Genomic DNA, 288,358 nt, shown 5'->3' with positions numbered 1-288,358 from the left:
ATTTCTGCGCAGAAATTTGTCTTTAGCCCAACAGTGTTACCAATTAGGAGCAGGATCTGTTAAACTAAATTTCAGATTTTCTAAAAATAGATTTGCGTTATTTACCGCTTCGCGTTATCTACCGCTGTGCGTTACTTATCGCCTTTGCGTTACTTCACTTTATCACAACTTGAGCTACGTGGGCGTAACCGGACGCTACGTTGCGTAATGAACGCTGCGTGCGTCTGCCTTTTGGATTGCGTACGCTAGTCTTTGTTAGCGACACGTGTACGCAATGCAAAGGATCCACCGTAACACAATATATTTATTTATCAATGTAGGTGATCCCTGATCATCTACCGCAATCCACACTGACTGCCTTGTATCTCAGACAAACCGTGTGTTTGTTCTATACTTTAACTATCACCTCTACTATGAAATAACAGCAAATCTCTTTTTAGCACTTTCTATCAACTATAAAATTGGCAAACAGGAATGTGAGATGTGAAACTTACACAGATGAAAATGCAATTCTAAATTTAATCTAATAACATACATTGATGTAAGCACACGCATATGAAATTACATATAAGTACCAATCACTATTACTTATGATTGACTATGATATAGATTAAATAAATGCATTAAAAAAAAACCTCATTAAATGATCATTTCTTTTTGACAGTGGATGGCTGATTGTTTCCTGAGTCAACTGAAAACCAGCCGCTCAGAAAAAAAAATTTTTTTTGACCTTCCCAAAATGGCCGCTGCTCCTCCCCCTTCCACCTCCATGAGGGTCACACAAAATGGTGGACAGACCATGCGGCCTCTTGTCACAAAGAAAGTCATCATTCAAAACTCCTAAAGTTATTCTAGGCCTGAGTGTGTAGTTGGCACCAAATTGAAATAAAAACCAGATTTTCAAAGACAATAGCGTACTGTTCTTACCTCCGGTCCCGGATTCCCTCAGCACCCTTTACTAAGCGAAACAGACGCTTATCCAATCAGCACTGCAAGGAATATGATCCCGCCCTTTGCTGATGGATAATGTCTGCTGATATTACCTAGCAGAGATATGTGAAGGATAGGACGAGTCCGCAATTGACAATGCTAAATTCCTTTGTCGTATAAACAACCCTTTATGAAGCTAAGAACACTGTACGCTGTTTACTTAAGAAGTACCGTAATGGTACGCTATCTGCGTAGCGATCGCTCAGCCGTAGGCGAGACGCTCAAGCGTCACGTTCGCTCACGGCCCAGTGATCACAGGACACGTTATTGGTTATGTCTAGGGGAATTATTCGCTGTAGCGTAGCATACGCTCGAGACCACGAGGAGGTCACCAGCGATGCAGACGCTTACAACACTATACCTTTATGTTAAAACCTTATACCAATGAAATACACTGAATACCTTAATGTGAGTACAGGGTGTAAGTGCAACCTTGTGTAACCTGACTATCTACAAAGCTGCTTGAGCGTCACCGACGCTCAAATGAACACTTATCACTATAGAAAATACACAGATGCTGGTTTAGGTTCCAAGGCCTATTAACTGTATTATATCTAATATACTTGTAAAAGGGGATAACAGTACAAATGATACACTACAATATAACAAAGACTTCCTAACCACAGAACTAAACAATAAATACAAAAAGACAATACTACACTGACCTAAATGCAATACAATACAATACTATAATAGATATAAGAGAAAAGAGGAGAGAGAGAGAGAGAGAGAGAGAGAGAGAGAGAGAGAGAGAGAGAGAGAGAGACGGAGAGAGATGAGAGAAATTGGCTCACAGTAAGACAATGATAACATTAAATAAGAGACAACATGGTTGCAGATAAAACTACACATGTGAGAGACAATCGCTGCGCAGTTAGTCAATGCTGAATACAGCATGGGATGGAAGCTAGACTCCATTTTGAGAAACCTCCCATAATTCTAAAGACTGCACCACATGCCTGAAAGGGGGAGGGGAAGACATCCAGCAGCAGCCATTTTAGATTTGCAGGTCCAAACACATGGCACTCTATACTAAACCACAATCACATAGCAGAAAACACAAGACTCCATTTTCTTCCAAAATGTCCAAGCCTCAAAACAATGCATATGTTCTGATTTTACAATTCCAAACCATCTAAAACACCTTTCACAATGTAATCCAACTTCCTAGAACCATCTCATAATTTCACATCCCAAACAACTTCAGTATCTCAATAACCAGAGCATATTCATCACAAGACCAGATCACAATGTAATTAACACAAACGTAACTGCATGGTGGTATTTATGATTAACAGGATATATATATTATAACTAACCAGCACAATCTATTTTAAATCTCCATAGGCAAACAAATACCACAAATACTATACTACAGATTGTATACTGTTCCAATTCATCACGGACTTCACAGAGTATCCACAAACACCCAACAATCACACAACCAAGTTACAATATCCTATTTAAACCAGAAAGCAATCTGTCTGTTTCCTTATCTAGCCATGTGAGGTTCAATACTTAGCCTTTAGTTTGGAGGATGTCCTGGGGATTCAGCCGCCATGCTGCTTGGTGCCAGGTAGCTGTGTGTGTGTCTGTGAGTGTAGCTACATTACATCTGTTCTCTGAGGCCACACCTGACCACTACCTTCCTGTTTGACCAGTACCTGGGGGAGGGGTCTTTCTTTCTCCTTTGTATTGAGTCACCATTCTCTTTGTATGTGCTAATCAGGTTCAGCCCTGAAAACTTAGTAAAAGGTTGTCTTGAGCATCCATTGTTCTAACAATATGATCTTAGCTTTTATACATATAATCATATCTATCCGCTGCAATGTCCCACAACAACACAACAGGCCTCAAACTAACCCACACCTCATTCTGCTTGCTTCAATACCAAACATGATGTGTTTATCTGGTTCGGTTCGAATGATACACATCCATGACATTAATTCATTAGCCAATTCTAAATCTCCTTGGTGTCTGGTGCTGTTCATTATTATAACCATGTACTGTATGAAACAAGTGCCGAATCCATCTCAGTGCCATGTCCGAGCAAATGCGTGTGTTTCCATATATTGCTGTGCTCGCTGCGCATATTTGCAAGTATAGCGACTTATATGTGTGCAGTTTATATGGTCTCTCTATGTAATATTTTTGACTTTGACAATATACATACATACTATATTTTTGTAGTAAACCCTTAAACATATATCTATCTATCTATCTATCTATCTATCTATATACATAGATATATATCTATATATATATATCTATATATATATATATATATATATATACATAGATATATATATATATATATATATATTTATATATATTTTTTAAAATAAATTATATATAGAGAGAATAGAGATGAGCGGGTTCGGTTCGTTGAGATCCGAACCACCCCGAACTTCACTCATTTTACACGGTTCCGAGGCAGCCTCGGATCTTCCCGCCTTGCTTGATTAACCCGAGCGCTCCCAAACGTCATCATCCCGCTGTCGGATTCTCGCAAGATTCGTTTTCTATATAAGGAGCCGCGCGTCACCGCCATTTTCACTCGTGCATTGGAGTTGATAGCGAGAGGACGTGGCTGCGTTCTCTCAGTTTCTGTGTTCAGTGTGCTGCAAATATCTGTGCTCAGTGTGCTGCAAATATCTACGTTCTCTGCCTGAAAAACGCTCCATATCTGTGCTGCATTGTAGTATATAGTAGGACAGTGCAGAATTTTGCTGACCACCAGTATATATATAGCAGTACGGTACAGTAGTCCATTGCTCTACCTCTGTGTCGTCAAGTATACTATCCATCCATACCTGTGCGGCATTTTAGATGTGCGCAGTATATAGTAGGAGGACAGTGCAGAATTTTGCTGACCACCAGTATATATATAGCATTACGGTACAGTAGTCCATTGCTCTACCTCTGTGTCGTCAAGTATACTATCCATCCATACCTGTGCTGCATTTTAGTTGTGCGCAGTATATAGTAGGAGGACAGTGCAGAATTTTGCTGACCACCAGTATATGTATAGCAGTACGGTACAGTAGTCCATTGCTCTACCTCTGTGTCGTCAAGTATACTATCCATCCATACCTGTGCTGCATTTTAGTTGTGCGCAGTATATAGTAAGAGGACAGTGCAGAATTTTGCTGACCACCAGTATATATATAGCAGTATGGTACAGTAGTCCATTGCTCTACCTCTGTGTCGTCAAGTATACTATCCATCCATACCTGTGCTGCATTTTAGTTGTGCGCAGTATATAGTAGGAGGACAGTGCAGAATTTTGCTGTCCACCAGTGTATATATATAGCAGTACGGTACAGTAGTCCATTGCTCTACCTCTGTGTCGTCAAGTATACTATCCATCCATACATACCTGTGCTGCATTTTAGTTGTGCGCAGTATATAGTAGGAGGACAGTGCAGAATTTTGCTGACCACTAGTATATATATAGCAGTACGGTACAGTAGTCCATTGCTCTACCTCTGTGTCGTCAAGTATACTATCCATCCATACCTGTGCTGCATTTTAGTTGTGCGCAGTATATAGTAGGAGGACAGTGCAGAATTTTGCTGACCACCAGTATATATATATAGCAGTACGGTACAGTAGTCCATTGCTCTACCTCTGTGTCGTCAAGTATACTATCCATCCATACATACCTGTGCTGCATTTTAGTTGTGCGCAGTATATAGTAGGAGGACAGTGCAGAATTTTGCTGACCACCAGTATATATATATAGCAGTACGGTACAGTAGTCCATTACTCTACCTCTGTGTCATCAAGTATACTATCCATCCATACCTGTGCTGCATTTTAGTTGTGCGCAGTATATAGTAGGAGGACAGTGCAGAATTTTGCTGACCACCAGTATATATATAGCAGTACGATACAGTAGTCCATTGCTCTACCTCTGTGTCGTCAAGTATACTATCCATATGTGTGCTGCATGCATAGGCGTGCGCAGGACATTTTATTAGGGGGTGCACGATTAGAAGGGTGTGTTTAGCACTGCCTATTGGGCATGTCTAGCGCCACCTATCAGGCCTGTCTGTCACCACATATTGGCACTCAATGCAAACTAAATAATATAGAGAATTGATGCACAGATATAGATAGATAGATAGATAGAAAAAATCTATTTAATATATGTTAAATTTGTATATTTTATTACCATAGATTATATCCTAATCTCTCGAAATATATATTGATATTGAATTTGAACTTGTCCTCCTCCAAGAGGAACGCTGTATTCTGTGGCGTTGGCACATGATGAGGAGAGCGTGGGTGGTAGCATGCACGCGGCATGACATCATCACGACACATCCCACAGGTTAGAGGAACTGGGAGTAGGATTACTCAGTGATGCTGCACCCATACAAATGAATGACAACTAGACTGAGCGGAGGGGGTGGCGGGCGCTACGGGTGGGAGAACAAAAATGAGCACACTCGGCGATCGCCGATACTGCAGCAGCAGCAGGTGTGTGTGAGGGGGTGACAGACAATAGGGGGTGCCTGTGCGCACCAGGCACCCCTCCTGCGCACGCCTATGGCTGCATGTGCTGTTTGGGAACTATTTTGTGCCATCCTGTCTGACACTGCAGTGCCACTCCTAGATGGGCCAGGTGTTTGTGTCGGCCACTTGTGTCGCTTAGCTTAGCCATCCAGCGACCTTGGTGCACCTCTTTTTTTCTTTGCATCATGTGCTGTTTGGGGACTATTTTTTAAATCTGCCATCCTGTCTGACACTGCAGTGCCACTCCTAGATGGGCCTGGTGTTTGTGTCGGCCACTTGGGTCGCTTAGCTTAGCCATCCAGCAACCTTGGTGCACCTCTTTTTTTCTTTGCTTCATGTGCTGTTTGAGGACTATTTTTTAAATCTGCCATCCTGTCTGACACTGCAGTGCCACTCCTAGATGGGCCAGGTGTTTGTGTCGGCCACTTGGGTCGCTTAGCTTAGTCATCCAGCGACCTCGGTGCAAATTTTAGGACTAAAAATAATATTGTGAGGTGTGAGGTGTTCAGAATAGACTGGAAATGAGTGGAAATTATGGTTATTGAGGTTAATAATACTATGGGATCAAAATGACCCTCAAATTCTATGATTTAAGCTATTTTTGAGGGTTTTTTGTAAAAAAACACCCGAATCCAAAACACACCCGAATCCGACAAAAAAATTTCTGGGAGGTTTTGCCAAAACGCGGCCGAATCCAAAACACGGCCGCGGAACCGAATCCAAAACCAAAACACAAAACCCGAAAAATTTCTGGTGCACATCACTAGAGAGAGAGAGATAGAGATATATAGAGATATATACATTGTTATTTTGTGAGATATATCAAGAAATTACACAAATTACATAACAAAATGTATGTAAACTTAAAAGATGGCTAACTAGTGATAATATTTCAAACAAGCCTTTCTTTTATTTTTTATTTTTTTGTTGCTGTGCCTGCTGCAAATATTCGCTGATGCGACATAAAGGGAGCACATGAAATAATGTTTCTAACATGATATTGTACACAGATCAATAAACAATAAAGATGACAACATAACATTTGGGCCAATGAAATGCAAACACACACTATAAATATATGCCCATGTAAGGAAAACTCCATAGGCACCATGCGAGCATCCGCGTTCACACACCGGGTAAAGCGTGCGGCCTACGCGGAGGTCCGCCGCATCCTGCGGGCACGAGTCCGCACAAGGTGGACCATCGTCCAACTCGAGCGGCGGTGGTCCAACCTCCGCCGCCGACAGCCTGAGTTGCTGGCGCGGCTGCGCCAGCAAATCCGACGCAGTAAGTAAAACGCATTCAAATGTGTGTTTACATGAGTGATTAAGTGAGATTATTAGCATACCAAATTAATAACGTTTAAATAAATTAAAAATTAAATTATTAAAACGCATTCAAATGTGTGTTTACATGAGTGATTAAGTGAGATTATTAGCATACCAAATTAATAAAGTTTAAATAAATTAAAAATTAAATTATTAAAATGCATTCAAATGTGTGTTTACATGAGTGATTAAGTGAGATTATTAGCATACCATATTAATAAATTATTACACAAGACATACCTAATTTAGCCAGTTTACAGAGTGTGTGTGCTTAGGGCTTGCAGGACAGACTGGGGACCAGAGTGGTTAGGGGATAATGTGTAGTGGTTTGGTGAGTCAGCACACAGACATAACTCACTTTGATTTTTAAATCATGAATGAACATAACAATGTTATATTTGAATGCACATGGAAATGACCTTTTTTTTTAAAATGTGTTTCTAGGGCAAGCACAACGGCACAGAAGATCCGCATCAGCGAGGCAACAGGCTGCCTCACCTCCATCCTCTTCCCCACCCCAAACTTCCTCACCCCCTCACCACCCAGAAGGACAAAGTCCAACATCCCCTTCCTCCTCAGCATCCTCCCCCTCTCAACCCCCCTCCCCCTCTTTCCCAACCTCTCTCTCAACCCCACTCCCCCTCTTTCCCAACCTCCCTCTCAACCCCCCTACCCCTCTCTTTCCCAACCTCCCTCTCAACCCCCCTCCCCCTCTCTTTCCCAAACTCCCTCTCAACCCCCCTCCCCCTCTCTTTCCCAACCTCCCTCTTAACCACCCTCCCCCTCTCTTTCCCAACATCCCTCTCAACCCCCCTCCCCCTCTCTTGCCCAACCTCCCTCTCAACCCCCCTCCCCCTCTTGCCCAACCTCCCTCTCAACCCCCCTCCCCCTCTCAATCTGACCCACCCTCTCTAACCACCTCACCCATCCATCCTCCTTCCCCCATCCATCCTCCTTCCCCCATCCAAGCTCCTTCCCCCATCCAACCTCCTTCCCCAATCCATCCTCCTTCCCCCACATCGGAATGGGCCACAGAGGCATCCGAGGAGGTGGAGGGTGCAGGCCATCCGGCAGAAGATAGTAAGTTATTTTTATGTTAAAAATGTATTTGTGACCTAGTTTAAATTTAATTTCAACTACATGCAGTGTTGTACTGGGGCCAATCTTGGCCCACGGAGAAATGCTTTTCTTTTTAAGATTGTTTAGGAAAACCACTATAGGTAGACAGTTGGTAGTTTGAGAGCTTTGGAAGGTCAACAGGCTCTGTAGGTCGACATGTGCTAGGTCGACATATCACAAGCTCTACAGGTTTTTTGTGGTTACAATACAAAATGCTATTCATTTTTTAACTTAACGAGCCACGTGGACTCCGATTGAAACGGAAATTGTTTACGAGGTAAGCGGTAATGTAGCGAGTCACCTTGTCCTAAGCCTGGCGAACAAAGCGAGCCATGTGAGGTGGCACAGCGCTATAAGTGGGGGTCCCTGTCACTCTAAAAATAAAAGGACAACAACATACCAAAATATCCTCATGTCTAACTTTTGATCTGTCGCCCTAGCACATATTAACCCTGTAGACCTTCCAACCCTGTCGAACTACTCACTGTCGACCTATAGTGGTCATCCAAAAAATTTAATACCTACAGACTGTTGATGTAATGATCCACACCCTTGAGTGGGTGTGGAACCATAGATCGACAGTATCTAGGTACACCAAAATACAACATTCAAGAGCACAATCTGAAAGGTGATCATTAGGGTGTTTTTGCAGGAAATTAGGGCCACTGGTGCTTTCACCTGTAGCAGAGGCGTCACTAGGGTTGGTGTCACCCGGTGTGGTAACTCATGGTGTCACCCCCCATGGACTTCCTCCCATATCACACCACACACATCCTTAGTAATGTTTTTGTACTAGTTTTACTTGTAAATCAGAATTCCTGTATATCACTGAATACGATGGCAACAGTAGTGACATAGGACCCTAATCAGGTTGGTTTGCATATTCTGCTAAAAAGCAGTATCTGCAATCGTTTCTGTAGCATGCTGGGGTCCATCCAGCATGCTAATTGGCATCCAGCGATGCGATCACAAAATAACTGAGATCCCATCGCTGAAGCAGAAAATAAGGATGACCCCCTGCAGACATAGCTAGGCTGCGTATGCAGGCGATGCGCCACCAATTTTTGGGTTGCAGTGGGCGCGTGTGATGTCATGTAGCCGCCCCAAAAAAGCTCTGACCCCCTTTCGCAGCTACGCCGGCCCCCAATGCCTGCCGCCAGTGGCGTAACTAGACATTTTAGTGCTGTGTGCAAGATAGGGCATTGGCGCCAACCTGTATGCAAAATAGGGGCATGGCTTCATGGGGAAGGGGTGTGGCCACAAAATAATAACGATTCATATTACAGTGCACAGTAGTCTCCATTATTCAAATTACGCCGCACAGTAACGCCACTACACCAGGTAGAGCCCCTTTTTACACATTACGGCAGACAGCGTCCCCCTTTTTACACATTACGGCAGACAGCGTCCCCCTTTTTACACATTACGGCAGACAGCGTCCCCCTTTTTACACATTACGGCAGACAGCATCCCCCTTTTTACACATTACGGCAGACAGAATAGATTATACTTACCATTTCTCTGCTGGCTCAGTCAGTCAGGCTCCTCGGTGCTGGCAGCTCCAGGTGCAGGGGAGAAGGAAGAGGAGGGAGGGGGAGTAGGGAGGGAGCCACAGCAGTGCACTGTAATTGCTGGCAGTGCCGCTGCAGCTGTCCCTGTCCTTCCGCATTGGCTGGCCGCCGCTGCTGTGTGTGCTGGGATGAGGGAAGCGCATCCCAGCATTCACAGCAGCGGCGGCCAGCCTATGTGGAATGAGAGGGACAGCTGCAGCGGCGCTGCCACCAATTATATAGCGCTGCTGCGGCTCCTTCCCTCCACCTCCTCTTCCTTCTCCGCTGCTCCCGCTGCTGCTCCTCTCCTCCTCCGGCACAGGCGGCTTGTAATGAGTCAATTTGACTCATTACAAGCTGCTGACTTTAGGGAATGGGGGCCATTGCGTACTCAGGGCGACTGCGCTGTGTGCCAGACACACCTGACACACACATAGGTACGGCACTGCCCGCCGCTGTCAATGAAAGTGCATCCTTCAGGGATGCAAACGCACTTTGATTGCATGCACAGTTACCGTGGCATATTTTTGCAAAAATTGTTCGATTGCGATTATTGCTAAAATGAAATGCGACCAGAATTAGGTCCATAAACAGCTAATGGGCCCTACGCAATAGGCGATATAACTGCACGATATGAACGTTCTCGTTAATTAATGAACGAGAACTAGTTCATATCATTCAGTATGTAGGCACCAGCGATGAATGATGTGCGGCCCCGCACCCGTTCATCATTGGTGCTGGGTCACTTATGCATGCAGGCCAATATGGACAATCTCATCCATATTAGCATGCACTGATATGGAGCCGGGTGACATTATACCACACAGTATGAGCCGAAATTCACATTATAGCACACAGAATGAGCCGGAAATCACATTATAGCACACGGTATGAGCCGAAAATCACATTTACATTTACTCACCGGTAATTCTATTTCTCATAGTCCGTAGTGGATGCTGGGACTCCGTAAGGACCATGGGGAATAGCGGCTCTATAAAGAAAGCTTTAGACTACTGGTGTGCACTGGCTCCTCCCACTATGACCCTCCTCCAGACTTCAGTTAGGATACTGTGCCCGGAAGAGCTGACACAAGAAGGAAGGATTTTGAATCCCGGGTAAGACTCATACCAGCCACACCAATCACACCGTATAACTCGTGATACAATACCCAGTTAACAGTATGATAACAACTGAGCCTCTCAACAGATGGCTCAACAATAACCCTTTAGTTAGGCAATAACTATATACAAGTATTGCAGACAATCCGCACTTGGGATGGGCGCCCAGCATCCACTACGGACTATGAGAAATAGAATTACCGGTGAGTAAATTCTTATTTTCTCTAACGTCCTAAGTGGATGCTGGGACTCCGTAAGGACCATGGGGATTATACCAAAGCTCCCAAACGGGCGGGAGAGTGCGAATGACTCTGCAGCACCGAATGGGCAAACTCTAGGTCCTCCTCAGCCAGGGTGTCAAACTTGTAGAATTTAGCAAACGTGTTTGACCCCGACAAAGTAGCTGCTCGGCAAAGTTGAAGAGCCGAGACCCCTCGGGCAGCCGCCCAAGAAGAGCCCACCTTCCTCGTGGAATGGGCTTTTACTGATTTAGGATGCGGCAGTCCAGCCGCAGAATGTGCAAGCTGAATCGTACTACAGATCCAGCGAGCAATAGTCTGCTTTGAAGCAGGTGCACCCAACTTGTTGGGCGCATACAGGATAAACAGCGAGTCAGTCTTTCTGACTCCCGCCGTCCTGGAAACATAAATTTTCAGGGCCCTGACTACGTCCACCAACTTGGAAGCCTCCAAGTCATTAGTAGCCGCAGGCACCACGATAGGTTGGTTCAGATGAAAGGCTGATACCACCTTAGGGAGAAATTGGGGATGAGTCCTCAATTCTGCCCTATCCATATGGAAAATCAGATAAGGGCTTTTACATGACAAAGCCGCCAATTCTGATACACGCCTGGCCGAAGCCAAGGCCAACAACATGACCACTTTCCACGTGAGATATTTTAATTCCACGGTTTTCAGTGGCTCAAACCAATGTGATTTTAGGAAATCCAACACCACGTTGAGATCCCAAGGTGCCACTGGAGGCACAAGAGGGGGCTGAATATGCAGCACTCCCTTAACAAAAGTTTGAACTTCAGGTAGAGAAGCCAGTTCTCTCTGGAAGAAAATCGATAGAGTCGAAATCTGGACCTTAATGGAACCCAATTTTAGGCCCATAGTCACCCCTGACTGTAGGAAGTGCAGGAAACGGCCCAGCTGAAATTCCTCCGTTAGGGCCTTCCTGGCCTCACACCACGCAACATATTTTCGCCATATGCGGTGATAATGGTTTGCGGTTACTTCTTTCCTAGCTTTAATCAGCGTAGGAATTACTTCCTCCGGAATGCCCTTTTCCTTCAGGATCCGGTGTTCAACCGCCATGCCGTCAAACGCAGCCGCGGTAAGTCTTGGAACAGACAGGGCCCCTGCTGCAGCAGGTCCTGTCTGAGCGGCAGAGGCCATGGGTCCTCTGAGATCATTTCTTGAAGTTCCGGGTACCAAGCTCTTCTTGGCCAATCCGGAACAATGAGTATAGTCCTTACTCCTCTTCTCCTTATTATCCTCAGTACCTTTGGTATGAGAGGAAGAGGAGGGAACACATAAACCGACCGGTACACCCACGGTGTCACTAGAGCGTCCACAGATATCGCCTGAGGGTCTCTCGACCTGGCGCAATATCTTTCTAGCTTTTTGTTTAGGCGGGACGCCATCATGTCCACCTGTGGCCTTTCCCAACGGTTTACAATCATTTGGAAGACTTCTGGATGAAGTCCCCACTCTCCCGGGTGGAGGTCGTGCCTGCTGAGGAAGTCTGCTTCCCAGTTGTCCACTCCCGGAATGAACACTGCTGACAGTGCTAACACGTGATTTTCCGCCCATCGGAGAATCCTTGTGGCTTCTGCCATCGCCGTCCTGCTTCTCGTGCCGCCCTGCCGGTTTACATGGGCGACCGCCGTGATGTTGTTTGACTGGACCAGTACCGGCTGGTTTTGAAGCAGGGGTTTTGCCTGACTTAGGGCATTGTAAATGGCCCTCAGTTCCAGAATATTTATGTGTAGGGAAGTCTCCTGACTTGACCATAGTCCTTGGAAGTTTCTTCCCTGTGTGACTGCCCCCCAGCCTCGAAGGCTGGCATCCGTGGTCACCAGGACCCAGTCCTGTATGCCGAATCTGCGGCCCTCTTGAAGATGAGCACTCTGCAGCCACCACAGCAGAGACACCCTGGTCCTTGGAGACAGGGTTATCAGCCGATGCATCTGAAGATGCGATCCGGACCACTTGTCCAATAGGTCCCACTGAAAGGTTCTTGCATGGAACCTGCCGAATGGAATTGCTTCGTAGGAAGCTACCATCTTTCCCAGGATCCGCGTGCAGTGATGCACCGACACCTGTTTTGGTTTTAGGAGGCCTCTGACTAGAGATGACAGCTCCTTGGCCTTCTCCTCCGGGAGAAACACTTTTTTCTGTTCTGTGTCCAGAACCATCCCCAGGAACAGTAGACGTGTCGTAGGGATCAGCTGTGACTTTGGAATATTTAGAACCCAGCCGTGCTGTTGTAGCACCTCCCGAGATAGTGCTACCCCGACCAACAACTGCTCCCTGGACCTCGCCTTTATCAGGAGATCGTCCAAGTACGGAATAATTAAAACTCCCTTCTTTCGAAGGAGTATCATCATTTCGGCCATTACCTTGGTAAAGACCCTCGGAGCCGTGGATAGACCGAACGGCAACGTCTGGAATTGGTAATGACAATCCTGTACCACAAATCTGAGGTACTCCTGGTGAGGATGGTAAATGGGCACATGCAGGTAAGCATCCTTGATGTCCAGTGATACCATGTAATCCCCCTCGTCCAGGCTTGCAATAATCGCCCTGAGCGATTCCATCTTGAACTTGAATTTTTTTATATATGTGTTCAAGGATTTCAAATTTAAAATGGGTCTCACCGAACCGTCCGGTTTCGGTACCACAAACATTGTGGAATAGTAACCCCGTCCTTGTTGAAGTAGGGGCACCTTTACTATCACCTGTTGTGAATACAGCTTGTGAATTGCCTGTAACACTGCCTCCCTGCCTGAGGGAGTGGTTGGTAAGGCAGATTTGAGGAAACGGCGGGGGGGAGACGTCTCGAATTCCAGCTTGTACCCCTGAGATACTATTTGAAAGATCCAGGGATCCACCCGTGAGCGAGCCCACTAATTGCTGAAATATTTGAGACGGGCCCCCACCGTACCTGGCTCCGCCTGTGGAGCCCCAGCGTCATGCTGTGGACTTAGAGGAAGCGGGGGAGGACTTTTGCTCCTGGGAACTGGCTGTATGCTGCAGCTTTTTCCCCCTACCTCTGCCTCTGGGCAGAAAGGACGCGCCCTTAACCCGCTTGCCCCTATTGGGCCGAAAGGACTGTACCTGATAATACGGTGCTTTCTTTGGCTGTGAGGGAACATGGGGTAAAAATGTAGACTTTCCAGCTGTTGCTGTGGAAACGAGGTCCAAGAGACCATCCCCGAACAACTCCTCACCCTTATAAGGCAGAACTTCCATGTGCCTTTTGGAATCTGCATCTCCTGTCCACTGCCGAGTCCATAACCCTCTCCTGGCAGAAATGGACATTGCACTAATTTTGGATGCCAGCCGGCAAATATCCCTCTGTGCATCCCTCATGTATAAAAGTGCGTCTTTAATATGCTCTACGGTTAGCAATATAGTGTCCCTGTCTAGGGTATCAATATTTTCCGACAGGGAATCTGACCACGCAGCTGCAGCACTGCACATCCATGCTGACGCAATAGCTGGTCTCAGTATAACACCTGTGTGTGTATATATAGACTTCAGGATAGCCTCCTGCTTTCTATCAGCAGATTCCTTCAGGGCGGCCGTATCCGGAGACGGTAGTGCCACCTTCTTTGACAAGCGTGTGAGCGCTTTATCCACCCTAGGGGATGTTTCCCAGCGTGACCTATCCTCTGGCGGGAAAGGGTACGCCATTAGTAACCTCTTAGAAATTACCAGTTTCTTATCAGGAGAAGCCCACGCTTCTTCACACACGTCATTTAACTCCTCAGATGGAGGAAAAGCTACTGGTAGTTTTTTCTCTCCAAACATAATACCCTTTTTCGTGGTACCGGGTGTAACATCAGAAATGTGCAACACATTTTTCATTGCCTCAATCATGTAACGTGTGGCCCTATTGGAAGTTACATTAGTCTCATCGTCGTCGACACTGGAGTCTGTATCCGTGTCGACATCTGTGTCTGCCATCTGAGGTAGCGGGCGTTTTAGAGCCCCTGATGGTTTTTGAGACGCCTGGGCAGGCACAGGCTGAGAAGCCTGCTGTCCCGTAGTAGGTATGTCATCAAACCTTTTATGCAAGGAGTCGACACTGTCGCGTAATTCCTTCCACAGAACCATCCACTCAGGTGTCGACCCCGCAGGGGGTGACATCACATTTACAGGCATTTGCTCCGCCTCCACATAAGCCTCCTCATCAAACATGTCGACACAGCCGTACCGACACACCGCATACACACACAGGGAATGCTCTGACAGGGGCGGAGCTGTGAGGGAAAAATGGCGCCAGTGTGCTGAGGGAGTTAGCCCTGCCCCTTTTTCGGCGGACTTCTCCCGCGTTTTTGAAACTCTGGCAGGGGTATTAATTTACACCTATATAGCCTCTGGGACTATATATGGTGTATATTTGCCAGCCAAGGTGTGTAATATTGCCCTCAGGGCGCCCCCCCCCCCCCCAGCGCCCTGCACCCATCAGTGATCGGAGTGTGAGGTGTACATGAGGAGCAATGGCGCACAGCTGCAGTGCTGTGCGCTACCTTGGTGAAGACCGAAGTCTTCTGCCGCCGATTTTCCGGACCTCTTCATGCTTCTGGCTCTGTAAGGGGGACGGCGGCGCGGCTCCGGGAACGAACATCAAGGTCGGGTCCTGCGGTCGATCCCTCTGGAGCTAATGGTGTCCAGTAGCCTAAGAAGCCCAAACTACCACCTGTTAGGTAGGTTCGCTTCTTCTCCCCTTAGTCCCTCGCTGCACTGAGTCTGTTGACAGCAGATCTCACTGTAAAATAAAAAACCTAAATATACTTTCTTTCTAGGAGCTCAGGAGAGCCCCTAGTGTGCATCCAGCTCAGCCGGGCACAAGAATCTAACTGAAGTCTGGAGGAGGGTCATAGTGGGAGGAGCCAGTGCACACCAGTAGTCTAAAGCTTTCTTTATAGTTGTGCCCAGTCTCCTGCGGAGCCGCTATTACCCATGGTCCTTACGGAGTCCCAGCATCCACTTAGGACGTTAGAGAAATTCACATTATAGCACACAGAATGAGCCGTAAATCACATTATAGCACACAGAATGAGCCGAAATTCACATTATAGCACACGGTATGACACGAAATTCAAATTATAGCACACAGAATGAGCTGAAAATCACATTATTACACACAGAATGAGCTGAAAATCACAGTATAGCACACGGTATGAGCAGAAATTCACATTATAGCACACAGTGACAGAATGAGCCGAAAATCACATTACGCAACATACAGTAGATGAAGACAAAATTCACATATGCCACAAAGTATGATCCACAATTCAGGGCCAGGGAGATTGACAGCAGGGACAGTGACAGAGAGAGGGAGAGGGACAGGGACATAGGGAAGCAGGGTAAGAGTACCTGAGATGAGCAGTGGAAGGGGGTGTAGTTGGCGGCGGTGCGGAGTTGAAGGCCCTTGGCAGCGGAGGACGTGGGCGGCGGCAGTGTGCTGAATGTGGCTGGCGTGGGTGAGGAGAATAGCAAGCCGCAAGAGCATCCTCACACTTCTCCCTCCTAGAGTCCCGGCGGCGTGATGACGTTCAGACCCGGCCACGGCGGAGTCCTCCTCTTCCAGCGGGGGGGGGATGCGATCAAAACTGAGCCGCGGCGGAGTCTTCTTGTTGCAGGCGGGGGTATATGATTTTGAGTTGGCGGGGGTGCGATCGTAAGGCAAATAGAGCAGTGCAGTTACGATCGCACCCTCGCCGTATCAGAGACACAGATGGGGAAAATACCAAAGATATACAGACTGTACAGTATATAGGAAAGTGAGCGAGGCACTTATGGGAAAGGGGAATGAGGCATAGAAGGGTTGAGGGGCAGAGGCACAGACAGAGGGGTGACAAACACACAGCTGATATAGGTGAAAGGTTCACTTGGGAGAGTAGGAGCAGAGGCACACATGGGGATATAGGGAAAGAGTAACACATGGGTATACAGGGGAAGGAGGCACACATGGGGATACAGGGGAAAGAGGCACACATGGGGATACAGGGTAAAGAGGCACACATGGGGATATAGGGGAAAGAGGCACTCTTGGGGATACAGGGGAAAGAGGCACACCTGGGGATACAGGGGAAAGAGGCACACATGGATACAGGGGAAAGAGGCACACATGGATACAGGGGAAAGAGGCACATATGTGGATACAGGGGAAAGAGGCACACCTGGGGATACAGGGGAAAGAGGCACACCTCGGGATACAGGGGAAAGAGGCACACATGGAGATACAGGGGAAAGAGGCACGCCTGGGGATACAGGGGAAAGAGGCACGCCTGCGGATATAGGGGAAAGAGGCACGCCTGGGGATACAGGGGAACACCTGGGGATTCAGGGGAAAGAGGCACACCTAGGGATATAGGGGAAAGAGGCACCCTTGGGGATACAGGAGAAAGAGGCACACTTGGGGATACAGGGGAAAGAGGCACACATGGATACAGGGGAAAGAAGCACACATAGGGATACATGGGAAAGAGGCACACATGTGGATAAAGGGGAAAGAGGCACACCTGGGGATATAGGGGAAAGAGGCACACCTGGGGATACAGGGGAAAGAGGCACACATGGATACAGGGGAAAGAAGCACACATAGGGATACAGGGGAAAGAGGCACACCTGGGGATACAGGGGAAAGAGGCACACCTGGGGATACAGGGGAAAGAGGCACACCTCGGGATATAGGGGAAGGAAGCATACCTGGGAAACTTGTGGGAGCTAGAAGAAGCAGGAGAAGGAGAACAGAGGAGCAGCAGGAGACCTGGGGGCGGGGCAACATGCAGTGCAGTAAATACTGAAGAGAGGAAACTACTAAACTAGTCGGGAGAGGTTGAAGTGAATGCCCTGTGAGGCTGCTGTGACTGGAGAGCGGGGGAGGGGGGCACACAACCCCCATGCTGGTAACTACAACCTGGATGTAAAGATAAAATGCTGCCAGTGGGGGCCGCTGGCACTGATGATCCCAGCCCTGGGCTGCTTCCTCCTCACAGACATCTGCCTGCCTGCAGCCGCGATCATCAGCACCAGCATGGCCCCTGTACACAGTGACACTGTACTTCCTGTAACCCCCACACTTCTCAGCTGTACCTGCCGCCGGCCACTTCAATCAGTCCTGCCCCTCAGCAATGCCAGCATTCGCAAGCTTGTAAATAGCTGCCCTCCGCCTTGCCCAACATAGCACTGATGGGAGCCGCGCCTCTGAGGGGAGGGGACTCGGAGTGAAGAGTCTGAAGACCCGGCCAGTGGGATCATGCTGACAGTCAGTGCCCCGTCCTGTGCTGTCACCTAACTTGCCGCTGCCTGTCAGCTGTTGACAGGCGCAGAAAGCAGCGGAGCGCGGGGTGAGCTCCTATTGAGCCTGGCGCCTGCAGCACTTAGTGCCAGGGAGGAGGAGGTGTGGACGTCGCTGCTGTCATGTCTCTGTCAGATCTTTGGATGGGATCAGGGTGCAGCTGGGAGTGCAGGGCTCTATTTGGTGTCACCCCATTGAAGGGTTACACCCGGGTGGGGGCCGCGCCCCCGTCATGACGCCACTGACCTGTAGCCCTGTGTGACAGTCAACGTCTGGGGACATGTGTTCTAAAAGTGTGAGTCTAAAAATGTGTATTTTGAACACATTACAACAAGACCTGTCTCCACTTATGTGGTAAGGCAGCCTTTCATGGAGTGTGGGCATGCTAGTATATGTAGTCCATCTGAAGATGTAGAGATGCAGTGTGCCGAGGCTGAGCCAACACCAGAAATGTAAAGTCTGGTACAATCCAGATGTGAAGGAGCTACACATCCCAGCATGGTCTGCTACAGTTTAAACATGGTTTGGGTTGTTAATCATAGCTGGCCATGATTGGATGTGTTGCCCAGCTACTGTTAAAAACCCCCAAAAAATATGATGTAGTTACTATGGGGGTAATTCCAAGTTGATCGCAGCAGGATTTTTGTTAGCAATTGGGCAAAACCATGTGCATTGCAGGGGAGGCAGATATAACATGTGCAGAGAGAGTTAGGCGCCCTACACATTAGGCGATGAGGTGCCCGGCGGCCGATACGGGCGACCCGGCGGCGGGGGGGCAGTGACGAGGGGAGTGAAGTTTCTTCACTCCCCTCGTCACCCGGCTCCATAGACGTGCAGGCAAATATGGACGATCTCGTCCATATTGGCCTGCATGCACAGCCAACATGTCACCAGCCATGAACGAGCGCGGGGCCGCAAATCGTTCATCGCTGGTGACTCCACACTGCACGATATGAACGTTATCTCGTTCATTAATGAACGAGATCGTTCATATCGTGCAGTGATATCGGCATGTGTGTAGGGCCTTTTAGATTTGGGTGGGGTGTGTTCAATCTGCAATCTAATTTGCAGTGTAAAAATAAAGCAGCCAGTATTTACCCTGCACAGAAACAAAATAACCCACCCAAATCTAACTCTTTCTGCACGTTATATCTGCCTCCCCTGCAGTGCACATGGTTTTGCCCAATTGCTAAAAAAAAATCCTGCTACGATCAACTTGGAATTACCCCCTATGTCAGGCATTCCCAACCACGGTCCTCAAGGCACACCAACAGTGCATGTTTTAATGATATCCAGGCTGCAGCACAGGTAACATAATTAATAGCTCAGTTATTTTGATTTAACCATCTGTGCTGCAGCCTGGATATCACTAAAACCTGCACTGTTGGTGTGCCTTGAGGACCGTGGTTGGGAATGCCTGCCCTATGTCATTAAAGTGTGCTTTGTGCCTTGCTTCTATAATGTGTAATGTGAGTAAGTAATTATTTTTATTTTGGTCATTCATTTCATATGATGCAGTTGGAGATCCCCCAGCAATCAGTGCCATTCTGGGGAGAATGGCAACCCTGCTCCGGGACCTCCTCAACGACGTGGAAAACCTGCAAAAGTTTTTTAAAAATTTGTTAAAAATATAAAAAAAAGTTTTTCACAATTTTGTTTAAACACAAAAAAAGTTTAAAAAAAAGAAAAAAAAAACTATTTTGATTTAAAAAAAAAATCAGTTACAAAATTAAAAAAAGTTTGAACACATTTGAGTGTGTGTTTTATTTTTTTTATAAAAAGGTACAGCGGGTTTGCAACAGGTAATTGGGAATCTTAACCATTTATGAAAAATTACTTAAGAATAGTAATAAACACTTAAACAACAAACACTGAGGTCTGACAGTTAGGAGATGATTGTTTTGTAGAAACACTTAACACATTTATACACACACTACACCTCAACACAAAAGGGGTAATTCCAAGTTGATCGCAGCAGGATTTTTGTTAGCAATTGGGCAAAACCATGTGCACTGCAGGGGAGGCAGATATAACATGTGCAGAGAGAGTTAGATTTGGGTGGGGTGTGTTCAATCTGCAATCTAATTTGCAGTGTAAAAATAAAGCAGCCAGTATTTACCCTGCGCAGAAATAAAATAGCCCACCCACATCTAACTCTCTCTGCACATGTTATATCTGCCTCCCCTGCAGTGCACATGGTTTTGCCCAATTGCTATCAAAAATCCTGCTGCGATCAACTTGGAATTACCTCCAAAAAGCAGGATATTAACATTAGGACAGGCATGGTTAATGCACAGTTTAGACATCTATAACAATTTGCTCTTAAAACAACAACCTGTTTATGGACAATTATGCCTACAAAGTGTTCTGCATGAATTCTTTGAAGACTTAATTGTTCAATACCATTAGAAATCATTACACTAATTGGTTTCTTAATTGAGAAAGAGTTGAAGACTAAGGGGCCCTACTCATTTGACGATGCGCCGCCGAGGTGCCTGACGGCCGAAACGAGCGACCCGGCGGCGGGGGGGCAGTGACGGGGGGAGTGAAGTTTCTTCACTCCCCCCGTCACGCGGCTGCATTGAAGTGCAGGCAAATATGGACGAGATCGTCCATATTGGCCTGCATGCACAGCCGACGGGAGACCAGCGATGAACGAGCGCGGGGCCGCGCATCGTTCATCGCTGGAGTCTCCACACTGAAAGATATGAACGAGTTCTCGTTCATTTATGAACGAGATCGTTCATATCTTTCAGAAAATCGGCCAGTGTGTAGGGCCTATTACAACAGATAGGGGGGGAAAAAAACATTGCTGTGCGATTTATAGCAAAAGAACATAGCATGTGCATTATTGCGAAGGTTGTGCACATGGACAATGAGTTGTGGATTTTACGATGCAGTTTGTAGCAATGCGATCAGATTGCATTCCTGCAATGCTACCTGATAGATATACGCCTACTTTGTGTATTGGTACGTATGTGTTCGCAATACTGCGTAGTGGGCGTATGTTCGCAATTGTACGATATGTTTGCAGTTTTGCGTTTGCCATGTGCGAACATAAAAAATAGCGAACAACTCGGCATGACCCCCTGTGATAGCAAAATGAGTGGGGCTTCTAAGAAAGAAAAAAAAGTGTCTGCAAGAAGACAGTGTACACAGGACAGTGTACGCAGCTGCCCCCCCCCCCCCCCCCCAGGTTCCTACGCCCCTGTGTGTGTGCACTAGATTTTTTGTACTTTCTCCTCATATCTAAAACGTGGATGCTCTGCTGCTGCAGAATAGAAGAGGAAGAGAAAGAAGAAAAGAACAATTGTAACGTGATGACTATTAAGGACATCCATAGAAGAATCCACTCATTTGTGTCACAAATGAGTGGATTCTTCTATGGATATGACAGCGCTCATTGCGATTTGAAATACAGTAAGAATTATTCCGAAATTGAAGAGTGGGTTCCTTCCCGTTGAGTTTCTGAAGGGATCAATACACAGTTTTATCTTCTGATTTTAGACACAGATAGTTTTGACATTCATATATTAATACTTAAATTACTCTACTACTCTACATTTGTGTATTTGTTTTTATGTATGGTGAGACCTACCTCTTCTCCACTGTTCTCCCATAAGTTGGCCTGCGTATACACATCATGCTGTTGCTGTGATCTCCTAGTGTGATATTTTCTGCAAAAGTCACTTGTGGGACTCCTGAAAACCTATATTGCACATTCCTGCCTTCATCATCACTATGCGTATAACTCTGCAACAATGAAGCTATGGGGTATATTCAATTACTGTCGGATCCATTCCGACATGCATTTCTCGGAATGGATCTGACAAGCCCTATTCAATTAAGTGGCCAAATCCGACTGTCGGATTTGGCCGGTGTCCGTGCTGTCAGCAGCTCCCAGTGTGTGAGATCACAGGGAGCTGCTGGAGGGAGCCGCACATCACGGCATTCAGCCATGTAGCCCAGTGCCGGCCAGGGAGCGCTGCAGGGAGAGAGGTGCCTGGCCTGGGGGACGCCCATCATAAGATACCTGCCTGCACTGCTGCCCATAGCCCGCCACCCCGCTCCCAATAGTCCGCCGCCCCGCTCCCCAGTCTCCTCACTTCAATCTGACCTGTCGAATTTGGTCCCTTTTCCGACAGAAGCACGCGGATCGTCACGCTGATCGTCACACAAATGGTCATCACGCAAGTATTTGAAAGTGAAAGTATATTGTGAACAGTCACAAAATGTTGTGCCTTTGTCTGCAATATACTTTTTCACTGTGAAAGTCGCTGAGTGTTGTCCCTTTTCTCTGTATATGTATAATGATGCAATTCACCCCAGCCCACCTAGTGACCACCTGCATCTCCCCTCTGAGAGGTGTGGGGGGGGGGGGGGGGGAGTTTGCAGGTTAGGGGGCACTAGTCTGAAGCTTTGCATAGGGTGCACCAGCCCTGGGGAGAGTAGGCAAGTATGCAATGGCCGGTCCAGCCACGCAGAGAGACTGGTGCTTGCTGAGCTTTCTCTTGACTGCCTAGCTCACATAGACAGGGGTTGGTTGAGCAACTCTTCCTCCAGGCACTCTGCTCGGTCACCCGGCATACTACAGAGAGACGGTGGCGTACCATGAGGCCAGTCCCCATTGGCTCATGGCACACCCCTGTGACCCATGACCATGCCCACTTTTCATGTGCACCCATCTGCAGCACCCGTGCACAGCACAGTCACAGGCTGAGACATGCTGTAAAAACAGTCATGACATGGCCGCATTTTTACCCCCACTCCCCATAACCATCCTCAATAGGTGCCTGTCTATCACTTTGTAAATAAATCTTCTCTGCGGGCACCGTCACAAGACCAGTGCAGCACATGCACAGTGTGACTTAGATGTATGCGCAGTTGGCTGTTAATCGCTCGGCTGCATAAAACAATCCGGTTTGCATACATCACTGAATCAGGCCATGAATCAATAATGTCACCTGAACAGGAGCTATGTGGATAACATTGCACTCTAATACTGGCATAAATGCACAAATCATTTTATTTTAGATAAATACAGTAACTTTTAAATACTGTACTTGTTGGCATGAAATAAAATAAGACACTTGTATAATGAATATAATAAAAGATAAGTAAGGACTTGCCCTGATTCAGTTTGGCAAATTCTAGGGGAGCAAAAAAAAGAAATTGCTGCTGATTATTTTTGAAACTTGATATTAAGTGTAAAACAGACCTTAAAGATTCCAAGTATTGCTTCATAGGCATAAATGTCTAATGTAATTGGAGTACAAGCCCCAAGGCTGTTCACTGCACCTTTGTAGGCTGACCCAAGCTAAACACAAGCACTCATTTGTGTGCTAAAAAAAACGCTTCTTGTTGGGTGTGTAAGTCCACCAGTCCTGAAAGCCTGACAGTAACACACTGGTCTAAACAACTCCGAAGTAGCCAAGAATTCTAAAAGGCTAAATTCATGGGTAATCATGAATTACATGTGTTTTGCCAGAAGCATCCAACAAGAATTTCAGCACTAACTGCCAGATGCAAAAAAACGTAAAGTACACCAATTACTAACAAAATAAGATTTGTTTCATTTTGATCTCAGCAACATCATTAAGCAAATAAGACACAAATGAATATACTGAGAACCATGAACTCTCTAGTTAAAATTAATTTTAGCAGTACAGATGGTGTAATGGTTAGCATTACTGCCTCACAACACTGAGGTCATGGGTTCGATCCCCACCATGGCCTTAACTGTGTTGAGTTTGTATATTCTCCCCATGCTTACATGGGTTTCCTCCCACAATCCAAAAATATACTGGTAGGTTAATTCGCTGCAAAAAAAATAATTCTAGCATGAATGTATGTACATATAATAGGGAACATAGGGGTCTATTTACTAAGCCTTGGATGGAGATGAAGGGGGTAATTCAGATCTGATCGCTGGGCTGTGTTTTTGCTGTCCTGCAATCAGATAGTCGCCGCCTACAAGGGGAGTGTATTTTTGCTGTGCAAGTGTGCGTTCCTTTGTGTTAGCAGAGCTGCTAAAAATCAGTTTGTGCAGTCTCTGCGCAGCCCAGGACCAGTGCCTAGACATTTTAGCGTTGTGTGAAAGAAACAGCATTGGTGCACACCCCCCTCGAATATTTAAAACAAGGCCAGAGCGCGCCGCGGGCACTCGTCAAAAATATCGGGGAATGGCTTCTTGGGCAAGGGGTGTGACCACAAAATAATACCAATTCATATTATGCTGCACAGTAGTCTCCATTACTCATATTACACAGCACAGTAGCGCCACTTACACACATTACGCCAGGTAGAGCACTTTTACACATTACTCCAGGTAGCACCCCTGTCACACATTACACCAGGTAGAGCCCCTTTTACACATTACGCTAGGTAGAGCCCCTGTCGCACATTATGCCAGGTAGAGCCCCTGTCACATATTAGGCCAGGTAGAGCCCCCTTTTGCACATTGCGCCAGGTATAGCCCACTTTTACACATTACGCCAGGTAGAGAAATATAAAATAACATTCTTGTTTTAATCATCAATCACCACCTCAAGCTCTGTGACTGACGGCAGGTGGGAAAAAGGTCACCGGAGGTCTGACTCCGGACTCGCTGGGCTGCTGCTGCACTGTGAGCTGGAATGCCTCCTCCTCAAACCCACATGTCATCAGTGTCTCTCCCTAAAGACACTGCTGGGGGAGGAGCAACCGATCCAGGGAAAAGGTGGCAAAATTATACAGAGGGAGCGAGGAGGAAGGAGAGGGTGTTATACAGAGGGGGAGACGAGGAAGAGAGTGTTATATGGAGGGAGCGTGGAGGAAGGAGAGAGTATTATACAGAGGGAGAGAGGAGGAAGGAGAGTGTTATACGGAGGGAGCGAGGAGGAAGGAGAGGATGGTATACAGAGGGAGAGAATAGAAAGGAGAGATTGTTATACATAGGGAGATATGAGGAAGAAGAGAGTGTTATACGGAGGGAGCGAGGAGGAAGGAGAGAGTGTTATACAGAGGAAGGGAAGGGGAATGAGAGAGTGTTATATAGAGGGAGATAAGAGGAAGTAGAGAATGTTATACAGAGAGAGATATGAGGAATAAAAGTGTTATACGGAGGTAGCGAGGAGGAAGGAGAGGGTGTTATAGAGGGAGAGAAGAGGAAGGAGAGAGTGCTATACAGAGGAAGAGAAGAGGAAGGAGAGAGTGTTATACAAAGAGAGATACAAGGAAGAAGAGTGTTATATGGAGGGAGCGAGGATGAAGGAGAGGGTATAATACAGAGGGAGAGAAGAGGAAGGAGAGAGTGTTATACAGAGGGAGCAAGGAGGAAGGAGGGTGTTATACAGAGGGAGAGAAGAGGAAGGAGAGAGTGTTATACAGAGGGAGAGAAGAGGAAGGAGAGAGTGTTATACAGAGGGAGATACAAGGAAGAAGAGAGTTATACAGATGGAGTGAGGAGGAAGGAGATGGTGTTATACATAGGTAGAGAGAAGGAATGAGAGGGTGCTATAGAGAGGGAGAGATGAGGAAGGAGAGGGTGTTATACAGAGGGAGCAATGAGGAATGAGAGGGTGTTATAAAGAGGGAGCAAGGAGGAAGGAGAGATGTTATAAAGAGGGAGAGATGAGGAAGGAGAGGGAGTTATACAGAGGAAGAGATGAGGAAGGAGAGAGTGTTATACAGGGGGAGATAAGATAGGGAGACTGTTATATAGAGGTAGAGATAAGATAGGGGAGAGTATTATACAGGGAGGAGATAAGATAGGGAAGAGTGTTATACAGAGGGAGAGAAGAGGAAGGAGAGAGTGTTATACAGAGGGAGAGAAGAGGAAGGAGAGAGTGTTATACAGAGGGAGAGAAGAGGAAGAAGAGAGTTTTATACAGAGGGAGATAAAAGGAAGAAGAGAGAGTTATACAGATGGAGTGAGGAGGAAGGAGAGGGTGTTATACAGAGGTAGAGAGAAGGAAGGAGAGTGTGTTATAGAGAGGGAGAGATGAGGAAGGAGAAGGTGTTATACAGTCCCTCTGTATAACAGGAGGAGGAAGGAGAGGGTGTTATACAGAGGAAGAGATGAGGAAGGAGAGAGTGTTATACAGAGGGAGATAAGATAGGGAGAGTTTTATAAAGAGGGAGAGATAACACAGGGGAGAGTATTATACAGGGAGGAGATCAGATAGGGAAGTGTTAAACGGGGGGCGGGATGTACTAAAGGGAAAATGCGGTAAAACCCCAGTTTTCGGGGGTTTTACCGCATTTTCATATGTACTAAGGCCTTACCGTTTGGGTTACGCTGCCAGGGGTATCGCCATCTTTTGATGGCGATACCCCATAGAAGCCTATGGGCTTCTTACCGGCGCCGCATTCCGCCGCTGACCTGCGCTATTCACGACGATCTCCCTACCCCTGGACTCCCTCCTCCTTCTTCCCCGCAGCACAGCCTTGTCTCCTTTCAGCTGCAGGGGGGAGAAGGAGGATCACGGGGACTCCTTGCACGTCACCTCCCGGGGCTGGGAGGTGACGGAAGCCACCACAAACCTTGTCCTGCGGACCATCACTGATCGCAGGACACCCCTGGCATCGCTTTGAGATACTAATCGCATATGTTAGTACATATGCGATTAGCATAATTGCGTTGACCAGCGATGACCCGCGATCAGTGACAGTACATCCCGCCCGGGCAGAGATAAGGTAGGGGAGAGTGTTATACAGGGGAGAGATAAGATAGGGGAAAGAGTTATACAGGGGGAGAGATAAGATAGGGAGAGTGTCACACGGGGAGAGATAAGATGGGGAGAGTTTTATGCAGAAGGAGAGATAAGAGAGTGGAGAGTGTTATACAGGGGAGAAATAAGATAGGGGAGAGTCTTATACAGGGGGAGAGATAAGGTAGGGAGAGTGTTATACAGAGGGAGAGATAAGGTAGGGAGAGTGTTATACAGGGGGAGAGATAAGATGGGGAGAGTTTGATAATGCTGATTATCTTTAAATTTGTCAGATTTGCGTTCACCATCAGGCAGTCACACCATCATGTATATCGGTATCTATGCACAGTCTCCCTTCACCAGTATTCCAATTCTCCACCCTTTGTGCATGACCAGGCACACTGATACTGGTGTCCCTATGCTGGTGAGATATACTGGGTTTGGGCAGGACTCTGAAAAGACCGAGTAGGCATGTGGCGTTTGAACTATAATCCTGTCAGTGAACGTAAGAAATGAAGGGGGAGCTTTGAAACCAAATCACATAGAGTTTAGTAACAGGTAAGTTTGTAAAGGCAAAGAAGATTTTACAAAGTTTGACATCTGGATTGGGCACTACGGGGAATGATTCCCTAATCGGTCTGTTCCCCTTAAAAAAAAAAAATTCTTATGTGTGTTATATCTCTACTGGGACTATCCCAGCCATCAATCCAGTGTCCTGTCCATTCTAAGTTCATAGGAAACCCGGTATCTTTGAGATAATTTCCTCTACCTGTGATGGACATGCATCTAAAACAGTGAAATGCAACATTAGTCTTCGTGGGTATCTAACATATTTTGTGCTTCCTGGGTGGGAGCACTCTATATGTATACCATCTCTAACAAAACTCCTGTTAAGTTACTTAGAGGTCACTTCTGCTAGAGAGAGAAGCAGAAGTTTAGAGGCCTCCTCCTAACCCCAGTAAGTTCTGTCAAAAGGGTAAAGTTGCATCTATTCTGTTCTTCCCATTAACCGAATCTGTGTTTTCTATATGGCTCGTGATTCCTTACTATATGTCCCTTGATCTCGTCTATGTGTTTAATAACGTGGCTTGTTTTTTTCTGTCTAGGGGTCTATATTGACTATGTGTTCAACCAATCCTACAGTCTTTGGCAAAATGCCCTTCCTTCCTACAAATGTAGCATGTTCTAGGTCTTTTCCAAACAGCAGGGGTCTGGGTTTTAGGCTGATGAGACTTTGGTGTTAGAGCCTGTATACTTTCAATCCTCAGCCTCTCCTCCTGTTGTTTTCTACGCCTAACAATATTCTTGTGGTGTACAATTGCGCACTCTCTAAGGCAAGCTACTGTGACCCCTCTCCAATTAGGCAAATATGTTTGTACTCTGTCCCTTACTGTCTTATCGAGTCCGACCATTAGCACAGAGACAGCCACCTCCCTGTAATTCGTATCGTTCCCTGTATCTGATACCCCAATGTATCTATCCATTATTTGCAGGGCCCGATGGAAATATTCAGATGTCATTTCATTTTCCCTCTGCTTTATGGAGAAAATTCTTCTCCACTTAACAGTTGTGGGGAAATACAACTCTAGTTGCCTGTTAATTTGCTCTAAGTTCTCCTGATTGTGTTTGTCAGTCATAAGACTATCCGACTCTAATCTACAATCAGTGATACATTTTTGGGTGTCAATATTAGGGGGTAGGCACGCTTTCAAAAATATCCGCCAATGTTGGTTTGTCGGTTCATACGCATTACCCAGATCTCTGATAAATTTCTGACATCTGGCTAAATGCTTCCGAGGGTCGGGGAATTCTGAAATGATTGATCGCAGCTCATCTCTGGGCCACGGGCAATACATTGCATTATTCCTGGTGAGGACTACTCCCTGACTATCGGTTCCCCCATTGGGAGTTACTATTTCCAAGACAGGGTGTAATCCTACCGTTCTGTTCCTAATAGGTTTATTGTGTGGTGTTGTTGTCTCTGTGCAATGAACTGTCTCACACTTAGCGGTAGCTGTGACCTCACGAGTTCCTTCATTGGGGAATATTGTTACTGCACTACCTGGTTGGACAGGCCCCACCTGATTGTCCTGCAAAGTGACTGCTTGGAGGAGAGCTGCGATTTGGCTGGATCCTTCATCTTCCTGTGACCTATAACCTTGAAAAGACTTCAAAACAGGATACATCTTGCAAAAATTAGGAATAATACATTGTTTTTGCATACTACTATCGTTTACGGATATATCATTGACTGTAGCCATCTCTTCCCCTTCGACCTGTGTCGACACTGGTGTGTTTGTGTTCTCATTCCCGCTAGGTCTTGAACCTGTTTTGCGAATTTGTTCTCTTTGCATATCACCCTCCTGTTGCCATAATTTTAAACAATCATTATGTCTAATCCTTTGTTTTCTGGATTTTTGAAGACATATTTTACTGCTTACATTCTGCAGTACCTCTGGTTCAAAGCTGCCCACCTTAGGGAATGGTTCCCTATCTTTGTCAGTCACACGTTCCCATTCAGACAAAAAGTCTTCAATACTTTTTCCATTAAACTCCGCTGACCCCATGGGCCGCGGCTCTACAACCTGAACCCTGGTTAAACGTCCCTTACTTGAGCAACTGGCTCCCATAATTGTGGGCCTTTTCCACAAACACCAAAATACTCAATATAAGGTAACGGTGAAAGTTCTCCGAGCGCTCTTCACCCGCTCACCGCCCACGTTGGCCAGCACTACCATACACTGTCGATAGCGAAGGCAATGTACCCAATTTAGGGCCCTATGTGACCTATATTTACTGGAAGTTTTTAGGAATAACTTACCCTTTCCAGTAAAGTATCGGCCGTTGGAGATTTTCCTGAGAGAGACCTGCGAAAACTCCCTATGCACTTTATTATACACAAATCACGCTTGCGCATGCTCTATACAGCGCTGATGATAAAGCTCGTAAAAAGGATATCACGTTGCGCTATATATCGCACCCACAAACGCGCGGTCCAATTGCACAGCGTATAGGTACTTGTTACTTATCTGCCATACGACCACTGGAATCGATTTTCAGGCTGCGAAACCTCAGCCGGCGCGTATAAAAAAAAACTATATGGGTCACAACACTTCACAATTCCCTACCACGCTCCTGTAAGTCTCCTCACGACTTACGTATTAAACCTTATATTAACGTGAGTCAGCCGCCTCACGCCACTAAGTCTCCACTCACTTGATGTACCACACACCGAGATTCCAAATTCCAGGGTTCAAATTTCCACTCACTCCTACGTTCGCTCACTCAATTACACTTTGGTTTTTCTGTACAGAAAATGATCATTCATTCAGACAAGCAGCTTTACTCCCAGAGGCAATACAGTAAACAAGGGTGTTATACTAAACTTTGGAAAACTGGGCAATCTTGTGTTATTGTAGCGTGGCTACTGTCCCACCTTTAAACTAAACAAACTATTGTGTGGTTTTATTATGCGCACACAACGCTACGCAAGCTTGCGTAATTATGCAACCGTGTGTACCTCTATGCCACGTGTGCGGCCTTGCGCTACGTGCACGTTTTGTGTACGCTGTCCTCACGTTCCGTACCACGTGTACCAATGTGCGGACGCAATAAAACAACTCACACAATTTCTATAAATGTGAGCAATATTAACTATAATCACTCACTTAACACGCCACACAGTTTCTTTTCTGTATAAACCCTTATAACTAGGCCAGACTGCGTTTGTGTTTTACACTTACTTCCTTAATATTTATATTATGAATCTAGTAATCTGAATGTTATGGCAACAATGTGGGAGAGTATGCACAGAGTATGGGTGTACGCTTTTGTTGTGTACGCATTTGGTGCCAAAATTAAATTCACAGATTTTAAATAGCTTTTTTCCCCCTGCTTACCGTACGAGTTCTACCAGCATCTCTACAAACCATACAGAGCAGACTCCATCTAATCAGCAATTAAGTAGGGTTTTCAGTGTCTCCACCGACCAAGAAAATGATACGTAGGATCCCTGTCCACCCTTATGCTGATAGATTAAGTCTGCTTGTGACCTATTAAGCAGTAAAAATGTGGAAAACCGGATGATGCCCCTAATTGATAATGCTGATTATCTTTACAGGAATGAAAGCTATACCTTAAACACACCTTAAATACACTTTAAACCTTTAGCCGCTGCGGCCGCTATACTTAATTCACACTACACACCTTTTACGCTGTTAGCGTACAGAGTTCCGTACAGTGTACGGACTTTGCGTACACACGCCGCGCTGATGGTACAAAGTACTCACAGCGCGTACACACCCAGAGATACACTTTAAACCTTCTACAGCAATCCTATGCAATAATAGTACACTTTAAACCTTAGCAGGGCAATGAGGACACAACACCAATTGTGATTTTACCGCTGGGTTCCGACACCACAGTGGATTATTTCTGAAAGGGGGTTTACAATACAAATTATACACTACAATACAAAACAATATATAACAGAATAATGGCTACAGTCAATGTACATACGTGATTGGAATCGCTTGCGCAACCCGGCCGGTCCCCGGTCATCTGATAGATAACTTTGTGAGTCTTGTGCCTGGCCAGGCTGCAGCAGGCTTTATTTATACAATTCTTCCAAAAGCAATACAATGGATACTGTAATCCCTTTGTCCATTGGACACAGGAATGCACTTTTACAGTACAGGAGAGGTCATAGGTTGATTTGAAAAGGTAGGCAATGTCTTTCTCAACTGCTCTTGTGGGTGGTCTCCTCTGGATTCCCGCCGCATACATAATATACAGTAAATACAGTTTATATCAATATTCTGCTTCTGCACATAACTATCCGCAGGAACATGCGATCTTCCGCAGACCAACACCGGAATGTTACCCTTAAAATACCCTACAGCTGGATACCAAATACCACCTTATAACCTTTGTCTGTCCCCTCTTATCCTGTAAAGGTGAATCCCTTTGTTCTGCAACCATTTAAACAGCTATAACTTGCTGGTGTGATGCAAGGAGACTATGTGTACATTGTGCACTATTTGGATTAAATATGTAATGTGTTTTGATGGCTCTCCATGCGCACACAAACTCTGCCGTAAATACCCATACCACGCGCCGATGCGCAGGACCTCGGGAGCGACCATACGCAAATTGCGGATATGTGCACGCACAGCAGAACATGTGCATGCGCAGTGGGCATGTATGTGCAGTTTGCACGTGATGTGTGTTCTGCAATATTTTTCGACTTTGACAAATTTTATACAGAAGGATAGATAAGAGAGAAGAGAGTGTTATACAGGGGGAGAGATTAGATGGGGAAAGTGTTATACAGGGGGAGAGATAAGATGGGGAGAGTTTTATACAGAAGGAGAGATAAGAGAGGGGAGAGTGTTATACAGGGGACAGATAAGATAGGGGAGAGTGTTATACAGGGGGAGAGATAAGATGGGGAGAGTTTTATACAGATGGAGAGATAAGAGACGGGAGAGTGTTATATGCTAGGACAGATGAAGGAGAGAGCTACACAGAGGATATGAGGAAGAGAGTGACAAACTTACACACTTCCTGTCACCTCTACTCCTCCGGAGTGGACCTTCTGTCTCTTCCTTCTGCCCGAGCTTGGCTCCGCCCCCTGACAACCTGAGTGCTCAGATCCCAGCAGCGAGGGCTGTCTCTGTGTTTCCTCTCCTGCAGTGTTGGGCCGGCAACAGTAACAGTGCGGGGGCTGCATCACACAGCCGGACCCACTCTCTCTGACTATGATGAAACTGGAAATAAACTACAGCTCCCAGCAGCCCTAGCTAGGTAGCAAGGGCTGCTGGGAGCTGTAGTTTATTTCCAGTTTCTTCACTAGTGGGCTACTGCAGTGCGGTGGGCGCCTCATGGCAGATTAATTCCTATTGAGCGGCCGTGCGGGTGGTGCAGCCAGATGGTGCGCCTACAGTGCATATGCGCTGTGGGCAAGGCACCACTGGCACACACCTAGTTACAGCCCTGCCCCGGACTTATTCTTCCAGTGCGGTAGAATCCTGCTGATCGGGTCATGAGCTGACGTCAGACACCCTCCCTCAAAACGCTTGGACACGCCTTTGTTTTCCTGGACACTCCCTGTAAACGGTCAGTTGCCACCCACAAATGGCCTCTTCCTGTCAATCTTGCGTACGCCCTTGCGAATGGATCATTCGCACCATCCCGTTGCTGACCGGCGATGCCCGTTGCAGCTGTCCGACGTGCTTGCGCATCGCATGCGCAGTTTAGACCTGATCGCCTGCTGTGTGAAAACGCGCAGCACCGATGAGATCTAAATTACCCCCAAAGTCACTGAAGATAAAGAACCAGCCAATCGGCTCCTGTCATTTATTAAACACAGCCTGTGGCATGGCAGTTAGGAGCTGATTGGCTGGTACTTTATCTCCAACAATTTTATCTCCATCCAAGGCTTAGTAAATAGACCCCTTAGACTGTAGCTTCCACTGGGGCAGGGACTGATGTGAATGGCCAAATATTCTCTGTAAATCGCTGCGGAATGTGTGTGCGCTATATAAGTAACTGGCAATAAATAATTTAGAAGTAGCATTACACCAGCTTTTCTTGCATAAAAATTTTTTTTGGTGCGTGTGTATTTTGTTTTTGTTTTTTTGGATAATTGTATCTAAAACAATAAGTTTGTGTAAATATCAATGATAATTAAAGGACACTTTTGGACATGACCATATAAATGTAATGTCACCCCACTCCCATATGTTTGTGATGAAGTAGCTGATAGGGGTGTGTATCGGAATGCCGGCGTTTGGGATCCCGGTGGTCAGCATCCCGACGCCGGGATCCCGGCTACAGAATGCCGGAGGAGGCGAGCGTTGCAAGCCCCTTGTGGGCTCGCTGTGGGCTCCCACTCTATGGGTATCGTGAACACCCATGAATGGGAATAGTCCCTGCTGGTCAACATGCCGACCGTCGGGATTCTCAGAGAGCGGGATGTAGGGCGAGGTAATGTGACCGCCGCCTCCTGATCGCCGGCCACATAACTACATCCCGTTGATAGGGTTTAATATTTTTTAAATTGCATACCTACAGTATAGAGTTTTTGAATGTTAGCCATTATAGGCCCTGATTTAAAGGTGTGTGCTAAAGCTGTCGCTACTGCCATCCGGCATGCAGTTAAAGTGTGGAAATATGCAAATTTTGGACTGGAACTGGACTGTGCAAAAGGTGTAAAGCCCACTTTACTTATCAACCCTATATGATGAAAAGTAGAAGTAAAAAGTCCATATCTTATTTGAGAGAGTTCTTTACCCTACCCTATGTTTCTTCTTTAATTCAGCAAGAATCAACACAAAACAAACCAGACCAAATAATGGGCCTAATTCAGACCTGATCGCTGTTGTGTGAAATCGCATTTATTGAATGACTGCGCATGCGTATGCACCGCAATGCGCAGGTACGAGCCCAAACAGCGACAGAATGGTGCGAAAATTTAAATCACTAGGCATATGCAAGGTGATTGATAGGAAGCGAACATTTGTGGGTGGTAACTGTCCGTTTTCTGGGAGTGCCAGGTAAAACGCAGGCATGCCCAAGCGTTTTCAGGGCGGGTGTGTGACGTCAGCTTCGGCTCCGATCAGCCTGTTTGTATCGCACTGTAGGAGTAAGTTATAATTGAGACTGGGCACACAGAAGACACTGTCGCGCTCATGTAATGTGAATCAGATTTTGGATTATACTTGCTTATATGACATACAGATTAGATAAACCTGAATCCTCTGTCTGCAATTTATAAGACATCAAGTGTGTAACAGTAAACCTTATATCAGGGGTTCCCAAACTTTTTTGAATCACGACGCCCTAGAGTATCAGAATTTTTTTCACGCCACCCTTTGGCCAAAAGTTTCTTATTGAGAAACTTAGAAAGAAATATTAAATTAAGTAAATTGTGTTTATATGTCATCCTTAGGCTCAACTGTGTGGTGAGGGACAGGATTTGCCTCTGTTTGTCTATATATTTTATGATTGGCAGCCACCAGCACTGGTTTTGCCTATTACATTGACCATAAATAATTGAGACTGGTCCTAAACCTAAGACCACCAATCCAAGGCACCCCTGCAAGTGCCCTGAGGCACCCCAGGGTGCCATGGCACACAGTTTGTGAACCACTGCCTTATACCCAGAGTATCTTGATGAATACTTCTTTGAATATAATGACTACCTATGACATGTCTGTTGTTCTCTGAGTAGATAGTGACTAAAAACTATTATGCAACAAAGCATCAACCTCAGGTATTAGGCCAATATTTCTGATTCTGATGCCTACCTATAAGCATAGCCAGATTAGGGGGGATGCAGGGCATACTATACCCCGGGTCCCCTTTGTAAGGGAGCAGGGGGCTGAGCACACTGACATCACTAGCTTTCCCTCTTAAACAGCAGCAGAACCAGCAGCCAGAATTTCAGTAGGACAGTATGCAGTGATGGCAGAGATACAGGAGTATCATGTTTTATGACCTACCGACCAGAGGAGAGATAGGAGGGTGGAGAGAGCTGTAAGTGACACAGGGATCCCAGCTTCTCCTCTTCCCTGCTTTGGTGTCTGAGTCTTTTGTAAACTGTTATGCAACTAAACCATTTCGGTCTAAGATAGAGACACACACAGAGAGGCCTGCTGAGTCCTGTCCCAGTGTGTATGTAGCACAGAGGCTGCCGCTATTCTTGTATGTGACAAGATAACCTTAAAATACACATAGAAAAATAAAATAATTTACGTTGTCTTAGTTACACTACAAGAACATTTTATATAATAGTTGTCTTTCAATTAGGTGGAGCTATAAACAGTACCCAGCCATTTTTAAACTATTAGTTTAAAACTAATATACACCATTAGTTTAAATTTAATATACACAATCCTTTTCTCCCAACATGACCCATTCCTGGAGGGACTTCCTTCTTAATTTATGATTGCAATCACGTGTGTTGAAATACCTTTCTTATTATTTATTTATTTATTAACAATTATTTATATAGCGCACTCATATTCCGCAGTGCTTTACAGAGAGAATATTTGGCCAATCATATCAGCCCCTGCCCCAGTGGAGCTTACAATCTATATTCCCTACCACATGTACATGCACACACATTTACGTTAGGGTTAATTTTTGTTGGGATCCAATTAACTTACCAGTATATTTTTGGATTGTGGGAGGAAACCAGAGTACCCGGAGGAAACCCACGCAAGTACGGTGAGAATATACAAACTCCACGCAGTTAGAGCCATGGTGAGAATTGAACACATGACCTCAGTGCTGTGAGGCAGTAATGATAACCATTACACCATCCGTACTGCCCTAATATGGTCTAATGTCATCTGAAGATGACAATAGACCATATTCATATTCCAAGATCTTGAACAATTAAATAGTTCAACACAGGTGACGCCAATCATATATTAAGTGGAAAGTCCAGGTAGAGAGCATTTTATCTCTTCTGGAATGGGACATGTTGGGAGGTATGCACAATCTAATATACACTTAAGACACAATCTAATATACACTTAAGACAGGGAGCCCCTTTGTCACGAACCTCGGGCAGCGGCGACCGCGCTTGTCCCTGCGGGTGGCCTGGTCTGCCCGGCGCCTCTCTTCCCCTGTCAGTCTCCGGCTTCAGCGGCGGGTTGGCGCTGCTCTCCGGCGGCTTCCCGGAAGCAAGGGCGCCGCCATCACAAGCAAGGGCAAGGAGGCGGAGCAGGTCTGACGTCACCTGCCTGCTCCGCCAATCAGGCTAGGGCGGGGAATTTAAAATCAGATACCAGGCAGAGATCCGATGCCTGAGTATCTTCGTTTCTCCTGTGGAAGCTATGATCCAGAGCTCCCTCGTCCCTGCAAGCATCCTGTGCTTCCAAGCATCCTGTCCCTGCAAGCATCCTGTGCTTCCAAGCATCCTGTCCCTGCAAGCATCCTGTGCTTCCAAGCATCCTGTCCCTGCAAGCATCCTGTGCTTCCAAGCATCCTGTCCCTGCAAGCATCCTGTGCTTCCAAGCATCCTGTGCCTACAAGCAACCTGTGCTTCCAAGCATCCTGTGCCTACAAGCAACCTGTGCTTCCAAGCATCCTGTGCCTACAAGCACCTCCGTGCCTCCAGTTACCTCCGTGCCTCCAGTTACCTCCGTGCCTCCAAGCACCTCCGTGCCTCCAAGCACCTCGTGCCTCCAAGCACCCCGTGCCTCCAAGCACCTCCGCGCCTCAAAGCACCTCCGTGCCTCCAGTTACCTCCGTGTCTCCAAGCACCTCGTGCCTCCAAGCACCTCGTCCCTCCAAACACCTCGGTGTCTCCAAACACCTCCGTGCCTCCAAGCATCTCCGTGCCTCCAAACACCTCCGTGCCTCCAAGGGTCTCCCAGCACTCCCTGTACTCCCAGTACCTCAGTGCCTTCAATACCACAGTGTCTCCAATATCTCAGTACCCCAGCCTTCATTATTTCTACAAGTCTTGTCTTACAGGAGACCTACAAGAATTCCTCTGGGCCTCCCGCCTGCCGTCTTAGTTCTGCATGAGGAAGACCTACATCCGGCCATCTCTACTACGACCCAGTGGCGGTTCCTCTTCCCGGTCATCGGAAGAAGCCCCGAGTCCACAACACTCCCAAACCAGGTCAGTGATAGTATACTCAGGCCTCATGGACTCGGGGGATCGGAACACGGACTCTAGTGCCATCCAGAACCTGGCTTCTCGAGTGCAAAGTCAGGAAGCAGCACAAGGTCAGGTGATGCAGTACCTCCAGCAGTTGTCCGGGCGTCTGGATCAGATTCAGGCGTCTCTGGCCTCAGTAATTCCGGCTCCTGTTCCAGCAGTCGCACCAGTTGCCGTTGCCAGCAATGTTCAACCATCGGCCGGTGTCACTCCACGCCTTCAGTTGCCTACTCCGTCCCGCTATAATGGGAATCCCAAAAATTGTCGTGGTTTCTTGAACCAGTGCGAGGTACATTTCGAGCTACTTGCACACAACTTTCCTACAGACCGGTCCAAGGTAGCATATATTATTTCTCTGTTGGAAGGTTCTGCTTTGGATTGGGTGTCTCCATTATGGGAACGATCTGATCCCATGGTTTCCAACTACACCAACTTCATCTCGTCCTTTCGAAGGATTTTCGACGAGCCCGGCAGAATGACCACTGCTTCTTCCGATTTGCTCCGTGTTCGGCAGGGCGCCCGTTCCGTGGGCCAGTACGTGGTTCATTTCCAGACCATTGCTTCCGAACTACGCTGGAATAATGATGCCCTGAGAGCTGCCTTCTGGAACGGTCTTTCCGACCGGCTGAAAGACGAGCTGGTTACTAGAGATCTGCCGGATCCATTAGAAGATTTGATTTCCCTTTGCGTCAAGGTGGATCTTCGGATGCAGGAGCGTGGAAGAGAACGTAACCGTTCGGATCGTTCCAGGTTCCGGAATCCTACTCCTAGGCCGGTGGCCTCACCTAGCTCAGATGAGCCCATGCAAATTAACCGCTCCCGACTGTCTCCGGAAGAACGACAGCGTCGTCGTGAGGGTAAACTCTGCCTTTACTGTGGAGCCGCAGATCATTTTCTTAAATCTTGTAAAGTCCGTCCGGGAAACGGGCAGACCTAGCTTGTTCCGGAGGAGTCAAGCTGGGAGTTACGACAAAAGCTTCTCCAACTTCGGACTGCTTGCTTCCAGTAACTCTAGTCTCCAATTCAGTCTCCAGGTCTTGTGAAGCCCTATTGGATTCCGGAGCTGCAGGGAACTTCGTTTCTTCCTTCTGTGCCCAAAGTTTGGGTTTAAAGTTACGGCCTATCGAGCGGCCAATTTCACTGACGGCTATCAACGGGACTAGAATTTCCAAAGGTCTCATAATGTGGCGCACGGGGCCAGTTAAGCTGCGGGTCGGGGCTCTACATCAGGAAGATTTGGAACTCTTGGTAATCCCAGAAATGCCCCATGATCTGGTTCTTGGAATGCCTTGGCTGAAAAGTCATAACCCCCACATCGATTGGAAGTCGTCACAAATTCTGTCCTGGAGTTCCTTTTGTCACACTAATTGTCTTACTCCTGTTTGTCCGCTCCGTGTTACCTCCAAAACGGATGAAGAGCACATTCCGGAGGCATATCAAGGGTACAAGGACGTATTTTCGGAACAAGCTGCTGACCTGTTACCACCTCACAGGCCTTGGGACTGCCCTATTGACCTTGTCCCAGGGAAGACGCCACCTCGTGGTCGCACATATCCTCTGTCTCTTCCCGAGACTCAAGCCATGTCGGAGTATATTAAGTCCAATATGCTCAAGGGATTCATTCGCCCCTCTTCCTCCCCTGCTGGTGCAGGCTTCTTTTTCGTGAAGAAAAAGGACGGGGGGTTGAGACCATGCATCGACTACCGCGGCCTAAACGACATTACTATTAAGAATAAATACCCCTTGCCACTAATCACAGAGTTATTTGATAGGGTTCGTGGTGCCCGCATTTTTTCAAAACTCGACTTGAGAGGAGCTTATAATCTTATACGCATCCGAGAGGGGGATGAATGGAAGACTGCCTTTAATACCCGAGATGGGCATTACGAATACTTGGTGATGCCGTTTGGTCTTAGTAATGCTCCCGCGGTTTTCCAGGGATTCGTCAACGAAATCTTTCGTGATATGCTGTATCAGAGCGTTGTGGTATATCTGGACGACATACTGATTTTTTCCAAGAATCTTGTCGAACACAGGACTCAAGTCAAAGAGGTGCTACACCGTTTACAAGAGAATCATCTCTACGCCAAGCTTTCCAAATGTACCTTTGAAGTAACATCTATTCCGTTCCTCGGTTATGTCATCTCGGGGACGGAGCTTCGCATGGATCCGGAAAAGTTGTCGGCCATTCGTGATTGGACTCAGCCTCTTTCCCTGAAAGCAATACAAAGGTTCCTGGGCTTTGCGAACTACTACAGGAAATTCATTAAAGGTTTCTCCACCATTGTTGCACCCATTACTGCCCTGACGAGAAAGGGTTCTAATCCTAGTTTGTGGCCTCCGGAAGCCATTGTAGCTTTTTCTCGCTTAAAGTTAGCTTTCACGACGGCTCCAGTTCTCCAACAACCAAATTTCGAGGAACCCTTCTTCTTAGAAGTTGATGCATCTTCAGTCGGGGTGGGGGCTGTCCTCTCCCAGCATTCCTCTGATAAGAAATTACATCCGTGTGGCTTCCACTCTCGTAAATTCTCTCCAGCCGAACGAAATTACTCTATTGGAGACCAGGAACTCTTGGCAATCAAATCTGCCTTGGAAGAATGGAGATATCTTCTAGAAGGGGCTAAACATGTGTTTACCATCTACACGGATCACAAGAATTTACTGTACATCAAATCCGCACAATGTTTGAATCCTCGCCAGGCGAGATGGGCACTTTTCTTTTCCCGATTCTCGTTCATTATCAAGTACCGTGCCGGGACTCTCAATATTAAAGCAGATGCGCTTTCCCGTTCACAGGTTCCCACAGACGAGGATGAACCTCCGGAGCGGGGTTTAATTCTGAATCCAGTTTCTGTCTCTGCTGCTTTAACTACTCCAGCTCCTCCTCCTGGAAGAATGTCCGTACCAGCTAGATTCCGCCCAGGAATACTACGGTGGGTCCATAACTCCAAGTTTTCCGGTCATCCCGGCGCTCAGAAGATGTACAAGTTTCTGCAAAGGTCTTACTGGTGGAACACCATGAGGAAGGATGTACAAGATTGCGTTAATTCATGTCCCCAATGTACACAACATAAATCTCCTCGTCTGCCTCCTGCAGGGTTACTTCGTCCTCTGCCTATCCCTGTGAGACCCTGGACTCACATTTCCATGGACTTCATCACTGACTTGCCCTGTTCCAAGGGTTGCAACACCGTTTGGGTTATCGTTGACCGTTTTTCGAAGATGGCACACTTTGTGCCCTTGACTGGTCTTCCGACAGCACCGAAACTGGCTCTATTGTTTATCCGAGAACATTTTCGTTTGCATGGGTTGCCACAAGAGATTGTTTCTGACCGTGGAGTACAGTTCACCGCCAGGTTTTGGAAAGCCCTTTGTTCAACTCTACACATTAAACTTAAGTTTTCGTCGGCTTATCATCCCCAAACAAATGGACAAACGGAACGAGTCAATCAAGATCTAGAGACTTTTCTTCGGTTGTATCTCTCTCCTTCACAGGACAACTGGGTGGAGTTGTTGCCTTGGGCGGAGTTTGCCCATAACCATTTGTTTCATTCTTCCACTGGGGAATCACCATTTTTCGTCAACTACGGGTTCCATCCCCGTGTTCCGGAATTTCCAAGCCTTCCGATAATAGAGGTTCCTGCTGTAGCGTCCACTCTACGACACTTTGGACAAATTTGGAGAAAGGTTCATGCTAATCTTAAGCAGGTTTCTGTTCGGTACAAGTTCTTTGCAGATAAGAAACGGCAAGCCGCACCTCAATATAAAGTTGGGGACAGGGTATGGCTGTCCACACGGAATCTCCGGTTGAAGGTGCCCACCATGAAATTCGCTCCAAGGTTCATCGGTCCTTACCCTGTGCTACAAGTCTTAAATCCTGTGGTCTGTAAACTGGGTTTGCCTGCCCATCTTCGCATACCTAACGCCTTCCATGTTTCTCTACTCCGTCCCCTCATACTGAATCGATTCCACTCAGCACTCCCAAGGCCAACGTCCGTAGTGGCAGAAGCTGGAGCGGAGTTTGAAATCAAAGCTATTCTGGACTCTCGTTATCTTCATAAAAAATTACAGTACTTGGTGGACTGGAAGGGTTATGGACCTGAGGAGAGAAGTTGGATTGGGGCTACTGAAGTAACGGCTCCTCGTCTGATTCGGATCTTCCACTCCAGACATCCGACTAAGCCCGGGAAGTGTCCAGGGGCCACTCCTGGAGGAGGGGGTACTGTCACGAACCTCGGGCAGCGGCGACCGCGCTTGTCCCTGCGGGTGGCCTGGTCTGCCCGGCGCCTCTCTTCCCCTGTCAGTCTCCGGCTTCAGCGGCGGGTTGGCGCTGCTCTCCGGCGGCTTCCCGGAAGCAAGGGCGCCGCCATCACAAGCAAGGGCAAGGAGGCGGAGCAGGTCTGACGTCACCTGCCTGCTCCGCCAATCAGGCTAGGGCGGGGAATTTAAAATCAGATACCAGGCAGAGATCCGATGCCTGAGTATCTTCGTTTCTCCTGTGGAAGCTATGATCCAGAGCTCCCTCGTCCCTGCAAGCATCCTGTGCTTCCAAGCATCCTGTCCCTGCAAGCATCCTGTGCTTCCAAGCATCCTGTCCCTGCAAGCATCCTGTGCTTCCAAGCATCCTGTCCCTGCAAGCATCCTGTGCTTCCAAGCATCCTGTCCCTGCAAGCATCCTGTGCTTCCAAGCATCCTGTGCCTACAAGCAACCTGTGCTTCCAAGCATCCTGTGCCTACAAGCAACCTGTGCTTCCAAGCATCCTGTGCCTACAAGCACCTCCGTGCCTCCAGTTACCTCCGTGCCTCCAGTTACCTCCGTGCCTCCAAGCACCTCCGTGCCTCCAAGCACCTCGTGCCTCCAAGCACCCCGTGCCTCCAAGCACCTCCGCGCCTCAAAGCACCTCCGTGCCTCCAGTTACCTCCGTGTCTCCAAGCACCTCGTGCCTCCAAGCACCTCGTCCCTCCAAACACCTCGGTGTCTCCAAACACCTCCGTGCCTCCAAGCATCTCCGTGCCTCCAAACACCTCCGTGCCTCCAAGGGTCTCCCAGCACTCCCTGTACTCCCAGTACCTCAGTGCCTTCAATACCACAGTGTCTCCAATATCTCAGTACCCCAGCCTTCATTATTTCTACAAGTCTTGTCTTACAGGAGACCTACAAGAATTCCTCTGGGCCTCCCGCCTGCCGTCTTAGTTCTGCATGAGGAAGACCTACATCCGGCCATCTCTACTACGACCCAGTGGCGGTTCCTCTTCCCGGTCATCGGAAGAAGCCCCGAGTCCACAACACTCCCAAACCAGGTCAGTGATACCCTTCTAATATACACTTAAGACAGGGGGGCCCTTCCACCACCCAAAATACTTTTTATAATATTGACTATTAAAAGTTAAGTTTTATTTATCTTCATGAGAGTGCCCCAACAAAGAGTATTTCTTTTTCCTTTGTGTATATCTTCGACTTACTGACTCAGGGTGCACCACGACCAAATAAATTCATTGGATATCATAGATTACTTTTCATTTTTTGTTGGTACCGCACATGTACTCCAAGAACAGCTCTGTCTGCAAGATAACCCTTGTGCAGAACCAAACTCCCCCTCTGGTGATAGCAATCTGGAGATTCACCAGCTGGTCTGTGCACTCCACAAGTAACACTACATTGGCCTGTCAGTATACTCTGCAACTCTCTGGTGAAATTACAGTCATGACTTTTTCATGATGGATTGTACAGCACCAACACGGGACTGTGTCGAGTAAGTGTACTAAAGGGGTACAGGGTGTGCAGTGTGGGCTCCCCTTGACACCTCCAGCTAATATTATGCCTAGATCACACCGCAAATGCAATTATTGATAACTGGGCCCCGTAGTCTGAGAATCCTGAGATCCTCCATAATCACTCCAACGTCATCATCCTCCTGTCCAGCAACCTCAACCTCCTACTCCAAAGGAACCCAACTCCTACTGATAGCGATGTTATAGAAAACTGCATACAGATTAGCGATTGTGGCACCTGTAATGCTATCTGGGTAGTAATAGTGAGATGTGGAATCATTATTACCTAATATCCTCCACCTCTGACCCTAGGATAATATGTGCTATATGACTAATTACCACATCAAATGTAGTCATGGGTGCTCCCTAGATATTTGTCAACCTGTTCTAGATTAGGAGAGAAGCAGCACTTTTTCTATGAACATTGATGGAATGGAAATGGCTAAAAAGAGATTAATTTCTTCCTGATGAAACCAGGACAACTTGAATATCATAGACAGCCATCCATGATGTATGGACTCCTTCCCTAATCACAGATGACTAAATTGGCAGAGTACCTGACTGAAGGCAGCCTGAGTCATTTCTTTCAATTCACTGTGGTCTAGAAAGATCCAAACATACATAAATGTAGCATTGCTAACAAAGCCGTCCCTAACCAATATGTTGCCCTAGGCAAGATTTTGGCTGGTGCCCCCTAGCACCACCGCTAGTTCAGCTTATGACCCTGCACCCCTTTCCTAGCACCATCACCCCTCACCAATAGAAGTCCTTATTTTGGTGTTGCTACTACATATATTTTAAATAGGAACAGTGCACCCAAAAAGGGGTGTGTTTTTGCTGGCAAGGGGCATGGCCACGCAATAGTACCTAGAGATGAGCGGGTTCGGTTTCTCTGAATCCGAACCCGCCAGAACTTCATGTTTTTTTCACGGGTCCGAGCGACTCGGATCTTCCCGCCTTGCTCGGTTAACCCGAGCGCGCCCGAACGTCATCATGACGCTGTCGGATTCTCGCGAGGCTCGGATTCTATCGCGAGACTCGGATTCTATATAAGGAGCCGCGCGTCGCCGCCATTTTCACACGTGCATTGAGATTGATAGGGAGAGGACGTGGCTGGCGTCCTCTCCGTTTAGAATTAGAATAGATTAGAGAGACACTTGATTTACTAATTTTGGGGAGCATTAGGAGTACTCAGTAGTGTACAGTGCAGAGTTTTGCTGATAGTGACCAGTGACCACCACTTTTATTTATAATCCGTTCTCTGCCTGAAAAAAGCGATACACAGCACACAGTGACTCAGTCACATACCATATCTGTGTGCACTGCTCAGGCTCAGGCCAGTGTGCTGCATCATCTATATATATTATATATCTGTCTGACTGCTCAGCTCACACAGCTTATAATTGTGGGGGAGACTGGGGAGCACTACTGCAGTGCCAGTTATAGGTTATAGCAGGAGCCAGGAGTACATAATATTATATTAAAATTAAACAGTGCACACTTTTGCTGCAGGAGTGCCACTGCCAGTGTGACTAGTGACCAGTGACCTGACCACCAGTATATAATATTAGTAGTATACTATCTCTTTATCAACCAGTCTATATTAGCAGCAGACACAGTACAGTGCGGTAGTTCACGGCTGTGGCTACCTCTGTGTCGGCACTCGGCAGCCCGTCCATAATTGTATATACCAGTGACCTAACCGTGGTTTTTTTTTCTTTCTTTATACATACATACTAGTTACGAGTATACTATCTCTTTATCAACCAGTCTATATATTAGCAGCAGACACAGTACAGTGCGGTAGTTCACGGCTGTGGCTACCTCTGTGTCGGCACTCGGCAGCCCGTCCATAATTGTATATACCACCTAACCGTGGTTTTTTTTTCTTTCTTTATACATACATACTAGTTACGAGTATACTATCTCTTTATCAACCAGTCTATATATTAGCAGCAGACACAGTACAGTGCGGTAGTTCACGGCTGTGGCTACCTCTGTGTCGGCACTCGGCAGCCCGTCCATAATTGTATATACCACCTAACCGTGGTTTTTTTTTCTTTCTTTATACATACATACTAGTTACGAGTATACTATCTCTTTATCAACCAGTCTATATATTAGCAGCAGACACAGTACAGTGCGGTAGTTCACGGCTGTGGCTACCTCTGTGTCGGCACTCGGCAGCCCGTCCATAATTGTATATACCACCTAACCGTGGTTTTTTTTTCTTTCTTTATACATACATACTAGTTACGAGTATACTATCTCTTTATCAACCAGTCTATATATTAGCAGCAGACACAGTACAGTGCGGTAGTTCACGGCTGTGGCTACCTCTGTGTCGGCACTCGGCAGCCCGTCCATAATTGTATATACCACCTAACCGTGGTTTTTTTTTCTTTCTTTATACATACATACTAGTTACGAGTATACTATCTCTTTATCAACCAGTCTATATATTAGCAGCAGACACAGTACAGTGCGGTAGTTCACGGCTGTGGCTACCTCTGTGTCGGCACTCGGCAGCCCGTCCATAATTGTATATACCACCTAACCGTGGTTTTTTTTTCTTTCTTTATACATACATACTAGTTACGAGTATACTATCTCTTTATCAACCAGTCTATATATTAGCAGCAGACACAGTACAGTGCGGTAGTTCACGGCTGTGGCTACCTCTGTGTCGGCACTCGGCAGCCCGTCCATAATTGTATATACCACCTAACCGTGGTTTTTTTTTCTTTCTTTATACATACATACTAGTTACGAGTATACTATCTCTTTATCAACCAGTCTATATATTAGCAGCAGACACAGTACAGTGCGGTAGTTCACGGCTGTGGCTACCTCTGTGTCGGCACTCGGCAGCCCGTCCATAATTGTATATACCACCTAACCGTGGTTTTTTTCTTTCTTTATACATACATACTAGTTACGAGTATACTATCTCTTTATCAACCAGTCTATATATTAGCAGCAGACACAGTACAGTGCGGTAGTTCACGGCTGTGGCTACCTCTGTGTCGGCACTCGGCAGCCCGTCCATAATTGTATACTAGTATCCAATCCATCCATCTCCATTGTTTACCTGAGGTGCCTTTTAGTTGTGCCTATTAAAATATGGAGAACAAAAATGTTGAGGTTCCAAAATTAGGGAAAGATCAAGATCCACTTCCACCTCGTGCTGAAGCTGCTGCCACTAGTCATGGCCGAGACGATGAAATGCCAGCAACGTCGTCTGCCAAGGCCGATGCCCAATGGCATAGTACAGAGCATGTCAAAACCAAAACACCAAATATCAGTAAAAAAAGGACTCCAAAACCTAAAATAAAATTGTCGGAGGAGAAGCGTAAACTTGCCAATATGCCATTTACCACACGGAGTGGCAAGGAACGGCTGAGGCCCTGGCCTATGTTCATGGCTAGTGGTTCAGCTTCACATGAGGATGGAAGCACTCAGCCTCTCGCTAGAAAACTGAAAAGACTCAAGCTGGCAAAAGCACCGCAAAGAACTGTGCGTTCTTTGAAATCCCAAATCCACAAGGAGAGTCCAATTGTGTCGGTTGCGATGCCTGACCTTCCCAACACTGGACGTGAAGAGCATGCGCCTTCCACCATTTGCACGCCCCCTGCAAGTGCTGGAAGGAGCACCCGCAGTCCAGTTCCTGATAGTCAGATTGAAGATGTCAGTGTTGAAGTACACCAGGATGAGGAGGATATGGGTGTTGCTGGCGCTGGGGAGGAAATTGACCAGGAGGATTCTGATGGTGAGGTGGTTTGTTTAAGTCAGGCACCCGGGGAGACACCTGTTGTCCGTGGGAGGAATATGGCCGTTGACATGCCAGGTGAAAATACCAAAAAAATCAGCTCTTCGGTGTGGAGGTATTTCACCAGAAATGCGGACAACAGGTGTCAAGCCGTGTGTTCCCTTTGTCAAGCTGTAATAAGTAGGGGTAAGGACGTTAACCACCTCGGAACATCCTCCCTTATACGTCACCTGCAGCGCATTCATAATAAGTCAGTGACAAGTTCAAAAACTTTGGGTGACAGCGGAAGCAGTCCACTGACCAGTAAATCCCTTCCTCTTGTAACCAAGCTCACGCAAACCACCCCACCAACTCCCTCAGTGTCAATTTCCTCCTTCCCCAGGAATGCCAATAGTCCTGCAGGCCATGTCACTGGCAAGTCTGACGAGTCCTCTCCTGCCTGGGATTCCTCCGATGCATCCTTGCGTGTAACGCCTACTGCTGCTGGCGCTGCTGTTGTTGCCGCTGGGAGTCGATGGTCATCCCAGAGGGGAAGTCGTAAGCCCACTTGTACTACTTCCAGTAAGCAATTGACTGTTCAACAGTCCTTTGCGAGGAAGATGAAATATCACAGCAGTCATCCTACTGCAAAGCGGATAACTGAGTCCTTGACAACTATGTTGGTGTTAGACGTGCGTCCGGTATCCGCCGTTAGTTCACAGGGAACTAGACAATTTATTGAGGCAGTGTGCCCCCGTTACCAAATACCATCTAGGTTCCACTTCTCTAGGCAGGCGATACCGAGAATGTACACGGACGTCAGAAAAAGACTCACCAGTCTCCTAAAAAATGCAGTTGTACCCAATGTCCACTTAACCACGGACATGTGGACAAGTGGAGCAGGGCAGGGTCAGGACTATATGACTGTGACAGCCCACTGGGTAGATGTATGGACTCCCGCCGCAAGAACAGCAGCGGCGGCACCAGTAGCAGCATCTCGCAAACGCCAACTCTTTCCTAGGCAGGCTACGCTTTGTATCACCGCTTTCCAGAATACGCACACAGCTGAAAACCTCTTACGGCAACTGAGGAAGATCATCGCGGAATGGCTTACCCCAATTGGACTCTCCTGTGGATTTGTGGCATCGGACAACGCCAGCAATATTGTGTGTGCATTAAATATGGGCAAATTCCAGCACGTCCCATGTTTTGCACATACCTTGAATTTGGTGGTGCAGAATTTTTTAAAAAACGACAGGGGCGTGCAAGAGATGCTGTCGGTGGCCAGAAAAATTGCGGGACACTTTCGGCGTACAGGCACCACGTACAGAAGACTGGAGCACCACCAAAAACTACTGAACCTGCCCTGCCATCATCTGAAGCAAGAAGTGGTAACGAGGTGGAATTCAACCCTCTATATGCTTCAGAGGTTGGAGGAGCAGCAAAAGGCCATTCAAGCCTATACAATTGAGCACGATATAGGAGATGGAATGCACCTGTCTCAAGTGCAGTGGAGAATGATTTCAACGTTGTGCAAGGTTCTGATGCCCTTTGAACTTGCCACACGTGAAGTCAGTTCAGACACTGCCAGCCTGAGTCAGGTCATTCCCCTCATCAGGCTTTTGCAGAAGAAGCTGGAGGCATTGAAGAAGGAGCTAAAAGGGAGCGATTCCGCTAGGCATGTGGGACTTGTGGATGCAGCCCTTAATTCGCTTAACAAGGATTCACGGGTGGTCAATCTGTTGAAATCAGAGCACTACATTTTGGCCACCGTGCTCGATCCTAGATTTAAAGCCTACCTTGGATCTCTCTTTCCGGCAGACACAGGTCTGCTGGGGTTGAAAGACCTGCTGGTGACAAAATTGTCAAGTCAAGCGGAACGCGACCTGTCAACATCTCCTCCTTCACATTCTCCCGCAACTGGGGGTGCGAGGAAAAGGCTCAGAATTCCGAGCCCACCCGCTGGCGGTGATGCAGGGCAGTCTGGAGCGACTGCTGATGCTGACATCTGGTCCGGACTGAAGGACCTGACAACGATTACGGACATGTCGTCTACTGTCACTGCATATGATTCTCTCAACATTGATAGAATGGTGGAGGATTATATGAGTGACCGCATCCAAGTAGGCACGTCACACAGTCCGTACTTATACTGGCAGGAAAAAGAGGCAATTTGGAGGCCCTTGCACAAACTGGCTTTATTCTACCTAAGTTGCCCTCCCACAAGTGTGTACTCCGAAAGAGTGTTTAGTGCCGCCGCTCACCTTGTCAGCAATCGACGTACGAGGTTACATCCAGAAAATGTGGAGAAGATGATGTTCATTAAAATGAATTATAATCAATTCCTCCGCGGAGACATTGACCAGCAGCAATTGCCTCCACAAAGTACACAGGGAGCTGAGATGGTGGATTCCAGTGGGGACGAATTGATAATCTGTGAGGAGGGGGATGTACACGGTGATATATCGGAGGGTGAAGATGAGGTGGACATCTTGCCTCTGTAGAGCCAGTTTGTGCAAGGAGAGATTAATTGCTTCTTTTTTGGGGGGGTCCAAACCAACCCGTCATATCAGTCACAGTCGTGTGGCAGACCCTGTCACTGAAATGATGGGTTGGTTAAAGTGTGCATGTCCTGTTTTGTTTATACAACATAAGGGTGGGTGGGAGGGCCCAAGGACAATTCCATCTTGCACCTCTTTTTTCTTTTCTTTTTCTTTGCATCATGTGCTGATTGGGGAGGGTTTTTTGGAAGGGACATCCTGCGTGACACTGCAGTGCCACTCCTAGATGGGCCCGGTGTTTGTGTCGGCCACTAGGGTCGCTAATCTTACTCACACAGCTACCTCATTGCGCCTCTTTTTTTCTTTGCGTCATGTGCTGTTTGGGGAGGGTTTTTTGGAAGGGACATCCTGCGTGACACTGCAGTGCCACTCCTAGATGGGCCCGGTGTTTGTGTCGGCCACTAGGGTCGCTAATCTTACTCACACAGTCAGCTACCTCATTGCGCCTCTTTTTTTCTTTGCGTCATGTGCTGTTTGGGGAGGGTTTTTTGGAAGGGCCATCCTGCGTGACACTGCAGTGCCACTCCTAGATGGGCCCGGTGTTTGTGTCGGCCACTAGGGTCGCTAATCTTACTCACACAGCTACCTCATTGCGCCTCTTTTTTTCTTTGCGTCATGTGCTGTTTGGGGAGGGTTTTTTGGAAGGGCCATCCTGCGTGACACTGCAGTGCCACTCCTAGATGGGCCCGGTGCTTGTGTCGGCCACTAGGGTCGCTAATCTTACTCACACAGCTACCTCATTGCGCCTCTTTTTTTCTTTGCGTCATGTGCTGTTTGGGGAGGGTTTTTTGGAAGGGACATCCTGCGTGACACTGCAGTGCCACTCCTAGATGGGCCCGGTGTTTGTGTCGGCCACTAGGGTCGCTTATCTTACTCACACAGCGACCTCGGTGCAAATTTTAGGACTAAAAATAATATTGTGAGGTGTGAGGTATTCAGAATAGACTGAAAATGAGTGTAAATTATGGTTTTTGAGGTTAATAATACTTTGGGATCAAAATGACCCCCAAATTCTATGATTTAAGCTGTTTTTTAGTGTTTTTGGAAAAAAACACCCGAATCCAAAACACACCCGAATCCGACAAAAAAAATTCGGTGAGGTTTTGCCAAAACGCGTTCGAACCCAAAACACGGCCGCGGAACCGAACCCAAAACCAAAACACAAAACCCGAAAAATTTCAGGCGCTCATCTCTAATAGTACCTCCAATTGAAATTACGCTACACAGTACTGCAACCTTATTATCACACTGAATTGCTCCTTATTTACATTACACCACACCATATCGCTCTTTATTCACATTAGATCACACAGTAGTGCCTTTTCCATACGTAACACCATACAGTAGAGCACCTTATACACATAATGCCACACATTAGTATGCCTTTATACACATAATACCACACAGTAATGCCCCTTACACATATAACAAACTTTATTAATATCCTTATAAACATAATGCACCTTACACATTATGCCAACCTTTATTAATGCCTTTATACACATAATGTCCCTTACACATATGCTACAATTATTAGTGCCCTTATACTCATAATGACACACATAATGTTCCTTACACATATACTGCACATTATTAATGCCCTTATACACATAATGACACACATAGTGCCCCCTACACATATGCCGCACATTATTAATGCCCTTATACACATGACACACATAGTACCCCGTACACATATGCCACACATTATTAATGCATTTATACACATAACACGCATAATGCCCCTTACACATATGCCGAATACTATTGCACAACCAACCCACTCACACACTGCACTCACACGACCGTTGACACTGTAACCTCTGCCTCTGCTTGGATACAGATGTGTCCTCATAAATCTTGCCTCAATACACCATGCAGCAAGAGAAGGCCTGGCATGGGTCCGAAGGCAGCTCTGCTAACGTCGAGCGCCTTTTTTTGATGCAAATGCATCTTATTTGCATTGCTATGTGCTAGGATACACAAGCAGCTTCTGCTGTTTAAAATGATATGTGGCATGCCTATATTCTGTGTGCGACTGTGGCTGTATCCGCATACGACATGTTACACACAGAATATAGGCATGCCGCATATCATTTTAATCAGCAGAAGCTGCTGGTGCCCCTAGGCATAGCAAATGCCCTAGTCATTTGCCTAGTTTGCCTATGCCTAGGGCCAGCTCTGATTGCCAACAATGTAGTATTGCTATGCAGATGCTGAACAGTGGCCTTCGGTCATCCTAATTTGCCAATTACAATGGATGCATCGGTTGTCAGGTCCTACTGTATAAGGAGATTGTATTTTTTTAATAAAGGGTGATAGATTTAAAAAAAAGTATCAAATATAAACAGCAGAACAAAAGTAACAAGATAATGATAATAAAACAGAGGAAATATTAAGATTTACAGACAATAATGCATGTGAGACACCTGCATTCACAAATGCATTAACAAAAGCAAGAAAGTTTGCATACCCTGCAACAACACTTTGTCAATACAGAAGGTATCACAAATGTGCACTCAATCATCTAATAGACGTGCTTAATAAAAGCAGTGTTATCAGCTATGCCGTGATTCGTCAGGCATCTACTGAGATTCAATGAAGTCATATTGCAGTCTATCATCATGCTGTATTTGTCCTATAGCTGGTGCAAATTACATGCCCCCTTTTAATGTATATATTAGCAACTGTGCTAGTTTCATGGCCTGCATTTACAGGGAAGGGAGAAGTATTTGGGGTAGCCTATGTGCTGGATGTACTGTGGCTGTAGTCTATGTCCTCGAGGGTTGGTGCTGTGTATCAGTCTATGGGCCTAATTCTGAGTTGATCGCAGCAGCAAATTTGTTAGCAGTTGGGCAAAACCACGGCCCTCATTCCGAGTTGTTCGCTCGTTCTTTTCCTTCGCATCGGTGCGATTTTCCGCTAACTGCGCATGCACAATATTCGCACTGCGGCTGCGCCAAGTAAATTTGCTAAGAAGTTTGGTATTTTACTCACGGCATTATAAGGTTTTTTCTTCGTTCTGGTGATCGTAGTGTGATTGACAGGAAGTGGGTGTTTCTGGGCGGAAACTGGCCGTTTTATGGGAGTGTGTGAAAAAACGCTGCCGTTTCTGGGAAAAACGCGGGAGTGGCTGGAGAAACGGGGGAGTGTCTGGGCGAACGCTGGGTGTGTTTGTGACGTCAAACCAGGAACGACAAGCACTGAACTGATCGCACTGGAAGAGTAAGTCTCGAGCTACTCAGAAACTGCAAAGAAAAGTCTTTTCGCAATATTGCGAATACTTCGTTCGCAATTCAGCTAAGCTAAGATTCACTCCCAGAGGGCGGCGGCTTAGCGTGTGCACTGCTGCGAAAAGCGGCTAGCGAGCGAACAACTCGGAATGAGGGCCCATGTGCACTGCAGGAGGGGCAGATATAACATGTGCAGAGAGAGTTAGATTTGGGTGGGGTGTATTCAAACTGAAATTTAAATTTCAGTGTTAAAATAAAGCAGCCAGTATTTACCCTGCACAGAAACGAAATAACCCACCCAAATCTAACTCTCTCTGCAAATGTTATATCTACTACACCTGCAGTGCACATGGTTTTGCCCAATTGCTAACAAACTTGGTGCTGCGATCAACTCAGAATTACCCCCTATGTCCCAGTTGCAAGCTCATTGGCCAGCACGTGTGCACGCCTGTGGTGATATGTACACCTGTGGATGAAACTTGTAGAATTCATAAAACGTAGTTAAAACATCTGATCCAAATTATTTCCACCCATGTGTGCTGAAGGAATTAAGTTCAGAAGTTATTAGATCACTATTTCTGATAATTATGAATTCTCTTATAATCTGGAAGGGCTTCTATCTCTAAGGGAAGTAATTTTGAAATTTACTGGAGAAAATAATTGGATAATACAATATCAGCAAGATTTATTGAGGCTTGAGCCATGTACAGTACATGGCTGCTGGATGGATACAGAACAGCATAGAGGTGTGAGACAGCCTAGAATCCATCTAGGCTATACACACAGTTTTAGCAAAAATAATACTTTGCATGGTACTTAATGGGTGTGTGACCCCATGGACCAATAGCTCAGTATTGGTCATCAGCTCAACCGTGATGATGTATGTACGATCAAATCCACAACATCATCATATATCATCATCATTATCATCATTCCAAACAATTTCTAGATTTTTTTTTCTGCCTGGCTCCCTCACTTTTTATCCTCTGACATCTCCATCATCATCTTGGGCGATTTCAATATCGCTATTGATAGTCCAAAATTTGCTGCTCATGCCTCCAAACTACTCTCTCTAACATCAACTCTTGGCCTCTCCGAATTGTCTGAGTCCTATATTCATCGGGAGGGCCACTGCCTTGACCTAGTATTCACCAGACTATGCTCCGTTTCTGAATTCACTAATACTCCTTTCCCTCTCTCAGATCACCTGCATGCTCTCCTCCATTACTTCAAACTCAGTGTCACTGAAGTCCTCCAGTCCTCCTCAAACCTGCAGAAATACATAGTAACATAGTAACATAGTAACTAAGGTCATAGGTGTGCGCAGCTAATTTTATTAGGGGGTGCACCCCCAGAGGGGCATGTCTATTACTGCCTTTTGGGCGTATCTAGCACCACCTTTTGGGCGTGTTTACTGTCTAGCATCACCCAGGAACATGTCTAAAACTATTTTACATTCTCTCAGTAAAATCACATGGTTTAATCTAATTTCTCCCTAATAATAAAGTAGATATAATACACCCCAGAGAAAAAAAATGAAATATAATGGTGCGACCACCAGGCAGTACTGACGGTCCACTATGGCATAACCCTGATTGCTAGCTGCCGCTGTACCCTATCACTGCTTACACTTCCCCAATATATCCCTGACCCAGTGGCGGAACTAGAGAGTGATGGGCTTAGGTGCATATGCATTGCGTGGGCCACTCTGAAAAGTACAGGAGTTTTATTGAGCCAAATGGGAGGCGATCACAAGACGCCTGTCGGAATACCGGCGCCACAGGCTTTTCTCCCTCTGTGGGGGAAAAGACACTCACAGAGGGAGAACAGATCCTGCGGCGAGCGCAGCGAGCCAGCGTGCCGGCAGCACGGCCAGTGCAGTGAGCCTGCAAGGGGCCTTCTAGCGTGGCGATCGCGGCAAGCCCGCAAGGGGCTTTCTAGCGCTCGCTCCACTGCTGGCATACTGGTGGCCAGTATCCGGCTGTCAGGATCATGACAGCCGGGATCCCGGCCACCTGTAAGAGGTATGTATTCCAGGACTAACATTTCCATTTTAATATAAAACAAGTTTATAATTTAAACTTGTGCCATCAGAGGCACATTTGCCTCTTTGTCATCAGACCCCACCTCTGCAGGACACCAGCATTTGTCACAAATGTCCCCATGCTCACCAGCTACTGACAGTAGTGCCCCTTATTCACATTATGCCACACAGTATGAGCCGAAATACACATCATGCCACACAGTATGAGCCAAAATTCACATTATGCTACACAGTATGAGCCGAAATTCACATTATGCCACACAGTATGTGCCGAAATTCACATTATGCCACACAGTATGAGCCGAAATTCACATTACGCCACACAGTATGAGCCGAAATTCACATTATGCCACACAGTATGAGCCAAAATTCACATTACGCCACAAAGTATGAGCAAAAATTCATATTACGCCACACAGTGTGAGACAAAATTCACATTACGCCACATGGTATGAGCTGAAATTCACGATACGCCACACGGTATGAGCCAAAATTCACATTATGCCACACGGTATGAGACGAAACTCACATTACTCCACACGGTATGAGACGAAATTCACATTACACCACACGGTATAAGACCTAATTCACATTACGCCACACAGTTTGAGCCAAAATTCACATTACGGCACACAGTATGAGCCAAAATTCACATTATGCCACACGGTATGAGACGAAACTCACATTACACCACACCGTATGAGTCGAAATTCACATTACGCCACACAGTATGAGACGAAACTCACATTATGCCACTCAGTATGAGCTAAAATTAACTTTATGACATACAGTATGAGCTGAAATTAACATTACACCACACAGTATGATCCAAAACTCATGTTATGTCACACAGTATGAGCCAGAATTCACATTATGGCACACAGTATGCCCCCAGCAGTGCCAGATACACATAATTCCCCCGTAGTGCTCACCGTTATTATAAAAGTATAACACATTATTAATAATAAATATTTTGAGGGATATAAATAATCCATAGTACTAAAAAATCCAAATTTAACATATATTAAACAGAGGTGTCTCAGTGACACAGACAGATAGCGTGTCTTACCCTCTCTGCTGAGTGCTGAACTGTCTCAGGCTCGCTCAGCTGAGTCCTCCATTCCGGCGGCGGCACTGATTCCTCCTGAGAAGAACACTGCCTGGGCTGGGCCTGTAATGTTGGCATGGCTGGTGGCGGCAGTTGCAGGACAGTGAGGACACGGCGCAGGGGCAGTATCAGGATTTTTATGGGAAGGGGGGTTCCGTACACACACACACACACACACACACATGTATACACAAACATATAATATATATCATACTCACCGATATTCTGGCTGCTCTCTGCGGGAGAGAGCAGCCAGGTCGGCTCAGTGGGCGGGCAGGGGAGCCTGTGCTGTAAAGGAGGGGGTGGCCGGAGGCGGGACGGGGGCGGAGCAAGGGAGGGGGCACAGTGACACCTCCTTTAAGCCACGCCCCCCGCTCTGTAATGCCGCGATCACCGGCATTACACTGCAGGGGGCGTGGCTATGATGACGCGATTCAGCAAGAATCGCGTCATCAACTGCCCGGACCGCCCACTTTACACACTAAGTGGGCGGACGGGCAGGGGGGACCCCGCAAATCGGGAGACTTGCCTGCTCTTCCGGGGGGCCGGGAGGGTCACCCGATTTTCGGGAGCCTCCCGGCCATTCCGGGAGAGTAGGCAAGTATGATATATATATATATATATATATATATATATATATTTATTAGTGATGTGCACCGGAAATTTTTCGGGTTTTGTGTTTTGGTTTTGGATCGGGTCCGCGGTCGCGTTTTGGATTCGGACGCGTTTTGGCAAAACCTCCCTGAAATTTTTTTGTCGGATTCGGGTGTGTTTTGGATTCGGGTGTTTTTTTACAAAAAACCCTCAAAAACAGCTTAAATCATAGAATTTGGGGGTCATTTTGATCCCATAGTATTATTAACCTCAATAACCATAATTTACACTCATTTTCAGTCTATTCTGAACACCTCACACCTCACAATATTATTTTTAGTCCTAAAATTTGCACCGAGGTTGCTGGATGGCTAAGCTAAGCGACACAAGTGGCCGACACAAACACCTGGCCCATCTAGGAGTGGCACTGCAGTATCAGGCAGGATGGCACTTAAAAAAAATTGTCCCCAAACAGCACATGATGCAAAGAAAAAAAGAGGCGCACCAAGGTCGCTGTGTGACTAAGCTAAGCGACACAAGTGGCCGACACAAACACCTGGCCCATCTAGGAGTGGCACTGCAGTGTCAGGCAGGATGGCACTTCAAAAAAATTGTCCCCCAAACAGCACATGATGCAAAGAAAAAAAGAGGCGCACCAAGGTCGCTGTGTGACTAAGCTAAGCGACACAAGTGGCCGACACAAACACCTGGCCCATCTAGGAGTGGCACTGCAGTGTCAGGCAGGATGGCACTTCAAAAAAATTGTCCCCAAACAGCACATGATGCAAAGAAAAATGAAAGAAAAAAGAGGTGCAAGATGGAATTGTCCTTTGGCCCTCCCACCCACCCTTATGTTGTATAAACAGGACATGCACACTTTAACGAACCCATCATTTCAGCGACAGGGTCTGCCACACGACTGTGACTGAAATGACTGGTTGGTTTGGGCCCCCACCAAAAAAGAAGCAATCAATCTCTCCTTGCACAAACTGGCTCTACAGAGGCAAGATGTCCACCTCATCATCATCCTCCGATTCCTCACCCCTTTCACTGTGTACATCCCCCTCCTCACAGATTATTAATTCGTCCCCACTGGAATCCACCATCTCAGGTCCCTGTGTACTTTCTGGAGGCAATTGCTGGTGAATGTCTCCACGGAGGAATTGATTATAATTCATTTTGATGAACATCATCTTCTCCACATTTTCTGGAAGTAACCTCGTACGCCGATTGCTGACAAGGTGAGCGGCTGCACTAAACACTCTTTCGGAGTACACACTAGAGGGGGGGCAACTTAGGTAAAATAAAGCCAGTTTCTGCAAGGGCCTCCAAATTGCCTCTTTTTCCTGCCAGTATACGTACAGACTGTCTGACGTGCCTACTTGGATGCGGTCACTCATATAATCCTCCACCATTCTTTCAATGGTGACAGAATCATATGCAGTGACAGTAGACGACATGTCAGTAATCATTGGCAGGTCCTTCAGTCCGGACCAGATGTCAGCACTCGCTCCAGACTGCCCTGCATCACCGCCAGCGGGTGGGCTCGGAATTCTTAGCCTTTTTCTCGCAGCCTCAGTTGCGGGAGAATGTGAAGGAGGAGCTGTTGACGGGTCACGTTCCGCTTGACTTGACAATTTTCTCACCAGCAGGTCTTTGAACCTCTGCAGACTTGTGTCTGCCGGAAAGAGAGATACAACGTAGGTTTTAAATCTAGGATCGAGCACGGTGGCCAAAATGTAGTGCTCTGATTTCAACAGATTGACCACCCGTGAATCCTGGTTAAGCGAATTAAGGGCTCCATCCACAAGTCCCACATGCCTAGCGGAATCGCTCTGTTTTAGCTCCTCCTTCAATGTCTCCAGCTTCTTCTGCAAAAGCCTGATGAGGGGAATGACCTGACTCAGGCTGGCAGTGTCTGAACTGACTTCACGTGTGGCAAGTTCAAAGGGTTGCAGAACCTTGCACAACGTTGAAATCATTCTCCACTGCGTTAGAGTCAGGTGCATTCCCCCTCCTTTGCCTATATCGTGGGCAGATGTATAGGCTTGAATGGACTTTTGCTGCTCCTCCATCCTCTGAAGCATATAGAGGGTTGAATTCCACCTCGTTACCACCTCTTGCTTCAGATGATGGCAGGGCAGGTTCAGGAGTGCTTGGTGGTGCTCCAGTCTTCGGTACACGGTGTCTGAATGCCGAAAGTGGCCCGCAATTCTTTGGGCCACCGACAGCATCTCTTGCACGCCCCTGTCGTTTTTTAAATAATTCTGCACCACCAAATTCAATGTATGTGCAAAACATGGGACGTGCTGGAATTTGCCCAGATGTAATGCACGCACAATATTGCTGGCGTTGTCCGATGTCACAAATCCCCAGGAGAGTCCAATTGGGGTAAGCCATTCTGCGATGATGTTCCTCAGTTTCCGTAAGAGGTTGTCAGCTGTGTGCCTCTTATGGAAAGCGGTGATACAAAGCGTAGCCTGCCTAGGAACGAGTTGGTGTTTGCGAGATGCTGCTACTGGTGCCGCCGCTGCTGTTCTTGCTGCGGGAGGCAATACATCTACCCAGTGGGCTGTCACAGTCATATAGTCCTGAGTCTGCCCTGCTCCACTTGTCCACATGTCCGTGGTTAAGTGGACATTGGGTACAACTGCATTTTTTAGGACACTGGTGACTCTTTTTCTGACGTCTGTGTGTTATGATTCCAGCACTCTGGTCTGAGGAGATCTTATTGCAAGGACCGGAGCACTGGAACGTAATGCTGGGAAAGGGGAATGGAAAGGGAATAGCCCCTGGCGCCCTATCTCCGTTGTCTCGCCCGTGCTGTCAGTACACTCTTGCGAGACTATGGTTGCTTGAGCCCATGGCAGCCGCGTTTGAAGGGCGGATTACGTCTGCCCAACTTCGATGCCCCCTCAGGTCTTAATGAGAGACAAAGAGTGTACCGAGACAGGGTGATAACAAGGGGCCCTCTTACTGAAACAACCAAACCCAGGGGCTACTAACTAGCCTAAAACTAAATGTATGTGCAGCTTGCCGCCAAAGGAAAAGAACAACAAAGGAAATGCTGACCACACGCCCACACAATACTTTTGTGTACCGGCGGTGACAGCATAAGCAGAACCCTCTGCAAAACACCAGTGACAGAAATAATAATGGAATACAGCGGCCTAGGCCGACGGACGCGGCAGAGCCGCTACTCACGGAACCGGTACGAATACTGGCAAACGGACAGGAACTCCCAATGCTGCTGACACAGACTCTTAGAACTGGAGGACAGGCAGAATCCCAAACGAAAAGACCGGTGGACACCAAGGAGCCAGAAACTTGACCAGGCACAGGCAAAGGCACTGGACCTCAGGACAGGAACGCCTCACAGCAGGACACGGGATCAGACATAGGAATCGACACAGGGACTGAGGAACTAGCAGGAACCAAGCTCAGAACTCAAGCAGACCGGATACCCAGAAATATCACCAGCGTCTGTGAATTGCATTCAGCCAGCATATAACAGAGAGGCCTAATTAATAATCTCATGCAGCTGCCCTGTTGCATGACTCCAAACTGACAAGATGCAATTAGCAGCCAGGTGAGGCTGAACACATCGGAACAAGCTGCAATTACACAGACTCACCAGCGGCAGCAGACAAGAGTATTCTAAAACAGAGCAACAGGAAATCTTGGCATGCAAGACAACTTTATAAACATAAAATAGGAATGAACCACTACCTGTGGTTCATAACAGTATCCCCTCCTTAAGGGTGAGCTCCGAGCACCCCATGACACCCACGGGGAACATGAACAGAAGTATAACATAAAATACATAACCAAAATGCAAAAATGGAAATGAGCCACAGCCGTGGCTCATAACACTGTGTACATTTTCGGTATTGCCTGCCTAGAGAAATGGAACCTAGATGGTATTTGGTACCGGGGACACAGTACCTCAATCAAGTCTCTAGTTGCCTCTGAATTAACGGTGGATACCGGAACCACGTTTCTCACCGCCCAGGCTGACAAGACCTGAGTTATCCGCTTTGCAGCAGGATGACTGCTGTGATATTTCATCTTCCTCGCAAAGGACTGTTGGACAGTCAATTGCTTACTGGAAGTAGTACAAGTGGTCTTCCGACTTCCCCTCTGGGATGCCGATCGACTCCCAGCAGCAACAACAGCAGCGCCAGCAGCAGTAGGCGTTACACTCAAGGATGCATCGGAGGAATCCCAGGCAGGAGAGGACTCGTCAGACTTGCCAGTGACATGGCCTGCAGGACTATTGACTTTCCTGTGTAAGGTGGAAATTGACACTGAGGGAGTTGGTGGTGTGGTTTGCAGGAGCTTGGTTACAAGAGGAAGGGATTTAGTGGTCAGTGGACTGCTTCCGCTGTCATCCAAAGTTTTTGAACTTGTCACTGACTTCTGATGAATGCGGTCCAGGTGACGTATAAGGGAGGATGTTCCTAGGTGGTTAACGTCCTTACCCCGACTTATTACAGCTTGACAAAGGCAACACACGGCTTGACACCTGTTGTGTTGAAATAATTCCACACCGAAAAGGTGATTTTTTTTTGTATTTTGACCAGGCATGTCAATGGCCATATTCATCCCACGGACAACAGGTGTCTCCCCGGGTGCCTGACTTAAACAAACCACCTTACCATCAGAATCCTCCTTGTCAATTTTCTCCCCAGCGCCAGCAACACCCATATCCTCATCCTGGTGTACTTCAACAGTGACATCTTCAATTTGACTATCAGGAACAGGACTGCGGGTGCTCCTTCCAGCACTTGCAGGGGGCGTGCAAATGGTGGAAGGCGCAAGCTCTTCCCGTCCAGTGTTGGGAAGGTCAGGCATCACAACCGACACAATTGGACTATCCTTGGGGATTTGTGATTTAGAAGAACGCACAGTTCTTTGCTGTGCTTTTGCCAGCTTAAGTCTTTTCATTTTTCTAGCGAGAGGATGAGTGCTTCCATCCTCATGTGAATCTGAACCACTAGCCATGAACATAGGCCAGGGCCTCAGCCGTTCCTTGCCACTCCGTGTCGTAAATGGCATATTGGCAAGTTTACGCTTCTCATCAGACGCTTTCAATTTTGATTTTTGGGTCATTTTACTGAACTTTTGTTTTTTGGATTTTACATGCTCTCTACTATGACATTGGGCATCGGCCTTGGCAGACGACGTTGATGGCATTTCATCATCTCGGCCATGACTAGTGGCAGCAGCTTCAGCACGAGGTGGAAGTGGATCTTGATCTTTCCCTATTTTAACCTCCACATTTTTGTTCTCCATTTTTTAATGTGTGGAATTATATGCCAGTATCAATAGCAATGGCCTACTACTATATATACTGCGCACAACTGAAATGCACCACAGGTATGGATGGATAGTATACTTGATGACACAATGGTAGGTAGAGCAGTGGCCTTCCTTAACTCTGCACTGTACTCCTCCTATATAATATACTGGTGGTCCCCAGTGCCCACAATAAAGCAGTGTGAGCACAGATATATGCAGCACATTGAGCACAGATATGGAGTGTTTTTCAGGCAGACAACGTATACTGGTGGTCACTGTCTGTAAAACTCTGCACTGTACTCCTCCTATATAATACAGCTGCTCCCCAGTCCCCACAATTAAGCAGTGTGAGCACAGATATATGCAGCACACTGAGCACAGATATGGAGTGTTTTTCAGGCAGACAACGCATACTGGTGGTCACTGGTCAGCAAAACTCTGCACTGTACTCCTCCTATATAATACAGCTGCTCCCCAGTCCCCACAATTAAGCAGTGTGAGCACAGATATATGCAGCACACTGAGCACAGATATGGAGTGTTTTTCAGGCAGACAACGTATACTGGTGGTCACCGGTCATCAAAACTCTGCACTGTACTCCTCCTATATAATACAGCTGCTCCCCAGTCCCCACAATTAAGCAGTGTGAGCACAGATATATGCAGCACACTGAGCACAGATATGGAGTGTTTTTCAGGCAGACAATGTATACTGGTGGTCACTGGTCATCAAAACTCTGCACTGTACTCCTCCTATATAATACAGCTGCTCCCCAGTCCCCACAATTAAGCAGTGTGAGCACAGATATATGCAGCACACTGAGCACAGATATGGAGTGTTTTCAGGCAGACAACGTATACTGGTGGTCACTGGTCAGCAAAACTCTGCACTGTACTCCTCCTATATAATACAGTTGCTCCCCAGTCCCCACAATTAAGCAGTGTGAGCACAGATATATGCAGCACACTGAGCACAGATATGGAGTGTTTTTCAGGCAGACAACGTATACTGGTGGTCACTGGTCAGCAAAACTCTGCACTGTACTCCTCCTATATAATACAGCTGCTCCCCAGTCCCCACAATTAAGCAGTGTGAGCACAGATATATGCAGCACACTGAGCACAGATATGGAGTGTTTTTCAGGCAGACAACGTATACTGGTGGTCACTGGTCAGCAAAACTCTGCACTGTACTCCTCCTATATAATACAGCTGCTCCCCAGTCCCCACAATTAAGCAGTGTGAGCACAGATATATGCAGCACACTGAGCACAAATATGGAGTGTTTTTCAGGCAGACAACGTATACTGGTGGTCACTGGTCAGCAAAACTCTGCACTGTACTCCTCCTATATAATACAGCTGCTCCCCAGTCCCCACAATTAAGCAGTGTGAGCACAGATATATGCAGCACACTGAGCACAGATATGGAGTGTTTTTCAGACAGACAACGTATACTGGTGGTCACTGGTCAGCAAAACTCTGCACTGCACTCCTCCTATATAATACAGCTGCTCCCCAGTCCCCACAATTAAGCAGTGTGAGCACAGATATATGCAGCACACTGAGCACAGATATGGAGTGTTTTTCAGGCAGACAACGTATACTGGTGGTCACTGGTCAGCAAAACTCTGCACTGTACTCCTCCTATATAATACAGCTGCTCCCCAGTTCCCACAATTAAGCAGTGTGAGCACAGATATATGCAGCACACTGAGCACAGATATGGAGTGTTTTTCAGGCAGACAACGTATACTGGTGGTCACTGTCAGCAAAACTCTGCACTGTACTCCTCCTATATAATACAGCTGCTCCCCAGTCCCCACAATTAAGCAATAAGCAGCACAAATATTATTAATAAACGGAGAGGACTCCAGCCACGTCCTCTCCCTAACATTTCTAATGCACGAGTGAAAATGGCGGCGACGCGCGGCTGCTTATATAGAATCCGAATCTCGCGAGAATCCGACAGCGGGATGATGACGTTCGGGCGCGCTCGGATTAACCGAGCCATACGGGAGAATCTGAGTATGCCTCGGACCCGTGTAAAATGGGTGAAGTTCGGGGGGGTTCGGTTTCCGAGAAACCGAACCCGCTCATCACTAATATATATATATATACACACACGCACACATATATACTGTGTATATATATATATATATATATATATATATACACACTGATAAAACTAAATATTTATCTTACTTAAAACCCTTTAAGAGGTCTAAGAACAATGTACGCTATTAACGTATGGAATACCGTAAGGGTACGCACGTTGCGTAACAATCGCTTAGCCGTAGTCGAGACGCTCAAGCGCCATGTTCGCTCACGGCCAAGGGATCGCAGGCAGGCCCGCTATTGGCTGCCGACTAACGTAATGATTCACTATAGCGTAGCGGACGCTGTATCGGGAGCGAGCCGCTCGAGCGACACAAACGCTCGCAAGAATACGCTGTTGGTATCGGGCACACTATAGGTGAGCGACTACCGTAATACTACGCTATCAGCGTAGCGGACGCTCGAGACCACGAGGAGATCACGAGCGGCGCAGACGCTCACAGTGTAAAACCTTTCTATCTAAACCATAAAACAGTGTATTATGCAGTAAACCTTGGTGTAATGGTGGGGTGTAGATGCAACACAATGTAAGCGGGTTTACACTAAAGCTGTTTGAGCGATAGAGACGCTCCTATTACCCACTGCAATATAATGAACACACAATACCGGTCTAAGGGTCTAACGCCTTTTAAGGAAATGAATGAACGTTCAAAAAGAATAATACAATACAAGTCATACACTACCAATATAACATAGACTACCTAACCAGATAACTACACATGGAATACAATATCAGTACAATAACTATATAAGAGAAACGAGAGAGGAAGAGAAGAGAGAGAGAGAGATATGGCTCAGAATAACAAGAAAGACAATATGATTGCGGAGAAAAACTTACGCACAAAGGGGAACGATCGCATGCGCCTCTGGACATCCAGCTCCCGATTATCAGCAATGAGAACCGTTGAAGAGTGAGAGCTGGATGTGATCGGCTTGTCTATTTATGCCCCACACACAATACAATTCAATGGTCCCTACAATCTCATTGTTCATTGGACACAGGAATTCGTCTTCGCACTAAAACAAAAGGTCATAGGTTGATTCATACAGGTGGGCTGTGTCTACTTCCAACTGCTCAGGTGGGTGGGAAACTATGTTTCCCGCCGCATGGATAAGTAAGTGCAAATAATAGTAAATGGACATAAACTTCTTATGTCCATAACTATTCGCACGAGCGATTAATCCGCTTCAAACCAACACCGGAATATTGCTAATTAAATACTCTTCCGATGAATACTAAACACCACTGTATAATCCTTGTCTGACCCTTTGTATCAAACAAAGAGGGATCTCTCTGTCCATGAACATGCTACATTAACTAAACTTTCAGAATCTATCAAAGGGACCATAATCTACAAAATACATCATATGGTTAAAATATATATCGATTTAGTCGCCCGCTAGACGCATACAAACTCTACCGTAAATCCGCATATCGTGCGCCTGCGGGTGCACGCGAAGGCGAGTATGCGCACGCACGGGAGAGCTCTTGCACGCGCAGCGGGAGCTCGCATGAGGTGCAAATATGGCAGTGTGCATAGTGATATTTTTCTGACTTTGACAGTCCACCCTTTGGCAGTCAACAATAACTGCCACTTCCTAAAACATTTCAAAAAGAGAAAAATATATGTCAAGTGTTAAATACATTTCCATGATTGGGTAGGGGAGGAGAGGAGAAGGTAGGAAAAGGGTATGACCTAGTGAGATAGCAGAAGCATGTGTGTATGAATCCATGTTTGGGGGGTCATGTATCATCGTGCCGTACGTGTTTTAAATCAAGCTTCGAGGTATTGCGAAGTATACATTTGAATTCCTTCTTATCCCGTGTTACGGGTCTGTGGATGGGCTGTCAAACTTTACCGAGCTCTCTTCGGCTTTTGGTTGCAACAAAATGGGGGAGCACATTTTACTTGATGATACATGAATGGGGGAATATGTGATTGCGGATATCTGTGCTGGTATTCCCTATCGACTATGTGTGTTATTACCTGAAGGTTGTAGAGATGAAGATAAGACACAATTATGGTAAATGCAGTGGTATTCTATGTCAGGTTAATGAACATTTGTCGGCTGAAGTCTTGTCTGGTATCTGTTGAATGCAGTCTTCTTTGGGCTTTTGCCAATAGGTGTGAGCAAAAGCTTTGTCAATGTCCATAGACTTACAAAAATGTTGGGCTAGCGTAATTTTAAAATTTCTAGGGAAACTGGGGGTCTATGGCATAGTTCATCAAATATCTGTGTATAAGGTTGTCAAAACTTCTTCTTTAATCCATCAGTTGTCTGTATACAGGCTCGTCAAATTCCTCGTCCAAGTGGGTCTTTTTACCTTGGAGAAAACGGAAAAACAGGTGAAAGAAACGGACCGTATAATCGCATTTTCATCACATCATTGTCTCTACCGTTGGGTCATAAATCAAATCCATTGGAATTACAATTTCCTCACTCCTTAGACTCATCACCCTGGTACTACGTTTGCACTTCATTAAAGCCTGACCGCATCTAAATATCAAACCAATCGTTATGACAACACCTAAGATACATAGGAGAAACTTCCCTACATCCATTATGACTCCTTGAGCCCATTCTCCTAAACCAGAGAACCAATTTTGCGGGTTCAACCATGACACCCAACCAGTCAGCTCATTACCCACAGCAGCAAGGGTGAGATTGTGTCTCCTGCGAAATTCCCATTTTAATTGGAGAATATCGTCCATCTTTTGGTCTATGACCTCGGCCGGGTCCTCGGTACTATTCGTTATATATGTGCAGCATCTCACGCCGTACTGCGTTGCCAGTGTGACACAATATCCACCTGTCACTGCCGTGAGATAATTGAGAACCATTCTATGCTGAACCAGTTCTGTTTTATAAGCTTGAAGTTCTCTTCCAGTATACCTAAACGTGTCATCATACATTTCTGTGATATTGTCTAACAAATTTGCGAGCGCAGATATGTATTTATAATTCAACACTCCTCTGGCGGTGCGAGTGATGTCTAACGCAAGTAGAAACTGAATCCCGGTGGATTCATGGATCATGTCAGAGGCCGGATGCTCTGTTCTTTCTATCAGGTGCCGTTTAACTACGTGCTCGTAGTGGGTGTGAGTATAAGGAGCTTGGGCAACACGGTGTATATCTTTCATTTTGGCATGTGATACAGTCATTACCTCAGGCAGTACTTTTCCAATATAACACAATCCTTCAGAGTTTGGGGCAAGCCACTTATACGCCTTCCTCCCGCATATGAAATATGCATCATCGGGGAGAACATATGGGACAGAGTAGGACATAACCATATTGCACATCCTCCATGTGAAATCTCCTACCCCTAATTCTCCCATCTGTCTAGTACACGTATCAGCTTGTACGATATGTGCACAGTATCCTGGTGATACCTCTCCAACTCTCATAATCCTACTTCCTAGGGTATACCTATATCGGAAATATTTTCCACTACCAGCTATGTGGCGTATAAGTTCTGTATCTGTCGGCATTCTATCTGCTCTATATGAAAAGGTCATGGTTTGGTTACTCCATGACACTTCCCAATTTCCCGGCTTTCGGGGATTGGAAATGTTAAAACATATTAGGGATTAAAACTGGATTGGCATTTCTTGATGCACCCATCCTCAACTACATTGTCACAGAGCCTACAGATACAGTTCTCTTTTCTGCTAACAATGTTTACAAATAACATGGCTGCTAGATCGTTTCCGGTACTCGCCTTTGCTTGGTGGTTGTGTTGCTATTGGAAATTTACACCTCCGTCTCAGTCATCAGAACCTTTCTGGATCCTTTCTCGACCTCACTGGTACTCTCGCCGGAACAGACTGCTCTGGTCAACATCATGGTCAACAGGAAAAGCCGTATCACAGTCTCTTGGGGCAAGTCCATTTTACAGGAGGAGAAAAGAAGAAATTTGTAATGGGGGTACAGGAAAACAGTTTGAGGGGGAGAGAAACTTGTTACGATAATTAGTTCTCTTGTCTTGTTGTTCTTCTTGTTCTGCTGTCATCTCAAAGGTGCTGTCTCTCAGTCTTCCAAACGAACATTCCGGTGATGCAATATTCCTTCCAAACCAGCAATCTTTCTGTAAGGAGCAAAAATCTTGCATTACCATTTGTCTAACTGATGTGTGACATACCATCTTTTAAAACATGAAAACATGAGTGAGAAGAGAGAAAAACAAAAAAAAAAAAAAAGAGAGAGAACAATTCATAAAAATATATATTACATAAACCAACAATAAACAACAACAGGGAAAAAAACATTTTCTTTCAGACATTTTAAAACATTGTCAGATCATCAGGCTGTCATATCTACATGTCCAATGGTTTCCTTGCGCAGTCCCTCCCCCCCACACCTCCATACTCCACCCTCTGTATCTGGCCAGGATACATTGATGTGGGTAGGTCATGCTGGGGTTTGGTAGACTTCTGCAAAGACCAAGTAGATATGCAATGTTTGAGTCCTATCAATAGTCGTCAGAGATGGGGAGAGAAAAAGAAACATTTCACAGATACATTTACAACGTTTCACCCGGTCATTCCTGTGTCTTCAGGGAATGACCTCCCAATTTATTAACTGTTACCTCAGGCTTACCATCAGTCCTAATGATCACCTTTCCTGATTGCATATCATGAGTGTGGCTCAAAATTTTTCCTATATGCTCCCTGTTTATAATTTGGTGTGTCATAACCCTGCTCATATCTTTGTCTAGGGGGTTTATGTGAATTTGGTCTACTTCTTGGTCTACAATCTCTTGCAAAATGACCTTCCTTCTGGCAATTATAACACCTTGTCACTTTTGACTTAACCACAGGGATCTGAGGCTTCTTTGTTTCCCCTTGCTTGATGCTGGTTTGCTCATGCCCAACAGCAGAGTCCCTTAATGCAGCTACTGATTTATCTCTCCAGTATGGATTTGTGATCTGTATCCTTGCTCTCAACACTTCCTTTAAACCATCCATTAGCACAGATACTGCTACTTCTCTGTGCGGTGCACTTGTTTCGATGTTTTCTATACCCGTATACCTAGTCATGTCCTGCAATGCCCGGTGGAAATAATTAGAAGTACTTTCCCCTTCGTTTTGTCTTATGGAGAAGATTTTGTTCCACTCGACAATGGCTGGGAAATATACTTCTAACTGTCGGTTGATCTGCTTAATACATTCCTGATTGTGTTCCTCCGTACAAGGTACCTCCGTGTCTAATTTACAATCAGCAATAAATTTTGCAGGGTCAACACTGGAGGGCAAACATGCCCTCAGCACTGTCCGCCACTCTTTGTTGGTGGGTTCTGTGGAGTTTCCTAGTTCTTTAACAAACCTTTGACATGCTACTAGATTTTTCCAGGGATCAGGAAATTCAGACATAATTGATCTCAATTCCATCCGGGACCAGGGACAGCGCATTGCACTGTCCTTGACGGGAAGGATTCCCTGATCGTCAGTCTTCCCATCGGGGACTGTGATCACCCTGACAGGACTAAACTCAATTACATCACCTTGTTTTGGTCTTACAATATGGGGTACATTTGTTTGTGCGTGATATAAAACATTGTACGTACCTGTGGACACGACCTCACCTGACCCTCCGTTAGGGGGTTTGATTATTGCCTTTACCGATTTGGTCGCGTCCACCTGGATGTCTTGTGTGGTGGCTGCTGGAAGAGGTGCCGACATCGGGCTGGGCTCACTTTCTTGTTTGTATTCCTGAGGGAAGTTTAACATGGGGTGCAACTTGCATAGGTTAATAGTTGTACATTTAACAGTATTACAATTATCATTGTTATGTTTATTACACTTATTCTTATCATCTTTACTACAGTTGCTAAGAGCGTTTTTATTGTTCAACATTGTGCCTTTCTCCGCAACCATAATTCTCTCCATTGCCATGTCTCTCCTCCCAAGATAAGAGTCAGATATGTTAGTTAACTCTCTTTGCAATTCACTTTCCTGTTGCCATAACTGTAAACAATAAAAATGTTTAACTCGTCTCTTTGCTGATTTAATGAGACTTATCCTTCTCCTTAGATTCAGTAACACATCTGTGCTAAAGCTGCCTATTTTTGGGAACTTCTCCCCGTCATATACAGTCATTCTCTCCCATTCATCACATAAAACTTCTGTGTGTGAACCGTATTTTCCACACATTACGTACCTTGCCGACCCGATTGGTCGGTTTATAGAATCAACCCGAACCGAGGTTGATCGCCCCCTTCCTGAACAACTGGCCCCCATAATTTGCAGGTGTTGCTTGCAGCGAACCCTTACAAAAAACCAAAATATTCAAAGATAGGTTGACGGTGGTGGTTTACCGAGTACCCCACTTACTCGCCCACGCCGACCAATACGACCTCCACACTGATATAGTTCTGGCGTACTCGACCCAGGGCCCCTATGAACCTTTGTTTACTGGAACATGTGAGTGTGATCCGCAGAGCATTAACCCTTTCCAGTAACTGTGGGGTTGTTGGATAATTCCTGAGTGACCAGCGAACTTCCCTTTTAAAAATAAAAAATTACACAAATCACGTTAGAATGTACAAATAGCGTTTATGACCCTTTTTGTACACAAATGGTACTAGGTCAAGTTACTAACTAATGCACACAATTACGTGCGGTACAATCTTTCAGTACATAAGCAACTAATCTTATGTACGGAGCGACCAGTGGAATCGACATTCAGCAGCTGCGAATTCCTTCAGCCTGAGCTTTATGGCCTATATGGGTTCCGCCCCAACCCTTCTTGGTGTTGGGCTACTTGACTCTATAGCGGACTTCCTTGTCTGCTGTACCTGGACCTCCTGGTCTGTTATGCGACCTCCTGGTCTGCTATGCGACCTCCTGGTCTGACTTCCTGGTCTGCTACAGTATGACCTCCTGGTCTGCTACACTCTAATGCTCTTTATATGTTTAACAAGGGATGCCTCCCTAGCCACCATGTATGTCACTTACACGTATGTACGTCACGAGAACTCGATGATTTCTGTGGTTCAATCCCCAAAATTGTAAAACTTATATAATTGCAAACACTCACTCACCACATGTACACTTTTGTTTCTATTTCTATTTCTGCGCAGAAATTTCTTTCCTTTAGACCAGATGTGTTGTAAATTGGAGAAGGATCTATTAGCTTAAATTTCGGACACTGAAATAGATTTGCGCTATTTATCGCGTTGCCACCTTTTCGCCTGTTACAATAACACTAGCGTGTGATTTGAGTTACGTGGGCATACCCGGACGCTCCGTTGCGTAATATACGCTGTGTGCGTCGGCCTTTGAGTTGCGTACGCGAGTCTCACCCTTTGTTAGAGACACGTGTACACAAAGCAAATATCCACCGTAACACAATGTACACGTTTATCAATGTAGGTGATCCTCGATCATCTACCGAACACCACACCAATCTCTCCTTGTATCTTTAGGTAGAGCTGCGTGTGTGCTTTGCAATTTATCTCTTAATGTATTATTTTTATACTTTAACTATGAAATAGCGACAAATCTCTCTTAGCACGTTTATCAATTATAAAATGGCAAACAGGAGAGTGATATATGAAAATACACGAATGAAAAGAAATGCAGATATGTGCGTGCGTGCGTACGCAAGACAGAAATAAACAGTTTTAAAAGACACTAGCGTGTTGTTCTTACCTCCGGTTCCGGATTCCCTCAGCACCCTTTACTAAGCGAAGCAGACGCTTATCCAGACAGCACTGCGAGGAATATGATCTCCCGCCCTTTGCTGATGGATAATGTCTGCTGGAATTACCTAGCAGAGATATGTGAAGGACGGACGAGCCGCCAATTGATAAAACTAAATATTTATCTTACTTAAAACCCTTTAAGAGGTCTAAGAACAATGTACGCTATTAATGTATGGAATACCGTAAGGGTACGCACGTTGCGTAACAATCGCTTAGCCGTAGTCGAGACGCTCAAGCGCCACGTTCGCTCACGGCCAAGGGATCACAGGCAGGCCCGCTATTGGCTGCCGACTAACGTAATGATTCGCTATAGCGTAGCGGACGCTGTATCGGGAGCGAGCCGCTCGAGCGACACAAACGCTCGCAAGAATACGCTGTTGGTATCGGGCACACTATAGGTGAGTGACTACCGTAATACTACGCTATCAGCGTAGCGGACGCTCGAGACCACGAGGAGATCACGAGCGGCGCAGACGCTCACAGTGTAAAACCTTTCTATCTAAACCATAAAACAGTGTATTATGCAGTAAACCTTGGTGTAATGGTGGGGTGTAGATGCAACACAATGTAAGCGGGTTTACACTAAAGCTGTTTGAGCGATAGAGACGCTCCTATTACCCACTGCAATATAATGAACACACAATACCGGTCTAAGGGTCTAACGCCTTTTAAGGAAATGAATGAACGTTCAAAAAGAATAATACAATACAAGTCATACACTACCAATATAACATAGACTACCTAACCAGATAACTACACATGGAATACAATATCAGTACAATAACTATATAAGAGAAACGAGAGAGGAAGAGAAGAGAGAGAGAGAGAGATATGGCTCAGAATAACAAGAAAGACAATATGATTGCGGAGAAAAACTTACGCACAAAGGGGAACGATCGCATGCGCCTCTGGACATCCAGCTCCCGATTATCAGCAATGAGAACCGTTGAAGAGTGATTGCTGGATGTGATCGGCTTGTCTATTTATGCCCCACACACAATACAATTCAATGGTCCCTACAATCTCATTGTTCATTGGACACAGGAATTCGTCTTCGCACTAAAACAAAAGGTCATAGGTTGATTCATACAGGTGGGCTGTGTCTACTTCCAACTGCTCAGGTGGGTGGGAAACTATGTTTCCCGCCGCATGGATAAGTAAGTGCAAATAATAGTAAATGGACATAAACTTCTTATGTCCATAACTATTCGCACGAGCGATTAATCCGCTTCAAACCAACACCGGAATATTGCTAATTAAATACTCTTCCGATGGATACTAAACACCACTGTATAATCCTTGTCTGACCCTTTGTATCAAACAAAGAGGGATCTCTCTGTCCATGAACATGCTACATTAACTAAACTTTCAGAATCTATCAAAGGGACCATAATCTACAAAATACATTATATGGTTAAAATATATATCGATTTAGTCGCCCGCTAGACGCATACAAACTCTACCGTAAATCCGCATATCGTGCGCCTGCGGGTGCACGCGAAGGCGAGTATGCGCACGCACGGGAGAGCTCTTGCACGCGCAGCGGGAGCTCGCATGAGGTGCAAATATGGCAGTGTGCATAGTGATATTTTTCTGACTTTGACAACACACACACACAGCATACATACACATAGGAGACTCACATAATAGTATACATACACATACATGATATACTAACATACACACACACATAGCAGTAGTACACAATATGCATATACAGTAGACACACAGAGTAGCATACAGATACACAGCAGACACTGTAGTATACATACTGTACACACACATCTCTTTCACACAAAAACTAAAACACACCCACCATAATTACTGCAAGCCCCTGCCGGGTCAGTGAGAGTCCGTCTGGCCAGCATCTTTAATCAAAGCCGCCCGCGTACCGATCCCCCCACCGGCCCCGCCACTACCGCCGGCACCCCTGACATGCGTCTCATACTTGCAGACAGGAGACGCTGCATCCGACTCATCCAGTCCAGCCCCATGAGAAGGGAAATACCTGAGGACCCCCCTGCGTTCGTGTAGTCGCGGGAGGAGACGGGAGCGCGGGCGGGAGGCGGAATTTGACCTTAATCACCCCCTCTGCGGCCGCTGGGCAGCCACTAGTGACAGCAGCATGTGTGCGGCGGCCAGCAGGCGCGGCAGCACAGTTGGTCAGTGCAGCAGGGCAGGCTGAGATCGGCGGAGTGCGGGGGGTGCCGGACATTAGGGGGTGTGCGCACGCCTATGACTAAGGTTGAAAAAAGACAATTGTCCATTGAGTTCAACCTATTTGTGGTCTCCTATGCAGTCTTATTATAGGACTAGTTATTTTTTTTTTAGGACTAGTTAAATTAACTATAATGCGTGCCTACGCACCATAACCCTGAATATCTTTAGCCAATAGTAATTTATCTAACCCATTCTTAAAGGTGTTGACTGAGTCCGCAGTTACTACTCTCTCAGGCAGGGAATTCCAAACACGTATTGTTCTTGCTGTGAAAAAACCTTTTCGCCTCAATGTGCGTAAACTCCTCTCCTCTAACCTAAGCGAGTGACCACGTGTTCTCTGTGCTGATCTTATAGAAAACAGGTCCCTCCCAAGCTCTGTGTAATGACCCCTTATATATTTGTAGATGTTGATCATGTCCCCTCTTAGTCTCCTCTTTTCCAATGTAAACATGCCTAGCCTTGCAAGCCTTTCCTCGTATTCCAGCGTCTCCATGCCCTTGATTAGTTTGGTCGCCCGCCTCTGAACCTTTTCTAGCTCCAGGATATCCTTTTTGTAATATGGTGCCCAAAATTGCACACAGTATTCAAGATGTGGCCTCACTAGTGATTTATTTAATGGGAGTATAATACTCTTGTCCCTTGCATCAATTCCCCATTTTATGCATGCTAATATCTTATTAGCCTTCTTTGCTGCACTCCTACTTTGGGTACTGCTGCTTAATTTGTTATCTATGTGAACCTCTAAGTCTTTTTCCAGTACAGAATCCCCTAATATTAACCCATTTAGTATGTAGGTGTCATTTTTGGTCTTGCCCCCACAGTGCATTACCTTACACTTGTCTGTGTTGAATCTCATTCTCCATTTTGCTGCCCATGCTTCCAGTTTAGTTAAGTCGTTCTGAAGAGACTCAGCATCCCCCTCCATATTTATAACCTTACACAATTTAGTATCGTCTGCGAAAATTGACACCATGCTCTCTAGACCTACTGTTAGGTTTTTGATGAAAATGTTGAACAAAAGTGGTCCAAGTACAGACCCTTGTGGCACACCACTTAGTACTTTGGTCCAATTTGAAAATGATCCATTGACCACAACGTGCTGCTCCCTATTATCTAACCAATTACTGACCCAAGTGCATATTGTGCTACCTAGCACTATTTCTTGTAGCTTATAGATAAGAAGCATGTGTGGTACAGTGTCGAAAGCTTTGGCAAAGTCTAAAAAGATTATATCCACCTCCTTACCCTGATCCAGGATAGCACTTACTGTTTCATAAAAGCCAAGTAAGTTGGTCTGACATGATCTGTCCTTCACAAATCCATGTTGGTTCTTTTTAATGACCTTATTTGCTTCAAGGAACTTTTGAATACTGTTCCTTAGAATACCTTCCAATACTTTCCCCACTATAGATGTAAGACTAACTGGTCTATAATTACCTGGTTCAGCTTTGCTCCCCTTTTTAAATATCGGCACTACCTCTGCTATACGCCAGTCCTTGGGAACCATACCCGATTTAACCGAATCCATGAAGATCAAAAATAGAGGTCTTGCTAGTTCAGCGTGCAGCTCCATAAGAACCCTCGGGTGAATTCCATCGTGACCAGGTGACTTATTAATCTTTAACTTTTTTAATCGGTCACAGACTACCTCCTCACACAAATAAGCATTTAGCAGTGGGACTTTATCTTTGTGGAGAATTTGTGTTAGACCCAGCATTTGGTACTCTCTGGTAAATACCGTTGAAAAAAACTTGTTTAGTTTGTTTGCTATGTCATTATCATTTTTGATTAAGACTCCCCTCTTGTCCTTTAAAGGGCCTATACTCTCCTTCTTTAGTCTCTTACTGGTGATGTAAAAAAAAATTGGGATTCGCTTTGCTTTCCTTTGCTACTAGTCTTTCAGTTTCTACTTTAGCTGCTCTTATTCTTTTTTTGCTTATTTTGTTACAGTCCTTATAGTGTTGAAATGACTCCGCATCCCCCTCAACTTTGTATTTTTTAAATGCTCGTCTTTTTTTGTCCATTAATTCCTTTATATTTTTGTTAAACCACGTTGGTTTGGGATTTTTATTCCTTTTTTTGCTGCTGGTGGGAATAAATTTACGAGTATTATTAATTAGCAGTGATTTTAATACATCCTATTTCTCTGTAGTATTTTTTCCTTGAAACAGAATTTCCCATTCAATGTCCCTTAACGCTTCCTTCATCATGTCAAAGTTGGCTTTGCTAAAATTTAGAGTCCTAGTTGAGCCAGTATAGGACTGCTTATGAAAACTGATATTGAATGTGACCATATTGTTGTCGCTGTTACCTATGGGCTCTTCTACTTCAATATTTGATATCAATTCCCCATTGTTAGTTAATACTAGGTCTAAGATTGCATTGTACCTAGTTGGTTCCTCGATTAATTGAACTAAGTAATTATCATTTAGCATGTTTAAAAACATATTGCCCCTAGCAGTATCACATGAATATATTTTCCAGTTTATCTCAGGATAGTTAAAGTCTCCCATCACTACTATGTCTCCTACTCCTGCTGCTCTTTCAATTTGGTTCAGTAACAATTTCTCGTCAGACACATTAATACCAGGTGGCCTGTAGCATAACCCCAATAATAACTTCTTTATTCCTTTACCCCCGCATGCAATTTCTTCCCATAACGTCTCAATAGTATTTACTGTCCCTTCTTGAATATCTTCCCGTATAACAGGTTTTAGAAATGGCTTTACGTAAAGACATACCCTTCCACCCTGTTTATTTAGTCTGTCTCTCCTGTACAGCGTGTAACCCTCTAGATTGACTGTCCAATCGTGAGATTCGTCCCACCACGTTTCAGTAATGCCTATAATATCATATTCCCTGGTTGCTGCGAGGATTTCTAGTTCCCCCTTTTTACCTGTAAAGCTTCTAGCATTTACATACATACAATTGAAATATGTATTTCCCCTTATGGTAGGGACATCGTAATTCTTATGCAGTAAAGATGACCCGTTATCGTTGTTGGATACTGTTATTCTAAAACCCTTTTTAGTTCCCATATTACTACCCTTGCTGTCTGCTCTATTCCTCCCCACTACTCCTCCCCCGTTTTGTTCACTATCACCACCCCTGCTATTCTTACTGAATAACCCATAATTTCTTGCTAAACCCTCCCCCCAGGCACCTAGTTTAAAATCTCCTCCAACCTTTTAACCATCCTTCCCCCCAGCACCGCTGCCCCTTCCTCATTCAGGTGCAATCCATCACAACAAAAAAGATGGCGCCTGACTGAGAAGTCCACCCAGTGTTCTAGGAACACAAACCCTTCTTTCCTGCACCAATCCCTAAACCACACATTTACCTCCCTAATCTCCCTCTGTCTCCGTGGGCTAGCGCGTGGCACGGGTAATAATTCGGAGAATATTACCTTAGATGTCCTTGCCTTAAGTTTCTAATTCCCTATAGTCTTTCTTAAGGACATCCCACCTTCCACTAACTTTGTCGTTGGTGCCAACGTGCACCAAGACCACCGGATCATGCCCAGCCCCTCCCAACAATCTGTCTACCCGGTCCACGATGTGCCGCACCCGAGCACCCGGGAAATATTAACTCAATTAATTTTCAAGACCTTCCAACAACTGTTTTCACCTATTTCTGCATTAACTTCTCCTGAGATTGCTGTATCACACAAGAACCAGACAGAAATAGCCCTTGATGAAGTGGCTCCAGCTACCCCTCACACTCCACATAGGCCTAAATTTCAACCGACTCTAAAGTAATGAGACACCTACAAAAACTGTCTCGCAAAGTTGAACGTCAGTGGCGTAAATCTTGTATTCCAAGCGACTTCCTCATATATAAGACTGTCTACCATCCTTATCGTAATGCCATGGACACTGCCAAACAAACATATTTCCAAACTCTCATTTCTGCTCAAGCCTCTATCCCTAAACGACTTTATAATACATTTAAATCACTTCTCAACCCTCCCTTACCCAACCCACAAGCCACTATCAAGGTGCAAGATCTTGGTTCCTACTTCAAGGACAAGATTCATAAGATCCGAGATTAAATAATATGCTCTCCCTCAACCAGTGACCTGCTCAATTCCCTACCTGAACCCTCTGTCACTTTCTCTTCATTTGAGCCCATAAATGAAGATAAAGAATCAACACTCTTCTGGTCCTGCTACCTTGGCAACGGGCATTACCATTGGCAATGAGAATGGATACCAGAGCATGAAACCCCTGGCAACAAGCATGACACCCAGCACATGAAACCCCTGACAAGCATGACACCCAGAGCATGAAACTCCTGGCAATGAGCAGGTAATTTAAAAGTAATTAGAAGCTTTACTGTATGCAAGGGGCATTACTGTGTGTGGCTTAATATGTTTTTTTTTCCTGTGGGGGCCGAGGTCTGTTGTTGCAAGGTCAAAACTGGGGTATAAGGTAGTCTTTCCCTATGAGGCCATGCCCATTTTAGTGAGGCCCACCCACTTTAGTGAGGTCATGCCGCCTCAGGGTTTTTTTTTTATGTCTACGGGGCGAAGGGCATTTTTGAATGTCTATGGGGGGGGGATTTTTTTACTGCTCGCACTGGGAGCCAAATTGCCTAGAAACCGCCCTAATCCCGGCGTTCAGGATACCGATGCCAGAATCCTTACAGGGAGGGCAGCCCCCTATTCCCACTCGGGTGGTGGGTACACACCACCACCCGAGTGGGAATATAACCTGGGGCCGAAGCATGGCGAGCGCAGCAAGCCGGGATTACATATGTATTCCCAACAGTCAAGTCAGTCAAAGGTTTCACCATGAATGAGGAACAAACATACAACTTATGTATATACTGTATAGCTTCGACAGATAGATAGATAGATAGATAGATAGATAGATAGATAGATAGTTTAAAAGATAAAATAGGGGCGAACAATAGTATGTAAACACAATCTCAGTTCATCCATGGCAATGTCACTGCATCATCACGTCCGTATGCCCGCACCACACAGAAATACAGAAATTCTATTGCAGTGCTAGCTTTATCATTAATTCTTATACTACGTATATAAAATTATACATACTCAGCAGTGATTTTAATAATTTTCAATGCAACTACAGTATATGAGAGCACCTATGTGATACTTAAAGAAAACCCCACTAATGACTTCAGTGAACAGTTGAATATCCTTTTGAATAGAGGGCTAAAAGAGGGCCATATACGTATTGAAGAATACAATTATCTTATGGTTAAGTTCCCCTCCACCGCGATATTTTACCATCTGCCAAAGGTGCACAAGAATAAAGACCATCCACCAGGAAGGCCAATTATTGCTGGCATAGATTCCTTAACAGCCAATCTGTGTCACTTTATTGATCTGAAACTACAGCCTTATGTGGTACGGAATAGATCACATCTTAAGGACTCCACTTCGTTTCTTCAAAAAATTAAAGATATTGTCTGGTCAGAAAATTATACTTGGCTCACTATAGATGTCCAAACCTTATATTCCTCTATACCTCACTTAAAAGGAATTGAGGCTATTCAAATTGCGCTAGAAAATGGAATACCCTTGGATCCAAGGGAAGTTACCTTCCTGTTGGATTGTATTAAGTTTATATTACAGCATAATTTTTTTGAATAAATGGCAATTTTTACCTTCAAACCCAGGGAACTGCCATGGGCACTAAATTTGCCCCCTCATACGCAAACTTGTACATGAACAACTGGGAAGAGAAATTTATCTATGGGACGGCATTTGAACAGAACTTGGTACTTTACCAGCGTTATATTGATGACATCATTATAATTTGGCAAGGACCTTCTGCAGATATTAATGATTTTATGACCTATATCAATACAAATGATTACAATCTTGTGTTTACTCATAAGATGGATAAAGCGGTTATAGAATATCTGGACCTTGAACTGAAAGGCCTCCCAGGTAATAACATCGTGACGAAAACCTATTTTAAATCAGTTGATGCTAATAGCTTTATTCCGCACACGAGTTGTCATCACCCTTCTTGGAAGAGGGGTGTCCCTTTTTCACAATTTATCCGTGTGAGAAGAAATTGTAGCAATATAAATGATTATTGGGCCCAATCACAGATACTCTTTGATCGATTTATACAAAGAGGTTACGAAAGATCATTATTAGATAAGGCCAGATTGAAAGCCTCTGAGAAAACTAGAGATGACCTTCTTATGTCTAGACCCAAAACTAAGGGAGGACTGAACGCGAAACCATTTATTACCCAATATAATAGGGAAAATCATTTTATACGGAAAATATTGGATCGTCATTGGGGTATCCTCCTTAAGGATCCCATATTAGGGCCACACTTACCGATTAGACCAACCTTGGTTTTCCGTAAATCTGTTAATTTAAAAAGTATACTAGCTCCAAGTATGTTACCACCGAGATCCTCTAAACAAAAGGCTAGTAATTTATGGCTACCTAACAAAACTGGTTGTAGACCATGTAATAACTGCATTTGTTGCAAATTTATGGATCGTTCTACATTTAGTTTAAAATTAGAATCCGGTAGAAGCTACATAATGAACGATTCAGTTATTTGTAATTCCGAATATGTGGTCTATAGAATCACTTGTGGTTGTGGCCTGTTTTATATTGGTAAAACTAAGAGACAGCTAAAGCAACGCATACAAGAACATATGCGCAATATAAAAAATAAAGTTAAGATCCATAGTGTTCCTCGTCACTTTGCTGCTAAACATAATTCCGAGCTTCATACTTCTACTTTTACATTTACTGTATTGGAGCACATTAAAACTCCAATTAGGGGTGGCAGTAGAGATTTACTTCTTGCTAAACGAGAAAGTTTTTGGATCTTTACTCTTGACACCTTAGCCCCACAAGGTCTAAACGAAGGGATAGATGTAGTCTCCTTCGTCTAGCAGCATATGTTCATTTTCCCATTTCTCAGTTTTTTATATGTTAATGGACAGCCGACCTTAACCTTATATTAAAACAAGGTGTCATCTATATATGAATTGAGGGAATTTAGTCGACTACCGATACATTTTTCACATTTTTAAATTTTTTAAATATTAGTTTTAATTTTGTCATTTACTATTTTTATTCATGTTGTTATGTTATTATTGTATTCTTTATTGTTAAATAATTATTTGATGTTTTGTAACCCCATTATCGTGATTGTAAATATAGAGACAAATTAACTGTAAAGTCAACAGTGTTACTCACTAACTTTGAGCTGCATCTGAAATATGCATACAATATTAATTTTAATTTTTATGTTGAATTCCATACCTATAGTATTGATTATTATTGTACACTTTTTTGATTATTTAATTATTTACACTTAGTGTTTTTGATTAATGATATTATTGGGCCAATTGGCCCTCATAACTAGCCCTTTATTTTTATTTTTAAATAGTATATTTAATCATCAGATTATTAGGTTTTTCTAATTAGGCACACATTTATTCACCTATCATTAATATATTCAATTGTTTAGCACATATTATTATTAGTTCTTATTGTCACTCTTTTATTCATTAATACAATTACTTCTGTCTATGCGGTCTATAACCGCAGAAATTTATGAATGTAAAAGGGTGTAGTATACGATTACCCTGTTTTGTGTCTCACCTTGCGATTCGTTACAGTTTAAAGTTTGCTCATTAAATAGAATAATGTCCCTTGATTCATCATATGTTACTACATGTGTATGCGTTTCACTGTAAAAGCACTTTATTGACGGACACCTCTTGATGGTGGAACGCATAATGGCCGTGCGTTCCACCATTGTGATAGTAATTATCAGATATCCAAATTATTACCCTTCAGTTATAACCTATTGTCCGGCATCACTGCATCTCTTAGAGATACGGTTCAGTCCTCGCAGAGGAGTTTTTCATCTCTGTTTGATTATGCGTTCTACCGCATAAGTACTTCCTCGGTGTACACTTCCTGACGGTGGAGCGCATAATGGCCGTGCGTTCCACCGCCGTAACTACAATCACTTTTTTCCATCTAGTAACGGCGGAGTCGCCGACGTAAATACACCGCATGGAGATGTGGTTTATCTCCTATAGAAGAGGTTTTGTTATTTTGTTACATTGTATGTTATTTTTCAATGCCGGCTGTTTAAATTCCCGTTCTATACACTTCTGGCTATTGGAACGCGGAAATGTGCGTTCCACTCATTTAAATTAAGCTGTATCTTTTGTTATGATAGTTTACCCGTTTTTTGAGTAAACTATTAGGTTTTTTGACATACACGTTATTGCCATCATTTATCCATTCAACCTCTTTTCTAATTGGGTATTAAGTTTCTGTTTATTTTGTCAATTAGACTCCACTAATTATTCCAGGAAGTGAGGTAATTCCCAGTTTGGTATAAATATTCTGCTGGTGGCACTCTCTTCCAGTTGCCTTCTGGACCTTGAGAGAACCACCACATGCTCACCTAGTAAGTAACACTGTGATTGCCTTGTCTCCATATATTGATACGGGGATGGTTTCGTTTATTTATTGTTATTTTTATTTAATTATTCATTACACCAGCGGGCTAAATATATTTATTGTGACATAATTATTATTGTAGGTTGAGCGGTAATCTTCTTCATATTGAACCTGAATACTTTTATCTTAATTATCTGGCTGGTATGTATTTGGATCTCATTCTATTTGTAGTTTTTCAGTCACCTCATGCCCAGTTTGATCGATTTTTTGAAATGCTGGTTCCTTTTTATTTTTAGGTAATTTTTCCATGTTCAGTTAAATATGGTCCATTTGTAATACGGTAATCCATTGACGGATTATCCGCCATAGATCAATTCTGGGTACGTAGCATCATCCCTCTTTTGCCCTCCTCCTCCATCTCCTCATTTTTTTAATTTCAATTTTTTAAGATTCTTCATAATTGTATTTTTTGCTCCTTAGGTTTATACCTGTTTTATCATATTTAAATACGATACACGTCTTTGCAAGATATACTATAAACTAATCTGGCATCTGATAAATACCCCTGAAGAAGTCCCTGAATGGGACGAAACGCGTTGGGTTTCTACAAGCACTGTTTCCATCATCATAAACAGTCTGTTGGATAATGTGTTATTAACATTGTATGTATATCACTCACCGTGTATTGGTATGAATTGTACTGCCTAAATAATTCTCCAAAAATTATTTGGTTTTTATATGAAGGGAAGAATCCCGTTTTTTATGTAATAAATACTAAATTACTGGATCACTGTTCTCTTTGTTCATGGTTGTTGATGACAGTGTTTTTTTAGCGCACCCAGATTCCCCCCTTTTTCCATACCTTATATTGGACCTCATCTAACAGGAGGTTCCCTCTGGTGTGCAGCTCTTTCTATATATACACAGCGCTAAGGGTTACTTCCTTTTTTCCTAGATATGTTAGTATATGTTAAACTTATAACAGTTCATACAGAATTTATAACTAATGAACTACCATTAAATGGGGGGGGGGGGATAATATAAACATATATATGAATTATTACCTTTACGATTAACAGGGGCTGCCTGACACCATTGAGTCTAGGGGGACAAACACAATCAAGCGGCCCCGGCTTTTCCACCAGGACATTGCGATGTGGGGTTGGTTTATCTAATGTGAGTGTAGATTAAATAGCCAACACAATATATACAAAATACATTAACTACCAGCCCCAGCTGACAAAGCAAAAATGAGTTATGAAAGAGACCATTACAGTGAACTCTATATAATACGGGAAGCTTTCTAGTGAACAATTTACAATACATTGACCATCCTATTGAATTATATACAATGCAGGGAGCATCCTAGTGATAATCATACTATACAAAGAGCTTTCCAGTAAATTAGAACAAGTAGTGGGATATATTTAACAAGGTTGACAATTGCAGTGTTGAGTTATAGCACCTTTAGGGGTCTATTTACTAAGCCTTAGAGAGAGATAAAGTGGATGGAGATAAAGTACCAGCCAATCAGCTCCTAACTACCACGTTACAGGCTGTGTTTGAAAAATGACAGGAGCTGATTGGTAGGTACTTTATCTCTGCCCACTTTAACTCTCTCCCAGGCTTAGCAAACAGACCACTAAAGGGGAACGTCCTAGGCTGTGTATAGCCGTTTGTCTTGGTAGAGTTTTTAAATTTAAATAAAACTGCAGAATTACATAGGACTTACACATGACTTACATAACAGCTATACCTGTGGCAGGCACTGAAGCTCTGTGATGGGACGTTTGATTTCTCCTCCTTTCAATCGCAGGTAATTACTTTGCACATTTGCACTGCTGAATATTGATTATTTGCCAACATTTATATCAACAGTTATTAGCCTATGCTGAGATGGTACAGTCAACCTGAAATCCCTCAAAACAGAAATTAATAGCAGCCTTGCGCTTGTTAATTGCTGCTAGTTCTCAGGTAATAGAGGAAACACCCAATACCTCCTATTTGACACAGATTTACACAAAAAGGTATCTTTATCCTCTCTGTGTGTTGGTATCCAATAGGAATTCCCAGTAGGACACAGTTGCTTCCAAAAGGATTTTATTTAAAATACAAAAAGTCATAAAAACAGGTCCGCATACATCAATTGGAACTGGGTATCGGCAGTTGATGGAAAAACCCCGTGGAAGAACGCACCGGCTGCAGACAGGTAAGCGCACCACACGGAGTCCGAATCACCGATCTCCAGGACCTTCTGAACACAGACACAGGACGGCTTCAACGCGTTTCAGGGAGTCCACTCCCCTTTTTCAACTGCCGATACCCAGTTCCAATTGATGTATGCGGACCTGTTTTTATGACTTTTTGTATTTTAAATAAAATCCTTTTGGAAGCAACTGTGTTCTACTGGGAATTCCTATTGGATACCAACACACAGAGAGGATAAAGATACCTTTATGGGAACGCGGGACAGAAATTCAATGTAAGTTGTATAACTGTCAGCTAGTAGTGAAAGAATACTGTGGTACCAGTGGGTGAAATCCGTAAGCTGTTTAAAGATACCTTTATGGACACACGTGAAAGAAACAACCTGTAAGTGTTTTTCCAGGAGAGAGACCACACAGGGGATTTCTGCGTGTCAATATTAATCACTTTCATTTCATGTGTATAGAGCGCTAGTTCTGGGTATTTTTCTTTTTGTGTAAACCTGAAATCCCTACTACAGTACTGTAAAACTACTATTAAGAAACTGTCGCTTTGGCCTCTCTCTCCTCTCTCTGCTTTCTCCATGTCCTGGACACTACTTGGTGCCGGGCACCCTACTTGAACACTGAAACGAGAAAAACAATCAGAAGTGTATCAAGTAAGTGTTACTAAAGTGGTTTGTAGAAGTGGAGATGTTGCCCATAGCAACCAGTCAGATTCTAGCCATTATCTTCCAGTAGTTGCTAAAGTATGTAAATGATAAGTAGAATCTCATTAGTTGCTATCGGCAACTTCTCTTACTTCTAAAAACCTGCACTTTACTAAATATATCCCTAGCTCTCACACTAATACCTTAACCCTTACCCTTAATCCTAGCCCCTAACACTAATACCGTAAGCCTCACCCTTAATAATAATACCCTAACCCTCACACTTAATCCTAATACCCTAACACTAATACCCAAACCCTCACCTTTAATCTTAAATACTTTTAAATCAATACCCTAACGCACAGCCTTAATCTTAATGCCCTAATTCTAATACCTAAAACCCTCACAATTATCCTACTACCCTACAATTAACACTCCAACCCTTACCTTTAATCAAAACCCTGACCCTAATATTCTAACACACTAATAACATAACATAACCAAACCCCTAACCCAAACTCTCACTATTAATGCCACTACACTAACACCCCAACAAGGATACAGGTGCTTATTGTTGCTAACCTCACTTGGAGCCTCATCCAGCTTTACTCTGTGCGGGAGATCAGCTATCTTCATTAATATTGCTACTACGGTATACCACTGATTACGGACCAGCTGCCGCCTGAGTGTTCATCCATCTTCTATACACACTGGCAATTGCAGGGAGGCTCAATCGGAGCTGCCCGTGGGAGCACAGGTCAGCCGCCTGCTGTTGAGAGCCCATACATTGTACCACGCAAGGTAACAGCCAACCGTCCGGATACTGCAGCCGCGTGTCAGCTATACACAGCCACATTTCATCCAGTCCGGCGGTCACTTCAGGTACGGCTTTCCACTCCCCGTGCAGGAGCCAGCGGCTGACCGCAGCAACATTGCTCCGGGCTCTCCCCCTTGTCACAGCGGCCAGTGGTTTACCAATTATGCATTTGCTCACAGCATCAACTACATAAGTTTCTATTTTATGTTATAAAAGTCCGGTCTACTACAGGATCATTGGATTAAGCTCACAGTTATCTATGATCAGGACTGTTCGGTATTCATGTGGACCAAGTGAGTTTATGTATGTCAACACAGACTTTTTATTTTTTCTTTTAACAGATAATATTCATTTCTGTTGGTAATATTCTATTTAAAGTGATATCCCTGGGGTCATAAGCTCTGGAATAGTACTAATTTGTACTTCTGTTATAAAATTAGCAGTAGGTCTACAGTTATAGAGATGTCATTCTAAAGTGTGTATTGTACTCCCGGGAGAATTGTTGTTATCATAATACATTTTATGCATTAAAATAAATGCTTTTTTATTTGATTGTCTAGCGCAACTTGGTAATTTTTTCTATCTAAGTGTGCTTTTGGGGATTGGCATTCCCTTCCCAAGCTGCTGCTGATAATCATCTATACACCACCACTCACTGAGCGCTTAGCTAATTTTCCCCTCCCACCCCAACACTTACCCTTAATCAAACCCTGATCCTAACCCTAGCCCTAATACTCTAATACTAATACGGGATCCGGTCAGCATACTGGCATTCGGGATTCCAGCAGTGGGAACCCCGACGCCAGAAGCTCAACACTGGTCGGAATGCCCATGCCGGGATCCCAACACAGATCATCATGCCAGTGCCGGAATACTGACTACCAGCATCCTGAATGTAAGTGTCAGGGATCCTCAGGGTCTGGCCATGGGAAAGGGGGGGGGGGATTTGGCGGGGGATGGTGCTAGGTTTCAGCTGTGGGGGGAGGGTTAGGGTTAGGCTGCAGAAGGGGGTGAAGTTAGGGTTAGGCTGCGTGGATGGGAGGGTTAGGGTCAGGCTGTGGGGGGTGACAGTTACATACCCTCCAACTGTACCTTTTTAGCAGGTACAGTACCTTTTTTTTATGGTCTGTACGGATTTTTGTCTCTCCAAACTTCCATTGAAAGTAAAAGGCCACGCCCCCTTTACCTGTGACCACGCACCCTTTTCGAATTTGTACCGATTTTTATGTGTAAAATGTTGGAGGGTATGCAGTTAGAGTCAGGCTGCGGGAAGGGAGGGTTAGGGGGGTAGGGATAGCATACTTACCTTCCAGGTGTTTAAATTGTGCGTGTCCGAATGCCAATGTCGGTATTTTGACCACCGGCATCTCAAGCCCCAAGATCCCGATACCATCCAACTAATACCCTAACCCTCATACCTAATCTTATTACCCTAAAACTCACCCTTAATCTTAATGTCTTCATGCTAATAAACTAACCCTCATTTTTAATCCTATTACTCTAACACTGACCCTTAATTAAATTACCCTAGCACTAATACCCTAATCCTCATCATTAATCCTAAAGGCCAGTACTCACTGGCCGATGCGGGAGAGATGTGTGCTGAGCGAACCGTGCTGAGCGAACAGCACAGCGCGATGTGTGCTGAGCGTGCGGGGGGAGACGGGGGGGACGCTCATTTCACCCAGCGGGCACGGCAGGCCAATCTAGCAACAGCGATAGTGATACGCGGGGCTGCGCATCGCTATCGCTGTAGGGGGTACACACGGAGCGATCAGGCTTAAAATCTAAGCAATCTAGTCAGATTGCTTAGATTTTAAGCAGCGATCGCTCCGTGAGTACCCCCCTTAATACTGTTACGCTAATATAACAACCCTCGCCCTTAATCTTAATCCCAAACTCTAATACCCAAAACCCTTACAATTATCCTACTACTCTGTGGTGGATTTCCCAATAGGCACATGCAGCACAGCAGGCTGATGAGGCCAGATGATATATTATTTTTTTTGTCATTGCAATTCATTATGCAACTGGCGGGAGTGGGACAATGGGCAGCAAATTGTGGTACAGGAGTTGTTAGTGTGATGAGGCTGGGGCTGCTTTGGCGGTCTTGAGGTATCTATACTGGCAACAAAATGAAAGGGCAGTGACGTGATGGGGGGGTGGCCAATAATGTAGAGATGAGCGCCTGAAATTTTTCGGGTTTTGTGTTTTGGTTTTGGGTTCGGTTCCGCGGCCGTGTTTTGGGTTCGACCGCGTTTTGGCAAAACCTCACCGAATTTTTTTTGTCGGATTCGGGTGTGTTTTGGATTCGGGTGTTTTTTTCAAAAAACCCTAAAAAACAGCTTAAATCATAGAATTTGGGGGTCATTTTGATCCCATATTATTATTAACCTCAAAAACCATAATTTCCACTCATTTTCAGTCTATTCTGAATACCTCACACCTCACAATATTATTTTTAGTCCTAAAATTTGCACCGAGGTCGCTGGATGACTAAGCTAAGCGACCCTAGTGGCCGACACAAACACCTGGCCCATCTAGGAGTGGCACTGCAGTGTCACGCAGGATGTCCCTTCCAAAAAACCCTCCCCAAACAGCACATGACGCAAAGAAAAAAAGAGGCGCAATGAGGTAGCTGACTGTGTGAGTAAGATAAGCGACCCTAGTGGCCGACACAAACACCGGGCCCATCTAGGAGTGGCACTGCAGTGTCACGCAGGATGGCCCTTCCAAAAAACCCTCCCCAAACAGCACATGACGCAAAGAAAAAAAGAGGCGCAATGAGGTAGCTGTGTGAGTAAGATTAGCGACCCTAGTGGCCGACACAAACACCGGGCCCATTTAGGAGTGGCACTGCAGTGTCACGCAGGATGTCCCTTCCAAAAAACCCTCCCCAAACAGCACATGACGCAAAGAAAATAAGAGGCGCAATGAGGTAGCTGTGTGAGTAAGATTAGCGACCCTAGTGGCCGACACAAACACCGGGCCCATTTAGGAGTGTCACTGCAGTGTCACGCAGGATGTCCCTTCCAAAAAACCCTCCCCAAACAGCACATGACGCAAAGAAAATAAGAGGCGCAATGAGGTAGCTGTGTGAGTAAGATTAGCGACCCTAGTGGCCGACACAAACACCGGGCCCATTTAGGAGTGTCACTGCAGTGTCACGCAGGATGTCCCTTCCAAAAAACCCTCCCCAAACAGCACATGACGCAAAGAAAAATAAAAGAAAAAAGAGGTGCAAGATGGAATTGTCCTTGGGCCCTCCCACCCACCCTTATGTTGTATAAACAAAACAGGACATGCACACTTTAACCAACCCATCATTTCAGTGACAGGGTCTGCCACACGACTGTGACTGATATGACGGGTTGGTTTGGACCCCCCCCAAAAAAGAAGCAATTAATCTCTCCTTGCACAAACTGGCTCTACAGAGGCAAGATGTCCACCTCATCATCATCCTCCGATATATCACCGTGTACATCCCCCTCCTCACAGATTATCAATTCGTCCCCACTGGAATCCACCATCTCAGCTCCCTGTGTACTTTGTGGAGGCAATTGCTGCTGGTCAATGTCTCCGCGGAGGAATTGATTATAATTCATTTTAATGAACATCATCTTCTCCACATTTTCTGGATGTAACCTCGTACGCCGATTGCTGACAAGGTGAGCGGCGGCACTAAACACTCTTTCGGAGTACACACTTGTGGGAGGGCAACTTAGGTAGAATAAAGCCAGTTTGTGCAATGGCCTCCAAATTGCCTCTTTTTCCTGCCAGTATAAGTATGGACTGTGTGACGTGCCTACTTGGATGCGGTCACTCATATAATCCTCCACCATTCTTTCAATGGTGAGAGAATCATATGCAGTGACAGTAGACGACATGTCCGTAATCGTTGTCAGGTCCTTCAGTCCGGACCAGATGTCAGCATCAGCAGTCGCTCCAGACTGCCCTGCATCACCGCCAGCGGGTGGGCTCGGAATTCTGAGCCTTTTCCTCGCACCCCCAGTTGCGGGAGAATGTGAAGGAGGAGATGTTGACAGGTCGCGTTCCGCTTGACTTGACAATTTTCTCACCAGCAGGTCTTTCAACCCCAGCAGACTTGTGTCTGCCGGAAAGAGAGATCCAAGGTAGGCTTTAAATCTAGGATCGAGCACGGTGGCCAAAATGTAGTGCTCTGATTTCAACAGATTGACCACCCGTGAATCCTTGTTAAGCGAATTAAGGGCTCCATCCACAAGTCCCACATGCCTAGCGGAATCGCTCCGTGTTAGCTCCTCCTTCAATGTCTCCAGCTTCTTCTGCAAAAGCCTGATGAGGGGAATGACCTGACTCAGGCTGGCAGTGTCTGAACTGACTTCACGTGTGGCAAGTTCAAAGGGCAGCAGAACCTTGCACAACGTTGAAATCATTCTCCACTGCGCTTGAGACAGGTGCATTCCACCTCCTATATCGTGCTCAATTGTATAGGCTTGAATGGCCTTTTGCTGCTCCTCCAACCTCTGAAGCATATAGAGGGTTGAATTCCACCTCGTTACCACTTCTTGCTTCAGATGATGGCAGGGCAGGTTCAGTAGTTTTTGGTGGTGCTCCAGTCTTCTGTACGTGGTGCCTGTACGCCGAAAGTGTCCCGCAATTCTTCTGGCCACCGACAGCATCTCTTGCACGCCCCTGTCGTTTTTTAAATAATTCTGCACCACCAAATTCAAGGTATGTGCAAAACATGGGACGTGCTGGAATTTGCCCATATTTAATGCACACACAATATTGCTGGCATTGTCCGATGCCACAAATCCACAGGAGAGTCCAATTGGGGTAAGCCATTCCGCGATAATCTTCCTCAGTTGCCGTAAGAGGTTTTCAGCTGTGTGCGTATTCTGGAAACCGGTGATACAAAGCGTAGCCTGCCTAGGAAAGAGTTGGCGTTTGCGAGATGCTGCTACTGGTGCCGCCGCTGCTGTTCTTGCGGCGGGAGTCCATACATCTACCCAGTGGGCTGTCACAGTCATATAGTCCTGACCCTGCCCTGCTCCACTTGTCCACATGTCCGTGGTTAAGTGGACATTGGGTACAGCTGCATTTTTTAGGACACTGGTGACTCTTTTTCTGAGGTCTGTGTAAATTTTCGGTATCGCCTGCCTAGAGAAATGGAACCTAGATGGTATTTGGTACCGGGGACACAGTACCTCCAACAAGTCTCTAGTTGGCTCTGCAGTAATGATGGATACCGGAACCACGGTTCTCACCACCCAGGATGCCAAGGCCTCAGTTATCCGCTTTGCAGTAGGATGACTGCTGTGATATTTCATCTTCCTCGCAAAGGACTGTTGGACAGTCAATTGCTTGGTGGAAGTAGTAAAAGTGGTCTTACGACTTCCCCTCTGGGATGACCATCGACTCCCAGCAGCAACAACAGCAGCGCCAGCAGCAGTAGGCGTTACACGCAAGGATGCATCGGAGGAATCCCAGGCAGGAGAGGACTCGTCAGAATTGCCAGTGACATGGCCTGCAGGACTATTGGCATTCCTGGGGAAGGAGGAAATTGACACTGAGGGAGTTGGTGGGGTGGTTTGCGTGAGCTTGGTTACAAGAGGAAGGGATTTACTGGTCAGTGGACTGCTTCCGCTGTCACCCAAAGTTTTTGAACTTGTCACTGACTTATTATGAATGCGCTGCAGGTGACGTATAAGGGAGGATGTTCCGAGGTGGTTAACGTCCTTACCCCTACTTATTACAGCTTGACAAAGGGAACACACGGCTTGACACCTGTTGTCCGCATTTCTGTTGAAATACCTCCACACCGAAGAGCTGATTTTTTTTGGTATTTTCACCAGGCATGTCAACGGCCATATTCCTCCCACGGACAACAGGTGTCTCCCCGGGTGCCTAACTTAAACAAACCACCTCACCATCAGAATCCTCCTGGTCAATTTCCTCCCCAGCGCCAGCAACACCCATATCCTCCTCATCCTGGTGTACTTCAACACTGACATCTTCAATCTGACTATCAGGAACTGGACTGCGGGTGCTCCTTCCAGCACTTGCAGGGGGCGTGCAAATGGTGGAAGGCGCATGCTCTTCACGTCCAGTGTTGGGAAGGTCAGGCATCGCAACCGACACAATTGGACTCTCCTTGTGGATTTGGGATTTCAAAGAACGCACAGTTCTTTGCGGTGCTACTGCTTTTGCCAGCTTGAGTCTTTTCATTTTTCTAGCGAGAGGCTGAGTGCCTCCATCCTCATGTGAAGCTGAACCACTAGCCATGAACATAGGCCAGGGCCTCAGCCGTTCCTTGCCACTCCGTGTGGTAAATGGCATATTGGCAAGTTTACGCTTCTCCTCCGACAATTTTATTTTAGGTTTTGGAGTCCTTTTTTTACTGATATTTGGTGTTTTGGATTTGACATGCTCTGTACTATGACATTGGGCATCGGCCTTGGCAGACGACGTTGCTGGCATTTCATCGTCTCGGCCATGACTAGTGGCAGCAGCTTCAGCACGAGGTGGAAGTGGATCTTGATCTTTCCCTAATTTTGGAACCTCAACATTTTTGTTCTCCATATTTTAATAGGCACAACTAAAAGGCACCTCAGGTAAACAATGGAGATGGATGGATACTAGTATACAATTATGGACGGACTGCCGAGTGCCGAAACAGAGGTAGCTACAGCCGTGAACTACCGTACTGTACTGTGTCTGCTGCTAATATAGACTGGTTGATAAAGAGATGTAGTAGTATGTATGTATAAAGAAGAAAGAAAAAAAAACCACGGGTAGGTGGTATACAATTATGGACGGACTGCCGAGTGCCGACACAGAGGTAGCTACAGCCGTGAACTACCGTACTGTACTGTGTCTGCTGCTAATATAGACTGGTTGATAAAGAGATGTAGTAGTATGTATGTATAAAGAAGAAAGAAAAAAAAACCTCGGGTAGGTGGTATACAATTATGGACGGACTGCCGAGTGCCGACACAGAGGTAGCTACAGCCGTGGACTACCGTACTGTACTGTGTCTGCTGCTAATATAGACTGGTTGATAAAGAGATGTAGTAGTATGTATGTATAAAGAAGAAAGAAAAAAAAACCACGGGTAGGTGGTATACAATTATGGACGGACTGCCGAGTGCCGACACAGAGGTAGCTACAGCCGTGAACTACCGTACTGTGTCTGCTGCTAATATAGACTGGTTGATAAAGAGATGTAGTAGTATGTATGTATAAAGAAGAAAGAAAAAAAAACCACGGGTAGGTGGTATACAATTATGGACGGACTGCCGAGTGCCGACACAGAGGTAGCTACAGCCGTGAACTACCGTACTGTGTCTGCTGCTAATATAGACTGGTTGATAAAGAGATGTAGTAGTATGTATGTATAAAGAAGAAAAAAAAAAAAACACGGGTAGGTGGTATACAATTATGGACGGACTGCCGAGTGCCGACACAGAGGTAGCTACAGCCGTGAACTACCGTACTGTACTGTGTCTGCTGCTAATATAGACTGGTTGATAAAGAGATGTAGTAGTATGTATGTATAAAGAAGAAAGAAAAAAAAAACACGGGTAGGTGGTATACAATTATGGACGGACTGCCGAGTGCCGACACAGAGGTAGCTACAGCCGTGAACTACCGTACTGTACTGTGTCTGCTGCTAATATAGACTGGTTGATAAAGAGATGTAGTAGTATGTATGTATAAAGAAGAAAGAAAAAAAAACCACGGGTAGGTGGTATACAATTATGGACGGACTGCCGAGTGCCGACACAGAGGTAGCTACAGCCGTGAACTACCGTACTGTACTGTGTCTGCTGCTAATATAGACTGGTTGATAAAGAGATGTAGTAGTATGTATGTATAAAGAAGAAAGAAAAAAAAACCACGGGTAGGTGGTATACAATTATGGACGGACTGCCGAGTGCCGACACAGAGGTAGCTACAGCCGTGAACTACCGTACTGTGTCTGCTGCTAATATAGACTGGTTGATAAAGAGATGTAGTAGTATGTATGTATAAAGAAGAAAGAAAAAAAAACCACGGGTAGGTGGTATACAATTATGGACGGACTGCCGAGTGCCGACACAGAGGTAGCTACAGCCGTGAACTACCGTACTGTACTGTGTCTGCTGCTAATATAGACTGGTTGATAAAGAGATGTAGTAGTATGTATGTATAAAGAAGAAAGAAAAAAAAACCACGGGTAGGTGGTATACAATTATGGACGGACTGCCGAGTGCCGACACAGAGGTAGCTACAGCCGTGAACTACCGTACTGTGTCTGCTGCTAATATAGACTGGTTGATAAAGAGATGTAGTAGTATGTATGTATAAAGAAGAAAGAAAAAAAAACCTCGGGTAGGTGGTATACAATTATGGACGGACTGCCGAGTGCCGACACAGAGGTAGCTACAGCCGTGAACTACCGTACTGTGTCTGCTGCGACTGGATGATAAATAATGATATAAAAAATATATATATATATCACTACTGCAGCCGGACAGGTATATATTATATAATGACGGACCTGCTGGACACTGTCTGTCAGCAGAATTAGTTTTTTATAGAATAAAAAAAAAAACACCACACAAGTGAAGTCACACGACGAGTGTTTAACTTTTTCAGGCAATCACACAATATAGTATACTACTAACTAACTATACTGGTGGTCAGTGTGGTCAGGTCACTGGTCAGTCACACTGGCAGTGGCACTCCTGCAGCAAAAGTGTGCACTGTTTAATTTTAATATAATATGTACTCCTGGCTCCTGCTATAACCTATAACTATTAACTGGCACTGCAGTGCTCCCCAGTCTCCCCCACAATTATAAGCTGTGTGAGCTGAGCACAGTCAGATATATATACATAGATGATGCAGCACACTGGGCTGAGCAGTGCACACAGATATGGTATGTGACTGAGTCACTGTGTGTATCGTTTTTTTCAGGCAGAGAACGGATATATTAAATAAAACTGCACTGTCTGGTGGTCACTGTGGTCAGTCACTAGTAAACTCTGCACTCTCTACACTTCTACAGTACTCCTAAGCTCCAGTAAATCAGGTCAATCTCTCTCTCTCTCTCTTCTAATCTAAAATCTAAATGGAGAGGACGCCAGCCACGTCCTCTCCCTATCAATCTCAATGCACGTGTGAAAATGGCGGCGACGCGCGGCTCCTTATATAGAATCCGAGTCTCGCGAGAATCCGACAGCGTCATGATGACGTTCGGGCGCGCTCGGGTTAACCGAGCAAGGCGGGAAGATCCGAGTCGCTCGGACCCGTGAAAAAAAACATGAAGTTCGTGCGGGTTCGGATTCAGAGAAACCGAACCCGCTCATCTCTACAATAATGTGCCTGATCCCTAAATCCAGGGCCGTAACTTGGTGTGGGCAGAAGGTGCGTGGCACACAGCACAATAGCCCTGTGGGTGCAACCGCCAGCACCCACCTGTCATACTCTTTGTATGCACCACCAGCTGCTGGGCTATTACTGCAGGGACCAGTGCGGCGCTGTCACTCAGAGGAGCCGGAAGATTTACAGTTGTCGGCACTTGAACTGCAGGGACTGGAGCGGCAACTGTCAGTATGTCATGTCAAAGTCAGAAAAATATCACGCTGCACATTGCCATATATGCACCTCATGCGTGTGCCCGCTGCACGAGCATGAGCTCTCCCGTGCGTGCGTATACTCGCGGTCGCATGCACTCGCGGGCGCGCGGTGTGCGCATTTACGGTAGAGTTTGTGTGCGTCTAGCGGGCGACTCAATCATAACATAATTTAGTCATATAATGTATTTTGTAGATTATGGTCCCTTTGATAGAATCTGAAAGTTTAGTTAATATAGCATGTTCGGGGACAGAGAGATTCCTCTTTGTTTGATACGAAGGGTCAGACAGGGGTTACACAGTGGTGTTTAGTATCCATCGGAAGAGAATATAATTAGCAATATTCCGGTGTTGGTTTGAAGCGGATTACTCGCTCGTGCGTATAGTTATGGACATAAGAAGTTTATGGACATTTGCTATATTTGCACTTTATTACCCATGCGGCGGGAAACCCAGTTTCCCTCCCACCTGAGCAGTTTGAAATAGTCACAGCCCACCTGTATGAACCAACCTATGACCTTTTGTTATAATGCAGAGACGAATTCCTGTGTCCAATGAACAATAAGAATGTAGGGACCATTGTACTGTACTGTGTCTAAGTGTATATAAAGACAAGCCGATCTGGGCCAGCTCTCTACTCTTCTCAACGGTTCTCATCACTGATAATCGGGAGCTGGATATCCAGAAAGGCGCTTGCGATTGTTCCCCTTGTGCGTAAGTTCTCTGCAACCATATTTATCTCCTATTTTGTTGTAAGCCATTCTCTCTCTCCTTCCCCTTAAATGTAATTGTGTCTTTGTTGTATTTTAACGTGTAGTAACTCGGTTAGGTATTTTATGTTAGTTTGGTAGTGTATAACTTGTATTGTGTATTCTTTTGCAATTGAACGTTCATTCATTCCCTTAAAAGGTGTTAGACCCTTAGACCGGTATTTGAGTGTTTATTATATTGCTAAAGGGTTCTCAGAGCGTAAGAATCGCTCATATAGCTTTTAAACTAACAAGGTTACACTGTGTTGCATTTACACCTTATCACTGCACAAAGGTTTATAAAATAAGTACATTGTTTAGGATATTGTTACAATGGTTTAACTCTGTGAGCGTTAGCGTCGCTCGTGATCTCCTCGTGGTCCCGAGCGTCCGCTACACTGATAGCGTATCATTACGTTAGTCGGCAGCCTATAGCGTGCTTGCCTTTACGCATTAAGCCGTGAGCGAACGTGCCGCTCGTGCGTCTCGTCCACGGCTAATCGTTTGTTACGCTACGTGCGTACTCTTACGGTATTCCATACGCCAATTGCGTACTGTGTTCATTAACCTTTTAGAGTGTTTAATATAGGAGATATATTAGGCTTTGTCAATTGGGGACTCGCCCGCTCTTCACATATCTGCACTAGGTAATTTCAGCAGACATTATCGGTCAGCAAAAGGCGGGAGGTAACATTCCTCGTAGTGCTGACCAGATAAGCGTCTGCTTCGCTTAGTAAGGAGTGCTGAAGGAATCCGGAACTGGAAGGTAGGAACAGTACGTTATTGTCTTTTAAAACCTGTTTAGTTTCTGTTTTGCGAACATACGCATAAGCACACACACCTGTATTTCGTGTTTAGCATTATTTGTCCGTACCTCATTCTCCTGATTGCCACACACTAGTGATAACGTGTTGAGACATTTGTTGTTATTAATAGTTAGAAGATAAATATTTAAGGGAATAATTGTAAAAGGCACGCACACAATCTCGCCTAGAATACAAGGGAGATTTGAGTGGTGTTCAGTGAAGGATTACAGTTAAAGATCATTCACATTGATAAGCGTGTAGTGTGTTACTGTGGACGTACTTGGTCTGCGTACACGTGTCCTTACAAGGGCAGGGCGTACGCAACGCAAGGGTCGACGCACGGAGCGTATATTACGCAACGGAGCGTACGGATACGCCTACATAATACAAACCGCACGATAGTATTGTTTTTAGTAGGCGATAAGGAAGTAACGCGAAAATAACGCAAATCTATCTCAAATCCAAAAGTTTAAAGTTAAAAGAAAAAGACTTTCTCTGTTGTAATTCTTCTGGGTTAGACTATTACTGAATAAAAGGAATTCTGTACAGAAATAAGAGTGTTCGAATGTAAGAGTGTGTATATATAAGATTTCTCTTTTATTACGGAAGTGGGAACCATAGGCCAGTAGAAAGAGGTACACCAGCGAGAGTGATAGCGTGGGGTGGCTTGGGAGGCGTCCCTTGTTAATCTCGACATATTTATGAGCAGTAGAGTCTGCTGTACATAACAGACCAGGAGGTCAAGGACCAGGAGGTTCAGGTACAGCAGACTAAAAGTAGAGAGCACAACCGAAGAGGGTTCGTGCGAGACCCATATAGGCCAAAGAAGCTCATTGCTGAAGGAATCCGCAGCCGAAATTTTCGATTCCACTGATCGTTCCGCACATAAGATTAGTTGCTTGTGTGCAGATACGATTGTACCGCATGTGATTGTGTGCATTAGCGTGTCTTGAATTCAGAAGAACGCTACTTGCACATTGTTAACGTGATTTGTGTAATTTTTTTTTATTTTAAGGGAAGTAGCCTGATCACTCAGGGACATTCCAGCGACTGATACTTGCTGGGGAGGGTAAGACACTCCCACACGCCCGAGCAAGTAGACGTACTTAGGTGCCCTAGGTTGGGTACGGAACCTCTGGGAACTTTGGTCGCCGTATTGGCCAGCGTGGGCGGAGTTAAGTGGGCGGACCTCGTTGCAAAACCCCCACCGCAGCCTTACCCCGAGCATCTTGGTTTTTGTAAGGGTTGCCGAAGACCCTGATTTGAAGTCAGAGGTAGTGAAAGCAGCACCTGCAGAGATGGGGGCCAGTTGTTCAGGTAAGGGGCGATCAACCCAGGTTCAGGTTGATTTGGTAAACCGACCAATCGGGTCGGCAAGGTATATCATGTGTGAGAAATATGGTCATCACACAGAAATGTTGTGCAATGAATGGGAAAGGATGACTGTGCATGACGGGGAAAAGTTTCCCCGGGTAGGTAGTTTTAACCCAGAAGTATTACAGAATTTAAGGAGAAGAGTTTGCCTGATTAAATCTTCAAAAAGGCGTATTAAACATTATGATTATTTAACATTGTGGCAACAGGAAGGTGAAATACAAAGGGGGTTGGCGCAAGCCACTGGATCTAACCCTATCAGGAAACTGATAGCCACTGCACCCCCACCACCGTACATACCTGGAGAGAAATTGGTTGCAGAGAATGGCACTCAGGGTTATGTTAAATGTGTAGAAGTTAAGGATAATGTAACCAAAGTAATTAATGCTAACACTAATCCGTGCAAGTTGTACCCTGTTTTGAACTTTCCCCAGGATTGTGACCAAGAGGATGAGCCCACAACAATATCAGCACTCTCCCTAGCAGCCACCATATCAGAAACAGCAGTGGGCACGACCCAACCTGTAAGATTAGTATCAAAGGCCCCTAGCGGAGGGACAGGTGAGGTCGTATCGACTGGTAAGTACGGCACCATACACTATGCTGAAACCATTTCACCACATGTTGTAGAATCTACTCAGAATGATGTTATTGGACTTAATCCCGTTAGGGTAATAGCAGTGCCAAATGGGAAAACCGAAGCTTCAGGAGCAACTCCTGTCAGAAACATCGCCATGCACTGTCCCTTTTCCCGAGCAGAATTAAGATCAATGATGTCTGAATTCCCTGATCCTAGGAAAGACTTAGTTGCATGTCAAAAGTATATTAGGGAGCTAGGAAATTCTGCAGAGCCAAATAACAAAGATTGGAGGACAGTTTTGAGGGCATGATTACCCCCCAGTGTTGATCCGTTAAAGTTTATCGCTGATTGCAAGTTAGATGAGGAAGTACCACTAACAGACGAGTATAATCAGGATAATGTAAAGAGAATCAACTTACAGTTAGGGGTATATTTTCCTGCAGTTGTAAAGTGGAATAAAATCTTTACGATAAAACAAAAAGAAGGTGAATCCACACCAGAGTATTTTCACCGGGCTCTGCAGGATATGGCTAGGTACACTGGTATAGATGACATTAAAACTAATGTACACCACAGGGAAGTAGCTGTTTCAGTATTAATGGACGGTCTAAAGGAGGTTTTAAGGAATAGAATACAAACCACTAGGCCTGATTGGAGAGGTATGTCAGTGGATGCATTGGGAGAGGCTGCTGCAGGGCATGATCGGAATATCATCAGACACAGGGAGTCACAGAGTGATAAGTTAATGGCTGTAAGCATACAGGCCCTCACTACCCGGCCACCTCAGCCCAGAACTGTGACCCCTGTGGGTAAGTCAAGAGGTATAAAATGTTATAGTTGTCACAGAGAGGGACACATGTCACGTGATTGTAAAGCAAGACAAATACAAAATTCATATCAATCCCCTAGACAACGACCTGATACGAGACATTGGGATCAAGGACCGAAAGGGCGGAGCTATGAGCCACATGCAGGGGAAACAAAAAGGTATCCCCCAAGAAGAGACTGGCAAATCTCTGATAGTTCCCACCTACCCCCACCACAAGTAATTGCTGCCAGCGCGATTCAGGGAGGTCACCATACCCAATTGGGGTGTGGCCACACCTGTAATCTGCAGCCAGTGAAATTGATTGCAAGTCTTGGAAGTGAACCCGAGATCACAATTGATGTAGCTGGTAAATCATTAAATTTCCTTGTAGATACGGGGGCGGCCAAATCAGTGATAAATTCGACAGTGGGCATGAGAACCACTGGTAAGACAATTCCAGCCATGGGAGTAACGGGAGTAGTACAACACTACCCTGTTAGCAAACCAGCAGAGATTACAATAGGGCCCTTGCATACCAAACATTCCTTTTTGCTGGCTGCATCGGCACCGACTAATCTCCTGGGAAGAGATTTATTGTGTAAAATGGGGTGCGTCATTTATTGTACTCCTGAAGGTGTATTCTTAGACATACCTGAGAAACACGCCCAGGAAGTACAAGATATGCTAGACTCCCCATCAAAATTAATGTCACATACCCTTATGATAAATAGGAGTCCATCCCAGGTAGAAGAAATGACATCCCAAATACCAGAGTCACTTTGGACTAAAGATGGACAAGACACTGGATTAATGGCAAACGTAGCTCCAGTAGTTGTGCAAGTAAAAGATGGTAGGATAGCTCCAAAAATCCCACAATACCCTCTGAAGCCAGAGGTGGAGTTAGGAGTATACCCCGTAATAGAGCGCTTGCTACAACAGGGCATTCTGGTGAGAACATCCAGCACTGCCAATAGTCCCATCTTCCCTGTGAAAAAGAGTGGGGGGAGGGGTTACAGGCTAGTGCAGGATCTAAGGGGGATTAACAAAATAGTTGAGTCAGTTCCCCGTAGTGCCAAATCCAGCTGTCATCTTTATGCAAATCCCTCCCACTGCGAAATTTTTCACTGTTATTGACCTCTGCTCCGCCTTCTTCTCGGTACCTCTGCACCCTGACAGCCAATATTTGTTTGCATTCACATACAGAGGAGTCCAATACACATGGACTCGATTACCACAAGGTTTCATAGACAGTCCAAGTATATTTTCACAGGCTTTACATGATTGTTTACAGTCTTTCCAACCAGAGAGTGGATCAGTATTGATCCAATATGTGGATGATTTACTACTATGTTCAGATTCACTGGAAGCGTCCCTGAAAGATACGAAACAGCTCCTGTTTCATCTTTCAGACACAGGACACAAGGTTTCCAAAGACAAGTTGCAATTATGCCAGACTAAAGTAAAATATCTGGGACACTGTCTGACACAAGGACTGAGACACCTGACCGCTGATAGAATTCAAGCAATTTGAGACATGACACTGCCACAAACTCAGCAACAGATCAGAACATTTTTAGGAATGTGTGGGTATTGCCGTAACTGGATCCCAGGTTTTTCCATTCTAGCATTACCTTTGCAGGAGATGGTCTCATCAAACAAACCTGATCGGATTTCGCATACAGACGAATCCGAGATGGCATTTGAGAGACTTAAACAGTGCCTAACGCAGGCACCAGCATTAGGTATGCCAGACTATGGGAAACCCTTTGAGCTGTACGGAACAGAAAGTGCTGGTTGCGTGGCAGGCGTCCTAACCCAAAAGCACGGTGATGCCAGCAGGACGGTAGCATACTACAGCGCTCAGCTAGATACGGTAGCGCGATCCCTCCCCACATGCTTGCGAAATGTCGCTGCGATAGCATTGCTAGTAACGAAAAGCGAAGATGTAGTGCTAGGACACAATCTCACAATCCATACACCTCATGCAGTGTCAGCCTTACTAAATTCTGCCCAAACCAGACATGTCTCATCCGCACGGTTTACAAGGTGGGAATTAGCACTAATGGCCCCTGTAAACATCACCATAAAGAGATGCAGTGCACTAAATCCAGCAACGTTTCTCCCAGGTGTGCCTGGACAGGCACAAAGGGTGGGGGATGAGAGTGATGGTGAAGGAGGATTTAGTACAGACACTGACTCACATGATTGTATGGAATATTTGACCCAAAATTTCACGGCAAGGCCTGACATCAGTGACAACCCACTGGAAGATGTAGATCTTACTTTCTACACTGACGGTAGTTGTCACAGACAGACGGACTCGGGAGACTTGTGTACTGGATACGCAGTCGTAGATGACCAAGGCACCATAGAAGCAGAACCGCTAGGCCCACCTCACTCAGCCCAGGTTGCTGAACTGGTTGCCCTAACCAGAGCATGTGAATTGGCTAAGGGCAAAACAGCCAATATCTATACCGACTCTAGATACGCCTTCGGGGTAGTCCATGATTTCGGAGCCCTATGGCGCCTCAGAAATTTCATGACGGCAGCTGGTACACCGGTAGCGCATGCAGCTCACATCAAAAGGCTTCTAACAGCGATACAGGAACCTGACAGAGTGGCTGTTATCAAGTGTAAAGCACATACATATAGCCAAGACCCGGTATCACTTGGTAACAGCCGAGCAGACGAAGCTGCTAAGTTAGCAGCTGGTACCCCCAGACAGACAGACACCACACAACTGATGGTATTTAATACCGTCAACACACAGAAATTGTGTGAAATGCAAAATTTGTGTTCCACACAGGAAAAGGCAGTTTGGAGGGCAAAAGGATATGGCCAGGAGTCCTCAGGACTCTGGACAGATGGACAGGGTAAACCAGTGGCACCCAGAGCATACCTTCCAAGTTTAGCGGAAGCAGCACATGGGCTGACTCATCTAGGCAAGGAAGGGATGTGCAAGTTGGTAAGAGCATATTGGTGCGCCCCAGGATTTTCTTCCCATGCGGGAAAAAGGGCAATGACATGCCTCACCTGCTTGAGGAAGAATATCGGAAAGGCAATACCAACAGAACCATCTCATATCCCACCTACAGGCGGCCCTTTTCAGGTAATACAAATTGATTTCATACAATTACCCCCTTGTCGAAATTTGAAGTATGTACTAGTTTGTATAGATGTGTTTTCAAATTGGGTCGAAGCATTTCCTGCGGCCACAAATACCGCAATGTTTACTGCTAAGAAAATTGTACAGGAATTTGTGTGTAGATACGGTATCCCTAGGATAATTGAAAGCGATAGGGGTACCCATTTTACAGGTGATGTCTTTCAAGGAATGTGTAAGTTGATGGGAATTGATAGTAAGCTGCACACTCCGTACCGCCCCCAGGCGAGTGCGAAAGTAGAAAGAGTGAACAGCACTATTAAAAATAAATTGAGCAAAGTTATGGCGGAAACAGGATTGACATGGCCAGAAGCTTTACCCCTTGTATTATACAGCATCAGAACCACTCCCAGGTCCCCTCTTAATCTGTCCCCTTTTGAAATTCTGTTTGGTCGACAACCACATGTTATGATTAACCCTCAGGATGATTTGAAGTGTAATAATGAAGTGACTGTAAAGTATTTGGTTAAGATGAGTAAACAGCTAAGGAATCAGAATGACAATTTGAAGTTGGTGATTCCTGATCTGCCAGATAGTAATTGTCATGACATTGAACCTGGGGATTATGTAATGATACGGAATTTTCTACGCTCAGGTTGCCTTATTGACAGATGGGAAGGACCATACCAAGTCTTATTGATTAGCACGACAGCATTGAAGGTTGCCGAGAGAGAGACTTGGGTTCATTCGTCCCATTGTAAGAAGGTTGTTGATCCAGAGAGGTCCCGTGATAAAGAACAGACGTTAGAGGAAGTTGTATCACTGGAGTGTCTGTTTCAGGAGGACTGAGACGGCACCTGAGCATTGAGAATAATAAGATCGGAGGCAGTTGTCGATTCCCTGTTCCCTTTTATTGTTTTTCTCCACTTCCCATCCCATCTCCCTCAATTATTTCTTTCCCCCTTCTCATTCTTCTCCATTTCCTCCTATAAGATGGACTTGCCCCAAGAGACTGTGATCCGGATTTTCCTGTTGACCATGATGTTGACCAGAGCAGTCTGTTCCGGCGAGAGTACCATGGAGGTTGAGAGAGGTTCTGGAATGGGTTCTGATGACAGAGATGGAGGCGTAGATTTCCAAGAGCAACATAATCACCGAGTAAAGGCGAGTATCAGAAAACGATCTGGTAGCATTGACAATAGAAGGAATTGTGAAGGATTGTTAGCGGAAGAGAACTGTATCTGTAGACTCTGTGACAGTGTAGTTGAGGATGGGTGTATCAAGAAATGCCAATCCAGTTTTAATATCCACATGGACCGGCATCCATTGAGTGACTATCACTCCTTAGTGGGTAAAGTGTTAAATCAGACAGATTGTTGGGTATGCTCTCAAGTACCTCAAGGCCATAGCAAATCAGGGTTAGTACCATTCCCTCTAACTATAGGGGAGGTACTTGAGCTAAGTGGTGGGAGGCCGGTGGACAGGAGGTTTAATATCTCCAGTCCTCCTAGTTTGAAGCTCCACCAATATCATGTGGATAGATCCCTAGTATGTTTTAACATTTCCAATCCCCGAAAGCCGGGAAATTGGGAAGTGTCATGGAACAACCAAACCATGACCTTTTCATACAGAGCCGATAGAATGCCTACAGATACAGAACTTATACGCCACATAGCCGGTAGTGGAAAATATTTCCAATATAGGTATACCCTAGGAAGTAGGATCATGAGAGTTGGAGAAGTATCACCAGGATACTGTGCACATATCGTACAAACAGATACGTGTACTAAACAGATGAGAGAACTAGGGTTAGGAGATTTCATATGGAAAATTTGTAATATGGTAATGTCCTATTCCGTCCCATATGTTCTCCCCGATGATGCATACTTCATATGCGGGAGGAAGGCGTATAAGTGGCTTGCCCCAAACTCAGAAGGGTTATGTTATATTGGAAAAGTACTGCCTGAGGTAATGACCGTATCCCACACTAAAATGAAGGATATTCACCGCAGTGCCCAAGCTCCTTATACTCACACTCATTACGAGCACATCGTTAAACGGCACCTGATAGAAAGAACAGAGCATCCGGCCTCTGACCTGATCCATGAATCCACTGGGATTCAATTCCTAATCGCGTTAGATATCACTCGTACCGCCAGAGGAGTGATAAATTATAAATATATATCTGCGCTTGCAAATTTATTAGACAATATCACTGAAATGTATGATGACACATTCAGGTATACCGGAAGGGAGCTCCAAGCTAAACAGAACTGGTTCAGCATAGGATGATTCTCAATTATCTCACAGCTGTGACAGGCGGGTATTGTGTTACCCTAGCGACTCAGTATGGAATAAAGTGCTGCACGTATATTACAAACAGCACAGAGGACCCGGCCGAGGTCATAGATCAAAAGATGGATGACATTTTGCAATTAAAATGGGAGTTCCGAAGGAAACACAATCTCACCCTTGCCGCTGTGGGTAATGAGCTGACCGGTTGGGTGACATGGTTGAACCCACGAAATTGGTTCTCTAGTTTAGGAGAATGGACTCAAGGAATTATCATGGATGTAGGGAAATTTCTTTTGTGTATTCTGGGTGTCATCATATTGGTCGGCCTGATATTTAGATGCGTTCGGGTTTTAACAAAGTGTAAACGTAGCGCCCGAGTGATGAGTTTAAGAAGTTAAGATACTGTAATAACAACGACTGATTTGATTTACGACCTAACCATTGAGACAATGTTGTGATGAAAATGTGATTCCACGGTCCGTTTCTTTCACCCGTTTCTCCTTTGTTTTCCTCCAAGGTACAAAGACATCCGCTTGGAAGAAGAATTTGACAACCTTTTACACAGACAACTGATGGACTATGCCATAGACCCCCATATCCCTAGTAACTTTAACTTTACGCTAGCCCAACACTTTTTGTAAGTCTATGGACATTGAAAAAGCTTTTTGCACACCGTTTATAGCAAAAGCATCGGGAGACTACAGTCAACATGTACAACGAGACAAGACAAGACACAGACAAGACCTCAATCGGCAAATGTACATTAAACTCACATAGTTTACGACTGCATTTACCATAATTGCTCTTTATCTTCATTTCTACAACCTTCAGGTAATAACACACATAGTCGATAGGGAATATAGGCACAGATATCAGCACTCACATATTCCCCCCATTCATGTATCATCAACTAAAATGTGCTCCCCCATTTTGTTGCAACCAAAAGCCGAAAAGAGCTCGGTAAAGTTTGACAGCCCATCCACAGACCCTTAATACGGGATAAGAAGGAATTCAAATGTATACTTCGCAATACCTCAAAGCTTGATTTAAAACACGTACGGCACGATGATACATGACCCCCCAAACATGGATTCCTACACACATGCTTCTACTATCTCACTAGGTCATACCGTTTTCCCACCTTCTTCTCTTCTCCCCTACCCAACCATAGAAATGTATTATACATGACATATATTTTTCTCTTTTTGAACTGTTTTAGGAAATGGCAGTTATTGGTGACTGCCAAAGGGTGGACTGTCAAAGTCAGAAAAATATCACGCTGCACATTGCCATATATGCACCTCATGCGTGTGCCCGCTGCACGAGCATGAGCTCTCCCGTGCGTGCGTATACTCGCGGTCGCGTGCACTCGCGGGCGCGCGGTGTGCGCATTTACGGTAGAGTTTGTGTGCGTCTAGCGGGCCACTCAATCATAACATAATTTAGTCATATAATGTATTTTGTAGATTATGATCCCTTTGATAGAATCTGAAAGTTTAGTTAATATAGCATGTTCGGGGACAGAGAGATTCCTCTTTGTTTGATACGAAGGGTCAGACAGGGGTTACACAGTGGTGTTTAGTATCCATCGGAAGAGAATATAATTAGCAATATTCCGGTGTTGGTTTGAAGCGGATTACTCGCTCGTGCGTATAGTTATGGACATAAGAAGTTTATGGACATTTACTATATTTGCACTTTATTACCCATGCGGCGGGAAACCCAGTTTCCCTCCCACCTGAGCAGTTTGAAATAGTCACAGCCCACCTGTATGTACCAACCTATGACCTTTTGTTATAATGCAGAGACGAATTCCTGTGTCCAATGAACAATAAGAATGTAGGGACCATTGTACTGTACTGTGTGTAAGTGTATATAAAGACAAGCCGATCTGGGCCAGCTCTCTACTCTTCTCAACGGTTCTCATCACTGATAATCGGGAGCTGGATATCCAGAAAGGCGCTTGCGATTGTTCCCCTTGTGCGTAAGTTCTCTGCAACCATATTTATCTCCTATTTTGTTGTAAGCCATTCTCTCTCTCCTTCCCCCTTAAATGTAATTGTGTCTTTGTTGTATTTTAACGTGTAGTAACTCGGTTAGGTATTTTATGTTAGTTTGGTAGTGTATAACTTGTATTGTGTATTCTTTTGCAATTGAACGTTCATTCATTCCCTTAAAAGGTGTTAGACCCTTAGACCGGTATTTGAGTGTTTATTATATTGCTAAAGGGTTCTCAGAGCGTAAGAATCGCTCATACAGCTTTTAAACTAACAAGGTTACACTGTGTTGCATTTACACCTTATCACTGCACAAAGGTTTATAAAATAAGTACATTGTTTAGGATATTGTTACAAAGGTTTAACTCTGTGAGCGTTAGCGTCGCTCGTGATCTCCTCGTGGTCTCGAGCGTCCGCTACACTGATAGCGTATCATTACGTTAGTCGGCAGCCTATAGCGTGCTTGCCTTTACGCATTAAGCCGTGAGCGAACGTGCCGCTCGTGCGTCTCGTCCACGGCTAATCGTTTGTTACGCTACGTGCGTACTCTTACGGTATTCCATACGCCAATTGCGTACTGTGTTCATTAACCTTTTAGAGTGTTTAATATAGGAGATATATTAGGCTTTGTCAGTCATAACCTGGGACCGCTGCGCACAGCCTTTGGTTGGGTCTCGGACGGGAGGTGAGGGGCCACTCTCCCTTCTCTCAGCTCTTCCCCTCTGACTCAATAATGCTGCCTGTGCCGGCTGGTCAGAGGGGGGAAGAGGGGCCACGATCTTCCTACTTATATTCCACACATCCGCTCAAACATACCATGACTGTTTCTGGCGCCATAGCAGCAACCACTAATGCCACTGATGCCAGGCCAGGTAGGAAAAAAAAGCAACACAAGTGTAGTACAAGTGGCAAGGGCTTCTGAGCCCCCCTCTCTCTCTCTGCCCCCCACTCCCTCAAACCAGCCCTCTCTCTCTGCCCTCTCTTTATCGCGCCTTTTTTGTCTTTCAGCCCTCTCTCCCTCTCCCCCATCTCTCCCTCGACCATCTTTCTCTCGGACCCTTCTCCCTTCCTCTGCCTCTCCTCCTCCATCTCTCCCTCCACTCTCTCTCTCTTCCTCCCTCCCTCAATCACCCCCCTCTTTCTCTCCCTAACTCTTCCTCATCCCCTCCTTCCCCTCTCCCCGTCTCCCCTTTCTCTCTCACTCTCCCCATCTCCCCTCTCACTCTGCCCCTCCCTCCCTCACTCTCTCCCTCCGTCTCCCCATCTCTCTTTCTCTCCTTCTGTCTCCCTGCCTATTTCTCTTTACCTCCATCTCCTCGTCTCTCTCTCTCTCTCTCTCTCTCTCTCTCTCTCTCTGTTCCCCTACACCTATTCACCTCTCTCTCTCTCCTCTACACTGGTACTAAGACCATTCAGCGCATTGCATATAAATATACTTTATTTCAAGGGCTTTAAATTACATATATTTTATAATAGGGGCTCTGTGTTGTGTAATGTGAATTGGTACTTTTTTGTGGCCACATCCTTTTCCCATTAATTGTTTTTGCCGTATGCCTGCAGCACGCGATTTCCCTGTTTCGTATATGGGGGAGGGAGCACCAATTCTATTCCTGGCACAAGGCACCAAAAGTTCTAGTTATGGCACTGTCTGCTGTAATGTGTCAAAGGGGACTCTACCTGCCGTAATGTGTAAAAAGGAGGACTCTACCTGCCATAATGTGTAAAAAAAGGTTCTACAGATGTAGCCAACTTTATCTTGACTGTTTCTCCGCCGAGACGGGCGTTTAGCCACGCTAAGGCGATAGCTGAGTTTAATCACAGGCAGGCGCGTTGAGACGATCTAGATACTCATCATGCATTACACATCTCCACCACTGTGTGGCTAATGCTCCACTAATCCAGTACTTTCGATCGTACAGTATAGCGGCGGATTGATCTACAGCTCTGGCAATACTGTAGGCGTAACGGGAAGCGGTGGAAAAAGTATGGAGTACAGTACTGTATGTGTATGGAGACGCAACTACAGTAATTGTGTAAAAGGAATAATGTACAGTACAATGTAGAAACACCGTGCTTTTTAAAATATAAAATATATGAGCGTCTGAGTTCGCTAATGCATAATGGGAATGGAGGACTAGCAGGAGGCGGAGGAAAACACCGTGCTTTACAAATGCGAGCGTCCGAGTCCTCTAAGGCATAAACCAACAGCAATGGGGCGAGGGCCGGGCGCTGTTTGCAGTACTTTCACACATGAAATTAGAAATCTCTCATGAGGCGTCGTGGGCTAGGGGTGAAGGCTCCCACCTCCCTCACTGGGGGTCCAGGGTTCGAGACATGATGTGCTTTCTTTCTTTTTTTTTTTTTTTTTCTGTAATAATGCACTGTATTATTTTATTTCCATTGTAAGACAGTCAATGGAAGGATGCACACAGGTTTCACATAAATCAAAGTACATCTGCAGGAGCGATTCTTTACGCTAAATGCACCCAAACAGCGTGAATGAAATGAGTGTATTCTGGCGCTACCAACTAAGCAAAACAGTACTGTAGATCTTCAGCGTTTGTGCATTGCACAGGACCTGAATTTCCTTCCCTGTGCAGGCCCCCAGGGGGGAAGGGCGATGGGGGTAGGGGGGAGACGATGGAAAATACTGTGCCTTTGAAATGCAATTACATGAGCGTCCGAGTACACTACGGCATACTGTAAACCAACACCAATGGGAAGGAAGTGCCAACCTTATTTTTAATGTGTTCCCGTGACATTCACTTTAACATTTTTTTTTTTCTCTCCAATACAGTACATCCAATGGAAGGATGCACACAGGTTTCACATAAATCAAAGTACATCTGCAGGAGCGATTCTTTACGCTAAATGCAACCTACAGTACGGTACTGTAAGTGAGCAAAATAGTACTACAGTGGGCGTTTGTGTATTGCACATGACCTGCATTCCCTCCCTGTCTACTGCATGATCTGTGCAGGCTCCCATGGGGGAAGGGCAACAGGCTAGCAGGAGGCGGAGGAAAACACCGTGCTTTACAAATGCGAGCGTCCGAGTCCTCTAAGGCATAAACCAACAGCAATGGGGCGAGGGCCGGGCGCTGTTTGCAGTACTTTCACACATGAAATTAGAAATCTCTCATGAGGCGTCGTGGGCTAGGGGTGAAGGCTCCCACCTCCCTCACTGGGGGTCCAGGGTTCGAGACATGATGTGCTTTCTTTCTTTTTTTTTTTTTTTTTTCTGTAATAATGCACTGTATTATTTTATTTCCATTGTAAGACAGTCAATGGAAGGATGCACACAGGTTTCACATAAATCAAAGTACATCTGCAGGAGCGATTCTTTACGCTAAATGCACCCAAACAGCGTGAATGAAATGAGTGTATTCTGGCGCTACCAACTAAGCAAAACAGTACTGTAGATCTTCAGCGTTTGTGCATTGCACAGGACCTGAATTTCCTTCCCTGTGCAGGCCCCCAGGGGGGAAGGGCGATGGGGGTAGGGGGGAGACGATGGAAAATACTGTGCCTTTGAAATGCAATTACATGAGCGTCCGAGTACACTACGGCATACTGTAAACCAACACCAATGGGAAGGAAGTGCCAACCTTATTTTTAATGTGTTCCCGTGACATTCACTTTAACATTTTTTTTTTCTCTCCAATACAGTACATCCAATGGAAGGATGCACACAGGTTTCACATAAATCAAAGTACATCTGCAGGAGCGATTCTTTACGCTAAATGCAACCTACAGTACGGTACTGTAAGTGAGCAAAATAGTACTACAGTGGGCGTTTGTGTATTGCACATGACCTGCATTCCCTCCCTGTCTACTGCATGATCTGTGCAGGCTCCCATGGGGGAAGGGCAACAGGCTAGCAGGAGGCGGAGGAAAACACCGTGCTTTACAAATGCGAGCGTCCGAGTCCTCTAAGGCATAAACCAACAGCAATGGGGCGAGGGCCGGGCGCTGTTTGCAGTACTTTCACACATGAAATTAGAAATCTCTCATGAGGCGTCGTGGGCTAGGGGTGAAGGCTCCCACCTCCCTCACTGGGGGTCCAGGGTTCGAGACATGATGTGCTTTCTTTCTTTTTTTTTTTTTTTTTTCTGTAATAATGCACTGTATTATTTTATTTCCATTGTAAGACAGTCAATGGAAGGATGCACACAGGTTTCACATAAATCAAAGTACATCTGCAGGAGCGATTCTTTACGCTAAATGCACCCAAACAGCGTGAATGAAATGAGTGTATTCTGGCGCTACCAACTAAGCAAAACAGTACTGTAGATCTTCAGCGTTTGTGCATTGCACAGGACCTGAATTTCCTTCCCTGTGCAGGCCCCCAGGGGGGAAGGGCGATGGGGGTAGGGGGGAGACGATGGAAAATACTGTGCCTTTGAAATGCAATTACATGAGCGTCCGAGTACACTACGGCATACTGTAAACCAACACCAATGGGAAGGAAGTGCCAACCTTATTTTTAATGTGTTCCCGTGACATTCACTTTAACATTTTTTTTTTTCTCTCCAATACAGTACATCCAATGGAAGGATGCACACAGGTTTCACATAAATCAAAGTACATCTGCAGGAGCGATTCTTTGCGCTAAATGCAACCTACAGTACGGTACTGTAAGTGAGCAAAATAGTACTACAGTGGGCGTTTGTGTATTGCACATGACCTGCATTCCCTCCCTGTCTACTGCATGATCTGTGCAGGCTCCCATGGGGGAAGGGCAACAGGCTAGCAGGAGGCGGAGGAAAACACCGTGCTTTACAAATGCGAGCGTCCGAGTCCTCTAAGGCATAAACCAACAGCAATGGGGCGAGGGCCGGGCGCTGTTTGCAGTACTTTCACACATGAAATTAGAAATCTCTCATGAGGCGTCGTGGGCTAGGGGTGAAGGCTCCCACCTCCCTCACTGGGGGTCCAGGGTTCGAGACATGATGTGCTTTCTTTCTTTCTTTTTTTTTTTTTTTTTCTGTAATAATGCACTGTATTATTTTATTTCCATTGTAAGACAGTCAATGGAAGGATGCACACAGGTTTCACATAAATCAAAGTACATCTGCAGGAGCGATTCTTTACGCTAAATGCACCCAAACAGCGTGAATGAAATGAGTGTATTCTGGCGCTACCAACTAAGCAAAACAGTACTGTAGATCTTCAGCGTTTGTGCATTGCACAGGACCTGAATTTCCTTCCCTGTGCAGGCCCCCAGGGGGGAAGGGCGATGGGGGTAGGGGGGAGACGATGGAAAATACTGTGCCTTTGAAATGCAATTACATGAGCGTCCGAGTACACTACGGCATACTGTAAACCAACACCAATGGGAAGGAAGTGCCAACCTTATTTTTAATGTGTTCCCGTGACATTCACTTTAACATTTTTTTTTTCTCTCCAATACAGTACATCCAATGGAAGGATGCACACAGGTTTCACATAAATCAAAGTACATCTGCAGGAGCGATTCTTTACGCTAAATGCAACCTACAGTACGGTACTGTAAGTGAGCAAAATAGTACTACAGTGGGCGTTTGTGTATTGCACATGACCTGCATTCCCTCCCTGTCTACTGCATGATCTGTGCAGGCTCCCATGGGGGAAGGGCAACAGGCTAGCAGGAGGCGGAGGAAAACACCGTGCTTTACAAATGCGAGCGTCCGAGTCCTCTAAGGCATAAACCAACAGCAATGGGGCGAGGGCCGGGCGCTGTTTGCAGTACTTTCACACATGAAATTAGAAATCTCTCATGAGGCGTCGTGGGCTAGGGGTGAAGGCTCCCACCTCCCTCACTGGGGGTCCAGGGTTCGAGACATGATGTGCTTTCTTTCTTTTTTTTTTTTTTTTTCTGTAATAATGCACTGTATTATTTTATTTCCATTGTAAGACAGTCAATGGAAGGATGCACACAGGTTTCACATAAATCAAAGTACATCTGCAGGAGCGATTCTTTACGCTAAATGCACCCAAACAGCGTGAATGAAATGAGTGTATTCTGGCGCTACCAACTAAGCAAAACAGTACTGTAGATCTTCAGCGTTTGTGCATTGCACAGGACCTGAATTTCCTTCCCTGTGCAGGCCCCCAGGGGGGAAGGGCGATGGGGGTAGGGGGGAGACGATGGAAAATACTGTGCCTTTGAAATGCAATTACATGAGCGTCCGAGTACACTACGGCATACTGTAAACCAACACCAATGGGAAGGAAGTGCCAACCTTATTTTTAATGTGTTCCCGTGACATTCACTTTAACATTTTTTTTTCTCTCCAATACAGTACATCCAATGGAAGGATGCACACAGGTTTCACATAAATCAAAGTACATCTGCAGGAGCGATTCTTTACGCTAAATGCAACCTACAGTACGGTACTGTAAGTGAGCAAAATAGTACTACAGTGGGCGTTTGTGTATTGCACATGACCTGCATTCCCTCCCTGTCTACTGCATGATCTGTGCAGGCTCCCATGGGGGAAGGGCAACAGGCTAGCAGGAGGCGGAGGAAAACACCGTGCTTTACAAATGCGAGCGTCCGAGTCCTCTAAGGCATAAACCAACAGCAATGGGGCGAGGGCCGGGCGCTGTTTGCAGTACTTTCACACATGAAATTAGAAATCTCTCATGAGGCGTCGTGGGCTAGGGGTGAAGGCTCCCACCTCCCTCACTGGGGGTCCAGGGTTCGAGACATGATGTGCTTTCTTTCTTTTTTTTTTTTTTTCTGTAATAATGCACTGTATTATTTTATTTCCATTGTAAGACAGTCAATGGAAGGATGCACACAGGTTTCACATAAATCAAAGTACATCTGCAGGAGCGATTCTTTACGCTAAATGCACCCAAACAGCGTGAATGAAATGAGTGTATTCTGACGGACTGTGCATCTTCGGTATTTGTGTATAGCATAAGACCTGTGAAGGCTCCCAGGAGGGAAGGGCGTAGGGCAAGACAGTGGAAAATACTGTGGTCAAAGAAAGGGCATATGTAAAACTAAGGGAAACTGTCACAAAGTACAGTAACTACAGTACTGTACGTTGAATGCCTGGAACGCACGACGCCTGAGACGCACGACGCCTGAGACGCACGACGTCTGAGACGCACGACGTCTGTGACGCTCCTTCAGCATTGCCCCCTGAACTGTGAAATGTATGCCATATTGTATCTCACTACATATCCGAGCGCTGCCACGTGCTGGGAGTTCACGGTCGGCGGCCATTTTGTCAGGTTGCTAAGCGATCCAGCTCGGTATACCGTAATGTGCATACAGTAGACCTCGCTTATCCCAATGTAATTGAGCTAGGGGATTGTGACGCTCCTTCAGCATTGCCCCCTGAACTGTGAAATGTATGCCATATTGTATCTCACTACATATCCGAGCGCTGCCACGTGCTGGGAGTTCACGGTCGGCGGCCATTTTGTCAGGTTGCTAAGCGATCCAGCTCGGTATACCGTAATGTGCATAGACCTCGCTTATCCCAATGTAATTGAGCTAGGGGATTGTGACGCTCCTTCAGCATTGCCCCCTGAACTGTGAAATGTATGCCATACTGTATCTCACTACATATCCGAGCGCTGCCACGTGCTGGGGGTTCACGGTCGGTGGCCATTTTTTGTGTGCATAGAACTCGCTTATCCACATAGGCCCCTGTGTTTTTAACTACTATATTGAGATGCACATTTCTAGGCCTACAGTATTTAATATACAGTAAGCAGCATTGTTGTTAGGCAATAATTGAAGAATTTACATACAGTACTGACATGTACTGTATGTAATGCTTGTACATCATGTCAGTCGACCCTTATGCTGTACACTACTGTAAGTCTCACAGGGCCCATGCACTTCCAAGGAGGGTTATTTACTGTACTGTATCTGTTTCATACAGGAAACTAATTGCAGTCCATAACACTGAAGTTGTATTTTCAGTACTGTACAGTATACAATACTTAAATTTGAACATCAGGTACTGGATAGTAAACATGTACAGTATTAACTTCTATCATAAAACTCTTATGCATTTTCAGATGTGTAAATTTTAGACTACAGTATTCACAAATGTTTTCTCTCCATACAGGAATTATAGTTGGACAACATGCCAGTAACTATCAACAAAACGATGAGCAAGATAATCGCCAACATGAAAAAAGAAAATAAAACCATCAAAGAGATCCATGCATGGCTCAAGGAAAGTGGCATTATAGTCACTTTAGAAACGGTGCGCTATCATGCATTCGAGAGAACAACGCCCAGATTTGTATTTCCTACAAAATGCACATGGTACGTACTGTACACTACTGTAATGTTTAAATGACTTGCTTTATACCATAAACAATTTTTTTGAAATAAAATAAAAACTTCATCAATTGTAACTGTGATTGTGCTGTTCATGAATTCATATTTTTCATACTGTATTGTACTGTAGGAGAGTGCAACAAATTGTGGAGGAACTAACTCGTGAGGATGATGAGCGTACTGCTCTGCAAATAAAACGAATTCTCCATTCCAAGTATGACCTGGACATATCGGCCACCAGCATCAGAAGGATGTGACGGAAAATGGGATGGACCTTTGGCGCAACAAGGTAAAATACTGAAAGCAGTATAAACCATACAGTAAATGCACTGTTAATAATCCCTTGATACGTGATATAATAATGCCATAAATCATTATACAGAGTGTGTACTTTATACTATATACAGTATGTGTGTGTGTATATACTGTATATACAGTATTCTATCCCAAAAGAGATACCTACTGTATAGGCACTCAGAGACAGCAATGAAGCATTGCCGGCTTATTGTGATGATTACATACTGTATACTGTGTGTGTGTGTTTGTGTGTATGTACAGTATGTATATATATATTACTCTGTATGTAACTTAATGTACTGTATGTACAGTTTAATGTATACAGTAGGTATATAATACAGTATACTGCACATACAGTCTACTGTATATACAGTAATCTGTAAATCTGTAATTTCATAACTGTATCTGATTTCATTATTTTTGGCTCTTCACAGGATATCTCCAATGATAAGAGATGTGAATAAAGAAAAGAGAGTGGAACAGGCACGGCGATGGATTGAGAGTGGTGAAACATTTGATGATGTCATTTTCACAGATGAATCGTCTGTTGCCCTTGAGCGGTTCTCCAGAATGTCATTCAGGAAACGTAACCATATCTCTTTAAAACCACGCCCAAAGCATCCATTGAAAATCCATGTATGGGGAGGCATATCACGATTAGGAGCTGGTCCCCTATTATTTTTCGAAGGTACAGTACAGTACTATACTTTATTCTGTGCCTGTGTTCTGTAAAAATACATGTTGTACTGTAGAGTACGTGTAACTGCACAATAAAAGGAGTTGCTTATTAATGAACAACATTTTTTGATTTCTGTAGGAATCATGGATAAGAAATATTTCCAAGAAACAATAGTAGAGAAATGTATGGTGCCATTTGTGAATAAATATTACCCAACTCACCATAGGATATTCCAAGACAATGATCCTAAACACTCCGCCTCAGCCAAATTTATGGAAGAGAAAGGTATGAATTGGGAACGCACACCACCAGAGTGAGTATTCTTTCAACAGTGTACAAGTAAAATTTTGGATAGCACTCTAGTACTGTAAAAAAAAATTTTGTTTAATAAACAGTACAATATTGTATGTTTAATTTTCTCTATTTACTGTAATGTACTGTAATTAATTTTTTCTATACGCTTTTTTTTTTTTTTTAATTAGATCACCAGACATGAACCCAATCGAATTAGTGTGGGCTCAATTGAAGAGGTACGTTAGGAGTGTTGCAAAGCCAACAACAAAACAGCAACTGGTGGATGGGATAAAGAAATTTTGGCTAGAAGTACTCACACCTGAACATTGTAATAATTATATAAATCACCTGTATAAAGTATTACCTGTTGTAGTTGAAAGAAATGGTCAAGCCACAAATATGTAGTTCTGTATTTTCTGTTTAAAATTTTAAATTGGTGCATTATTAAAAAAAATGATAAAATTGCCTTTGTCTGATTATTGCATAAACTAATGTAGAATATTATACAGTAGTAATGTTATTGATGTGTACTGTATGAACAGTTATTTTCAGTTTTATAAGTCCTGAATAAGAGTACTGTACATTTTGATCAGTGCAGTACATGGAATCGGATGTTGTAATACTTTATTTTTACATTAATATTGATGTTTTTCCAATAAATATTCAATTTTACAGTATGGTACGGTACAGTACATGAGGGTACCTGTACAGTATGATACGTCATTATGGGGGAGAAATACTGTATCCACTAAATGTACAGTAAAATGTTTTTTTCTTATTACAAACACACAAATGCATCTCAGATGGAAATATGCTATACACAGCAGACAGCTTATGGTGACAGAACTTCCCTACTGTATCCCCACCCATAGTCGTGGTATATTTTAGATTGCCTAATGAGACACTCCTGCAGCATTGCCAATGATTCATGTAAAACCTGTGTGCAAACAGTATCTGTATTGAATGCAAAGTACAGTAAGAGTACAGTATACAGTATTATCAGAGCCAAACCTGACCAACATGATGCCCTAGGCTAGATTTTGGCTGATGCCCTCTTGCACAGATGCTATGTAGTTCCGCCTCTAACCCTGCACCCCTTTCCCAGCACCATCACCCATTTTGGCGCTCCTACCCCCTATAATCTAAATAAGAACAATGTGCACATTTAGTGCCAGCCCAAAACAGTGTACAGTATGTTCTTGCTGGGAAGGGGCATGGTAACACAATAATACCCGAAGATGAAATGACACAACACAGTACTGCAACTTTATTCACATTATATCATGCAGTGGTGTCTCTTATTCTCATGACATCATATCATAGTACCACATTACTCCTAACAGTAATGCCCCTTATTCACATTACACCCCACCACATTCATCTTTATTTACATTAGACCACAGGTTCTCAAACTCAGTCCTCAGGACCCCACACAGTGCAGGTTTTGCAGGTCTCACAGAATCACAAGTGAAAAAATTAGCTCCACCTACTGTATGGACCTTCTAAAATGTGTCAGTTAGTAATGAATACATCTGTGCACTTGCTGGTTTACCTGCAAAACATGCACTGTGTGGGGTCCTGAGGACCAAGTTTGAGAACCACTGCATTAGACCATGCAGTAGTGCCCTTTCCTTATGTTACACCAGAAAATATTGTAGTACACCTTATACACATACAGTACAGTAATGCCACACATTAGTAATGCATTTCATATTTAAATTTTCTGATTTAATTTCATAGAGCCGCAGTCACTCACAGAATATAGGCATGTACTGTAGCATCTCATTTTATTCTGCAGAAGCTGATTATTCCCGTTTGGCTAGTTTGCCGCCTCTGTACAGTATATCACAATAGAAAAAAGTTATAGTGTCAGTGAAAAAAGCACCTCATGACAGATACTGTACACAAGCTCATGTCTAAATACTGTATACTGTAAGCAGTGACATTAAGGGGTACAGTACTGTATATGCAATTGCAGTCGAATTCCGGAAGGAATACGGAAAAAATGGACACGGGATCCCCCATCTTTTTAGAACCAGCACCGGGCTCTGCGCCTGGTCCTGGTGCAAAAAATAAGGGGGACAAAAAAAGCGTAGGGGTTCCCCATATTTTTTGAATCAGCACTGGGCTCCACTAGCTGGACAGATAATGCACAGCCGGGGGAGACTTTTATACAGGTCCCTGCGGCCATGGAATTAAATACCCAACTAGTCACACCTGGCCGGAGTACCCTGGAGGAGTGGGGGCCCCTTAAATCAAGGGGACCCCCCTCCAGCCACTCGATTATCTCTATCACCCCTGTGTATTGTAGCTAGGGGATTGTGACGCTCCTTCAGCATTGCCCCGTAGCCTGCAAAATCTGTGCTGTTATTTGCTCCATAGCTGAGTGCCTCCTAGGAGCTACTGTAGGAGTCACAGGCGGTAGCCATTTCAATTGAGTCTGCCCTGCTATAGAATTGTACAGGTATGTGTACATTACCGTACGGTGCATAGAACCTTTACAGTAGAAACTCTCCTGCAGCTTTGGCCTGCTTTACTGTATGTACTGTAAAACTTGTGTTTTGTCAGTTTGCTATGCGACCGAGCCCGGTGTAACGTACAGTACTGTAATGTGCATAGACCTCGCTTACAGTATCTCTGTGTATTTTGGCTAGGGGATTGTGACGCTCCTTCAGCATCGCCCCGTAGCCTGCACAGCTTATGCCATTTCTCATTCCATACCCAACTGCTGCCTGCCACGAGGTGGGGGTTCAGGAGGTGGGGGTTCATGGGTAGTGGTCGTTTTGACAGTGTGCTATGCGATTGAGTCCGGTGTACCGTAATACTGTATGCAATCCTACAGTAGCTTATCCCTCCCCTGTGTATTTTGGCTAGGGGATTGTGACGCTCCTTCAGCATTGCCCCATAACCTGCACAAGGGTTCAGGGGCGGCGGCCATTTTGCCAGTGTGCTACAGTATGTCATCGAGTCCGGTGTACCATAATATGCATACTGTGTATTTTAGCTAGGGGATTGTGACGCTCATTCAGCATTGCCCCATAGTCTGTACAATCTGGACTATTACTTGCTCCGTAGCCTAGGGCCTCTGTGGGGCAAGGAGTCATAGGTGGTAGCCATTTCTATTCAGTCTGCCCAGCTACAGAATTGTATGTGTACTGTGTACGGAGCATAGTACCTTAACCTGCATAGAACCTGCACATTATGGTACACCGGACTCGATCGCATAGAACCGCTCATGCAGCTACTGTATGCCCTGGTTTGCAGTATGTGAATAAAAAAAATAATAAAGTGTCTGAAAAAAACTACAGTAACATGCATTCGTACAGTACTTAAGGAATCGAACCCTGGACTCTGAGTATAGGAAGCGAAACACTTCACCACTTCGCCGCAGACAAATGTATAAATCCGTTGGTTTTGATTATGCTGTAATGGCTACGGGATTAGGACGATAACACTGTAGAAAATTCCTAATCTTGAGAGGCAATAGTGAACTTGTAACACACATCCATTTGCGACAGTGTACACTACTGGTTTTACAGTACTGTGTTTTGTCTGCGGGACTTGCACGCTCACATACAGTATTCATAAAGTATTGTAGATGGATCATATACTGTATGCTGTACTACTGTATTTGCGTCGGTGTCGTACTGTATATACTGTACAGTACTGTATTAAATAATGCAGCGTAATGAGTACAGTATTTGCTGTATGCAGCGTAATGAGACGCCTTAGTAAAGTAGTCCTTATTATGTATGTCAGTATTGTATTTTACGGGAGACCACACGCATGCGCAGTGGTGATTGTAAAAAGCGACATCTGGTGGCTGATCGCAGGTATTACACGTAAAGGTAACGCCAAACGTCAAATGTCTGTCTCCGTGCGATTAGATAGCCTCTCTGTGGCTAGGCGCGCCTCGCTACGCCACAGTACGCTGCGTATGGTCGAACGGGACAACCGCCGCGGCCACTCAAGATAAAGGTGGCTACATCTGTACCTGGCGTAATGTGTAAAAGGGTTACTCTACCTGCCATAATGTTTAAAAGGGGGTTCTACCTGGCGTAATGTGTAAAAGGGGACTCTACCTGCCGTAATGTGTAAAAAGGAGGACTCTACCTGCCGTAATGTCTAAAAGAAGGTTGTACCTGGCGTAATGTGTAAAAGGGTTACTCTACCTGCCGTAATGTGTAAAAGGGTTACTCTACCTGCGTAATGTGTAAAAGGGGGCTCTACCTGGCGTAATATGTAAAAGGGGGCTCTACCTGGCGTTATGTGTAAAAGGGGGCACTACCTGGCGTAATGTGTAAAAGGGGGCTCTACCTGGTGTACTGGCACTACGGTGTGGCAGAATTTGTTAATGAAAACTACTTTGCACTGTATTATGAATTGGTATTATTTTGTGGCCACAACCCTTTCCCATGAAGCCACACCCCTATATTTTTGGTGCGGATCTACATAGTGCACTGGCCCTATTTTAAATTAGGGGGTGCGCCAATGCCATTTCTTGCACACAGAGCTAAAATGTCTAGTTACAGCACTGCCTAAATCCGCCTCTGCTGATACCCTAAAACTAACTCGCCAACCTTTACCCTTAATCCAAACCCTGACCCTAATACTCTAACACACTAATACCTTACCCGAAGCCCCTAACCCTAATAACCGCACCCTAAATATCAACATTAAGGTTAGAATGGGGGGTAGGAGGGTTAGGCACTACAGGGAGGGTTAGGGGTTGGGATTAGGGTTATGGATAGTGGAGGATTGGAGGTCTGACCCGCAAGTCACAGTCACATGATCGCCGAGACCTGAAAGATGCTGCTGGAACAATTGCAACCACAGGTAAGTGAGTGATGGGACACCAGGGATGATATGGTCAACATCGACATTATGACCAAGTTGACATTCTCACGTCGACATGTTAAATGACGACATTGTGACTGGTGACATATCACACCCATCACTTAACAAGCCACTGTTTCTGGTGGCAACCATTGAGTCCAATTGTAAAGCGCAAGGGAATTTGCTGCGCTATAAAATACACTGTTAATAAATAAATAAATAAATAACCATTGCTAGAGCTCTAAATATCCCACTGGTTGGCCTCCTACGCATTCTGTTACAATAAGGTGCTAGTGCCTGCTGCGTTTATTCTGTGATCCCGGGGTGTCTCCGTATTTAATTGAAGCATGCAGTGACCGACATATAATACAGAGCGCATCAAAGACCGCAATATAATACAGAGAGCATTAGTGAATGCTATATAATACAAAGCACATCAGTGAGCACTATGTAATACGGAGTGAATCTGTGATCGCCGCATATTACAGAGCGCTTCAGTGAATGCTATAGACCACCATATATTGTAAAACAGCAGAGCTAGGCACGTCTGCATTCTCCCTTACATGAAAAGTATTCTTCATTACATGTTTTGGGGGGGAAACTATTTATTTTCCAAATATAGAAAAAAAAAATATATATATATTTATTTTTCTTTATTTTTAACTAAAATCATTTTGGATAAGGTTAAATACATGTTCTTCACGTAATTCACTCGTAAAAATCCCAACAATTTCAGAGTGTTTTTTCAGGAAAAAATCATCAGTTAAGCGGTGAAAGGACAATCATTTACAAGGCCCAGCCCTCGCAGCCTAATCTTAACCCTTCCCTAGTGTCTAAACCTAACCTCTCCCCCTGCTGCCTAACCCTATCGCCTCCTAGTGCCTAACCCTAACCCTACCACCCACAACCTAACCCTACTGTTGCTATTCTGACAAATGTCAGCATTTCACATGTCAGCATTCTGGGAATGTCAACATGTTGCCTTTCGACATTTTAACAATGTCAACATTATGGTGCTTGAATTATGAATGTCGACCTAATTACTAAATTCCTGTTATCACAGCCAAATAAGTTACTGACAGAGCAAGAATGTTTGGACTATTATAACATAAGATTCTGTCTCTGCACTAGAGAATATGGGGAAATCCATGTGGAGAATTTGAGGCCAAATTCTGTCAGGGAAAAGTGCAAAATTCCTCACCCAAATGTAGAATGAGGTGAATATGCCGCTAAACTATTTACAAAATGTTGCTCATCTCTACTAAGTATGCCTGTTACTATCTTTCATCTACAAACACATGTAGTAGGTGGGTGAAATATGTTCAGTGGTGTCAGCCTTCCCACAGCAGGAGTTGTTATGATGGGTAAATACAATTGGCAAGACTGTAGATTTTACACTAACAAATGACAATAAACAGATGTTAATTTAAATGTAAAACCTTTCACATTAGTAATTGATGAAGTGGTTTAGGTTACAGCGCTGCTCCTTATTACTTTGATCATATGTGTTTTCTGTTGTATTGGCATAGATAATAATTATTAAATGAATGTGCAATATAACAAATACCTTTGAGCTGTTGCCAGGAGATATCAGTGTTATGCATACAGGATTGTGTCAGTATGTGACTTGTTAGCGTGGCGTGGTTACTTTGTGTGAGATGGTAATACTTCCATGGTATAAACACAAAACACCTAAACTACCATATGAAGCTTTGTATCGGGTTAGGTCTGATATGCCCGGTGGTTGGGATGCCAGTGGTCAGAGTACCAACCGTGGCATTCCAATGATGCGAATCCCGACAGGGGCATGGTAAGTAGACTTACCTTTCTCCATCGCCCCTGAAACCCCCCCCCCCCCCCCTTCCCTCTGCCTAAACCAAACCCTCCTCCAACCCACAGCCTAACCCTCCCCGGCGGTGACCAAACCTAACCTCTCCCCCCCCCCTTCCAGCAGCCTAAACCTAACTGTCCCACCCCCAAAACCTAACCCTCCCTGGGGCTGCCTAAACCTAACCCTACCACCCCGCAGGCTAAATCTAACCCACCATCCCCGCAGCCTAACCCTAACCCATACCCCCGCAACCTAAGCCTAGCCCCCCGCGCGACTTACCTCTCCGCCGGCACGGCAAACACTTGTTCGGGAATCCAGCTGTAAGCATACTGGTGCCGAAACTGGGATCCTAGTCTGTATGTCGTGACAGCATTCCAAGCAATGTCAGAATTGTGGCGTCTGTATTTTCCTGAACAGGTCCCTTTGTATCATATACAATTGATACAATATTCCACACTGCTTAGTGATGGGGAACGGGTGGAGAGAGGGAGGGGGGGGGGGAGGTGTACATGTGGAGGACTGGTACAGAAATTAGGTATAACCACTATTTTTTTTTTAAGTGATGGGTCTTTACATAGTCCGCTCTCTTTTTTATAAGCGGTGTATACTTTATTGATAATGTATTTTGTAAAGTTGATAATGTACAGTGTTGAATGCAAATACTTACAAGCAAGTTCCTTTGGCTTCGGAATTTGCTTGTGATGGCCTCCTTTGAAACTATTAGCACACAGACTATTTGGGTGTTGTTGGTTTCCAGTATGGCAGTAGTGTCTAGCTTTTAGTAGCCACTCTCTATCATCAGGATCATGCCTTGGCTGGAAAGTCAGCCTGTTCCACAGCAGGAGTCGGGGTATTGACTGAACTGATGACTGAGCTAAACCTATTGTGTCAGTCTTGCTCAGGGTTCAAATTAACTGTCAAAATTCAGTGTTAACTTGAAATGAGCGCTGACTGTGAATCAGGTTACAGTTTCAGTTTCTGTCCTTTTACTCGTTTCTGCAAATTGTTTTCTTTAGGGATTATTATAGCTTACACCATTTGTGATACACATACCATGTACAGGTGCATCTGTCTTGATTGGTCACCTATTGCTGTCACTCATTTTGTTGAATTTGAGTTTGCGCATGTGCACTCATGCCACCATTTGTGCACGTACGCCAGTCCTGACACCTGCCAGATCCATTGTGCAGGCGCCGTGACCCGGATGGCCAGGGCCACCTCTCTACTAATCTCCGGCATGGGTAGCGACAGCCCCCCTTCCCAAGAAAGGTAGGAGCCGCCACTCAAGTGGATACAGCAAACAAACAGATTTGATATTTCATTTATCTGTGACCTTTGAGAAATTGGCATGTAGAATCTGAATAGTTGCTATGGGCAACATCTAAACCACTTTAAAGTGGTAATGTAACATAGTAACATAGTAACATAGTATCTGAGGTTGAAAAAAGACAATTGTCCATCGAGTTCAACCTATTTGTGGTCTCCTATGCATGATGATTTGACTAAAATTTCTGACTAATGCTGCTGTCAGCCGTTGCATTTATCCCTATTTATAGTAACTTTAATGCATGACTATGCACCATACCCCTGGATATCCTTATCCATTAGGAATTTATCTAACCCATTCTTAAAGGTGTTGACAGATTCCGCCATTACAACTCCCTCGGGCAGGGAATTCCAAACACGTATTGTCCTTACCGTGAAAAAGCCTTTACGCCGTATTGTGCGGAATCTCCTCTCCTCTAACCTGAGCGAGTGTCCACGAGTCCTCTGTGTTGATCTAACCAAAAACAGGTCCCGCGCAAGCTCTGTGTATTGTCCCCTTATATATTTGTAGATGTTGATCATATCCCCTCTTAGTCTCCGCTTTTCCAATGTAAACATGCCTAATCTTTCAAGCCTTTCCTTGTATTCCATCGTCTCCATGCCCTTAATTAGTTTGGTCGCCCTCCTCTGTACCTTTTCAAGCTCCAGGATATCATTTTTGTAGTACGGTGCCCAGAATTGTACACAATATTCAAGGTGTGGTAATGTAGTAAATAGAACCACAACTTTACCCTTGTAGTAACTGAAGAGTAACTGCATACCCTCCAACTGTACCTTTATAATAGGTACCGTACATTTTTTTTATGGTCTGTACCGATTTTTGGCTATCCAAACTTCCATTGAAAGTATAGGAAAAGGTGTGTGGCCACACCCCCTTTACCCGTGACCATGCCCCCTTTTCTAATTTGTACCGATTTTTATGTGTAAAATGCTGGTGGGTATGTAACTGGCTTATTCTTACAAATATCTTGTCTGCTCTCAAATACATTTTTGTCTCTAACATTTTTTTTTAAATGTAACACTATTATATATAATGTTTAGCACATTAATGCCATACTAACAAAAACGTACACTTATTTAAAAAAAAAATGTCATGACTAAAGCATTACCCCTTGAATTGGCCAATGATCTTTAAAGTCCACTTGCTTTTTGTGTTATTGTACACCTAAAAGTGTGTATTGTGCAATTTTTGGGGGGATGTTGCAAAAACAGACTCAACAGGAGGATGTGGAGAAAACAGCTCTGACGTGTCACGTGATGTGACCAGGACTGTTGGCTGTGCCTCATCCATACTAACTCTGCAGGGTAAATGTAATAGGGTTATGAGTTGCTGGGACTTCTTGTGAGAATGCCCATATTTATTTTAAAGCGACCCTCATTTACAAGGCAAAAATAACCATGGTTTTGCCTTGTAAATGATTGCCGCTTAAAAATACGGGCATTCTCACCCAAAGTCCCGCTCCTCCGGCAACTCACACCCAATTACATTTACCCCTGCATCTTTTTTGTGATGGTGCAGAAAAAGGACCTAACAAAACAAGAGAACAACATTTAAGCATCGCCATCTACGTGTTCATTAAATGTTTTTAAATTAAAAGCTACAAAAAAATGACCAGCCTCTTCTTCCTCCTCATCTTCTGGCTCTTTTGTGCTGTGTAAACATTAATATTGAAACAGAACATTACTACATGCAGTATCAGGCCCATAACTACATGTGTGCCGATGGTGCCTTGCCCACGGCGCAAATGCACTGAAGGCGCACCATCAGCAGCACTCTCCCCCCACCGCCCTGCACGGCCGCTACCTCCAGTCAGTCATAACATACTCACTGTGAGTCCTGCCGGTGCCACCGCCAGCCTTCCGCCGCAGCCTGTCTCCCACCGTGCCTCTGAAGGGGCTCGGGAGTGCTGCATTCCCCCCTGCCCGGCTGAGACGGTCACTCCGAGTCCCACCGTCGCCTGTCTCCCGCCGCCTCTGCAAGTAACTCGGGCGGACTGCCATAACCCCCAGCTCCCGAGTCTCTGCCTCCTCTGCCTGCCATTGACAGCCATGGATGCCGGATCAGATGTCTCAAGGTAGCTTACTACTCTTTGCCCTGTGCTCTGAGGAGCTGCTAGCTGGGGGAAGACTTGGGTAGAAGAAGAAGAGGAGATGCTTGCCAGCTGATCATAGGTAAATATAAAACTCTCTCTCTTTCGCTCTTTCTCTCTCCTCTCTCTTTCCCTTATAAAAAGGGGGACAATGCCTGCTTAATGTATAAAAAGGTGACTCTGCCTGCTTAATTTGTAAAAAGGGGGACTCTGCTGTTGTAATGTGTAAAAAAGCATTAGAATAATGCAAAGAAGATATTTCAAACAAATTATTAGTATTTTTCATATACTTTATTCAGTCAAAACTCTGGTTTAAACGTAAGTATGGCAGGGAAGGCTCTGCCTCACCCCGCCGCACGTCACTGGTTTCTTGCACACAGCGCTAAAATGCCTAGTTACTGCACTGCCATGACCTCTGACCTACTCTGCCTCACTCTCTACTCCACCTGTGCACCAGACATACTCCTAACTACCTGACAAAACAACCAACACAGAGAGAAAAAAAAGATAAACTAACACAAACTTCCTCCAACACTACACAAACAACAAGGTGGTTTAGCACTTCAAAAGCTGTAGACACATTCTGGGGTGATAAGGGCAGTTCCCTTGGTGATTATTCTAGTCATAATCTTGTCTTCAGGGGTAAGAAGACAACAGATGGGGTGTTTTGGATATCTTAGTTGTTCAGAAACACTAGGCAAACCCATGGTGGAAAGCGCAAGTATACCGTTTCTGAAGGTGTTTTGAAAATTGACATAATCAGGAATGGCGTTCCATAATTGCTTGTCAGCACAGTGTGCGGAGGGCAAGCTGCATGAATTATGGTGCCTTCGGTTGCGCCTGCAGCTATGGCTTTGCTGTGTCTGTGTGCTTGGCGTTATCCATCTTGAGTAGGAGTCAGTTTGTTGCAGCATAGGGTCCTCCTGCCAATGTGCAGGGTCAGACAGACGCCTCCCACCAGACAGCGAGAGCCAGCCCTTAAGTTTGCCTGTGCAGAGCTTTAGATAGGAGATGAAATCCTCCAGAGAGTTTGGGGGCCATTTATCATGGATTGCATATTCAATGCGATCTGGGTGGAATCTTATAGTGCAAGTGCAATCCTATCACCCGAATGTATGATTGTGTACATCCAGGAACAGGCCGTCCCGGCGGCTGGCTGCACACAGTCTCTCAAGGAGTGATAGACACAGAGGGCGGGGAGATGGGGGACGGGGGCGGGGCTGGTGACGTGCTCACTGATAGCAGCCGCTATGCCTTAACCTCCGTTACTATATCCTGGCAGCACTAGACAGTAATGAGTGGAGCCAGGAGGTGAGGTACGTCTGCCCAAGGCAGCATCTATCTACCCCTGACTCCAGGCACAGTGCAATGTACAGTAAAAATCCATCGCCATCGGCCCCACACCCCACCATAGATGGTGAAACACTATTTGATGATCCGCCATCAATGGTGAAAGTATTAAATACTGGTCAAAAACCATAGATGATTTGGAATCATCGATGGCCATCCGTAAGCCCCAGTCCATCCCTGATTGGAAAGACTGGACATAACAATGGGCAACAATGGGGAATGTGCTTTGACGAGACATCCTTCAAGCACTGTGAAATAGCTGGATATAAGTCAGAGATCTAAAAATTAAAAAGCGCTAATAATAAGCAGGCCCCAGGTAATACCGCTTTTAGACCTAAATAGCGGGTCGCAGCCGGGAGCCTGACACGGGTGCTACCCGGCTGCGACCAGCATCAGCCCCCATTTAGATCGGAGTATTGCCGGGTGGGTGACGTTGCCGGTGACGCAACGGGGGCGGCGCTTGGAGGTCACATGATCTCCAACCGCTGCCCACTCATACACTGTAAATGGAAAGCCGTCGCGCAATCCGGCTCCCGTTTACACTGAACAGTTTCCCGGGTTGAACACGTGTTCGACCCCGCAAACTACCCGAGTTGGAATACCAGGTCACTCGATCCAGATTATTTCAACTCTGCCCTTTTACACCGAGCAGCATCACGGGTTATATGCTGCCGGTGTAAAAATAAGAATTTACTCACCGGTAATTCTATTTCTCGTAGTCCGTAGTGGATGCTGGGGACTCCGTCAGGACCATGGGGAATAGCGGCTCCGCAGGAGACAGGGCACAAAATTTAAAAGTTTGACCACTAGGTGGTGTGCACTGGCTCCTCCCCCCATGACCCTCCTCCAAGCCTCAGTTAGGATACTGTGCCCGGACGAGCGTACACAATAAGGAAGGATTTTGAATCCCGGGTAAGACTCATACCAGCCACACCAATCACACTGTACAACTTGTGATCTGAACCCAGTTAACAGTATGATAACCGAAAAGAGCCTCTTAAACGAAGGCTCCCAACAATAATAACCCGATTTTTGTAACAATAACTATGTACAAGTATTGCAGACAATCCGCACTTGGGATGGGCGCCCAGCATCCACTACGGACTACGAGAAATAGAATTACCGGTGAGTAAATTCTTATTTTCTCTGACGTCCTAAGTGGATGCTGGGGACTCCGTCAGGACCATGGGGATTATACCAAAGCTCCCAAACGGGCGGGAGAGTGCGGATGACTCTGCAGCACCGAATGAGAGAACTCCAGGTCCTCCTTAGCCAGGGTATCAAATTTGTAGAATTTTACAAACGTGTTCTCCCCTGACCACGTAGCTGCTCGGCAGAGTTGTAATGCCGAGACCCCTCGGGCAGCCGCCCAAGATGAGCCCACCTTCCTTGTGGAGTGGGCATTGACAGATTTAGGCTGTGGCAGGCCTGCCACAGAATGTGCAAGTTGAATTGTGCTACAAATCCAACGAGCAATCGTCTGCTTAGACGCAGGAGCACCCAGCTTGTTGGGTGCATACAGTATAAACAGCGAGTCAGACTTCCTGACTCCAGCCGTCCTTGAAATATATATTTTTAATGCTCTGACAACGTCCAGCAACTTGGAGTCCTCCAAATCGCTAGTAGCCGCAGGCACCACAATAGGCTGGTTCAGGTGAAACGCTGATACCACCTTAGGGAGAAACTGAGGACGCGTCCGCAGTTCTGCCCTGTCCGAATGGAAAATCAGATATGGGCTTTTGTACGATAAAGCCGCCAATTCTGACACTCTCCTGGCCGAAGCCAGGGCCAGTAGCATGGTTACTTTCCATGTAAGATATTTCAAATCCACCGATTTGAGTGGCTCAAACCAATGGGATTTGAGAAAATCCAAAACTACATTGAGATCCCACGGTGCCACTGGAGGCACAATCGGGGGCTGTATATGTAGTACTCCTTTTACAAAAGTCTGGACTTCAGGAACTGAAGCCAATTCTTTCTGGAAGAAAATCGACAGGGCCGAAATTTGAACCTTAATGGACCCCAATTTGAGGCCCATAGACAATCCTGTTTGCAGGAAATGTAGGAATCGACCCAGTTGAAATTCCTCCGTCGGGGCCCTCCTGGCCTCACACCACGCAACATATTTTCTCCAAATGCGGTGATAATGTTGTGCAGTCACCTCCTTCCTGGCTTTGACCAGGGTAGGGATGACCTCTTCCGGAATGCCTTTTTCCCTTAGGATCCGGCGTTCAACCGCCATGCCGTCAAACGCAGCCGCGGTAAGTCTTGGAATAGACACGGTCCCTGCTGAAGCAGGTCCCTTCTTAGAGGTAGAGGCCACGGATCTTCCGTGAGCATCTCCTGAAGTTCCGGGTACCAAGTCCTTCTTGGCCAGTCCGGAGCCACGAGTATCGTTCTTACTCCCCTTTGCCGTATAATTCTCAGTACCTTGGGTATGAGAGGCAGAGGAGGGAACACATACACTGACTGGTACACCCATGGTGTTACCAGAGCGTCCACAGCTATTGCCTGAGGGTCTCTTGACCTGGCGCAATACCTGTCCAGTTTTTTGTTGAGGCGGGACGCCATCATGTCCACCATTGGTCTTTCCCAATGGACCACAATCATGTGGAAGACTTCTGGATAAAGTCCCCACTCTCCCGGGTGAAGATCGTGTCTGCTGAGGAAGTCTGCTTCCCAGTTGTCCACTCCCGGGATGAACACTGCTGACAGTGCTATCACATGATTTTCTGCCCAGCGAAGAATCCTTGCAGCTTCTGCCATTGCCCTCCTGCTTCTTGTGCCGCCCTGTCTGTTTACGTGGGCGACTGCCGTGATGTTGTCCGACTGGATCAACACCGGCTGACCCTGAAGCAGAGGTTTTGCCAGGCTTAGAGCATTGTAAATTGCTCTTAGTTCCAGTATATTTATGTGAAGAGACGTTTCCAGGCTTGACCACAAGCCCTGGAAGTTTCTTCCCTGTGTGACCGCTCCCCAGCCTCTCAGGCTGGCATCCGTGGTCACTAGGACCCAGTTCTGTATGCCGAATCTGCGGCCCTCTAACAGATGAGCACTCTGCAACCACCATAGCAGAGACACCCTTGTCCTTGTCGACAAATTTATCCGCTGATGCATCTGCAGATGCGATCCGGACCATTTGTCCAGTAGATCCCACTGAAAAATTTGTGCATGGAATCTGCCGAATGGAATCGCTTCGTAAGAAGCCACCATTTTTCCCAGGACTCTTGTGCATTGATGCACAGACACTTTCCCTGGTTTTAGGAGGTTCCTGACGAGTTCGGATAACTCCCTGGCTTTCTCCTCCGGAAGAAATACCTTTTTCTGAACAGTGTCCAGAATCATCCCTAGGAACAGCAGATGTGTCGTCGGGATCAGTTGGGATTTTGGAAAATTCAGAATCCACCCGTGCTGTTGGAGCACTACTTGGGTTAGTGCTACTCCGACCTCCAGCTGTTCTCTGGACCTTGCCCTTATCAGGAGATCGTCCAAGTAAGGGATAATTAATACGCCTTTTCTTCGAAGAAGGATCATCATTTCGGCCATTACCTTGGTAAAGACCCGGGGTGCCGTGGACAATCCAAACGGCAGCGTCTGAAACTGATAATGACAGTTTTGTACCACGAACCTGAGGTACCCTTGGTGTGAAGGGCAAATTGGGACATGAAGGTAAGCATCCTTGATGTCCAAGGACACCATAAAATCCCCTTCTTCCAGATTCGCTATCACTGCTCTGAGTGACTCCATCTTGAACTTGAATTTTTGTATGTACAGGTTCAGAGATTTCAGATTTAGAATAGGTCTTACCGAGCCGTCCGGCTTCGGTACCACAAATAGCGTGGAGTAATACCCCTTTCCCTGTTGTAAAAGGGGTACCTTGACTATCACCTGCTGAGAATACAGCTTGTGAATGGCTTCCAATACCGTCGCCCTGTCGGAGGGAGACGTTGGCAAAGCAGACTTTAGGAACCGGCGAGGGGGAGACCTCTCGAATTCCAACCTGTAACCCTGAGATACTACCTGCAGGATCCAGGGGTCCACCTTCGAGTGAGCCCACTGTGCGCTGAAATTCTTGAGGCGACCCCCCACCGCCCCTGAGTCCGCTTGTAAGGTCCCAGCGTCATGCTGAGGCCTTTGCAGAAGCCGGGGAGGGCTTCTGCTCCTGGGAAGGAGCTGCTTGCTGCAGTCTCTTACCCTTTCCTTTGCCTCGGGGCAAATATGAATGTCCTTTTGACCGCTTGTTCTTATAGGAACGAAAGGACTGCGGCTGAAAAGACTGTGTCTTTTTCTGCTGGGAGGTGACCTGAGGTAAAAAGGTGGATTTCCCGGCTGTTGCCGTGGCCACCAAATCCGATAGACCGACCCCAAATAATTCCTCCCCCTTATACGGCAATACTTCCATATGCCGTTTGGAATCCGCATCACCTGACCACTGTCGCGTCCATAAACTTCTTCTGGCAGATATGGACATCGCACTTTCTCTTGATGCCAGAGTGCAAATATCTCTCTGTGCATCTCGCATATAAAGAAATGCATCCTTTAAATGCTCTATAGTCAATAAAATACTGTCCCTATCCAGGGTATCAATATTTTCAGTCAGTGACTCCGACCAAGCCACCCCAGCACTGCACATCCAGGCTGAGGCGATTGCTGGTCGCAGTATAACACCCGTATGTGTGTATATACTTTTTAGTGTATTCTCCAGCCTCCTATCAGCTGGATCCTTGAGGGCGGCCGTCTCTGGAGACGGTAACGCCACTTGTTTTGATAAGCGTGTGAGCGCCTTATCTACCCTAGGGGGTGTTTCCCAGCGCACCCTAACCTCTGGCGGGAAAGGGTATCATGCCAATAACTTCTTTGAAATTAGCAGTTTTCTATCGGGGGTAACCCACGCTTCATCACACACTTCATTCAACTCCTCTGATTCAGGAAAAACTACAGGTAGTTTTTTCACACCCCACATAATACCCCTTTTTGTGGTACTTGCAGTATCAGAGATATGCAAAGCCTCCTTCATTGCCGTGATCATATAACGTGTGGCCCTATTGGAAAATACGTTTGTTTCTTCACCGTCGACACTGGATTCGGTGTCCGTGTCTGTGTCTGTGTCGACCGACTGAGGTAAAGGGCGTTTTACAGCCCCTGACGGTGTTTGAGACACCTGGACAGGTACTAACTGGTTTGCCGGCCGTCTCATGTCGTCAACCGACTTTTGCAGCGTGCTGACACTATCACGTAATTCCATAAACAAAGCCATCCATTCCGGTGTCGACTCCCTAGGGGGTGACATCACCATTACAGGCAATTGCTCCGCCTCCACGCCAACATCGTCCTCATACATGTCGACACACGCGTACCGACACACAGCAGACACACAGGGAATGCTCTGATAGAAGACAGGACCCCACTAGCCCTTTGGGGAGACAGAGGGAGAGTTTGCCAGCACACACCCAAGCGCTATAAATATATAGGGACAACCTTAAATAAGTGTGTTCCCCTTATAGCAGCTTAAATATTGGGGGGAATTCTGAGTTGATCGCAGCAGCAAGTCTGTTAGCAGTTGGGCAAAACCATGTGCACAGCAGGGGGGCAGATATAACATTTGCAGAGAGAGTTAGATTTGGGTGGGTTATTTTGTTTCTGTGCAGTGTAAATACTGGCTGCTTTATTTTACACTGCAATTTAGATTTCAGTTTGAATACACCCCACCCAAATCTAACTCTCTCTGCACATGTTATATCTGTCCCCCCTGCAGTGCACATGGTTTTGCCCAACTGCTAACAAATTTGCTGCTGCGATCAACTTGGAATGACCCCCATTATTAATATCGCCAAATAAGTGCCCCCCCTCTCTGTTTTTACCCTGTTTCTGTAGTGCAGTGCAGGGGAGAGCCTGGGAGCCTTCCTAGCAGCGGAGCTGTGTAGGAAAATGGCGCTGTGTGCTGAGGAGAATAGGCCCCGCCCCCTTTTCGGCGGGCTTCTTCTCCCGGTTTTTCTGAAAACCTGGCAGGGGTTAAATACATCCATATAGCCTCAGGGGCTATATGTGATGTATTTTAGCCAGAATAGGTACTTTTCATTGCTGCCCAGGGCGCCCCCCCCAGCGCCCTGCACCCTCAGTGACCGTTGGTGTGAAGTGTGCCGAGAGCAATGGCGCACAGCTGCAGTGCTGTGCGCTACCTCATGAAGACTGAGAAGTCTTCAGCCGCCGGTTTCTGGACCTCTTCTCTTTTCGGCATCTGCAAGGGGGTCGGCGGCGCGGCTCCGGTGACCCATCCAGGCTGTACCTGTGATCGTCCCTCTGGAGCTAGTGTCCAGTAGCCTAAGAAGCCAATCCATCCTGCACGCAGGTGAGTTCACTTCTTCTCCCCTAAGTCCCTCGTTGCAGTGAGCCTGTTGCCAGCAGGACTCACTGAAAATAAAAAACCTAACAAAACTTTTACTCTAAGCAGCTCTTTAGGAGAGCCACCTAGATTGCACCCTGCTCGGACGGGCACAAAAACCTAACTGAGGCTTGGAGGAGGGTCATGGGGGGAGGAGCCAGTGCACACCACCTAGTGGTCAAACTTTTAAATTTTGTGCCCTGTCTCCTGCGGAGCCGCTATTCCCCATGGTCCTGACGGAGTCCCCAGCATCCACTTAGGACGTCAGAGAAAGGGGTATTACTAATTAGGTACAGTTAGTTACATAACAAGCAGTCTGTAAGGGTTCTCCCAGATCCCCACATTGCACCTCTGAAGTTGCAGCCACATGACACCCTAAGCCAGGATCACTGTGCAAACATAGGCACGATGTATAAATATATATATAGAGAGATATTTACATAATTATATATATATATATATATGTGTGTGTGTGTGTGTGTATATAATATATATATATATATATATACATACATATATATATATATGTGTGTGTGTATATATATATATACACACACATATATATATATATATACACACACACACACATATATATATATATATATATATATAAACTTTATTCTGCAGCCATGCAGCACTGTTGCAACTTCATACATGACCCACATTGTGTCTCAATAACAGTAAATCTATGGCTATAATAATCAGTAGTAGTAGAACCGTATGCCCTGCACACAGGATGCCATTCAGATTAGTTCTCAAGTTAATACAATCACGAGACTAGGCTCAGCCTAATTGTGAAGAGTTTGTTGATATTGACTTGCAGGAATGGAGATTTTTCCAGCAGGCTCTTGTTTTCTTACAGGACTGACTTCTAGTCCAATGAAACACATGCAATGATGTATCTGCAAAGTGAGAGAAAATACACACATGTAAGGCGGATCCCTGGGCTGCTCATTCCTCTCTCTGCCATTGGCCTGAGTATGCTCACTCAGTGAGTGCACCTCCCTCTCCCCCACCTCCCTCTCCCATGCTGGCTGTCAGACTCCCTGCAAGCCCCGTGTAACGTGTCCCCGGACAGATCACTAGTGTTTGCACGGATCTCCTCCTGCACCAGAGAGACTTCAGACAGAGGAGGACAACCAGCACAGAACTGTAAGTCATTGCACCAAGTTCCTTACCATGTCCTCATGCTCTCCTCCTGGCATGGCAAGGGTGTGTGCTGGAGAGAAGGAGTTCCCTCTGACATATGGGGAGAACCCTCCAGGGAACATACTGTACAGTACATGCATTTACTAATAGTGCTGTATTTGCGTTGTGTATGTCTTCTACAGGAGGCTGTAATGTGTCAGTAGAGGGTTTGGTCCTGGCTACACTGTACTGTTCTGTCTCTGATCCAGAGAGCTAGAAATTGTTACATTGCTTGGGAAAAGACTGAGATCAACTCTACCACAGTTCATCACACTAATGTCATTTATTAGACCATAGCACTAACAAAAAAAGCATATGGATAACATGTGTGTGTGTATATATATATATATATATATATATATAAAAAATACTTCAGTAAATCTGCATTTACACTACATTACTTTGCAATCACTGACACAAGAAATGTGCATGGCTTACAACATCCATAATTCTTCTATACATATTTTGTTCACTTGTGACAGGAATTATTTATTACCTGTAACCCAGAATGTCAGGTATCATTGGGAGTCTTGGAAAGAACCTGTCAGTCTGTTCACCAGAGGATGCAAACATTTAACACAAAAATATAAATAGCTTGTATAATAGTATTTGCATATCTTTCATTTCCATTAAAAAGTAAGTTTCATTCACTATGAAAACTATTATTTGCCACATGTAAGACTTTATGTGGGAATATTTGTGTTTTAATATATTATTATTGTTAGCAATATTAACTTATTTTATGAAGTATACTTAGGTTTAATATTGAACAGTTTAGTATGTAATCATATACTATATAATATATCAGCATGCACAAGCCAGGCTTGTTTACTGTCATGGTATGAATAAGACAATAATAATGTCATTATGTCCAATATGAACCAATGTAATACAGTAATAGCTTTGATTACCCCTTTTCCACCTAAATGCCATGTGTTTGTGAACATGGTTCCAATCCGGGTCAGACCCTCTTCACACCATTCCTTCGACCCAGGTTATTCATGGGGTTATTCCTGGGGGTTCCGGTATGAATGGTCGACCATGTTATGGTCGACAGTCATTAGGTCGACCACTATTGGTCGACATTGACATGGTCGACATGGACACATGGTCGACGCATGAAAATGGTCGACACATGAAAGGCCGACATATGAAAAGGTCGACATGAGTTTTTTCACTTTTTTTGGTGTCGTTTTTTGCGTAAAGTGACTGGGAACCCCAATTAGTGCACCGCGTCCCCTCGCATGGCTCGCTTCGCTCGCCATGCTTCGGGCATGGTGCCTTCGCTCCGCTACCGCTTCGCTCGGCACACTTTACCGTTCCAATCGTAGTCCACGTGGATCGTAAAGTATGGTAAAAGTTCCCCAAAAGAAAAAAAAGTTAAAAAACTCATGTCGACCTTTTCATGTGTCGACCATTTTCATGTGTCGACCATGTGTCCATGTCGACCATGTCAATGTCGACCAATAGTGGTCGACCTAATGACTGTCGACCATAACATGGTCGACCATGTGAACGGATACCATTCCTGGGTCGGCCCCATTTACACTGCAGCCACGAGGCGTCTGTTCTGCCTGCACTTGGGGAGGAAGTTATCTCCAAGTGCCAGTGGTCCAGCTCTCCATAGGTTTGTAGCGGGACCTGGGTTTACACTACATCGTTACCCGTGTCCTTCCTGGGTTCAACCTTGGTAGATACCCGAGTTGTATTCCCTGGTAACTGGACCTGTGTTATGTTTTTTGGGATCCTTTTCCACTGTGCCTTGGAGCCGGGTTGACCCGGCAATAACCCAATGATCCAAGTTATTGCGGCAGTGGAGAAGGGGTCTGCCCCAGGTTTACACTGTTACTTGTAGATTATTGTGGCTTGTTGGACAATGCTCAGAACAATTATACCTCTTTTCCACTGAAGTCCTTGGTCTGACCTGAGATTTGGAACACAGGGGGACATGTACTAAGCATTGATAAAAGAGGAGAAGTGGGCCAGTGGAGGAGTTGCCCATGACGTCTCCTTGAGCTGGGAAATCATCTCTCCCCATCACATCGGAATGCCGTTTACACTGCAGCTCACCCAGGACTTTCCCTGGTAAAACTCTGCTAGGTACCCGGGAAGGCTTTCCACTGACCTAAATCCAAGGTTTCTGCGTCTTAATATGCAAAAACCTGGGATTATCAGGTCAAGGGGAAAAGAGGTATTAATAATAATAGTTATAATAATAATAATAATAATAATAATTTATTGTCACTACAGCATTGGACATGTATAGTGAAATTACATACAGTTCACTCATACTCTATCATATAAAATACACCAGTAACATTAGCAAAGTTAAGAGTTCAGCCTAATAATTACAGAAGGGAAAAACTATTTCTCAACCTACTGGTTCGACATCCTAGACACCTATAACGTTTCCTGGACGGTAAAAGAGAAAAGAACACATTACATGGGTGAGTACTATCTCCAATCATCTTATTTGCCTTAAGGGCCCCATACACTAGGACGTTAATGCCCAGTTTCATCAGATTTCGTGCATTCGGCCTGAGATATCGGATGAAATCTGTCATTTTGGAGGCATTTCCGATCCGGTCCGATGCGCGTTCCCGTGAGCATCGGATCGGATCCTCCAGATTGAATGTGCTGCACATTCAATCTGGTCCGACCCCGCAGGCATGGCTGGGATTGCCCAGGATCGTCCAAGATACATCGTATGCAAAAGGACAGCATACGATGTATCTTGAGGCGATCCTACCCCGGGAGGCTGCCGGGGGTGATCACCCGCGACATGTCAGACGGACATGTCGCGGTAGTGTATGGGGCCCTTTAGACAAATTCCTTGCAGCGAATACATCAGCCAATTTAGACAAGGATTTGCCAATGGTCCTCTGCAAATTTAATCACTCCATCCAAAGCAACAAGATCAGAGCACTTGGCATTACCATACCACACCGTGATTGCATAGGTCAACAAACTCTCAATCACACAGCGGTAAAAATGAACAAGAGTCAGTTTCTGCAAACCTGCTACTCAGAGTTTCCACAAAAAGAAAAGACATTGCTGAGCCCTTCTAACCACTGACGTTATAGGCAAAGACCATGATAAATCATCCATAAAATTAGTGATGGCATTTCACAAACGACAACTAGGGGATACATTTATTAACGATCTGCTCTGGGTATAGATGTCGGATTGCAGTCATAAAATAAATCATTTAGTACGGACTGACTTTCATGTAAAATCTACCATTGATACCATCAGATTTCAAACTTGCGTTCCGCAGCAGATCTACTGGCAAACCCGGCATCAATCTGCTGCGGAGAGGAAGCAATGGACAATTACTATTACCTGTGCAGGCTTCGTTGTATTAAAATATTTATAACACACAGTGTGGGGCCCCCCTGTCATAATGGCAACCAACCCATTTACTAAAGGCAATACTGACGGAAAAACGTCCAAAACCCCAAACTCGACCTACAGTAAATTTACCCCCTAGTTCCTATATTAGGGTTTACATCTCTATTAGAACAAACATTGCATGGTTCCTAATAGGTGTTTAGTTATTTTACGTGGTTTTGTTCATAATTTCATTAATCTGTTTGTTGCGGAAAGCATGACAGTGTGTGCTATACTCCACAGCAACCAATAAGCCATTGCACTTGTACTAGTGATCAAAGCTAATTGCTGATTGGTACAGTAGCTTTAGCTATTGCTCTTCTTTAAGTTTGCATCTAATGTACTGTACTGAAGTGCACTGGATTTCTCATTGGTCAGCTCAAGAATAATTGGGTAGATACACGGTAGCTCTAAATTATTTGTAGGAACAGAACTGCTATAAAAATGGCAAATGCTTTATTTTTGGTTTACAGAGTTTATCGGCTAAATCTATCAGCATGTTCTGCAAAGGAATTGAAACAAAGAACTGTTCTGTGGGTCTTCAGAGAGCGTTGAGGACTGATTATCTGCCCATTATTAGTGTAAGCAGAGGGGAGCTATGGCCTTGCTGCCAGTTCATCGCTGTCAATTGACACATCTTATTGCTTTATTAAAAAGTGTACTTGCATCTCTGTAATTCCTATACATGTACATGTGTTCTTGACTATGAGAAATAACTTTTCCAATGTGTTACAACAGCATTCTTTTTTATCTTATCTACTCCAATGATTGGCTGTGATCATGTTTAGAAAGCTGAAATACGGGTTAAGTTGCAGACACAAGCATTACTGAGCCACTATATTTTGTTTGTACACTGCAAAGGTGTATATGTTGTACTTGTGACCAGATGAAGTTACGGAGAAGTCGCATACACCGGCCATGTGCAATGCAGTTATATTTATGTAGCACTTATCACTGTTTCACTCAACATGTGTTGCAACAGTTAGAATCTAAAAAGGCTTAGGAACAGATAAACAGCACAATGAGGAACATGTTTGTCAACTTTCCAATAATATAATAACTATTCACATCAGTAGTAGACGGGGCATTTATTTTTTAAAAGTATTTAAATATAAACTGTGCAGTGATTTACTCCTCTTCTTCATCTTGACAATTAATAGCAAGTGGGGAGATCTATGATTGAATTTGGAACCAAGTTTTGTATGACGTCAGCTTATTAGTGCTGTCCAGGCCAGTACACAGTCTGCAGAAAGGATATCTAAGTGCAACTCATTGCAGCCTGTTCACTCTGTTGCTGAAGAATCTAGAGCAGAAGTCAGGTCTCACCTGCTGACATCACTAGTACCATTGGTTAGCTCAACTCCATCTGTTTAAGTTATAGACCGTGCTGTTCGATAAGTCACCATGGACACCCACAGAACTTTTGGAGGAACTGGCAAAATATTCTAAAATCAGAGATGGCATGGACAGACCATGGAGGAGGTGTGCCTATTTGCAGGGGCTACTAATGCATTCGGCCATCCTCAAGTTACCCTCTACCCCACCCGAAACTCCACAGCAGTGCCACACACCACTATTGTTAGGATACAGTACTCCCTTGCATTGCTATGAGTTGCATAACAGTAAAATGCCTTACATAGCCTACCCTCTCACTGCCTTCTTCATATACCTCCCTCTCACTACGTTCCTACTGCATTCTCCCTCACATATCAACCTTCTTACTACATTCTCCCTCACATACTACATTTCTCACTACCTTCTCCCTCGCATACCACCCTTCTCATTACCTTCTCCCTCACATACCACCCTTCTCACTACCTTCTTCTTCATATACCTCCCTCTCACTACCTTCTCCCTCACATTCCTCCCTTCTCACTACCTTCTCTCTCACATACCACCCTTCCCACTACCTTCTCCCTCACATACCACCCTTTTCACTACCTTCTCTATCACATACCACCCTTCTCACTACCTTCTTCTTCATATACCACCCTCTCACTACGTTCTCTCTCACACACCACCCTTCCCACTACCTTCGCCCTCACATACCATCCTTCTTACTACATTATCCCTCACATACCACCCTTCTCACTACCTTCTCTCTCACATACCACCCTTCTCACTAACTTCTTTCTCACTTCCCACCCTTCTCACTACCTTCTCTATCACATACCACCCTTCTCACTACCTTCTTCTTCGTATACCACCCTCTCACTACGTTCTCTCTCACACACCACCCTTCCCACTACCTTCGCCCTCACATACCATCCTTCTTACTACATTATCCCTCACATACCACCCTTCTCACTACCTTCTCTCTCACTTCCCACCCTTCTCACTACCTTCTTTCTCACATACCACCCTTGTCACTACCTTCTCCCTCACATACCACCCTTCCCACTGCCTTCTCTCTCACATACCACCCTTCTCACTACCTTCTCTCTCACATTCCACCCTTCTCACTACCTGCTCCCTCACTTACTACCCTTCTCACTACCTTCTTCTTCATATACCTCCCTCTCACTACGTTCTCCCTCACATACCACCCTTGTTACTACAGTCTCCCTCACATACCACCCTTCTCACTACCTTCTCCCTCACATACCACCCTTGTTACTACCTTCTCCCTCACATACCACCCTTCTCACTACCTTCTCTCTCACTTACCACCATTCTCACTACCTTCTCTCTCACATACCTCCCTTCTCACTACTTTCTCCCTCACATACCATCCTTCTCACTACCTTCTCCCTCACATACCACCCTTCTCACTACCTTCTCCCTCAAATGCTCCCTCCTCATTTGCCTGTTCACCACATTCACTGTTCTTGTTATTTGAAGCTGAGTAATCAGATTGTGCCACCGATCACAATGCTAAAATAATCGGATATTGTTCAATACTCCATAGAGTTCTGCTATAAAGGACTGGGTGGGTTGAAATACTTCACTTTGAGCTATTGACAGTGTAGGCAAATGAACAGACTGCATGATGTTCTGGCCCTGATTTCACCCATTTCAGATCACAAGGAGTATTTGCTTTAAAGAGAGGCAGTTACATTTTAAGTGTGTGAACGGGGCAGGAGGGGGGGGGGGGGTGTAGGGTGCTAATAGTGAACAACCCTTTTTAGAGGCTTATTTTAGAATTATGGACCTAATTTAGCATGGAAAGATAAAATGCACATCTATGATCCATTACCCTGACATGCAGGGGGACGCCCAGCACAGAGCAAGTCCGCCCCGCATGCCGGGTCCAGATCCCTCCCTGTGCACACACTGCGCACGGTGGTGATGTTTAGGGTAGCCCTCTGCCTATGCAGCCTAGCTGCAAAGTCAGGCGGCTACTCGCCATGTTTCGGGTTGCAGCAGCTGCGGGTGACGCCACGCAGCCGCTGTGGCCCGCCCCCCGATGCCAAGTTGATGCCCCTTTAACGCCGCGCAACGCCATCTCCAGACCATCGAACCCCTCTGCCTGTCAATCAAGCAGTGTCGATCACACAAGTGAGTTGCTTTCGTATCTCACTGTGTGCGCACCCGGCTGTTGCACGTGCGCACACTTCACAGGGCATCAGCATGCGAACACTGCCGCAGCAGGGTTATATGCTGGATTATGCCCTATGTTAAGAACTGGCAATATGAGTTCATTCTCCCAGTAACACACCTGAATAGTTGCTATGCTTTTTGTGACTGTATCTGTTTTGTCCAATGTTATAATATAGCTTGGTTTTATCAAATCTTCTGGAATATGGAACCAGGATACCTTGGTTCAATGTATTGGCTGTTTTTAAACAAATGGGTCACATCTGTCCAAAAGCACTTGCTCTTCATGTGAAATTTCTAAAAAGTGGCGATTTTGCCCACAGCAACCAATCAGATTCTGTCTATCATTTCTCTATTGCATCCTAGAAAATGACAGACAGAATCTGATTGGTTGCTATGGGCAACATCACCATTTTAAAATTTTAGAAGCTTTAGTAAACGGGAGGCATTCAGTCTGCCGGCTGTCAGGATCTTGGCTGTCAGGAGACCTACACCGGAATCCCAACACCCAGTGAAATACCAGTGGTCGAAATCCCAACCGCCGGCCGAAATCCGCACTCGGGTGGTAGTCCACGCCACCACCCGCGGGGGAATATAGCCCTGTGATGACCGAAGGTCGTTGCCGGGGCAGAAACGTGGCAAGCGTAGCGAGCTCGCGAGGGGACACGCTGCGCTTGCTGACAGTATTCCAGCTGATGGGATCCCGGCGTCTGGGGATCCTAACAGCCGAGGTATCATACTGAACCCTAGTAAACATGCCCCCAGGTATTATAATTGTTTGGTGGTTACCTAACTTCAACTTAAATCTAATTTTGTGGCAATTACAATAAAAAGAAAACACATTAAAAACCATTCTTATGTCATACTATGTTACCGTTCGTTTTTATGGCGTTATAAACTGTAAAAGATATATTGAAAGTTTATGCTGAGAAAGAATGTTTCTAATCATTTAGCGAATAGTAAAGCGGCTTAAATGGCACAAAGACAATCCCTTCTGGAATGTACTAGGTAGATGAATAGTGAGTTGTGGCTGTTTCTCAGGTTACTGTGACACATATTTTATCAGTACTCCAGGAATATAGTTTTTGCATATAGGTTTGGTTATGAAATTTCTTTCAATTGATAAAAAAAAAAAAATAGAATTTCAGTATTTGACAGAACTCTACTAAAAGTGCATATTATTAGTTAGCTTTATTTATGTATTTATTTATGGTGGGGTCAATTGTTTTTTTTTGGGCGCTCATCAAAGCTTAAAACTGGGATATACTGGTAAGGGATGTACTGGATTTGCATAAATCCCAACGTTCTAAGAAAACGGGTGTAACACTCCTTTCCTGGCTTTCGCTGGTGATGGCTTCTCAATACTTTTGTGTAGGAACGACTATTAAACAAGTACTTGTACCACTGGAGTACTTGTTCTGTTATTGAGGTGTTGGCGCTGTAATAGGCTGATCCTCCAGTGTAACCTATTTTACCCAGGTACATATCCCTTGCTCCAGGCTTTTGCACGTGTTTTCTTGGTGCAGTAACTGGATAGTTAGGAGCCAGCAGTTTGTGAGCTGATGTAGGAGGCCCCAGTGTGCAATAAGAAATAAAGTGAAATTGTTACAAGCGCTGCTATTCTGACTCTAAGGGCCCCATACACTAGTGCGATATTGGCTGTTTTCATGCAATTGAGATGAATTGCTGAGACGGATTGCATGAAAAATGTCACATTGCATGTCCTTTTCGTGCGATTGCGATGCAATGCGCATTCCCGTGTGTCTCCCATCGCAATCGTAGATCACACGTGCTGCACGTTAGATTTATCTCAGTTGCATGGAAATAGGTTTAATAACATTGGATTGCATGAGATAAATCACATGTAAAAATACACTCAAGTAGCAAATCGCAATCGCAGGCCTCCAGGGAAGCTCCCGGCCAGATTGCAGGAAAATTGCATGCAAGTCATTGCTGAGATACATCTCCCTAGTGTATGGGGCCCTTTAATTCCATGTATTTTACTATTAGTAATGTGAGTTATAACAACCACTGTGCAGGCCCTGTTGATTAGCATAGTGCCACCAATCTGGAAGAGAGTTGTTTGTACCATGTGATGTGGAGGGTTATGATCCTTTCTATATAATTACCAACAAGTCTTTAAATTTGCCATTTAACAGTTCCACAGTAACCAGTCAGTGGTGTTCAGCCGAGGTTGTTAGCTACCAGGAGTAATCTGACGTTTGTTATTGATTTATGTTGTGCAGCTGTGCCTATACATAGGTCATAAACAGGGAAATATGAAAGGGAACAGACGCATGAAACTTGACGTGCAGTCAAATCACCCTCTCTGCTTTCCTCCAAGATAATAATAAAAATAATAATAATAATAAACACTCATGGTTTATAAAGATGGGTTCAAGTTCAGAAGATAGAACCTACTGGATTCGCATAACTAAACTGCTTCAAAACATCAGTAAGCTTGTTCAGAACATTAAATAAACTAATTTAACACTTAAGAGGGAATTCAATTAATCAAGAAATTCTTGCGTGTAAAAAAACAGGACTTTACCGCGATTTGTTGCCAGACGGTGTTATCGGGCAATTCAGTTGAGTCTTTTTTTTATTGTGCAAAAACTGACCAGTTTTTGTGTGCAAAACACAGGATCCAGGATAAGTTCCCGCATCCACGTGTTGTTGCATTTGCGGCGGTGTAAACTGGTTAATTATCAGGATTTTTCTCCTGTCTCCGGGAAAGTGAAAGAAAAAATCCTACTAGCTATCAGGGCTATTTGAATAAGCCCCTGGGGATTAATTAGCCATGGATTGGTGGTCCAGGACAAATTACTTATGGTCAGTGTAATAGCAAAACCAGTGCTTGTGGCCTCCAATCATAAACTATGTATTCAAAAAGAAGTGAATCCTGTCCCTCACCCCACAATTGAACCTAAGGAAGAAATATAAATGCGACTGACTTATGGTACCCATACACTTGTGCAATTGCGGTCGACGCAATATCGGGCCCGATTTCCCTTCAAGCTCACCTTGAGATAAATCGCATCGAAAGTGCATTTTTTGTGCATTCGATGCACATACAATCCTGCGATTTATCGCATGCCCCTTACGACCAGAAATCCGATGGTATCGGATGATCGAATGCGAGCGCATCACGTGCTGACCAAAGCACACCAGATTTATCTGCAAGATTTCTAAAAATGTAAATAGAGGGCTGGCCTATCTGGGGGATATATAAACAAGCAGCCATTTTAAGTCTGTGCACTTCTGTTTGCTCTATGACTAGAGAAGTTTGGTTTATACCTGCCGCTCATTCCACATTGCTAGCTACCGTGCATTGTTCTGCTTGCATTACAAAGTGTTTCTGTTTCTATACTAGTGTGTGTGTGTGTGTGTGTGTGTGTGTGTGTGTGTGTGTAGAGATGGATTCTGCTCGTTATCAGGCTCTCATGTGCTACCGTGCCCTGAATATGAGGGGAGACAGGGAGAGGGCCCAGCAAAGGCGGAGGGAGAGATCTTGCTGGTCCAAGGAGTGGCTGCTTAAGCGGCCTACTCGCTCCTACATGCCCCTCCTGGATGAGATCAGGGAGAACAACCCGGATGACTACCTCAAATTCCTGCGCATGAATGATGACACCTTCCAGGAGTTGCTGCGTCTGGTGACCTCCCTCATACAGGAGCGGGATACCAAATGGCGGGTTCCTATCCTTGCTGAGGAGAGGCTTGTGGCTACCCTGCGGTTCCTTGCTACTGGACAGTCGTTTGAGGAGCTGAAGTATGGGACCCGTATCTCTGCGCAGGCTTTGGGACACATCATACCTGAAACCTGCAAGGCTATTATCAAAGTGCTTCAGTACAAACTGAAATTGGGTAGAAAAAAGATGTGCTTTTTATTTCAAGACATAATGTTATTACTTATGTGGCCAACATGGCTAAACGTTAGCAAACAGTATACATTTTCATAATGCAGCACATGTGCATCATTACATTTATGAAATAAATAAAAAAAGCTATATATAGCAACATATGTGGTGCATTTTGATACAGGTTGAGTATCCCATATCCAAATATTCCGAAATACGGAATATTCCGAAATACGGACTTTTTTGAGGGAGAGTGAAATAGTGACCTTTGTTTTTTGATGGCTCAATGTACACAAACTTTGTTTAATACACAAAGTTATTAATAATACTGTATTAAATGACCTTCAGGCTGTGTATATAAGGTGTATATGAAACATAAATGAATTGTGTGAATGTACACACACTTAGTTTAATGCACAAAGTTATAAAAAATATTGTCTAAAATGACCTTCAGGCTGTGTGTATAAGGTGTATGTGACACATAAATGTATTCTGTGCTTAGATTTAGGTCCCATCACCATGATATCTCATTATGGTATCTAATTATTCCAAAATACGGAAAAATCCGATATCCAAAATACCTCTGTCCCCAAGCATTTTGGATAAGGGATACTCAACCTGTACTACACCCTTGAGTGGCACCGCAGCCAGGGGCACAATGCACACATGCAACTTGGGGTAGGAAGATGGGTCCCCGGTACCATCAACCTGCACCAAGTTGCATGTGTGCATTGTGCACCTGGTAGCGGTGCCACTCAATGCAGTAGTATCACAATGCACCACATCTGTTGCTATATATAGCAAGGGCAGCATTTACACTTGTGAAAACGTAAAAAAAATGCCATATATCTCAAAATATACGTTTTTATAAATATGCAGCCAACATGGCTCAACTTTTTCAAACAGTATCTTTATGGTAGCATCTTGTGCAGTATGATAAATGGTGGTAGTGGCACATGATTTCAGACTATACTGTGGGTGACTGAACAAACAGAAGAGAGAGACTGTCTATAGCCGCCTGGTGGAGTAGTCAAAGCCCACCTTCTTAGCGGATACTGTGGCCTGGGTCTGGAAAAATATTGCAAGTTTACGGACTGTCAATGCACACATGAAGGTAGGTGCAGATTGAGGTTCCCCAGAACCAACAACCTGCCCCTAGCAGCATGTGTGTATTGTGCATCTGAAAGCGGTGCCACTGTTAACAATGGTTTTCATGATGCAGCACATGTGCATCATTACATTTATGAAATGATAAAAAAAAATGCTATATATAACAGATGTGGTGCATTTTGATGCTACGGCGTTGAGTGGCACCGCAGCCAGGAGCACAATGCACACCTGCAACTTGGGGTAGGAAGATGTGTCCCCAGTTCCATCAACCTTCACCAAGTTGCATATGTGCATTGTGACCCTGGCTGCAGTGCCACTCAATGGTGTAGTATCAGAATGCACCACATCTGCTGCAATAGATAAGTGCATGAACACACTTGTTAAACAAAAAAAATAATTGTGTAGATATATATCAAAACATAATTTTTTTTATAAATATGCGGCCAACATGGCAGAACTTTTTCAAACACTAGAACTGTATATTAATGTTTCTTCTAATTTTAAATATAAATATGGTGCAGTATGATATATCCTGTTTTTGGAGTGGCAGCACTTTCAGGGGCACAATGTTCACATGCAGGTAGACCCGGCTTCAGGCTCCCCGGCACCATCAACCAGACCCAAGTTGCATGTGTGCATTGTCCACCTGAAAGCGGCGCCACTAAAACGCCATATATCATAGTGCACCAGATCTATCGCAGTATATACCAGGGAAGCAGGAATTTTATATATACCATCAGATGTGGTGAATTCTGATACTGCGGTGTTGAGTGTCACTGGTGCCAGGGGCGCAATACACACATGCAGCTAGGGGCAGGAAGATGGGTCCCCGGTACCATCAATCTGCCCCTAGCAGCATGTGTGCATTGTCCGCCTGAAAGCGTTGACACTCACTGTAGTATCAAAATGCACCACATCTGTTGGTAAGGGCAGCAGTAAATGAGAATCACCCTACATTTGAAAGAGACTTGTCTTCTCCTCCTCTTGTCCCCCCTGTGACATCAAGGAGGTCAAAATTGCGGTGGGGACGGTGTATGTGTGGCTGCCTTGGGAAGGGTAGCTGGTTTGAGGAGGAGATTGGATAGCGGGTGAAGGGTGGGTGGATGGGGGTGGGGGTTGACGATAACGGGAAGGGTGACTGGTTTGATGAGGAGGGGTTTGAGTAGGATGCAAAGTGGAGGAAGGGTAGTTGAATAGAGTCTGCGGTTGAGGATAACCGGAATGGTAGCTGTGATGTGGAGAAGGATGAGTACTGAAGGAAGGGTAGGTGGGTGGTGAATTGAAGGTCAATGAGAGATGAGGAGCAGCTGCTTGAGGTTCTGGCCCATGAACGTTCCACTCTGGTGTCAGTTGTCCTGAGAGTGTTTGGTACAAAACCTGTGACACCAGGCTCTGGCACTCTACTTGCTGCTGCGCAGAAACCTTACGCATGGTTTTGCTCACATATGACACAAAGTCATCAAATTCATCCGGTTTCCGGAGCAGCTGTGAACGGGCCTCCAACAGTAGCGGTCTTCAACAAATGTGGTTTTCCGTGGCTTCCTCCTGGCTTCCTCCTGGCTGTGGAGAGTTTGGTTCCTCTGGTGAGGTGTTGTTGAGGGCAGGGGTACGGCTGAGGTCTTCTTCAGGTGTCTGTAGGTCTTGTGACTGTAGGGTAAAAAAAATAAGAATTTACTCACCGGTAATTCTATTTCTCGTAGTCCGTAGTGGATGCTGGGAACTCCATAAGGACCATGGGGAATAGCGGGCTCCGAAGGAGGCTGGGCACTCTAGAAAGATCTTAGACTACCTGGTGTGCACTGGCCCCTCCCACTATGACCCTCCTCCAAGCCTCAGTTAGGTACTGTGCCCGGACGAGCGTACACAATAAGGAAGGATTTTGAATCCCGGGTAAGACTCATACCAGCCACACCAATCACACCGTACAACTCGTGATATGAAACACAGTTAACAGTATGAAACAATAGAGCCTCTCAACAGATGGCTCAACAATAACCCGATTTAGTTAACAATAACTATGTACAAATATTGCAGATAAACCGCACTTGGGATGGGCGCCCAGCATCCACTACGGACTACGAGAAATAGAATTACCGGTGAGTAAATTCTTATTTTCTCTGACGTCCTAGTGGATGCTGGGAACTCCATAAGGACCATGGGGATTATACCAAAGCTCCCAAACGGGCGGGAGAGTGCGGATGACTCTGCAGCACCGAATGAGAGAACTCCAGGTCCTCCTCAGCCAGGGTATCAAATTTGTAAAATTTTGCAAACGTGTTTGCCCCTGACCCAGTAGCTGCTCGGCAAAGTTGTAAAGCCGAGACCCCTCGGGCAGCCGCCCAAGATGAGCCCACCTTCCTTGTGGAATGGGCATTGACAGATTTTGGCTGTGGCAGGCCTGCCACAGTATGTGCAAGCTGAATTGTACTACAAATCCAACGAGCAATAGTCTGCTTAGAAGCAGGAGCACCCAGCTTGTTAGGTGCATATAAGATAAACAGCGAGTCAGATTTTCTGACTCTAGCCGTTCTGGAAACATATATTTTCAGTGCCCTGACAACGTCTAGCAACTTGGAGTCATTCAAGTCCCTAGTAGCCGCAGGCACCACAATAGGCTGGTTCAGGTGAAACGCTGACACCACCTTTGGGAGAAACTGGGGACGAGTCCTCAATTCTGCCCTATCCATATGGAAAATCAAATAAGGGCTTTTACAAGACAAAGCCGCCAATTCTGATACTTGCCTGGCAGAAGCCAAGGCCAATAACATAACCACCTTCCACGTGAGATATTTCAGATCCACGGTTTTTAGTGGTTCAAACCAATGTGATTTTAAGAAACTCAACACCACGTTGAGATCCCAAGGTGCCACAGGAGGCACAAACGGGGGCTGACTATGCAGCACTCCTTTTATAAATGTCTGAACTTCAGGTACTGAAGCTAGTTCTTTTTGAAAGAAAATCGACAGAGCCGAGATCTGTACCTTAATGGAACCCAATTTAAGGCCCATAGTCACTCCTGCTTGCAGGAAATGCAGAAATCGACCTAGTTGAAATTCCTCTGTTGGGGCCCTTTTGGCCTCACACCATGCAACATATTTTCGCCATATGCGGTGATAATGAGTTGCTGTAACCTTTTTCCTGGCTTTAGTAAGCGTAGGAATGACTTCCTCCGGAATGCCCTTTTCCTTCAGGATCCGGCGTTCAACCGCCATGCCGTCAAACGCAGCCGCGGTAAGTCTTGGAACAGACAGGGCCCCTGCTGCCGCAGGTCCTGTCTGAGTGGCAGAGGCCATGGGTCCTCTGATATAAATTCTTGAAGTTCTGGGTACCAAGCTCTTCTTGGCCATCCACGAGTATCGTTCTTACTCCTCGCCTTCTTATTATTCTCAGTACCTTTGGTATGAGAGGCAGAGGGGAGAACACATAAACCGACTGGTACACCCACGGTGTTACCAGAGCGTCCATAGCTATCGCCTGAGGGTCCCTTGACCTGGTGCAATATCTTTTATAGCTTTTTGTTGAGGCGGGACGCCATCATGTCCACCTGTGGTCTTTCCCAAAGGTGTACAATCCTATTGGAAGACTTCTGGAGGAAGTCCCCATTCTCCCGGGTGGAGGTCGTGTCTGTTGAGAAGATCTGCTTCCCAGTTGTCCACTCCGGGAATGAACACTGCTGACAGTGCTAACACATGATTTTCCGCCTATCGGAGAATCCTTGTGGCTTCTGCCATCGCCATCCTGCTTCTTGTGCCGCCCTGTTGGTTTACATGGGCGACTGCCGTGATGTTGTCTGATTGGATCAGTACCGGCTGGTTTTGAAGCAGAGGCCTTGCCGGCCTCAGGGCATTGTAAATGGCCCTCAGGTCCAGAATATTTATGTGTAGGGAAATAACCTGACTTGACCAAAGTCCCTGGAAGTTTCTTCCCTGTGTGACTGCCCCCCAGCCTCAAAGGCTGGAATCCATGGTCACTAGGACCTAGTCCTGTATGCCGAACCTGCGGCCCTCTTGAAGATGGGCACTCTGCAGCCACCACAGTAGAGATACCCTGGTCCTTGGAGACAGGGTTATCAGCCTATGCATCGGAAGATGCGATCCGGACCACTTGTCCAACAGGTCCCTCTGAAAAGTTCTTGTATGGAACCTGCCTAATGGGATTGCTTCGTAGGAAGCTACCATTTTTCCCAGGACTCGCGTGCAATGATGCACCGCTACCTATTTTGGCTTCAGGAGGTCTCTGACTAGAGATGACAACTCCTTGGCTTTCTCCTCCGGGAGAAACACTATTTCTGGTTTATGTCCAGAACCATCCCCAGGAACAGTAGACGTGTCATAGGAACCAGCTGTGACTTTGGACTGTTTAGACTCCAACTATGCTGTTGTAGCACTTTCCAAAATAGTGCTACCCCGACTACCAACTGCTCCTTGGACCTCGCCCTTATAACGAGATTGTCCAAGTACGGGATAATTACAACTCCCTTTTTTCGAAGGAGTATCATCATTTCGGCCATTACCTTGATAAAACACCCTCGGTGCCATGTACAGTCCAAACGGCAGTGTCTGGACTTGGTAATGGTAATCCTGTACCACAAATCTGAGGTACTCCTGGCGAGGATGGTAAATGGGGACATGCAGGTAAGCATCCTTGATGTCCCGGGATACCATGTAATCCCCCTCGTCCAGGCTTGCAATAACCGCCCTGAGCGATTCCATCTTGAACTTGAATTTTTTTATGTATGTGTTCAAGGATTTTAAATATAAAATGGGTCCCACCGAACCATGCGGTTTCGGTACCCCAACCCGTGTGGAATAGTAACCCCGTCCTTGTTGAAGTAGGGGCACCTTGAGTATTACCTGCTGGGAATACCGCTTATTAATTGCCTCTAGCACAGTCTCCCTGCCTGAGGGAGTTGTCAGCAAGGCATATTTTAGGAAACGGCTGGGGGGGAGACATCTCGAATTCCAGCTTGTACCCCTGAAATACTACTTGAAAGAAACAGGGATCCACCTGTGAGCGAGCCCACTAATTGCTGAAATTTTTGAGACGGCCCCCCACCGTACCTGGCTACACCTGTGGAGCACCCGCGTCATGGTGTGGACTCACAGGAGGCGAGGAAAGAATCTTGATTCTGGGAACAGGCTGACTGGTGCAGCTTTTTCCCTCTACCCTTGTCTCTGTACAGAAAGGAAGCGCCATTTGACCCACTTGCTTTTCTGAAGCCGAAAGGACTGTACCTTTGTCTGTGAGGAAACCTGAGGTAAAATTATTTCTTCCCAGCAGTTGCTGTGGATACTAGGTCCCAGAGACCATCCCCAAATAATTCCTCACCCTTATAAGGCTCTCTATGCGCTTTTTAAGTCAGCATCACCTGTCCAGTGACAGGTCTCTAATACCCTCCTGACAGAATAGACATTACATTTATTTTGGATGCCAGCCGGCAAAATATCCCTCTGTGCATCCCCCATATATAAGACAACGTCTTTAATATGTTTTTATGTTTGCCAACTAGTATCCCTGTTTGACAGGGTCACCGACCACGCTGCAGCAGCACTATCTGCAGGTCTCAGTCTAGTACCTGAGTGTGTAAATACAGACTTCAGGATAGCCTCCTGTTTTTTATCAACAGGTACCTATTAAAGTGGCCGTCTCCTAAGACGGCAGTGCCACCTTTTTTGACAAACGTGTGAGCGCCTTATCCACCCTAGGGGATATCTCCCAGCGTAACTTATCCTCCTGGCGGGAAAGGGTACGCCATCAGTAACTTTTTATAAATTACCAGTTTCTTAACGGGGGAACCCACGCTTTTCACACACTTCATTTATTCATCTGATGGGGGAACAAAACACTGCCTGTTTTTTCTCCCCAAACCTAAAACCCATTTTTAGAGGTGCTTGGGTTAAAGTCTGACAATGCTAAATTCCCTTGTCGTATAAACAACCCTTTATGAAGTCTAAGAACACTGTACGCTGTTTACTTAAGAAGTACCGTAATGGTACGCTAGTTGCGTAACGATCGCTCAGCCGTAGGCGAGACGCTCAAGCGTCACGTTCGCTCACGGCCCAGTGATCACAGGACACGTTATTGGCTATGACTAGAGTAATGATTCGCTATGGCGTAGCTTACGCTCGAGACCACGAGGAGGTTACCAGCGGCGCAGACGCTCACAACGCTATACCTTTATGTCTAAACCTTATACCAATGAAATTCACAGAATACCTTAATGTGAGTACAGGGTGTAAGTGCAACCTTGTGTAACCTGACTAACTACAAAGCTGCTTGAGCGTCACCGATGCTCAAGTGAACACTTAACACTATAGGAAATACACAGATACTGGTTTAGGGTCCAAAGCCTATTAACTGTATTATATCTAATATACTTGTAAAAGGGGATAACAGTACAAATGATACACTACAATATAACAGAGACTTCCTAACCAAAATACAATACTATCTAATACAATTCAATACTAGTCTAGGGGAGATGTGAGAGAAAAGAGAAAGGAGAGAGAGAGAGAGAAATGGAGAGAGATGAGAGAAATTGGCTCACAGTAAGACAATGATTACGGAGAGAAACTTACGCACAAGGGGAAACGATCGCATGCGCCTGGACATCCAGCACCCGATTTTCAGCAATGAGAACCGTTGAAGAGTGAGAGCTGGATGTGGTCGGCCTGCCTATTTATGCTCCACACACAATGCAATCTCATAGTCCCTACAATCCCATTGTCCATTGGACGTCGGAATCCGGCCCTGTATCACAACAAAAGGTCATAGGTTGATTCATACAGGTGGGCTGTGACGATTTCAAACAGCTCAGGTGGGTGGGGAACTAGGTTTCCCGCCGCATACCTGAGTATGAGTAAATAATAGAAATGGACATAAACTTCTTATGTTCATAACTATTCGCACGAGCGATTAATACGCTCCAAACCAACACCGGAATATTGCTAATTAAATACTCTTCCGATGGGTACCAAACACTGCTGTATGACTCTTGTTAGACCCTTCGTATAACACAAAGAGGGATTCCTCAGCTCATGGACATTCTATATTAACCAAACTTTCAGAAACTATCAAAGGGACCATGATCTACAAACTACATTAATTATGAAAATATGTAACGAATGAGTCGCATGCTACGACTATATAAACTCTACCGTAAATCCGCATACCGTGCGCCCGCGGGTGCACGCTATTGCGGGTATGCGCCTTCACGGGAGAGCGTACGCATGCGCAGCACGGACCAGTGTGCGGTGCAAATATGGCAACGTGCATAGAGACATTTTTTCTGACTTTGACAGTCCACCCTTTGGCAGTCAATAATAACTGCCACCTTCTAAAACATTTCAAAAAGGAGAAAAATGTAAGTCAGGGGTTAATTGATTTCCATGGTGGGGAAAGGAAGAAGAGTGGAGTAGGTGTGAAGAGGGTATGACCTAGTGAGATAGCAGAAGCATGTGTGTATGAGTCCATGTTTGGAGGGTCATGTATCATCGTGCCGTACGTGTGGTAAATCAAGCTTCGAGGTATTGCGAAGTATACATTTGAATTCCTTCTTATCCCGTGGTACGGGTCTGTGGATGGGCTGTCAAACTTTACCGAGCTCATTTCGGCTTTCAGTTGTAACAAAATGGGGATGCACATTTTAGTTGATGATACATGAATGGGGGAGGTATGTGGTTGCTGATATCTGTGCCTGTATTCCCTATTGTCTATGTGTGTCATTACCTGAGGGTTGTAGAGATGAAGATAAAGAACACTTATGGAAAATGCAATGATATTCTATGTCAGGGAAATGTACATCTGTCGTTGAAGTTGTGTTCGGTATCTGTTGAGAGTCGTCTTCTTTGCGCTGTATTGCTCCTTGGGCATGAGCAAATAGCTTTGTCAGAGCCATCGGATTTACAAAAAAATGTTGGGCTAGCGTGAGTTTAAAAGTACTAGGGAAACTGGGGATCCATGGCAAAGTTCATCAAGTGTCCATTTCTCAAGTGGTCAAAATCCTTCTTTGGTGCTTGTCTGTTGTCTGTATAGCGTCTCGTCAACTTCCTCGTCCAAGGGGGTCTTTGTATCTTGGAGAAAAGCAGAAAAACAGGTGAAAGAAACAGACCGTATAATCGCATTTTCATCACATTCTGGTTTCTATCATTGGGTCATAAATCAAATCCAGGTTAATTACGGTTTCCTCACTCCTCAAGCTCATCACTTTTGTACTTTGTTTGCACCTCATTAAAGCCTGCCCGCATCTAAATATCAATCCAATCGATATAATGACACCCAAGATACATAGTAGAAACTTTCCAACATCCATTATGACTCCTTGAGCCCAGTCTCCTAAACCGGAGAACCAATTTCGCGGGTTCAACCATGACACCCAACCAGTCAGCTCATTACCTACAGCAGCAAGGGTGAGATTGTGTTTTCGACGAAATTCCCACTTCAATTGGAGAATATCATCCATCTTTTGGTCTATGACCTCTACCGGATCCTCGGTGCTATTCGTGATATAAGTGCAACACTTTATGCCGTACTGTGTTGCCAGTGTAACACAATATCCGCCTGTTACTGCTGTAAGATAATTAAGAACCATCCTATGCTGAACTAGTTCTGTTTTGTAAGCTTGAAGTTCTCTTCCAGTGTATCTAAACGTGTCATCATACATTTCAGTGATATTATCTAACAAATTGGCGAGTGCGGAAATGTATCTATAGTTCATCACTCCTCGAGCAGTGCGAGTGAAATCTAACGCTACCAGAACCTGAATCCCGGTGGATTCATGGATAAGATCGGAGGCCGGATGCTCTAACCTTTCTGACAGTTGTCTTTTAACTCGGTGCTCGTAATGAGTGTGAGTATAAGGAGCTTGGGCACCACGGTGTATGTCCTTCATTTTGTCATGTGTAACAGTCATCACTTCAGGCAATACTTTTCCAATATAACACAATCCTTCAGAGTTTGGGGCAAGCCACTTGTACGCCTTTCTCCCGCATATGAAATATGCGTCATCGGGGAGAACATATGGGACGGAGAAGGACATGACCATGTTACAGACCTTCCAGGTGAAATCTCCTGACCCTAATTCTTCCATCTGCTTAATGCACGTATCAGTTTGTACGATATGTGCACAGTATCCTGGTGATACCTCTCCAACTCTAGTAATCCTATTTCCTAAGGTATATCGATACCGGAAAGATTTTCCCCTACTGGCTATGTGGCGTACGAGCTCTGTATCTGTAGGCATTCTATCTGCTCTGTGTGAGAAGGTCATGGTAAGGTTGCTCCATGACACTTCCCAATTTCCCGGCTTACGGGGATTGGAGATATTAAAACATAAGAGGGACCTATCCACATGGTATTGGTGGAGCTTCAAACTAGGAGGGCTGGAGATGTTAAACCTCCGGTCCACCGGTCTCCCACCACTTAGCTCAAGTACCTCCCCTAACGTTAAAGGAAATGGTACTAGCCCTGATTTGCTATGACCCTGAGGTACTTGAGAGCATACCCAACAAGCTGTTTGGTTTAACACGTTACCCACTAAAGAGTGATAGTCACTCAATGGATGCCGGTCCATATGGATATTAAAACTGGATTGGCATTTCTTTATGCATCCATCTTCAACCATTGTCACAGAGCCTACAGATACAGTTTTTTTTTTTTCTTTTTGAACTAACAATCCTTCAAAGAAAATGTTTACAGATAACATGGTTGTTAGATCGTGCCCGGTACTCGCCTTTGCTTGGTGATTGGGTTGCTATTGGAAATTTACACCTCCGTCTCAGTCATCAGGACCTTTCTGGATCCTTTCTCGACCTCACTGGTACTCTCACCGAAACAGACTGCTCTGGTCAACATCATGGTTAACGGGAAAATCCATATCACAGTCTCTTGGGGCAAGTCCATCTTACAGGAGGAGAAAAGAAGAAATTTGTAAAGGGGGCATAAGAAAACAGTTTGAGGGGGGAGAGAACTTGTTACGATAATAAGTTCTCTCGTCTTGTTGTTCTTCTTGTTCTGCTGTCCTCTCAAAGGTGCTATCTCTCAGTCTTCCAAACGAACATTCTGGTGATGCAATATTCCTTCCTAACCGGCGATCTTTCTGTAAGGAGAAAAAAAATCTGGCATTACCATTGGTCCAACTGAGGGGTGACATACCATCTTTAAACCATGGAAACATGAGTGAGAAGAGAGAGAAAACACAAAAAAAAACAAAAGAGATAGAGAACAATTCATGTGTATATATACATTACATAACTCGACAATAACCATCAATAAGAAAAGAGAAACAAAACATTTTTTTTTTAAACATTGTCAACATTAAGAAAACGTTGTTAGCATTTGTCTTGATGTCTGCGATCCCAGTGTTTCTAGCCATTATTTGCAGTGTTCGATTGAAATAATTAGAAACGTTTTCCCTTTCGTTTTGCCTTATGGAGAAAATGTCATTCCACTTGACAGCGGCTGGGAAATACTCTTTTAGCTGTAAATTTATCCTTTTTACATTATCCTTGTTGTACACGTCTGTAAGCGGTACATCTTTATCCAATGCACAGTCAGCTAAGAATTGAGTTGCGTCGACATTGGAAGGTAAACAAGCTCTTAGCAGTATCTGCCAATCCTTGTTGTGGGGTTCTACAGTGTTGCCTAGATCCCTGATGTATTTTTGTCTAGCAACTAAGTCCTTCCTGGGGTCAGGAAATTCGGACACTATTGTTCTTAATTCCATTCGGGAAAATGGAGTGTACATGGCAATGTTCCTTATGGGAGTGGCTCCAGACACATCTGTTTTTCCATTGGGAACTGCTATTACCCTTACAGGAGCAATTCTAACAGCCTCTTCCTGTGTAGATTCTACAGCTTGTTGTGGTACAATTGTTTCAGTGTAGTGCATGGTGCCGTACTTACCCGTTGACACGACCTCACCTATCCCTCCGCTAGGGGCTTTCGCTAATCTCGTGGGTGTCGCTGTGCCTACTGTGGTCTCTGCTATGGTGGCCGCAAGAGAGAGAGCTGAAATTGTTGCCGAATCGTCTTCTTGATCACACTCCTGAGGAAAGTTCAAAACAGGGTACAACTTGCACGGGTTAATAATTGCATGAGTTACTTGGTTAACATCATTTACATTTACAGGGTTACTAAGTGTTTGTGTTTTACAACCCAGTGCGTTTCTCTCCGCAATCAACTTCTCTCCTGCAATGTATGGTGGAGGAGGGGCTGTGGCTATCAGCTTACTGACTGCCCCAGATCCTGCCGCCAGAGCCAAACCTCTCTGTATCTCACCTTCCTGGTGCCATAACTGTAAATAATCATGATGCTGAATTCGTCTCTTTGTTGATTTTACGAGACATATCCTCCTCCTTAAATTTTGTAACACTTCTGGACTGAAGCTACCTATTCTTGGGAATTTGTCCCTGTCTTGTACAGTCATTCTCTCCCATTCATCACATAAAGATTCTGTGTGACTTCCGTATTTTTCACACATGATGTACCTTGCCGACCCAACGGGTCGGTTCTCTGAATCAACCCGAACCGAGGTTGATCGCCCCCTACCTGAACAACTGGCCCCCATAATCTGCAGGTGTTGCTTATTCCTCCTTGGATCTTTATATCAAGGTTTTCAGCGAACCCTTACAAACAAACCAAGATGTCCTGGGCAGGCCGGCGGTGGCGGTTTACCAAGTACCCCACTTACTTCTCGCCCACGTTGGCCAGTACTGCAATCACTGTAACCAGAGCTGCTGTACCCAACCCAGGGCCCCTGTGAACCTTCTGTTTACTGGAACATATGAGGGTTACCCGCAGGACACTTACTCTTTCCAGTAAAGTTGGGGTTGTTAGATAGTTCCTGAGTGACCAGCGAACTTCCCTTCCAAAAATAAAAAATTACACAAATCACGTCAGAATGTACAAATAGCGTTTGTGACCACTTTACTCTAATGGTATTAGGTCAGATTACTAACTACTGCACACAATTACGTGCGGTCCAATCGTTCAGTACATAAGCACTACTTGTCATGTACTGAAAGATCAATGGAATCGATGTTTCCGGCCGCGATTCCTTCAGCAAGAGCTTGTGGCCTATATGGGTTCTGCACCAACACCCCAGGCGTTGTGCCTCTTGTACCTTTATAGCGGACCTCTTTGTCTATTTTATCTGTTACCTTATGACCTCCTGGTCTGTTACCGTCTGTTAATGACCTCCTGGTCTGTTACCTTATGACCTCCTGGTCTGTTACCTTCTGTTAATGACCTCCTGGTCTGTTACCTTATGGTCCGCTATACTCTAATGCTCAAATATTATTTAACCAGGGATGCCTCCCTAGCCACCGTATATGTCACTTACACGTGTGTCCCTTGACGAGTACCCGACTTTCCTTTTGGTTCAACCTCTAAGTTATATAAACTTATGTGATAAAAACACACTCACTCAACACATGTACACTTTGTTTCTATATCTATTTCTGCGCAGAAATTGTCTTCAGTCCAACTGTGTTACCAATTAGGAGCAGGATCTGTTAAACTAAATTTCAGATTTTTCCAAAAATAGATTTGCGTTATTTACCGCGTCGCGTTATTTACCGCTGTGCGTTACTTATCGCCTTTGCGCTAATTATCGCTTTGCGCTAATTCAACTTTTCGTGACTTGAGCTACGTGGGCGTAACCAGACGCTACGTTGCGTAATGTACGCTGCGTGCGTCTGCCGTTTGGATTGCGTACGCAAGTCTTTTGTTAGGGACACGTGTACGCAAAACAAAGATCCACCGTAACACAATTTCTACCTTTATCAATGTAGATGATCCCTGATCATCTACCGCACACCACACTGACTGCCTTATCTCCCAGACAAGCCGTGTGTTGGTCTATATTTTAACTATTACCTCTACTATGAAATAACAGCAAATCTCTTTTAGCACTTTCTATCAATTATAAAAATTGGCAAACAGGAATAGTGATATACGAAATTGAAAAAGAAATGCAGATATATATGTATGCGTGCGTGTATACGCAAGACAGAAGAGAAATAAAACAGTTTTAAAAGACACAAGCGTTTTGTTCTTACTTCCGGTTCCCGGATTCCTTCAGCACTCTTTATCTAAGCGAAGCAGACGCTTATCCCGTCAGCACTGCGAGACAACCTCCCACCCTTTGCTGGGGGGATAATGTCTGCTGATCTACCTAGTGCAGATATGAGAAGGATAGGACGAGTCCCCAATTGACAATGCTAAATTCCCTTGTCGTATAAACAACCCTTTATGAAGTCTAAGAACACTGTACGCTGTTTACTTAAGAAGTACCGTAATGGTACGCTAGTTGCGTAACGATCGCTCAGCCGTAGGCGAGACGCTCAAGCGTCACGTTCGCTCACGGCCCAGTGATCACAGGACACGTTATTGGCTATGACTAGAGTAATGATTCGCTATGGCGTAGCTTACGCTCGAGACCATGAGGAGGTTACCAGCGGCGCAGACGCTCACAACGCTATACCTTTATGTCTAAACCTTATACCAATGAAATTCACAGAATACCTTAATGTGAGTACAGGGTGTAAGTGCAACCTTGTGTAACCTGACTAACTACAAAGCTGCTTGAGCGTCACCGACGCTCAAGTGAACACTTAACACTATAGGAAATACACAGATACTGGTTTAGGGTCCAAAGCCTATTAACTGTATTATATCTAATATACTTGTAAAAGGGGATAACAGTACAAATGATACACTACAATATAACAGAGACTTCCTAACCAAAATACAATACTATCTAATACAATTCAATACTAGTCTAGGGGAGATGTGAGAGAAAAGAGAAAGGAGAGAGAGAGAGAGAAATGGAGAGAGATGAGAGAAATTGGCTCACAGTAAGACAATGATTACGGAGAGAAACTTACGCACAAGGGGAAACGATCGCATGCGCCTGGACATCCAGCACCCGATTTTCAGCAATGAGAACCGTTGAAGAGTGAGAGCTGGATGTGGTCGGCCTGCCTATTTATGCTCCACACACAATGCAATCTCATAGTCCCTACAATCCCATTGTCCATTGGACGTCGGAATCCGGCCCTGTATCACAACAAAAGGTCATAGGTTGATTCATACAGGTGGGCTGTGACGATTTCAAACAGCTCAGGTGGGTGGGGAACTAGGTTTCCCGCCGCATACCTGAGTATGAGTAAATAATAGAAATGGACATAAACTTCTTATGTTCATAACTATTCGCACGAGCGATTAATACGCTCCAAACCAACACCGGAATATTGCTAATTAAATACTCTTCCGATGGGTACCAAACACTGCTGTATGACTCTTGTTAGACCCTTCGTATAACACAAAGAGGGATTCCTCAGCTCATGGACATTCTATATTAACCAAACTTTCAGAAACTATCAAAGGGACCATGATCTACAAACTACATTAATTATGAAAATATGTAACGAATGAGTCGCATGCTACGACTATATAAACTCTACCGTAAATCCGCATACCGTGCGCCCGCGGGTGCACGCTATTGCGGGTATGCGCCTTCACGGGAGAGCGTACGCATGCGCAGCACGGACCAGTGTGCGGTGCAAATATGGCAACGTGCATAGAGACATTTTTTCTGACTTTGACAAGTCAGAAATGTATAACACATTTTTTATTGCCGGGATCAAGTCACGGATGTTCCTAGTGGATTGTGTATATGTCTTCACCTTGTCGACACTGGAGTCAGACTCCGTGTCGACATCTGTGTCTGCCATCTGAGAGAGCGGGCGTTTTTGAGCCCCTGATGGCCTTTGAGACGCCTGGGCAGGCGCGGGCTGCGAAGCCGGCTGTCCCACAGCTGTTACATCATCCACCCTTTTATGTAAGGAGTTGACACTGTCGGTTAATACCTTTCACCTATCCATCCACTCTGGTGTCGGCCCCACAGGGGGCGACATCACATATATCGGCCTCTGTTCCGTCACCATATAAGCCTCCTCATTCAACATGTCGACACAGCCGTACCGACACACCGCAGACACACAGGGAATGCTCTAAACGAGGACAGGACCCACAAAAGCCCTTTGGGGGGACAGAGTGAGAGTATGCCAGCACACACCAGAGCGCTATATAATGCAGGGACTAACTGAGTTATGTCCCCTATAGCTGCTGTTTTTATATATAATGTATACTGCACCTAAATTTAGTGCCCCCCCTCTCTTTATTAACCCTTTGTAGACTGCAGGGGAGAGCTAGGGAGCTTCCTTCCAGCGGAGCTGTGAGGGAAAATGGCGCCAGTGTGCTGAGGAGATAGGCTCCGCCCCTTTTTCGCGGCCTATTCTCCCGTTTTTTATGGAATTCTGGCAGGGGTATTTACCTCATATATAGCCCCTGGGGCTATATATTGAGGTATTTTAGCCAGCCAAGGTGTTTTTATTGCTGCCTCAGGGCGCCCCCCCCCAGCGCCCTGCACCCTCAGTGACCGGAGTGTGAAGTGTGTGAGAGGAGCAATGGCGCACAGCTGCAGTGCTGTGCGCTACCTTGGTGAAGACAGAGTCTTCATGCCGCCGATTTTCCGGACCATCTTCTTGCTTCTGGCTCTGTAAGGGGGACGGCGGCGCGGCTCCGGGACCGAACATCAAGGCTGGGCCTGCGGTCGATCCCTCTGGAGCTAATGGTGTCCAGTAGCCTAAGAAGCCCAATCCGGCTGCAAGCAGGCGAGTTCGCTTCTTCTCCCCTTAGTCCCTCGCTGCAGTGAGCCTGTTGCCAGCAGGTCTCACTGAAAATAAAAAAATCTAAGACTATTACTTTCTAAGAGCTCAGGAGAGCCCCTAGTGTGCATCCAACCTCGGCCGGGCACGAAATCTAACTGAGGCTTGGAGGAGGGTCATAGTGGGAGGGGCCAGTGCACACCAGGTAGTCTAAGATCTTTCTAGAGTGCCCAGCCTCCTTCGGAGCCCGCTATTCCCCATGGTCCTTATGGAGTTCCCAGCATCCACTAGGACGTCAGAGAAAACATATTTAGTGAATATTCAAACATTTTTACAAGCGTGGCAGAATGGCAAGCTATTGCAGAGGACTTTGACAGGCGCTGGAATTTCCCAAACTGTGGTGGTGCGATAGATGGGAAACGTGCGCATCACCAAACCCACCAACAGCGGGTTGGACTTCTTCAATTATAAAGGCTACTTTAGCATGTTTCTCATGGCAGTGGTCAATGCAAACTATGAAATGTATTTTCTTGGATGTTGGGAAAAATGGTCGTTGCTCAGATGGCGGATCCTTGAAAAATACGCGCTTCTATGATAACTTCACTCACTCCATTCATTTGCCGCCTGTGGAGCAAACAAAGAATGGCCTGGGATTTGTATTCGTGGCAGATGAGGCATTCGCACTGCATGAACACATAATGAAGCCATACCCGCAAAGAGTCCTGAACCACGATAGGCGCATTTTTAACTACCGCCTTTCTACTTTCTAGGGCCCGTTGGGTTGTTGAGAATGCATTTGGCATTCTCAGCAACTGGTTCAGGATCTTCCACAAACCCATCAACATGAGGCTGGACAAAATTGACTGTGTAGTAACAGCATGTTGTATACTACACAACCTGCTCCGACGCAAGGACACAAGGCAAATGCCTTTGCTCCCAGCAGGACCGGAAGATCCCAACCAGCCAGTGGTGACAGTGCCGATTTCCTCGGTGAGACCACCAGCAGCAACTTTATGTGGCACTGCAAGGGCAAAAGAGGTCTGGGAAAAATATAATGCCTTCTTCAATGGGGAAAGAGCTGTGGCATGGCAGGAGGAATACATCAGAAATTATTTAAAAGCAACTTACCCCTTCGGCCTCCTCTATATACAGACTTCCCTCCTCGGAATCTGCCATCACCACTAGGGACTCCTTAGCTGACCTTTTCTCCAGGAGGAAGTGTAGATCTTTGTAGTACCACAGCTGCGGCACATACACCTTGTCTGCACCGGCCACTGACCTCTTGGACTCCTCCACCTTGCGGTTCTCTTTGACAAAGACTGTCCATAGATTGGCAATTTTTTTCTGGACCCAGCCCACCAAGGCAGCAGAGTAGGTGGGCTTCGAGTACTCCACCATGCGGGTATAAGCAGCCTCCCTCTTCTGCTTGTTGCTGTAGTCTGGTGAGGACGTCAGCCACAGACACCCCTCTTCATGGTACAGGCTGATAAAGCCTGAAAGAAATTTGCGGTTCTCATAGGACATCTGCAGAATGCAAAAAAAGGAAAATTAATAAACATGAAAAAAGTTCCATTATTCTGGTTAAATAAAGTTTGTTTTCTAGTTAAAGTTCCATTATTCTGGTTAAATAAAGTTTGTTTTCTAGTTACTGGTGTGAGTTATCTGAAATATGGTGTGAGAATACATTGGTGTGCAGGGTGCAGCAGCAGAATGGTGGGCTGTGGCTTGCAGTGGGGCAGTATAATGGCGTTTAGGGCGCGGCTGTCTGGGGCTTGCAGTGGTGCAGCATTTTGGGCAGTGGGACAGTATAATTATGGGTGCAGCAGCATAATGGTGGGCAGTGTTGGTAAAAAAAGCATAATAGTCATTGGTGGCCAGTGGTGTAGCCTGCCTACCTTGTGCTGTGTTTGGGAGCTCAGCAGCGTGCTTGCAGCCTCCTCTATAGTCATGTGCGCAGTGGGGGGAAGAGGAGTGTCCAGGAGTGTCGGCTCCTGTCTTCACATATCGCACATTGCAGTGTGATAAATTGAAAGTGGTAAAAAACAGCATGCGATCGCACCGTGATTCGATAATATTAAGTGCAGCACATACTATCTTGAGACGCGAGATTTAAACAGCGTGCCCGCGCATTACGTTGCAAGGTACCTAAAATGTGCATACAATCCTTCGATTTATCTCACAGATCTGGTTGAAATCGAAGGATAGCAGCTAATATCTCACAAGTGTATGGGCACCATTAGGCCCAGATTTATCAAGTCTTGGAGAGTGATAAATAGCATGGTGATAATGTACCTGCCAATCACCTCCTAACTGCCGTGTTTCAGGCTGTGTTTGAAAAATTGCAGAAGCTGACTGGCTGGTACTTTATCACCGTGCTATTTATCACTCTCCAAGGCTTGATAAATCTGGGCATTAATTTAATATTTTTATTCTAAATTTATCAATAAGAAACTTTTGGCCTAGGGGTGCCATGAACAAAAAAAGATAGTCTAGGGCACCGTGATTCAAAAAAGTTTGGGAACAACTCTTTGGTAAACTCTTACTTATTAATGTAACACTTTCGGAATCTTCTCATTGTTTTCTAATTTAACACTATTCAGTGTCCTCACGCTCTGGCCCTGGTGGAGGACTTATACCTTTTGCTCCGCATGTATTCTGCTAGGTATGCATCAGAAAGTGCCATCACGCAGCCTTCCAAATTGCCCACCAGCGCAGCTGGAGAGGAGACCTGTCTGCAGAGGACCCTGACCGCAGACATGCGGGGACTGTGCTGGAAGGTGCCAGAGCACCGGCTTCTAGCCATTACCATGGAAGCACGTCTGCGGTCCAGGTACTCTGCAGACATTTCTTCTCTTCAGTGGTGGGGTGGACTGTGTAGGAAGTGGCGGGTAAGCTGCCTGTTACCATTACCATGGTAGAATGTCTGTGGTCCTTTGCAGACATGTCTCCTCTCCAGTAGAATACGCATTGCCAGTAAGATCGAGGATGACTTATCTGTACTTCTGATGAAGCCTTGTCTCCTACATGGACTTTGCCACATCAGCTTGGATACATTTGGATCCTGATATGGACTGAGAGCTGATTCTCCATTATTGGACTGCTATCATTCTACACCTGAACCAGATCGTTTGCAATACAGTATATGGATGCCTAGTGGATCACCTCTACAGCCTACCACCTCTGCAGTTATTGCTAAAAAGGACTGTGTTGGGACATTAATCCACCAAATTTAGGTAATACCTTGCTGCTTATTTGGTTTCAGTAATTGACTGTGGTAGATACAGTCCTAAGCAAGGGCATAGCTACCATAGGTGCAGGGAGTGCTGCTGCTGTAGGGCTCAGAGCTGAGAGGGGCATATCTTCCCTGTCACAGTTACATGTGTTATATACATTTTTCACCATTGGGTTCTACATAGGGGCCATTACAAACATTTTCCTTGGAGCTTACATTATATGCCCCTGGACCTGTTCGTTGTAATGTGGTATAAAATGAACTGGAGGGCATTATAATGTTTCATAGTATGAACTGGGGAACTGTAATGTGGCTCAATATGAAATGGATGCATTATAATGTGGCATAATATGAACTGGGGACACTGTATGTCGTAATGTATGTCGTAATGTGTGCTGGTAGCCCTACAATGTGACATAATGTTAACTAGGGCGCTACGATGGTTCATACAATAAACTATGACCTAGGGCACTATTATATGGCAACAACTGCTATGGAGACGTGTCTCACTAGAAGTATTGAGACAGGGGTCCCTTCAAAATGTTGCTATGGGACCCACAAAGTTCTGGCTACCCCCCTGGTCCTAAGAAAGAATTTTTCAAGTCCAGGATTCTTCTATGTGGATCCAGGATCCTTTTATGCTGACAATTTTAACTTCTGTTTAGTCATATGACATTCTAAATTCCCCTATTTTTAGTCCTGCATTAATAAAGGTGATAATGTATAATTTTTACCTTATCCATCCAACTATTTAATTTCTACAAGAGCTGCTTTTTTGTATTTACTGATGCTCGATATGTCTCTAGATATATTGGTACATCTGGCTGTGTGTACGGGTTGGCGGCCAACCTCCTGTACACTTGCTGCAGGGACTGACGTCACAGCTGGGTCTGCAAATGCCCGTCCAGTTGTTATGTAAGAACCAACATACTATATTAAGCGGCCGATCAGTAAGTGTATATGCTTACCTGAATTACTGTCTGCGCGATAGCAGGTCTGCTGTCAAGTCGCTCCATTGTGTACTCAGCTTAAGTAGTCAGGTTGCTTCCTATGACAAATAGCACAGCTCTATCACCCAGACAGTGAGGGCACTAAAAAGTGTTACATTAGGAAGGAATGAGAAGATACAGAAAAATGTTACACTAGTAAGTAACAATTTACTAATGCATTACGTTAGTAAGAAGTTGCAGTTGACATGTTAAATTAGTTTAATAAGATTCCGAACAAGTTACTGATGCTGTGAAGCAGTTAAGTTATGCTAACCCAGGGGCCCTACTTTCTGAACTTGAATTATAGAGATTATTGTACAGTAATTCTCTGCTACTCACTGATGTATAATGAAAATCTGTATTGTTACTTGTAATTCTGATTATTATCATGGTACATCGTTCACTTTCAGTGGAGAGAATTTTGTACATTACAAAAAAAAAAAAGTGAAAGACAATAGATAACTTGTTCTACATTGCCCAAATGCCATATCCCAAAACCTGACATTCCATTCCCATGGCAATCATACAAGAGGATCACACAAGACTCTTTAAGGAGACTTCAGTAAATAGTAAACAACACACTAAACAGTATTTTCCCTTTACCAGTAATAACAAGAAAGGTCCCTCGCCTTGACTGCAACACAGTCTGTGATATTAGACACACTTACCAGATAAACCAAATATATACTTACTAAAGGTCTACCTATAAAGGGAAACCAAATATATACTTACTAAAGGTCTACCTATAAAGGGAGACACAAGCACAAGGCTATCCACTGTATATCTCCTTAGCAGGTGCAGGACACAAGGTTAAACTCCTGCCTTCTGTTTTCCCTGCCCCATAGCTCTACATGCAGGTCCACAAAATTTGCTTTCTGACCACAGCGATAGTCTTGCAGGTCGTAGACCTATGAAACCTCTTCCCACACCCTAAGAGTAAGGTTAGGAATTAGGGCAGCCTCCCTGATATGGGCCCTCATTCCGAGTTGTTCGCTCGCTAGCTGCTTAATGGCAGCATTGTACACGCTAAGCCGCCGCCCTCTGGGAGTGTATCTTAGCTTAGCAGAATTGCGAACGAAAGATTCGCAAAATTGCGAATAGAAATTTCTTAGCAGTTTCTGAGTAGCTCCAGACTTACTCTGCCACTGCGATCAGTTCAGTCAGTTTCGTTCCTGGTTTGACGTCACAAACACACCCAGCGTTCGCCCAGGCACTCCCCCGTTTCTCCAGACACTCCCGCGTTTTTCCCAGAAACGGCAGCGTTTTTTCACACACACCCATAAAACGGCCAGTTTCCGCCCAGAAACACCCACTTCCTGTCAATCACACTCTGATCACCAGAACGAAGAAAAATCCTCGTAAAGCCGTGAGTAAAATACCTAACTTTTGAGTAAAATAACTAAGCGCATGCACTCTGCGAACATTGCGCATGCGCAGTAAGCGACTAATCGCAATATAGAGAAAATCGGCAACCAGCGAACAATTCGGAATGAGGGCCATGGTCATGTCCTGACAGCTGACTTCTTGCATAGTGTTTTAAATTAAGCTGTTCCTTCCCCCCCCCCCTCTCCCCATCTATTTTTCTCCTAAAATATAAATATTTAGCCTAGTCTGTATATTGATCACGACAGTTTAGACATCTGGTCAGCCCTTGTTCCAAGTAACATTTCAGATTTTCATGCTTTGCTGTAGATTGGCTAAAGTGAACCAAGAAGTTCCAGTAAATTCTCGTACAAAGACTGACCAAAAGGAACAAAATAAGTTCCAATAAAATGATTGCGTAAGATCCAATGCCTCCATCTCTGAGCTGAGTAAAAGTTTGTGGAATTGAAACAGACATTTAGGACTATCTTTTGAAAAGCACCTTCTCCAATGATGAAAAAAAGCACTATATAAATAAAATTATTATAATGATTATTAATATCTCATTTCAGAAATCTTGCTGCACAAATTGAATTCTTAATTTTGTATTAGCTGCCCCTGTGCACCTACCCCGTCCTTTCCTCTCCAGAATCCTTTTAGAGCCTGCAAAGTTTCTGCTCTACTGCAAAATCAACAATCAACATGCACTGGCCCAAATAAATGTGCACAGAGCGTTATGTGCTGCAGTTCAAACCTTTTGCACTTTTTAATTGACACCCTGAGACATTTTTCAGTTATCATTGTTGGGTCATTTTCATTTTATACCACATTGCTCTTACAGTACATTCATGGTACAAGAAATATGTGGTATATTTGGAAATGTTGTCTGTATTTCTACTTGGATTATGGTACCATAAGTTAATGCCTGGTGCCCCAGTGATGTCATTAGTTCCCAGAGAATTGATCTCCTACATTCTAGCAAATGTTGGTACTGCCCACAATATGGCTGCCTGTCCATCCAGGAATGCAAGCAAAATTGTTTCCGCTTCTGCTGGTCCCAGGTGGAATGTAATGAAGTCTGAGTTCGGCAGCAGTGCAGGATGCTGGCTGAATACTGACTGTTTTTTTTAAAGGGGCAATTGTGTACAAAGCTAAACTATGCCTTCTACATGATTGCGCCTTTAAAAAAGTTGTCAGAGTTCGGCCGGCATCTTGCATGGCCGCTGAACTCTGACTTCATTACATTCCAGTAATTGTACCACTTTGACCATTAGGAAATTAGGAATATGGGTAAGGCGTAAAAATGTCACATATATGATACTGTAAAAAAAAAATCTGTCGCTGCGTATCTTTTGAATTTTCAACATAGGTTGACAAGTAGAATTATAAATCTTTCTTATAGGTTTTCATAAAAAAAATAAAAAAAACAGGCTCTTAATACAAAGAGTTGTGCTGAATTAGGTAAGTCTCCTTTACAAAGGGTGGTGGACTTGGCTTGTCCCATACATGACAACTAAACTTTGTGATACTGTGTTGGGTATAACAGAGAAGAAAAATCTACCTAAACAGAGACCTGATCGCTGTTGGGCGAAATCGTACAGTGGCCAATTATCAAATGACTGTGCATGCACCACAATGCGCAGGTGCGACGCCAGACAGCGACTGGATGGTGCAAAAATTTCGATTGCAAGGCGTTCTCAAAGTGATTGACAGGAAGCGGACGTTTGGAGGTGGTAACTGGACGTTTTCTGGGAGGGTCAGGAAAAACCAAGGCGTTCCCAAACGTTTTCTGGAAGGATGTGTGACGTCAGCTCCGACCCCGATCAGCCTGTTTGTATCACACTGTAAGAGTAAGGGGGACATTCACTAAGCAGTGATAAGAGTGGAGACATGAGTCAGTGGAGAAGTTCCCATGGCAACCAATCAGCACTGAAGTAATATCTATAATTTGCATACTATAAAATTATACAGAGCTGCTGATTGGTTGATGGGGCAACTTCTCCACTGGCTCACTTCTCCGCTCTTATCACTGCTTAGTAAATGTCCCCCTAAGTCCTGGGCTGCGCACAGACTGCACAGTATGGAAAAATCATTTGATGGAGAGTGAGTTGCGAATGGATTTGCAGATGTCCGCTGCCTGGTGAAGTTTTTGCACGGTGTACGCATGCATATGCACATTTGCATGGGGCGGGTTTTCACTCTCCCTGGGCGGCGACTATCTGATCAAGTCTGAATTAGGTCCTAGTTAGGCACTTTGATATTTCGTCCATCTTTTTAAAATAACTTCCTTGTGTTAAGTTTTAACAAAAATGTATATGTGAAAACCTGCAGAAATGTCCTGTACACACCAGTGGAATCTCCCCTGTAAGGTCTATTCATTTATTTACCTATTTTAAAAATAATGTAAATAATGAAGACAGCTTCTCTATTAGTAAATGTAACTATTAGGAAACGGAGGTGTTTCCCAGACCAGCTTTCATGTCTCCCGTTATTCTTGTTTTCGATGTAGTTACTTTTATTGGTATAATTTTTACAATGTATAATAATCCAAAATATATATACTTATAGTCAAGAGTGTAAATACAAAGCTAATTGTCTCATTGTCACTTTTTATGGGGAATGAGCTGTAAACCTGTTAATTAAAACTGTGTATATTGGTCCATATGGTAGCATGCGTCCATTTTAAGGTTATTTAAACAATCACGAGTTATCTGTGTTGATCTTTCTGCGCAGTACCAGATGGCTTGCACTTAGTTAAGTGAACCAAACAAGAAAGGAGCAATATCTGCACTTAATAACAGTCAATGTTGCACAATTTTCCACAGCAGTATAGGTGAAGTCAAATCTCTTAATGCACTAAGCAGATGTGTTGTGACGAAGTGACGCTACACACAAGTGCAATGAGCAGCTACATTATGTAAATTATATCTACATCCACATCCATTTCATATACGGAGCTAAATTGCTTAGAAATCACATTCACTTCATCTTAAATTGCTTAAACTATGAGTCTGTATTAACTGTATTGTTTCCACGGGCTTGACAGTGTAGGCAGCCATTTGAGACATCATGTCATGCTGCTAGATACTAACAGAGCCTATAAAATAGCTGTCTGTACTCATACTTGCCTACCTGAGCCTCTCCATGAGGGAGAAAATGCTCTGTTCCTGGACTTTCCTGGTAATGTATGATTGCCATCACCTGTGGTGAGCTAGCTAATTGATAAGAAAGGTGTTTCACCACAGGTGATGGCAATCATACATTACCAGGAAAGTCCAGGAACAGAGCATTTTCTCCCTCATGGAGAGGCTCAGGTAGGCAAGTATGCGTGTACTATAGTGGTATAGCCAGGTTTTCAAGCGTTGCAGAGTAATGGGTAAACGTAAGCACCACAGGGGCCGTATCTACATCATGCCATGGAATGTGACTGCATTATAATGAGTGTGCCCATACCCAGGAGCCATTTAATTGCAGCATGCAATGGAGGCACATTACAGGCAAAGTTACAATCACAGCAGGCTCTCACACACACACAGAGCCACACTCCCAGCAGGTTTCTCACACATGCATAGGGTCATACTCACAGCAGGATGTCACACTTTTATAATCACACAGCAGGCTCTCACACATGCAGATCCACGCTAAGCAGGCTCTCACACATGCATAGGGTCATACTCACAGCAGGCTCTCATACATGCATACAGGGTTACACTCACAGCAGGCTCTCGAAACATGCATACAGGGTTACACTCATAGCCGGCTCTCACACATGCAGAGCCACACTTACAGTAGGCTCTCACATATTCATAGGATCATACTCACCGCAGGCTCTTACACATGAATAGGGTCATGCTCACAGCAGGCTCTCACACATGCATAGGGTCACACTCAAAGCAGGCACTCATGCAGATTCACACTCACAGCAGTCTTTTACACATGCATACAGAGTCACTCTCACAGCAGGCTCTTACCCATGCAGATCCACACTCACAGCAGGCTCTCACACATGCATAGGGTCATACTCACAGCAGGCTCTCACACATGCATAGGGTCACACTCACAGCAGGCTCTCATACATGCATAGGGTCACACTCACAGCAGGCTCTCATACATGCAGAGCCACATTCATAGCAGGCTCTCACAGATCCACATTCACAGCAGGCTCTCAAACATGCATAGAGCACAGCAGGCTCACACATGCAGATCCACATACACACAGCAATCTCTCACACATGCAGATCCACACTCACAGCAGGCTCTCACACATGCAGATCCACATACACACAGCAATCTCTCACACATGCAGATCCACACTTACAGCAGGCTCTCAAACATGCAGAGCTACACTCAAGCACACTCTTACATAAGCATAGGCTCACACTCACACATGGAGGAGAGGATGTGAATGGGGTGTGAAGGAAGGAGCAGGTTAGTGGAGGAAAGGATGGAGTTAGGTGTGAAGGAAGGAAGATTATGGAGGATAGGATGTGGCTGGGGTGTGAGAGAAGGAGAAGAGAATGTGGTCAGGGTTTGAGGGAGCATGATCCGTAACTGAACAACCATTAGACAGATCAGACTGCAGCCTAGGGTGCCAAGTCTTGGGTGGGCATTGAGCAATCATGGACAACTTTATGAAGCACCCAGGTCCTCCCAGTATTTTCAGTGCGGTGACACTGTGCCGGTGACATGGACATTATGAGCAATTTAATTGCCATCAGACTCCACCACCCCATTTAGGGTTGCCTCAGAAATTTCCCAGGCTGGTTTTCCATTACAATCCACCGTTGGCAATATAGGACACACATTGACATAGGTTCCACACTTGTTTACCATGATACATGTCAATGATTTGTCATTTATGGTTATGTGAAGTAGTACCCTATGCATGGAGCAGCTAGGGTTGCCATCTCTCCCGGATTTCCTGGATTCTCCATGATTTGGTGGCAACCCTCCTGGAGGCTTTTCCTCTCTCCCAGATTCCAGAATTCTCCAGGAATTGATGATGCATGAGGTGGCAACCCTAGGGGCAGCACATGTGTAGTCTGTGATTGCATCTTGGGGTGCATGCATAGTCTGCTGAAAATTGCATCCAGTTTATCGGTTTATCTCAGTTTCTCAAGTTCACCAACACATAAATCACAGAGAAATCACAGAAGTATCTTCTGCAGTTTTTCTGTTGTGTAATAGTGAATATCTGCGAATAGAATTGAAAAACCAAAACAAAAAAATACAAAACAGAAAGGATGGAGGCTTAGAGTATCTCGAGTATCTCCACAAGGACTGACAGCAGTAGCACCAGAGGAGCGGAGTGTATTTTTGAAGTTAATTAGGGACCTGGCAGAGCTCAGATATAATAACCAATGGGGCGATTCTCCGTGATGCACGGGACAGCTACACAAATTCAAATAACATACTTCTCCAAAATACCAAGATTTGAGTGGGTCTTAAGTTATAGGGCAGGCATGTCCAAACTGCGGCCCCCCAGCTGTTGTGAAACTACATATCCCAGCATGCCCTGATACAGTTTTGCTGTCAGAGAATGCTAAAGCTGTGTTAGGGCATGCTGGGATGTGTAGTTTCTCAACAGCTGGAGGGCCGCAGTTTGGACATGCCTGTTATTACTAAGTAATTTAAGTTTTGATATAACAACAATTTCTTAACAGACCAGTTTAAAAGAAAAAAAAATTAAAAGCATGTGATACACAGGACTTTATGTTCACTTTCTGGAGAATCACCCTATGTACTTTACTTGGCAGCAAGTTAGTCATCTGCAACTATTTTGTTTGTCATTACTGCAAGCAGGTGCCATTGGTCAGATGGTGTAGTGAAGCAATAGGCGAGAAATATTGAGTCATATGGTTGTAGAAGTTACGTTTTAGCAAAGTGTCACTGATGATGGTTAAATTAGAGAAAATAAGAATTGAGGGGCAGATTTATTAAGCCTGGTGAAGTGATAAAGTGGATGGAGATAAAGTATCAGCCAATCAGCTCCTAACTGCTATGTCACAGGCTGGGTTTGAAAAATGACAGTTAGGAGCTGACTGGCTGGTGCTTTATCACCTTCTACTTTATCACTTCACTAGGCTTAATAAATCTGCCCCTGAGTTACATGGAATTAGACTTTGGAATGTTTTCCCATTGGCCAGTCACCTATTGCCTGATCCATTGTACTGTTTGTATGGGTACTCATTAGAGTCCATTTTTTATAACAAAATGTGTTTTACAGTACCAGAAATACACATCTAGACATCATTCACTAACACATTTAACAAGGTTCTGAATCATGGTGGTTGTATCTGTTAACACAGTGGTTTCCATGGGGTGCCACAGGTGACTTGCAGGGGTTCCACGGTTTGGTGATCCAGAACCAGTTCAAATTCTTTATGGTCAAATCCAGTGTAAGTCGCTGACAATCATAAAACATGTGGACAAACAGAAGCTCAACCCTGTCACCCACCACATAATGTAACCTAACAGTGACAGATAAGCACAATTTACTAAATGTAATAATGACTTCAGAACTTCTAATTTTGGAAAAAAATGCTGATATTCTAGGTTGCCATGGTTCAAGAAGGTGCGGAAAGCAAATGAACCTATTTATTATTATTTTTTGTATCATGTTTTTCTTTTTTTGTATGCAGTCATAATGTTGTCAGTTATGATATCAACATATAACATGTCAACACCTGGAGAAAAGTGTCCCAGAGCTGAGAGGGGACCACCTTTCCTGTCACAGTTACATGTGTTATATACATTTTTCACCATTGAGTGGTACATAGGGCCCTTACAAACTTTGCCTTTGGGGCTGCAATATATCTAGGTATGCCCCTGGATCTAATTAATGTAATATGGCATAAAATGAACTAAAAGGCATTATATAATGTTACTTAGTATAAACTGGGGCATTGTAATGTGACACAATATGAAGTGGAGGAATATTGTGTGGCATTATATGAAGTTGAGGCACTGTTATGTGACATAACATGAACTGTCTGGGGGCACTGTATGTTATAATGTGAATTGGGGGTACTGTGTTGCAAAATGTGTATTGGCAGCCCTACAATGTGACATAACGTGAACTATGGCATTTCTATGGGTCAGAAAATGAACTAGGTTACTATTATGGGGCATAAAACTAACAACTGAGAAATGCAGAGAAATGTCTCTCTAGCAGCATCAGGGGTTCCTCAAAATGTTGCTATGGGGCCACAAAGTTCTGGCTATGCTCCTGTCTACCTAATATACCAAACCCTTTCTTTTTTATAACTGCAAATGTAAAGCACTCTGAATCCTACTGGGAGAAAAGGACTGTATAAATATATAAAATATATGATGATGATGATGATGATGATGATGATTATAATCATAATCATATTCTCTTCAGATTAATTAAAATTTCATGTTAAGTTTTACACAGTACTACAAGCCATTGGTACAGTAGTGGGGAATCCATATTGAGAATAAGGGTGGGATGCGGAACATCCCGCCCCTTATCACTTTTATACACCATACTGTATGTTGACTTGTCCTGTATGGCTGACATTTTAATTATTGAACGGCATGGCATCAACATTGTGGTAATGAATATGCCTTTTTTGTCTTTACATTGATGAGTGCCATCTTTTGAAATAATTTTTTTTGTATGCTTCTATTAGGAAAAGAAGCCATAGGCTACTGTAGGCAACGCCATCACTTTCTGGATTTGATGCATACCGGCACATCGCAGCCCCATAGCATTCTATGGGGACTGCAGTGTTGGTGGCCCACATCGAATATACAGGTTGAGTATCCCATATCCAAATATTCCGAAATACGGAATATTCCAAAATACAGAATTTTTGTAGTGAAACTGAGATAGAGAAACCTTTGTTTTCTGATGGCTCACTGTACACAAATTTTGTTTAATACACAAAGTTATTAAAAATATTGTATTAAATGACCTTCAGGCTCCATATATGGCTATATAAGGTATATAAGGTTTATATGAAACATAAATGCATTCTGTGCTTAGACAGGGCCGAAACTAGGATTTTCGGCACCCGGGGCAAGGCAGAAATTTAGCCCCCCACCACAACCACCACCGCACACACACACACATACAAAAAAATAATAATAATTATAAAAACAAATATATATATATATATATATATATATAGTTACCCCAGTGCGGCACTCGACTTGTAATAAACGGACTCTGGAGACCAGTAAAGTTCAACAACGTTTCAGTGCTCGCAAGCACTATCGTCAGGTTTATAAACCTGACGATAGTGCTTGCGAGCACTGAAGCGTTGTTGAACTTTACTGGTCTCCAGAGTCCGTTTATTACAAGTCGAGTGCCGCACTGGGGTAACTATATTGGTGTACAGCAGTACATGTGAAGGCACCGATGCAATAGTGGATTTCATCGAGGAGTGCCGGACCCATGCTATTATATATATATATATATATATATATATACATAAATACACACAAGTGCAGTCAGCGGCACTCTTCTCCTATATACAAAACAGCATGATAGCCGGTGCCTTTTATGAGAAACACACAGGGTCCCCATATATAAATGAACTGTCAGCGGCAGTCACAGCATCAAAGAAGGAGACAAGACTGTGTCTAATAGTCAACGTTTCAATGTTATATTATAACATTTTCGTCAGGACAATGCAATGTGAGCAAAAACATACCTTTATACCCGCCAGACCGTTCGTGGCACCCAGTGTCCGCCGCACCCGTTCATTGAAGATGACGTCATCACAGGACGCTGGACGTGGCATCACGGGACGCTGGACGTGGCGTCACGGAGAATCTCACCTGGTAGTGATACAGAACAAACAACTTATTACAAGGATAACAAACCACATAAAAATAAAGGGAAAGAATAAAAGTGTATATAAGAATAAATACACACTAATATCGGCGGACGCTGGGTGCCACGGACGGTCTGGCGGGTATAAAGGTATGTTGTTGCTCACAGTGTATTGTCCTGATGAAAATGTTATAATGTAACATTGAAACATTGACTATTAGACACAGTCTTGTCTCCTTCTTTGATGCTCTGAGTGCCGCCGAAAGCTTATATATATATATATATATATATTTGGAGAAGCATATACAGGTGCGCTGGTGACTCTTTGATATACAATCCACAGACCAACAGTCCGGGCTTGGGGCACAGATAAAATTAATTACCGCAGCACGTCTCTCCTATATTCACTCCGGACTCCGGGAGAAATGTTTTCTAAAAGTAAAGGGGCGTGGTCTGTCAGACGTTCCTTTCCTGCAAGTGTGCTGGACGATCTGCTCGATCCCTCGGCACAGTGGCTTGACGGGTCCTGGCTAATTTCACGGCCGGATACGGTGCTTTGTCCCGGACTGCGGTAGGCGATTACAGCTACAGCTTTGTGGAATATTTACAAACCATGTGGTAATCAGCCCACAGTGTGGGTAATCAGGGTACGAGTCTTTGAATTACCTGTCCTGGATTGTACATACTGGTGTTTTATCCATTAAAGTACTGATTTGCACTATGAGAGCACCTTCTCCTCATCTTTATTTTTAGAATATATATATATATATATATATATATATATATATATATAAATAAAGAAATGAAAATCACAGCGACATGTATTAAATATCACGCCATACCAACGTTTCGGGGCTGGCACGCCCCTTTGTCAAGGTGATCAATTACTGATAGATAGATAGATAGATAGATAGATAGATAGATAGATAAAAAGTAATGTTTTTAAATAAATAAAAAAATAAAAATAAAGCAAAAATACAATATATAAAAATAAATTCCAAGGGAATATATATATATATATATTTATTTATTTTTAAACACACAGTATATATATATATATATATATATATATACACCGACACACACACACACACACAGTATAAGCATATATGCTCTATACATATATTGCACAGGCTGCTCCTCCTGCCTGGACTCCCCCCTCACACAATGCCCGCTTGCCTTACGCCAGAGTGGGGAGTTCGTTGAACTTGTCGCTGGCTTGTCTTCTCTCAGCGGGAGGCACAGGCAGGCAGCTGGGCTGGAGCCGGGTTTGCAGAAGGCGCTGCCAGGCCGGAATACAGAGGTCACCTGCAACAGCGTCGGGACCGCGGCGCCTCCGTTCTCAGCTGCAGGACATGATCGCGGTGGCCGAGTGTTGGACAAGCAGCTGCAGTGGGAGTCTCTGGCTGTAACCTAGTACTGGGAGACGTGCAGCAGCGGCGGCACCGCGCCGGTAACTCAGCTGATGGAGATGATCGCGGCGGGCAGGAGTTGGAGAAGCAGCTGACAGATGGGTAGAGGTCCCTGCGCCCCCGGAAATCCGGCGCCCGGTGCGCTTGACCCCTTAGCCCCCCTAGTTTCGGCCCTAGCTTAGACTTAGGTCCCATCACCATGATATCTCATTATAGTATGCAATTATTCCAAAATACGGAAATATCCGATATCCAAAATACTTCTGGTCCCAAGCATTTTGCATATGGGATACTCAACCTGTATTAAGAATGCAGCATACCTCCAAAAACTGCAGTTTTCAGAGGTTTGACTCAATTTTTCAAGTTAGTGCATCCCTAAATGAGGACAATGATTTACTTCTGTTGGATTTATAAGGCAATGCTAGAGTTAGCACACCACACTATCATAATTAAGATGATAGACACTTCCTACCATGCACCTCATCACTCTACCCTGCCTGTCAGCAATAGCCTGATTGTCTAGCATAGGCTGAAACCTTTGTTTAGTTCCTAGCATTAACCAGTGATATGACATAATGGTCTCATCTGGAATTTTCATAGCTCAGAGAAGGCATAGGGATTTCTTGTTTTTATTTCTTCCTTGTCAACACCTTTACAACTGGCTCTAATAATACCTAGCAAAAGGTGAGATTATTGGTATCCGTTCACATGGTCGACCATGTTATGGTCGACAGTCATTAGGTCGACCACTATTGGTCGACGTTGACATGGTCGACATGGACACATGGTCGACACATGAAAATGGTCGACATATGAAAAGGTCGACATGAGTTTAACTTTTTTTTCTTTTGGGGAACTTTTCCATACTTTACGATCCACATGGACTACGATTGGAACGGTAAAGTGTGCCGAGCGAAGCGGTAGCGGAGCGAAGGCACCATGCCCGAAGCATGGCGAGCGAAGCGAGCCATGCGAGGGGACGCGGTGCACTAATTGGGGTTCCCAGTCACTTTACGCATAAAACGACACCAAAAAACGTAAAAAAACTCATGTCGACCTAATGACTGTCGACCATAACATGGTCGACCATTCATACCGGAACCCAAATTATTTGGGGAGATATAGTAGGGTCATCATTTTAAATGGGGACCATTGGTCTGATTTGAGGTGCCCTTCACGTCTTTTTGTCAATCACTCTGAAGCACATTTGAAACATAAATTGGAAGTGAGAAGACTGCATTGTATACCATGAGAAGCTGCTAGGACAATTTATCAATCTTCCTCTTCGGTGGATAGAGTGAGAGTGCGTAGACAGCCAGGAAATCCATAAGAGAGCATGGGGTATGTTATACTATGTGACCTGACTGTCTGTTAAGCTGCTATTTGTCTTGTCAGGGTTCTCTGTAGTGTGGAAAGCAGAAAGAGACATTGCAGCATTACCACTTTCCAGACACCATAGCAAAGACTTTTGTTCTTCGAGTAAAAAGTGTGGAGCTTGTAGAATATTCTGCTACGTCCGTGCTTGTACACTACTATAAGCATTAATGCAATGTACAGTTATCTTCTTATGGCAAATCTTATGACACAAACCATGTAATGTACATCTGTTTCACTCCTGTATTTGGGATTCATTTTTTGCAATACACCAGATGGAATGATGTTACTTTATTACTATAATAATTTATCTCCCTTTCCTGTTGTAGATTTCATTCTGCAAGCGCATATTACAGTGATCTGATCATCACAGCTGTACATTCATTGCTGTTGTCCTATGTTCCTATCGCACACTGAACTTTTTCATTTTGCATAAATATGTATTTGGATGTCCTTACTCCTTGTCACACCCCTTGCCTGGCTGTGTTGCTATTATTCTGGGAGGCTTTGTGATATTTACTAATCCTTGGAGAGGGATAAAGTGGATGGAGATAAAGTACAAACCAATCAGCTCCTAACTTTTATATTTCAAACACAACCTGTGACATAGTACAAGAAAAGAAATGTTATTATTCTGTGGTACTTTATTTCCATCCACTTTTTCTCTCTACAAGCTTTGATAAATCTCCCCCTAACTCCTTTGGCGTCTTACAGTGCACCAACCTACTGTGTTGGCTCTTTCCAGGCCACCACTTTCTGAGCAACTGCACAACACCGTCCACTTTGTCCTATGTACATGTTTGTGGGGTTCTGTTATGCAAATCAGTTTCTACTCTTCTCTCCTCACCTCTACTTATTTAATTGAATCTCTGACTTTACTTCTTTACAGCTTCTATTCCCAATGGAAACTATTGTCACAGTTAAATTCCCACGGACTTGAACCCCACTCTCAGGACTTGAACCCCACCAACTAAACCAGATTCTAACCCGGATACATGTATGTAGTATAGTGCAGTTGTGGAAATTGGTATACTAAGGCCCATGAGGAAGTTCTGCCATTCTGACCAACTGTGCCTAAGTAAATCCAATACTCTCCACTCACTTGCAATCAATCTATTGATCATTGAGCTCTTTTTTTCCACATGTCACTCACAACCCAGCTCTATCTCTGCTTTCATTGATTAGATTTTTGCAAATTAATGTAAACAAGATTGATGTGGTGAAACCAGACTTGTCCTTACACCTATCAAGGTTCTTCAAATCCTGGCCAAAATTCCTGGATTAGTTCGCTGTTTACCGTACAACCTCGTCACATTCTGCAGCTGCCACATATCCACAGTACCACAGATATCCAGCATCTCTACACACATTGCCATATTGCCCCTTGAATGCAAGGATTCTAGGTTCAACTTGATTTTTAGAACACAAAACTCTCTAACTCTTTATTTCGGCAACAGTGGATTCAAGCTACTGAAATGATGCTACCAAACTACATAAGATTGGCAGTGTTGCCATGTTTTATTGATCCCTTTGGTTAAATAGACGTCAACTAGACAATCTAGGACATGTTTGTTTAATTCAGCACTTTAGTCATTCTGACTGATGTAACCATGCATTAATTAATTAATTAACTAAAAGACTTTTTGCATAAATACATACATTAGTCCAGGTTAAGTCAGTGAGAAAGTTGAGGCTCAATAAATACATTAGTCCAGGTTAAGTCAATGAGAAAGTTGGGGCTCAATAAATACACTAGTCCTGGTAAAGTCAGTGAGAAAGTTGGGGCTAAATCTAGGAAGAGACATATATCTTCCAGAGGAAATGGGTCATGTTGACATTTGTAGTCCCGAACATTTACAGTATTGTACACAGGCCTACAGTGCACACATTATGCAGCCAGCTGGCAAGGATGAGACTGAGGCAGTGGAAAAGGCCAGAAGCCACCAGCAATAAGAAATGCAGTCTGTACTCACTGCAGATCTGTGACATCTAGGGGTGTGCTTCAAGGTATCCGGTCTCTAGGTCAACCACACTTAGGTCGACAATGTCTAGGTCGACCACAATTGGTCGACAGTAACTAGGTCGACAGGGTCTCTAGGTAGACATGTTCTAGGTCGACAGGTCAAAAGGTCGACATCCAAGGATTTTTAAAATGCTGAATTTCTCCGATTCCCTGACAGATCGGTGTGGCGTCAGATTGGAGAAATGGTTCCTGATGTACTGTATGAGGACCTTTAGCCCCAGCCCACTGAGTCATGGGCCTTGATAGCATCCAAGGACATCACCACTGCCCCCTCCTCAGCTTTGTGGGACATCTGGAGATGTAAATAAAAATTGTTTAAATATAGTCCACTTGCCTGACACAAATCCTATTTGATCAGGAATGACTATTTTAGTGATATAAGGGTTAATCCTTGTAGCAAGGCGCTTGGCAAGTATTTTCCCATCTGTGTTTGTGATATTGGATGAATGGACTATGCATGATTGGGGATCTTGCCCAGTTTATGTAACCAGCAATTAATTTCTCTGACATTGATGGCGGCATGGAACCCGTCTCCTTCAGATTATTGTACATAATACATATTATACACAATTACTTAATTAAAATACACTTTTTATAAACTTTAAGGGAAATCCCATTGATCCGTGGCACTTTAGTATTCAGAAACTCAGAAATAAAGAAATCTAGGCCCTCATCAGTGAACTGATGCCTGATAGAGTTTGGGAAACACTTCTCGATTGGACGTCACCTGTGAAGTATACAAAAATAGGATAGACATTTGTGGGTGAAGATCTATACTTACAGTACATATAATATGCCCTGGACAACTTCTATAGGATTACAAATGGGATGCCACCGGGATGCCGACTGTCAGTATACCGACAGCGGCATCCTGTCACGCAGAATGCCGTCAGTGGTGCGAGTCCCCTTGCGCTCGGCACAGGTTCTATTTCCACTCTATGGGTGTCAAGGACACCCATGAGTGGAAATAGACCCTGTGCGCCGGTATTCCGGCTGGCGACATTGCCGGCTGGCGGGATTCCGGCGTCGGCATCCAGACGGCAAATTGAATGGATCCCCTTCTATATATCATTATCTACAACCGATTATTGCTAGATCTAAGATACCCAGCCTTAATAAGGAATACATTAGAATTACTGGAAGAGCTAAATAGAGCAGGAACTGCATTCCTCAATCCCGAATTGCTATTGACCCCATTCAGCTTATGCAGTTAAGTTGTTTATGGATAAGTTTAGGTGTTTTATGTCAGCAGCTATCTCATGGTTTTTGTCCCACGTAGTGTTATTAAATAAATAAGTGGTAACAGTCAACATTACGGTCTACTTTTTTCTTTTTTTTTTCTTTTTACCTGAAAACTAATAAACATTGGAGAATTTCTCAAATCTCTCAAATCCTGGCCTCTATTGTACTAAGGGCTTAACGCAAACATAAAATCCCTGCATAAATAAATAGAGGTAAGTAGTAAATGGTTCATCTGTACCCCCCTGCAGTGAGGTTTAAATTTAAACTTTTCAGGTCCGATTATCCTTTTGACCCAGATCTCATCCGCTTATTTAGTTGTCGGCCACACAAAGAATATTCCAAATATTTGATGTTTTCTTCGTATGGAAAAGGATATCTGTTTGGGTTCCCTGTATACTGGACACAAAACTCATGCTGTCATTTTGTCGCTGTTTCTTTTGCCTCAGTCCTAATTAACCAGCCTCCCAGCAGAGACAGCCAGTGCAAGAATTTGTTTCAAGAATGAACTTGGTATTTTAGAGTTGTGACGGAAATAGCAGATATAGACCATTGTTCTTTTTAATATTCTTGGCACTTGGTTTGACACCCTACAATTATGTTATCCATGTTTTTTAGGCCCGTGCTTCCTAAAGCTGTCACTGCCCTCTAATGGAACGTTTCTTCTAGTCAATTAGGGATTTGTAGGCGAAATGGGATAAATGTAAAGTTGAAAAGTTAAAATGAGTTCCACTTAATTAGCATAAATAGAAAATCTGTCCTGTTTCTAAATATAGTTTATGTTCACTTTCATTTTCATTGAATATTCAGTAAACCATGCAGAGTACCTGTAGGACTGCGGTGGCTGGTTCTGCATCCGGGTTCGGTATGATTTACCGCCGCACGGGATGCCGAATGTCAGTATACTGACATTTGCATCCCGAGCGGTAGAATGCCGGCAGGGGGGCGAGCGCGATGAAGACCCTTGCGGGCTCACTGCATTCGCCACGCTGCATGCTCGGTGTCGAGCTAAGCTCGCCACAGGTTCTACTCTCCCTCTATGCGTGTCGGGGACACCCATAGAGGGGCAATCACCTACCTTGCCGGTATACCGGCAGTGGTATGGTGCCTCCGTCCGGATCCCGGCAGCGGTATTGTGACAGCCGGGATCCCGACGAGCGGTATGCTAACCGCATATCCTGCATCCTGCTCTGCATTTGTGTGAGCTGCAATACAACTGTCTTTGCTTAGGTGAAATCATCTGTAATTCTAGACTCTAGAGCAGTGGTTACAGTGTCTGCTGTATCAGTCCATGGGTGCTCTGTCTGCTGTATCAGTCCATGGGTGCTCTGTCTGCTGTATCAGTCCATGGGGGCTCTGTCTGCTGTATCAGTCCAGGGGTGCTCTGTCTGCTGTATCAGTCCAGGGGTGCTCTGTATGCTGTATCAATCCAGGGGTGCCCTGTCTGCTGTATCAGTCCAGGGGTGCTCTGTATGCTGTATCAGTCCAGGGGTGCCCTGTCTGCTGTATCAGTCCAGGGGTGCTCTGTATGCTGTATCAATCCAGGGGTGCCCTGTCTGCTGTATCAGTCCAGGTGTGCTCTGTCTGCTGTATCAGTCCAGGGGTGCCCTGTCTGCTGTATCAGTACAGGGGTGCTCTGTATGCTGTATCAATCCAGGGGTGCCCTGTCTGCTGTATCAGTCCAGGGGTGCTCTGTCTGCTGTATCAGTCCAGGGGTGCCCTGTCTGCTGTATCAGTACAGGGGAGCCCTGTCTGCTGTATCAGTCCATGGGTGCTCTGTCTGCTGTATCAGTCCATGGGTGCTCTGTCTGCTGTATCAGTCCAGGGGTGCCCTGTCTGCTGTATCAGTCCAGGGGTGCCCTGTCTGCTGTATCAGTCCAGGGGTGCCCTGTCTGCTGTATCTTTCCAGGTGTGCTCTGTCTGCTGTATCAGTCCAGTAGTGCGCTGTCTGTTGTATCTAAAAGGGGTGATCTGTCTGTCAATCCAGAGGGTCCACCCCAGTGTAAAATTTAAATAATAAAAGCTAAAAACAAAAAGCCTAAAAATATAATTATTTTAAAAATATATATATATTTGTTTGTGCTGTACCCCAGTGTACTGTACAAATTTTATTTTATTTTTATAAGTACTGTGACACTGCCGGTCAGACCACAGTATATTATTATTTCATACTCATACACTTATTGTGCGACACTGTTAGTGAAGGTCAACCGCAGTGTTTGATTACCATTTCTGACGTACACGCGTATTGTGTGACGCTATGGGTGAAGGTGGTACCACAGTAATATATTTCATTTCCTACTCATACACGTATTGTGCGACACTGTTGGTGAACGTCAACCACAATGTTCGATTACTATTTCTGACTCTTACACGTATTGTGTGATGCTGTGGGTGAAGGTGGTACTACAGTAGTGATGTGCACCGGACATTTTTCGGGTTTTGTGTTTTGGTTTTGGATTCGGTTCCGCGGCCGTGTTTTGGATTTGGACGCGTTTCGGCAAAACCTCCCTAAAAGTTTTTTGTGGGATTCGGGTGTTTTTTTTACAAAAACCCCTCAAAAACAGCTTAAATCATAGAATTTGGGAGTCATTTTGATCCCATAGTATTATAAACCTCAATAACCATAATTTCCACTCATTTCCAGTTTATTCTGGACACCTCACACCTCACAATATTATTTTTAGTCCTAAAATTTGCACCGAGGTAGCTGGATGACTAAGCTAAGCGACCCAAGTGGCCGACACAAACACCTGGCCCATCTAGGAGTGGCACTGCAGTGTCTGACAGGATGGCAGATTTAAAAAAATAGTCCCCAAAGAGCACATGATGCAAAGAAAAAAAGAGGTGCACCAAGGTCGCTGTGTGACTAAGCTAAGCGACCCAAGTGGCCGACACAAACACCTGGCCCATCTAGGAGTGGCACTGCAGTGTCAGACAGGATGGCAGATTAAAAAAATAGTCCCCAAACAGCACATGATGCAAAGAAAAAAAGAGGCGCAATGAGGTAGCTGTGTGACTAAGCTAAGCGACCCAAGTGGCCGACACAAACACCTGGCCAATCTAGGAGTGGCACTGCAGTGTCAGACAGGATGGCAGATTTAAAAAATAGTCCCCAAACAGCACATGATGCAAAGAAAAAAAAAAGAGGTGCAATGAGGTAGCTGTGTGACTAAGCTAAGCGACCCAAGTGGCCGACACAAACACCTGGCCCATCTAGGAGTGGCACTGCAGTTTTCTAGCGAGAGGATGAGTGCTTCCATCCTTATGTGAATCTGAACCACTAGCCATGAACATAGGCCAGGGCCTCAGCCGTTCCTTGCCACTCCGTGTCGTAAATGGCATATTGCCAAGTTTACGCTTCTCATCAGACGCTTTTAATTTTGATTTTTGGGTTATTTTACTGAACTTTTGTTTTTTGGATTTTACATGTTCTCTACTATGACATTGGGCATCGGCCTTGGCAGACGATGTTGATGGCATTTCATCGTCTCGGCCATGACTAGTGGCAGCAGCTTCAGCACGAGGTGGAAGTGGATCTTGATCTTTCCCTATTTTACCCTCCATATTTTTGTTCTCCATTTTTTAATGTGTGGAATTATATGCCAGTAATATATCCATAGCAATGGCCTACAGTACCGTACTGCTATATATTATATACTGGTGGTCAGCAAAATTATGCACTGTCCTCCTACTATATATACTGCGCACAACAAAAATGCACCACAGGTATGGATGGATAGTATACTTGACGACACAGAGGTAGGCAGAGCAGTGGCCTACTGTACCGTACTGCTATATATTATATACTGGTGGTCAGCAAAATTATGCACTGTCCTCCTACTATATATACTGCGCACAACTAAAATGCACCACAGGTATGGATGGATAGTATACTTGACGACACAGAGGTAGGTAGAGCAGTGGACTACTGCATACCCTCCAACATTTTACACACAAAAATCGGTACAAATTAGAAAAAAGGGCGTGGTCACGGGTAAAGGGGCGTGGTCATGCCCCTTTTCCTATACTTTCAATAGAAGTTTGGAGAGCCAAAAATAGGTACAGACCATAAAAAAAAGGTACTGTACCTATTAAAAAGGTACAGTTGGAGGGTATGCTACTGTACCGTACTGATATAATACTGGTGGTCACTGGTCAGCAAAATTCTGCACTGTCCTCCTACTATATACTACAATGCAGCACAGATATGGAGCGTTTTTCAGGCAGAGAACGTAAATATTTTCAGCACACTGAGCACAGATATTTGCAAGCACACTGAGCACAGATATTTGCAGCACACTGAGCACAGATATTTGCAGCACACTGAGCACAACTGGGAGAACGCTGCACGTCCTCTCCCTATCATCTCCAATGCACAAGTGAAAATGGCGGCGACGCGCGGCTCCTTATATAGAATACGAATCTCGCGAGAATACGACAGCGGGATGATGACGTTCGGGTGCGCTCGGATTAACCGAGCAAGGCGGGAGGATCCGAGTCTGCCTCGGAACCGTGTAAAATGGGTGAAGTTCGGGGGGGGTTCGGATTCCGAGGAACCGAACCCGCTCATCACTATACTACAGTAATATATTTTATTTCCTACTCATACACGTATTGTGCGACACTGTTGGTGAAGGTCAACTGTAGTGTTTGATTACTATTTCTGACTCATACATGTATTGTGTGATGCTGTGGGTGAAGGTGGTACCACAGTAATATATTTTATTTCCTACTCATGCACGTATTGTGTTACACTGTTGGTGAAGGTCAACTGCAGTGTGCGATTACTATTTCTGACTCATACACGTATTGTGTGACACTGTTGGTGAAATTAAACCGCAGTGTTTGATTATTATTTCGTACTCATACACATTTTTGCAACACTGTTGGTGAAATTGAACCACGGTGTTTGATTACTATTTTATACTCATATACATATTGTGTGACACTGTTGGTGATATTAAACCACAGTGTTTGATTACTATTTCTGACTCATAGACGTATTGTGAGACACTGAAGGTGATACATTTTTGTACAAATTGTGGTGTGTGTTGTACCCCACTTCATTTGTGTTTGTGGATAGATATGGAGAACAAAAAATTGAGCGGAGAGCAGGAAGCACTTACTAGTGGTGCAGTGCTGCCACCAGTCATGACAATACAAGTCCATCAACGTCATCTACTAAGGCCGATGCCCAGGGGCATAGAGGGTTTAAGTCAGGGCATGTAAAATCATTTAATTTTACAGCGGTAAAGAAAAAAACATCAAAAGGGAAGTTATCTGCAGAAGTAGTAAGGCAAACTGTGCATTCAGAATCAGAACCATCAGACATTCTTGAAGAACGTGTTATGGGTGTCCACGTCAGCTATGTGTGAGTCTAACATTTCTAACACTGTCCTCATAGAGAAGTCTCTTGCACCGCCTTCCACCATTTCTGCACCATCTGCACATGTGGGGAGCAGTACAAGTAAAGATGGTGATGATGAGGAGGACATACTAGAAATTGAGGATACGTGTGTGGAAGTGGAACAGAATGAGGGGGATATGTGTGTACTACTACTATCTGACACTGAGGATGTTGATGATGTTGTTTGTGTAAGTCAGCCACCAGTGTCTGCAGTTGTTGACCGTGATAAAAATAAAACCATTGTAATGCCTGGGATTAATTTTACCCCAATCCTGACAATGTTTGTGAAAGCACCTGCTCCATTTGTGAGGCCAAAGTTAGTAGAGGTACTGTAGAAACGTTAGCCATCTAGGCAACTCCTCCATGTTACATCATTTGCGATGAAGGCATAACATTTATTGTATAAGATGATAATGTAATTAACACCCTCATCCTCAACATCCTCAGAGTCATTACTGATTGGAAGTAGTCCTTTTAAAAAATTGTTTTGTGGGGCCCAAACAAACCAATCATTTCAGCCACAAGTGACGGTCCCTGTCGCTGAAATGATTGGTTTGTTAAACTGTGCATGTCCTGTTTAATATATACACCATAAGAATGGGTGGAAGGGCCAAAGGACAATTCCATCTTGCACCTCTTTTCTATGCATTATGTGTTGTTTGGAGCATTGCTGACTGTCTTCTTATGTAGACGACAAACATTTGTATAGTTTATTAAACTGCGAACCTGTCTGCCACTGCAGTGATATTCTATTTCCTAGATGTGCCATGTTGGAAGTTTAAGTGCTACATGTTTGTGCCGCTCATTGCTGTTAGCTTAGTCATCCAGCTACCTTGGTGCAACCTTTTAGCCTAAACTGGATGAAATCAATATTGACAACTGTGAGGTGGTAAAAATTGACTGGAAATAAGTGGAAATTAATGTTACTGAGGTTAATAATACTGTAGGAACAAAAACACCCCCAAATTCATTAATTGTAGCTGTTTTTATGATTTTTTATTTTTAAATAAAGATTCAAAACTAATACAGATCCAAAACACGAAGGAGATACAGATCCAAAACAAGAACCTAAAACCCGAGATTTGGGCTGGCGCACATCTCTACTTATAATACAGAGGTTTTCCTAATGGACACTGAATTGAAAAACATCAAAAAAGACATTCCAACTTATTGTTTATACAGATGTTATTATAGGAGTTTATATTGAGATCACGACTCGTGCATTAAAAGAGTACTAAGATCTTGTAAGATTATGTTAGTAAATTGCTCTCTTCTTAACTTTGTGTTTCATTGGTGTCTCATGGCTCTCTGGTACCTGGGGCTTCAGATGACTGAATCTTACAATCAATTATTTTGTGCTAAATATTGTCCCTATTAAAAGTCATTAACAAGATGTAACCTTTTGAAGTCCTTTATACATCTCCTGGTCTAGTAGAATGAAGGTCTTTCAAATTAAAGTCCAGCCCAGGTTACTGTATCTCTATGAGCCTCTCCTGTTCCATGTGTCTGCATCCTGTCACAGGACTATGCAGTGCATCTGCCATGCTGTATATGGAGCAGTGAAGTACCAAGATTCAATAGATCTTGCTTGGCTAGATCATCAGTAAATTGTGGCTTAGGCTCACCCTTATTTGAGAAAGATTATCACGCTGTGCAGATCAACCATGTTCTCGTCTAGCTTGTTAGTCAATGCAGGAGATATTGGGTAGCGATTGAGGACACTTTAGTGACATTGGGTTAGTCTTTTATGCTGGGTACCTCCATGGCTTACAGTGGTCCAGGAAAGGTGGTGGGACTCATTTCACCCACCACAATCACATTACGCAGCATGTAGTGCCCCTGATTAATTTGCCACCACATAGTAGTGCCCCTTATTCAGGGGCTAAAGTGGTGGTGGTGGTGGAGGGGGGGGGGGGGAGTAATGAGGTGGAACCGAGTTCCACCACCTGTTACGGTAGTGGGAACTAGTTCCACCTCCTCCATTGTCCTGCACAGTAATTCCAACAGAAAAGCCCACCCTATAACCTATATCAATCAATGATGCAGTTGGCGCTAGTGTTACTGATGAGCTGCAGCCACCTCCACCTTCCTTAGGTCCTGGTGGCTTCATGGTCCTCCTCCAACTACAGCCCACCCCTGCTGGTACTCACGCACGCTGTGTCTGTTGGACAGCAGTCATCACCTCCTCAGGTCCCAATGGATTCCTTTTCCTGCACGGCGTATGTGATATCATGATGTCACTGCTACTAAAGTGACGAAGAGCCATGAAGAGGAGCAGGCTCTGTGCATCTTGAAGACAAGATGAGAAGGGGCTGGAGGGACAAGAGAGGTGGGGAAGCTGCTGGAGGGATACAGCGAATGAAGCTACTGGAGGGACACAGGCGGTGAGCTGCTGGAGTAAGAGGCAGGGATGTGTATAAGGGGCACTACTGTGGGCATTATGTATATAAGCGGCACTATTGTGGTCATATGTATGGGGCACTACTATGTGGGCATTATGTGTAAGGGGCACTACTACTGTAAGCATTTTTTGTATAAGCGGCACTTCTGTGGGAATTATGTGTATAAGTGGCACTACTGTGGTAATTATGTGTAAGGGGCACTACAACTGTGGGCATTATGTATAAGGGGCATTACCGTGGGCATTGTATATAAAGGGCACTACTGTATGGCATGACGTGTATAAAGGGTACCATTGTGTAACGCAATGTAAATAAAGGGCACTACTGAGTGACTTAACCAGAATAAGGGGACTCACTATGTGGCGTACTATGAATCATGGGCACTACATGCAGTGTAATGTAAATAAGATTGTGCTACTGTGTTGTGTAATTTGAATTAGGGATACTATTGTGTGACCACATTGCTTCTTTGTGAGATCAATGTCCCTTTATAAAGTATGGGAAGTAGGGCAATAATTTATGTTTTGCAGGGGGGTACAGAAAGCACTAGCACTGACCCTGACTTCGCTTAATGTGAGGGGTGTGTGGGTAGATGGCAGGGTAAATGAGTTTCACCACATCTCCAGGACCACTTTAAGCCCTGCCCTTATTCACATTACATCACTCAGTAGCGTCCTTTATTCACGTTATGCTACACAGTGGTACTGCTTATACACATTATGGAATTACTGTGCAAGGCTGTGGAGGAGGAGGAACTAGTTCCACCTAAAAATAAAGGTGGCGGAACTCAGTTCCACCTTGTTCCGACCCACTTTAACCCTGGGGTACCTCGATTGCCCAGACTACATTTAAAATTACCCTGGATATCTGGGATAAACTGGAATATACTGAGCAAATTATTTAACCTGCCAGCTTACCTGTCTCCTTTTACACCACACTTTCCTTTGGGCTTTGCCTCCCAAGTTACACTCCCACAGCTCAGTGTTGGAGGCAGACATTTTCAATCTTAAATGTTCTAGTCATTAGGAACAATCATCAATGTCCTCCTTTTTAAAGAAAGTCAAACTCTAGTAATGGGGTATTACTATCACATTATATCTATTTCCACTGTTTCAATGATTAATTTTCTATTCTACTATTTTTACTCTTAAGATCTCCTTTACAACTTGTGTTTTACTTTTTCTTGACACTAGGGGGCATATCCATTGAGTCACAGGATTTACCCCACAGCAATTGTCGGTGCTGACCGATTCAATTACAGTAGTTGCTGATATCCTGCGCACTAAGCTCCAGAAGGTGCGGAGAAAATGTAAAATCAGAGCCGGCCCTAGCCAATTTGATGCCCTAGGCAAAATTTTGTCTGGTGCCCCCTAGCTCCGCCGCTAGTTCTGCATCTGTACCTGCAACGCTCAGGTAGTGGGGCCCACCGGGGGGTTACCCTGTGGGCCAGTTCAACTCTGCACAATGCCACACAGTAATGACCATAATACATATAATTCCACACAGTAAAGGAACCTTACACATATGCCCCACATTAGTAATGCCCATAATACACATATACTGCCACAGATACTGCCACACTTGCTGGTTATACAAAAAGATCAGTATCAAACATGTAGAAACTGTCCATTCTCTTCACTATTCAGTGTGTTTGCTGGTGTCTGTTACTCCCGTTAACTGCATGCACTTTACTTTATACTGTGGGAGCTAAATGCTCTGCCCTCCAGTCTGATGTGTCCAAAAGTCACGCTGCACTGATGTTTCATATAGAAATAGCACAACGCAACTTACTGACCACGTTACAGTGCTAGATGGCAGGGGAATTTTACGGTATGGACTGACTAGGAAATAAAGTGTGGGGAGAACACTGCCCATGTTATGTCCCTGCAGACACCTGGGGTTTGCACAGGGATCAGGGACACACACAGGATGGCAGGGTCCCCCTCCCCCATGTGCACAAGCAGTATAGGTGATGTCAGGTTTCTGTGAAGCAGTCTTCCAAAATACACATGTGTCATTATAAGAAGTCATCCAGTAATAACCTTATATAGTCAGTAAAAATGTCACAGGTCCAGGAATTGCATTTACTGGGCTTCTGCTGTCTGTCTGAGGTCTCACAAGTCAGGGGCATTCAAGCATGTCGGAGGAAGTTTAAGGCACAGTGTGCATTTTTTTTGACAAATGTAAACAGCAGTGTATACAAGTACTGATTGAATACATTTGGAAAGTAACAGTTAGTTTGCGGACTGTCCCTCTCAGCATGAGATGCTGCAGGGACATGCTTGGATGCCCCTAGACATGCTTGGATGCCCTAGGCAAATGCCTAGCCTGCCTATAGCTAAGGCCGGCTCTGTGTAAAATAATTGAATAGCTTTTAGCGTTAAACACAGATCTTTTACCTGCGAGGAAAACCCCAACTGGATATGCCCCTAGATGTTACAGGTGTGATTTATACAGTGGTACAGCACAATATATTAAATGACCACAATATATTCAATTAGGTGCAGTGCATTTTATAGACAACAGCAGTGTAGTACTTTGTATTGGCAGCAAACCTTGCTAAGCATTGATGACAACATGGAGAGTGTATAATTCCCAGGCATTTTGGGGGACATTCCGAGTTGGTCGCTAGCTGCCGTTGTTCGCAGCGCAGCGATCAGGCTAATAAGCGGCATTTCTGCGCATGCGTATGCACCGCAATGCGCATGCACCGCAATGCGCACGCGCAACGTACGGGTACAAAGTCCTTTGTGGTTTTGCACAGGTTCTAGCAACGTTTTCATTCGCACAGGCGGCCGCAAGAAGATTGACAGGAAGGGGGCGTTTCTGGGTGTCAACTGACCGTTTTCAGGGAGTGCTTCGAAAAACGCAAGCGTGTTGGGGAAAACGCAGGCGTGGCTGGTCGAACGCTGGGCGGGTGTGTGACGTCAAAAGCCAACCCTCCAACGTTAGAATCAACGCAAACGAAGAGTAAGTCCAGGGCTGGTCTTGTTTTGCACAAAATGTTTTTGCAGGCGCTCTGCTGCACAAGCGTTTGAACTTTTGCAAAGCGAAAATACACTCCCCGGTGGGCGGCGACAATGCGTTTGCTCGGCTGCTAAAAACTGCTAGCGAGCGATCAACTCGGAATGACCCCCTTTACTGTATTAAATGACAAAGATGAGTTACTGAATATATAATTTATTTAATTGCATTTTTGAAGACACCTTCTATTAAGTATCTGCGAGACTTATGGGAACTATATTATGTGTTCCTTATTCCAATTTGTTCACCACTGCTGGGGATTTCCTTCCATTGCGCCTATTTTAGGAGAAGATGTAAACTTTTCACATTGACTGAAAAATGAGAGGCATAAGGATCTCACAATAGGATTTCCATGTATTTGATTTACAAAAAAAAGTATACTACTACCTCTTATCTAGCATGTCACCTACAAACGAAATAACTGGAGGCAACAGGTCACATGGTCTGAGTCCACGTGCAAGGTTATGTACTAGTGACAGGCATATCTTTCCCACACTACACATGTCTAGACTAATAAGGGCCTACTAAAGCTGATAGAAAGCTGACATCCAGACAAATTAGTTCCATGATAATGAGCCAACCCATTCTAAAGATTTATCCAAATAATGGCAGTAGCCAACTCACTTCCAGTTTAGTTCACCTCCTAATCTCCCAGGGAACTCTGCTTTGAACTCTGTTTCAGGCCATCAGCTGTGTTAGAAATACACTGTAGGTCATTGTACAGCATTGTATGTACACAATAATTTCTTCTATCTCCATTAACATTTACATTTTTTCTATTTATAGTACTTGTCTGCGCATTTGGGATTTCTTTTTCTCCCTGGCATATTCTTCAGATGCCTTAGGCTTGTCAAGTGACATTTGTTTATTTTTTCTGTATTTCATTATTATTTTTCAATGTGTTCCATGTCAACATTTCGTATTTGTGGGCTGTTGGATTGGCTTATATAAGCTATAATGTACGAATGATATGTTTGTATGTCAGGAGATATAATAGTATGACATAAGGCTCTTTCCCCTTTAGATTTCATACATTGGATTCCATAGTCATAAGAATTTCCCATTGGATGGCAAAGACTTATATTATTGGATTGAATTAGCCCCTTAATTTGAATTCCTGGGAAATCACGTAATGCTATGCCGATGGCTGAATGATAAAGTATGTATTATATGGGGCCCATACAGAGTTTGAAGTAAATTGGGTGTGTACTGCTCAAAAGAACCAAAATGCCTATATCATATGCAGAGCATTGTGTATGTCGGTTTACTACTAGTCACCATCATCAGTGAATACTTGCCTACTTGCATATATTATATGCAAAAGATACGCTTCCAAAAAGGCATATTTTTTGCATTTACTAATCTTAATAATATTTACATAATTTTTTTATATAAAATTCACACATATAATCCCTCCATTGCATAATGCTTTCTTTTTTTCCTTCATTGTTTGGCACATTGGTTTGCACGTGAAAAAGATGAAAAGCTTTGTAAATTGTGTTTGTTTGCAATCTGATTTCTTGGCCAGATTTCACAAGTTCTGCAATTACCTTTGGATATGCGTCAGTAAGGGCCATTGGCCTGATCCACAGATTTCTTTCAAACTTTTGTAAATATTTATGAGGCCCTTACATTTAAATATTTTTTAAAGACAACCGAAGAGGTTTGGGTGAGAATGTGAGCGAAAAAAATCCCTGTAGAGACTCAAGAGCTGCAACTGCACTGTCTAGTTGGAGGACAGTAATTCTGCAGGAGTCACAGCTAAAGTTAGAAAGAAAGTGGTTTAGTAGTTCATCCTGCATGCTTCTGTTTGTAGTTTTATACTGGGACCTGTGGAACAATATATTCTGTTAGGTGTAGTATTTGTAATGTTGTAGTAAGTATATTAGCTCTATTTTATTTTTCAAAAGGCAATAGAAGTATCAACCTATAATCTTTAAACATCCATGAACTATTTGTTTCTCTAGTTTATCTTTATACTACATAACAATAAAGGGCCCTACACACTGGGCGATTTTATCAATCAACGATATTAACGATGGTCGATATTTTCGCCAGCGATTTTTGCCTACACACTGGACGATATCGATGGCCAATTTGGACGATATCACAGTACTTACATCTATATCGTCCAAATTGACTTACATGTATAAACGAGGATAGATCAATGATGAACGTTCGCGGGGCCGCACATCGTTCATCGTTGATGCATACACACTGACCAGTATGAGCGATTTAGCGTTAATTTTTGAAAGATATCGTTCATGTCAATCATTGTTATTGGCAAGTGTGTAGGGACCTTAAGTGTGTTTATTTATTGTAGCAACCTCTCCAGAGTTCTGCAGAGCTTTGCTCTGTTCCGAGAAACCCACTGGCAGATACTCAGTGATCAGTTTTTGGGGTCCATCTAACATGCGAGGGGGCGAGTTGTTGTAATGGAGTAGAAACGCTGGCAATAGTAGTCGAACTCGTCCCCCTCGTGGCCTGATCTCACCTGCGACTCATGGATTTTTGTATGTAGCCCTATGGGTCTGCAAAGAAAAAATCCACGAGTCTGACGGTACCGTAAGTGCAGGATAGAGCTACACTTACAGATGTGACTTAGTCATACCTACTTGAATTGTCCCCTTATAATGTATATTGTTTTGTTTCATCATAAAAACGTAAAAACAGAGACTAATGGGGCATATGTACTGGCTTTGGAGAGTGATTAAATGAAGAGAGATACCCACCAATTAACTCCTTACTGTCATTTTTCAAATGCAGCCTGTAACATGGAAATTAGGAGCTGATTGGTTGGAAGTTTATCTCTGTCCACTTTATCACTCTCCAAGTCTAAAGGGGGGTACACACGGAGAGATCCGTGCTTAAAATCTAAGCAATCTTGCTAGATTGCTTAGATTTTAAGCACGGATCTGCCGTGTGTATGCCCTCCAGCGATAGCGATGCGCGGCCCCGCGCATCGCTATCGCCGATGCTAGATTGAGCTGCATGCAGGCTCAATCTAGCGGGTCGCTCACTTCACCGTTGTGTGAAGTGAGCGGCCCCCCGTCGGCTTTCCCCCTCGCTCAGCACATCGCGCTGTGCTGAGCGGGGTGAGAGATGTGTGCTGAGCGGTCTGTGTTAAGATCGCTCAGCACACATCTCTCCCGTGAGTACCCCCATTTAGTAGATCTTCCCACTGAAAACAGATCTGCTTTCATTATTGAAGTGCTTTTGCTTGGGTCAAGTGTTTTCACTTAATGCACTTATTTATCCATATAACTAAGTACACAGATCCCTTCCCTTGTATATTGTAAGCTCGCAAGAGCAGGACCTTCTCACACGTGCCTTTCCTTCTCTTACTTACACTACCTTATACTCCACGTATATACCCCCTTTGATGGCACCTAACCCCTGGTTTTCCGTACTTGTCCTATATTGTCTTGAACTGTAAGTGCTGTTTTGTCCTGTTTGTTTTATTTATTACCAGTTATTTATATAGCGCACACATATTCCGCAGTGCTTTACAGAGAATATTTGCCCATTCACATCAATCCCTGCCCCAGTGGAGCTTACAATCCATGTTCCCTACCACATGTACACGCACACACATTCATGTTAGGGTTAATTTTGTTGGGATCCAATTAACATACCAGTATATTTTTGGATTGTGGGAGGAAACCGGAGTACCCGGAGGAAACCCAATCAAGTACGGGGAGAATATACAAACTCCACACAGTTAGGGCCATGGTGGGAGTAGAACCTATGACCTCAGTGCTGTGAGGCAGTAATGTTAACCATCACACCTGTTTTGCTCATTTGTTTATGTACTCTGTAATAGGCGCTGCGGATTCATTGTGGCACTATATGAATAAAGGATGATGATAATAATAATAATAATAATAATAATAATAATAATAATAATAATAATAACCAAATGCTATAATATTAGCAGCTGTAATTTACCACTGCTAATAGTAGTGGGATAATCTTGATTACAATACCAGACTGTCACTTAACCAACTTGTTAAAGATAGGATTGTGAATGAGAATGCACACAAAAAAAAAGAAGAGAGTAAATAATCGAATAAAAAACTGTATGGAAAAACCAGCCCTGTCTATCCACTATCTCCCATGTAAAATATGTTACACAGCTCACACTGCAGTGTAGTATTGGCCAGCAGATCGTTCTCTTGGGACCTCCCATTGAAGTGAAGTAGTGCTGACTTTTTTTATGTAGCCACTATGTTTCAAAGAGAGACATCCTACTCCACATGATTTATCCTGCAGAGGGACAGAGCTAAAGACTTCACTGAGCAGGATACAACCTCGGGATAGAATTCCCATCGCTCTTTCTCTTCCTCTCACTGCACATCTAGACTGTTAGTAACACTTCTGATCAGGAGCAATATCCTCTATAGATCTGTAGGTGAGTACCACTTGTTTTTGTTCAATTTACATTGCATTTGTCATGTTTGGTTTCTGCTATTATCCTAATTATTATTACTCAGTCTTAAAGAACATGTAAACAAAATGAAACATTGACTTATTAAATGTGTGGTTTGCCTAAATAAACCTTACAAAACATACTGTGTGAGGAGAGAGGAGTAAGGTGACCTGGACAGTACGTGATTGTAAAATACCTTTTTATGGGAAAGTGTTGGCTGTACAGAGCCACAATTGTATATACTAGAATAAAACCATATTGTTAACGTTTAATGTGTGTGATTTACATCCAATTAAATATTTAGAATAAAAATAATATTTTTCTTGAAAGAAAACTTTTATGGTGGTATCATGAGTGCATTGAACACCACATCTAAGGGGTGCGGCTTCTGGACACCCCAAATTGAAATTATTTATAGTCATTATATGGAGAGGGTGTTGATTATGTAGAGGGGATTGGTTTTAAGATCCGAATAGCAGCTTTTTACATAAGTGTCCAATGTGTTGGCTAAAACCTTTTTGCAATTGGAACCCATTATATTTCAGCAGACCCAGTCAAATTGCAGCATTATTCCAACTATGGCACAAACATAATGCTCTAACACTTAGCCATGAGCACTTTTTATTAAGTTACGAGAAAGCCAGCATGACAATCACCCTTATCCAATTCAATAATGTGCTTTATAGGACAAAATAATTTATTGAAAATTGTTTCAATAAATAGTTCATAATTGTTCTCATTTGAGTTCCAGTTGTCTGGAGTTGGGAGACAGTTAGCATATACTGTATACCTGTGGTAGCTACAGAACTAACCCATGTCCAATGTTTATTTCCTTACCAGCCTATCCTGGCAGCCTCACAATTCACACTTAAGAGTGATACAGTTGCTAACTATGTGACATCAAAAGCAAAATAAATAAAATAGGTATAAATCAAGATTGTAGAGAAAATATACATTTTACCTTCTTACTAGCACTTATTACAGCTAGAAAGCAATTGTTGCATTTATCTTAGCTGAATATTTTGGTGTTGCTGCAGAGTGAATGCATGTTTATATATGATCACTGCCTTGTGTACTTCTGATGTGAGATGGGGGACACAGAAGGGGTGGGATGATGTAGGCTGAGCATTCTAAAGGCACTGCATAGAAATGAAGCTCTTGTAGACCTGCAGAAACCCCTGCAATTGTAAAGAGATGATGGCACCTTGGCATCATATGCTGTCAGTGCCAAGCTGAACTCAACTGGAAGTGTGTATAAGGGAAGAAGTACATTACCTGTACATTGCATGTGCTTTTGTTTTGGTTTTTTTTATATAAATTTATGGCTATTTTGCAAACAATTAAATCAGACCCTTTGTTTCTTACACTGTTTCTTTACAAAAATCTCTTCCCCATAGTCAACTGAGGGGCAGATTTATTAAGCTCGGCAAAGTGATAAAGTGGAAGGTGATAAAAGGACCAGCCAATCAGATCCTAAGTGTCATTTTTTAAACCCAGCCTGTGACATGGCAGTTAGGATCTGATTGGCTGGTCCTTTATCACCTTCCACTTTATCACTTCACCGAGCTTAATAAATCTGGCCCTGAATGCTTGGGAGGAACATTATTAGTATTCTAGTATCACACCTATTGACGTCCAGCTTTAAATCCACCTGCCACTCAGTAAAGTCATTTTTTGTAAAGAGTTAATTTGGGAAAGAGTTCAGTAATCTCAGATACATTCTGCTCATCCCACACAGAGTTGAGGGTCAAGTTTAGTTTGTTTCAATTTTTTTTTGTACTCCTACTTTCCTTTCATGATAACAAAGGTAAATTTTTAACCCGAATGACAGCTTCCCAGTTCTGTTTCATGTGACGGTTTTCATGTGACACTTGTGGTCCTCTGATATTCTAAGGATAGCACCACTAACTTATTACTGAATAGTAATGCATAATTACACTAATGGAAAATATTGTCATTGTCTTCCCCCAGATCTGCTGCAGGTAACACAATGTTTGTTGTCACTACAAGTTTTAGTTATTGTTTTGCAGTTTAGCTCTATCTAGAAGTCTCTACAGAGGTATTCAATTTCCGAATCAGCGCGCAAGCCTTTACAGCACTTTATGGCAGTTGGATCTTGCACAAAAGTGTTTGTTACCCCATAGGGCAGCAAGTACCTCTGTGCAAATCGGGCATTTGGCCGGCTAGGTGAAGGGTGCGAGACGGGCTGCCGTTGCTGGCGTTTAAAAGTTGCGGCAACAACAATTCATACCCTGCGCTGGCAATTCAGTTCTCCCCATAAACTTTGTCACATTTCCACTATGTGTTTTCCTGATCTTTTGGATTCAGACGCATAACATTAGCAGAAAGACGCATATGACAGACTGACAAAAGAAACGCACACTGACAGGCCCTATCTGTATATCATCTCCAGTATTTTACATGTTTCCATAGGCAACCCATGATTGTTATCTTATTCAAACAGTAGCAGCATATCCGAAGTGCTTTAACGTTGTATGGCTTTAATAATATATTTGGAGAGTAAAAGAAATTGTAAAACCTACTAGGAAATAATTCTACTGTGTAACATGTAATGTGACTGTGATTTGAATGAATGGTTTTCACATCATTTGAACTTATTGGACCAAAATAAAATCTTGTGCTGAGTATCTGAAATCCGTCCTAAGCTTGGGAGAGTTCCAGGAGCTGCTATAGGTTACATTTTGGCAGATTTCCTGTTTTACATTTGTCCCGGTGTTACCCATGTGTCGTCAGTCCCCAGCCACGCTTTCACGAATTAGAGGGAACAGAGAACAGAGCGCACTTTCTCCTTGGCACATGTCTGGTGTTGCACATATTGTAAAGGTGACTGGGTCTAAAGCAAAGTAATGCAGTGTGCTGGCACAACACTGAAAGCACATCCTTTCAGAACTAGATGTGACAGGTATTTTGTGACAGTGACAAATGACGAAACGTGACGCTTGAAAAATTATGTTTGTGTTTGTTGTATATATTTGTGCTTCTGTATATATATTCTGTTTTGGATCTATTTTCATGAACATGTTTTGCAAAACCAGCCTCAAGTATTTTAGTTCTGAAATTGGATTTAAAAGCCGAATCTTGGGCTTTGGATTCTTGAAAATGGATAAAAACTGCTAAAATAATGTAGTATTTGCAATCCAAAACCTAAAATTGGATTTAAATCAGAACCGCGGGAAACTCCAAACTGGGACTCAGGTCAGGTTGGATATGCAAAGTTAGGGTGGGTTCAGATTTCTAAAGAACCGAACTGCATGTCTCTAATATATTTAATTGTGGAACATACGTGGGAAAATGGATGGTAAATACTGTAGTGATCATGGATTGCAGTATACATAAATGCTCTTTTTTTTTTTTTTTTTTTCAATTATGAAGTCATAGAATTGTCACTAAAGTCAACGTTGGGGATTTGGCCTCTGGAGCCAGCATTCCATTCATTTCATGCATTATAACTTCTGTATATGAATGTGTGTTGTTGTAATCTGCATCTCTAGTTATTACATTGCAGTGTACATAAAGGCATGATTCTGAGCACATGCAAATGCCGACATCCATGCATTTGGCCAATATTTTAAGTATTGCGCATGCGTTTTATTCCTTCCTTTTCATGGCTGCCATGAGGGATTCTACTTTATGAAAGCCTATTAGATGGATATCAAAGAAATGTTGATAAGCCTTCAAAGCTCTTATTTCAAGTAAGGGGGCGGAATGTACTACACTCACATTTTGGATGCAATACATTCCGTCACTTATCGGGTGCATACCGGCGTTAATAACGCTGCTGTGTAGGTAGAATTGCAATTAAAATTGAAAAGGACAACTCTCCTGATAAGAGCTGTCCTTTGCGATAAAAGACCTCCGAGTTTATGACCCGTAAGTCCTTCTGCACATGTGCAGAATGATGTGCACGCCACGGGACACTGGGAGGGATCTAGTTGGAACTGTCTCAGGAGTGCAAAAAGAAGTCCACGGGCTTCTTTCAGGCAACTTGCCCACTGTATCCACACTCCGGTGCTTTTTGTACATAAAGGAAATGCGGCCGAACCTCAGAAAACGGCAGTTCTAGTAAAGTACATCCTATCTGAAGAAAGAAAAATCACTCTTTACTTTTTCTCAATTCTGTTACGTCTAATAGTGTTTATGCCTGATATGTAAAAGGTCAGTGTCTTGCTATTAAAAGCATTGTCTTTTTAAATATAAACACGATTAGTAGCGCCGGTTTGGCACTTCATAAATAAATCCCCACGGTGTTTATCTTATATATAGGGTAATACACTATTGTGGTTTTAGATTGTTGTTTACAGAATCTACGACGTTGATCTAAGATTTCTCACCACACGGGGAAAAAAAATATTAACCAATTTAAAATACAGTAGTGTCACTGACAGCGGCTGTGTCTAACAACACTGGACCGCTCACACAGGGCGCCATACTCAGACGGAGAGACTGCACCTGCCATATACATCTGGTGCACGTATTGATGGTGTGTCCTGTGTTGCACCGCAGTGTATTATCACAGACGCAAGGTGCTGTAAATGGGCATCTCGGTTTTTTAAGAAACAGGCTGCAGCAAATTCAGCAGCTGCGTCTACGTGCTGTTCAGGCATAAATGTATTATTAGAAGCATGAGAAAACTCATATAATTCAGAAATTAATGTCTTAGGTGGAGGCAGAGAGTGTCACTAGCCCTGGTGACACCTGGTGCGGATTGAAGACTCCATCCACGCGGTGTAGGAGAGTGGCCCACCCCCCCGAAGTGACACCACTGGGTGGAGATGTACTGTATCAAACATTCTAAAGGGGATAAGTGAAGAAGTTGCCCATATCAACAACCACCTTCTTGTTATCATTTATCTAGTATATTGTTTTAAATGTAACTACGGGTAAGTTCTCCACATGTACTCTTTAGAAGGTTTGTTGCATCTCTTTTCTAGACTCCAGTGTACACATTTTTATTTAAAAGCATACTTACCTACTCTCCTGGAAGGTCCTGGAGACGCACAACTTTTCAGGTAGTTCCCTGGACCCTGAAAGACTGAGTGAATCTCCCGCATCTAATATGATAGCCCCTGGCGATGCAATTACCCACAGTCATTGACCGCGGGTAATTGTATAAAACCCCTTAGTGCTGGTTTCCATTGTACCAAATTTCTTGCTCCTGACAATATATTTATTTTCTCGTACTTGAGAAATGTAAATAAGAGCTGAATATATTTTCTGTAAATAGCACATGATAGAAACCTGTGCAAGGATTAAAATAGCCATCTACTATGTTCTATGTAGTAAAAATGATTATGTTTGTAGTACAGTACTTCCTGCCGCCTTTGTTTCTGGTAGTCCCTGCTGAGTACACATCCTTCAAGAGCTACCCTTTTATGTACACGCTGGCCTGTACTACTATTAGCTGGGTACGTATGCTTGTCTTACATTGTCAGTTAGCATTGAAATATCTGCTTTCTGTGCAGCAAATGCATCTAGAACAAAAACAAGTATGTCACAAAAAAATAAGACAAGCTGGAGGGAAATGATCTGCCTTCACCAAACAGGGCCGACTTATAGGAGGGGCGACGGGGCAGTCCTCCCAGGGCCCCAACACTGTCTCCTGAATCCGCCATCGGATCTGCTAATAAAATTGAAGCACAGCTTTTAGCCAATCTCCGCTCTACCCCCTTCTTTAGCCGCAGAAGAGCTCCACACACTACACAGGTCAGTCTCGCATGAAGTCAAATCCCACGAGACATTGTCCCAGAGCCACCCACGGCCTCAGTGATGATGAAGCATGAAGGGGATTCAGCGCGCTCTCCCAGCGGCTCCCTCCTCCATCTCTGGCTGAAGGTGTGCTGTACAGCACAGTGGGAAGGGTGTGAGGGGCTGCTTTGACATAAAAGTTATTAGTGGGAGTACCTGCAACTTGGTTGCCCTGGGCTTCCACAAGCCGTAATTTGGCACTGTCACCAAATATTATTCATATCTGAGAAACTGATGGTGATAAGCATACTGTATTTGCCTATACATATCCACGTCAGTGGTGGTCAACTAAGTTGGCGGTGTGGGGGGCATGGCACCACAATCGCGTCATTGTGGCCGAACCCATAGCTATACAAAGCCTTAATTCCAGGCACTGGGAAGTGGGGCCAGGGCTATGGTGATGCAGTTCAGTGTAAATGCCATCATCAAGCCTCGCTGGATATCAGAGAACTGTTGATAAGCCTTCAAAGCTCTTATTTCAAGTAAAGGGGCTGGAGCTGGGACTGGCAGCGGGTGGTCTTTAGGAGACTTGCTTACTTTTACAGGTTTTCGGGACAGCCACCCGAGATTCAAGAGCAGAGCAAGTTCAAGGAAGGCTTTCTGTCACCCAAGACAAATATTCCACTTGGCACCGACCGCCATCCCAGTACATAGTAGCGACCCACTAACTATATGACATACAATATAGGAAACATCACAGTGACCACCATACAATGCACAGAGCAGTATAATGCAGAGAACATCACAGTTACTGCCATATAATGGCAGCGGGGCAGCGCGAACGGTGTAATGGTTAGCATTACTGCCTCACAGCACCGAGGTCATGGGTTCAATTCCCACCATGGCCCTAACTGTGCAGAGTTTGTATATTCTCCCCATGCTTGCGTGGGTTTCTTCCGGGTACTCCAGTTTCCTCCCACAGTCCAAAAATATACTGGTAGGTTAATTGGCTCCCAAGAAAATTAACCCTAGCGTGAATGTGTCGGTGTGTACATGTGGTAGGGAATATAGATTGTAAGCTCCACTGGGGCAGGGACTGTTGTAAATAGTCAAATATTCTCTGTAAAGCGCTGCAGAATATGTGTGCGCTATATAAATAACTGGTAATAAAATAAATAAATAAATAATATAATACAGAAAGCATGACTCGTGACTGACATAAAATACTGAGAGCAGCCTTATAATACGGACGAGTGTGACCGTCATACAATACAGAGTTTTTTTGATCGCCTTACAATATTATTAACTCATCAATAATCTTTCTTCAAAAAGTACAATATTAACTTCTTCAGTATCATTGTAACAACCTCATTCAATTAATTAATGAATATAATTAACCCCTTTACAAGAATTACATACATAATCCAGAATGTTAGTTTGCTCCAATATCATCATATAATTCCATTCATATATATTAACCTACCAATTATCTCCCTTACAGTAGGATATATTAAGTATCGCAAATACTTTGCAGTACAACCAGTCCCTTTTAGCTTGCTTATCAGCATTTTTAAACACCAGTATTCATAAATACCTGCTGAGACAGCTCTTCCCATATAGAGCTGTGTCAGTGAAGGTTTGTGACCCAGAGTCCTAATACGCACTAATACGCATGCGTGACCATTAGCCAGTGCATGTGCACGCCACAGGGATCGGAGAGGGATCCTTCAGATTTTTCTCTATAGTCTTGTTCTTACATATGTCCATCTTTGTCCCCTTTGTTTATATGTGTCCCCTACATGCCCTGTATTGTGCTCTTCCCGTCTTTATGTTCATTACTGCGTCCTTCAATATGGCCTGATTTTTTTATTGTGCTCATTATTTAAACATCCCCCTTCCCCTCCTGTAGACTACTTATTGGGCTCTATCCACTCTAGGGATGGACATTGACCATCAATGAATCAAAATCATTGATGGTCTATGTCCGATTTTGAATACTTTAGCCAGTCATGGTTGAGAACCACATGGTTTCCTGCCATCGATGGTAAAGACCAACCAAATAGTTTTTTTCCCCTCTTTACAATGTGTCTGGACACGGAGCATAGCTCCACCCTCTGACAACCATGAAGCCCTGCCCCAGGCATTGATTGGCCCACAGACCACTTCACATTAAAACAGGGATTACCATCATCAATGGGTGAAACCATCAATGGCTCCCTAGCAGCTAGTTTAATTCCATCTGTGGTTGCCATCAATGGTACCATCGATGGCAATGATCAATGGATATCCCACTGATGGCCATCCCTAATCCACTCCCAGGGCCATCAAGAGCTGAGATAGGCCCAGGTACAGGGGGCATGGCCAATTCCTGGAGGTGTGGCCATGCCCCCTCCCAGAAGAATAAAAAATATATGTCAGCCAGTCTAGCTCCTCATATCTCCTTTTCTCTTTCCATGTCTCCCTATGGTCTGAGAGATAAAGGGCCTGATTCATTACCAATTTCAAATGTGAGATTGCAGGCATGCACTGCAAATGTATTGCACCTGCGCGAAGGGCAAAATGCCATCGCCTTGCGTATGCAGCCTAATTATAAAGAGAATGCATTTTGATTGACAGAAAGTGACTGTGCGTGGTAACATGGCTTTTTGGGGAGTGGTTGGGAAAATGCAGGCGTGTCATGACAGTTTTCGGGGCGTGATTCTAATGTCATCTGCGAACGCTGCATTCAAAAACCTGGCGCCTGGTGCAACTGCATTCTCATTGATTTGGGTATGCTGGGGTCAGTCGCAAATGTCGATGGTATCCTTTTTTTTGTGTACGTATTGCGAATCTGCTAATGGCTATGCAAATTTGCGAATGCATCAGTGGGCGTCTTTTATCCTTTCTGTGCGGCTCTTCACATGCAAATTTTAGCAATAGCAGATTTGTGATCGCTATCTCAGCCTCAATAGCGATCCGTAAAAAAAAAAAAAAAAGTGAATCTCTTTACCATGAATGGTAAAAAAAAACAACAGGCGCTGTGTCTGAGCTGGTTCTCTAAGCCGCTGTTGGAAACGGGATGATAGTTGTTCACCCCAAAAGCATATATATGGATAAACAAGAAATGCCAACTGCGCTCAATTATATTTATATATTAATTAAAATCAATAACACAAATACACATGTACATGAACAACTAAATAAATAATATAATCTAGCACTGCTAGTGCTAAACACACCATATATAAAAACTGAGCCTTAATAAGCCACTCTCTGTCAGTGATTTTTTTCACTTGGGGCAGTCTTTATGCAAAAGTAGCCGATAAACAACTGATTGTTGGAGGATGATGACAAGTCCTGCAACGCATGCGTTGACGTGCAAAAAACAGGTATCCAGATGAAGGAGGATATTTACCAAGTCCCTGGTGGTAATTCAGCCGGGTATCCCACCTGGCGGGGTTCTGGAGCAATCTCTCTATCCCACGCAACGAAGATGGTGGTTCTCCCTTTGTTAATGTCCACACCGAAGGGACTGGAATCTCCAGATGGTAAACAACGTCCTGTGTAACACTTGCAGGAATCCTCAGAAATGCCCAGGTCAGACCTGGTGGCCACACCTCTGACCTGGGCATTTCTGAGGATTCCTGCAAGTGTTACACAGGACATTGTTTACCATCTGGAGATTCCAGTCCCTTCGGTGTGGACATTAACAAAGGGAGAACCACCATCTTCGTTGCGTGGGATAGAGAGATTGCTCCAGAACCCCGCCAGGTGGGATACCCGGCTGAATTACCACCAGGGACTTGGTAAATATCCTCCTTCATCTGGATACCTGTTTTATGCACGTCAACGCATGCGTTGCAGGACTTGTCATCATCCTCCAACAATCAGTTGTTTATCGGCTACTTTTGCATAAAGACTGCCCCAAGTGAAAAAATCACTGACAGAGAGTGGCTTATTAAGGCTCAGTTTTTATATATGGTGTGTTTAGCACTAGCAGTGCTAGATTATATTATTTATTTAGTTGTTCATGTACATGTGTATTTGTGTTATTGATTTTAATTAATATATAAATATAATTGAGCGCAGTTGGCATTTCTTGTTTATCAATAGCGATCCGTAATGAATCCGGCCCAAAGTACCAGCCAGTCAGCTCCTAACTTCCATATTACAGGCTGTGGCTTAAAAATGAAAGGAGCTGATTGGCTGGTCTCCTCCAAAAATCTCTAATTAGAGCCCACTCACCCTTCCCCTCCCCAGCACCCCTGTCCACTCCCAACCCTCATCATTGAGTTATGTAATGTGCCTCTCAACCTTCTCCTGATTACCCCCCCCCCCTTCCCTCCCCTCCCTCCATACAGTATGTACTGTATTGCTCTTCTTTATGTTGAGTGTTTTTTAAATGTTTAAATTCTCTACCCCTCCCCAACCTCCCCTGCAGGTTAATACATCTCTTTTGCAGTGGAACTAAAAATAAATAAATTCATTACTTTTATAATGCTGATTATTGATTGATGGAAACTGGCTATGGGTTTGACTTTTAACCACTTAACTGGCATGGTCAGATTTCATGCAACTGCGTGGTCCCACCCTGTCCCCCCGTTTTTTGACGAGGAGATCCGTTCTGCAGATGTGCATAATATAATGTTTAAATATTTTATAATATTTTATAAAATATAATATTTTATAAATGTAAAAAACCTAGTTGTTAACGTTTTTGAAGGGAAAAATCATCATTTAAGTGGTTTTAAAGGAACAGACAATTGTAGCTGCAATTTCTGAAAGTCTGTGTAAATGTAGTTTCATCACATGACATTACATTACATACCTGTTTTGGTGTAAGGCTAAAGTGGTGGCAATTTATTTTTAAATACTGTAGCTGTAGATGTTTGTGTTGCTAACATTGTCCGCTGGATTTTTCTTGATTTACTTAATAGATAAAGACATGATTTATGAGCAGTAAAGTCACAGCTATTTACAGTAAGTGGTTCATCCAATCACCTGTGGCTCTCTGCCTCCACCCCCAGATGTGGACAGGCAAACAAATCGTGTCAAAGAGGTTTTGTAACGCTTGGAAACTGCTCTTATTTGCAAAGACTGCACAGTTCATTGCTGGCAAAAAAACAACTTCACTGTGATATACAGTATCATTAAATAATGAGCTATTTGTACAAATACATTTAAATCTAAATGCTTCACAGTGGGCTTACATCTATCTCTATCTGAATAGTGACCATATTAAGCTTGCTTCTGAATTAGAGTTTCCTGATGTTTAGTAATGTTATAAAGAAGGATGCGGAATGATCCATTCTCTCCTTGGGAAATATCCTTGTAGACCCAGTAAAACATTGGGAGCGAAAAACTTACGTTTTTCACGATTTTTTTTTTTACAGGCTATCTAGATTGATCGCCTGTAAAAAAAATGCCCATTCTCCCGAAAACACACAGGTTCAGTGAAACCTGTGTGTTTTCGGTAGAAACAGCCCCCGTTTTCGCACGGAATGGGGCTGTTTCTGGGGATTTGATTTTGTCTGTCTGAGGCAGGTGAAACAAAATCCCCGATGACTGGGACAACCTGCAGTGTCCCATGCCCATTGCAGCAGGCTGGGGCTGTAGGCATGGTGCCACAGCCCTGGAAGCTGCCCTCGGCGTGGTGACCCCAAGCGGAGAAGCCTGTGCAGTGCCGTGACCGCATCCCCCTCTCTCCTCCGCCCTCGGCAGCGGTCACATGACGGAGGAGCGCCTGTGTGACCGGGGAAGCCGGAGGAGCCGCGCTGCATCGGGAGCTGTCAGCAGCCAACACCCAGTGCAGCATCAGGTAACCCCCGATATGCCTATTGGGCTTAATAGGATAGCCCCCGGCGGGACAATTAGCCTCGGTAAATTACCGGGGCTAATTGGATTTCCCCCTTAGACTACTGTTGGCTATGATTGTACACGTCCATACATTTGTATCACCAAGTATCAAGGACTTGCTCCTTGCAAGCTCAGGTTAGGCAGCCAGGTCTGACAGGGCAATTTCAAAGACTGTACACAGGTGTTCAGTGGAAAAAAATCTCCCTTTATATGAAGATTGAAAAAGACAGTAAAAAAAATACAGGGGGATCCTTTCATCACAGAGCAGCCGGTGATTACTGAATAGATGCCATGCGATCTATACAGTACATGGAGGTGAGCAGGGGGCTACTCAGCTGCTCGCGGAGTGCTGGGCATGTCCCCAAAATGTTGGAAACCGGATCCGTCCCCCAAGGCCACGCAAATTCCATGCAATGCCATGCTCCCTTCCCAGGTCGCACACGGCTAAACCCGATTCTCCACCATGAAAAGTTGGGAGGTATGCTTAAGAATGTCAGTTGTGCAGGAACGGATTTCTTATTGATTTACAAAATACGTGCCTACTTTTGAAAAAGCAAATCAGGGAGATTGCGAAAGCAACACCTGTAAGCACAGTGTTTAAATGGCTGATGTGTGTCATTAAGATGACATTTCCAAATATAAATGAGCCCCAAAGCAGTTATACCCCTTTTACACTCGCATGAAAATCCCGGGATATTGCACGTGAACGCGCATCATCCCGGGATTTTTGTCAGTGTGAAAGGGTACAGGGACAATTTCCCGGGTCGAGCATCCCGGGATTTCAACCCAGGTCTCGACCAGGGTAGAATCCGGGACCGTCCCGGGAAGCTGGGTAGTGTGAAAGGGCCCGTCCCGGGATTCACTACCCGGGACTGTTAAAAGGCCTCCGATTGGAGCTTTCATGGGCTCAGAAAAGATGATGTCATCTTTCAGAGCCCAGGGGAGCGTCCTGGATGCGTGTGAGGAAGGCAGCATGGCAACCTGGACAAACCAGGAGGTTAGAGAGTTGCTGAGCATTAGGGGAGAGGAGGAAATAATGAGGCAGATCACAGGCACAGTTAAAGATGCAGTGATTTATAAAAACATCTCCAAGATGCTGGAAGCCAGGGGAATCATCCGCACACAGCAGCAAGTGTTAAACAAAATGAAAACTCTTAAAAAGCAGTTTCTGAAGGTGCATGACAACAACAGGAAAAAGAGCGGTGTTGGCCGTATCGACTGGCAGTACTATGACATCTGTGCCAATATCTTTGGAAACACAGCTATATGCAGTCCGGTGAGTCTGTCTTCCAGTTCACAGTACACTGCTACAGAAGGCACTCCAGAAGAGACACAGACAAGCAGTGACGTCTGTCAGTCATCACCGTTGTTAATTGACGACACACCTGAGGACAGCGACACATCCTCCCAGCCGTCCATAAACACATCCAGAAACGACGACAGCATAACTGCAACCATTGAAGACGTTGTGGATGCTCAGACCAGTGACAGTGGGACTGTACAAAGTACCGTCACCCCAACTTTACAGAAAAACAGTAAGTACATGTTTAGAAATTAACACTCATAGCACAAATCCACAATTGTTAATCATCCGGTTATGTGTGTAGTATGAGTGGCCAGTGTGGCAGCAGCGTGGCGAGCGCAAATGAGCCCCTTGCAGGATCACTGCGCTCATCACGCTGCTGGCACGGTGGCACGCTTTGCAATTTCTGCCCCCACCCAGGGGGGCTTTGCATTTTTATAAATAGTTCAATGTTGCAGAGTAGCTAGTGTGTAGGTGGATTATAATGCCACAAACACATGTTTGCTAACGCTGCTATTTTTATATACGCTCATTTTGTATTTCTTCTCTTCACAGTTTACACTGTACCGCCTAGAAGGAAGAAACTGAGCAAAGCGGAGCAAGTGGCTAAAGCCATGTCAAATGTCCTTGTCGACCAACTCCGAGAGATGGACGCTACAATGTCCGCACAGGAGGATGCAAGGCTCGACAGGTTTCTAGAGGCAGAACGCCAAATGCATGATGCATTTCTTTCCCAAGTCATGACAATGCAGGAACGCATGAGTAGAGAGCAGTATGACCGGCACAGGGAAATGCACCAAATTAACATGGCGTTCTATGAGCGTATGAGCAATACCTCAAGAGCACCAATCCAACACCACAACTCACAATACCCTGAGCAGGGTTTTTCATCATTTAATCCTGGCCCATACTATGCCCCAAATACTGCACCATCTAGCGCGCAAAGCACAGAGTTTACTGTATTGCGCAATTTGCCATGAAACACAGTGAATTTCTTATTGTTGTTATTTGTTGTTAAATAACCACAGTGTGGTCAGTGTTTATGCACAACTGTTTGTGCATTCTTTAATTTTTTTTTCTATGTTCTGTTTTGTATAGTGTCTACATTAAAGCACTTTTTATTTATTTTTTACACAGTAATAATATACTACAGGGACACTGTGGTTTATGGTGTTGTATCTACAAGCCTACCAGTGTTTTTTTTTATTTTTTTTATGCCAATCAAAACTTGATTGCAAATCTGTGCATAACATTCCCACTTGTGCGTAACAGTAGACCATGTTTTCAGTGTTTTCTACATTGTTTCTCCATATATACACAGTTGCTGGCAAAATGTTTTTTTTGGAAAATCATAAATATTGAAACCAAAGATCAAAGGTGGAATACAAAATAAAAAAAATGTAATTCACCAAACATGTTGTGCTGATTCTTAAACACTATTGTACCAGTGCTGCAAGGTTGGACGTAATAGTGTGGCGTATTTGTTCTGCAGCAGAGTTTGAGGCAGTCCCAAACAAAGCACCTTCCACATGTGGGTTCATAACCTCAGGGTCCAGCACAGTCCACTCAGGAAGGAATACCTAATTTTTCAGTTCACAGATGTTGTGCAGTATACAGCACGCAGCTACTACATTAGGCATATTCTTTAGGTCCACATCATTGCGCTTCATCAAACAACGCCATCTTCCTTTTAACCTGCCAAAGGCGTTCTCAACCACCATCCTTGCTGAACTCAGGGTGTGAGTATAGGTTTGTTGCTCTGGGGTTAACTGGACCTGTTGGGTGTAGCCTTTCATAATCCAGGGGCGTAAAGGGTATGCAGCATCCCCGATGATGTGGACAGGGATCTCCACCCCATTCACAATCTTTGCACACTCTTTGGGGTACAGCCAGCCTCCCTGCTTCTCCTCTACGATGTTGTACAGGTCAGAATTGGCAAGAACTCGGGAGTCATGAGATCGGCCTGGCCAGCCAATAAACACATCTAGGAAACTAAAGAACAGTAAAATTTAAAAAAGTCAGAATGTAAAACTCACACATGCAACTCATCCCACCACCCCAAAAATAAACACTTACCAATATTTGTGGTCCACAACAGCCTGTAATATGATGGAGTGCCAGCCCTTCCTATTAAAATAGTCAGCATGGTTGTCACGTGGGGCAATAATGGGGATGTGTGTCCCATCAATCGCTCCTCCACACTGCGGATAGCCTCACTTCACAAATCCTTTGATGGTATCCTGTAAGCGCTGTCCTTGTGGTAGAGATATGAAGCGCTGGTATAAGGTAGATACAATTGCTTTAGTCACCTGGTGGACTATGACACAGCAGGTGGAGATCGCAACACCGAACAAGCATGAGACTGAGCGGTACTCTCCTGGGGTAGCATACCACCACAATGCAATAGCTAGCCTCCTGCATGCCTCGATGGGTCTCCTAAGCCTGGTGGTCTGCATGTCAAGTGCTGGGGTAAGTAATTCCAGGATGTAATCAAAGGTTGCACGAGACACACGGAAGTTAGCCATCCACTCCTCATCCTGGTAAGCTTTCACGGTCCTCATAAAGGCTTCTCCGTGCCGGCAATCTCTGGACCAAAATGAGCGGTTAGGCCCCATACTCACGCTCAGGATGGTACTCATCCTGGATGATATGAGGGCTCTCCTCCTGCGCAAATATTGGCGGCGACTAGCAGCCCTATCCACCATAAATTGCGCCCTCCTCCTCCTCATAAAATATATGTGCAATATACTGCACAGTGTGACAAGCTGCATCATGCTGTCACTGGCTGTATGAAACATCTGCAAAGCAGAAAGAATCATGAGCTCAGGCATACACATTGGTACTCCGTCGGCCATGACTGCAGCAATGGTGTGAGCAGGCACCACCCCTCCCTTTGTTGACTACTGTGACCTCATCTATGTGAGCCAGAAAAAGGCCATTTCTAATGATATACATATGCATTTGCAGGGATATCCCGGGATCAGTGTAAATGGGGCTGTCCCGGGTCGATCCCAGGTCTTAGTGCAGTGTGAAAGGGGTCAGTCCCGGGAATGCATCCTGGGACGCATCCCGGGAAGCATCCCGGGAGTGACCCGGGTGTGCGAGTGTAAAAGGGGTATTAGTAAGATGTACTTATTGATGTAAAAACCCTGGTACTTGCTCTTGTATTGTGTTCTACTAGTGGTTCCATATAAGTGGCCACGAGAAAACTGATTTGAAAATGCATGTAGCCATAAGAATCATTGTGCCTTATACCTACAGGGAAATTGCACTGATTCCATTTGAATGTTTATAGCTCTGATTTCCTTTCTTCCCCCAGGAATATAACAGCTAGTAGGGTAAAGTGCAATCTGGGAGATTCCTGGACTCTTCAACAAGTCAGGGAAATTGCTGCTATTTCAGGGATGGTATCCAGATGATAGGTCGACAGTAATGAGGTTGACAGTCAATAGTTCGACATGCATTAGGTCAACATGGGCAAAAGCAGTGGCATATCTATAATGGGTGCAGGGTGTGCGGTGCACATGGGCCCCTGGGTCCAGAGAGGGCCCCCACCACACACACACACTGCACCCATTTTTTCTACAGCGCATGCACAGGTCTTAGAAAAAATGTCCACCACGCCATTTTTCCAGAGACCTGTGCATGTGCTGTAGACTCTGGCACTGTGCCAGTGTCTCTAGTGCTCAGAGAGTTAACAGCGGCGCTGCTGGCTACGGGAGAGCAGGGGGCCCACACGCGGAGACTGCATGTGGGGTCCCCTCCTCTCTAGATACGCCCCTGGACAAAAGGTTGACATTGCATTGGTCGACACAGGAAAAAGTTGACATGAGTTTCTTACAATCTTTTTTAATTTCTAACTTTTTCATACCTTACCATCCACATGGTCTACAGTTCTAAATAGTAAACTGTGCCGAGTGCAGTGAGGCACCTTGCCCGCAGCAGGGCGAACAAAACGAGCCATGCAAGGGGACGTGGCGTACTAACTGGGGTTCCCGGGCATTTTACAGAAAGAACAACACCAGAAATAAATTTAAAAAAAAACCTCATGTCAAACTTTTCCTGTGTCATACTTTTCTGTATCGACCTTTTAACCATGTCAATCTTTTTCCTGCTATAGCAGTATATTTTGGATTGTGGGAGGAAAATATAGCCACCGGAGGAAAGACAGGCGGCACGGGGAGAATTTACCAACTGCACACAGTTAGAAATGTAGGGAATGGAACCGCACTGGTCCCATCCCCATAGTAACGGAGGCGCGCTCACTATGCATGCGTGACCTCTATCCAGTGCGGCTTACAACGTGTTTATCCATCCTCCACAGAAGTAGGACGTGCCCATGAGTGTGCCTGACCCTACAGACACAGCAGTGCCGCTGCTTACCACTGTGTCATTACCACTTGTGGAACTACATGTCCTACTGCCACCACTGCATGTCTATTTTCCCATACATAGACCAGACACAGCATGCCACTTCTGTTAACCCGTTCCTGGCTTGATCTGTTTTATGCTGCATGTATCTGAGTTGTACTGCATTAACTCTGTGTTATCTCACATCATGTTTATCTACTGGCTAATATTAAACCCCTTTTCCACTAGTTCTAAAAATACGGGTAAATGCGCGGGGGTGCGCATTTACCCGTGTTTTTTTCTAGTGGAAACGGCACCCCCTGCAAATTCCCAGATCAAGTGATCCGGGAATCCTACCCGGGTAGCTTGCCGGATTGAACACGTGTTCAACCCGGTAAGCTGTGTAGTGTAAACGGAAGCCGTGTCGATGTGACACGGCTTCCGTTCACACTGTATGGAAGGGCGGCGCTGGGAGATCATGTGATCTCCCAGCGCCGCCCCTGCTGCGTCACTAGCAGCATCACCAACCCGGCAATATGCGGGGTTGGTGAGCGCAGTGGGAAAGGGGGCTGAGCACGGGCCGCAGCCGGGTAGCACCCATGTCAGGTTCCCGGCTGCGACCCGTGCTCATATGTGGAAAAGGGGTATAAATCAAAGACCTGGTTAAGCTAGTCAATGTGTGGACTGACTTATTATTATTATTATCCTTTATTTATATGGCGCCACAAGGGTTCTGCAGCGCCCAATTACAGAGTACATAAACAAATAATCAAACAGGAAAACAGCAACTTACAGTTGATGACAGTATAGGACAAGTACAGGGTAAATAAACATAGTTACATCAGCAGATGACACTGGAATAAGTATCAGGTGGCAGAAGACTGATGGATTTGGTGCAGTTGAAGATTATTAAAGTAAGAAAGGATAAGCACATGAGGGAAGAGGGCCCTGCTCGTGAGAGCTTACATTCTAAAGGGGAGGGGTACGGGTAGACAGACAGGGGTGACACAGATGGGGTACATAGAGAGCGTAGAACAGAGGGTTAGGATGAGATTTGGCTGGGTTTGGTGAAGAAGTGGGTCTTGAGAGCCCGTTTGAAGTTTTGTAGAGAGGTGGAGAGTCTGAGGGGGAGAGGTAGGGAATTCCAAAGAAGTGGCGCAGCACGTGAAAAATCTTGGAGGTAGGAGTGGGAGGAAGTAATCCGTAGGCAGGAGAGTCGGCGTGCATTAGCAGAGCGAAGAGGACGGGTGGGAGTGTAAAGGGAGATAAGGTCAGAGATGTAGATGGGAGAGGAGTGGGTGAGGGCTTTGTAAGCGAGTGTGAGAAGCTTGAAATGGATTCTGAAAGGGAAGGGGAGCCAGTGAAGGTCTAGTAAGATAGGAGAGGTGGACGTAGTGCGTTTGGTGAGGAAGATGAGCCGGGCAGCAGCATTGATGATAGATTGGAGTGGAGAGAGGCATTTGTCAGAAATGCCAGTCAGGAGCAGATTACAGTTGTCCAGTCTGGAGATGACCAGTGAGTGGATAAGAGTCTTAGTAGCATTCTGGGTCAGAAAGGGTCTGATCCTGGAAATATTTTTTAGATGAAAATGGCAGGTTTGTGAGAGGTGCTGAATGTGTGGTTTGAAGGAGAGGGAGGAGTCAAGGATTACTCCAAGACAGCGCACTTGGGGGCTAGAGGAGATAGTAGTGCCATCAATAGATAATGAGATTGTAGGAGGTGAGGTTATGCGGGAGGGAGGGAAGATGATCAGCTCGGTCTTAGACATGTTAAGTTTAAGAAAGCGCTGGGACATCCAGGAAGAGGTAGCAGAGAGACAGTTGGAGATACGAGTGAGGAGAGTAGGGGAGAGGTCTGGAGAGGAAAGATAGATTTGAGTGTCATCAGCATAGAGATGATATTGGAAACCAAAAGAACTAATGAGCTTACCTAGTGAGGACGTATAGAGAGAGAAGAGAAGAGGACCAAGGACAGAACCTTGGGGTACCCCTACAGTTAGTGGAAGTGAGGGGGAGGTGGAGTCATGAGAGGAGACAGAGAAAGAACGGTCAGAAAGGTAGGAGGACAGCCAAGAGAGGGCAGTGTCACGCAGACCAATGGAGTGAAGAATTTGCAGTAGGAGAGGATGGTCCACAGTGTCAAAAGCAGCAGAGAGATCAAGTAGAATAAGTATAGAGTAGTGTCCCTTAGATTTAGCAGCATGGAGGTCATTGCATACTTTTGTAAGGGCAGTTTCAGTGGAGTGGAGAGGACGGAAGCCAGACTGGAATGGGTCAAGCAGTGAGTGTGAGGAAAGAAAGGAAGTAAGGCGGTTGTAGACAATACGCTCAAGGAGTTTGGAGGCTAAAGGGAGGAGAGAGATGGGTCGGTAGTAGGAGAGAGTGTTTGGATCAAGTGTAGGTTTTTTAAGAATAGGAGAGATGAGTGCATGCTTGAAGGCAGAGGGGACAGTGCCTGATGAGAGGGATAGATTGAGAAGGTGGGAAAGATGAGAACAAGCAGAAGGAGAGAGGTAGCGGAGGAGGCGGGAGGGGATAGGGTCAAGTGGGGAGGTGGTGAGGGGACAGGAACGAATGAGGGCCATGACCTCCTCTCCAGATGCATGGGAGAAAGATGTCAGAGTAGGTGCGAGGGATGGGGAGGGCTGGTAAGGGATGGAAGAAAGCTGGTTACTGATGGTCTGGTGTGGTGTGATGTCCTGATGTATGGAGTCAATTTTGGATGTGAAGTAAGTGGCAAAGTCAAGAGCAGAGAGTGAGGAAGGGAGACGAGGTGGAGGTGGGCAGAGGAGGGAGTTGAGAGTGGCAAAGAGGCGCCGGGGGTTGGAAGACTGGGAGGAGATGAGGTTCTTGAAGTATGACTGTTTAGCAAGAGAAAGGGCAGCACTGAAGGATGAGAGCATAAGTTTGAAATGGAGGAAGACTGTCTTAGAGCGTGATTTCCTCCAGTGTCGCTCAGCAGTACGTGAGCATTTTTGCAGATATCTGGTGCATTTGGTGTGCCAGGGTTGAGGTGTTAATTTGCGAGGGTGAATAGTGGTTGGTGGAGCAACAGAGTCAAGAGCAGAAGTAAGGGATGCATTGTATGTGGAAGTGGCTTGTTCAGGGCATGAGAGAGAGAGAATAGGAGAGAGAAGTGAATCAAACAGGGAGGAAAGGAATGTGGTGTCAATAGCTTCAATGTTACGCTTAGTGATGGTAGCCTTAGGAGGTAGAGATGGGGAAGTCGAGAGAGATAGGTTAAAGGAGATGGTCAGAGAGTGGTGGTCAGAGAGGGGAAATGGGAAGGTGGTGGTCAGAGAGGGGAAATGGGGAGTTGGAAAAATCAGAAATATCACAGCGGTGAGTGAAGACCAGATCCAGTGAGCTCCCATTCACATGGGAGGGTGAGGAGGTCCACTGGGAGAGACCAAGTGAAGAGGTGAGGTTAAGGAGTTTAGAGGCAGGGGATTGTGTGGGGATGTCAATAGGGATGTTGAAATCGCCTAGGATAATGGTGGGAATGTCAGAAGAGAGGAAGTGAGGAAGCCAGGAAGCAAAGTTGTCGATGAATTTGGAAGCAGTGCCAGGGGGGGCGGTAAATGACAGCTACTCTAAGATGGACTGGTTGGAAGAGGCGTATGGCGTGGACCTCAAATGTAGAGAATATAAGGGATGGTTCTGGTGGTATGAGTTGGTAGGAGTAACTAGAAGGTAAAAGGACCCCAACACCACCCCCATGGGAACAAGCAGAAGGAGAGAGGTAGCGGAGGAGGCGGGAGGGGATAGGGTCAAGTGGGGAGGTGGTGAGGGGACAGGAACGAATGAGGGCCATGACTTCCTCTCCAGATGCATGGGAGAAAGATGTCAGAGTAGGTGCGAGGGATGGGGAGGGTTGGTAAGGGATGGAAGAAAGCTGGTTACTGATGGTCTGGTGTGGTGTGATGTCCTGACGTATGGAGTCAATTTTGGATGTGAAGTAAGTGACAAAGTCAAGAGCAGAGAGTGAGGAAGGGAGACGAGGTGGAGGTGGGCAGAGGAGTGAGTTGAGAGTGGCAAAGAGGCGCCGGGGGTTGGAAGACTGGGAGGAGATGAGGTTCTTGAAGTATGACTGTTTAGCAAGAGAAAGGGCAGCACTGAAGGATGAGAGCATAAGTTTGAAATGGAGGAAGTCTTCCTTAGAGCGTGATTTCCTCCAGTGTCGCTCAGCAGTACGTGAGCATTTTTGCAGATATCTGGTGCATTTGTTGTGCCAGGGTTGAGGTGTTAATTTGCGAGGGTGAATAGTGGTTGGTGGAGCAACAGAGTCAAGAGCAGAAGTAAGGGATGCATTGTATGTGGAAGTGGCTTGTTCAGGGCATGAGAGAGAGTGAGAATAGGAGAGAGAAGTGAATCAAACAGGGAGGAAAGGAATGTGGTGTCAATAGCTTCAATGTTACGCTTAGTGATGGTAGCCTTAGGAGGTAGAGATGGGGAAGTCGAGAAAGATAGGTTAAAGGAGAGCAGGTCGGGGTGTGTGTGTGAATGTGAGGCCCCCAGCAGAGAGAGCAGCAGGAGAAGTAGTGTCAGAGAGCGTAATCCAAGTTTCAGTAATGGCTAGGAGATGCAGGGAGTTGGAAATGAAAAGGTCATGAGTGGGGACCAGTTTGTTACAAACAGATCTGGCATTCCAGAGGGCACAGGATAGGGGGTATGAGTTTGTGGGAGAGATGTGAATGAGATTATCAGGGTTGCTGTAGCGACTTCCATCACACTCCGCTGCCACCTTTATCAACAGCTATAGTTTCTGCCAGTATACTGTAGGTATGGAAGCTGTACTGAATACTGTAAGTGTGGAATCTGTTCAGTTTATTGGAGAGTATGGGAGCCATACTGTACACTGGACTGTATGTGAGCTTTGCTGGATACAGAAAACATGGACACTGCATACTATGAGCACAGGCACTATACAGCTTATGGGAACTGTATACTGGCAACATGGCTGTTATTCCGTATATGAAGTATATGGGGGCTGATCGCTATACCAGTCGCAGAACTACAGTGGTTTGGGGTATGCAGAGTAGGATAGGCCATAGGGCTCACCAGGAAGATTCCTGGTAGGCTGACGTGTCTGTGGGGTCTGTTTTGTGTCTTGTCATGTGCCACCCCCCTCCCTCCCCCACATGACATGCCGCCCACCGCACTCAGTACACTGCATTGTCCCCATTCATTCTATTATTCCATCTCTGCAGTACAGCAACTCTGCCATCCAGTGATGCTGCCATGGCTACACGGTATGTTATACTCTTGTGCTGCCCATGTCGGGTCACTGCTACAAAATTTTACAGGGCCACTTTTAGTCCCCAATCTGCCCCTGGTCTCAGACACAGCTGCAGCAAAAGAGGCAAGGAAGGCCACAGTTGCATACAGTCAGGCCCCATGAGAAGGGATACTGCTCCCCTCAACAGACCCCACCTCCTCATCAGACTGCACCCCATTAGGGTTTGTTCCATACATTTCCCGGGCTGATTTTTCATCCCAATCCACCCCTTGGGGTATATGCTCACTATGACGTTCAGAGGTGATGGGCCCCTCTCCTAATCCCATACACTCTTCTGAAGCTGCTGCTCTGATCTGTAATGAACCAAGCACATGCTCAGAAGATGGCTTAGAGATGTCTCATAAGCTAGAGCAGCATCCCCAGGTCCCTACCTTAAATTTGTTAAGGGGCATGATGATGCAGAGTTCTGCCCCTGCTGTATAATACTTAGGGTCTGTGGGCTGCATATCTTCCTATTCTAGAGGCAATAGGCCATTCATTTTAATTAGCACCATAGAGTTTTCAGTCATTTCCAACATGACATTAATAACTGCATTAGGTTTGGGCGGTGAGAGAGAGGGTTTAGCACAATAGAAAGATTTCCAATGTTCAGTTTCCTTTTTCTGTCCATAGGTGACCTTACGTGTACCTGGCCTGTGATGTGTGCAGGTCTTTAGTGTAATGTCTGGAGGATATACTGAGAACTGATTGTGTGGTTAGTTTTGTCTTCGAGTGTTCTGACTAACAATAACATGTTTATGTTATGGTAATCTAAGAACTTTATGTTCTTACTGTCAAAACAGAGATATTGCTGCTTCTGGTTACATACCTTGTATTTTATCCTATGACATTGTCCCTCATCAAAGATAAATAAATTGGAATACTTAGAATTGGATTCAAAGGCAGCTGAGTAGATTCAATGTCAGTTGAAAGATAACAGAAAGTTGTAGTAAATGAAATCATTCCAGAGGAAGGCGAGGTTACTAGTGCAGTATTCCCAGGATCAGCCCTATTTAGGGTCTGTATTAGGGACATTTCCAATAGCACTGAATGAACTGTGTGTTTTGTCTGTGTTTTGCACATGGCAAGTTAAATAACAGAATTAGCACATCTGATGGTCCAGGTACTTTTGAGCAATGATCAAAAGTGTGTCTCCTATAATTCATTGCTATTTAATGCATATGGGTCTCAAAATTCCAAAGACTGAATATAGTATTAGTGACACAATGGTAACCGCTTTTGAGGTGGAAAAAGATCAGAGTCACTATTTCAATTGACTTAAAAGGTAGGTGTGTTGTAGATTTCAAAGGAACAGAAATTAGAGACTATACCGTTAATTAGTAAAAAAATAAAATAAAATGCATGACTTAATTAGCTGCACATATTGTGGATCATGGCATTAATTTGTCCAGATTGAGGTATTACAAATTTTGGGGCTCGTGATCTTACCCTATATACAGACTAGCAGTCACTATGCTTCCATGCATCTTCCCAAATTGCTGCAGGTCACGTGGACTCTATAATGGTGGTTTCCTCTACCTTGGAGGAGTTAAACCTCTCTGTAGTGTATGACTCTTTGTTATATAAGTAGATTATGTTTGCTGGCATGCATATATTGTATGGTCGGGAAAACGCTTTGCATTATCTATCTATCATGCCCACAGTTATTTCTCCCACTCACTATTTAATATTCATGAGTCTGATGATGAGTCTGTAGAGATGTTACATAATTGTTATTATTTAACTACGTGCTGATGTCGCAAACTTAAGGCTGGTACTAGAGAGGAGGCTGCACATCTGCAGTTAAAGTACACTGATCACCTACCTGCACAGTGACAGAAGACATTGATCTAATGTTCTTGAGCTTGTCAATCTATCACACGGGTTCTCAAACTCGGTCCTCACGACCCCACACAGGGCATGTTTTGCAGGTCTCCTCACAGAATCACAAGTGAAATAATTAGCTCCACCTGTGGACTTTTAAAAATGTGTCAGTGAGTAATTAATACACCTGTGCACCTGCTGGGTTACCTGCAAAACATGCACTGTGTGGGGTCCTGAGGACCGAGTTTGAGAACCACTGATCTATCATATCTGCAGTAATATCACTGGTTTCTAACATGAAGGCTGTAGTGTCAGAGTAGTTACATTTACAGTGCAGTATGTGTAGGCGATGTGCACATTTAGTACAGGCTGCACAGCAGATTGGGAATATAATTCAGGCCCCTCTTGGATTTGTCCTAGCTCCAATTTTCTAAACAGATGCGGTTTTTGTTTTCTGTAAATGACCACTGCTAAGAACGTATCCGCTAGCATAGCCATAAACCGTACAGATAACCACTATATATGCGTCTCATCAGCACTTTTCCTTGCAGGACATACCTGTGCAAAGACATTACCTGCTGTGTGCAGTGAAGTAAAGTGCTAGAGATAGCAGGACCATCAGTTCTGTCAGCAAGACAACCTTGAAACAAGTTAGTATGGAGAACAGAGATTTGCTTCTAAAACAAGTAATAGCTTTTATTTTGTTCTGCTTTGGAGATTTAAACATGAGCAGCTTTTCCACTTCTAATAAACTACAATTTGACACAACGTCTGTTTGATTTACAGTGGCAAAATAAATAAAAATAATAACTAACCTTCAAAAATCAAGAATAATACTGTAAAACTTCATGTCACACACACATGCAATGCTCATGCGGTAGGTAAAGTACATATTTTTGCTTTTTACTTACTGCAATATAGTTAAATGTTGCAATTCATTTTAAATGTATAAATGTTTGTGTTTAGTTCCTTTGTGAAGATCCTCCTCTTTATTCCTCTTTCCACCTATAACCCAGGTCCGACCTGGGTAACTGAATGTATTCACACTGCAGGCTGGACCCGGGTTAGTGGCAGGTCTAACCCTCTGTCGACGCCTGGAGAGGACATCCGTCTAGATGTGTCATCACTTGGAGAGAGATAAAACGGAGAGAGATAAAGTACAAGCCAATCAGCTCCTAACTGTCATGTTACAGGCTGTGTTTGAAATATGACAGTTAGGAACTGACTACTTTTTCACTCTCCATATTATCACTTTCCAAGCAATGACGTATCTAGCCCATCATCTCCAACTGCCAGTGAGCTGGCTTTCCATAGGATTTTATTGGGACTTGAGTTGGATGACCCACGTCACCTGTTTACACTGCACCATTACCTGGGTCCTTCATGGGTAACTGGACCTGGGTTATATTTCAGGGCTCCTTTTCCACTGAGTCACGACCCGAGCAGACCCGGCAATAACCCAGGTTATTGCGGCAGTGTAGGATGGGTACTAGGTTATTGAGCTATACTGAGACAGACAGACGTCTTAGGGTACAGTTTGTATATACAGTGAGAGCACACCTCACTTACCAGCTTTCTCCTTTCTTCCTGCTTACAGACAAGAAGTCATCATGGTGCCCTGCGGACCAGCATTGTCCTTTGTTCGGTGTTTACTTCGCAGAAAGATTGTTACCTTGGACAGTCTGGAAGATTCCAAGCTATGCCGCTGTCTTTCCACTGTAGATCTGATCGCTCTGGGAGTTGGGAGTACTCTTGGAGCTGGGGTCTATGTTCTTGCTGGAGAAGTGGCTAAGTCAAACTCAGGACCTAGCATAGTGATTTCCTTCCTTATTGCAGCATTGGCGTCAGTAATGGCAGGCCTCTGCTACGCAGAATTTGGAGCCCGTGTGCCAAAGACTGGCTCAGCGTACCTGTACACATATGTCACAGTTGGTGAACTCTGGGCTTTTATCACTGGCTGGAATCTGATCTTATCATATGTCATAGGTAAGTACTGCGCACACAATGTTGCTGTTGCTCTACTTCACAGGTATTTTCTTAACTGGTCTTTTGTGATACTGACATATTGAAAAGTCTGAAGTATGTTTTTTTCATTATCTTGTGAATCACTGGTTAGGATTAACAAAGTTCAATTATAATTTACTCCCTACTTTAATTTGTATACATAGTAATTCACTGAGGAGCTCAGTGCAGGGGCGGTGCTATCTTTTGGCAGCTTTATGCAGCTGTCCAGGGTGCCACCTAGCATAACATATATAGAGAGCATATTTGATATTTATCAATATCAAATATATTTCTTTTTAGACTATAAGGGTTATTTCCCATTTTTCTTTTAAATCGTATTTTACTGAGCAGCTGCGGTATGTAGTAAAAGCTCAGTGTCTCTTGCACACAAGTTAGGCATTATTATCAAACAGCCTTATGCTGAAAGAGGCAGTAGAGTGGGGGGTGGGGGTGACTGGACTTTCTTGACACAGGCAAATGTCAGTGAGTGTGAGCTAAACTGTTCTTATAGAGTTGTCCCCATCACTCCTCCTCCCTCCCATCCCAGAGACAGTCTTGCCCGGCTACTGCCCTGGTTTACCACTGAGAATATTGTATTTTTTATTATTTTACAGAGACTCCAATCCCTGTAGATATTTAAAAATATCTGCAATAACAAGTTTGAATTAATAACACATTATGTGCAGCTGCAGGAATCACACACTAAAGATCGAGATGAGCTTTTGTGGGGAAGGGGGAGCTAAGTTGAAAATTTGGCCTAGGATGCTGAGAAACTTTGCACCCACCCTAGTTATGCGACCATATGGATGCATGGAGCTGTAAGAAGACTGCCCTGCTATATGTCAAGCTTGTCTGTATGACTTCAGTTATCTATAATGTATAGTAAATGGTGCATTATTCTTTTTTAAACATAAGTTTTCTCAACTGATGACATCACAAGTCAACAATTCTGATACCACTATGAATCATCATTTATATAGATATTATTTAGGGGTTCATACATACTTTTTATACTTGTACAACGTTATCTCATTCATTCAGATGGCTCATTAAATTGAATGCCTCATGTAGCAAACAGACTAGAAATTCCATTTAATTCCACACACGCACACACGCACACCCCCCCACCCCCCCCACCCCTCCCCACACACACACACACACACACACACGCACACGCACACGCACGCACGCACACACACACACACACACACACACACACACACACACACACACACACACACACACACACACACTCTTCAACCAGTCCCAGCAACAGGTTTACAAAAACCATGCCAACACTCATTATTGTCTGTGAAATAATATATTTGTTCTTGATCTAGTAGGGGCGTAAAAAAAGTAACGCTTCCGCAGTGTATCACTGCCCCTGCTACCATACAATCTAAACGAGGTGTCCCTGGTACTCTGTCAGCCATCCATAAGCCGTTTCCCATAATGCCTTTGTTATTGGTTTTGCTCATGCACACATGGTTTTTGTCCAGTAGTGTGAGAGGAACTAAGGAGCCCAGGGAAAAACAGTTGCATGTGCCAGGCCAGGGCTCTGGCATGGAGGAAGGTGTAAATTAGTAATAAACATGTTTAAGTGGTAATACAGCTTTAACCATGCTGCCGTTTGGCTTATAAAGAATGTTTATTTCATTAGGTATATTTTGTAGCGATCAGAGGTTTTATATCCATGTTCATTTGTTTAGTGTTTCCCCTCTGTAAAACCTAATTTATGTTTGTTCATCATGTGATCAACATTTAGGGGGAGATGTATCAAGCATTCCAAAGAGGACAAATGGAGAAGTTGCCCATCGCAACCAGTTAGCTACCAGCTATCATTTATTTAGTACATTCTATAACATATTAGCAAGAATTTGATTGGCTGTTAAGGGTAACGTCTCATCTTGTCCTCTTTGAAAGGTTTGATACATCTCTCGCTCTGTTCTTTAGCACAGAGAGAACATCAGAACTGTTTGGAATATAAACAAAAGGAAGTCACCCTGTAACACTAATGCTGTCTCTTTGCAGGCACTTCCAGCGTGGCGCGAGCATGGAGCGGCACATTCGATGAACTGCTGGGGAAGCAGATTGGTCACTTTTTTAGAACATATTTTAGGATGAATTCTACTGGATTGGCGGAATACCCTGATTTCTTTGCAGTTTGTCTTATACTGCTTTTGTCTGGTAAGAATGTACATAATGTGAAAGGAACTATAATTCATGTAAAGGGACCACCCTGTTTTCTTTATAGAGGCACCTATACTAATTTAAATGAAGGATCTACTAAAAATGCTTAATAGCAATGCTATGTAGTGCACCCGGAAAGTATTCACAGCGCTTCAGTTTTTCCACATTTTGTTATGTCACAGCCTTATTCCAAAATGGAATAAATTATTTTTGTCCCTCCAAATTCTACACACAATACCCCATAATGACAACGTGAAAAAAGTTTTTTTTTAGATTTTTGCAAATTTATTAAAAATAAAAAACTAAGAAATCACATGTACATAAGTATTCGCAGCCTTTGCTCAATACTTTGTTGATGCACCTTTGGCAGCAATTAAAGCGTCAAGGCTTTTTGAATATGATGCCACAAGCTTGGCACACCTATCTTTGGGCAGTTTTGCCCATTCCTCTTTGTAGCACCTCTCAAGCTCCATCTGGTTGGATGGGAAGCGTCGGTGCACAGACATTTTCAGATCTCTCCAGAGATGTTCAATCAGATTCAAATCTGGGCTCTGGCTGGGCTACTCAAGGACATTCACAGAGTTATCCTGAAGCCATTCCTTTGATATCTAGGCTGTGTGTTTAGGGTCGTTGTCCTGCTGAAAGATGAATCGTCGCCCCAGTCTGAGGTCAAGAGCGCTCTGGAGCAGGTTTTGCAAAAATCTAAAAAAAACTTTTTTTCACATTGTCATTATGAGGTGTTGTGTGTAGAATTTTGAGGGAAAAAATAAATTTATTTCAGTTTGGAATAAGGCTGTAACATAACAAAATGTGGAAAAAGTGAAGCGCTGTGAATACTTTCCGGATGCACTGTATACATCCATCTGCTCACAAAAGAGAAAAAGACTGCTCCCACTCGGCGCTAGTCTGTTATAACAACATAAAAATAAATAGCACCACTAAGATTGTGGAATGAAGTGTGCACCAAGTGTTATGTTAAAAACAAACAAATGTTTTAATTGATACAAACACTGGATATAAAAGTGAGGACAAAGAATATCACATAGTGAAACAAATGCTACCGAGATGGTAATGGGAGCCGCAGGTGTTACATGCAAGGTATTCCCGGGAAAGATACCCTGCATATGGCTCCTTAAGGTGTGTTTCCCAATGGAACAGACTGAGTCCAAATGTCCTTGGAAGTCCGGGGGCACTGGCAGGCAAACACCAAAAAAGTCAAAGTCCCTTTTTCAAGGCTTGAAAAGTGTTTGTATAAATTAAAACATTTGTTTGTTTTTAGCATAACACTTGGTGCACACTTCATTCCACAATCTTAGTGGTGCTATTTATTTTTATGTTGTTATAACAGACTAGCGCCGAGTGGGAGTAGTCTTTTTCTCTTTTGTGTTCACTGTCATATTGGGCCCACCTAGGGGAGCCCTACGACCACCCCCAGGCTTGCTATAGTCTTTACAGTGCAGTATTCTACCTCTCTTTCTTTTGAAATTCTATCCATCTGCTCATGCACACTTAGCAATAACATACTACAACTTAGACTTGCCATAGGCTAAAGGCCCATATAGGCGGGAGAGATGTGTGCTGAGCGAACCGCTCAGCACACATCTCCCCCGCCGCTCAGCACAGCACGATGTGTGCTGAGCGATGCGGGGGAGGACGGGGGGCTGCTCATTTCACACAGCGGGTTAAAATAAAGAAGTCAGTATTTACCCTGCACAGAAACAAAATAACCCACCCAAATCTAATAGGCCCTACACACATGCCGATATTCTGAAAGATATGAACGATCTCGTTCATAAATGAACGAGAACTCGTTTATATCTTTCAGTGTGGAGACTCCAGCGATGAACGATGCGCGGTCCCGCACTCGTTCATCGCTGATCTCCCGTCGGCTGTGCATGCAGGCCAATATGGACGATCTCGTCCATATTTGCCTGCACTTCAATGCAGCCGGGTGACGGGGGGAGTGAAGAAACTTCACTCCCCCCGTCACTGCCTCCCCGCCGCCGGGTTGCTCGTCGGCCGTATCGGCCGTCGGGCACCTCGGCGGCGCATCGCCGAGTGTGTAGGGCCCCTAACTCTCTCTGCAAATGTTATATCTCCTCCCCCCCCTGCAGTGCACATGGTTTTGCCCATTAGCTATCAAGTTTGCTGCTTCAATCAGGTCTGAATTAGGCCCTGTATCCTTGTAGTGTATTGTACTTTGGGCCTGATTCATGTTTATATATAAAGCTTAAAAGCAAACAACTGGGCAAAACCATGCATGCAGGTGGGCAAATGTAACATGTGCAGAGAAATTTAGATTTGGGTGGGTTATATTGTTTCTGTGCAGGGTAATTTACTTGCTGCTTTTGCATGTAGCCCACAGTTGTTAGGCAGCTCTATTTTTACACTGCAATTTAGATTTCAGTTTGAACATACCCCACCCAAATCTAAATCTCTGCACGTGCTACATCTGCCTCACCTGCAGTGTAACATGGTTTTGCCCAGGCTCTATGTGCTTTTTCCATTCAGCAATCCTGTCACTGACATTGTCATACACAAAACTAATAACATTATGGGACCAATATAGAGCTGACCGGAAGGCGGTTGTGCAGACATATATATTGTGTCTTCACGAAGAGCATGCTGCGGAACTGATTCTTTGCATGCTGGCGCAATGTGATTGTTCCCTATAATTACTGAATAATATTTCGGTTTTTTTGCGAAGTGCTAGCAACTAATTGTAGACTCCCAATCCTGTTTACATTGTTTAAATTGTATTATCAAATTCTAGCTTTAAGGACTGAGAAACCTGTTCTTTTGCTTCATCAAGACTTTAAATAAAAATCTAAATTACTGATAACTTGATGGACAGAATTAATTATTCTGTATAATATTGAAATTTAAAGAAAGTTTGTAGCACATGATTTTATTAATTTGTGGCATGGCCATAGAAATGCCGTTTGGCTTAATCTCCTGATAATGAGGAGAAAGATTATCTTTGAAATGTAGAGTTTATAAAGATTAAGATAACTTCTGTCAGTATATTTCTTAATTACAATCTATGCTTAATCCTGACATGTTTACATAAATCCATAGTGGTATGTTTGCAAAAATGAAGGTTTGTCTATCTAACAAAGATCTCTGCTCACCTGGTAATTGCCAGAAATCATGGTCCAGGATGGTGGATTCTAAGATACCAAGTAAGATTTGCGCAACCTAGAACAGGAGCGCAGAGTCTACCGCACTGGTGATTGTTGCCAGCAAACACCACAAGGTGATTTGGCCTTTGCTGCGCTGGCCATAGTGCAGGTCAAAGACGCCGGACAGCAGGTATACATGTGGTGAGAGCAGCATAGAGCAAATACGGAGTGAGAGGAGGCCAGAGGCTGCACAAAGCAGCAGTGTCAGGCCCGAGAAACACCCGGTGGATTCCGTTGCTGTATTATATTCATATAGTAAGATCCCCAATACTCAGTTGGGCCCCCGTTGACATGTCAGCATTGGTAATTTCCCCTGCCACAGATCACTGATTGGTATGGTTGTACACAGCTTCAGACATTTTCTATGCTGTGAATTGAATGAATATCAGTTAAAAAAGAAATAATAGGTCAATTTCTTTGTTACTTATGCTGTCAAATCGTCATGTGCTAAAAATCACTCAGATTCTCCATGTTGTTTTTGTTATTTATCCCACCCGTTTCCAGTCATCTACATGCCATGTAGGAGCAGCAGATAGCACCATACAATGTGGGGTATCCAAATACAGGTGAAAAACATTCATGGACCAGATGCATCATCGCTTGGAAAGTGATAAAATGGAGAGTGAAAAAGTGCCAGCCAATCAGCTCCTAACTGTCATTTTTCAAACACAGCCTGTGACATGGAAGTTAGGAGCTGATTGGCTGGTACTTTTTCACTCTCCATTTTATCACTCTCCAAGCGATGATGCATCTAGGGTGTGAAAAATGGAAGTTTTTCTAGATTTTTCCTGATGTTTCACCCATATATTTTTTTTACAGGCTATCCAGTTTGGTCACCTGTAAATAAAATACATTATCTCTCGAAAACACACAGGTTCAGTGAAAACTGTTTTTTTTCGGTAGAAACAGACGGAAATGGGGCTGTTTATTTGGATTTGGTTTCATCCGCCTGAACACCCCCCCCCCCCCCGCAGCCTAAACCTAACCCCCTCCCCGCGCGGCTTACCTCTCCAGTCACTTGTATGGGATCGCGGCTGTCATGATGCCGGCGCCGGATTTGTGATCCCATTTGGGATGCCGAGCAGTGTCGGAATTCCGGCATTGGTATTTCGGCTGCAGGGACCCCGACGGTCGGTATCCTAACCAGATCCCAACTGTCTAGCATTAGTGACAAGTGATTCAAAAATTACTGTTTCAACCATTGTGCAAAATTAATAAACTTGACATTTGCTAGCTGAGGGTGAAGTAAAATAATCTTTTGCCCCAGTTATTGCCTTATAGCAAAAACACACTAGTTGGGATGGAAGGTAATGTATTCCATGAGTATATGAACACCTGTACACATAATCACAGGTACAGAAAGGTGTCGAATTTGTACAATGAAAACAAAAAACCTACACAAACTTACTGAACTCCAGTAGATTATGGGTGGAGATTTATCACAGCTTGGAGAGAGATACCAACTGCATCTAATATTTCAGTTCCGTCCTTCATTACATCGTTCTGATGTGAACCGTAGATATATGTCGGCCACCATATCATCCGGGTACACATTGCTTTAATGCAGGGGTTCTCAAACTCAGTCCTCAGGACCCCAAACAGGTCACGTTTTCTAGGTCACCCGGCAGGTGCACTGTGTATCACTGTTACATTTAAAAATCCACAGGTGACCTGGAAAACATGACAGTGTGGGGTCCTAAGGACCGAGTCTGAGAACCTGTGCTGTAGTGTGTACCCAGCTTTAGTACATAGACACATTTGTTTGAAAAATGGCAGTTAGGAGCTGATTGGTTAGTACTCTGTCTGTCTCTACTTTATCTCTCTCCATGATTTCATAAATATCACTCTATGGGGGAAATTTACTAAGCAGTGATAAGAGCGGAGAAGTGAGCCAGTGGAGAAGTTGCCTCATCAACCAATCAGAAGCTCTGTATCATTTTATAGTATGCAAATTAGATGTTACTTCAGTGCTGATTGGTTGCCATGGGCAACTTCTCCACTGGCTCACTTCTCTGCTCTTATCACTGCTTAGTAAATGTCCCTGTAAGTCACCATAGAGTTAATGAAATAAGATGCAAAATAAAAAATAGGCATTGCTTCTTTTTAACAAGTATTTACGGACTACAAATGAAGATGGAATTTAGAGTAGCCGTAGAACAGGTCAAAGCTCACAACACATTCACAAATAGTAGCATTCTCAAATATATAATCCAAGTAGTGTGAGTGCAAAAGGTGCTTGGCGGCTGTAAACACATGACATTTGTTAATCCTTGTTCATCGGCTTTTTATGTTGCACACACTGTGATTGGCCTTCTTCTCCTGTGAGCTTAAATTACGCGGCAAGCTTTGGGAGAACCTTGATAGATTTGTGAATTAAATAGTGATTGACATTTGGCGGAATTTGAAAATTTGCCGAGTACGACAGGAGAAATGGCCATTGATAATGTAAAAGCCATGATTACATTTTCATTCATTTTCATTGCCCTCTCCATAGCAAAGGTCACCTCTCTGTAATTATTTGAATGCTAGTTGGATCTGTCACCTACATCTCTATTACTTGTAATGACACCAGAATTCAGGAAATGGAGTGCGATTAGCAAATACAGAAGACAGAAGAGACAAATATAAAAAGTACAAATATATAAGCCTCAAATACATGTAAAAAACAGAAAATGTTGAATGGCAAATGTTCAGTTTGTAAACATCACACTGCTGATCTTACTATACATTAGAGCCGCATGCCAAGAATAGGTAATGCTTGAAGTGTTGACCGTTATTGAAAGCACTGAATGCTGGGAGCAGGAGGGGGAGGGGGGTGGGGGTGGGTTAATGTTTGCACAGGATATGTGTGACTGAGTGCATAGCTGAAAGTATGGATGAAACACTGACATCTAATCAGTGGCAACAATGGAATAAGCATTAAGATAAGGTGACAAGTGGGAAAGTATCTTCCGTTGTCTTTATTGTGCATCGTTTAGTGTAATGTACAGTATATGTTAGACTTGATTGTCGATTTTGCTAACGCAGCAAAATCTGCGACCATACTAACATGCTGGGGGCCGCCCAGCACAGGTCAAGCCTGCCCAGCATGTGTGGCTCCTCCCCGCAATACAATCGCAATTCAGTTGCGATCGCAATGAATAGAGGTAGACTGCTGCCTACGCAGCATGGCTGCGTTTGCAGGGCGTTCCTGCTCCATGGTTCCACTCGCAGGAAATGCAGGGGACGGCATGGGGCTGCCCTGAAAACAGCCATGACATGCCTGCATTTCCTGCTCTACTCCCCTCCCAATGATGCGCTGCCGCCCCCAGACATCTGTTGCCTGTCATTCACCATGTGATCACATCCTTCCACGATGCGATCGCATGGTGAAGGGTTGTGCACGTGCACTGTACTGAATGCGGCGCATGCAGTGGCTGCATTCAACTCTGAATAAGACCCTTGGTTTTACGTTCTCCCTCTGTGCAGGCTATGAGCATAGGTGTTGTATCTGCTACCTTTGTGCCTACTAATGGGGAATAGAAGGGAAATAATAGCAATTATATTGGATATGAGTTTTGCTAAAGATTTACTATCAACATCTTAGAAAATAGGTAAAATCTTATAATTAAAATATATGGTATGAGCCAATTTAGGAAGCAGACATACAATAGCTTTTCCAGAGAATGTACCTAGCTTGGGGCCTTATTCAGTTTTGTTAGCAAACAAAAAAAGCAACCTAATGGGCAAAACCATGTGCAGTGCAGGTGGGGCAGATGTAACATGTGCAGAGAGAGTTAGATTTGGGTGGTGACTGTTCAAACTGAAATCTAAATTGCAGTGTAAAAATAAAGCAGCCAGTATTTACTATGCACAGAAACAATATAACCCACCCAAATCTAACTCCTTCTGCACATGTTACATCTGCCCCACCTGCAGTGCAACATGGTTTTGCCCATTGGTGCTTTTCTGGTTTTCTAACAATCCTGAATACCCCCTTGGACCTGGATGTTGCACAGATCAGAACATGACAGTGATGAGATATACTGTAAACTTCTATTAGAGTATTTGTGTATTTTCATCCTCTAGGCTTGTTGTCATTCGGAGTGAAGGAGTCTGCCTGGGTGAACAAGGTGTTCACAGCAGTAAATGTGCTTGTCCTCTTGTTTGTCATGATTGGTGGATTTGTGAAAGGAGATCCTCAAAACTGGAAGATAACAGAGTCATTTCTTCAGAATATCTCTGCTCCACCAGGGTAAGACTGTCATATTCTGCTTTATAATTGGTGCTGACAAGCACAGTTCCTAGACAGAATGCCAACCTTACAGTATATACCAGCCTCATTAACTCCTACTGCTAATGGAGAATGCAGTTGTCTGTGGACTTACCGGTTGGAGGGTTCTCACCAGCTAAATCCCAATTAATGTGAAATGATGACACCAGTATTAAACAACAAAAAAACAAACAATTAATCCAGAATAGAAGTCACTGTTTCTGTGACAGAAAGATGACTATCTCCATCTGCCAGAACAAATGGCCCCTTGCTTTACAGAAATGAAGTTTAGAAATGACCACCTTTGGTGTACTCATTGATACTGCTAATGACAAAGGCAGTAAAGATCTCACTGATCTCAAAAAATTACCAAATCCAGCTAAATAACCAGCTGAAATTCTTAGTAAATTGAAGATTTTTGTAGAGAAAAAGAATAAATGGAAAGTCTATGGGATGGCGCCTCATAAAACAGCTATGTACCAATGATTACCACAAGAGTTAATAAAAAAAACGAATGGTATTGTTCAACGAGTTGTCCAACATACTATCGGGTATATTCAATTGAGATCGGATCCATTCCGACATGCATTTGGTGGAATGGATCCGACAATGGCTATTCAATGCCCATCTCAATTCAACTTTAAAAAAGTCAAATTGAGATGAGGGACAGGAGAGGGGGGAGAGGGGGGGAGACCAGCGGGGAGACGGGGGACAGCCGCGGGCACACGGGGGACCGCAGCGCTGCAGGAGGATGTGGCACAGCCGCCAGATCTCACAGCAGCATCCACCCGGCTCTAGCAAGCGGGACCTCACTTGCAGGAGCTGGGTGGACGCTGCCGTGAGCGGCGGCTATGACACATCCAGCTGCAGCACTGTGCTGTAGCACTGCTGTCCCCTGTCTGCCCGCGGCTATCCCCCCCCCCTTCCCTCTCCTCCTCTCAGGTCCCTCATCTCAGTTCGACTTTTTTTTAAGTCGAACTGAGATGGTCGGAACCCCTTCCGACCAGAAAAAGTCAAAAACTGCCGTCTTTCCGACAAGACGGCAGTTTCGAGCGTAATTGAATATACCCCTATATTTTCACTCAAACGCGTATAGTTTGTAGAAAACAAAAAAGTATATAGTGTGCACACATAGGGCCTAATTCAGACCTGGTCCCACGCAGGCTATTTTTTGCACTGCTGCGACCAGGTAATCGCCGCCCACAGGGGAGCGGCGCCGGCGCATGCGCAGTTCTGACCCGATCGCACCGATGCGATAAACTGCAGCGTGCGATGGGGTCAGAATGACCCCCAATATTCAGTACACGGGATAATGTATCCACTACTATAATATTTATCAAATAACTGCAAGTTATACTGTATGAATATTAAATATTGCCAGAGAGTTCTGTGATTATATAAAAGCATAAGTCAGGGCTGAAATCAAATCAATCTCGAGTTACTTTGGTTACCATAATAATATGTAGTAGGAGAAAATAGGATAAACTGAAGTGATGACCAGAACTTACTGATTTATAAGCAGTTACTCTACATCATGATCAATGTTTATATAATTATAATTTACAGGGGTTTATATTGTACATGTATTGACATCACCTGTGTTTTACAGAACAAGTTATGTTCTTTGACAGTGTATGTACAAAGCTACATTGTAACGGCTGGGAGGTTGGGGCACAGGGCACATGCTGTCTCCGTTGCTGTCTGCGCTGCCGTGCTGGTGGGGAAGGTGAATGGATACCGTGCTTATGAGTGCGGCGCCCATTCACCGCACAGACTGAGGGTGGGGGCAGCCCAGCAGCAGCTTCCAGAGTGCTGGGCTTGCAGGTACCCCGGGGTCCCGAACAGGTGCAGAACAGGTCTTACAATATCGCTCATAGACCCCCCTTAGCTGTAGCATGATTGACATTCTACAGCATGTGGGGGTTGACAACCAGAACCCTTCTTCAAATTGGGGGTGTCACTGTTTTGCAGGTGTGCCAGGCCCAGGGTCTATGCCATCAGACGTAGACTACCTGAACCCAGCTGTCCAGATCCTACAGTCAGTCTGAGTATGCTTCAGCTTACTGTATGCAGACGGAACACGGTCTGTTACCATCCCGAGTTGCAATGATGTCGCAATGCTACGTTCTCAGATGCGGCACTTGGATCTCGCATATGCATGCAGTAGAAGTGTATCTCCTACAGGTACCTTGAGCTGCATTTGCATTTTTGCTGTACGGAATTGCACAGCGCTTCCTTGTGCTGCCCTGTGTTTCCCTGGGTATGGTTTGTTGGGTCTACAGTAACAAGGTCGACAGTCATTAGGTCGACCACTATTGGTCGACAGTGACTAGGTCGATACATGAAATAGGTCGACGTGGTCATTAGGACGACGTGGATAAGTTCGATATGGAAAAATGTCGACATAAGTTTTTAATGTTTTTTTTTTTGTGTGTCGCTTCACTTGCCATGCTTCAGGCAAGGTGCCTCGCTAATCTACTGCTGAGCTCGGCACAGGTTCCCAATCGTAGTCCACGTGGATCGTAAAGTATGAAAAAAGTTCAAAAATGTTCTAAAAATTTGAAAAACGCATGTCGACCTTTTAATGTGTCGACCTTTGCCACGTCGACATAGTGAACATGTCGACATAATTATCGTGACGACCTAATGAGCATCGACCTAAAGACCGGATACCGTTTCCCTGCAGCTGTGCAATCCCTTACAAATCTGAATTAAACCCTAAGCACCAAATATAAGTGACAACATTAAGAAAAAATATAAGAAGCAACAATAAGCACCAAATATAATTAATGACATTACTAGAAACCAATGTAAATAGCACTAAGCACAAAATACAACTAAATAACAATACTAAGCACCAAACAACTTTAAGAAGGAAATATAAGTAACGACAACACTAACCACAACATCTAAAGGTCCATACACACGGAGCGATTTTGACTGAGCGATTCACCTTGAACTGGCAGTAGGCAATTTTGACTATCTTTACCAGCAATTTTGACTAAGTGTGCAAGCGATTTTGGCTATGGACAATTTTTACTAACTCATTTAAATAGGGGGATGCTTTTACTTTTCCAGCGACATAGTGAAAATTGACTTGCCTGCACAGTCTATTTTTCCCAGCGATAGCGACCTGGTGGGGATGCGAATCGCTATCGCTCGCTGTGTACACACGGAGCGTTATGCACTAACTTTCTTAGCGATTTTGATTATATAGTCAAAATTGCTGAGCCACATCGCTCCGTGTGTACACAGATTAAGTTACAAAATCATTAAGCACCAAATGTAAGCAATGCCATCACCAGGCACATAAACTAGGGATATGCTAAAGCCACATATATGAATGCAATTTATATATTACAAAATAATATAATCAAAAGGAATATATGAGCATAAAGTAATTTGCATGTCAACAACATAAATTGTGCATTGAATTATTGTATATGCTGTTCTAGGGCCGTATAATAAATGCTTTCACATCTTTTCCTCTCAGCAACTTTGTGACATACGAAAATGTGACAAGTAAACACGGGGCTGGAGGCTTCATGCCATATGGGATGACTGGGATGCTGGCTGGTGCTGCCACTTGTTTCTATGCCTTCGTTGGATTTGACTGCATTGCAACAACCGGTAAGAACTAGTGTGCACTTTAAATAGACAGCTGAGGACTTGATAGGCCTAGTGCATGAAGCTGGCTGGAATACAGCTCAGGATACAAAGTCATTTCTCACAAGAGAGCAGGAAAATCTGGCAGGCTAGCAGAACAGTAATATCTGTGTATACATATGTACTAGTAATGCCAGTAGGTTCTATTTATGTATGTCACCATTTCCTTAATGCTAGTTGTTTATGTTTTTTTGTTGATTTAAATTGAACAAGTCTTTTCATTGTGTAGGTCCTATGTTTATAGCTAGAAAGTCAATAGGTCGATACCAGATGGTCTGCAGGGTCAAAAGGTCAACAGTTAAATGGTTGACATGGACTTAGGTTGCAGGGTCAAAAGGTAGACATGTAAATGGTCGATGTGTCTTTTTAATAAAACAAAATATTTATTTTAACCTTAATCCTAACCCTAAATCTAACCCTCTCCCAGGTGCCTAATCCTAACCACCCCCTTCAGCAGCCTAACCCTAACCCTCCCCAAAGTGCCTTACCCAAACCGTTCCCTCCGACAGCCTAACCCTAACCCTCCCCAAAGTGCCAAACCATAACCGTTCCGTCCGGCAGCCTAACCCTAACCCTCCCCAAAGTGCCTAACCCAAACGGTTCCCTCCGGCAGCCTAACCTCCCCAAAGTGCCTTACCCAAACCGTTCCCTCCGGCAGCCGAACCCTAACCATCCCCAAAGTGCCAAACCATAATCATTCCCTCTGGCAGCCTAACCCTAACCCTCCCCAAAGTGCCAAACCATAATCGTTCCCTCCGGCAGCTTAACCCTAACCCTCTCCAAAGTACTTTACCCAAACCGTTCCCTCCGGCAGCCTAACCCTAACCATCCCCAAAGTGCCAAACCATAATCATTCCCTCCGGCAGCCTAACCCTAACCCTCCCCAAAGTGCCTTACCCAAACCGTTCCCTCCGGCAGCCTAACCCTAACCCTCCCCAAAGTGCCAAACCATAACCGTTCCCTCCGGCAGCCTAACCCTAACCCTCCCCAAAGTGCCAAACCATAATCATTCCCTCTGGCAGCCTAACCCTAACCCTCCCCAAAGTGCCTAACCCAAACTGTTCCCTCTGGCCGCCTAACCCTAACCTTCCCCAAAGGGCCAAATTATAATCGTTCCCTCCGGCAGCGTAACCCTAACCCTCCCCAAAGTGCCAAACCATAACCATTCCCCCCCCCCCTGCAGCCTAATCCTCCCAAAAGTACCTAAACCTAAAAAGTATGAAAAAACATGTGTGAACCTTTTTTTAATGTGTCGACCATCTGCATCTGAACCTTTTGAACCTGTCACCTAAGTCCACGTCAACCATTTAACTGTCGACCTTTTGGCCCTGTCGAACTATTGACTGTCTGCCATCTGGTGTTGACTTATTGGCTGTCTGCCTATTTACTGTCAATCTTCCATCCGGATACCATAGTGATTTTGAGCTTTAGACAGAGGTGAATGTCCATTTGTTTCTGGAACATGGGTCTAATTCAGGGATGGATGCTAAATGCACCCACTAAATGCTAAAGACGCCCACTGCATACTTTTGTGATCTGCTGCAGCATCACTAATCTTAATAATGGCCTTCAGAATGGAACTACTCTGATTCTATAGGCTGGTAATAGTTTCATATTCAATTGATCAACTGATACTGACATTGCTGTATTAGTGACCAGTCCATTCATGCGATTCAGTTAGTGAGGACAGGGCTGAAAATGATAGTGGCAATGTCCTGATGTTGGGTGAGGGGGTGAGGGGGAATTGTAAGCAGGAAGTCACATATTAAGAGTTAGATATTAGAGGGATCTGGTCCTCCAGCAGCACAAAGTAATATGTAGTCACATTGGGTCTAATTCAGATCTGATTGCAGCAGCAGATTTATTAGCTAATGGGGAAAACCATGTGCACTGCAGGTGGGGCAGATATAACATCATACCTCCCAACATGACGCTCTCCAGGAGGGACAAAATGATCTGCTCCTGGACTTCCCTTTTAACTTATGACTGCCAGCACCTGTTTTGAACTGGTTAATGTTTAAGAAAGGTGTTTCAGCACAGGTGATGGCAATCATAAATTAAGATGGAAGTCCAGGAGCAGAGCATTCTGTCCCTCCTGAAAAGGGTCATGTTGGGAGGTATGCAACATGTGCAGAGAGAGTAAGATTTGGGTGAGTTATATTGTTTCTGTGCAGGGTAAATACTGGCTGCTTTATTTTTACACTGCAATTTAGATTCAGTTTGAACACACCCCAGCCAAATCTAAATCTCTCTGCACATGTTATATCTGCCCCCCCCCCCCCCCCCTGCAGTGCACATGGTTTTGCCCATAAGCTGACATATTTGCTGCTGCGATCAGATCTAAATTAGGCCCATTATACACACCTACGCACTAAAGTAATTTTTGTCAGAATCCACTTTTGGGGTGAAAATAGAGCATACAAAGGAGACCCACACATATGGAGAGAACATACAAACCACACACACATAGGATCCTGCACCAAATTAAAACCATTACCCCAGCAAGTTATCTTTTTTTTGTACGTTATCATAAACTTAGTTATATAGTAAACACTTTATGAAATAGAGATTTGCCCTTGGAATATGTAATACATGAATAACTTATTATGCAGTGGTCATTTCTGTTATAAGCAGATGTGTGTGGCCACATAAACCCCGTGGTCATGGCATCTCTCTCACCACATGTGCTTCTGCCTGTCTGTCTGCAGGAGAGGAAGTCAGGAATCCGCAACGAGCAATACCCATTGGAATTGTCACCTCCTTGCTGGTGTGCTTTATGGCCTACTTCGGAGTGTCAGCAGCCCTGACATTAATGATGCCATATTACTTGTTAGATGAGAAGAGCCCTCTTCCTGTTGCATTTGAGTATGTTGGCTGGGGTCCCGCTAAATACGTTGTAGCCGTTGGGTCTCTCTGTGCTCTCTCAACCAGGTAAATATCTAATGTCTGACCAAGCCTATGACACAGATGTTTGCTCTCAAGTAAGTGTGTTATGCAAGTACAGCTACCACCCCATAGAGGGAGGTCCCTAGTCTGGGAACATTAGCTTCGACCACTGCTGCTAGTACTGTATACCAAACAGCAGCCTTTCCAGCTGTGTATTTTGGTGACAAACTGGCTGTGTGTAACACAGTCATTTACTATCTAGCAGTTTACAGACACTGCGCAGTGGAGTCCAAGCTTTTGTCCTCTTTATTCAGCTATGTACTGGCAAAATGGGTCTGTCATTGTGTCTACTGGCAGGAAGTCTGCTGTGCATAGGAGTAATCCCCCTGGTAATAGGAGATCTCCCTATAATCGCAAATGTAACATCTTGAGATGTTGCCATATACACAATGGGGGTAATTCAGAGTTGATCGCAGCAGCAAATTTGTTAGCAGTTGGCCAAAACTACAGTATGTGCACTGCAGGGTAGGGTGTAGATATAACATGTGCAGAGAGTTAGGTTTGGGTGGGTTATTTTGTTTCTATGCAGGGTAAATACTGGCTGCTTTATTGTTACACTGCAATTAGATTTCAGTTTGAACACACCCCACCCAAATCCAACTCTCTCTGCACATGTTATATCTGTCCCCCTGCAGTGCACATGGTTTTGCCCAACTGCTAACAAATTTGCTGCTGCAGTCAACTCTGAATTACCCCCAATGTTATTAACAGCACATTTATACAAGGCAATTTTTGTACTAGGCTTAGTGCTTCTTTAAGATGAATTAAATACATTGTGAGCTGGTGTGGACCTATGGGAATGGAAACTAGTTTAGAGAGCTTGGTTTAAAGACACAGGGACAGATGGGCTAAGCCTTGGAGAGAGATAAAGTGGACAGAGATAAACTACCAACCAACCAGCTCCTGTCATTTTTCAAGCACAGCATAGAACATGACAGTTAGGAGCTGATTGGCTGGCACTTTATCTCTCTCCACTGTATCACTCTCCAAGGCTAAGTACATCTCCCCCACTGACTCTGAAATGAAAGCTGTAATTAAAGTCCAAGAACCTGGTTGTGCCTTCCTTTACTAGTGTAATTGGTTTTCTTGTGCGTAAATGCCTGATGCAGACTTGAACGCCTGTTTGTGGAACATATGTTGCATGTGTTTGCACTGCGCGTGCTCCGGAACCAAGCGTACGCAAGTATGGGCGATGCAGAGCTATACGCATTTGAAGCGCATCTCCACTTGCATCTGAAGGGGAGCGAATCTTTGCTGTAACTGGGACTCTCTTATATAGCTAACATTCCATTAGGGCATGTCGACCGAACTCTGGACTGTGTTGAGTTGGAGTAGATAAGTCTGTTACCGTTTGCATCTGGTGTAAGTGAGCCCCGACGATGATGACGACTAGAAAACTACACATAGGGTCCACTCGCAAAGATGTGTTCAACTCTGCATGAGGGAGAATATAGGCCCTCATTCGGAGTTGTTCGCTCGCAAGCTGCTTTTAGCAGCTTTGCACACGCTAAGCCGCCGCCTACTGGGAGTGAATCTTAGCATAGTAGATTTGCGAACGAAAGATTAGCAGAATTGCGAATAGACATTTCTTAGCAGTTTCTGAGTAGCTCCAGACTTACTCAGCCATTGCGATGAGTTCAGTCAGTTTCGTTCCTGGTTTGACGTCACAAACACACCCAGCGTTCACCCAGACACTCCCCCGTTTCTTCAGACACTCCCGCGTTTTTCCCAGAAACGGCAGCGTTTTTTCACACTCCCATAAAACTCCCATAAAACGGCCAGTTTCCGCCCAGAAACACCCACTTCCTGTCAATCACACTACGATCACCAGAACAAAGAAAAAACCTCGTAATGTCGTGAGTAAAATATCAAACTTAATAGCAAATTTACTTGGCGCAGGCGCACTGCGGACATTGCGCATGCGCATTAGCGACTAATCGCTCCGTTGCGGAAAAAAAAATAACGAGCGATCAACTCGGAATGACCACCATAGTTCTGTGTGCACAATGCCTCAGCAACTATGGCCTACTCAGGATCAACTCTGCATCAGGCCCAGGCCAAAGTCCTGTTCATTGTATGCCTGAGGTACACTGTATACTGCAAACAGTTACACTTCTAATCATTCTGTGCTTCTGCCATAACAAGAGCAGTAAATGGAGAATCAACATTCTGCATTTATTCCAGAGACTGATGATGTCTTTCACAAAATATGCTTCTGCCACTAGGTCTTTCACCTGTGAGGCCATTCCAGTTATTGCTCTTACCATGTGCTCTCTAGATCAGAGATCCTCAACTTTGTCCTCAACTATCCCCCACCATCATTTGGCAATTTTGCTGGGTTATTTTATCTGCAATTGTTTATTTGTTCAATGTTTTAATTTTAAGGGTCCATACACACTGGTCTATTGCCGGCCGAGGTGCCCGTCGGACGACCCGACGGCTGGGGAGGGGGGGGGGGGGGGGGGGGAGGTGACGGGGAGAGTAAAGTTTCTTAACTCCCCCCGTCACCTGGCCCCATAGCCCTGCATGCTAATATGGACAATATTGGCCATATTGGCCTGCATGCATAAACGAGCCGGGACAAACGATGAACGAGCGTGGGGCCACACAGCATTCATCATTGGTGCCTACACACTGAACGATATGAACGATATCTCGTTCATTAATGAACAAGATCATTCATATCTTTCAGTGTAATCAGCCAGTGTGTAGGGCCCATTAGAGTGAGACAATAAACATTGAAACAATAAACTGAGTAAATTTCAATAAAAACTGCAAAATGGGATTGTCCTAAAGCTTCTAATGTTATGCTACAGTATGCTATCCTAGTATAATAGAATCTTCAAGTTTGAACTCAGTAATTCTATCAAATGCTAGAAGTATAATATTTTACAGCCAAGAACCCAGGCGCAGTGGTTACAATTTTGCAGTAAATATAGTAAAATAATTTACTCTTGGCGGTGGTTACAAAAAAAAAGAAAATAAATATGTGGCTGACTCCTCTACTCTAGTACTACGGGGTTTATTTAGTAACTGTTGGTCTGTAAAATCCGGAGCTTCTGATTGTGTTATGCCCGAAATTTAAAAGGGCAATGCTTTTAGTAGCAAGACATGGCTAGTAAAATCATTGCTCTTTCAATTTAATCTATGAACATATTAAGAAGTGGCAGGTTTTACATTCTAACACTTAGTAAAGAAACCCCCATGTCGGTAATTATCTCCTTTGTTTTATCTGGTGGAAAAATTGTTATTACTAGCATTATAGTTTATATAAGTTTTACTTATACAGACCAGTAAAAACATGATGGAGGCCATTTACGAAGTGACAACAAAGCACTTTGGTTTTACATTGCTGGACAATGATGGCGCTGTATTTTCTATTTTTCAATATAAAAGTTTATTGAAAGGTCACAAAGAATAAATACTGTACATTGGGAAATATTCTATTAGTAGCTGAACTTTACCACTGCTAATAGAATTGCCGGGGGCTATCCTATTAGTCCCAATGCCAGCATCCTTTTATAGTTAAGAGAGGGGAAAGAGGGAAAGAAAAAGCTTCAGTAGAGGATGGTGTGGCAGACTGTTTGAAGAGAACGAAGAGGAGAATCAGAGAGACAAATACATAAGAGCAAATAGAGGAAAAGAAGATTCTAATGGGTGGACACCAATCTACAGGATGAGGAATCTCATCGTCACTCAAATGGATAGGGTGCATTTTATGAAATGAGCCAGGGGCCCCAAACCTTATCAAAGGATTTGGAGGAATTCTTAAGAATACTGGTCGTGTATTCTATACGATGCTTATACCAAATTTGAGATACAGTTGAAGGTAACAAAGAAAGAGCTAGTTGTTTCCAATCAGCAGCTAACTGGTAGCAAAACTATATTTTGGTGCTTGGTTGCTATTGGACGACTGAAAGGGAGGAGGAAAAATTTAGGTTTGCACAGGATGGGAATTTGGAGAATATGGGATATGAGATTAATAACTTCCTGCCAGAAATTTTAGATTTTTGGACATGACCACCAAATATGGAGGAAAGTACCTTCAGAGGCGCAGCTTCTCCATCATCTGTTCGATTTGTCTGGAACCTTTTGATAAGACGGTTTGGTACATAGTACTATCTGTATAGCAACTTGTAAACATTTTCTTTATGTTAACACAAATCAGGCTGGAGGCAGCACTTTCCCAGATCTCAGACCAATCATCCTCATCCAATACACCACCCAAGTTTGTCTCCCAAGCAGTTTTGTTGGGGTCAAGTAAAGAGGATGATTCTTCAGGCAACAGTGACTATAAAGAAGAGATTAAACCTTTGGTCGAGGACCACCTAAGGGATAGAGATTCGAAAGTCGTTGGGGGGCCTATGAGAGAGATGCTGTTTTACCTTAGGGTAAAAGTGTCTAAACTGAAGGATTTAATAAAAAAAATCCATAAATGGATGGCCAGCTTAGATTGGAGTTCCGAGAATGAAGGAATGTCACCATTCTAAATTAGGTCATTTAAATATGTGATTCCACCCTCCCTCCAATGACGGAGTGATTTCTGGACACACCTGAGGTAAAGTCAGGATTATGAAAAAGCCGTACAAGTGGGGCACTCATATGATGGCAGTGTGTCTCAATACTGCTTAATAAGTGCTTATTTATAGCTTGTATAGCTGATGAGAGAGAGAAAGAGAGAGAGAAATGAATCAATATTATTTTTATTACATATAGCAATTTTTTTGTGAAGCTTGTTTATTACATTGATTGGAGTATGCCCGGAAAAGCTTTTCTCTGCCAAAGTGTAACATAGAGGGCGAAACAAGTCACATTAAAAGTACAGAACAGCATTCCAAGACTGCCAGCACTAAGCAGGTGCAAAAGCAGATGCCGCCATCTACTGGAAACCACATGCCAGTTGCAGAGCTCGTTTTGCGCTGCAGCAGACTTTTTGCTCTTTGTAAATGACCCTGATGTTTGGGGATACTTGAGGACCTGAGTTGATATGTGGTGCAAACTCTCCACTGCATGCTTTGTGAAATTTGTAACTTTAAACTGTTAACAGGGAATTATATATTTGAGACATTTGGCTAATTTGTAAATTGGGTGCAGAACTAGGGCTAACATTCTTTAATTCTCCATAATATTGAGGCTTTGTTTACTATGGTGGTGGCTTATTGACTGTAATTGGCAATTAATTTCTGTGTCCCAATCTTGCATGACCGGTGTTTCGCTTTGTTGCATGTGTTTGACTCTTATTTAGTCTGCTCGGATCCATTTTCCCAATGCCTCGTGTAATCTATGCTATGGCGGAGGATGGGTTGCTTTTCAAATCTCTAGCTCAGATCAGTCCGCGGACGAAGACGCCTGTAATTGCCACCCTCTCGTCTGGTGCAGTGGCAGGTGAGATCACTCAGGAGTAAACTTGTAATGATGGCACAACGAAATGGGAGATTTGCCATGTACTGTAGATTGTGTTAATAAGACTGTAATCACATTTTGCTGTATGTTTGTTTGTTTATTTCAATTCCCCAAATCTATTTCTTTACATGTACTTAAATTCATTTCATATGCAGAATCCACTTCTAAAACTTTCGTCATCAATTTTAATCATTGAATCACTTCTAAATCATGTACCCTTGACAAGCACATTTAATTTAAATGTAGACAATCTTCATATAACGGATCTAAGTTATTGAAATGACCTATTTTAAGAATCAAGGGTAAATGAGTTTTCTAACAGTATTTCCAAGACTCCTCACCTTGCTTTGCTGACTTTACACCTATGTAGCTCTTTAGCGCTAAAAGCAACTTTTCAACATCCATCATTTTTCTATTCTAGCCTGCTGGGCTCTATGTTCCCTCTTCCCCGAATTATGTTTGCCATGGCAAGAGACGGTTTACTATTTAGATTTCTTTCCACCGTGAGTAAACGGCAATCGCCAGTTGCTGCCACGCTGACAGCTGGTGTGACCTCTGGTAAGATGTGAAGAAAAGAGGCTTTATTGGAAATGGTTTTTGCTTGCATGCAGTTTTACGTGCGGGGTCGGCTGTGTAGCTGTCTCTGCCTGTACGCCAGGGGTGTTCATGATTAGAGGTAAAATAATCAAGGTGTGCAATTTTATTTTGGGTTTGTGTTGAGTATGCAAAAATCAATAATTATCTTCATTATTATTATTAATTATTATTAATTATCTATAAAATTCTCTTTATAAATTAGGGGGAGATTTATCAAAGCTTGGAGACAGATAAAGTGGTGAGAGATAAAGTACCAACCCATCTGCTCCTAACTTTCATTTTTTCAAACACAGACTGTAACATGACTGTTAAAAGCTGATTGGCTAGTACTTTATCACTCTCCACTTCATCTCTCTCCACCAATCAGATGTATTAAGCCTGGAGAAGTGATAAAGCAGTGATAAGTGCAAGGTGATAACGCAGAAGCCAATCAGTTCCAATATGTACATTTACAGTTAGGAGCTGATTAGCTGGCGCCTTGCACTTATCACTGCTTTATCATTGCTTTATCACTTCTACAAGCTTAATACATCTGACCCCAAGTTTGATAAAAACTCCTCCTCCATAGTGTTTTACGTTTTGTAAAGAAAATAAACTGGTACATGTGCATGAAAATAATGTGAATTAATCACCCTGGTAACTGTAGTTTACCTGTCACCTACGCACAATGGGTTAAATGTCATGAGGCCATCCCTGTGTGTTGGCTTCAGATACAATTTATCTGCAAATTTGTGTACTGTAACACATTTGCTGTCAATTTCTTTCCTCTCCTTATGCCACTTTCCGTTTAGCTTTTAACAACTAAATACTGTATCTCCAGTTAACGGAGAAATACAAATTTCTTGCCTCAAATGAGTTGAAGCCATTGGCATAACATTTTCATTTCCATCGAATCATTTTTTTTTTTTTTCTGTTTGTGTTAGTTTTGGTTTTATTCAAAATCATGAAGCCAAGAACTTGGAATTTATCTAGACACTCCCGAAACTGCTGGGCTGAAATTCCGCACCCTTTCCATATGTCTGACAAAGAGGAGTGGCAGGGACAGGAATGCATTCAGTCGCAAAGCCTTCAACTAATTTCTGAGAAATCTACTGAGGAACAGTTTTTATTCTTTGTAGGGCATAACATGTTTAAATCAAATTAGAGTAATGGGTTGTAGAAGAAACAGGAATAGAACATCGGAAACGTGGCGTTCATGTCCTCTGTTATAAGGAGCTTTATATGGTTCCTATGTTGTAGTATATTTTCTGATGTGGGAAAATTCCATATTTTATTTAGCAAATTAATTTGACCCCTCCACACAGAATAAAGTAAATATACAGAAAATTACGGGAAATATAATGCATCTCTGTACCTGAAAGCAAGGTTTGTGCAGGTGTACAGTTCAGGTTATTGTGTATGGCGGCAATAATAGGAGGCACAAGCTGTTGTTGCATCTTGCAGAGGAAAGAGAATACAGCAAATGGTGTCAGGTGCTGCAGGTTTGTACTTTGGTGATGGTAAATGTTTGCTCTAAAACGACGATTATCTTAAATTTGACATTGTCATCACAATTAGCTCACAGCAGCCTGCAATAATATTCTGAGACTGGGAATCAAATATTCTGCAATTAACAATGTGCATTATATCATATTTAGATGTAAGCTAATGCATGGGGTTGTGCGTCTGCAAATGGAAAACCACCAACATTACTATTGTCCCCTCACACCAGCCCCATGCTAGGTTCAAGAGATCAGAAATTGGCTTCCTCTTCACCATATGCACGACCAATCACGTGGAGCTTTAGATACACGCCCACGACACTCCCCTGACACTCCCACAGGTCAGGGTGGTTCTGTGTCATCGCATTGTCTAGTTCCATCTGACTCAGAATAGAACAGAAATACACAGAAATACCTATATTCGTCTTTATGCATGCACTGTTTAAGATGGGATGTTGCCCTTAGCAACCAATCAGATTTCAGGTATTATCTTCTAGAAGGTGCTAGATAAATGAGAAGTAGAAATTGGTTGCTGTGGGCAACATCCCTTCTTAAATAGAACTCCCATCTTAGTAAATGTACCCCTTAGTTTTTAAAGATTCTATTTTACTATAATCCAATCTATCATCTACATGATAAAACTCGGCAACAAATCCTTCTGAGAGTTAATTGTGCGACAATGTCATTTCTGAGGAATAATGGTGGCCTTTTGGAATCTGCACAAATATGGACACATTATGTCACATAACTTTTACACAACAGGTCTTCTTAGCCTGGGTCACATATGCTTATGGGCCTGCTTCCATGCAAAGACTTTGCACGGCCATCTGATGGACAGAGATCAGATATGGGAATGTGTACTGTTCTATGTATTATTATTATTTTTGTCCCCCCATTCAATTTTTCTTTTCTTCTTAATATATTGTTTTTTGGATAGTTTTTGTCTTAAATACATTATGCAAAAAAAAGTATATTGGGTCTGTCTAAATGCAATTTGGTACACTTCTAAATTTTAATAGTATTAATAGACCTTTACTGCACTTTCCATATAAGTTGTGCCAGGAAGCAGGGCCATGGAGACATCCACGGGGCCCGGGTATTTAGGGGGCTTTGCCAAATTAGGGAGGTATGGCCAGGTCACCCCTGAAAAAAATCAATATAAAACACAATGTGTGGCGCCATGAAGCAGGCCTGGGTTCAGGTAATTAGTACCGCCCTCCTCCCCCTCAGCCCACCGCCAGGTGGTCTAAGAAGGTGCGCAATTGATGTTATTAGCTGGCACCCAATCTCTAGCATCTATGACAACATGCAAAAATCTGGTCACTTTGCAGGACTAAAAAGTCTCCGCTGCCAGCCCTAAACTAGGATCTCCATGGGGTATATGCAATTGCGGTCGAATTCCGGCTGGAATTCGACCATTTTTAAATTCGACACAATTCGACAGTCACTTACCCTCCCGCCGGGACCCGAATTCGACATATTCAATAAAAAACGGATTCGACAGTCCCGCTGTCGAAAAACGGACCAATTGACGGATAGTGTGCGTCCTGGATTCGACTTTTTGGATGGCACAAAAATGGTTAAAAAACCCTGAAAAAAATTGCGTGTGGTCCCCCCTCCTAAGCATAACCAGCCTTGGGCTCTTTGAGCAGGTCCTGGTTTTAAAAATACGGGGGGGAAATTGACAGGGGATCCCCCGTATTTTTAGAACCAGCACCGGGCTCTGCGTCCGGTCCTGGTGCAAAAAATACGGGGGACAAAAGACGTAGGGGTCCCCCGTATTTTTAACACCAGCACCGGGCTCCACTAGCTGGAGAGATAATGCCACAGCCGGGGACACTTTTATATCTGTCCTTGCGGCCGTGTCATTAAATCCCCAACTAGTCACCCCTGGCCGGGGTACCCTGGAGGAGTGGGGACCCCTTAAATCAAGGGATCCCCCCCCCCCCTCCAGCCACCCAAGGGCCAGGGGTGAAGCCCGAGGCTGTCCCCCCGTCCAAGGGCTGCGGATGGGGGGCTGATAGCCTTGTGTCAAATAAAAGAATATTGTTTTTTGCAGCAGAACTACAAGTCCCAGCAAGAGTCCCCGCAAGCTGGTACTTGGAGAACCACAAGTACCAGCATGCGGGGGGGAAACGGGTTCTACTGCAAAAACAATACCCAAATAAAAACAGTACACGCACACCGTGAAAGTAAATCTTTATTACATACATGCCGACACACACATACTTACCTATGTTCACACGTCTCCAAGATGAATCCATGGGGTACCTGAAAATAAATTTATACTCACCAAAATCCAGTGTAGCATCTCTTGTCTTCTTTTTTGTAATCCACGTACTTGGCAAAAAAACAAACCGCATTACCCGGACCACGTACTGAAAGGGGTCCCATGTTTACACATGGGACCCCTTTCCCCGAATGCTGAAACCCCCCGTGACTCCTGTCACAGAGGGTCCCTTCAGCCAATCAGGGAGCGCCACGTTGTGGCACTCTCCTGATTGGCTGTGCGCGTCTGAGCTGTCAGACGGCACATCGCACAGCCGCTCCATTATCTTCAATGGTGGGAACTTTGCGGTCAGCGGTGAGGTCACTCGCGGTCAGCACATTTGCATTTCTTGTCTCATGATATGAGAAGTGTTACTGGAGGTAGGTGGCATTAAATCTGCACTACCACCTAGCAAAAGGTGCAGGTAAAGGGAATCTCACACCCCAAGCTGGAACCATTGCAGCAGCCGTTATCTTCATTTGCTTACCCATGCTCATATTCAACAAACAGGTGCTGCTGCGCTAGGCCAGATTATGGTATCACAATAAGAGAACTTTTTTGGTTCTGGGTGTCCATTTTTTTGCAGCTTTATAAATGCCACATGAAATATATTTTAATGACTGGAGTCCGTTTCAGTTTTTAACTTGATCTTACTAATTATTATTATTTTTTGTTTCCTTGTAGCTATAATGGCGTTTCTGTTTGACCTGAAAGCTCTGGTAGACATGATGTCCATTGGAACTCTCCTGGCCTATTCCCTCGTGGCAGCGTGTGTTCTCATCCTCCGGTACAGTGCATACTATCCTAACAGCAGCTTGCCCCTATTTCCTGTGCAACAAAGGGCGCTGTGGAAATGTATGTTACTACAGCTTCCTTTCTAGTCAGATGGCTATTTCATCTTGTCCACACCTTTACTGATTCTATATGGAATGTACAGTATATGGACTCATATTCTACAAAAAAAAAAAAGTTTATGTTTTATTTCAGTACATTTTCAGTAGAACAGGGACACAGGTTGTATTATTCAGTATTAGGAATGGGAGCTGCTACAGAATATTGATTGCTCGTTTCAGGTATAATTATATGTCTCACTATCACATGATGAAATGTTATAAACTTCATTATAGCAGTTAGTAATTGTGGCATTCCGCTGTCAACTTTTTTTTTATTTTTACATCTCTCCTTCCTCTAGTATTTCACAGGATAGGGACCCTCACTGCTTACTCAAATATCCGCAGAGTTAAAATAATATATCTAGTGGGGATATTTTCATAATGATCTCTGGAATGTATCAAGCTGATTTGTACAGAGCATTTCTCAGTGATTTTGTTTCCTTTATGTTAAGTTCTTTTAGAGTATGATTTCTTTATCATTATGCTGATTTGTAGTCAATATTAGTAATTACCTCTCTAAAATTCACTTTTAAGTTAACCTGGTTGAGCCTAGCTGCCAGGGCTTTAACATCTGTAGCCTGCAAACAGATGGGACAACAGGAATTCAGATAAAGGGGATGTTCACGAGGTGTGGGAATCAGGGCTTCATGGAAGGGGGGCAGTTTATACATTTCACTTTAAATAAGTAAATGTATCCATCCTTTAGTTGCTTCTGCATTTGGAAATAAGCAGCATTGTTTTCTACTCTTGAAAACAATGTACATTTTAAGAAAACTACAGTATTTTGGTTGGGTGATTGCAACAGTTTAGTTCTGATGTGCTTGCAGGGCCTGATTAAGAGTGCTGCCAACCATCCTAGACAACCCACACACCCCTCCCCCACCAATAATATTGTGTACATTCAGAGTCACACCAATGGTAAGCATTTTAGAGACATATGCAATAGAGTGAACATCCCAGGGATCACATAAAGTGTAAAGAGCATCCCAGTGACCACCCTACAATACAGAGAAAAAGAAAATATACAGGAACTGCGCAGTCCAATTTGGTGTGGATTTTATTCACAAAACAATTAAATTCCTACATACATAAATTATCTTATGCCGGCCAGCATCACATAAAATACTTCACATAAAACTTCAATAATATACACTGCTAAATACTATTAATAAAAATAGTGAGACTGTGTATTATATTAAACAGCCTCCTATTATAACAAGCATATGTCTTCCTTAAAAAGAACTTAATTAATTGATTATTTCCTCATAAGCCGTTTGAGATTACCACCATTCCATATGGTTTAATACATATCACATTCCTCCCCCTTCTATATAAAGCAGCATGCAAATAAATAATAACCGCTGTAATTTTTCCAAGCAGATCATGCAGTCTTTTGTAAGTAGTTTTGCATATCAAGCATAGATTAGTCTCTCAATTGCTCTCCTTAGTACTTACTTATAGCATGCATCTTGATTAAATACTTTTATAACAGGTGAGCTCTCTCCTTGGATCCGTATCAACAACATGCAAAGAATGATTAGATGCACTTTGTATGGGCTCCTGCTCTTTAGCCCAGCAAATCAAACAGTTCTGAAACTTTTAGATGTAATTATGTGTAACAGCTCAGTTCACTAAATAAGTGGTATACTATGCCTGTAAGGTGTTTTAAAGGCAGTCCCTCTCCCGGCTTGCTTAGCCTTATCTGGAGTTTCCGGGTGTTCTCTGGAGTGCGTTCTCCTCCCTACCCCACACACAGGAAATTTTCCACTTGCGGCCGGCCGGCTGTATAGTGTATTAAGCTGAGTCTCAACGTGGAGATTGTAGCAATGACAAACGCGTTTCTCCGCCTTTAGAATCGTCGGCGGCTTCCTCAGTGTCCAGTGCTATCCTCCTCCATTACACAAGTTTAAATACCCATTCGCGCCAATCGCGCATGTGCAGAATTCTTGAGGGTCAGACCTCGTTCTCAATACTGCTCACTGCGCGTGTGCGCCTTGTTCTTAATACGGCTCTTTGCGCTTGTGCGCATCGTTCTATATATCTCTACATATAGATTTATTCATATGACCTTGCTTATACAACACATTTTACTTATATCGGGAGTACATAAATATTGCAGTGTATTGAAACAGCTTAAAATGTAAAAACCTTTTTACTATTTATTACATTACTCTGAAATATTATTTAGGCATAGCTCCTTACTCATGTAATAGCACCATCTAGTGGATGTTTAAACTACCATTCCCTACCTATTATTCCAAGGGTTCTACTAAATTAATTTATATATACTTCTATTTTAATATTTTCCATATCTTATTTCTTACTATATTTATTTGCATAATCCTACACATATCCTCCATCTCTTATACTTTTAAACCATATATACTTTTATGTATAACTTTTAATCCAATCAAGATACTGTCCATATTCAATTTTCATCCTAATAGACCCCCAGAAAAACCCTACATGTCCGTCACTCTTCACATGACATGGCCTAACTTAAACCACATTTAGTTCTACCATGTCATTTAAACCAGATGGCACCATTGTATCCAATCTAAAGATCCAGTAGGCCTCGCGCCTGCGAAGCCTACTGAATCTATCCCCCCCCCAATTGATTACTCCAATTTGTTCAATCCCGATCGATCATAGTTATATTTTTCCAATTTGATTTTTGACACTGTATTACATGATCTGATAATGGATGTCTGGCCCCTTTTAAAATATTTCTCCGATGCTCCATATATCGGACATGTAAGGTTCTTGTGGTACGCCCCACATACTGCTTCCCACATTGACAGGTAATCAGATAAATTATGTAAGTTGACATACAATTAATAAATTCTTTAATGGGAAATGTTTCTTTGCCAATAGAAGACTGAAAGGTAATACTTTTCCTTGGTATATTATGACACGAATGACAATTACTTTTTCCACATTTATGGTAACCAATTGGCCTTACTGGTAACCATGTGTTACTACGATCACCACTTTCTCTAATATCCTTCTGAAAATGACTTGGCACCAATTTTTTCTTTAAATTATCTGCTTTTCTAAAAATAGTATAACCTCTAGGGTCTATATGTGTTTTCAATACATCGTCCAGAAGTAATAAAGATATATTTTTCTTTATCACCTGACTGATCTTAAAGGCACAACTATTATATTGCGTAACAAAGGCCTCACTTCTCTTACTATTCTTTTCATTTTCACTTTTATCCCAATGATTCCTTGGTTTCAATAATTGATCCCTATCCATATATTCTACCTCTATATATGCTTTATCCAATATTCCTTGTGGGTATCCTTGTTCTTAAAACGATTCTATAAGTGTTTTTGCTTGTGTCTGAAACATGGAAACTGAACTACAGTTATGACGTAACCTGACTAATTGGCCCCTGGGAATGTTGTCTTTCCAGCCTTGTTTATGAGCACTTGCATAATTCAAATATCGATTGTGATCCACTGGTTTGATATATGTTTTTGTAGTCAATTTATCTCCCTCGACAGATAACTTAATATCCAGGAAACTTATATTGGTCCTACTGTGACTAGATGTGAATTTAAGACCATATTCATTATTATTTAAACCAATAGTGAAATTTTGTAGTGCATCATAATCCCCTCCCCAAATTATAAATAAATCATCTATATATCGGCCATAGTATACCAGATCCGCCACAAGCCCGCCCCCCCACACATGCTCATCCTCAAAGATGCCCATATATAGGTTAGCGAAACTCGGGGCGAATCTGGCCCCCATGGCCGCACCACGTGTCTGTAAATAATAATGTGTATCAAACATAAAATAATTATGTGATAAAATAAACTTTATTGCCTCTAATATAAATTGACGTAGAGGGTCTGAGGTACCACCCTGTCTTAAGTAGTGCTCCACTGACAGGACACCTTTTTCATGTGGAATGTTAGAGTATAATGACTCCACACCACACGTTACTAAATAGTATTTATTTTTCCATTCTATTTTATTAATAATATTCAAAAAATGTTGTGTGTCTTTTTATATGTGACCTCAGACCCTCTACATATCCCTGTAAATAATGATCAACAAAAAAGGATAAATTATTGGTGAGTGATCCCACTCCCGAAATAATAGGTCTCCCCAGTGGATTAACAAGTGTTTATGAATTTTTGGTAAATAATAAACCGTGGCTGTGATAGGATGTGTGCAAAGTAAAAAATTAAAAGTTTCCTTAGATATAGAGCCATCCTCGAGTGCCATATCCAATAAATCCATATACTGCCTCTGATAAAGGGTGGTGGGGTTGGAATCCAACCTACGGTAAAAATTCTTATCTTTTAGTTGTATAAGACACTCCGTAGTATAATCCTCCGTATCTAGAATTACCACCCCACCACCCGTATCAGCTGGCTTTATTATTATACAATTATCTTTTTGTAAAGATTTAATCGCTCTTCGTTCCCAAGGGGTCAGATTATCCTGATATTTAATATTGTGTGATTTTTCACATATTTGTCTAATGCTTGCAAGGGTTGATTTGTAAAAACTATCTATAAACGGTCCTTTATAGGCTAGAGGATAGAAATCCGACTTTTTCTTAAAGGGCTTTTTTCCCCATATCAAAGATAGGCATCTCTACATCAAGCTCCTCTCCACCTGTGGCACCCTCCTGTCTCAAACACTCCAAGATTTCCCTTACATCTTCATCCTCTTTATCTAAACTTATTGGTATATCATCGCTTCTCTTCCTTTTTAATGTTTTTTAGAGCGAAATACCTCTTTCTACTGAGTGTGCGTACATATCGATTGGGATCTACAAATAATTGAAATAAATTGGGTTTGGCCACAGGTGCATAATTTAAGCCCTTCTCTAAGATGGCTATTTCTTCCTTTGTTAATACTCGTTTGGATAAATTATAAATTCCCTTTCCCAGACTCTCTTTATTTACCTTCTGCACGGTGTTTTCCATCTGTTTTCTTCTACCTCCCCTACATCCTCTCCTTCTCTGTTTTTGAGGGACGGGGGACGGAGGCCACAAACGACAGGGGGGGCACGGGCCCGAGTGCCCCCCCCCCCCCCCCCTGGATCCGCCACTGCTTATACAGTACTTTAGAAATTACCATTCAATACAGACAGTATTCCAAGGATCACCATAGAACACTAGGAGTATCTTAGATATCACTATGTAGGACAGAGACCACCATAGTGTCTGACATATAATACAGATATCATCACAGTGACTTTTCTACCATAAACAACATTTTTGTGATCTCTGTATAATAATTTTGTCTCATCACTAATTAACCTCTCTTAAAAATCATTAACTCCATCTGCATCACCATTTCTGTGTCACATTTCTTACTTGATGGCACAGGCTCCTACATAAATAATAACACAAGTGTTTACATACTGTATGTAAATAAAAAAAATGTTAATGCACTTATCTATATTACCATGTTACAAATGACAACTTTATTTACATGTTATAGACATTTAAGAGGTATGGACAGTAACAAAAATAATATTCATCATTAGGAATATTCTTGTCAATTAAAATCTCATCCCGAGGAATAATGGTCTTTCCACTGCCTCTTGATGAAATTGTAAAGTGTATCTCACATTTCCCAGGTGCTCGCATTGCCACGATGTATGCATGCTTTTGCAAACTCTCATCTAAATAAACTGACACCTAAATTCGATGGGTGTGTAAATCTGGATTTGGAGTTCTGGCACCGTCTCTTGATGAATCAGAACTACTATGATTCTTGGAAAATATTACAATACATAAAATGCATCTTAGGTCTGCACAGTTGCCAGTTGGCCACAAGTCTGCTGTAATTGCACTTGCACTGAAGGCAGATACTAGCTCATATGCAGAGTTGTACTCTATATGTCCAGCCTTGCCTATCCATACACTTGATTACAGAGTCATAATGCTAGATTCAAAAGTTCCATCTGAAATCAGTCATAATGAGTACTCATCAAAAGTTACTCCTCTTCAGCCAAAAGTGTAGATGCTAGCGAGTTGCATACTACGTAGCATGGCCCATACCTGCATGTTCACACACCGTGTCACTGCTACCAGCAACCCCCCCACATATGTGCAAATGCAGGGTCGGCTCCAGGCCTACTATCACCCTGTGTGGGAATTTTTGGTGCGTCCCCTTTCATCCCCCCATATGTGCCTGTGGTGGGGTGTTAGCTCACAACAAGGGCATGGTCTCGCAACAAGGAGCATAGCCTCAAAGGGAATGCCATATACGTATGACCAGTAGAAGGTAATACCTTGGAGAGGCAAAGGGAGACAAGATGGAGAGGGTAATAGGAAGATAGTGATGCAGGTGAGAGGCAGAGTGTGAGGCAGTGGGTTGCCCTACACATTACACCCACACAGTAGTAGTGCCCTTACACATTACACCCACACAGTAGTAGTGCCCCTTACACATTATGCCCACACAGTAGTAGTGCCCCATACACATTACACCCACACAGTAGTAGTGCCCCTAACACATTATGCCCACACAGTTGTAGTACACCTTGCACATTACACCCACACAGCAGTAGAGACCCTTAAACATTATGCCCACACAGTAGTAGTGCCCCTTACACATTACACCCACACAGTAGTAGTGCCCCTTACACATTACGTCCACACAGTAGTAGTACCCCTTACACATTACACCCACACAGTAGTAGTGCCTCTTACACATTACACCCACACAGTAGTAGTGGCCCTTACATATGATTCCCACACAGTAGTAGTGCCGCTTACACATTATGCCCACACAGTAGTAGTGCCCCATACACATTACACCCACACTGTAGTAGTACCCCTTACACATTGCACCCACACAGTAGTAGTGCTCCTTACACATTACACCCACACAGTAGTAGTACCCCATACACATTACACCCACACTGTAGTAGTGCCCCTTACACATTACATCCACACATAGTAGTAGTGTCCCTTACACATTACACCCACACAGTAGTAGTGCCCCTTATACATTACACCCACACAGTAGTAGTGCTCCTTAAACATTAAACCCACACAGTAGAAGTTCCCCTTACACATTGCACCCACACAGTAGTAGTGCCCCTTACACATTAAACCCACACAGTAGAAGTTCCCCTTACACATTGCACCCACACAGTAGTAGTGCCCCTTACACATTACACCCACACAGTAGTAGTGCCCCTTACACATTACACCCACACAGTAGTAGTGCTCCTTAAACATTAAACCCACACAGTAGTAGTTCCCCTTACACATTACATCCACACAGTAGTAGTGTCCCTTACACATAACGCCCACACAGTAGTAGTGCCTCTTACACATTACGCCCACATAGGAAAAGAGTGAAAGTCATCACCGTGAAAGTTACAAAAAATTAATCACATCCAGATGTAGTATAAGTTAGAGTCTGAGACCAGGGTTGCCAGTCACTCACCAGTCACCACCGCACCGCAGGTCCCATTCCAACACCTGCACACTAGTCCAGCTCGGCACCGTACCACAGCCCACTCGCAGACGCTAGGCACAGGGAGGAGGCAATATGGAGGTGAAGAATCAGGGTAGTACCCCGTTCGGCCGCTCAGGTCCAATGTGCCTAGAGCCGGTGCTGTGTATATGTATAGTATACGTATAGTATTGTCGGAAGCAATAGGGTCTTTGGCTATTTTAAATACTTTCTGAGAGCATGATTAAAAAAGTAGTGTTTGGCAGATCATACTGCTTTCATTTATATAATAGTAAATTTGCTTTTGCTATTTGTTGAAATTGTGAAAATATGCATCATTTTACAACAACCGTTATTATTTTCAGTTAAAATATATGACTTCCTATATAGGTACCAGCCTGGTATAGGTTATGAGAAACCTAAATGTGTTCCTGCTAAAGAAATGCTGTCTGCATCAGAAAGAGAATCAATGGTGAATGATTCACAAATCATTATGCTGCAGGAACAGGGATCTCGCTTCCACTCTCTCCTGCATCCTGCCAGCCTTCCTACAGAACAGTCTGCCTCTGCGGTCAGCCTCCTAGTGGGACTGCTGGGTAAGAAGCCTTTTCCCTAGTGCTGCTTTCACACAAATATGTTTGAATAGACATTTGGGGGTCTATTCATGAAGCAGTGAAAAGTGTGGAGTAGTGAGCCAGTAGAAGAGTTGCCCATGGCAACCAATCAACATTGAAGTAACATTTATAATTTGCAAACTTTAAAATGATACAGAGCAGCTGATTGGTTGACATGGGCAACTTCTCCACAGGTTCACTTCTCCACACTTTTCACTGCTTCATGAATAGACCCCTTAGTGGGGATCACAAAAAGCTACAGAAAGTATGCATGTGGGATATTATACAATTTATGTGTATTGATTTAGTGCTTAAAGGGTTTTCTTCATACAATTACTTGTATGTACGTGCCATTCTGCATATTTTATTCAATACATTGTTTTAGCTGTCTAGCTTCTTTATTTTTGTTGCTCTGTACCTTTGATAATCCTGTATCCACAGAACAATGTTGTGTTCTATGCAACAAAAACAATGTATTCATTAAAACTTGAAGGGTAGCATGTACAGATCAATTAATCAAATCGGAAGGTGGGAAAGCCCCTTTAAAAGTGACCTGTCATCATCAATTTACATTTTGTGTTCCAATAGCAGAGCAATTCTTATCAGTTTTTGTGCTAGATACATTTTAATGCCCAAGAGAGAACACTGAACCCCCTCCCCCAAAGCAGCAGTGCGCCTCCACCTCTCCCAACCAGCTTGATATTAAATCAGTAGGAGAGAGAATTTACTGCATAGGAAAGGAAAGAGTTAAACATCCTGTGAGGGGTGGACCTAGCTGTGAGGAAAGTACAGCCTTCGGGAAAAGGGGAGGGTTAATATATATAGGGAATGCTAGGACAGTTTTCTCTCTCTTGCTGTTGAATTGCCTTGGGGTGAGTGCTGCATAGCAGAGTCTCCCCAATTACTTGGCTGTGTATTTTAGCTTATTGTTATCAAGCTCTTCTCATTACCCTCCACTGATCACCATGGCTGCTTTTCGCCCTCGTCGTTCAGCCGGGACCCCGGCCCGTTACCGCTCATCGGGCGGTGGGTCCGGGCCCGAGGACGGCCTGGCTGGCCCTTGGGACGGCGTCCCGTCCCCTGGGGCCTTCACGGGCTCTGGCAGTGGGACGGAGCGGCGTACGCGGTCATCCTTACCGCTGGGGGCCGGGCCGGTTTTGCCGGCTGGGCGCGGGCGGCGGGGAAGGCCGGGAGTGCAGCCAGGACGCCCGGAGGTGGACGGGCAGCAGCCCTCCCCTCCGAGCGCGGTGTGTGAAGCCTCAGTGTCGGGCGCCCGCGCGCCGCGGTGGACGCCCGTCGTTGGAGTCGCTCTCGTCTCCAGTCTCTTCCCCCTCGTCGAGGCCGCGAAGCAGTGCCAGGCGAGGGGGGACGAATAGGCGGGAGGCGGCGGTTAGCCGGACGAGGCCCGTCGCGGGGCCTCGTCCGACAGTCACAGGGTGATGCGGCGGGGAGCTTGATGGCGGGAAGAGGCGGCGCCGTTTGCGCACGTGTGCGCGCAGCGGCGCCGCTGGTCTCCCTGTCTCCCCAGCTCACTCCCCAACAGCCGGAGTCCGGCGGGGAGCGGGGGAGGAGGAGGGACAGAGAGCGGGTCAGGGGCAGCAGAGCTGCTCAGGGCAGGGGAGAGTCACGCCGCGGCGCCCTTCCAGCGGGCGGAGGAAGCTCCGGCCTGCGGGGGGAGGGTACGCGCGGCGAGCTGGAGAGCGAAGGCAGTGCTGGCTCCGACGGGCAGTCCCATGAAGGGAGCAGAGTTTGGTGGGGGTCCGGGCCGCTGGCGTTTCCCCACTGGGGCAGTCGGGGCGCAGGGCGTCGGGGCCCCAGTTGGCGCCTGTCAGGCGTCGGGCGAGCAGGCGTGCGCCCACACCGGCTGGGGAACCCGTGGGGGGCGACGCTGAGTTTTGGGGGGTCAGGACCCCTCCGGAACATTGGCGTCGGCCCTGGCCACGGTGGTGGCGGCGTTGGGGTCGCTGGCCGCGGCCGCTTCCCCGAAGGGTGGCTAACAGTTCCGGCGCGCATGCGGTGGCAGGCGGGTCCGGTGCGTGGGCGGTTTCGGCGGCGCAGCGAGTTGCTCGCGCCTGCCGGGAGCTCGGGGCGGCCGCGGCGCAGCTGGATCATCGTGCCGGGCGGGACGAGCAAGGGCGCGTAGAGAGGACGCCTCCCCCCCGGGGTGCTGGGCATGCGCCGCGATTGTTGTCTGGGTCTTTCTCTCCGTCTTTTTCTGCAGTTGATCGCGGAGAAGTGGAGATGGTGGGGAGTGAGGATGATGATGTTGCGTTCGCCACACCGGAGGATTCTATGTCCGAGCAGTCGACGACATCAGGTGAGTCGGAGCAGTCGGGGTCGGGCTCCAGCACGGGCTCAAGTTCTCGCAGCTCGTCCTCGTCTTCTTCTCTGTCGTCGAGGGCGTCCGAAGTCAGTAGTACGACTAGGGCGAAAAAGCGCGCAACGAAATACGCCAAGAGGGCAGCGAGCCGGCAAGAGAGACGGAAGAGGCGGAGGCGGCTTAGCGAGGACGCTCGCAGGGCCAAGAAGCGCCGCGACCTACCTGGTGTCGTCCACTGCGATTACACGGCAGTGATGCGGGGATTGAGGGACAGCTGCCGTAGGAAAATATGCAGGGGGGATTACGTGGATATGTTCGTCTTGACGAAGGACGCAAAGAAGGAGTATAAGTCGGCGTCAGCAAAGAAGGGCATCGGGGCCGAGGCTTTCCGTACCTTTGATAACTGGCTGGCCGGTTTCTGTATCTTCGCGGCTTGTTACCTAGAAGATAGGCCGGACGAGCATATGAATGTCATTCGATACCTGCATTTAATCCACGACATGCAGCGCACATCTTCGGGCGTCGAATGGCGGATGTACGATGAAAAATTCCGGGAAAAGCAGGACTGCTTGCAAGTGATAGACTTCGGTTGCAAGGACGTCGAAGTCTGGCTACAAGTCACCCGGGCCTCTCAACAGGCTAGGGAGCCCCGGATTCCGGGGGCGGACGGGCACCGCGCAGGGTCGTCCGCCCAAGGGACCGGCGCGGATGGTGGATCGGGCAAGGCGGGTAGGTTGGCCGTCCGTGGAGGGGGGCAGGCCGTCGCAAAAGGAAAGTGCTTCGCGTTTAACAATGCGACCTGTTCCTTCGGCAAGCAGTGACGGTTTCGACATTTGTGCTTGCAGTGTGGCGGCTCCCACCCAGCCTCTACCTGTTTTAAAGGCAGTCGCCAGGGTGCCCGGGGTAAGCAAACTTACTCAAGACCTGGCGCAAGCGGGAGCGCTCCGCAGAGCTCCAACGCCAATTAATTTGGATACAATGGGCAAGTGGTTGACGTGGTATCCAAATAGGGCGGACGCGCAATTTTTGTTTGACGGTTTTCGTTTTGGTTTTCGCTTGCCTGTTGCGAGCAAGGTTTCGGTCCGGGCCCAACGGAATCTCCAGTCTGCTCGTGCCTTGCCGTCGGTTCTGCGGGAGAAGGTGGATAAGGAGGTTAGGCTGGGTAGAATGGAGGGACCATTTAACTCACCCCCGGTGGATGACTTGGTCATCTCCCCAGTGGGGGTGGTTCCCAAGAAGACTCCAGGTGCTTTTAGGCTCATTCAGCATCTTTCTTACCCGTCGGGGTCGTCGGTCAACGACGCGATACCGCCGGCTCATTGCTCGGTGGTGTATCAGTCGTTTGACGAGGCGCTAGAGCTGGTCCGTAGATACGGGCCTGGGGCCCTTATGGCTAAGATAGATGTGGAATCCGCCTTTCGGTTGCTGCCGTTGCATCCGGACTCATTCCGTTTTATGGGTTTGCGGATTGGAGCGGAGTATTTCATCGACAAATGTTTGCCGATGGGATGTTCCGTTTCCTGCTCGTTCTTTGAACGGTTTAGCACATTCCTTCATTGGTGCGTGGAGTCTTTGTCAGGGGGTCACGGAGTCGCCCATTACCTCGATGACTTCTTGTGTGTGGGTCCGGCAAATTCGCCACGGTGCGGCAACTTGCTATTCAGCATCCGAGCTCTGTTTTTTCACTTCGGCGTTCCCGTGGCCGAGGATAAAACAGAGGGGCCGGTCTCCTGTTTGTCATTTTTGGGGATAGAAATCGACACGGTGGCGGGATCGTGTCGACTGCCTCAGGACAAGGTTGCGAAGATCCGCGAGGCTATCTGCCGGTTCGGAAGGTCGCGCAAGTCACTCTGCGGCAGGCGCAGTCCTTGCTGGGCATTTTGAACTTTGCTTGTCGGGTAATCCCGATGGGCAGGGTTTTCTGCCGGAAGCTGGAAAGGGCGACTGCGGGTTGTGCCAGACCACATAATTTCGTGCGCTTGTCCTCCGAGATTCAGAGGGATTTGGCCGTATGGGCCGCGTTCCTGGAGGACTTCAACGGGGTGTGTATATGGCAAGCCCCAACGGTCGACAGCGCCGGACTGCAGCTGTTTACCGACGCGGCGGGTTCCTCTGGGTTCGGTTGCTATCTGGAGGGATCTTGGTGCGCGGCCTCGTGGCCGGCGGAATGGCATCGCGAGGGTTTCACTAAGGACCTTTTGCTGCTGGAGCTTTTCCCCATTATGGTAGCACTGGATGTTTGGGGTGATCGGCTGGCTCATCGCAGCATCTTGTTTAGATGTGACAATCTGGGCGTGGTGCATGCGATAAATAACCAGAGGGCGAAGTCGCTGGTGGTCCTGAGGGTGCTGGGGCAGTTGCTGTTGACATGCCTGCGTAGGAATGTGTGGTTCCGCGCGCAGCATGTGCCTGGGCTTGAGAACGGAATTGCCGACGCATTGTCACGAGGGCAGTGGGAAAGGTTTTGTTTGTTGGCACCCGAGGCCGACGAGCACGGTTTTCATTGTCCGGGTTATGTCTGGCAGGTGATCGGGCCGGACTGGAGGGTCTAGCGATGCGGTCAGTCGCGCCGAACACGCTTAAGGCTTACGGCCAAGCTTGGAGCGAGTGGGAGGAGTTTGTTCGAGGACGAAGTCAACAAGATAAGAGCGGGCATCGGATGATGCTTTCTTTTATTTGGCAGCTATATGTTACGGGTAGGTCCAGAGCGGTGGTATCCCGTTACTTGGCTGGTATTTCGTTCTTTAGCAAAATCAGGGGCGTCCCTGACGTGACGAAAAGCGGGAATCTGCTGAAGGTGATGAAGGGATGGGCGCGCGTGGCGCCGCCGCCGCCTGATAGGAGGCGGCCCATTGATGCGGCCTTGCTTCCGGCTGTCATCAGGGCGGTTGGCGGTATCGCGTCGTCCATGTTTGAGTCGCTGCTGTTCAGTTTGGCGTTCTCAATGGCTTATCACGGTGTCTTTCGGAGTTGGGGGCGCCTTCTAAGCGAGCAGATTCGCGCATGCTAGTCGGGGACGTGGTGGTGGGTGAGAGGTCCTTGCTGTGCAGATTGCGTCGCTCTAAGACGGACCAAGTTGATAGAGGTCGCTGGGTCACCTTGGTTCCGGCACTCGAGGAGAGCATTTGCCCAGTGAGGTTGGCAGTTCAATATGCGGCAGTACGGACCGATGGTCGGGGGTCATGGCTGCTGCATTATGACGGTCTGCCGGTGACGAAATATAAGTTTCGTTGGATGCTGGGTCGCTGTCTGGCGAGCTTGGGCCTTCCACCCGCTGCTTTTGGGACGCATTCCTTCCGCATCGGGGCTGCGACGTCGGCTGCGTCGGCAGGGTTTTCCGTAGCTGAAATCCAGGCGGTGGGGCGATGGAAGTCGTCAAGTTACAGACGATATATTCGCCCCGTTGCATGAGATGTTGGCTTGCATGGGGTTTTGTTTAGTTGTAGTTGTGATAAGTTATGTTGTACAGTTCAGTACGTTCTTGTGTTGTGCGTCTGTTTGTCTTCCCGTTTTTATCCTACTCAGGGATTAGCCACTCGCCGCTGCTGGCAGCGGGGGTCTGGAGTTCTTTTGCGATTTTTTGCCTGACTTGACGGACTGAATTCTAATCCACAATTTGGCTGATCAGTTCTAATCAAAGTCCCTCAGCAGGTTTTTACGCTTTCACCTCCAGCTGAGTTCTTACATGTTTTTCCCATTTTATACCCCCCCCCCCCCCCTTTTAATTTCTTATTTTAATTTTGATCTTCCCATTTGTGTGTTTATGTTCTGCTTCAAATTGGCTGGAAGCTTGTGCAGATCGGCTAGGCCATGACTTCTGCAATACACGAAATCTCAATTTTTTCTTTTGGCAGATCCTTCAGGTTAATGCGTTTAATAACAATGCTATAGATAATTAGTAACCAATTTTACCCCCTTTCCTTCTCTTCAGGTTGGTTTGACGATGACTTGGCTATCTGGGTGGTTGGCCACTCTTATGTGTATTGGGCAGCCAGGTTTTTGGCCTCGGAGGGGGCACAGATGTTTCCTAGGGCTCATGGAGTTCGTTGGCTTGGTTGGCGGGGGATGATGTGGAAAGATCTGAAGAGTAGACTAGTCAGTCAGGCCAGTGAGCATGGAGTCCCTAGGGTGCTGGTTGTCCATTTAGGTGGCAACGACCTGGGGAAGAGGACATCTTTGGAGCTGCGGTGGGCCATGATAAAGGATCTGGCCAGTGTGGCCGCAGCATGGACTAATTGTGTCTTGGTGTTCTCTTTGATGGTGCCAAGGTTGAGTTGGCGAGGTGTGGCGGATGGTCGCCTGATTGATGAAGCCAGGCAGAAGGTGAATGGGGCGGTGGCGAAGTGGGTATTGTCCCACGGAGGCAAAGTGGTTCGCCACCCTAGGATTCGGTTCCGAGATAGTCACCTTTTTCGGCCTGATGGTGTGCATCTGTCCAATGAGGGGATGATGCTTTTCCTGGAGGATCTGTGTCTAGTGTTGCAGGAGTTAGGGTGAGGTTATGGTGGCGGTGCGAAGACTCTGGGGAGGAGTCTTTCGCTGTTGGCGGAAAAGAACGGCAGGTTGTAGTTTGTATTGTTAGCTGTAGTGATTTACAGTTTGGTGTGGTTTAGGTGCACTCACCTCCATCGACTTTTAGGGCCGCTCGACCACCCGTCCGGGGGCAGCGGCAGGCACCCATCAGGGTGGGTAGTCACTGTGGGGGTTGAGTTGGGCACCTATTACCGATTTGATAGTTTGTATTTAAATTAGGATAGTTTTGAATTTTAACATTTTTAGGGTTAGCGTCAGTTCTTTTTTCTGCCACCATATGCCGGCTGAATCGGCATGTTAACAAAATTTTCAATTACAGGTTTGCTAATGGTTAGGGTACAATAAATAGCTAGCAATTTTTCTGCCAAATTCAAGTCTCCGTGTCATTATTTCTTGGTATTAGAGGTAATGAATGCTTTACTTTGAATGAAGGGGTCCACCGAGTATCATTAGGAGGTTTAGCACCCACATTTAATAATTACATCTCCTTCAACCTATACCAGACCAACATTATATTAATAGCAGTTTTTGTTTATTAGTTTATTATACTGTACAGGTTGAGTCTCTCATATCTGAGAATCCGATATCCAAAATATCCATAATCCAAAGAGAGTGACGCCTTTGCTTTCTGATGGCTCAATGTACACTGTTTCGTGCACATTTTTTTTTTAAACATTGTATAAATTTATCTGTATATGTGTATAAGGTGTACATGAAACATAAATGCATTTTGTGTTTCGACTTGGGTCTCATTTCCAAGATATCTCATTATGGTTTACACATATTCCCCCCCCCAAAATAAAAAAAACCAGTGTGACAAAGAAGATGTGTAGTGGAAGCACACTCTGACTCAGGATTTGGCCACTATAGTTTATTTCATGATTTTTATTTGACTTCAAACCAGTAACCATCATACAGTAAATGTTCACAGCCATATCACTATCTAATGGCCCATACACACGGTGAGATTCGGGCTATGCCCGATTCTCACTATGTGACAGGGGCTAGGTCAGCATCGCAAGCACATAATGCGTGTGCTTGCGATACTACTGGCTAAGTGTCAATTTTGACTATCTCTTCTATAGAGATATTTAAAATTGACTTGCCTGCACAGTCTATCTATTCTTGCGATGCCAACCGCGCGGGACCACGCATCGGCATCGAATCGGGATCGCAAGGTGACTTTCACCTTGCGATCTGCACTAACTTTTCTTACGATTTTGACTATATATTCAAAATCGTAAGAAAATATCTCACCGTGTGTACACACCATAACAGAGATCTAATTCCTAATCACCGGCCAGCTTTCCTGGTGTCGATCATACAGATAAATGGCCCAGACAGTCTCTTTATACCTTATACGCCTCCTCCCAGACTGGCAAGCAAGTGACACACCCACCCGGCCTTCTTAAGGGAGTTCCTCACAGGTGTTCTGGTTGATCACTGTCATGCTTTCAGCTGCAGCAGGCTGCACGGGAGAGGTGCACTGCAGGTAAGACACATAGGGGTATGTATATTCAATAACTGTCGGAAGCTGCCGTCTTGTCGGAAAGAAAGCAGCTTCCGACTGATTTCGGTCGGAAGGGGTTCCGACCTATTCAAAAAATGCTTTTTCCCCCCAACAAGTCGGGAATTCCCGAACAGCCGCCAAGCCACGTGCTTCTATCGGAAATGGGGCCAAATCAGACAGGTTTTGGTCCCCTTTCCGACAAACTCAATCCGACTTGAAAACAAGTCGGATTGAGGTGAGGAGCCGGGGAGCGATGTGGCAGGCTACGGGGCTGAGAGGTACCTTGCCTGGCCGTCCCCCGGCCAGGCACCTCTCTCCGTGCAGCGCCTCCCCCCGCCGCAGACATCACTCTCCTCAGGCGCTGGCAGCTCCCCCCGCCGTCGTCCAACTCCCCCCGCTGCCCGCCACCGTCCAGCTTCCGCCGCTGTCACCTCACGCCCGCCACTGTCATCTGCCGCCCGCTGCTGTCACCTACCCCCTGCCAGTTGCCGCTGTCTGCTCTCCCTGCCGCCGCTGTTAGCGCACCCGGCAGCTGACAGCAGCGGAAGAACAGCACCCCAGGTATGGCCAAATCTGACAGTCTGATTTGGCCGGCCATTGAATAGGGGTTGTCTGATCCATTCCGACAAATGCATGTCGGAATGGATCCGACTTTTATTGAATATACCCCATAGTCTATCCTCCAAATACTTGCCTTCCCTGAATTTATCAGTAAAGTAGCACACTGCTCCTATTGCCACAATAGAAAAAAAATCTGGAAAAAAAAAGTCAGAATTCCAAAACTCTTCTGCCCCAAGCACCAGTATCCAAAGAGCAAATACAGTGTTCAATTATATTTCCCGTATATTTATGTATATATCCTAATATTTTTGATAACATATACATTTTTTAATATGTATCTTTCTTTTTCGGTGCTACCCCTATGTTTCAAGTCATAGACGTACATTTGTCAATATAAAGAAGAAAAAAGAAACGAAAGAAACATTTGTTGGGGTGCACACTGGAACCTTAATACTGTGTTAAAATATTCAACTTTTATTGATATACATTAATATTCCAAGAATGTGGTGAAATGTTTAAAAAATTATAGTGTGATAGAAAAGATAGAATATTTGAATAAAAACTATTACAATCTCCGGCTTTTCACAGAATTAGAAAAAACAGCTGGAGATTTTAATAGTTTTTATTCATATATTCTATCTTTTCTATCACACTATAATTTTTTTAACATTTCACCACATTCTTGTACATCAATAAAAGTTGAATATTTTAACACAGTATTAAGGTTCCAGTGTGCACCCCAACAGATGTTTCTTTTGTTTCTCTTTTCTCTTTATATTGACAAAAGCATTCACATTTAATAAATAATCTCTCACCAGTAGCACTTAAGGTCCATACACACTGAGCGCTTTTTCCCCCTGCCCAGCGATGTTAGCGGGGGTGAGCAGCTTTCCATAGCAGGACGCTATGGAAAGCCGCTCACCCCGCCGTTCATCTACTGGTAATACCAGTAGATGAACGGCGGCCGCCAGCGATGAAGCGGGAGCGTGCATCAGAGCTCACCGTTCGTCACTTGTGCATACACACTGAAAGCAGCTCAACACACCAAAAGTGACCTGCTTTCAGCTCAAAATCACCCAGTATGTATGGGCCTTAACATTAAATGAATACCTTTGTCATTTAGTAATCAGAACGTGCCTTAGGCTTATAGACCAGTTTGTTCAGTTTTGTGAGGTAAATAGAGAATATGCAGAGAAATGTGCATGTGGAAAACAGAGAAGGGGGGTAGGCGGGTACTTCATTTAGCAACAACAATCTCCCAATATAAACCGATTAGAGAATTAGAGCATCTCACCATTACAGGACAATACTGCCCATTAATGAGTGAGACACTCTTGTGATCACTATACTCGACTGTTAGTAAATTTGCACAGTACTTTCCAATCTTTCATTCACACATAGAGATTGCTCCGGTCCCCAGCGTGTATATTAACTAAATTCAACAATCTAGTTGCCAGATTGCATGTAAAATGTTTACAGTACTAGTGGGAATCCGTCAAAATCGATGGTTAGTTTTACCATTGCTCCAATCTAATTTTTCTCTTCAACTGACACATCTATATTGTAAGGCCTTTATTGTGATACCTCAACCATACAGTATTTGTACATTCAGCCGTTCTCTAAGGGTTCACTACGATATGCCAGCGGTCGGGCTCCCGGCGACCAGCATACCGGCGCCGGGAGCCCGACCGCCGGCTTACCGACAGTGTGGCGAGCGCAAATGAGCCCCTTGCGGGCTCGCTGCGCCAGCCATGCTACGGGCACGGTGGCGCGCTACGCGCGCCACACTATTTTATTCTCCCTCCAGGGGGGTCGTGGACCCCCACGAGGGAGAATAAGTGTCGGTATGCCGGCTGTCGGGCTCCCGGCGCCGGTATGCTGGTCGCCGGGAGCCCGACCGCCGGCATACTGAAGACCACCCGTTCTCTAACAATAGGTCTCACAGTAAAAAAAAAAAATCTAAGAAGTAATATTGTGAATAATAGATTCTATTGCGACTTTGTAAGTTTTTGATATAATCAGCAGTAATTTATAATACATTTTTTAATAGTGTTATTTTATAATAAAACTAGTAATTTATCTCTCTCATTTAATATTGTTTCTTGGGGTAAATGGTAGACAACATATTGAAAATATCCGTGGATAGGCTCATGCTGCACTGCCGGCACTCCTTGTGCCCCTCCGCTGTGTCTGGGTTCCGATAGTGGTGAGAGAGGATGTGGTAGCTACCAGCACGTAGGTCCAGATTTATCAAGCCTTGGAGAGTGATAAATTGCACGGTGGTAAAGTACCAACCAGTCAGCTCCTACCTGTCATTTTACAGGCTGTACTTTATCACCGTACCTTTTATCACTCTCCAAGGCTTGATAAATCTGGGCATCAGTCTCCTCATGCAGCAGCTTGCAGACTCTTATGCTGGACTGCTGGTGAGGACGGCTAGTCAGAAGACTGAAGTTATAGGAGCCATGCCCATGATCCCAGCCCAGCTGCAAGATGTACAGATGCCCTGTGCTTCCTAAAAGGTATGCAGCAATCAATGGCTATTCATGAAGCAATTATTATTCAGTTAATGGACTACTCTAAGGGCGGGATGTACTAACCTTGCGTGGTACATCCCACCACACATCGCATCCTTACTAATCACATATGTACTACCATATGCAATTAGTATCGCAAAGGACTGCTCTCTCAATAAGAGCTGTCCTTTGCAATCAGCGCCGGTCCCTGGATTTCCAGGTTTATGACCCGGGAGTCCATATGTGCATATGCAGAGTGACGCAGTGACCACGGGGGATGTGAGGAGGGATCAGATCCCTCTCAGCTAAGAATGTGAAAAGTAGCCCATAGGTTTCTACAGTGTAACACCAGCAAAAGCTGGTAGTTCCCTCTGCATTGGAGCTTTGGCGTCCAGGGTTTGGTACCAAAAACCCTGAAAACGTGGTGTTACCGCTTATTTGCTTTAGTACATCCCACCCTAATAGTGAGATTACTTAAAACTAGAGTAGAAAAAAATTAAAACATTGCAAATTTGTTAGCAAAGAAACCACATATAAACTGTAGTTAATCAGTAAGTGCTGTCCCGTCCACTCAATCAACTTAGTTAATACAGTATTTATTTATACATACACATAGCATATATATGGCCATATAAACATAATAATAAAGAATAAAGCAATAAAAACACTTTGGTTAGCAACCCATAATGTTCTTTTATGATCACTCCGTCCAATGTTAGTAAATCAGTCAATAGTAGAGAGTTAGTATGCATACATTCCTTCAGTGCTGATATTAATAATTCTCTCCCATTAGTTAATAAATTAGTCCGTTAAGGTCAGGATCTGACATGTATTCATATGAGGCAGACAGTATCTTAATTGAACTTGGATTGGTTCTCCTACCTCCATTAGATGGCAAAAATGGGGGCTATACATACATGGAGTCCAATTCCTGGTTCTTGTACCTTTATCCACAGTGGACTTTAAATGTAATGGAGATCCTCCTTGTTGCTATTTCTCTGAAGCTGCCATCAGAGTTAGCATAATGTCTACATAGCAGGAGCACTTTTAGGTATTTTCCCAGCACCTAACAACGGAGTGAAGCTACAATCACGTGACGCGTCGCATTTCCCCACCTCTCCAGCTCTGGATATTCAGCGGCTTCCTCAGACGTGTCTGTAGACACGTCTGAGGAAGCCGCTGAATATCCAGAGCTGGAGAGGCGGGGAAACGCGTCACATGATTGTAGCTTCACTCCGTTGTTAGGTGCTGGGAAAATACCTAAAAGTGCTCCTATGGCCATATATATGCTTTGTGTATGTATAAATAAATATTGTATTAACTAAGTTGATTGAGTGGACTGGACAGCGCTTCCTGATTAACTACAGTTTATATGTGGTTTCTTTTCTATATATTTTTTTAACAAAAGGTGTTTGCAATAGCCTTTATCTGGAAGCAGCATTCTGGTTACAAAAATACGATTGCCAGCTTTTTTAGATTAGGCGCGAGTATTTATTTTTATTTTTTGTTCTGTAAATTTGTTAGCAGTTGGGCAAAACCATGTACACTGCAGGGGCAGATATAACATGTGCAGAGAGAGTTAGACTTGGGTGGGTTATTTTGTTTCTGTGCAGGGTAAATACTGGCTGCTTTATTTTTACACTGCAATTTAGATTTCAGTTTGAACACACCCCACCCAAATCTAACTCTCTCTGCACATATCTGCCCCCCCTGCAATGCACATGGTTTTGCCCAACTGCTAGCAAATTTGCTGCTGCGATCAACTCTGAATTAGGCCCATTGTAACTTAGGGAGTAAGTCAGACTTGATCGTAGATGTGCTAAATTTAGCATATCTACGATCACTTTTACAGACTTGCGGGGGGATGCTCAGCACAGGGCTAGTCCGCCCCGCATGTCTGGCTCTGCCCCCCCCCCCCGCACAGGTACAAAAGCATCGCACTGGCCCGATGCTTTTGTAGCTGAAGAGTAGCTCCCTACCAGTGCAGCTTCTGCTAGCTGGCAGGGAGCTACCCGTCGCTCTCCGGGTCGCAGCGGCTGCGTGTGACGTCACGCAGTCACTGTGACCCGCCCCCCACATGGTCTGGGCACGCCTGCTTTGCCAGGACCACGCCCCCAAAACGGCGGCCCAACGCCGCCGTCCCGCCCAGCGAAAGCCTCTGCCTGTCAATCAGGCAGAGGCGATCGCTGGGCTGCGATACCGATCGCATCTCTGGCATGCGCTGGCGCACTGCGGCACTAGCGCATGCGCAGTTCAGACCTGATCGCCCGCTGTGCAAAAACAGCAGTGATCAGGTTTGAATTAGCCCCTTACTATATGATTTTGCAATAAATGTTTTTTTTTTTAATTGAAACAAAACTGCATTGAAATGACATACTGTATAAAAGCTTCTCTAATTCTCAGTTTCACGTTCTTTGTGTTTAACACAGTATATCTAAATCAGCTGCATGTTTTCAAAAGCAACAAGTGAATATGTAGCAACATACAGTAATGTTTTATTTTCTCCTCTGTTTCGCAGCAATAATCATTTGTGCACTAAGCATCCTAACAACATATGCCATTCCAGCAATAATTAATGTGGAAGCATGGAGCATTGCCCTTCTCACGGTGTTCATCATACTCATCATCTTCATTGTGTTAATTATCTGGAGACAACCTCAGAACCAGCATAAAGTTGCTTTTATGGTAAGCATGATTTGGGCTTAGCTAAGATAGTACATGTATCAGCCCCCTGTTACAGCCATCACAGGCACTAGGTTAGGGCTATTATTGCTTTTACCCTGGCATGAAATTAGGAGGGACGGGATCTAGAATTTATTTTGGCCCGCTAATACAGTTGGTGAGGTGAGGAACACCTCTCGAAAGCAGGTGAGATATATATCTGGTTTCCACAGTGTTTGACTCAATGCTGTATGGGATTCACTTACTTCAGCACTTATAATTAATTCTAGCTTTATTAATCTGGCTCTCAAGCTCCTGCAAGTTGGAAACCCAAATCCCTTGCTAAATCCATAAACCTTATCCCTAGTACTTACAGTATGCACTGTCCCTGTACCAACCCCCTAATACAAATAGGTCTATAATGTCTTATTCTAACTTTCTTCTTCAGGGTCCATGGTCTCCACAGGGTTAACCTTGCGGTATGCTTGGTGGAGACCAGGATCCGGCACCAAACGCAAAGCTTTTGAGCCTCCAAGAATGCACTGGGTCCCTGTTCCCTCATACCCCGCCCACAGCTCAGGCTCTTCAGTTTTGTTTTGGTGCCAGCAGGAGCTGGTCACAGATAAACAGTGGAGCTGCATGCTGCAGCCCAAGCTTTTACATTTTGACATTTTTACACTATTTTAACTTTTTCAACTAAGTAAGCAGCGCTAGGCAGTCCCTTGGACACCAGCGTTGCTGCTCTAACACTTTCACAGATGCCGCGGCGCCAGCTTCGACTAGGGGATTTCGGCAGGACCCTGCGGCCTGACACTAGCAGAGGCAGACAGGAGACTACCCAGACTGAAAACTGGACTCATTGGGGACAGGTAAGGTGGGCTCCCGCATGTGTGACCCACAATCATGGTAGTCTGATAGCGACAGTCCAGGGAGACGGACTGGCAGTGCTGACGTGGACCCAGACTATTGCGTGACCTTGAGCTTCACTAGCCCACCGGACATATTGTACTGGTGCTGAGAGACATTTAAACAGGCCAGGGAACCGGTGATGGATGTCAGCAAGGGTAGTCAGCACTTAATCAGCAGCCTCTCCTCCAGCCCGGGACACCATTCTGCTGAGGTCTTCCCACCCTGGGCTGCTTAGCCACACACTGCAAATTATTGTATTTGAGCAGGCTCATGTCGCATACTGCCTTTAGTTACATACCGCACATTACCATATTGTCTGTGTACTTGCCTTGCAGTTATGTCTAACTAAGGCAAGGAAGCTAAACAAACTGGTGCTCCTACTCTAATGTCATGTCGGACCTGTGCAGCAGAGGTTTCAACTCAGGAATTATTACAAGATGGTCAGTGTACCTCTACCTCCTGGCCCATTAGCTCCCCCAGTGCCAGCACAGGAGCCTCCATGGCCCTCATTTTCTGACTTTCTGGCTAAAATCGCTGACCATGTTGCAGCCCCGTCTGTGACTCTCCCACAGCCATTACAGCATGTTTATCAGCCCATTTCATCCTCCCTGGTTGGACTTGTTTTCTAACTCTATACATAGTCTGGCTGCTTCATCATCTGCATTTCAAAATATAATGCAGGGTCAGATGACAATACCCATACTTCCCAACTGTCCTGTCAGTCCCTGCTCTGACTAGCAGAGCAGCGGTGATTAGATGCTGTGCACATGCACACAGCATCTATTTACGCCGCACAAAAGTCCTGACTCCCAAAGCAGTAATGTTTGGCGGTATGCAATACCTGCTTCTACTGCCACGAAGCATGCTCTGCCATCTTCACAGTCCACTGCACATTCAGATTCTAAGGAATCTTCTGTTGCGGCAGATCAGGCTGAATTCTCCGATGCAGACTCCCCTTCTGGGGAGGAAGAAGTGCAGTCTAAATTTAATGTGGCTGCTTTAGTCATGGCAGTTAAATTCTCACTCCAATTAGAGGATACTGAACCGAACCCTAAATCTACAGACTCTCTGGGGGGGATTCAAATGTTTGAAAAGTTGGTTGGGTGTCTGTTTTTTCCTGTCCATTAGATAGGAATAAGCAGACACCCAACTGACTTTTCAAACTTTTGAATTCCCCCCTCTGTGTAAACGCCAAAAAGTAGTTGTGATTATATCTCTAATGCTATGAGTGAAGCATGGAAAAATCCTGGCAAGAAATGTACTGTACCTAAAAGGCTAAACTAATTTTATCCATTACCTATGGTGGATTGTACAAAATGGTAAACTCCACCTACTGTGGATGCCTATGTGGCACGCTTAATTAAAAGTTCAATTCTTCCTATTCTGACAGCTTCCTCACTTAAGGACATACCTGATAGGAAATTGGAGACGTGTCTCAAATCTTTATATTCACTTACAAGCGCCACAGGCAGACCTGTCATGGCTATGGCATGGGTGGCTAAGGCCATTGAAAACTGGGCTGATGCCCTTGAAAACAGTTCCCCTCAGAGACGACCAAGGAACAACTGTCACTAATTGCCAACATCAGAGATGCTGCCTACTAAATTGGAGAGGCTGCTCTTTATACAGCTCTGTTGTCCTCCAAAGCTTTGTTTGCTTCTGTGGTAGCATGCTGCCTTGTTTGGCTTTGTTACTGGAAGGCAGACTCTGATGCCAAGAAAGCAATAGAAGCACCTCCATACACAGGCAAATTTATTTTTGGACCAGAATTGGACAAAATTGTCAACAACCTGGCAACTTCTAAAACAGCTTGCCTACACTCAGCTTCCTCTGCGCAGCCTATAACTTCATCCTTTCAGTCCTTTCGCCTCCAGGGCAAGGCTAGAGGTCAGACCTTTCTTAGACTGTCCCACCAAACAAAGGCCTCTAAGCCTAAACCCAAACAGGCCTTGAGGGTGGGAGGCAGACTTCTTCAGTTCGCCCATGCATGGTGTCAGGTCACAACAGATACCTGGGTTCGAGAAGTGGTCTTTCATGGGTATGGTCTCTCCTTCCTGAAGCGTCCTCCCTGACAATACTTTCCTACCTGTTCACCAGCAGACCTCGCCAAGGCACTGAAGACATCCATTCACTCTTTACTACAATCAGAAGTAATTGTTCCTGTCCCCATGTCTCAACAGGGCCAGAGGTTGTATTCTACACTGTTTTTGGTTCAGAAACCAAATGGGTCTCATCGTCCCATCCTAAATGTAAAGTTACTGAATAAATACCTCAAAGCGCCCAGGTTTCAAATGGAAACTCTTTGTTCCATTATTTCGACTACACGGCCCTCTGGATTTTATGGTCTCCCTGGATATATAGAATGCATACCTCCATGGACCTATAGCACCCTGTCATAAACAATATCTTTGCAACTTCTTTGCAGATAAAATATCCACCATCCGCGCTGGAATCTCCACAGTGCCATCAAAGGAGGGCCAAACTACAAAGCCTGCCAATATAAGCTACCTGCCTTCATGGACCAGCTTTGACCCAGTGGATGTAAAGGACACTGCTGAAATTGCTCGGATTTTGCGTCCCACCACCTGTGATCTGGACCCAGCCTCAACCAAGCTTCTAATAGGTTGTATGGATATAATTGGTCCTGTCTTTGCAAAAATTGTTCAATGCTCTTTGCAGACAGGCATCTTTCCTGGACCCCTAAAGGAAGCAATTGTTAGACCGCTTCTTAAAAAACCTAATTTAGATCCCAACTGCATGACCAACTACAGACCGGTATCAAACCTTCCTTTCCTAGGAAAGGTTATTGAGAAAGTGGTTGCAAATCAACTGGAAACCCGCCTGACAACCCATGATATTTATGATCCATTTCAATCAAGATTCAGGAGAAGACATAGCACTGAAACAGCCCTAGTGTGTGTGTTAAATGATCTTCTGATGGCAAAAGACAGAGGTGACTGTTCAATATTAATCCTTCTGGATCTCTCGGCAGCATTTGATACCGTGGACCATGGGCTTCTGATTGAGCGACTGATACATTTCTGTGGTCTGGATGGCACAGTCCTAAGCTGGTTCAAATCATTTCTCACAGGCAGGTCACAGAGAGTATCATCTGTATTATACTCATCACCACCAGTGCCATTGCCATGTGGTGTCCCACAAGGTTCTATACTATTCCCCCATGCTTTTTGCAGTATACATGCTCCCATTGGGCGAAATAATCAGGCGCCATGGCCTGGTCTACCACTGCTATGCAGATGATACACAACTGTACTTGTCCTTTGCTCCGGGCACTGATAACCCAATAGCAACCCTAAATGGCTGTCTAGCTGAACTACAGGAGTGGATGAGCGCCAGTTGGCTGCGACTGAACCCGGATAAAACAGAGGTCCTCATGATACGACCGCAACATCAAAGGACAAGACTGCAGCATAGCCAACCAACTGGACTTACACTCGGGGATTCAGAATTACAGACCAGTGATCGTGTGCGGAATCTTGGCGTTGTCCTGGATGGTGGCTTGACACTTAAACATTAGATATCAGCCACAATCAAATCCTCATTCTTTCACCTGAGGAACATAGCCAGAATCAAGCACTTAATTCCCTCAGATGATATGCCAAAAGTCATACATGCATTTGTATCATCTCGTTTAGACTACTGTAATGCCCTCTACCTTGGTCTACCAGCAAAAGAATTGCAACGCTTACAGCTGGTGCAAAACACAGCTGCCAGGCTATTAACCAACCAGCCCCGTTCTAGCCACATAACACCCATCCTCTACTCCCTTCACTGGCTGCCTGTAAGATGGCGAATCATCTTCAAGATTGGCTTACTGAGTTTCAAAGCATTACATGACCAAGGCCCAAGGTACCTGAAACAGCTTCTGACCCCATACTGCCCCACTCGATTACTGCGATCTGTAGATGAAGGACTTTTAGCAGTACCTAGAATCTACCGTAATTCATCTGGGGGTCGAGCTTTTAGTCATGCGGCTCCGACTCTATGGAACTCACTTCACTGCACAGTGCGAGAGGCCCCAACTATAGAATCCTTCAAAAGTAGACTCAAGACTTTCCTGTTTACTCAAGCATTTCCATAATGTCCCTTTTAGTATCTTCATGCTCCTGCATTTTATGAAATTGTACTTTATTATTTTCTGTACTATATTATGCTATGTATCTGTTAAGCGCCTTGAGTCCTATTGGAGAAAGAGCGCTATATAAATAAAATTATTATTATTATTATTATTATTATTATTATTATTATTATATCTAAGATTTGCTGTCCTCCATCAGCCTTTCCAGTTCCAGGACCTACCTTTCGGTCTTTCCACAACCCCCAGGGTGTTCACTAACTCATAGCAGTGATAGCTGCTCATCTTCAACGACAGGGAATACGTATATTCCCTTACCTGGATGACCTTTTTCTTCTAACGCATTCTCCAGAGGTCCTCCACCATTATCTCCAGGTGACAATATCACTTCCTTAGAGTCACGGCTGGCTGATCAATTGATCAATTCCACTCTAAGCCTCTCCAACGCCTAATACTCGCCAGGTGGAATGGAGAACCCCAGCAAATCAAGTCTCAGCCAATGGTTTTGCTTCAGGAAGTCTGCACATCCCTCTCCTGGTGGCTACACACTCCCAACCTGGACGAGGGTCACCCATTCTGGATTCCACACGAGGTTCTTCTCACAATGGATGCCAGCCTCCATGGGTGGGAAACTGTCACGGGCAGTCACTACTTTCAGAGCCACTCAACAGTGAGAGATCTTCCAATAAACGTCCTGGAATTTCCAGCAGTTTACAGGGCCTTTCAGATGGCTCAGGACTTTGTTCATTGTTCTCACATGCAATTATAGTCAGGCAATGCCTTGACAGTGGCTTATATTAATTGGCAGGGAGGCACTCCCAGTGCTGCAGCGACGCATAAAGTAGCACGGGTTCTTGCCTTGGCAGAAATCCATCTTCTGGCCATCTCAGCGATCTTCATCCTGAGGGTCCACAACTGGGAAGCATACTTCCTCAGTTGGCATGATGTGCACGCTGACGAGTGGTCTCTACACCCAGATGTCTTTCAGCTTCTGGTAAACAAACAGGGTCTTCCAGATGTGGATCTCATGGCCTTCAGACACAACCACAAGGTACACGTGTATGGGGCCAGGACACGAGATCCGGATGCAACCTTCGTGGACGCACTAACAGTCACATGGACCATTCATCTGGCTTATCTCTTCACTCCAGTATCTCTTCTTACCAGAGTACTCTGCAAATTCAAAGAGGAAGGCGGCACGATCATCCTAGTGGCTCTGGCATGGCCCATGCACCATTGGTTCACAGATCTCCAGTGTCTCCCCATAAACAAACCCTTCCCGCTTCCTCTTCGGCTAGATCTTTTATCACAGGGTTCCTGTCTATACCCGGACCTAGCTCGCTTGTCTTTGACGGCGTGGCCCTTGATTCATCCATCCTAAGGGATAAAGAGTTTTCCACTGCGGTTATTCAAGCCATGCTTCATTCTCGGAAAACCGGCATCAGCTTGCATTTATTACCGTGTCTGGCACTCTTACTTTCAGTGGTGTGCTCATCGCCACTATGATCCTCATGATCCTCTTCTACAAGTGGGCCTTACCATGGGTCTCCACCTTGCTTCTCTTAAAGTTGGGTCTCTGCTCTGTCCATCTGGTTTCAGAAAAGAGTTGCTCCCTTACCAGATGTCCGTACCTTCCTGCAGGGGGTACTCCAGATTCAACCTCCCTTTGTTCCTCCAGTGGCTCCTTGGGATTTGTCATTGGTTCTTCTGGCCTTGCAACAACCTTTCTTTGAACCATTGGATACTGTTGACCGCAAAGACTCTTCCTCTTGGCCATTACCCCTACCCGACGAGTTTCTGACTTGGGGGCACTCTTCTGTAGTCCCCCTTTTTGATTTTGCATCATGACAGGGATGTCCTTCGGACTAAGCAAGGATACCTACCTATGGTGGTCTTCCACTTCCACTATCAATAAGCAAATTGTGATACCGGCCCTCCTCCAAATTGTGATACCGGCCTTTCACAAGAGGAAGCTTTGTTGGATGTGGTCCGTGATCTAAAGATCTATGTAGACCGTACTAATTCCATTAGGAAAAAAGATTCCTTACTCATTCTCTATAGATTCTGCAAGCAGGGCTGTCCAGCCAATAAACAAATGTTGGCATGTTGGCTCCGCATGACCATCTCACAGGCTTACATGCAGGCTGATTTTCCGGTTCCAAGTACAGCCTCTTCTCACTCTACTCACTCTTTCTCACTCTACTCCCTCTGTAAGTCCTTCATGGGCATCCTGCCGTGGCGCGTCTGCTGAACAACTATGCAATGCCCACACGTTTCTTAGGTTCTATACCTTTGATACGTTTGACTCTCAGGATGCAACCTTTGGCCGCAATGTCCTCCTTTCAGCTTAGAAGCATTACCTCCCTATTACAACTGGTTTGGGACACCCTCAAGGTTAACCCTGTAGAGATCATGGACCCTGAAGAGAAAAATAAGAGTTATGGTAAAACTTACCCTTGTTAACTCTTTTTTTTCATGGCCCATGGGATCCACAGGGCGCCCACCCTAACGTACCTAGCTTCATAGGGTTACTTCTCTCGGTCACCAGTTCCCATTTCCTACTAGTGAGAGTGTGTTTCCTGTGTGTGCCATTCTTCCTTCTCTCCGCTTGAGCTCCTGCTTTGGATTTGTTAACTATAACTGAAAACCCTGAGCTGTAGGCGGGGTATGAGGGGAGAGGGACCCAGTGCATCCTGGGAGGCTTAAAAGCTTTGCTGTTCGGTGCTTGATCCTGGTCTTCTCCAAGCTTACCCCAAGGTTATCCCAAGGTTAACACTGACATTTTAGATACATTTTGTTATTAATGTTCCTTTGCGCAATAATGTAAAGAGTGTAATCATGTTTTCCACCTTTGCTATAGGTGCCACTCCTGCCTTTTCTGCCAGTTTTCAGTGTCCTGGTGAACGTTTACTTGATGGTACAGCTAAGCGGGGACACCTGGATAAGATTTAGTATTTGGATGGCTCTTGGTAAGTCAGACGAGGATTCAGAATCTTGCTGTAATTATAAGAATTATTTCCACATGACAATATTATGTAGACTTGATACATTTTTCCATAAAATCTATATCCAAAATTACAGTATTCGTTTGGGAGTGAAAAACACATTAACATATACCGGTATTTACATTGCTATAGTAATACGGCAATTTACATAGTAAACCAAAGTCCATGACTTGAAAGAGACAGATGACATCAGTGATATGGCAGCATTTAGGGCAGAGGATTATAAACATGATTCAGTCTTCCTTCCACTACGTCTGCATCATAATTTCTATGGAATTTTAAATATTTTTGATTTGCAATAAATGACAATTTAAGAAATCACCCAATATTTGTAATAGCAGTTTTCCTAATTATGGGCTGATTCAGAGCTGTGCGCAATTCTGTTTTGCAGACTGATTTTGTGATATTGTAGTTGAGCATGTACAACTTTCAGTAAGTACGGGGCGATCCAAGGTCATACATATCTCCACTTCATCTCCACCTGCCCCTAAGTGGCTGTCGCAACTGGGCAGCTTCTGCATATTTTTCTTGTACACTAAGGAGGTCATTCAGACTAGATCGCTGCACTGGATCGGGTTTCACGGGCGCACCCCATGAAGCCCAGTGAGATGCGAAGAGGCAGTCTCGGGGTGGGAGGGAGCATGCCAACGGCGCTAGAACATGGGGCGTGGTCCGGACAACACAGGCATGTCCGGACCGTTGTGAGGGTGGGCCGTGGCGGCTGTGTGACATCACACGCAGCCGCTTCGACCTGGGACGCGGCGGGTAGCCACCTGCCAGCGCAGCTAGGCTGTGCAGGCAGGGAGCTACTCGGTAGGTGCAAAAGCATCGCCGCTGTGCGATGTTTTCGCACCCGTGCAGAAGGTGTGGGGGGGTTGGGGTAGGGCCAAACATGCGGGCGGACTAGCACTGTGCTGGTCGTCCCCCCACATGTCTGAGTAACTGATTGTAGATATTCTAAATTTAGCACATCTACGATCAGATCTGAATGACCCCTTAAGTTTTCTGAGGATGTACTGTGGACACAATTGTGGACTGATCACAGCTGAGCAGTTGCAGAGATCTGTCTGATTTCACATGGATCTCTTTCACCAGGTATAGTGCTGATATAAACATCTGGTTATAATAATGATGGAGATGGATTGGGATGGTGCTGCCGACACTGAGCACAAGAGATGATCTGCAGGCGACTTGCATGCAACTCTTATTCAGTCCAAGTTTATTACTTTATTTGCACTAATAGATAGTATATTAGTCCTTAGTATATATGCTCAAATATTGTAGAGTTTTGTCTTGTTTAATATCACTTTTCTACACACCACTGTTGTTTTCTAGGTTTGCTGATTTACTTTGCTTATGGCGTAAGAAATAGCCTTGAAGGGAAAGCTAAAACACATAAAGAAGAGGAGGAAGACGAGGACGATGACTCTGACAACAGTGGCGTTGAGGAGAAAACATCAGGGAAACAAAATGAGGAGGAAAATGCCAAAGAAAGTGATCACTTTATTTTACATGAAAGGACAAGTGAATGCTAGTGACAGGCAACTGCTTGAGAAGATTTAAGCTGTATCAGTACTGCGAGAAGTGCTGAGGTTTCGACAGATTACACTAGGACAAAGCTCTGTTCTATGGATCTATGCGTTCTCCTAAAAACAACCTCCTTTTACCTAGATTTTCCATATCTCCTAACCAAAAGTAAGAGTTGTTTGGAGGTCTTGCTGCTAAACCGCTTTAATTTGTATCTATATGTCTTACTCTGCAACCGCTTGTCTGTGATTGAAGAAAGGGTAAAATGTATGGCCTACCAGAGCCTGAAATAGGAAAATAAACCTATTTTCTTAGCTTTATAAAAAATGGGCAGTAGGCCACATTCCTGAAGCCCCTGAAATATAAATAGTAGCTTATATATTTTTTTTATTATCATGCTAACTGGCCTGCCAGACATTTCTCAGGAGAGTTTCTCATAGACACAATGTTACATTGCATTGCCACAATGCAATGTAACATTGTATGAATAAATCTATTGTATTTTGTACTTTGAGAAGAGTTACCAAGTACATCTGTCTCGATAGAGCACATATTAGAAGCTTTTATACACATTATTTAAATATTTCTATTGTGCCTTTTAAGCACCCTGTGGGCCAATCTTTCAGCCCACAGACTCTGCAGCTTAGAGGGATTTAGTAATATTTGTCTAACTTGGATGGTTGTTAATTCATTACATGAAACTGCTGTAAGATGTTAACAAATAGTAATATTTAATAACTTACTGAAAATAGAACAATGTGTCATATCCTATAGTAGCCAATACTATTTTCATAAGTTTGACCTGATATACAGTAGACTTGTAGAAGCTGTTATCTTATTGGTTGCTATGGCTTACCATACATTTGTACCATATGTTGCATGTTATTAAATGAATATTATAGTGACCACATATGCAGTTTACCAGATATTGCTCTGTATCTAGCCTAAAAACATTGCAGTTATCATTCATTAACCTATCATATAGGTCATCGCTGGACATTCAAATGCAGTTAAAGGGATGACTGCTATTGGCTGTGTTCAGCCCTATTCCTGCAATGCTAACAAGCACTAAAGATACAGGAAGTGATGTGAATTCATAGGCTACAGTTTCATGATATAGTCCGGCTCAAACATGGATGCCTCCACTGTGTGAAGGCAAAAAACACACTTTTATAACCTCTAACCTATTATAAGCCTTCCAGGAACTTTTGCGACTGTCTCTTGGCAATATACAGCAAGCAAATGATTCCTTTGATTTTAACGTTTTATAGCACGGGGTATTATTTTATTCACCGTGCCAGAGTGTGTTGTGCTACTTTAGTATTCTTAATATGACCTTGTACAGTAGGTAGTATTATTTAGACTGCATTTGCAAAGTAGAAAAGTAAGATATACACTGTAATGGCCAATAACATTCTGCAGGTCTGACCTTTATTTAGGCACCCATATATCTATACATAGTCTAACACTGTTACACTAATAGCCTAAAGCACTAGTTATCATATTTCAGGCATTTTAATAACTCTTCAATACTGTATATTATGTATTTTATACCATGTGCTCAATCTGTAAGAGCTGTGACTTTCTGTGCTGGTAAATCCAAGATTTATCTTTGTATAAATTTGCATATTTGTTATATTTTTTGTTTTGAAAATGTTACCTTTATTTCACTTTTCTAATTTTTCTCTCTGTTTATTTACAAGTATAGCGTATTGAGCCTTAAAGAAAAACGTAAGACTCAATGTTAGTTTATAAGTAGAATATATTAAAAATATAATATTCATTATTTAATAGTGACCTACAGTAAATGGAAATAATGAATTTGGTACATCAGTCATAATTAAGATATGTATGATGGGATTGGCCTATGAGCCATGCAGTCTGAGTGCATCTGAGACTGGTAATGGTAAACACCATTACTCTATAACCAAATTTCTGTGGTATTACTAACTAATAACACAATTCTATTTATTCTCTGTAATATTTAAGACTTAAATATTAAAATAACACAAACCAGTGCTATGCATTCTTTAACTATATAGAAAATGCAACCAATGTGAGCGTTACAGAATTTAAGACAATTGTATTAACATTGCCCAATTTTGAAACACTGTGTAGTGACAGCTAATATAATTAGTTTACATACACCTTGGCATTCTAAGTGTGGGATGTTGATTACAGTATTAACAAGACTATTTTTAGGATATGCTGTTATGGTGCAGAACATGACTTATACAGTATTATAATGTGGCACTGTTTGTCCAAAATAGCAGCTCCAAGTAAATCGATTTAGAATAAACTCTGCCCAAATCAGTAATTTACATAACAATTTCTTTCATTATAACAGTGAAATTTAGCCTGTGCCCAGTTTGTGCCAGCTGTCCTGTACCGGCACCAATCTTGGTTCTGTTCTCTTCTGGTAATAGGGCTATTGCTACTCAGTAATAGTTCCAACATGAGAATGACCTGTATCAAGCTTTCTTGGTACTTTACAGAGGTCAGTGTCAATACCAGGGCCGGACTGCCAGAAGGGCCGATGGTCTGGTCTGGTCGCACAGAGAGACGGGAAGGCGTGCACAACATAGTTCCCCTCTACTAATTAATATCTGTAGCAATGAGGCTGGGTAAGGTCACAACCTTCGCCAAAGGTCAATACTTTCGCCTTGTTTTCTGTGTTTAACATATGTAAGCTGTAAATTTGCAACCATTAAAACTGCGGATTTTAAAAATGACTACATAAAAAAATATTTTGTAATTTAACAAGTAAAATGCAGATGACAATGCACAGTCAAATACATACAGTGGCTGGATGTAACATTTTTACTATCTAACCCAGTGTTTCACAAACTCGGCCCACATACTCGGCATGTATGGTTAAATCAAAATGGCTGAGGCACAAAGTGAGTCACCTGTGCTAAAGCATGGGTACCCTTAAAGCCAGGACTTTGCGGTGCTTTAAGGACCAAGTTTGGTAAATGCTGACCTAGCCGTATAAGTATTTAGAAATAAAAACATGAATAAATGTAATGATTCAATGACTAAAAAATATTGTAAAATAAAAGTCATCCCAGTTTTTGAAGTAACATTAGGTTTGTTTTAACCATGTTAAAAACATTAATGGTCATTTAAGAATCACACAATATGTGGGGGTACATGCATCTTCCAGTGGCGAGCGTGCCTACTGCTACCTTGGGCCTGACATGCTGGTTTTTGGAACCATCCCTTTTAAGATATATTTTGCCCAGTTTATGAAATTTTGTGCATCATGCTGGCCTTATATATATACATACAACGCCAGCACTCAGTGGTTCCTAACAAGATACTGTGCGGTTCCATCCAAATAAGGTGCAAGCTGCTTTAGCATAGTGTCCCAGAGTCAGCACTCAAAATAAAGAAGACAACAGAGCACTTCTGTGCGAATTTGGAATTCAGCAGACTGGGCAAAGGGTGCGAGATGGAGTGCCGTTGCCAGCATTTAGATGCTGCGGCAACGGCCATTTGCACCCTTCGGTCTGAATTGAATTACCCCCCAAAATGTATTGTTCTACTTTTTGAAGCATAAAGACAACAGAGGTGTAGAATTAGTGTGAGTTTACAAAAGTTCAGGTGTTGCCCACAGCACCCAATCAGATTCTGGCTGTCATCTAGTACATTCTAGAAAATTACAGTTAAAATTGTATTGGTTGCTATGGGCATAAATCAAATTTTGTAAACACGCACCTTATTAAAGTTACCCCTGGGAATAGGTCTCCATTGAACTTTTAAACCACTGTTGACTTGGTCAGTCAACACGTGCCGTGACTACTGTTGTGATTACTATTACTATTGGACATGCCCAGCATACTGCTACAATATTGTTTTACTAATTTAAACATTTTCTTTGTGATTTAGTATAATTCGTATTTTTAGCTGCATTTTGCAATTAATGCTCACATAACATTTATGTGTGCAAAACATGATAACCTTACAGTGATTGATGCACTTCTTTGATTAAATATTTCTGTATAGATTAAACACGTTTATTTTTGACAGACTGTGCAAATCCGACCTCCCGAACTGAGGAGAATGCACTGGGCTGTGACCTCACCAAGGTGAATGGAGTGATGAACATGCCTGTTAGAAGGACTGAGCTGTTCATCTCCAGCAATCCTCTCCCATCTGTATATTTCCTACTCTTTTATTACTTAACTGTATTTTTTTAATGTCTGTAAGAAGAGCCAACTGCTCAATGACGTAGAAATGAAATGAATAAGTACTTATTTCTTCTAAAACAAATACAATATATGTATGCTTCCCATTTAACG

The 288,358-nt window shown here is 44.5% G+C and overlaps 1 protein-coding gene across 8 annotated transcripts; it reads left to right on the top strand.

Annotated features, from left to right (window-relative positions):
* Window positions 1-135,727: 135,727 nt before the first annotated feature.
* SLC7A2 (solute carrier family 7 member 2) lies at window positions 135,728-284,964 on the top strand. Of its 8 annotated transcripts, none has more exons than XM_063920837.1 (14): window positions 135,729-135,880; window positions 139,780-139,887; window positions 224,027-224,125; window positions 225,073-225,461; window positions 227,511-227,666; window positions 234,920-235,085; window positions 238,597-238,733; window positions 241,478-241,700; window positions 246,961-247,100; window positions 252,150-252,252; window positions 260,193-260,398; window positions 274,375-274,541; window positions 282,383-282,491; window positions 283,863-284,964. In XM_063920837.1, the coding sequence occupies exons 4-14, from the start codon at window positions 225,086-225,088 to the stop codon at window positions 284,060-284,062; spliced, it is 1,983 nt and encodes a 660-aa protein (XP_063776907.1). In that variant the 5' UTR covers window positions 135,729-135,880; window positions 139,780-139,887; window positions 224,027-224,125; window positions 225,073-225,085; the 3' UTR covers window positions 284,063-284,964. The 8 variants fall into 8 exon arrangements, with proteins under 8 accessions (XP_063776909.1, XP_063776907.1, XP_063776905.1 ...); XM_063920838.1 differs by lacking the exons at window positions 135,729-135,880; window positions 139,780-139,887 and adding exons at window positions 198,968-199,162; window positions 212,580-212,715; XM_063920835.1 differs by lacking the exon at window positions 139,780-139,887.
* Window positions 284,965-288,358: the final 3,394 nt, after the last annotated feature.

Source organism: Pseudophryne corroboree, chromosome 1, assembly GCF_028390025.1.
Source record: "Pseudophryne corroboree isolate aPseCor3 chromosome 1, aPseCor3.hap2, whole genome shotgun sequence".
NCBI lineage: Eukaryota > Metazoa > Chordata > Amphibia > Anura > Myobatrachidae > Pseudophryne > Pseudophryne corroboree.
Note: the sequence above shows the minus strand (reverse complement) of the source record. Positions and strands in the feature narration are given on the sequence as shown.

What these genes read in the sequence shown, in the direction of transcription:
- SLC7A2 (XM_063920839.1), top strand. Translation starts at nt 225,086, where the DNA reads ATGGTGCCCTGCGGACCAGCATTGTCCTTTGTTCGGTGTTTACTTCGC. An exon ending in GCGTGTGTTCTCATCCTCCG is followed by an intron (nt 252,253 to 260,192) that starts GTACAGTGCATA and finishes CTTCCTATATAG; the next exon opens with GTACCAGCCTGGTATAGGTT. An exon ending in AGCATAAAGTTGCTTTTATG is followed by an intron (nt 274,542 to 282,382) that starts GTAAGCATGATT and finishes CCTTTGCTATAG; the next exon opens with GTGCCACTCCTGCCTTTTCT.